This window comes from Spinacia oleracea, chromosome 4, assembly GCF_020520425.1.
Source record: "Spinacia oleracea cultivar Varoflay chromosome 4, BTI_SOV_V1, whole genome shotgun sequence".
NCBI classification, from domain to species: domain Eukaryota; kingdom Viridiplantae; phylum Streptophyta; class Magnoliopsida; order Caryophyllales; family Amaranthaceae; genus Spinacia; species Spinacia oleracea.
Genome location: NC_079490.1, coordinates 156,871,859 through 157,160,216, shown reverse-complemented (window position 1 = coordinate 157,160,216; position 288,358 = coordinate 156,871,859). Strand labels below are relative to the sequence as shown.

General features: G+C 37.4%; 8 protein-coding genes and 4 long non-coding RNA genes across 13 annotated transcripts; 6 read left to right on the top strand and 6 right to left on the bottom strand.

Annotated features, from left to right (window-relative positions):
- Window positions 1-1,242: 1,242 nt before the first annotated feature.
- On the bottom strand, window positions 1,243-2,872 carry LOC130459218 (uncharacterized). 2 transcript variants are annotated; one of them, XM_056826449.1, is made up of 3 exons: window positions 2,729-2,840; window positions 2,331-2,641; window positions 1,243-2,199 (listed from the first exon to the last, which is right to left on the bottom strand). In XM_056826449.1, the coding sequence occupies exons 2-3, from the start codon at window positions 2,512-2,514 to the stop codon at window positions 1,643-1,645; spliced, it is 741 nt and encodes a 246-aa protein (XP_056682427.1). In that variant the 5' UTR covers window positions 2,515-2,641; window positions 2,729-2,840; the 3' UTR covers window positions 1,243-1,642. The 2 variants fall into 2 exon arrangements, with proteins under 2 accessions (XP_056682427.1, XP_056682426.1); XM_056826448.1 differs by having other exon boundaries at window positions 2,331-2,872.
- A 55,826-nt stretch (window positions 2,873-58,698) lies between these two features.
- On the top strand, window positions 58,699-59,133 carry LOC110784811 (uncharacterized). The gene has a single exon (XM_021989255.2). It carries the CDS (start codon window positions 58,699-58,701, stop codon window positions 59,131-59,133), a length of 435 nt encoding a protein of 144 aa, XP_021844947.2.
- A 37,648-nt stretch (window positions 59,134-96,781) lies between these two features.
- On the bottom strand, window positions 96,782-97,177 carry LOC110784812 (uncharacterized). The gene has a single exon (XM_021989256.1). It carries the CDS (start codon window positions 97,175-97,177, stop codon window positions 96,782-96,784), a length of 396 nt encoding a protein of 131 aa, XP_021844948.1.
- A 1,383-nt stretch (window positions 97,178-98,560) lies between these two features.
- LOC110784835 (uncharacterized) lies at window positions 98,561-120,367 on the bottom strand. Its single transcript, XM_021989283.2, has 14 exons — window positions 120,278-120,367; window positions 118,366-118,563; window positions 118,213-118,281; window positions 118,012-118,080; window positions 117,787-117,862; window positions 115,022-115,090; window positions 113,017-113,114; window positions 105,083-105,156; window positions 103,105-103,192; window positions 102,877-103,034; window positions 100,442-100,484; window positions 100,066-100,131; window positions 99,488-99,565; window positions 98,561-98,895 (listed from the first exon to the last, which is right to left on the bottom strand). Exons 1-14 carry the CDS (start codon window positions 120,365-120,367, stop codon window positions 98,812-98,814), a joined length of 1,260 nt encoding a protein of 419 aa, XP_021844975.2. The 3' UTR covers window positions 98,561-98,811.
- Window positions 120,368-137,399: 17,032 nt separating this feature from the next.
- LOC130472067 (uncharacterized) lies at window positions 137,400-151,309 on the bottom strand. The gene is made up of 7 exons (XM_056842487.1): window positions 151,220-151,309; window positions 149,308-149,505; window positions 149,155-149,223; window positions 148,954-149,022; window positions 148,729-148,804; window positions 145,964-146,032; window positions 137,400-144,056 (listed from the first exon to the last, which is right to left on the bottom strand). The coding sequence occupies exons 1-7, from the start codon at window positions 151,307-151,309 to the stop codon at window positions 143,947-143,949; spliced, it is 681 nt and encodes a 226-aa protein (XP_056698465.1). The 3' UTR covers window positions 137,400-143,946.
- A 25,349-nt stretch (window positions 151,310-176,658) lies between these two features.
- On the top strand, window positions 176,659-177,591 carry LOC130472509 (uncharacterized). Its single transcript, XR_008932968.1, has 4 exons — window positions 176,659-176,711; window positions 176,807-176,882; window positions 176,975-177,139; window positions 177,486-177,591. It is a non-coding gene; the product is annotated as an uncharacterized lncRNA (long non-coding RNA).
- Window positions 177,592-185,643: 8,052 nt separating this feature from the next.
- LOC130472480 (uncharacterized) lies at window positions 185,644-187,404 on the top strand. The gene is made up of 4 exons (XR_008932864.1): window positions 185,644-185,693; window positions 185,779-185,827; window positions 186,107-186,186; window positions 187,258-187,404. It is a non-coding gene; the product is annotated as an uncharacterized lncRNA (long non-coding RNA).
- Window positions 187,405-203,536: 16,132 nt separating this feature from the next.
- On the bottom strand, window positions 203,537-227,074 carry LOC130459735 (uncharacterized). Its single transcript, XR_008919326.1, has 4 exons — window positions 226,968-227,074; window positions 226,648-226,867; window positions 226,245-226,357; window positions 203,537-203,847 (listed from the first exon to the last, which is right to left on the bottom strand). It is a non-coding gene; the product is annotated as an uncharacterized lncRNA (long non-coding RNA).
- Window positions 227,075-229,304: 2,230 nt separating this feature from the next.
- LOC110778342 (uncharacterized) lies at window positions 229,305-230,000 on the top strand. Its single transcript, XM_021982901.2, has one exon. The coding sequence runs from the start codon at window positions 229,305-229,307 to the stop codon at window positions 229,998-230,000; it is 696 nt and encodes a 231-aa protein (XP_021838593.1).
- A 12,540-nt stretch (window positions 230,001-242,540) lies between these two features.
- On the bottom strand, window positions 242,541-246,898 carry LOC110778340 (tubby-like F-box protein 8). The gene is made up of 6 exons (XM_021982900.2): window positions 246,717-246,898; window positions 246,371-246,434; window positions 245,343-245,768; window positions 245,050-245,137; window positions 244,459-244,591; window positions 242,541-243,671 (listed from the first exon to the last, which is right to left on the bottom strand). Exons 3-6 carry the CDS (start codon window positions 245,688-245,690, stop codon window positions 242,954-242,956), a joined length of 1,287 nt encoding a protein of 428 aa, XP_021838592.1. The 5' UTR covers window positions 245,691-245,768; window positions 246,371-246,434; window positions 246,717-246,898; the 3' UTR covers window positions 242,541-242,953.
- Window positions 246,899-264,714: 17,816 nt separating this feature from the next.
- LOC130459850 (uncharacterized) lies at window positions 264,715-266,399 on the top strand. The gene is made up of 3 exons (XR_008919537.1): window positions 264,715-264,753; window positions 265,341-265,448; window positions 266,320-266,399. It is a non-coding gene; the product is annotated as an uncharacterized lncRNA (long non-coding RNA).
- A 34-nt stretch (window positions 266,400-266,433) lies between these two features.
- LOC130459740 (protein DETOXIFICATION 45, chloroplastic-like) lies at window positions 266,434-269,386 on the top strand. The gene is made up of 3 exons (XM_056827263.1): window positions 266,434-266,637; window positions 266,843-267,006; window positions 269,135-269,386. Exons 1-3 carry the CDS (start codon window positions 266,556-266,558, stop codon window positions 269,243-269,245), a joined length of 357 nt encoding a protein of 118 aa, XP_056683241.1. The 5' UTR covers window positions 266,434-266,555; the 3' UTR covers window positions 269,246-269,386.
- The last annotated feature ends 18,972 nt before the right edge of the window (window positions 269,387-288,358 follow it).

Here is a 288,358-nt window from a genome sequence, read left to right as displayed (position 1 = left end):
CAGACTATGAACGGTAAGACTTATCGTTCGGTTCTTTGCTATCGGTTGGGTATTCCGTTGTTCTCTGATTCGACGCCGTGTTCTGCTTGCTCTCGGGTTTTCGACGGGGACATTTATGGGGATCATGCTGTATCTTGTGCTGGGATTGTGGGTATCAAACATCGTCATAATGTTGTTCGTGATACCCTTTTGGATATTTGCTATCGGTCGGGGATTTCTGCTCGCAAGGAGGTTGATGTTGGGCTGACTAGTGAGAGCGATGGAGCTCTTCGTCCTGCAGATATATTGCTTTACTCATGGGATGGCGGTCTAGATGTGTGTGTTGACTTGACTGGGTCTTCCCCTATGACGCAATCTGGGTTGTCAGGCTTCATTCCGGGTCGGGTTGTGGCGGTTGCAGCACAGCGGAAGCAGGATAAGTATGCGGCACGTTGTAGGGCTTTGGGTTACGGTTTCTTTCCTTTTTCCTTCTCTTCTTTTGGGGAATTAGAGAAAGGGGCTGTTTCTTTGCTGAAGCGGGTTCAGACGTACTCCAGGGCTCAGGACATTGGGGCACGGGCAGCTGCCCACATTTTCAGCAGGATCGGGTTTGCCATAGCTAGAGGAGTGGGGGCCCAGATTGTATCTCGGCTCCCCTCCAACTTCTTGTAGTTCACTTGATCTTTATAGCTTGTTAAGCTTGTAACGTTATAATAATAATAATTATAATAATAATAATAATAATAATAATAATAATAATAATAATAATAATAATAATAATAATTTAACAAACACATAAGTACAAATTGATGAACAATTCTTATAAAACTAGTACCTATAACCATAAGTAACAAGGGTTTATTGTTAATTTCTTATAAGTTCACCATTAGAGGAATGTGGATCGAGTCCACCACCCAATATTATATATTGAACTATTGGATGTAACCACCAGAGAGATGTGGATCGCGTCCACCACCCATTAGTATATATTAAACGGATATTTCATGAGATACCCCCGAGGTTTAAGTTTATTCACCAGGTACCCTCGTTGTTTCAGTAATCCACCAGGTACCCCTCAGGTTTCATTTTCTCGCATGACTTAACCTTGCCGTTAAGTGGCCGTTAAGTGGCCGTTAGAAACTTTTTTTCACCAGGTACCCTTGTAATTTATTTCACCAGGTACCCCTGAGGTTTCATAGATTTTCACCAGGTACCCTTATGTTTTTATGGTAATTGCACCAGATACCCCAGCTCACCAACGGCTAAAAAAACTAGCCGTTGGTGAGCCTTCTCTATTTAAAGGGGGAGCATCAGCAACTCTTCACTACAACTTTCTGTTCTTCCCATTAACCAACTCATATTTTCCCTATTTCCCAACTCACTTTCAAATGAGCTCATATTCTCAATCTCAATCTTCCTCTACAACGTATGAATCCTCATACGTTGTAGTTCCAAACAAAACATGCAACATATGTGGGAAAAAATTTGCAATAAGAAGTTCTGAAACAATGAAAAATCCTCAAAAACTATATTACAAGTGTGACTTATGTGACAACTTCAAGTGGTGCAAGGGAAGCATTGAGCAACCACTGCCAATGAGAAACAACAAAGGTAGCACAAAGGAAGGAGAAATTGAAGAAAATAGAAGCTTGAATGAAGAAATTCACCAAATGAAGAAGAAACTCGAGCAACAAAAGAAATTAATGCATGGAGCTATAAAAAATGGCATTCTAATGTTTTTTATTCTAGTATCATGTTTACCTCTTTTTCTCAGTTTAGGGGGTCTACCTGATGCTCTCTTCATGGGTGGTGGGAGGATAATAGAAAGGTCAAAAGAAGGCCATTGGGTTGGGTCAGGCATGGGGTGCATGTGCTCTGAGTAAGTTAACTTGTATGCTTGCCCTTTGAAGTAGTGAGACACAAAATCAGTAGCCTCAAGTCTTTGGTGGTAAATAACCCTAAGGCCATGTCTGCAAGGTATGCCAGATATTTGCCATACTCCACAACCACAAGTCCTTGCATCTAACTTAATAGGGTATTTGACAGCCCCCTCTTTCACTTCATATTCCCCTCCCACAGCAGCTGTTACAGAACAAAACCTAGACTGTTGACTCCTCTCTTCTAATACCCCAGCAGCATATTCAGTCAATTGGTTTGGTCCCATTTCTATAGCCTTGCCAAATCTAGACCCAATCTTCTTCATACACCAACTCCCAGCCTCTATTAGATCCAAGCATCCAAGCACAAACAAAATAAAGCAGCAAAACAGAAAATGTATTAATAAAAAGGACAGGGGTGGTGTAAAACATATGCAACCACAGTGTAAAAAGCAGTAAAGATAGAACATTTACCTTCCATCAGAGTGTACACTGGCATGTCTCTAAAAGGCTTGGTACAAGCGTTGAAAGATTCAACAAAATTGGTGGTGTTGTGATCATAAACCACTTGTGGTTCAAACTTGTGCCTTGACCACTGCTTTGGCACTTGGGACAGATAATCAACAACCTTTGGATCAATTTTGGCAATCTTCTCCATTGCCTTGTTGTACACATATGGGTTGTATGCATTTGCAGCAACCCAGAAAGACTTATGGACTTATGGAATGCAGTTCCATACCAGCCAGTTTTTTTTAAAAAAAGTAGCCGTTGGTGAGCAGGGGTATCTGGTGAAATTACCATAAAACATAAGGATACCTGGTGAAAAACTAAGAAACCTCAGGGGTACCTGGTGAAATAAATTACGAGGGTACCTGGTGAAAAAAAGTTTCTAACGGCCACTTAACGGCAGGGTTAAGTCATGCGAGAAAATGAAACCTGAGGGGTACCTGGTGGATTACTGAAACAACGAGGGTACCTGGTGAATAAACTTAAACCTCGGGGGTATCTCATGAAAAACCCGTATATTAAACTATTGGATGTAACCACCAGAAAAATGTGAATCTAGTCCACCACCCAATAGTATTGAGCTATTGGATGTAACCACCAAATAGGTCTTAGTCTTTAAGTGTGCACACCCCCATGTGAGTGTTTTTAACTCAAAGGAGTAGATTAAGCCTAGGGTCGTGCTCATGACTCCGACCAAATAATAAAGCACAATGTGCTATTTAAGCGGTTCATATAATATCTTAGGGGAAAAGGTATTAGAAGATGATCAATTATCATCCCAAAATAAACTACATCAATTCCCAATAGTACAATATGCATATGCTCCAAGCTTCCAAGCTTACAACAATAATATTGTTTACCTCAACCTTCTACCCAATGTCAATTTCTCGATCAACCCCACAAAGATAGTACATTAGTACGCTAATCCTTATTAGCCAAATCATATATTTCCCTTACAGTAGTAAAACCTCAAATAAATTAGGGTAAATACCAATTGAAGAGAAACGTAAGCAAGTAATCAATAATGTAGGATAAATTGCATCATATAAGAAAACCAATATTCTAAAGTAGATATAATCGTGCATATTAGCGAATTTAGAGCAATTTAGACACATTACAGCAAAGCAGAATACATAAACCAATAGCATACGCATTACACAAAATAATGAATAAATACGAATAACTCGTAGAATAACACGATAGACTAGGTGCGTGTGATTACAATTAACATATACAGATAATTCGAATAGACTAAGTACGTGTGATTATAACTAATAATATACAAAAGGGACTAAGCGTGATTAGTAACTACTAATTAATAAAGCCAAGAAACTCTATAACGATCTAAAACTCTAGAATATATAGATTGACCTAATCCAAATTTCCAATATCAATCCACAAATAAACTAGACCCTTAGATATCTAAACATATACAAAATAACAGTGACTAATATAATAAGAAATCTAAATCAACAATATTATTCATGAGTTGAGCATTTATCTAATACACGTTATCACATTATTCACTTATAATAAGACATAAAATTTATACTATATATAACAAACAACTCCAAAGACCTATACATAATTATATATAATAATCAATACTTAATTACGAATAATTTAAAGAAACTACGTGTGCGTGATTACCTTCCAATGATTATTTATACTCAAAATATACGATCAGGTCAAAGAACCGGGTAAAAGGCTAATTGCGGCTATTGTTTTTAGTTGATAAAACTCATGTTTTGGTTGATTATGTGAGGTCTAATCATGAGTTTGCAAATTTGAGATTAACACTAAATATCAAAATGGATTTCATGTGATAAAAAGGTGCGCATGAACAATGGCAGTAGGACTCTTGAGTTTAATGCTCATTGGTCAACTAACACAAGGCTCTGGAGGGAGAAATAGAAAGACGGCTGAGGCAACATACCCATCTTTGTTTTTTTTTTTTTTTACAAAACAATTAGGGTTTATGGGTATTTATAACTCCCCACAAGAGTCCTACTAATAATAAAATAGTGTTTTAAATTTTCTGAATAAAATATTAAAAGAGACTAACTAAAAAGGAAATATCGTTTAGTAATACTTATAACTTCATTTTCTCTATAAAATATATAGTATGAAATCATAAAATATTGGGGTATTACAATCTACCCCCTTAAAAGAAGTTTCATCCCGAAACTTAAAGTTGGGAATTTTTTTAGGGTATTACAATCTACCCACCTTAAAAGAAGTTTCGTCCCGAAACTTAAAATTAGAAAGATATAGAATATAAAATATACCCTCTTTAAAAGAAGTATTTCCCGGAACTTAAGTTAGAAAAAATTTGTGACTAAATTTCAAAAGCTTTTAAAAAAAACATTATACCAACTTTGCTACAAAAATATTTTGGATATTACATTCTATCCCCCTTAAAAAAAGGTAGTTCGTCCCCGAACCTAAAGCTAGTCAAATAATCACATCACAAGGAACACATAACTAACACATAGAAAGAGATACTTTATTAAATTAAACGGCTTGTCCTATAACTTTTAAGCTTAACTCTTAGTAAGTCATTTTAATCCTAAAACTCAAACCAGACACAGGGATATGAAGATCCCTGTGTTAATTCAAGACCGGATAGACTCTTGATACCATTTTGTAACACCCCCGATTTACTAATCTTTAAATAAATAAGAAATATAAAAGACTTTATAGAAATTGCGGAAGCTTACACCTAAATCGGAGGTATCACCGCCACACTTGACCACATTGTCAAGTGCTAAGGCTTACAAAACTTAAACTATTACAACTCGGTTACTAGGTGGTCTATTTACAACTGAAAAACACTAAACTGTCATACAAGAATAAACGATAATACTGGAACTCCTTTAACTTGTAACTGCATCCTTCACGATGAATCTGCTCCAGTCAATCTTGACTGCTCACCATAGAGGACAAATTCCAAAAGGATCGTCGCAGGGCCACCATAAGAAAAAGACATGGCCGCAAACACACATAACAAATAAACACACACGTCAGCAAAAGCTGAGTAATCATCGCTTATTGAATAACCAGACATATAATAATAATAATAATAATAATAATAATAATAATTTAACAAACACATAAGTACAAATTGATGAACAATTCTTATAAAACTAGTACCTATAACCAAAAGTAACAAGGGTTTATTGTTAATTTCTTATAAGTTCACCATTAGAGGAATGTGGATCGAGTCCACCACCCAATAGTATATATTGAACTATTGGATGTAACCACCAGAGAGATGTGGATCGCGTCCACCACCCATTAGTATAAATTAAACTATTGGATGTAACCACCAGAAAAATGTGAATCTAGTCCACCACCCAATAGTATTGAGCTATTGGATGTAACCACCAAATAGGTCTTAGTCTTTAAGTGTGCACACCCCCCGGTGAGTGTTTTTAACTCAAAGGAGTAGATTAAGCCTAGGGTCGTGCTCATGGCTCCGACCAAATAATAAAGCACAATGTGCTATTTAAGCGGTTCATATAATATCTTAGGGAAAAAGGTATTAGAAGATGATCAATTATCATCCCAAAATAAACTACATCAATTCCCAATAGTACAATATGCATATGCTCCAAGCTTCCAAGCTTACAACAATAATATTGTTTACCTCAACCTTCTACCCAATGTCAATTTCTCGATCAACCCCACAAAGATAGTACATTAGTACGCTAATCCTTATTAGCCAAATCATATATTTCCCTTACAGTAGTAAAACCTCAAATAAATTAGGGTAAATACCAATTGAAGAGAAACGTAAGCAAGTAATCAATAATGTAAGATAAATTGCATCATATAAGAAAACCAATATTCTAAAGTAGATATAATCGTGCATATTAGCGAATTTAGAGCAATTTAGACACATTACAGCAAAGCAGAATACATAAACCAATAGCATACGCATTACACAAAATAATGAATAAATACGAATAACTCGTAGAATAACACGATAGACTAGGTGCGTGTGATTACAATTAACATATACAGATAATTCGAATAGACTAAGTACGTGTGATTATAACTAATAATATACAAAAGGGACTAAGCGTGATTAGTAACTACTAATTAATAAAGCCAAGAAACTCTATAACGATCTAAAACTCTAGAATATATAGATTGACCTAATCCAAATTTCCAATATCAATCCACAAATAAACTAGACCCTTAGATATCTAAACATATACAAAATAACAGTGACTAATATAATAAGAAATCTAAATCAACAATATTATTAATGAGTTGAGCATTTATCTAATACACGTTATCACATTATTCACTTATAATAAGACATAACATTTATACTATATATAACAAACAACTCCAAAGACCTATACATAATTATATATAATAATAAATACTTAATTACGAATAATTTAAAGAAACTACGTGTGCGTGATTACCTTCCAATGATTATTTATACTCAAAATATCCGATCATGTCAAAGAACCGGGTAAAAGGCTAATTGCGGCTATTGTTTTTAGTTGATAAAACTCATGTTTTGGTTGATTATGTGAGGTCTAATCATGAGTTTGCAAATTTGGGATTAACACTAAATATCAAAATGGATTTCATGTGATAAAAAGGTGCGCATGAACAATGGCAGTAGGACTCTTGAGTTTAATGCTCATTGGTCAACTAACACAAGGCTCTGGAGGGAGAAATAGAAAGACGGCTGAGGCAACATACCCATCTTTGTTTTTTTTTTTTTACAAAACAATTAGGGTTTATGGGTATTTATAACTCCCCACAAGAGTCCTACTAATAATAAAATAGTGTTTTAAATTTTCTGAATAAAATATTAAAAGAGACTAACTAAAAAGGAAATATCGTTTAGTAATACTTATAACTTCATTTTCTCTATAAAATATATAGTATGAAATCATAAAATATTGGGGTATTACAATCTACCCCCTTAAAAGAAGTTTCGTCCCGAAACTTAAAGTTGACCTTAAAAGAAGTTTCGTCCCGAAACTTAAAGTTGAGAATTTTTTTAGGGTATTACAATCTACCCTCCTTAAAAGAAGTTTCGTCCCGAAACTTAAAATTAGAAAGATATAGAATATAAAATATACCCTCTTTAAAAGAAGTATTTCCCGGAACTTAAGTTAGAAAAAATTTGTGACTTAATTTCAAAAGCTTTTAAAAAAAACATTATACCAACTTTGCTACAAAAATATTTTGGATATTACATTCTATCCCCCTTAAAAAAAGGTAGTTCGTCCCCGAACCTAAAGCTAGTCAAATAGTCACATCACAAGGAACACATAACTAACACATAGAAAGAGATACTTTATTAAATTAAACGGCTTGTCCTATAACTTTTAAGCTTAACTCTTAGTTAGTCATTTTAATCCTAAAACTCAAACCAGACACTGGGATATGAAGATCCCTGTGTTAATTCAAGACCGGATAGGCTCTTGATACCATTTTGTAACACCCCCGATTTACTAATCTTTAAATAAATAAGAAATATAAAAGACTTTATAGAAATTGCGGAAGCTTACACCTAAATCGGAGGTATCACCGCCACACTTGACCACATTGTCATGTGCTAAGGCTTACAAAACTTAAACTATTACAACTCGGTTACTAGGTGGTCTATTTACAACTGAAAAACACTAAACTGTCATACAAGAATAAACGATAATACTGGAACTCCTTTAACTTGTAACTGCATCCTTCACGATCAATCTGCTCCAATCAATCTTGACTTCTCACCATAGAGGACAAATTCCAAAAGGATCGTCGCAGGGCCACCATAAGAAAAAGACATGGCCGCAAACACACATAACAAATAAACACACACGTCAGCAAAAGCTGAGTAATCATCGCTTATTGAATAACCAGACATATAATAATAATAATAATAATAATAATAGTAATAATAATAATAATAATAATAATAATAATAATAATAATAATAATAATAATAATAATAATAATAATAATAATAATAATTTAACAAACACATAAGTACAAATTGATGAACAATTCTTATAAAACTAGTACCTATAACCATAAGTAACAAGGGTTTATTGTTAATTTCTTATAAGTTCACCATTAGAGGAATGTGGATCGAGTCCACCACCCAATAGTATATATTGAACTATTGGATGTAACCACCAGAGAGATGTGGATCGCGTCCACCACCCATTAGTATATATTAAACTATTGGATGTAACCACCAGAAAAATGTGAATCTATGCCACCACCCAATAGTATTGAGCTATTGGATGTAACCACCAAATAGGTCTTAGTCTTTAAGTGTGCACACCCCCCGGTGAGTGTTTTTAACTCAAAGGAGTAGATTAAGCCTAGGGTCGTGCTCATGGCTCCGACCAAATAATAAAGCACAATGTGCTATTTAAGCGATTCATATAATATCTTAGGGAAAAAGGTATTAGAAGATGATAAATTATCATCCCAAAATAAACTACATCAATTCCCAATAGTACAATATGCATATGCTCCAAGCTTCCAAGCTTACAACAATAATATTGTTTACCTCAACCTTCTACCCAATGTCAATTTCTCGATCAACCCCACAAAGATAGTACATTAGTACGCTAATCCTTATTAGCCAAATCATATATTTCCCTTACAGTAGTAAAACCTCAAATAAATTAGGGTAAATACCAATTGAAGAGAAACGTAAGCAAGTAATCAATAATGTAAGATAAATTGCATCATATAAGAAAACCAATATTCTAAAGTAGATATAATCGTGCATATTAGCGAATTTAGAGCAATTTAGACACATTACAGCAAAGCAGAATACATAAACCAATAGCATACGCATTACACAAAATAATGAATAAATACGAATAACTCGTAGAATAACACGATAGACTAGGTGCGTGTGATTACAATTAACATATACAGATAATTCGAATAGACTAAGTACGTGTGATTATAACTAATAATATACAAAAGGGACTAAGCGTGATTAGTAACTACTAATTAATAAAGCCAAGAAACTCTATAACGATCTAAAACTCTAGAATATATAGATTGACCTAATCCAAATTTCCAATATCAATCCACAAATAAACTAGACCCTTAGATATCTAAACATATACAAAATAACAGTGACTAATATAATAAGAAATCTAAATCAACAATATTATTCATGAGTTGAGCATTTATCTAATACACGTTATCACATTATTCACTTATAATAAGACATAAAATTTATACTATATATAACAAACAACTCCAAAGACCTATACATAATTATATATAATAATCAATACTTAATTACGAATAATTTAAAGAAACTACGTGTGCGTGATTACCTTCCAATGATTATTTATACTCAAAATATCCGATCAGGTCAAAGAACCGGGTAAAAGGCTAATTGCGGCTATTGTTTTTAGTTGATAAAACTCATGTTTTGGTTGATTATGTGAGGTCTAATCATGAGTTTGCAAATTTGGGATTAACACTAAATATCAAAATGGATTTCATGTGATAAAAAGGTGCGCATGAACAATGGCAGTAGGACTCTTGAGTTTAATGCTCATTGGTCAACTAACACAAGGCTATGGAGGGAGAAATAGAAAGACGGCTGAGGCAACATACCCATCTTTGTTTTTTTTTTACAAAACAATTAGGGTTTATGGGTATTTATAACTCCCCCCAAGAGTCCTACTAATAATAAAATAGTGTTTTAAATTTTTTGAATAAAATATTAAAAGAGACTAACTAAAAAGGAAATATCGTTTAGTAATACTTATAACTTCATTTTCTCTATAAAATATATAGTATGAAATCATAAAATATTGGGGTATTACAGAGATGAAACAGCTGCAATGGAGTTTCGTGAAATCAAGAATCCAGGATGAAAACTCGATCACCGTTTGCGCGAATTAATCAACCCTGCACCAGAATCCTGCGCTTCTGAGTTCAAGCTTTTGGTGTCACCTAGGGAGGATGAGAGAAAACTGATAACCCTAAGTTGAGAAGATGGAAGGCAGTGGAGGGAGTGGAAGTTTTCAGCGGAAAAGATTTTCGCGAATTTTTTTTGAAGGAATTGGGAAGCGAATTTTTTTTGAAGGAATTGAAAAGTTGGGCGCAATTTCTGAAAGTTTAGGCGGTATGTATGGGAATAATATCTAATTCATTATTCGTATTGATTAGTTAAAGGCAAATATAACGATTAAAAAGTGCCATAATCGTCTACATCATTTAACACACATTATTGACTTATAGTAGTGATTATACATTCTGTACTAAATAATCGCCACAAAAAGGTAAATTTCTTGTAGTGCCACAAAAAGGTAAATTTCTTGTAGTGCCAATCCCATGGTTAGAGTTTTGTGGGCTAAGCTTCGTCCTCTAGCGTGATTTTCGCATTCACCATCATGGATGTTCCTCAATGTCGACACGATCTCATCATGATCTAAGCACCTCAAGTATGGTCCTGCAATTGACTTTCTGAACAGTACCCCATGGATTAGGATGAACCTGGAGGCTTTCATACGGAAGGATTTCTCGTGGGTGATTCCAGGTGGGATGGTATGGTGTTTGAGCCAATGTATGTAGGGGTCGCGCCATGATGTGGGTATTTGAGTTGGTGGAGTTTATTCAGTGATGGGTAAGTTATCTTTTGTGATGGCTGGATACATCAAGTGGACTACGGGGATGGAGGTGAGCTTTGGTTTGATATTCGAGCCAAGGTTAGCTAGGGCATCAGCCTGGGTATTTTGATCTCTTGGTATTTGTTGCAGGGTGCATGAATCGAACTTGTTGACGAGCCTTTTTGCTATTTCCAGGTAGGCCTGCATCTTAGAATCCTTTGCTGCATACGAACCGTTAATTTGACTGATAATCAATAATGAATCACAACGTACCTCGAGTCGACGGACGCTCATGTCGAGTGCTAGTGACAATCCTAAGATCAAGGCTTTGTACTCCGCCTCATTGTTGGTAGCTTTGAACTCAAAACAGACAGATTGCACTATGGTGTCCCCTTGTGGCGACTTTAGCACAATACCCAGACCTGTTCCCCGTATGTTGGAGGAGTCGTCAGTGTGTAGGGTCCATGTGGATGAGAGTCCATCATCGGTTAGCATGTTGACTTCCAAGTCGACTTCATGTTGGATACTTGGGCTGAAGTCAGCCACAAAATCTGCTAGAGCTTGCGACTTGGTGGCTGTGCGATGTTCATACCTAATGTCGTAGCAACCTAACTGTATTGCCCATTTGGACATCCTGCCAGATAACTCAGGCTTCCTCATGATTGACTTCATGGGATAGTTAGTTCTAACAGTTATAGGATGACACTCAAAATAAGGGCGTAATTTAGTAGAAGCAACAATTAGTGCAAGGACAAGTTTTTCAAGATGGGAGTACCTTGTTTCGGCACTAAGTAAGGACTTACTGACGTAGTAGACGGGTAATTGCTTGCCGTCTTCTTCTCGTACTAATACTGCACTAATGGTCGACTCTGTGACTGCAAGGTATACTTGTAATTCCTCATTGTCTTTTGGTTTTGACAGCAGCGGGGGTTCTGACAGGTACTGTTTGAGTTATTTCAGCGCAGCTTCATGTTGGTCGATCCAATTGAACTTGTAGTTCTTCTTGAGGATGTTGTAAAATAATTTGCACTTATCAGACGACATGGAGATGAAACGGTTGAGAGAGGCCACTCTTCCTGCTAGCTTTTGCACGTCCTTTTAATTTCGAGGTGACTGTAGGTTGATAATTGCACGGATTTGGTCGGGACTAGCTTCGATGCCTCTTTGAGTGACCATGTAACCTAATTTTTTTCCAGAGGAGACTCCAAACGAGCACTTGGTGGGGTTGAGTTTCATGTTGTATTCTCGTATGACGTCAAAGGCTTGCTGGAGGTGTGAAATGTGATCCACGGATTTTTTGGACTTTACCAACATGTCATCGATATAGACCTCCATAGTGTCTCCTAACTGTTTTCTGAACATCTTGTTGACGAGGCGTTGATAGGTAGCGCCAGCGTTCCTCAAGCCGAAAGGCATGACTTTGTAGCAGTAAGTTCCGCGTTCCATCATGAAGGCGGTCTTCTCTTGATCATCTAGATGCATTAGAATCTGATTATACCCACTGAATGCGTCCATAAAGGTGAGCATTTCATGCCCAGCAGTAGCGTCAACCATAGCATCGATGTGGGGTAAAGGAAAGGAGTCTTTAGGGCATGCTTTGTTGATGTCGGTGAAGTCTATGCAAACACGCTATTTCCCGTTCTTTTTTCTGACTACGACGACGTTGGACAGCCAATCTGGATATTTGACTTCCCTAATCTTCCCGGTGTCTAATAATTGCCGAACCTCATCGTTGATGATTTGGTTGCGTTCTGGAGCGAACTTCCATCGTTTCTGTTTGAGGGGATTATTATGTGGATCAACACTGAGCTTGTGAGTGATGACGTCTGGACTGATACCTGGCATATCTTCATGGGACCATGCAAAACAATCTGCGTTGGCTTTGAGAAATGTTATAAGTTCCGACCTGATGTTGTCAGGCACATCACATCCAATGAAGACGACTTGTTCTGGCTTTACAGGATCCAAGATGACTTTGTCGAGCTGTTCGGATTTGGGCTCTTTGTAACCTGTCGGGTCGGAACTGGACTATAGTTGCTATAAAGAGGATTTGTTGGTGGCTGAGGGCTTCAGGGTCGCTTTGTAACATTCTTTGGTTCTTTTTGATCTCCTTTGATTTCCTGAACCCCCCATCGAGTTGGAAACTTGATGGTTTGGTGGTACGTAGATGGGATGGCCTTCATGTCGTGGATCCAAGGCCTGCCCAAGATAATGTTGTAAGAGGAAGGGCAATCAATGACACAAAATTTTACCTGTTGATTGACCCCTTGGGCGTAGACGGGTAGAGTGACTTCTCCAAAGGTGGTCTTTGCTTCGCCGCTGAACCCTATCAAAACTGTGGACTTCTTGACGACATCTGTGTCTGGGTTGAGCCCCATCTCCTTAAGGGCATCGAGCATCATGACATTGGTGGAGCTGCCGTTGTCGACCAGGAGTCGTTTGATCATACAGTTTCCGACAGGGATGGATATTACCAAACCATCGTGATGTCTATCGGAGAGGTCCCCTGCATCAGATTCATCAAAAGATATAGGGGTTAGATACTTCGCGGCTACGGCTCGGGTTAGTCTGTCGATCTCGTTTTCTCGAGCGTGTCTCTTCGCTGCAGAATAAGTCAAACCACAAACGTCAGAACCTCCAGCAATAAAATTTACAGTTTTAGTATGAGGAGGGGGTGGAGGAGGTCGAGAAGGAGAGTTGGAATTGTCTTTGTTGATAACGCCGCGAGCTTTGTCTGACATGACGTCTTTGAGGTATCCGTTCTTGAGCAAGTAAGACACTTCTCTTCTTACCGCCACACACTCGTTGGTAGTGTGGCCGATGTCGGCATGGAAGTCACACCATTTTGAGGGGTCCTTCTTTGAGTCGGGTTTACTGGAAGTCCATTGCACTGTTTTCCCCATCTTTGAGAGGTGGTTCATCAAACCTACAGTGTCAACACAAAAAGAATATTCGTTAATTCTTGGGGGCAGGTCTGGACTGTTCTTCCAGTCGGTGTCGTCGTCTTCTTCCACCACTGCTACATGTTGAGGTCGGGAATAAGGGGCAGGACGATCATTGCTTCTCTTGGGATAAGGTAGTCGCCTGTCCGTCTTGGTGTAGTCGTTAGATCCCTTCCTAGAGTAAAGAGTTTCTTCCAACCTGACTTGAGCCATTGCTTTGGCCTAGGCATCTTCGAACGTCTTCCAGGGGTATTTGATTAGATCCCTCCAGAGGTCGGTCTCACCATACAATCCTTGTCTGAATGCTTCGATTGCAGTTGGGACGTCACACTCTGGTACAATCACCTTCTCCTAGATAAAGCGAGCTATATAATCCTTCAGAGGTTCGTCTGGGCGTTGGACCACACGGTACAGATCGCTTGTTAGCTTCTCCAAACCCCTGCTGTTGGCAAATTGCTGGTTGAACATGTTGTCGAGATGGGCAAAGGAGGTGATGCATCCGTTCGGCAGGCCGGTTAACCACTTCAAGGCGGGTCCGATCAGTGTCGAGCCGAACCCTTTGCAAAGACTAGCCTCCCTCATGTGCTTGGGAACCGGGATTGTCATCATCCGCTGCTTGTAGGTCAAGATATGCTCCCTTGGGTCGGTTGTTCCATCGTACATGGGCATATTGGGTGGGCTAAACTGCTTCGGGATGTCAATTGCGTCGATGGGGTCGGCATATGGTGAGTCGCATAACTGTCTAGGCTGGCTTCTTTGATTGGATTTATCATGGTCATAATTTGTTGGAGTTGGTGGTTAGTGTTTTCACAGATGCTGTTGGCACTGGAACGAGGAGGCTGAATGTTTCGGGAAGGATGGCTTGGAGATGTTGGTAATAGGTGTTTTGTGGATATATGTTGTGAGGTTGGTGAGGGGTGAACTGAGGTACGACTTGTTTCATGAAGGGTGGTGTCCCCAGGGTCGTGTTGGTACCTTCAACATAAGGAAAAGGAGTTACGAAACCATGACTAACTGGAACAACTGACATGTTAGGAGTGTTGTATAGGGAATAGTTTTGAGAAGAGTCCAGGCGCATCGGAGTATGGGGAACACTGCTTGTGGTGCTTGGCTGGCCAAAGGGACCGCCATTATCTGGAGAGGTGCTCCTGGTGCTGAAGTGACTAAGTTGACAACGGGTTGGACGACTTGCTGGGAGAAGAGTTGATCCCAGGGTACTTGGGTCGTCAGATCGGACTTGGGACTGCAGTGCTTTGTTCTCCTTTTGGAGGATGTTGATGCGCTGCTCCATGGCTTCAAAACGACGAGTGATATCGTTGGATGAGCTAGCATTGTTGGCCACGGTGATTGGAATGGTATTATCGAGCTGCTTTTGATTGTCAGCCCCACGGTGGGCGCCAAATTGTTTTGGGCAAATTCTACTTAGAGACGAACTTGCCTTGATGTTGGTGCTAACAATCGATTGAGCAAGATAATTTAGGGTAACGAGAGTAAGTCGTAAAAGCATAGAATGAGAGTATTATGTTTATTTGGTATTTCATATATGTAAAATAACCTAGCTAAGCCATTTTATAGGCATTACATGATAGAATGTAACGCTTAATCGTAAATGTACATAATTGACTATTAAGTAGGTAATAACGGCTTGCTTAGGAACGGCTTGTAACCGTCGCCCTTCCCTTAGCCGTTGAGAGCAAGGTGGAAGGGTGCTTTGTCACGCCCTGCTGGCAGCCACGTATGCTCCACTTGGCATGTCTAACCACGTCATCAAGAGGGTATTCTCCCCCCTAACAGGTTCCTTGTATAGACTGATGTTAATTTATTGTCTATCTGGTGTTACTTTTAGATTCCGTTAACCAAACTGCTGGGCTTTTAACGCACTGAGCTTATTTATAAGTGCGAACACGTCACACCATCAAGTTGATGGTGTGGCTGGTCACATATAAGACTTGAAATTTTATAAAAAGATAAGGAGAATAATATATTAGGACCCCTCTACTCGAAGTTTAATCCTACGAAATCACTACCGTGAAAGGAAAGTAAATGCACACTACTACAAGCATCTATATACATAATATTGTTAAGTAGTACTTTGTACCTTCGATTCAAAAGGATCTTTACACTTTTCGTTATCGTCTGTTTCATAATTTTCTTTACACTTTACTTTATTCTATATTTGGACATGAAAATCTACTAGCTTACCCTTCTTACCCCACAATATTTACAATTTTTCAATCACTTTCTCCTACTTTATTCATTTTTTTCTTACACTCACCCTCATTTTTACACCTTTCTTTTACTTTATCCATATTTTATTATATTCAACTAACTTTTCCATTTTTTGTCTTAATATTTGTGCAAATACTGACTACGGGGGTTCTTTTCCATGCCCCTATACCACGAGTGTCTAATCCTCATTTTACGTCATTTTGAGGTACGGATTTGACTAAGGGAATCTAGGGTTTGACTTGCTTGCGAAATGAGTCAACAAATAGGCCAAAGAAAATACTTGCCAATGGATCTTTAGGGGAGATTCATAAACCTTTTTGAGGATTTCGAATGGGACGTTTAGGAACAAATTATTTTATGGACATATCTACATAAATTTCCATCAAATTCCGGGAAAACTTGACCCCAAAATGATCATGAATCAAAGATGGATACAGAGACAAGATTACAGGTCGATTCTATCAACCCACCTACTTTTGGTCTCTACTGCGATTCACACAACAATTGAAAATGCAACATCTAAGCCTACAAACAAAGATTAGAGTCCTAGATTAAAGAACTATGTTTGTTCATTTAATAATACAAATTAATTAATGGCGATCACTTAATTTATAATTCATTAAAAACCCTAGAAACCAATTAAAAGTTATCATATTAATCGTGAATGCATTTAGGGGCCGTTTGGTTGGGGGTATTCATCAAAATGAAAGGCAATCATCTACCTCGATTACCTTTGTTGTTGTTTGTTAGACCAAATAAATCATTCACTTTACCTCCATGATTCCTCAATTTTCCTCTACCTTCATTCCCCACACCCCTCAAGGAATCATCCTTACCCCAAAGTCCTCGCACCCAACTAACCCAACTACCACTTTGACCACCATTGACTATCTCTATAACCACACCACCCCCGGCTAACACCACTACAACCTCCGACGATGTCGTTAAAGTGTCCAACCAACACCCTGCCACCTCCGACACCACCTAGCCACCGCTGGCACCACCCAACCACCATCGGAAACCTACAACTCCCTCAAAATTACCGAACCACCATCAAAAACTTACTCCAACTCCCTTAAAACCACCCAGCCACCTTCGGGACACCCAACCACCTCTGAAAAACTACTCTAACTCCCTCAAACCACCACAAAACACCCTTGCTATCACCAAAAATCTAACTTATCTACCACAAAACCACCAACCCCCACCGAAAACAACCCCACCCATCCCAAACATTACTTTAACCACTTGAAAATCATAACTACTACCATAAAAACAACACCAATTACAAAAAAAAGTCCACCAAACTACAAGATCTAAGAGTTAAAGATGAAGGGGAAGAGAGAGAAAAAGATGTGAAAAGAGAGAGAAGGAGGATCAGAGGCGGCAGCCATGGTAGGAAGCAACGTCGGCGGCGGGATAGTAGAAAATGGGTGGCAAATATGGATGGACGATGATGGAAAAGGAGGAAGGGATGGGATGTACCTGATTTTAGATTGAAGGGATAGTCTATGTGTTTCCTTTTAGAAAACAAACAACTTGGTATAAGAAAGGAAATTTCTTTCCATTCTCTCTCTTTCCCTTTCCTATTGTCATTCCCTTTACCCTTCACGAACCAAACGACCCCTTAGTAGATAGTGTTTAGCAATTAAAAGGTGAAATCACATAAAAAATTATTCAGAAATGATAAATATGACAATTAAAAGAATTAAAAGTGTAGAGGTTTACAGTTAAATACATAACATGATAGCGGAATAACCCCAAAGCCAGGAAGCATGTATAAAGTACAGATTTAGTAATACTTACGTTTGTAGCGTGTTTTCCCTAGTTCAACGAATAACGAACACGAACAAGAACTCCAAATGTCGTTCCTCTACTTGGTTCACCGACACGTTCAGATCCGTCTTGAGATCGATGGCTTAGAAGTCATTCAAGATATTTTTCCTTTTGGGAAGAACACACCCATGGAGGCAAAGAGAGAGTTAGGGTTTCTCTTTTCCCCTAGGGTTGTGTGTATAATCTGAATTGTGTGTTTGAAAAACATGTACATAGGTTATTAAAATAACCTAGTAGTAATAATAAGCAAGCCAACTAACTTGGTGGGCAAGCCAACCAAGTTGGCCGGCCAAGCCCACACGCGAAGCAAGCAGCAGGCGCATAGCTGGGCCGTGGGCCGCGTGCCACTGCTGCTCCCTTCTCCTTTGATCCCCATGCGCCACACAGCCAAGGCCTTTGGGCCAGCGTTGCATTGTCATGCGCGCTGCGCCCATGGGCCTTGCGCTTGTGCGCTCCGGCTCGTGGGTTGCTTTCGTGTTGCGATTAAATTATCCTTCGACAATTTATTTATTGTTTCGTACTTGAAGATCCAGTGTTGTACGATACGATTATTCGTTTCGCCTAGATTACGAATATACGCAATACGATATACGATTTCACGATCCAATGTTAAATCGTATAATTATGTTTTCCGAACTAATTTCCCGAAAATCTATTAAATGAATTTCCGATTTATTTAATCTGGAGATCTATTACATGCCAATGGTGTGAACTTATAGGTTCAGTCAAGAGTAAGCTGTGAGCCTAATTAGGATTAGTACTCACTGATCGAAAGCATTGCTCCAGCCAGCTATTCCGATCACTTGATCTTACTGAATTAATTGTTCATAATTAATCTGAACATTGGTATTGGACCAATGCACCTTGGGTTAAGGACATATTTCCTTCAGCCTCCCACTTGTCATTCAGACAAGTGTGCATTCCGATTCCTTTGTCTCTTAGTGTTACTTACTGAACGTAAGGTAAGATCCAAGCCATCCTTATTAGGTCCAGAAGTGTTTCTCGAATTACTGAGTTCAACTGTTAAACTTTTACAGAAGGTTAAGCCTTAACCATTCTGAGCACCACCATGCATTTTCACAGTATTTAACTTTTCGAGAGGCCTTGTACAACAACAACACCATATCCTATCAAAGATAGGAGGACAATCCCTTCTTGTAACTTATGAACAATTTACTTTGATTCATAGTACACCCAATCACTGCTTTTATGGTCTCCTTTTATGATGCGACGTTTAGCAAGCATCAAAGAGAACTAATTCTCAAACAATCATCCATAACTACTCAAGTTCCTAGGAATAGATTCCAATCACCATTAATGAGAACTACTTATGACATGACTTTAATCTCTTAAAGTGTTCTCATGGTCAATCCGATACAAGATCCAATAAGTATCTATGCAAATTATGTCTGACATCCAGTCCATATAGTTCAAGAAACTGAACTATAAATCAACTTGCAATCTAATCTTCATTAGTCATTGTTCGTCCAACCATTCAATGACCTGGATTAGGGATCCCTTTTGTGATTCAATATTCAAGTTCAGTTATGGGTGTTTCTTTGTCAAAGAATCCATCTTGACATCCCATTTGAATGTTTTGAATCACTTGGACTTCATTATTTAATACTAAACCAAGATTAAATGAAATATGAAATATAATTTCATTAATGATAAATGTTTAAACCAAATGCTTACCAATTTGTGGGCATCGAACCAAAAATTGAAAACATTTAATGTTTTATAGATGTGGTCCTTTCACCCAATACTTAAAACATTCATGGAACTCCCGTAAAAAAAAAAAACATTCATGGAACTCAAACTTGATTCCATTTCTGCATATGAGTGTTGTATCTCATTTGTTGCAGAGGTTTAGTTTATCATACTTTTCTATTCTTAGCATCCTTTCTATCGAAAGCCTTTCGATGTAAGATGAAAACATCTTTGAATATATTTATAGAATAATCTAGTCTTTCATTGCTGTTAGAATGATTCTCATATTCAAAATAGAAAATTATCCAGAGAGCAAACTTGTGATCAACATGAGTTCATTGAAGAACTCCCACTAGAAACAATTCCCTTTTATTGCTTCTTAGGCAATAATGCATGAATTCATTTCAATTATGTAGAATTCCAAAGTATGCCTTCCTTTTGGAATACTCCAACCAGTTCACAGAGATGTGGGAGTTACATCTTTCAACTAAGAACTTTGAAACTAATCATTGATTTAGTTTCCCATGCATCACATATGGTTTAGAACCTATGCTACCATCTTTTAATCACGACGCCTAATTGCCCGTGTATGTTTGTGGTTTGCCTAACAACAAGATCCAACTTTTGTTTAGGCTATGCATGTAGCATCTAGTTCATCTTCACTTCCTCTTATCACGTGCTCATCCTACATGTCCAAATGTATTGGATGTTCTTGATAATATTCTAGTGATCTTTGATCTAGATCAATAAAGATTGGTATAAACTCGTCATAATCCAACGTCTACGAGTTATCCTGGCGATCCATATATCACACTATACATGATTGATTGTAATGCAAAAACCATTCGCATTTTAAAATATATCCATGTAACTTTAGCTTATTCAGTTTCACGAGATTCCGAATTTTGCTAACATCTTGGCATTGCCATGTGATATAAAGTGAAGGTTCCTCTACAAGGTCCTTCATGTTTTAACTTTAGTAATAACATCCTAGCTTTATACTTAGTTAACATTCATCACTTAGATTTACTCATATGGGTTAGGAGTCTCTTTTGAGTCTCTCAATTGTGTTTGATTTAGTAATTACTTTTACATAATCCAAACAACGCTTTAGATCTTATCCAATAGATCTTTAACCCAATACGTTCTAAGTTTTGCCATGGTTCTAATATTGACAAATACTTTCAAATCTAACCATTTAGACTTTGAATGTCATTTTCAATAGATAGATATGTATCTCATATATATAGAACCAATAAACTTGACTTAGCTCCCACTAAACTCCTCATCTACAAGATGATCCATATTTTCATAAAGCTATGATTGCTCAATAGCCGTGTTGAAAAATATGGTCCAATTCCCACTTGCATGCTTTAATATACAAATAGATTTCTTAAGCTTGCTCTTTTGTTTAGCATCCAAAACTTTTACATTTTGTCATGTACACAATTCCATTCTATAAGTCCAATTGAGGAAGGTGTTTCGTTTTCCAATTGCCATATTACCACATGCAATGATTGTTAGATTTATCCAAAATAGTTCAAGCATTCCGACTTGGTGAAAAAGCTTTCAACATTATCAACGCCGTGAAGTTGTTTATAATCTTTAACCACCAATATAGAATTTCCTTTATATGTGTATACAATAAGATGTTTTGAAAACATGTTTGCAACCAATGGGAGTGAACCATTTATGCAAATCAACCAAATCAGAGACTTGATTCTTTAAGATGAAGATATTTTGGATAATTGGCCCCAAACCATATTATATGGCCTCGAACCATACTTATGTTTCTGATGGCCTCAAACCATACATGAGAATTTTTAATTTGTCGTAGCTAACCTGTAACTCGTATGTCCTTGAAGCACTTCCAAAGTCTTCATGGTTTTCATCCTCAAGATATCTATGTATCTATCTTGGTTGAATTCTATTCCTTAAACGATTTACCTAGGTATTGAACATCAAACTTTATTGTCCATAAAGAAATTACTCAAGTCCTTTGAGTATTAGGATTCTCTTGAAGCACTTCCAAAGTCTTCCTGAAGCTCTTCCAAAGACTTCTAAGTACGGAGCTTTTCGAAAGACTCCTAAGTATCCTATATTTGTTTGTTGCTTGACTCAAAGTTCTTTTGAGGTCACTTCGAGGTCATTTCTCCCACTTGCCTTTTTGGAAATATGATGGTTTCCTAAAAGACACTATCCATAGCAACAGCCATGTGTTCCCAGATTTGTGGTAGAATCAATACCTTTTGTTTCTATGAGTCTCTCATAAAAAAACATATATCTATTCTTGAGTTTGTTTGATGTAAACACTAACTCCCACTGGGTTTGACAACCCTAGATATATATACTGAAACGATGTACTGAACCGAAGTTCAATCCTGATGACATCTTGTCCTTAGCTTTGACAACTTTGTTTAGCGTGATAGTCACTTGAGAGTGTAATTAGAAACTATATAGGAAAATAGTCGTGATTATCATTAATCGAATTGATTTCAATTCCTCCATTTGGACATACCATATTCTTATGGAGCTTCAATTGTTATAATGCCATATAAACAATATAGATAATCTTTCTTGGCTCATGCAAACAACATCTTGTATATGTTCCAAAATTCCTGCCAAGTTGATTTTATACCCTTTTGTGAATCGCATTGAAGCATTTCACATATTTCACCTTGAGTAAATATAGCCATATTTTCTCAAATTCTTGTGAAATAGGTAAGTCATAAAATCCATCTTTGGACTATGAACGTAATTTTCTAGTACCTTCTAACAATAGTCCATTTCTATGTCATGCTCAACAAGTAAGACCCATGTGTCTTAAATTAGTCAACTTTCAAAAATCCATGCCATCGAATCTTAGAATGTTGTCTTGTTGATATGGTCGTATGACATTGCCAAAGATATGTGGAACACAAATCAAAATATTTGATTTGAACCTTCTGAAATTTGAGTGTCAAGAGATTTGTTTGTTTATTAATCAATCATATGACTCAATTCTTAAATGACCATTTCATTTAAATAAACACTCAACGAATGTTTTTGTTTACTTTGAATGTGAGCCTTTCTGTTGTCCAAACAGAAAATTGTTTATGATGATTAATGGAACATAGTGCCATTAAGTTCCAGCCTTTAGAAGGACTTTAAAACAAACATATGACCCTACAATTAATGTAGCACAATTTTGCTTCATTTCCCACTTGTAGGTCATTATCCAGACCTAGCTCCCGGAATTTGAGTTCCTAACGAAAGTTAGAACCTCAAGTGGTAATCTAATACCATAGGAGTTTATTTTCTAAGTCGTTTCTCTTTAACATAAACTTCAAGGTAGAAATAGATTTTCTGAATTCATTTCTTTTGTTCCCGTTTCCTATCCTTTCTAGCACGTTTTCTTATAGTCCAAAAGATTTTACTCTTTGCTTGATCTTCTTACTTTGTTACGTTTACAAAGTCCATTTCTTTTATTCACTTTGAATGACCACATCGAATGAGTCTTGTTCATTATTGAATCAAAAGAAAATTGGTTGTTAACCATTGGTTATACATGAGCCTTTAACTCAATACTTCATTATTCCAGAACTACTCAGTATTCTGAATATATGAGGTCCAATTGGTCTACCATTCAAATTTTAGTTTGAAAACAACCATGACGATCACTATAATAAAATAGCATCCAAGATACACTCTCATTCTCCTTTTCTTTGAGAATTGCTCTCAAAATTAGTTACCAATCGATCGAGGAAATATCGCAGTTCTATTATCCGAACGCAATAAAGTCGAAGATTTACAATTATATGCATTCATATTCTACAAAATGAAATAGCAAAGAAAACATTACCATACTTTAATAACTTGAAATAAAAGCATTCATGCAATCATTAAAGCTATTAAACATTTCATTCATTCAATAAAAACATGGTCCATAATGAATGAAACGAATCCAAGACCCCAAAAGTCTTAAATCCTTAAGCATGCTTTGGCTTGTCTTAAGTATTTTAATATTTTAGGTAAGCAAACCTATGCTAGTAATTCCACATTACTCTTGGTTAATAAACTAATGCCATAATTTATTCCATTGCCACAACATGTACCAATATTGCTTGAGTTGCAACCACAATCAACGTGCTCCTTTGTGATGCCTTACCATCTAAGTATACTAAAATAGCACCCCGCTTTGGCGGAAACCTACTATCTTAGGTCCTTAGAATTTTGTAAGTGCTTGATTTGGAAGGCAATTATAAACTCAATATTACTTTGGACCTAGTTGTTTCTGTGTTGGTTTGATTATTTAGTGAACTAAATCTAATCAAACATACAAACAACATTCATGCATAATATACATTCATTCAATATATAAGTGCATAAACAACTTTGGTGAACTAGTATGGCCCAAAAATTTGGTCTTGAAGCATCCAATCTTCCCTTCACCTTGTTAGCTTGGCATCGTCTTGAACTCCATTCAAAAGCTAACTTAAAATTTTAAATAATCTAGAAGAACCTTGAAATAATAATAACCTAATTATTACATCAAAATGTCAATGGTACGCATACCACATTTAAAACTTTACATTCAAAGATAAAACGATACGCATACCGTATTTAACTATCCTAGATTGGCCATACTAGTATTCTGAATATAGAGGTCCAATTGGTCTACCATTCAAATTTTAGTTTGAAAACAACCATGAAGATCACTATAAGAAAATAGCATTCAAGATACGCTCTCATTCTCCTTTTGTATGAGAATCGCTCTCAAAATTAGTTGCCAATCGATCGAGGAAATATCGCAGTTCTATTATCCGAACGCAATAAAGTTGAAGATTTACGATTCTACAAAATGAACTAGCAAAAAAAACATTTATCATACTTTAATAACTTGAATAAAGGCATTCACGCAATCATTAAAGCTATTAAACATTTCATTCATGCAAAAAATAAAACATGGTCCATAATGAATGAAACGATTCCAAGACCCTAAAAGTCCTAAATCCTTAAGCAGCTTTGGCATGTCTTAAGTCTTTTAAGATTCTAGGTAAGCAAAACCTATTGCTAGTAATCTCCAAATTACTCTTGGTTAATAAATTAATACCATAATTTATCCTTTTGCCACAACATATGTCATTGTTGTTTGAGTAAAAACCACAATCAACGTGCTCCTTTATGACGCCTTACCATCTAAGTCTACTAAAATAGCACCTCGCTTTGGCGGAAACCTACTATCTAGGTCCTTAGATTTTTGTAAGTGCTTGATTTGGAAGGCAATTATAAACTCAATATTACTTTGGACCTAGTTGTTTCTATGTCGGTTCGATTATTTAGTGAACTAAATCTAATCGAGCATACAAACAACATTCATGCATAATATACATTCATTCACAATATATATAGTGCATAAAATTATTTGGTGAACTAGTATGGCCCAAAACTTTGTCTTGAAGCATCCAATCTTCTTCACCACCTTGTTAGCTTGGCATCGTCTTGAACTTCATTCAATGCTAACTTAAAGTTCCAAACTAGAAATACTTGAAATAATTAAAAATTACATCAAAATTTCAATGTACGCAGACCATATTTAAAAATTTACATTCAAAGATAAAACGGTTCGCAGACCGTATTTAACTATCCTAGATTGGCCACACTAGTCACTTTGAGTAACTGCATTACATAAAATATACATTCTATGCATTCATCCATTCATATCCTAAAACGAATGGCCCAATTAAATATGAAAGTATTTACGTGATTTATTTAAAAATCACGTTCACATAAAACGCGTCCTAAAAGATTAATCAATTCCGAATTATTAATCCTTAGAATTTATTCTAATCAAAATTTAATTTAATTAAAATAAAGTGCCCTACGAAAATAATTAAAATAATTATTTCATTTTAATTTCATTAAGCGGCTCCCACTCAAACCAATATTTTATTTCGGATAATTTAACATTAAATATTTAATTAAACTCACGGCCCGGCCCAAGTTAAATAAAATAATTATTTAATTATCCCCGTTAGCCATTTTAATGTAAATATTAATTTTTAAAAGCCCAACGAACAAAAATGCCAAATTTTGTGCAATACGGGCTAGGCTTGCGCCCAGCCCAGCACTGCCATGTGCGTTGTGGCCGTACGAGGAGCAAATCCCCTCACTCACAAGGCCGCATCGCACATACCGCAGCCATCGCTGCTCGCTGGCCCTGTCGTTGTGCTCGTGTTGCTCGCAAGCCAAGGCAGCGATGCCCCTTTCTTGCTTGCAAGCCAAGGCATCGCTTGCTTTGCTCACTGCTGGCCAGCGCGCGCTGGCACTCCAGCTCCCTCGCTGGCTGCCCGCGTTGCTGCGCCAATGCTGCGGGGGGGGGGGGGGGGGGAGGCAGCGCGCATGGGGTACGCCGAGCCACACGTACGACACACCCCTTGTCTCGTGCCTTTGGCTCGTGTAATACGAGCCAACTCATTACAAAAAAAAAATCAATTTCTCGAAACCAGCATTAGTTATTTTTCATAAATTTAACAAAATTATTCGTTTTTATTTTAGAAAAGTAACAAGTTGGTGATTTAATTAATTTTTACAACAATCCAATTTTTGCAAAATTTATTAAATCTTGTCTAACAATATTCCAATTTAACGAACGAACAATGTCAACAAAAATTTGAACATTTTTTATAATCGTATCCAAAATTTTAAATCGTTCCAAACATTTAAATTTCAGATTTTTACCAATTTGGTTTAAGTGACGATTAAAATTAACGAATCTAATCAAAATTTTAATCCAATAATTTTTAAAAACTTCCACTTTATATGAAATTATATTCCCTTTCCCAATTAACCAAAATTCCAGATCTAAATTATTTAAAAAATCAATTTGCGATCTAAAAATTACAAATTTGGGGAAAGTAAAATAAGGGTTTATACTTAAAATTTATGGCCGAAAATTTTACCATGATTTTAAAATATACCCAAGAACAGTAGGACAAAATTTAATCAATTCCGATTAGTTTAGATCGTGCAATTAATTAAAATACTTTCCGAATTTGATAATTTTAATACGTTAATTAACAAAAACACCCAAAAACGCATACTTTGAGGCCTGTTTTTGCAATTCTATTCCCCATGATTTGATCTTAGAAAATCGTTTTTAATCAGATTAAGGTCAGAAAAATCGAAATTTCAACACTTTTTGAATTCAGAACATATTACGCGATTCATCCAATTATCCAAATATTTCGTAAATTCAATTAAAAATCCGAAAAAATTCGAAAGCATACAAAAACATATAATTCATGCTAAAAAGTACTTTAATACATAAGGATCTGATACCATTGTAGGGGAATACGGTTAAATACATATTAACATGTGCGGAACAATCCCCAAAGGCAGGAAACATGTATAAAGCACAGATTAAGCAAACTTACATTTGAAGCGTATTCTCCCAAGTTTATTGATTCACGAACACGAACAAAGAACTCCAATTGTCGTTCCTCTATTTGGTTCACCGACACGTTCAGATCCGTCTTGAGATTCGTAGCTTAAACAATGCTCAAGAGTGTTTAGCTTTTGGGAAGAACACATCTATGGAGGCTAAGAGAGAATTATGGTTTCTCTCTCCTCCTTAGGGTTTGATGTGTAAACTGATTTTTTTGCATTAGGTTAGGAAAAACATATTAGAATAGGTTATTAAAATAACCTTTCTAATGGACCAAGTTAACCGGCCAAGCACAAGGCTCAACCGGCCAGCAAGGCCCACGAGTGTGCGAGCAGACGCAACCAGCTTTCTGCTGGGCCGCGGGCCACAACGCAGCTGCTGCTGCCTCTTTTGTGCCTTGTCCGTGCGCGCCAAACAACAACGAGGCCTATAGGCCAGCGCTGCATTGCCATGCACGCGGCGCCCATGGGCCTTGCGCTTGTGCGCTCCGGCTCGTGGGTTGCTTTCGTATTGCGACTAAATTATCCTTCGACAATTTATTTATCTCTTAGTACTTGACGATCCAATGTCGTACGATACGATTATTCGTCTCGCCTAGCTTACGAATATACACAATACGATATACGATTTCACGATCCAATGTATAATCGTATAATTATGTTTTCCGAACTAATTCCCCGAAAAGCTATTAAATGAATTTCCAATTCATTTAATCCGGTGATCTGTTACATGCCAATGGTGTGACCTTACAGGTTCAGTCAAGAGTAAGATGTGAGCCTAATATGGATTAGAACTCACTGATCGGAAGCATTGCTCCAGCTAGCTGTTCCGATCACTTGATCTCACTGAATTAATTGTTCGTAATTAATCTGAACCTTGGTATTGGACTAATGCACCTTGGGTGAAGGACATATTTCCTTTATTCATCACCCTATAAATATGTTCACTTAATCTTCTTATTTAATCACGCCTAATAAGATAATCTCTGGACAAATCTGATTATTGCTAAGCACCTTAAATCAATCTAAATCACTATTTTGACGGTGTTTAGTTAATATTTGTGCATTAAAATTAATTCAGATTAGTAATGTAGCTTAACGCATGTCCCTTTCGTTTTCACATGAACTAGTAAGGACCGCCGTGTGGGCTAATGTTGGGCACTCCCCGTATTAGTAAACGTCCCTGAACTCTCAATCTCTATTCCGCTGGATGTACGTTGAGCGACCTCCATAATAGGGATCACAAGGGAACCTATGGACGTTGTGAGTCAAATATGTTTGCACTCCATGCATATCACGACAATCGGGTTTTGTCAGTTTTCCTCAATGTCATTGAAAACTGAATGGCGAGTCCTACAGACTAGTAAAAAGAGGTTAATACCCACAGTTAGTCCCTGTTTTACTTAATATTGCTTGCCACATCCAGAGGGAAAGTCGTTCGGGCCTCTTTTTTGGAAACGTGCGCCCGTCCTGTTTTTCGACCCCCCTCATAGGTATACCTTTGTTACAGGAGTGGGGATTCAAATAAAGAGTTCTCCCATCTTTCTCGGTATGAAATGATTAAAGTTCTTCTGCTTCTCCATAGGCAATGGATGAAAATCCAGGCCCTACACAAAACAGCCATCAATTCAAATCAAATCCCCCAAATCCCCAATATATAAACATCAACAACTAACTTGAAAAACCTCCGGTCTAAAAGTAAAATGCAACCTAAAACACAACTAATAAAATCAATGCTAATCATTTAAATTAAAACAAAAATAAATACATCAACAAATCAAAAATCCACCATTTTCAAATTGTATCAACAAGAACAAACAACAGTCAACTCAAGCCCTTGAAAAATCACATTTCAATAGTACAATGCAATTAACAACAATCACCTCCACCTCCCCTTCTCCACCCCACCACCACCGCCACCGCCACCATTCTCTAATTCCAACACCACCACATCTTTATCTATGAATAAACCCTAAAAAAAAATTGAAAAAACCCTAAAAATAAATTGAACAAACGAATTGAACAAACCCTAACAACAAATTGAACAAACCCTAAAAACGAATTGAACAAACGAATTGAACAAACCCTAAAAACGAATTGAACAAACGAATTGAACAAACCCTAAAAATAAATTGAACAAACTCACAGAACCCTAAAAACGAATTGAACAAACCCTAATTCTTAAAATGAAAATTAGATAAACGAATTGAACAAACCTAAAAGAGGGGACAGGGAAGATTACGGGCCGCGACGAGGAGGTTGACGGAGAACAGGACACGAGCAACTTTCTTTCTTGGAACCACCGGCGCAAGCAAGCTAAGTTTTTCAGCGAGCAAGCTAGGCAGGTTCAGCGAGGGAAATAGGATGCGACGGAGAACAGGTGGCGACAGGCGAGGAGGCGAGAAAAAAGAAGTTCTGACGAGGAAGATTGACAGTGACGCAGGGAAAGCTGACGGAAGAAGAAGGGATTCAGCGCGCGGAACTGAAATGGTCTAAGATTTTGGGATGATATTAATTTGGTCTGAATTAAGTATTCAACAAAAATGTTGCAGCGAACAATTTTTTTACCGCGAACTGTTGCAGCGAACAAAGGGATGTACGCTGCAACAGTAACAGGCTATTGTAGGGGGCATTTAAAATGTACGCTGTAAAAAACTTTTTCGTTGCAAACAACTAAATTGTACGCCGCAACAACCCTTTTAAGGGTTCGACCCACGTTGACCGACTGGTTGTTGAAGCGTATTAATACATGTACGATGTAACAAGGGGGCTGTAACAGGGGTTTTTTCTACTAGTGTTGGTGCAGCTCTCTGAGTTGCGTTAAACATTTGCCTCTGATTTTGTTAATTAAGTGATTTTATGTTAATAAAAACAATTAATATTCACGAGTAATACACAATTTTTGTATTAATTAAAAGCTACAAAATATGAACAAGTTAGTTACTCTAATGATAAATAATTAACACATAAAATCGTGCGTTAAAAACTACAAAAATATTAGTAACGATAATAAAATTAAATTGTACCTACCCATTAACACGCACGTTCAAAGATTTCTAGCACTTAACGTCGAATAAATACAAACTGGCAATAATAGCAGCGAAATTAGATGAATTTGATAAGGGTACTCAAAATTTTTACCAAGATTGTTTGGGTCTTAGGGAATTATGCGCCTTCAATAGGGTGCAAATTAAAGGACGAATTGTGATTAAATTAGAATAATATTTTGTGAAATGATGAATGCAATGTTCGGCAAAATGATATGAAGTATTTGAGAGATTTGAGTTGAAAAGGTGAGTTTAGGTAGTTGTTATGCCGTGAGAAATGAGGTTTAATTCTACTGTATTTAAAGGGAAAACAATAGAATTAAGTTTAACTGTTGAAGCCGTCAAGACCCAACGATTTTTGCTGGGAAAGCGCAGACCTCCGGGTACCAGCGGTTTGCATTGGAAGCCATCGCAAGTCGTTGTCTTTGGTTCAAGGCAAAATGAAGATTTTGCAGAATATTAATGAGAACGGATTAAAATTAGGTTAATTCGGTCATTAATGAGTGGCTTTATGGATTTTGGTACGGACCGAGCCAAAAAGCGTTTTGAAAATGTTTATGAAATGCATTTGATGTCTAATAAAGATGTGAAATGACGTTTTTGCCCTTAATTTCGCGACTGCGGACCCACATGATTAAAGTCGGGCCAAGTAAACAACCTTGATTTTAGTTCTATCATAGGACACTTTGACACTTTTTAGGTGTTTATAGTGATCGACATTAGCAGTCCATTTCGTATATCTATTTGCCTCTATGTATACGTGCTTTATTTTCCAAACTTCCAAAAAATTGGAGAAGGGTCTTGATATCTTCAATGATGCTACATAGTTTTCATAGATAGACCAAATTCCTTTGACTGAGTTCATGATGAGAAAGTTGTCACCTTCTATGAAAAGTTTTATGATATTGAGTTGTTTGACTTCTTGAAGCCCTTTGTGAAGAGCACAAGTGTAACACTTCAATAATTCTCTCTATTTTAAAAACCATTTTCCATTTAAATAAAACCTTAGATAATTACTAACGAATTATCACACGTGAGAACGTACGACTTATTCATAATTTCTCATCGGAATAAATAAACTAACCTTCAACATAACTAAGGAAGTCCTTACAACTTGGAACCATTAAAGGCCCAAAACCAAAGTCGACTTTAAATGAAATCCTTAATTGAAAACCCATATTTGAAATCCAAATAAGAAATCCAAATAAAAACCCAATAAATACTTCAACAAAGTAGAAAACTAAACCGAATAAGAATTGTAAAACAAGCCACTCAAAATCCCCAAATGCAATGATCTACAAATCTGCAAGACCAATTGCTAATGACTCAGTGACTTTTCTGGAGGAAATATCCTTGCTCCAACTATGCATTTAATGTGCTTACACGAAAACTAATAAATACGGTTCATATTAATTACGAGTTAATTATCAATGTGATCAAGTGATCTGAATGCCTAGATGGACACTGCTTCATATCAATTGGATTTAATGCATCATTTTTTTTATAAGCAAGTAGTATATTAATGCATCAAAATTACAGAATACACAAGTCATTAGGACAAGCCCTTAATGAACTGAACCAGAACAAACTGGTTAAACAGAACGGACTACCCTGCAATAAGGGTTGTAAACCAAGTGTGATCTCTATTGCTCACTGCCCTAGGCATCACTGTAATCACTCTATTATACACATGTTTCAGTATATTGTTGCACACCCTATCTATACATCTGATTTGAGAGTTCCACATGACATTGTTTCTTTCACTCCAAAATGTGATAAACTACACACATTACAAAGGTGAACATCACCCCTTTCTTGAACTTAGTGATCCTCCTACTGAGTATCCACTGGATTATATTAGGAAGGCATTTAGAAGCTCTATGCATTCCAATCTTGACAGAACACTGTTGGCAGTATCTTGCACTGTAATGACAGCCAAAGAAGAGGTGCTTATGATCTTCAACAGCATGCTCGCATAAGAAACACAAGCTATCTGCAGTGATCCCCATCTTCAGTAATCTATATTTGGTGTTAAGTCTTTCCAACATTGCCAACCATGTGATAAATCTATGTTTAGGTTGGCTCAATCTCTCCCATATTGCAGTAGTCCATGGCACCTTAAAATTGTCAGGCACCAGGAAACAATAAGCCTGTTTAATAGATTATTTAGGAATTGAGGTCAACTAGTCCTTAGTTAAGTAGTTTTTCATCAAATCCTTCACATAACACATAGCTTTCCTATACAAACTATCCCCTACTTTGGGGGAGTACTCCAACCAGCTCAGCTCTTTAAGGTAGACAGAATGCACCCATCTAACCCACATATTGTCTTTTTTAGTGTCTATCATCCACACATGCTTCCCCATTGCTTCAATATTCCACATTTTCAGGTAAACCCTCTTCTTTCTTTGGCTTACACACAGAAACCCATGCTATCTTCCCATGCCCCATAGAATCTACAGTGCCTTTCCATAGAAAATTCCTGCAAATGTTATTTATAGTTTTATAGACCCCTTTAGGCATCACCATGATCTGAGACCAATAAGTCTGCAGTGCCATAAGTACTGAGTTAACCAGGGTGAGTCTACCAGCAAAAGACATGTTTCTTGAGCTCCAAACCTTAATTTTGGCACACATATTCTCCACTATCTTCTCACACTCCCCCACTTTAATTTTCTTAGAACATATAGGAAGGCCAAGGTATCTAAAAGAGAAGCTCCCCTTAGCAAACCCTGTCATATCCAGAATTCTTTGCATATTAGCTTCAGACATACCAGTACAGTAAACTGAGGTCTTTGTATGGCTGGCCTACATTCCTGTTGTATTGGAGAAAAGCTGAAACCCTTGCATCATCAAATGAACAGATCTAAACTCTCCTTTACAGCACAAGATTAAATCATCAGCAAAGCAAAGATGATTCAGTTTTGATGCCCTACATCTTGGATGAAATTTGAAATCCTCTTTTTCACCCACTACCTTCAGGATCCTAGATAAATATTCAATGCATAACACAAACAGGAGAGGAGACAAGGGATCACCCTGTCTGAGTCCTCTCTTGCCCTAAAAAAAGCCATGAATGGAGCCATTTATAGAAAGAAAGAATCTAGGGGATCTAACACACTGCATGATGAGTTTGAATAAATGAGTAGGAAACTTAAGAGCCACCAGCATTTCCTCAACAAAATCCCATTCCACAATGTCATAAGCTTTTTGCAAGTCTAATTTTATGAGGAAACCAGCAGTATTATTCTTCCTTTCATATCCCTTAACAAGGTCTTGGCACACCATGATGTTATGAGAAATGAACCTACTGTGAACAAATGCACCCTGGTTCTGAGCAATAATATCTAGTAGGAATTTAATGCATCATTAATTGCACAACTTACTCTTGACTGAACTCGTGAGTCACACAAATAGTATGTGAACGAATCAAATATTAGGAGAATAAATATAATTCGGTAATATTCTGAAGGTTATATATATTCAGAAATGATGGCCATTGGGCTCAGTAGGAACGAACAATTGTCAAAAGGAAAAATTGGAAATAGTACCGAAATCGGAAATATTACCGGAATGAGAAATATTGTCGCAAATGAAAATATTACCGGTATCGAAAATATTATCAGAAACAAAAATATTATCGGAATTAAAAAAACGTATCGTATAGACGAGGCCAGCCCACAGTCGAGCCTCATAGCACAACAAATGGGATGGCCGCAAGGCAACAACTCGTGTGTCACTCCAAGCAAGCAACAACACAGCAAGGCACAACCTGCACACTAGCTTGTTGCGTTGAATGTGTGGCCTGGCAACGCAAACCAAGCAGTACTACCCCATGGGCGTGCAACAAGGTGTGCACAAGCGCCAACACCTATGGATTGGGTACCTTGTGCACACGCGGCCCAACAACCTTGTTGTGCAAGTTACTTGCGCCAAAAGCAAGGTCTAGGCGTGTGATATGTTTGTGTGTGCATAGATTCATGGTTTAGATAGAATTGTGATTATGGTAGGTTTCCTAAATCCTACTAGAATTTTAGTGCTACCAGAATTCTACTTCTAGTTGAATTCTAAGTCTCTGATCCCTCCTATAAATATAGCCCTAGGGTGGATATATTATATAGTTTGTATGAGTTACCATTCAACTGCCAACTCATAAAGTGAGAGCCTGAATCATAATACTTTACTGATGAGACCAAAGAGATCAAGCTTTTTCCACACTAGCTACCAGATAATCTATATATACTAAGGGATATGATTAGGGAAGAGAGATTGCTCCTAGTATAGCTAGGCAAGTGAAAGTGTCTCCTACTCTACTCATACATGAACCCAAGGCAAAACATTTATCAATAAATCGTTAATTTCAATTTATCGAGCTTCCTCTCTTTCTTAAATTTGGGAAAATGACCTACATTGTGACCTTAATTTTGAGTTGTCCCAACGTGATTGAAAAACAAAAAGGGAGTTAATATAGCAAACAAAACCAAACACTTATACTAGTTACCCGCTATTTTGACAGTTAACCGTCACCCGCTCCTGTTCATCGCTACCCGCTACTCCAGCTGCTACCCGCTACTAATTGTTTTGTTGAATAGTACCGAAATCGAATGTATCAAAGGGTTATATTTTGTTTTAAGGTATAGCAGTGAGCAATTTTTCACTTCTTTTATCGTTATCTCAATTTGTACAATTTAAATTTACAAACTTTTGTAAAAGACGGTCTTACAGGAAAGACCGCCTTGTTGTCATCTAAGGTGCCACATAAACTGCCTTGTACACTGTTGATGTCAGCGTCAAAAATCGAAAATATATATTACATTTTGCGATTTATTTTTCATTTTTATTTTCATTTCTCTCAGACATTTTCTCTCTCTTCCTCCTTTCATTAGATTAGGGTTTTGCAGCAGATTTTGATGAAGAAGCGAACAACTTCTCACCGCCGTCGTTGATCATTCGCCGCCAGCAACTTCTCACCGCCGTTGTTGATCTCCTCTAGTACTCTCTCTCCTCTGAAAATCTTCGTGTTCTCCATTTTTATTTCCGGAAACCTAAGTTGAAATTCATTTTGTAACAGAAAAAGTGGTGGATCGCGCTTGAATCGCGGCCGGAGATGACGGAGAAGACGACGGAAAATACATAGGTGGTGGCTTGTTGAGGTAAATTTTCCATCTCTCTCCTTCATCTAGCTATCTCTTTTCTCTCTCCTCTGAAATCTTCAATTTTCCCAATTTTGATTTTTAAAACCCTAATTTGCGATTATTTGTAACAGTAGAAGAGGTGATGGCGGTGGTGATGGAGAGGAAAGTCGATGTCAAGGCCGGAACATACAGAATCAGGGAGCGAAGCGGCGAAAGAAAGAGAGGAAGAAGTCGTCGACTCCTCGCCGCCGCCGTCGTTTCCATCAACTTCCGATCGATGTTGGCAGATCAAGTTGTTCCACGCCAGAAATTAAATGTGGTGATGATTCGTTAGGTTTTTGTTTCGTTTCCATTGAATTGATTAGGTTTTTGTTGTCAATCCTTTAGGTTTTTGGTGTCGATTAGATTGGATTGATTAGGTTTACTTTTTTCAGTTTATGTGGATGTAATTGATTTGTTCTTGTTTCCGACAGGAGGAGGCTTTGCAGTGGTGGCGGTCTGGATGATGGTTGTGCAGTGTTGGTGCTGCGGTGTGATGCCAATTATTGTGATAGAATCGCGGCACACTGTGGATTCGTAGCTGGAAGCACTGGTGTTTTAGTTTTAGTTAAGAATTTTAATGTTTTAGTTACACTTTTTTTATATTTAGTTTTAGTTATAATTCTGAAATAATGGTCTTCTCGGTGGAATTACTGGACTGATTTTCTATGTTTTAGTTATGAATTTTTAAGTTTTAGTTACGATTTTTTTGGTTTTAGTGAAGGTTTTTTGAGTTTTAGTTACGTATTTTTGAGTTTTCATTCAGGGCTTTAGTTATGATTTTTCGAGTTTTAGTTATGATTTTACCAGTTTAAGTTACGATTTTCTTGGTTTTAGTTAACATTTTTTGAGTTTTAGTTATGTATTTTTGAGTTTCAGATAACGAATTTCAGATTTTTAGTTAAGGTACAAAATTTTAAGCATTGAAAATAATTAGTTAAGCAATTGAATCAATTAGTTAAAAAATAAAACTAATAAGTTAAGATTCAGAACCAATTAGTTAAGCAATGTAATAAATTAGTTAAGTAATGTAACATATTAGTTACACCATGCAACCAATTAGTGAAGCACTGAAACCAACTAGTGAAGCACTAGAATCAATTAGTTATGCACTGGATTTAATTAAGTTATCACTGGAACTAATTAGTTAAGTTTAAAATTCAATTAGTTCAGCAACGAAATCAATTAGTTATGCAACGAAACCAATTAGTTATGCAACAAAATCAATTAGTTAAGTACTAAACCAATTAGTTAAGCACTGAAACCGATTAGTTAAGCAATGAAATTAATTAGTTAAGCATTGCAACTAATTAGTTAGGATTTTATGAGTTTTAGTTAATAATAAGTATGTTTAAAATTAATAACTATTTGGCTCATAAGTTTAACTATTTGTCTTTATACCTTAACTATTTTGTTATTCAATTAGTTATGATTTTTATTACTTTTAGTTATGTTTTACACTAGTTTAGTTAGTACCAAAAAAAGTTTGAAAATTTTAATTTCGAAAAAAATTCGAAAAAAAAAAAAATCGCATCGAAAAAAAAATATTTAAGCCTGAAATCCAATTAGTTAAGCCTGAAGTCCAATTAGTTAAGCCTGAAAAAAAAATCAAAAAAAAAATATTGCGAAATAAAAATTTCGAAAAAAAAAAAATTTTAAAAAATAATTTACATGCTGACGTCATGCAGCTGACGTCAGCATGACGTTAGCACACGCGCCAACATGGCTGCCAACAAGAGTGCCAACAAGGCGGTCTTTCTTGTGAGGCGGTCTCACACAAAAGTTTCGCATTTAAATTTGATGTTGGTTTTAAAATTAATTTCCCATTTCGTCTACCAAATGCAAAAATGTGTGACCTTCACCTATGTGTAAATCTGTTGAGCATTATGCACCAATTGTCAACGTGCGTGCATATTAAACCCACATTATTAGTCTAAAGAATCATCTCCCTAAATAAACATCACCATCAATTTAATTAAAACAAATGTTCAAGTACTTCTTACGTCAAGAAGGGATAGACTTTAATAATAATTTAAATTATCAAATATGGACGAATGAACTATCAAAATCATAACTTGAGTATGATAAATAATGTTTAATTAATTAATAAAAAACATTTTATTCTTACATAATTATGTAGGTATGTGTGTGTGACTTACAACGTGGAGACAATTCTTGAACGTGCAATTTTGGAGCTTTTTACACGTCTCCTTAATCATGAAAAGACTTTAATGAGACAATATTAAGCCATATTCACCTACTTTTTGTGATTTTGTCAAGGGAAGTTCAAATATCTCTTGCAATCCGTTTGCCTTTAGGTTTTGAGTTGGACTACTCCCCATATATAGAGCTGGCAAAAATTGACCCAACCCACCAACCTAACCCGAATCCAGCCCAATAATAAAGGATTGGGTCAAGATTTTCAACCCGTTTAATTAAATGGGTCAACCCAACCCAACCCGTTTAATTAAATGGGTTGGGTCAGGTTGAAATTTTCAACCCGAAAACAACCCGTCTAACCCGTTTAAGTGCAAGCAAGTATGTAATATATATATGTATAATGTGATTTGAAAGATTTTATTTCTCATTTTCCCTTCAACATTGAATAATTATTTGACGTTTTGATTCATGTCAAATACATATTGAAAAATTACTTTTTGCAATGAGATATGCCATAACAAAATCACCTCGCAATTCTATAGTCAAATCAATTTACAATTAAAAGTGGGAAAAAAAATTAAACGGGTCAACTTCAGGTCAACCCGTTTATAGTTGGGTTGGGTTGGGTTGAAAATCTCAACCCGTTTAATTAAACAGGTCGGGTTGGGTTGGGAAAATCTCAACCCGTTTATAAATGGGTCGACCTGATTTCGACCCAACCCAACCCATTGCCAGCTCTACCCATATATAACAAGAATTTACACGAGTTTAATAATAGTGTAATATGTGTTCATTTTGGCGGATAAAATCTGTATTTGTTTAAACTGAAATTAGGATTTATCAGCATTTTACTGAATTTATTAGACCTAGTTAAACCTGATTAATCAAATATGATCTTATTGAAAAAGTTAACTTACAAAATCCGATAAGAAGCTATTGCCCTAATATATCCTAATTGCTATTTATCTGAATTTATTGAACCTGATTTTTTTTAAGGTGAAAAAAAAAAACCTAAGTAGTTTCACGCTTACAATTTGTAAGGGGCGTCCTCTTCATTTACTCCCTCCGTATTTATTTAAGATATACATTTGGCCGGGCACGAGTATTAAGAAGAAAAATTGAATGAAATAAAATAATAAAGCAAGTGGGGTTGGGTAGTTATTTTAATAATTAAACAAATGCGGACCGTGTCATTTTGGGGGCTGGGAGGTGGGGTGGGTTTATGAAATTATTTGTTTAATAGGATGGTGGGTCATCGGATAAAGCAGAAACTTTTGTGTGAGACCGCCTCACAGGAAAGACCGCCTTGTTGGCAGTCTTGCTGGCAGTCATGTTGGCGCATGTGCTGACGTCATGCTGACGTCAGCATGTAATTTTTTTTAAATTTTTTTTTTCAAAAAATTTTTTTTAATTTTTTTTTTCGATTTTTTTTTTTATTCTTTTTCCAGGTTTAACTAATTGGACTTCAGGCTTAACTAATTGGACTTCAGGCTTAACTAATTGGATTTCAGGCTTAACTAATTTGATTTCAGGCTTAAATTATTATTTTTTTATTCGAATTTTTAAAAAAAAAATTGAAAAATAATTTTTTCGATTTTTTTTTTCCAGGCTTAACTAATTGGATTTCCAGGCTTAACTAATTGGACTTCAGGCTTAACTAATTGGATTTCAGGCTTAACTAATTGGATTTCAGGCTTAACTAATTGGACTTCAAGCTTAACTAGCTAATTTGATTTCAGGCTTAAATTTTATTTTATTTTTTCGAAATTAAAATTTTTAAATTTTTTGGGTACTAACTAAACTAGTGTAAAACATAACTAAAAGAAATAAAATCATAACAAATTGAATAACAAAATAGTTAAGGTATAAAAACAAATAGTTAAACTTATGAGTCGAATAGTTATTAATTTAAAACAAACTTATTATTAATTAAAACTCATAAAATATTAACTAATTAGTTGCAATGCTTAACTAATTGATTTCATTGCTTAACTAGTTGGTTTCAGTGCTTAACTAATCGGTTTCGTTGTATAACTAATTAGTTTCATTGCTTAACTAATTGAATCTCAAACTTAACTAATTAGTTCCAGTGGTTAACTTAATTAAATCCAGTGTATAACTAATTGCTTCCAGTGCTTCACTAATTGGTTTCAGTGCTTCACTAATTGGTTTCAATGCTTCACTAATTGCTTGCATGGTTTAACTAATATGTTACATTGCTTAACTAATTTATTACATTGTTTAACTAATTGATTCCGAAACTTAACTTAATAGTTTAATTTTTTAACTAATTGATTCAATTGCTTAACTAATTAGTTTCAATGCTTAAAATTTTATATCTTAACTAAAACTCTGAAATTCGTTATCTAAAACTCAAAAATACATAACTAAAACTCAAAAAATCTTAACTAAAACCAAGAAAATCGTAACTTAAACTCGTAAAACTCAAAAAACTTTCACTAAATCCAAGAAAATCGTAACTAAAACTGATAAATTCATAACTAAAACATAGAAAATCAGAAATTTTAAATTAAACTCGAAAATTCGTAACTAAAATTAGAAAATATTAACTAAATTTCAGAAAATCTTAACTAAAACTCAAAAATTTAATCTTAACTAAAAGATGATAATTCTTAACTAAAATGAAATAATTCTTAACTAAAACAACAATATTCGTAACTAAAACAAAATCAATTATAACTAAAAGAAGCATTCGAATCGAAATTAACTAAACCATCAACATTCTTAACTAAACCATCAACATTCTTAACTAAAAGAACCATATTCTTAACTGGAACAAAAGACCTAAAACTAATTAAATAACAGCAATCTATTGCTCATTCGCGACACCGCAAGTCTTAGCAGCCACCGCAAGGCTTCCATTCTGCATCAATTAGTCCGACTACCACACCAACAACATGAACAACACTGAGCACCAGCAAGTCCCGAGCACCGCAACTTCCAGCACCAGGGTGGCGGCTGTAGCCTCCACGGCAACCACCAGAAGCAACCACCAGCGGCAAATCCTCCTCCTGTCAGAAATTCAAAAATAGAAAAAACCTAAATCAAAAGAGGAAATTAGAAAAACCTAAACAATTCAATCGAAACGAAACATAAACCTAATCAAAACAAAAACAAAATCGCATACATAAAAATCAAAATCCAAAAAATCCGACAACATGATAATTTCAGATAAATAAAATTAAAATCTACAGATTGTAGAAAATCAAACCTGTTTCCTTCGCCATTTATCATCATAATTGACTTCTACCTTCTTCTCTTTCCTTCGTCGTTCTACTCCTTCTCGAATCTTGATGACGAGATCTAAAATCAGTATGGCCGCGGCGGATCTTGCGGTGGCCTAAAACCTAAAATCATTGAAGCCGCAGCTTTGCGAGGAGGTGACCCGCGCAATGCCTCTAACACCCGCGGCTCAACCCGTGAAACGCCACCAACGCCAACGCGGAAGGCGACGACGGCAAGGACGGACACTTCTCCTTCATCTCTTTCCTTCGCCGCGCAGCTCCTTGGTTCCCTATCTCGTCGGCCACCGACTTCTTACGGCAAGAGAGCGGCTCTCCTCCTTCTTTTGATTCCTTCATCGCTATTCTCCATCATTTCGCGCTACTCGCCGGCCACCGTAATATCTCCGCTGGAAAGTGGAGGAGCTCCGCCGCCTGCTTCGTCATTTCTGTCATCAATTTTGATGAGAGTATGGCGGCGCTTAAGGAGAGAGAGACGGAGAGATTTGGAGGAGAGAGAAAGAAATTAGGGTTTTGAAATGAAAATGGGAAGAAAATGGGTATTCATATTTTCATAAAAAAAAAAGTTTATAGTTCTGCCACGTCAGATTTTACGTGGCATGTTAGGCTGCCATCAAGGCGGTCATTTTCGTAAGACCGCCTTATACAAAAGTTTGTGAATTAGATGTATTATTTAATTAGATGGTGGAGTTGATAAGTTACTAAAAATGTCAAATGTATCTCTTAAATAAATACGGCCGAAAAATGCAAGTGTTTTCCTTAAATAAATACGGAGGGAGTACTTCGTAGAGAATGTATGTTTTTGGAATTGATAGTACCAATTTAGGAATGAGTAACAAAATCACTCATGAATCCTTATAATTAATTATTTAATATTGATAATAACTACGGAGTAAATATTTCCACATTTTTCTACTCAATAGAATGGCCTTCAGAGAGGCACATATCCTTTTCAAAGATCATGTTGTATTGTTGTATTGAGAGGTACGGGAGGGTGGCACGCTTCGCTCAAAATTCATCATCTATTTTATTTTATACGAAGTGTCATTTTGTGTTGAAGTGTTTGGACTTTAGTAGGATGGGAACATCAACAATTAACAAATACTCCGTATGCGGTATATTTTTAACACAAGCTCTTATTTAAAGTTGATGTATAATAAATATTGTAGTGTGCATGTAAATGAATTTTTAAAAGTTACTCTCTCTGTTTCTTTTTGTTCTTTACGTTTTCCTTTTTAAGTGTCTCAGAATGTTCTTTACATTTCCTTTTATATTATCATATAAATCTTTTAATATTCTATCAAAATTTATGTCAAATGATTATTTTAACCAAGTAATTTAATATCTCACTCTTTTATATTTGGACATTTTGTCAATATCAGAATTTTGATAAGAGTGAAAACATTATAAATAAACGTTATTTTCCTTGTTTAAATAAAAAAAATAGAGGATTTTTTTTTGGTGTTAGCACTCGGTTCACCCTTAGGGCTAATCCGGATTCGGGGCGAGTTATGGGTGGATAGGTTTCTGTGCCCTCCCAATTGTTGTTGCAGGGGATCGAACACGGGTTCTCCCTACCAAGTTCAACATCAATCACCACTGAACCAACAATGTCCCCAAAAAATAGAAGATTTTCAATGCACATTAATTAGTCGTTAATAAACGTGCAAAAAGTCAAACGTAAAGAGCAAAAAGAAACGGAGGGGGTACCTAATACGGAATACTAGAACTCTAAAAATAATAAAATTCATCAATCAACAATTACTTCATAATATAAAAAATTAACCAAAATATTTAAAAGTTACCATACCTAGATAGTTATTCCAATTTACAATAAATTTATTATATATTAGTGTGTACGACCTTTGTATTTTTTAACTGGAAAATCTTAATTGACCACATTAGAGAGACTTTACTTTTTACTCTCTAAGATAATTAGATGTAGGAATACCCGTTTGACATTTCGACATGAATACATGATGTATTGAGTGACGAGTGTTTGGGCCCATGAACATGGTCAGCCCAACTCGGTATAAAAAGACGAAAAATGCCCTTGAATCTTGGGAACCAAGGTTCACTACTGTTCATTAGAAGTAGACGTAATTACATAATTACCCCCGTGTGATCATATAAATACTCTGCTGTAATCATTAAAGATCTATCTAATCATTACCTAAGAAAGCAAATCAGTCACTCTCTCTCTCAAGTTCTTCTTACTTAACAACAACTTATCTAATTTTAATACGAAGGTTCCTCGGATACATTCAGGGACTATCTAAAAACGGTAACACAGGTTGTCGGATATAAGGAAATCACGGTCAGATACGTCATCGGTTAAGTTAATTCCCGAGTTATTACATTCACAGTTTCTCCGGCATTAACAGTTTGGCGCCGTCTGTGGGGAACGCTTAACAAAAAGCCATGGTGAACACCAGACGTGGTCGACGACCGTCACCCATTCGACATCCCTCACCTACCTAATCACCCTTTCAAGGAAGATCCTCGGCCTCTAGACATGTGGACGATCAGTCGCGTCATGGTCCAGTGCTGTCCTCTCGACACGATCACGTGCTCGAGTCGATCCATGCCAGCGACCCGCGACCTCATGGAGAAGTCGAAGGACCTTTGCCCGTCACACAGGAAGACTTAAGGAGACTGGCTGAACAGTTCAACGACACCTTAGAGCGCAGCCTCAGGGCCGCCGTGTTGAACCTCCGGGATGGTAATGAAGGCCCATCTCGACCTAGAGGGCAACCAAGGTCGTCGGAGGAGGTCCTAGTTCAGCGGGAGACAAGATCACGCCTCCGGCCCCCTAGAAGCACACTCTCTACGAGAGGCCCTCCTCGGTCCGAAAGAGACCATGAACTACTACTGAATCTTCCTCGACACACAGGGGAACATCGGACATCGAGAAGCCTCCCCCCGCCACCCCAGAGGCATGGCCGAGGCGATGCTCGAAATGTGATTGTCCAACGAAGACTCAGGAGAGGCGAGCTCGACGCCCGCGAAATCATCAACTCTCGAAGAACCGAGGGGAGACAGGGAGATGCCGAGGGGATTTCTGCTCGCTCTCAACATGAGAGTTCGAGAAGACCCCTTGATCATCCTCGACACTCCCTCACCCCAGTGGAAACTCCGAGATCTCGGCACGGATCCTCTCGAGAACGAGATCAAGAAGAAAATTCAATTACATCTGGAAGAGGGGCTGATAGACACACCCAAACGGAGAGAGAACCTCCTCGCACTGGGAGACGAGAACCAACCCCCCCTCGGGACGAGGTGCAGCTCGGCAACCTCAGCTTCCTAAGTCCTTTTAGCATACAGATCATTGAAGCACCGACCCCGAACAAAGTCAAGGTGCCTTCCATCGACCCATATGATGGTACCTCTGATCCGAACGACCACATGGATGCCTACAAGGCCCAAATGACTGTCCAAACAGGAGATGAAGCGGCATGGTGCAGGTTTTTCCCGGCCACTCTCAAAGGGATGGCCCTCTCATGGTTCTCTGGGCTATCGGCTGGTGTCATCACAAGATTCTCAGTGCTCGAAGCTCTATTTAAGTCACAGTTCATTGCCGGGCAAGTATACAAGAAGACCAGCATGCATCTCATGTCCGTCCGACAACAACCCAACGAAAGCCTCAAGGAATACATCAAGAGATTCAATGACGAGTCCTTGAACATACCGAACTTGCAAGATTTCGTGGCCTTCACCGCGCTCATGACCGGGCTAAAGGCAGGAAGCCGATTTCGTTGGGTCTTGGCCGACGAGCAATTATCTACCCTACCCCAAGCAATGGTCCGGGCACAAAGGTACATTCAATCCACGGAGATCTGCAATCCGTCGGCCGAAACTGACCTTAAGAGGAAAAAAGAGGTCGTTGGACGAGAAAAAGAAAAGAAACCCAAAGAGACTGATAACGGAAACGACCCTCGGTACAACAGTAACAGGAGGGAGATATACCTGTTAGGTTATGATACATATGACAATTCATAAATCATGCGGAAAAACCATAAAGCCAGGAAAACATATTATTTACACATAATCATTTAGCATAGTTTAGATGCATACTCTTTGTTGCGTGCCCTCCCTAGCTGCGCCAGAACCGAACAAGAACAAGTCTTTAGGACTCCAAGTGTCGTCCCTCCGTAGATAGTCCACAGCACGTCCGGATCCGCCTTAAGATTGACCAACTAGAATCGCCCTTAAGGTACTTAGAATTTTCGGCACTTTATAGGCAATTGTATGACTGAATTTTGCTCTCAAAAACTCACTTTGAATACTTGAATGCTCGATGTAAATATGTGACCCTAGGCACTTATTTATAGAGTTATGGAAAAGGATTTGGAATCCTATTAGGATACTAATTTATTAAATTATAATCCTACTAGGACTCTAATTAAATAAACTAAATCTTTTAGGATTAGATTTAATCATATGACAAATCCCGGTAGCTTTAGGATTCGAGTAGCACACAAACACACACGCACGCACAGCAGCCCAAGAGGGGCGCCATGCGCGCGCGCGCAGCCCGCGAGCTCGCAGCCCACTGCCGCAAGCCCACACGCTGCCGTAGCCTTGGCGCGCGCTGGGCCTGCCTTGCGGTGGGCCTGGCGCAGCCTTGGCTGGTGCGTTTGTGGCGCGCTGGCTTGCTGGGCGATGGCCCGGCTTCGTGTTGGGCCTTCGTCTGGCAGGCCTCGTCCGATGCTAATTCGTACGATACGCTTCCGATTAATTTCCCGATTCCGGAATTCATTTCCGATACGAACAATATTCAATATTTCCGATTCCGGAATCAATTTCCGTTTCGAACAAATATTTAATATTTTTGTTTCCGGAATTATTTTCCGATTCCGATAATATTTCCGATTCTGACAATATTTCCGTTTCCGGCAATATTTCCGATTCCGGCAATATTTCCATTTCCGATAATATTTTCCGATACGTACCATGTTTCCGTTTCCGGCAACATCTACGACTTGGATAATATTTATATTTCCGATACGATCCATATTTCCGTTTCCGGCAATATCATCGTTTCCGGAGTATTCATTTCTTGCCTGTGACGATCTCAGCTCCCACTGAAACCAAGATCCGTCGATTCCGAATATCCATAGATGGAGTATTTAATGCCATTAAATACTTGATCCGTTTACGTACTATTTGTGTGACCCTACGGGTTCAGTCAAGAGTAAGCTGTGGATTAATATCATTAATTCCACTTGAACTGAAGCGGCCTCTAGCTAGGCATTCAGCTCACTTGATCTCACTGAATTATTAACTTGTTAATTAATACTGAACCGCATTTATTAGACTTAACATTGAATGCATACTTGGACCAAGGGTATTATTTCCTTCAGTCTCCCACTTGTCCTTATGGACAAGTGTGCATTTCCTAATTCCTTTGTCGCTCGATGCTTGCTCTTGAACATAAGGTAAGAGTTGTCATCCTTATTATGTCCAGTGGTGTTTCTCGGTTTCAGAGTTCAACTGATCAAATAAACAGATAATCATAGCCTATGATTCATCCGAGCACGGCCATGCATTTCACAGTTTCTAGCTCTCCGAGTGGCCTTGTACAACTTTTAAGCATCTCATCCCGATTTATGGGAGGACAATCCCAATCTTGCGATCTTGAGATTAGACTTCGTTTGATAGGTGATTACCTGAGCGTTGCCTTTATAGCCTCCTTTTACGGTGCGACGGTTGGTCAACGTCAAAGTAACCAGTTCTCAAACAAGTAATCTCAAATCACTCAGGTATTGAGGATTTAGTGTCTAATAATTTTAATGAAATTTACTTATGACAGATTTTCATCTCTTACAGTAAAGTTTCATAGGTCTTGTCCGATACTAGTCTTCCCAAAGTAAGTATCTATGCAAATGATTATGACATTGCCATGTCCATATAGTTCAAGAAACAGAACTACTAGTCATCTTGCATTCTAGTAGTCTAACGTTTTCTATGCGTCCAATTTTATAGAAAACTCCGACTAGGGACCATTTTCAACCTTTGACATTCAAGTTCACTTGATAGACATTTCTTAGTCACAGGACTGGTCCTGACAGTCTATCTTGAATATATCGTCAAATTGAAGGGACTCATCATTTAATAAACCACAAATTAAATGGAAAAATGATTTCTTTTCATTTATTGTGAATGATTAACCAATAATGTTTTACAAAGATTTAAACTCTAAAACTTTAAAACATTAAACAGGGTCATCAAAGCCATTCTCCAATATGCTTGATTCCCATAGCTGCAGTGTGCGAGTTGTGCTTCGCCTGCGGCAGAGGTTTAGTCAATGGATCTGATATGTTGTCATCAGTTCCAATCTTGTTTATCTCGACTTCTTTTCTTTCAACGAACTCTCGTAGAAGGTGAAATCTACGAAGTACATGCTTGACTCTCTGGTGGTGTCTAGGCTCCTTTGCCTGTGCAATAGCTCCGTTATTTTGGAAATGTGATCTTTCTCCAAAAAGACACCATCTCGAGCAACAAACACCTTGTTCTCAGATTTATTGTAGAAGTAATACCCCTTTGTTTCCTTTGGATAGCCCACAAGGATACATTTGTCAGATTTTGGATGAAGTTTGTCTGAAATTAATCGTTTGACGTATACTTCACATCCCCAAATCTTTAGAAAAGACACATTTGGAGGCTTTCCAAACCATAATTCATATGGAGTCTTTTCGACAGCTTTAGACGGAGCTCTATTTATAGTGAGTGCAGCTGTATTTAGTGCATGTCCCCAAAATTCTAATGGAAGTTTGGCCTGACCCATCATTGACCTGACCATGTCTAGCAAGGTTCTGTTCCTCCGTTCCGACACACCGTTCCATTGTGGTGTTCCAGGAGGAGTCAATTCTGATAGAATTCCACATTCTTTCAGATGGTCATCAAATTCATAGCTCAGATATTCACCGCCTCTATCAGACCGCAGTGCCTTAATCTTCTTGCCTAATTGATTCTCTACTTCACTCTGAAATTCCTTGAATTTGTCAAAGGATTCAGACTTATGCTTCATTAGGTAGACATAACCATATCTACTGAAGTCATCAGTGAAAGTGATAAAGTAGCTGAAACCACCTCTAGCATTTGTACTCATTGGTCCACATACATCTGTATGGATTAAACCCAATAGTTCATTTGCTCTTTCTCCAACTTTAGAGAAAGGTTGCTTTGTCATTTTGCCAAGTAAACATGATTCGCATTTACCATAATCCTCTAAGTCAAATGGTTCTAGAATTCCTTCCTTTTGAAGTCTTTCTAAGCGTTTCAAGTTTATATGGCCTAATCGACAATGCCACAGATAGATGAGATCTGAATCATCCTTTTTGGCCCTTTTGGTATTTATGTTATATACTTGTTTGTCGTGATCTAATAAATAAAGTCCATTGACTAATCTAGCAGATCCATAAAACATCTCTTTAAAATAAAACAAACAACTATTGTCTTTTATTAAAAAGGAAAATCCCTTAGCATCTAAGCAAGAAACTGAAATGATGTTTTTAGTAAGACTTGGAACATGGAAACATTCTTCCAGTTCCAAAACTAGCCCGGAGGGCAACGACAAATAGTAAGTTCCTACAGCTAATCCAGCAATCCGTGCTCCATTTCCCACTCGTAGGTCGACTTCTCCCTTGCTTAACTTTCTACTTCTTCTTAGTCCCTGTGGATTGGAACATAAGTGTGAGCCACAACCTGTATCTAATACCCAAGAAGTTGAATTAGCAAGTATACAGTCTATAACGAAAATACCTGAAGATGGAACGACTGTTCCGTTCTTCTGATCTTCCTTTAGCTTCAAGCAATCTCTCTTCCAATGCCCCTTCTTCTTGCAGTAGAAGCATTCGGATTCAGAAGTGGGTTGACTGACCTTCCTCTTTACAGATTTGGCGCCAGTTTGCTTAGTTGGGCTGGCCTTGTTGCCACCTTTCTTAGCATTCCTCTTCTTTCCAGATTTCTTGAATTTGCCCCCACGCACCATAAGCACATCCTGCTTATCACTTTTGAGCGTCTTTTCAGCGGTCTTCAGCATACCGTGAAGCTCAGTGAGCGTTTTGTCCAGACTATTCATACTGTAGTTCAGTTTGAACTGATCATACCCGCTATGAAGAGAATGGAGGATGGTGTCTATAGCCATTTCCTGAGAAAATTGTTGATCCAGCCGACTCATATTCTCAATGAGTCTAATAATTTTGAGAACATGTGGACTTACGGGCTCGCCTTTCTTAAGCTTGGTCTCAAGAATTTGCCTATGAGTCTCGAATCTTTCGACTCGAGCCAGATCTTGGAACATGTTCTTCAACTCACTGATGATTGTGAAAGCATCTGAGTTGATGAACGTTTTCTGCAGATCCGCACTCATGGTGGCGAGCATTAGACATTTCACATCCTTGTTGGCATCAATCCAACGATTGAGGGCTGCCTGAGTGACCCCGTCGCCTGCGGCTTCGGGCATCGCCTCTTCTAGGACATACTCCTTTTCTTCCTGCATAAGAACTATTTGCAAGTTCCTTTGCCATTCAAGGAAGTTCTTCCCGTTCAACTTCTCCTTTTCGAGAATTGATCGAATGTTGAATGAATTGTTGTTTTCCATATTTAAAACTACAATTGAAAAGAATAAACAAATAAATAACCATTCACAGTTTCTCTTAATAAACTTAAATTCTAGCATACATGCATAATTCAATGTTTATTAAGCATTTTATTCAAGTTATGTGTTCCGGCAGGTGTGAATAAAATGATTCCAAGATCCTAAAATCATTGAAGAACTAAGCACAGTTTGTCGACTTAATCCTAAAACATCTTAGGTAAGCAAAAGCCTTTTGCTAATAGTCTAGAAACTATTCTTGGTTGATAGGTACGTCTAAGAACTTATTAGGTAAACCTATCGATTTTGCCACGACATAAAAGGACTCCTTACTTATATCGTTGAGTTTCACCAAAACTAACATGTACTCACAATTATTTGTGTACCTTGCCCCTTTAGGACCAATAAGTAACACCTCGCTGAGCGAAAACTATTACTAGATTGATGTAAAGGATATCCAAGCAAGTGTATATTTTGGCATGGCACCTTTTAACTCAATTTTTAAGTTTGGAACTTAAGGCTCTTACTATGTTGGTTAGATTTTAAGTGAACTAAAATCCTTAATCATGCAACATAATCAAGCTTTTGATCTCATGCATTTTAAGACATATTTAAAAGCAATAAATAACTTAAAACATGCATAAGATAAATGTGATCTAGTATGGCCCGACTTCATCTTGAAGCTTTAACTTCAAAGTCCGTCTTGAAAATCTCCGTGGGAGGCACCATTTTCTTCAAATAGGATAAGCTATAATTAAAACTAATTACAACTATTTGATGGTACGCAGACCATATTTGAATTGAAAAACAACTTTGGTACTTTAGACCAATTACATTCAAATTAATGGTACGCAGACCATATTTTCTATCCTATTTGGGCCATACTAGTCACTTCATAACCTGCAAAACAGTACATATACAATATATACCATTCACCCATTCATTATCATGAATGGCCCACATAGCTGGTTAGTAAAACACATTATGCATCACGTAAACATTTGCAGCAATTAATCAAGGGCACCAATAATCTACCAATTATTCAGTCCTTATTAATTCTAATCAATTTGTTTTAACCTTAAGGATTTGTAGACCTAATCAAGAGTTTATGACTAAAAGGGCTCCCACTTAAACCAATAAATTCATATGCTTTACTAATTTTAAACATAAAAATGTATTTCTAGTCTAACCGGAAACATACAAATTTAATTAAAATTTAAAGCTCATATAAATTTATAATTGAATCCAAAAAGTTTAATTTAATTTCAGTCGTATTTAAATTAATTCATGATTTTAATTTTAGTAAAATAATTATAATAAATAAAATTTATTATAATTACAATATTCAAAATTAAAATCCAAGAAAATAATTTAAATTATTAATTTTAAAATTAATTAAAATTACGTAAACTGAAAATTTCAAATTAAAATTTCAAAACGATCTAATCGCAACGCAACAACCCCACGCAACGTACGCCCATGGGCCACACGCACACAGCCATCGCTGGCCATGTGCGCGCAGCCCATGCGCTGCGTCGCATCGCTGCTGCTGCTCTCCTTCGCAAGGCATCACGCGAGCTGGTGCTCGCTGCGCGCGCCAGCACTCGATGCACGCGAGCCATCGCTCGCTGCGCTCGCTCGCCAGCGCTCGCTTCATGCGAGCCAGCACTCGCTGCGCGCGCTCGCCAGCGCTCGCTTTATGCGGGCCATTGCTCGCTGTGCGCGCTCGCCAGCGCTCGCTGCGCGCGCTTGCCAGCGCTCGATCCTGCGAGCCATCGCTCGCTGCGCGAGGCATCGACGCTGGGCGTAGCACTCGTGGCACGCGAGCTTGCGCTCGCTGCACGCGAGGCTCGGCACGCTTGCGCGAGGTAGTGCGCGCTGTGGCGCAGCTCGCTTGCTGCCCACACGCGACTGCTGTGCCTTGCTTTCGCCCTCGCCCATTCGTCCATTGCTCACAGCCCACGACACAAGGCAGGGCTGCTGCCTTGTGCTCGTGCACCATGGCCTTGCTCATTGCATTCGTGCCGCATGGGCGACGAGCTCCCTTGCTCGTCGTCACATGCCCGCACTATACAACACCCCTTAAGGGTAACACGTAGCGTCCATTGCTTTGTGCGTGCAAGTTATATGAGCGAATCGCATAAAATTTAAAAATTTATATTTAAAATTAATGACAAATTAATAAATAATATTAATTTCATAATTTTAGGGCGAAAAATCGAAAATTTATTATTCAATTGATTTCCGATTAACATGGATTCAAGTCTAGGTCATAAAAAATTTAAAAATTTAACATAAATTTACAATTTTTATGGTGGTTTTTAATCATAGGTATCTAATTAAATTATAATTAATTATGAAAATCAAATTAATTCTAAATTATTCTAATTTTCAACAAATTAATCATAATTACAAATTAGATTGCATAATTAACAAGGCTAGGCATTCAAACTTGTTAAACATATACAGTAGGTCAATAAAAAATTCAAGATTTATCAACAAGAATCGCAAATATTTAATTTAACATCTTAAATTTACGAAATTTTGTATTCGAAAAACTAAAACCTCCGAAAAGTCATAGTTAGGCTTCGAATTTGAGAATTCTGGGTTCGGCAGAAAAAATTTTAGAATGCCTTTTACATGCGGAATTGACACAAAAATCACTCGATTTGGATGAGTAACGAAGAAACTGCCGAAAAACTGCGTACGTATAATTAAATAAACGCAATTTGCAATTAATTAACAATTACGAAAATTAATCACCCCTTTTAATTCTTGCAAATTTGTAATATTTAACCATGTTCATGCAATTTAGATTATGAAAATAATAAGAGGCTCGTGATACCACTGTTAGGTTATGATACATATGACAATTCATAAATCATGCGGAAAAACCATAAAGCCAGGAAAACATATTATTTACACATAATCATTTAGCATAGTTTAGATGCATACTCTTTGTTGCGTGCCCTCCCTAGCTGCGCCCGAACCGAACAAGAACAAGTCTTTAGGACTCCAAGTGTCGTCCCTCCGTAGATAGTCCACAACACGTCCGGATCCGCCTTAAGATTGACCAACTAGAATCGCCCTTAAGGTACTTAGAATTTTCGGCACTTTATAGGCAATTGTATGACTGAATTTTGCTCTCAAAAACTCACTTTGAATACTTGAATGCTCGATGTAAATATGTGACCCTAGGCACTTATTTATAGAGTTATGGAAAAGGATTTGGAATCCTATTAGGATACTAATTTATTTAATTATAATCCTACTAGGACTCTAATTAAATAAACTAAATCTTTTAGGATTAGATTTAATCATATGACAAATCCCGGTAGCTTTAGGATTCGAGTAGCACACAAACACACACGCACGCACAGCAGCCCACGAGGGGCGCCATGCGCGCGCGCGCAGCCCGCGAGCTCGCAGCCCACTGCCGCAAGCCCACACGCTGTCGTAGCCTTGGCGCGCGCTGGGCCTGCCTTGCGGTGGGCCTGGCGCAACCTTGGCTGGTGCGTTTGTGGCGCGCTGGCTTGCTGGGCGATGGCCCGGCTTCGTGCTGGGCCTTCGTCTGGCAGGCCTCGTCCGATGCTAATTCGTACGATACGCTTCTGATTAATTCCCGGTTCCGGAATTCATTTCCGATACGAACAATATTTAATATTTCCGATTCCGGAATCAATTTCCGTTTCGAACAAATATTTAATATTTTCGTTTCCGGAATTATTTTCCGATTCCGATAATATTTCCGATTCTGATAATATTTCCATTTCCGGCAATATTTCCGATTCCGGCAATATTTCCATTTCCGATAATATTTTCCGATACGTACCATGTTTCCGTTTCCGGCAACATCTACGACTTGGATAATATTTATATTTCCAATACGATCCATATTTCCGTTTCCGGCAATATCATCGTTTCCGGAGTATTCATTTCTTGCCTGTGACGATCTCAGCTCCCACTGAAACCAAGATCCGTCGATTCCGAATATCCATAGATGGAGTATTTAATGCCATTAAATACTTGATCCGTTTACGTACTATTTGTGTGACCCTACGGGTTCAGTCAAGAGTAAGCTATGGATTAATATCATTAATTCCACTTGAACTGAAGCGGCCTCTAGCTAGGCATTCAGCTCACTTGATCTCACTGAATTATTAACTTGTTAATTAATACTGAACCGCATTTATTAGACTTAACATTGAATGCATACTTGGACCAAGGGCATTATTTCCTTCAATACCTTGACATCAAGGAAAAGTCATTGCTGCCAAGTCCAACCCCGATCAGGACCCCCGCGTCCAAAAGAGACAAGAGCCTCTGGTGTGAGTTCCACAAAGAGTGCGGACACACAACCAAGGACTGTCGAGAATTGAAAAGGGCCTTGGACAGACTGGCCGACGAAGGAAAGTTGAACAAATATTTGAAGGGCTCCTCCTCTGACAAGAAGGAAGATAACAAGGGATTAGATGTCCATAGTGATCACACCGAGGGATATGTTGGGGTGATAGCAGGGGGTCTCGCATCTGGTGGCCTAACCGGCAACGCCAGAAAAAGACACCTACACGCCCTAACCCATCAGATCCTCGAGGTCGAAGCACCTTCATCAAATCTCAAATGCCCCACAATAACATTCCAAGAGCACTCCTCTCGAATTATCCATGGTCCACATGATGATCCCCTGGTTGTTGAGATTAAGGTAGCCAACCGTACAGTTAAAAGAGTGTTGATTGATAGCGGAAGCTCGGCTGACATCCTAACTCTTGAATGCCTCAAGAGGCTACGTTACAAGAAAAGTGACCTCGTCGACATCAGCCAACCTCTCGTAGGATTCGGCGGTCAATCAGTATACCCCGTCGGCATGATCAAGCTCCCTGTCCGTATCGGAGAAAAAGGAAAAGGAAGAAGCCTTCCCATAGACTTCATGGTCGTCGACACACCCTTGCCTTACAACATAATAGTGGGGAGGCCTCTGCTAAACAAAATCAAGGCTGCCATCTCAACCTACCAACTCCTCCTCCAATATGAAACGGACAGTGGGGCAGTCGGAAAACTCTACGGAGATCAGCGGTCTGCTCGACAATTGAAGGAAATAATGCCCTTGGTCCAAGTATGCATTCTATGTTAAGTCTAATAAGTGCGGTTCAGTATTAATTAACAAGTTAATAATTCAGTGAGATCAAGTGAGCTGAATGCCTAGCTAGAGGCCGCTTCAATTCAAGTGGAATTAATTATATTAATCCACAGCTTACTCTTGACTGAACCCGTAGGGTCACACAAATAGTACGTAAACGGATCAAGCATTTAATGGCATTAAATACTCCATCTATGGATATTCGGAATCGAGGGATCTTGGTTTCAGTGGGAGCTGAGATCGTCACAGGCAAGAAATGAATACTCTGGAAACGATGATATTGCCGGAAACGGAAATATGGATCGTATCGGAAATATAAATATTATCCAAGTCGTAGATGTTGCCGGAAACGGAAACATGGTACGTATCGGAAAATATTATCGGAAATGGAAATATTGCCGGAATCGGAAATATTGCCGGAAACGGAAATATTGTCAGAATCGGAAATATTATCGGAATCGGAAAATAATTCCGGAAACGGAAATATTAAATATTTGTTCGAAACGGAAATTAATTCCGGAATCGGAAATATTAAATATTGTTCGTATCGGAAATGAATTCCGGAACCGGGAATTAATCAGAAGCGTATCGTACGAATTAGCATCGGACGAGGCCTGCCAGACGAAGGCCCAGCACGAAGCCGGGCCATCGCCCAGCAAGCCAGCGCGCCACAACGCACCAGCCAAGGCTGCTCCAGGCCCACCGCAAGGCAGGCCCAGCGCGCGCCAAGGCTGCTGCAGCGTGTGGGCCTCGTGGCAATGGGCTGCGAGCTCGCGGGCTGCGCGCGCGCATGGCGCCCCTCGTGGGCTGCTGTGCGTGCGTGTGTGTGTTTGTGTGCTATACGAATCCTAAAGCTATCAGGTTTCGACATATGATTAAATTCCTAAACCTAAAAGGATGAATTAATTAAATAAGAATTCTATTAGGATTCTAGTTTAATTAATTCGTATCCTAATAGGATTCCAGTTCCTTTTCCATACCTCTATAAATAGGTGCCTAGGGTCATAATTTATATATACAATTCAAGTATTCAAAGTGATTTTTGAGAGCAAAAATTCAGTCATACAATTGCCTACAATAGCCGAAAATTCTAAGTACCTTAAGGGCGATCCTAGTTGGTCAAGCTTAAGGCGGATCCGGACGTGCTGTGGACTATCTACGGAGGGACGACACTTGGAGTCCTAAAGACTTGTTCTTGTTCGGTTCGGGCGCAGCTAGGGAAGACACGCAACAAAGTGTATGCATCTAAACTATGCTAAATGATTATGTGTAAATAATATGCTTTCCTGGATTTATGGTTTTTCCGCATGATTTATGTTTTGTCATATGAATCATAACCTAACAACAATGTTACAAAAACAGCTTCAAGAATGAGAAAAATTCAATCCCGAACACGGAACCCCCTCTGAAGAAGAGATGTGTGGAGGAAAAAGAGTCTCCGGCTGACGATCTAGGTGTATTCCTTGGCGAAGATCCAAAATACTATGCCCGCCCTAGACCAGCCGAGGAAGATGAGGAGATAGTGCTTGACAAAGATCCACTCCATACAGTCCGGGTGGGAAAGAACCTAGGTGAAGAATTGCAAGGCAAAATCATTGCTATTTTGCGGGAATACAGGGATGTGTTTGCTTTCTCGGTCAAGGAAATGCCGGGCATCGACCGACGGATTATGGTACACGAACTGAACATCAAAGAAGGTCATCGACCAATCAAACAGAAGTTGTGGCATCAAGGACTAGAGCGCAACCAAGCTACTGCTGAGGAAATCCACAAATTGTTGGAGGCAGGGTTCATCCGGGAGTGTCAATACTCAGAGTGGCTCTCTAATGTGGTCTTCGTAAAGAAGCCAAACGGAACCTGGCGAATGTGCGTCGACTTCACAGATCTTAACAAAGCTTGCCCCAAGGATGACTATCCTCTGCCAAAAATTGACAGGCTCGTCGACTCGACGGCTGGACACGGCCTGTTCAGCTTCATGGATGCCAATGCAGGCTATCACCAGATTCCCATGTCCGAAAAAGACCAAGCCCACACTGCCTTCATCACCAGCCAAGGAGTATATTGCTACAAAGTGATGCCCTTCGGGCTAAAAAATGCAGGGGCAACTTACCAGAGGCTAGTTAACAAAATCTTTGGAGAACAGATTGGGAGGAACATCGAAGTGTATGTCGATGACATGATCGTCAAGAGCAAACTCCCTGAAGAGCACTCTTCCGACCTCGAAGAAACACTCAAGACCCTACGCCTACACAACATGAAGCTCAATCCAACGAAGTGCGTGTTTGGAGTCAAAGGTGGGAAGTGCCTCGGATTCCTTGTGGACGAAAGGGGAATCGAAGCAAATCCTGACAAAATACAGGCGCTCCTCGACATGAAATCCCCCCGGTCAGTCAAGGAAGTCCAAAGACTCACTGGATGCATAGCAGCCCTCGGCAGGTTCTTGTCCCGATCAGCTGATAAAAGTCTTGCTTTCTTCAAAGTACTGAAAGGAACAGGGTTTAATTGGAATGCCGAAGCCGAGGCCGCTTTCCAACAACTGAAGGCGCATCTCTCGACCATTCCCAAGTTGGTCTCGCCGTTGACAGGAGAAACTTTATACCTTTACTTGGGCATCACTGAGTATGCACTTAGCGCGGTCCTTGTCGCCGAAAGAGAGAAACAACAGCACCCAGTATACTTCATCAGCCACGCATTCCGAGGAGCAGAAGCCAAGTATCCATTCATTGAGAAAATGGTATATGCTCTAGTGATGGCCAGTCGAAAACTCAAACCATACTTCCAGGCACATCCAATCAAGGTCCTGACAAGCCAACCTCTGAGAAAGGTGATTGAGAGTCGAAACCATTCAAACCGCATGACTGAATGGGCAAACCAGCTCTCGGATTTCGGCCTGGAATACGAGCCGAGGAGGGCTATCAAGGCACAAGCCCTCGCCGACTTCATCGTCGAATGCACTAATCGGCCACCCGAAAAAGATACGGCAAGCCAAAAGTCGTGGGAACTTTATGTTGACGGGTCGGCCACGAGGACAGGGTGCAGAGCAGGCATATTGATCAAAACGCCCAATGGTGATCGGCTCGAATATGCGGTTAAGTTCTCGTTCCTAGCCTCCAATAATGAATCAGAATATGAGGCACTTATTCTCGGAATTTAAATGTCTCAAGCCGCGGGAGCCATCTCTGTGCATGCCAAGTCTGACTCACAGCTCATTGTCGGACAAATTCAAGGAGATTTCGAGGCTAAGGAAGACAGCATGAAAATGTACCTTACAAAGGCAAGGAAAGTCATCGACCAACTGCATGATTTCACCATCCGACATATCCCCCGATCAGAAAACCAACAAGCCGATGCCCTTTCAAGGCTAGCAAGTTCCGCAGAGGGGATGGAGCCTTGGACGATCATTTGGGAGGTGCTACAAGAGCCTAACATAAATGTCGAGGCACTCATGAGCCTAGACAGAGGTCCAGATTGGATGGAGAAAATCATAAAGTTCAAAAGAGACAATGTGCTCCCTGACAGTGAAAAAGAGGCGGCATTGATTAAGAAACAAGCAGGTTGGTTCCTTTGGCACAACGAGACTCTCTACAAGATTTCATACACCCACCCCTTGCTCAAATATGTTACCCCAAAGGAAGGAAATTACATACTCCGGGAAATACATCAAGGGGCATGCGGGAGCCACCAAGGGGCAAGAACCATTGCAGGAAAAGCACTCTGATCGGGTTTCTATTGGCCAACTTTAAGAAAGGATGCGACATACTTGGTAAAAAGATGTGGTCGATGTCAGGAGTTCGCTAATCTCACTCGGATGCCAGCCAATGACCTAACAACCGTTCAAGCTGTTTTACCCTTCGACAGGTGGGGGATGGACATCCTCGGCCCATTCCCAGTAGCCTCCGGTCAGAGAAAATTATTAATTGTGGCTGTCGACTACTTCACTAAATGGATCGAGGCAGAACCTCTGGCAAAAATAAGTGACAAGCAAGTGCAACAATTCATCTGGAGGAATATCATCACAAGATTTGGAGTCCCTCGGACACTCATATCAGACAATGGTTGACAGTTTGACAGCAAAGCCACCAAGGGATACTGTGATCGCTTCGGCATACAAACTCGATTCACGTCGGTTTCAAGGCCCCAAAGCAATGGCCAGGCAGAATCTGCTAACAAAATTATCTTGAATGGACTCAAGACAATGATCGAGGGATCTAGTGGTTCTTGGGTCGATGACCTGCCTGGTGTCTTATGGTCGGCTCGAACCACTGTCAAAGAATCTACTGGGCAAACTCCTTTCTCACTTGTCTATGGAAACGACGTCGTCCTTCCCGTCGAAGTGGGCGTCCCCTCACCCCGAGTCACTTACTATGATTACGAGAAAAATGAAGCCGAAAAAAGGGTTAATCTCGACTTGCTCCCCGAAACAAGAGGAAACACTCTGCTCAAGTCCATTGCCTATAAGCAGAAGATTGCTCGGTACTTCAACAAAAGAGTTCGTCCTCGACCATTGCACGAAGGAGATTGGGTACTGAGGAAAATTGAGGCAACTGGCCGAAGAAGCACCCTCGAAAAAATGGGACCTAACTGGGAGGGCCCTTACAAGATTGCAAAAGTTATCCGACCTGGCACCTAGAACCTCGTCGACACCAAGGGCAAGCAACTTCCTCGACCATGGAATGCCGACAACCTTAAGAAATTCTACATCTAAAATGTATGGTATGTATTTAAGTTTCAATGATGTTGTTATTCCAGTAGGAACACGCACAAGAGGGGGGGTGAATTGTAATTAGAACTTTGATAAAGTTTCTTGCGGAACTTTAAGAAACAATCAAGGAACTGAGAATAGAGAAGATAATAACAACAATTGTGAACACTTCTTGATACTAATCAAGAAGAGAATTCTTTTATTATGGTAATGCCTCGATTACAATAATCTCTCCAACACAAGTTCCTCTCAAACTCGTGTTTCCCACAGTAATCTACTTCGATTACAACTTCTTAACTTCTCTCTCTCAGACTTAAACTCTAAGTCTAAACAGGATAACTCTATCCTTACTAATACAAAATACAATTCGTGTTTGGATAACTCTAGATATTAATAATGCTTTTGTGTGGATATAAGGAACTTAGGAACTTTGAATTAGCTAGGACACAAACTGTTTTAGAAAATTTTAGACAAAACGTTTTTAGGAAAGCAAGAACTCTCAGAATGTTTGTGTACTTTAAACCAAAAACGATTTCCCTTTTATAGTGTTTATCCTTAGGGTTAGTTCCCTTCAAAACCTCAACTGCTAACTGCCAGCACTTTGGCCTCCACGTCCCTTGACTTGAGGAACAAGGGGTAGACCACTTCCCACGTTTAGCCATAAAGCAGTTAGTGGTTTGACTCAATCAAACCCTAAAATATTTCTTTAAAACAGATTTTATTTATCTACAAAAACTTAGGAGAATTTTTAGGAAAATAAGTTTTGTTTAAATAAAATAAAACGTAAATCTATTTTATATTAAATATGTAAAACTTGTTTTTATTTATGTAAATGTTTTCCATAAAAATTGCTTTCAATAAAATAAATGGCCTAATTAAATCATAAGTTCCTTGAGTACTCTATATACCATTAGCATAATTAATATTTACATAAAATTCTAAGTACAGTAGACTACCTAGACTTTATGTCTTCCCTTTGTCTGGAACTTGCAACTCAGAAGCTTCAGACGTTCCAGCTAAGGAACATTGATGAGTTCCTCTCTTGCTAACACAGGAACTCTTGGCTATGAGTCTGTAATAGTTCTTGTGGATATTTGGAACTCTTGATATGTAACTGTGTTGCTCCTCTTGTGACTTCAAACTGGAACAGATACAACTTCCAGCTCTGGAACTCCAGTGACTGTTCCAAGTGTACATCAGGAACTTCACCAGCTTATTCAAGTTCCTATCCGAATAGAAACTTGGTCATTTACCTGTTCAAAGTCATTTAGCAACCATAATCAGAAAGTTTGCAATATGTGTGTGTCATCAACCAAAACTTAGGAACAACAATATTCCCCCTTTTTAGTGATGACAACACTTGCAAACTTTTTACAAAGAGAGTAAGTACAAACAGGAACTTATACAGACTATTGTGAAACAGAACATAAAAATTGAAAAACAAAAGAGAAAGATTAAAGAGAAGAAAGAAAGAAAAATAACCTTACAGAGAGATTCAGAGAGATTGATGCAGGAACTGGGATTGAGTGTGCCTTGGAAGTTTGCACCCTTGACTTCCCCCTGTTGACATCAACAAAAAGCATAGCACGAAATATAGCCATTCCAAACACAGTGCCCCACGATCAACGTTTGGCAAGTTAAGCTAGCCTCAAAGTATTAAACCAACTCATACAATAAATTGAAAGCAAGCAGTAATGATCAAGACTAGAAAGCACAGATATGTGTAACCAAGCAAGTCAAAATAAGATGGAACAAATACCCAAGTTTGAAAATTATACAAACCGAAAGCAAATTAAAAAGATTGTTCCATGGCGAAAGATAAAAGAAACATGGGATAGGGTGATTTAGGCTTGGGATGGGGAACCAGAACCAGCAGTTTCTTCTATCACAGTCTCCTCAAAAGATTCCAGATTGTTGATCTTGGTGAGGATTGTGGCACGAGTTGCATTGGCTTGTTCTGAGTAGTGGTGAAGATCGTTTTGGAGAGTCTTGACACTTGTAACCAATGCACCTATGTGGGCCTGCATTGAGCTAATCCTGTGATTTGTTCCCTCCTGTAGTTCCACCAGACGAGCAACTGTTGCCTTTAGCTCCAATATCTGATCATCCTTTGTGTTCCAGGCACCCCCATGATCTTGAACATGTTCCTGTTCAGATGAAACACGACGAGCTTTGGACTTTTTGGAGGATCTGGGTGTCCTTTTTCTTGGCCCAACAGTTTCAGGCAGTTCCTCTTGATTCAGTGGAACAGCATCCTCCTCTATGGGCATCTCCTTGACATCCCCTTCCTCATTTATTTCCATGAAGACAGGCCCTCTTTTCTTGTTCTCCTTCATTGCCACCCTCATGCTCTTTCTTTTTCCTACACTCTTCCTGTTCCCTCGAGGTAAAGGGACCTCTATTTGTTCGAGTTCCTCCTCCTCCTCCACTTCTTCTTTAACTGCAGTTCCTTCCTGATCTTCCTCATCTTGTTTCTCTTCCTTTCCAGCCCTAATGACTTTACCCTGAACCACTTTAAGATTTAATAGATGGAGCATTTCAAGTTGAAGGATTTGGGTGGATTTTAAGGGAATCACAAAGTATGGGCTAAGGTCAACTGAGAAGCTTTTGAAGATTTCTGTAAGAAGGGAGGAGTATGGAATTTTGAATTTGGGGATACAGGTGGATAAGTGTTTGATCATGATTGCAGGAAAGTTTATGGGAATTTTCCTTTCAAGACAATACATGAGACATGCATCAAACAGACTTGCTATGTTCCTTTTCTGAGTTCGAGGAACTACACCTCTCCACACAATATTAAACAGTAATTTTTGAAGAGGTGAAAAGCAGTTGTGTGAGGTGGAGGTGGATACTTTAGAATCTCCTCCAATGGAACCAACTATATCTTTCTCATCTACATTATCTATGGTCACTGTGATTTGACCTTTGAGCCACATATCAAAACCCCTATTGGGTGTACCAAACAGCTGTTCCAGATAAGAGGCATCAAATTCGATGCGAGTTCCATTCACTTTACTTGAACATACATTATCAACACATGCAAAGTTCTTGCAGAATTCTTTCATAGCTTCAGGAATTAAGGGGGATTTGGCATAGCTACTCAACAGACTTACCCACTTTTGTTGTTCAAGGATTTCCATCAATTCTTTAAATTTCGTGGCTTCACACCATGTTGAGTTGATTGCGAACCCCTCGACCAGGTTGTTTTCCTTTGCAGTGAGTTTCTTGGACCCTTTTGCTTCCCCCTGAGTTTGAGCATTCTCCTCTGTTTCCTCGATGTTTTCACCAGAAGCTTCCACTCGTCGTTTTTTGGATTTTCTTGTGGAGGATCTAGGGTTTGAGATTGGGGATTTCATTTCGATGTCAGTGTTGGGTTGTTCCCCCTGAGTGATTGCGAGCATTGGATTGTGGGATCGAAGAGGAATTGGCGATTGAATGGGTGAGGTATCCATGGGAACTGGAGATGAAGGGTTTCTCTTCCGTTTGAGGGATGTGAGATCAGTGTTGTTGCTTGTGAGAACCATGGTGGAGGTTTTTATAGGTGGAAGGAGAGGTGATGTCAGTGGAGAAGGCGTGTGGGAGAGAGAGAAAGGGGGTTGCATGGATTGATTTTGGAAAGTGAAGAGTTTCTCTTATTTATTGCCAATGGAACCGTTCCAAACATTCTTTGAATATGGGTATTCGGTTTTTAATTTAAAAAATAAATAGATAAAAATAAAAGGAAAATGTAGAAAAAAATTGTGTTTGACTTTGACTTGCTTAATTTCGTATCTCTGACTCAACTAGTTTGAAAGGAACTGCTTACCTTGCTCATTTGAAGTGTGAGTGAATTTGCCACGATGGTAAGCTTCAACTATGTTTGCACACAAGATTTTGTGTTTGTAATAGTCTATATGTACCATGATTTTTGCTTTTGCCTTAGAGGAACTCCAATTTGGCAATTACCTTAGCTTGATCATTCCGAGTTCCATTCTCATTTTCTCATGTTTCTCTCTGTTCAAAGGCTTAGTTAAAATATCAGCAATTTGGTGATCAGTTTGGCAAAAATCTAATTTGATCAAACCTTTCTCAACATTATCTTTAAGGAAATGGTGTCTGATGTGGATGTGTTTGACTCGGGAATGATGAACCGGATCTTTTGAAATACAAATAGCACTAGTGTTATCACAATAGATAGGAACACAATCATAGATAATACCAAAATCTCTTAGCTGTTGTTTTATCCATAGAATTTGTGAGCAACAAGCTGCAGCAGCTACATACTCAGCTTCAGCTGTGGATAGAGCAACAGTATTCTGTTTCTTGGAACCCCAAGAAACCATGCATGGACCTAGGAACTGTACCATACCTGATGTGCTTTTTCTATTCACTAAGTCACCTGCATAATCAGCATCTGCATATCCTCTTAGCTCGAAGGATCCACTTCTTGGATAGTATAGGCATAGGTCATCAGTTCCTTTGAGATATCTTAGTATTCTTTTCACCGCAGTTAGATGGGACTCCTTTGGATTTGATTGAAATCTTGCACATAGTCCTACACTAAAAGAAATGTCAGGTCTACTGGCTGTTAAATATAATAGAGATCCAATCATACCTCTGTATTTTGTTTGATTCACACTTTTCCCATTTGGATCAGTGTCTAATCTGGTAGCAGTTCCCATGGGAGTGTGATTTACTTTGGCTGATTCTAGCTCATATTTCTTTAGGAGTTCCTTCACATACTTTTGTTGGTGTATCATGATTCCCTCCTCGGTTTGCTTGATTTGTAAACCAAGGAAGAAGTTGAGTTCCCCCATCATACTCATTTCAAATTCACTGCTCATCAAGCTTGCAAAATCCTTGCACAAATTTTCATTAGTTGCTCCAAATAATATATCATCAACATAAATTTGAACTACTAACAAGTCAGTTCCTCTAGATTTTAAGAATAAGGTTTTGTCTATTCTACCTCTTTTAAAATCATTTTGAAGGAGGAACTTTGATAATCTCTCGTACCAAGATCTAGGGGCTTGTTTTAGTCCATAGAGAGCCTTATCTAATTTGTAAATGTGATTTGGAAATTCGGGATTTTCAAATCCAGGGGGCTGTTCCACATAAACATCTTCCTCTAAGAAACCGTTTAAGAAAGCACATTTAACATCCATTTGATAAAGTTTAAAACCCATGAAAGCAGCAAAAGCAATTAAGATTCTAATGGCTTCTAATCTAGCAACAGGTGCAAATGTTTCTTCAAAGTCAATGCCTTCCTGTTGATTATAACCTTTGACCACTAACCTTGCTTTGTTCCTTATGATTGTTGCATGTTCATCTTTCTTGTTCCGGAACACCCATTTCAGCCCTATCACCTTCTGGTGCTTTGGTTTGGGTTCCAAGTGCCATACCTTGTTTCTTTTGAATTCATTTAATTCTTCTTGCATGGCAATGATCCAGTCAGCATCTTCCAGAGCCTCAGTGTGATTTCTTGGCTCAAATATGGAGAGGAACGCGTGGAATGCGCAAAAGTTCCTTAGTTGTGACCTTGTCTGAGTTCCTTTTCTGATGTCACTCACAATGAGTTCCATTGGGTGGGACTTTAGATGCTTCCAAGGTTTAGGTTGAAATTGAGCTACTGGTGTTGTGGCATTTTCGTCAGTTCCTTCTATGACCTGAGTTCCCTGTTGGTCATTGTGGGGTTCCTCTGGTGTTGTTTCTGGATCTTCTTGGTTTTCTGCTTGTTCCTCTAGTACGGGAACTTCTTGATTTTGTTGAGCAGTTCCTCTTGCTGTGTGTTTGCTTAGTTGGAACTCCTCATCATTTTCTGCAGCACGAGATAAACCAATCTCGAAAAATTCTTGTTCCTGTACTATGTCAGTTTTGTTAGATTCATCAAATATTATATGTACACTTTCCTCAACACACATAGATCTTTTGTTATAAACTCTATAAGCCTTGCTATTTAAGGCATATCCTAGGAACACTGCCTCGTCGCTTCTTTCATCAAACTTCCCCAAGTTCCTTTTTCCATTGTTGTGGACAAAACATTTGCTCCCAAAGGCTCTAAAGTAAGAGATGTTGGGTTTTATACCTTTTAGTAGCTCATAGGGGGTTTTGTTTAGGATTGCTCGAATCATAACTCTATTTATAATGTAACAAGCAGTATTGACTGCTTCAGCCCAGAAGTTCCTAGGCAGGGAACTGGCTATTAGCATGGTTCTTGCCATGTCCTCTAGGTTTCTATTTTTCCTCTCAACAACTCCATTTTGTTGTGGAGTTCTGGGAGCTGAGAAATTGTGGTCCATACCTTGTTCCTTGCAGTATTCATCGAATTTGTAGTTTTCAAATTCTGTTCCATGATCTGATCTTATATGGATCAGTTGGTGACCTGTGGTTTTCTGGATTTTCTTTGAAAATGTAACAAACTCATCAAACGTTTCATCCTTGCTTGTTAGAAATATGACCCAAGTAAAGCGAGAGTAATCATCAACAATAACTAATACATATTTTTTCCCACTTCTGCTTTGAATTCTCATTGGTCCACATAAGTCCATATGGATGAGTTCCAATGGTTTTGTGGTGCTTACCAATTTCTTAGATTTAAAGGAACTTCGGACATGCTTGCCTTTTGCACATGCATCACACACTTTATCAGTTAGGAACTTGATTGAGGGGAGTCCTCGAACCAGTTCCTTTGATCTTAGTTTGTCAAGCAGCGAGAAACTAGCATGTCCAAACCTCCTGTGCCATAGTAGGGAATTTTCTTCAAGGGCACTGAGGCAGGTTAGATTGTTCCTGGGAACTGTATTGAGATCCACAGAATATGTGTTCCCTTTACGAGTTCCTTCCAAAATAACCTTCCCAGTGTTATTGTTTATGATTTGACAGTTTTCAGAAGTAAAACTTACAGAGTTTCCTTTGTCACAGAATTGAGAGATGCTTAGTAGACTGTGCATCAAACCCTCGACTAAAAATACATTTTCAATGGCGTAGGAACTTGACCTTCCAACTTTTCCAATTCCAATAATTTCTCCTTTCATGTTGTCTCCAAAGGTCACAGTTCCTCCATTGTAGGCTTCTAGTGAGAGGAATTTAGATTTGTCTCCTGTCATGTGTTTGGAACACCCGCTGTCGAGATACCACGAGCTGTTCCCCTTCACTAGAATCTGTAAAGAGATCAAAGGTTAGTTACAGGAACTCGGGTTTCCTCGAGTTCCTTTTCAACTATAACTTCAGACTTCTTAACCCATTTTTGCTTTACATAATTTATGTTTCTTTGATCCTGTTCCTTCATCTTGGAACACTCAGTACTTATGTGACTTCCACTTCCACATGAGAAGCAGACTTTTACACTAGGAAGATCCACATACTTCTTCTTATGACTAGTTTTATGGTTAAAGCCCAATCCTTCTGTTCTCTTAGATTGAGCATTCTCAATCCATTTGGGAGGAACTTTAGGTGGTTGTCTCTGTGCCCTGGCCATGGATAGTTCCCTTTCCAGTTTCTCTTTTTGTTCCTTTGTGGTGATCAGATCTTTGTTTAAATTTTCTAAGTCGATGTTAAAAATTCCCATGTTGATTTCCAAGGATTTTGTAGGATCTAAACTTAAATTAAACATCTTATATTGACTGAGTTGAACTTGTAGAAGGATGTTTTCATTTCTAATTTTTTCGAATGACTCATTAATAGAGGTATTTCTATCTAGTAATTCAAAGAACCTGCCTTGGACATCAGATCTAATATTGTTCAGATAATTTATGTGGTCTTTACTGAGTTCCAAGGCTCTATCACTTTGTGCTTTTAATATACTTAGCTTTTTGTAATCATCTAGAGTTTCTAGCAACAGTTCAATTAGTTTTGACTTTGAGAGACACTGAAGAGTGGAGGAACTTACTTCTTCTGATGGAACTTGATCAGTTCCTTCTGTTCTAGCCATAAGGCAGAGATTTGCAGTTTCTTCATTTGGTTGTTCCTCATCGTCTTCTGAGTCTGTTGCTTCGCCCCATGCAGCTATCATGGCCTTCTTGAAGTTTGGTCTGTTGAAGGTAGACTTGTTAAAGCGATCTTTGACCTGTTCCTTCCCTTTTCCTCTGGTCTTGTCGTTCTCCCACAGAGGGCATTCACGAATTTGATGATCAGTTTCTCCACATTTGAAGCAACCTTGCTCAGTTTTGGAACTAGTGATTTTCTTGGCAAAGTTCCTTCCTTTCTGGTTTCCTGGTTTGAAGTTCCTATAGAGCTTTCTCATTCTTCTGACCAGCATGGCAGCCTCTTCTTCATCTGGTTCAGATTCATCGAGTTCCTCAGCCTTTAGAGCAAGTCCTCGACTTCTTGAGCTCTCGGGAACAGCAGCTCCAAGATGCAGTTCGTGTGTCATCAAGGAACCAGCAAGTTGTTCAATGTTGAACTTGGTGAAGTCCTTGGTCTCAAACAGTGCAGTGACCTTTGTTCTCCAACGATCATCTTGTGGCATGCTTCTTAGTATTTTTCTTACCTGTTCATCTGTGGGAATGATTCTACCAAGAGAAACTAATTCATTGGTTATGTTAGTAAATCTAGTGAACATTTCTTGAATAGTTTCTTTTGGAAGCATCTCAAATCTTTCATATTTAGACATCAAAAGGTCAATTTTGGAACGCTTAACTTCATTAGTTCCTTCGTGGGTTACTTGAAGTAGTTCCCAAATCTGTTTTGCGTTCTTGCACCCCATGACTCTGTTGTGTTCATGAGGTCCAAGCCCGCAATGCAAGATTTTAACAGCCATGGCATTCATCTCATATTTATCAAAGTCTTCTTTAGAAAATTCAGACATTGGTTTAGGAACTACCTCGTTTTCAGCATTGGTCTTTGTTACCTCGAAGTCTCCAACTTCAATTACACGCCAAACTTGGTAATTTTCAGCTTTGATGAATATCTCCATTCTATTCTTCCAGTATGAGTAGAACTTGCCATTGAACATAGGTGGCCTTTGTGTCGAGTAACCTTCTTCCAGTTTCTCTTGTGAGTTCATACTTTCAGGAACTTGACTCAAACAGGGTTTCCTGTGTTTTAGTGAGTACTTGCTCTGATACCAACTGTTATTCCAGTAGGAACACGCACAAGAGGGGGGGGTGAATTGTAATTAGAACTTTGATAAAGTTTCTTGCGGAACTTTAAGAAACAATCAAGGAACTGAGAATAGAGAAGATAATAACAACAATTGTGAACACTTCTTGATACTAATCAAGAAGAGAATTCTTTTATTATGGTAATGCCTCGATTACAATAATCTCTCCAACACAAGTTCCTCTCAAACTCGTGTTTCCCACAGTAATCTACTTCGATTACAACTTCTTAACTTCTCTCTCTCAGACTTAAACTCTAAGTCTAAACAGGATAACTCTATCCTTACTAATACAAAATACAATTCGTGTTTGGATAACTCTAGATATTAATAATGCTTTTGTGTGGATATAAGGAACTTAGGAACTTTGAATTAGCTAGGACACAAACTGTTTTAGAAAATTTTAGACAAAACGTTTTTAGGAAAGCAAGAACTCTCAGAATGTTTGTGTACTTTAAACCAAAAACGATTTCCCTTTTATAGTGTTTATCCTTAGGGTTAGTTCCCTTCAAAACCTCAACTGCTAACTGCCAGCACTTTGGCCTCCACGTCCCTTGACTTGAGGAACAAGGGGTAGACCACTTCCCACGTTTAGCCATAAAGCAGTTAGTGGTTTGACTCAATCAAACCCTAAAATATTTCTTTAAAACAGATTTTATTTATCTACAAAAACTTAGGAGAATTTTTAGGAAAATAAGTTTTGTTTAAATAAAATAAAACGTAAATCTATTTTATATTAAATATGTAAAACTTGTTTTTATTTATGTAAATGTTTTCCATAAAAATTGCTTTCAATAAAATAAATGGCCTAATTAAATCATAAGTTCCTTGAGTACTCTATATACCATTAGCATAATTAATATTTACATAAAATTCTAAGTACAGTAGACTACCTAGACTTTATGTCTTCCCTTTGTCTGGAACTTGCAACTCAGAAGCTTCAGACGTTCCAGCTAAGGAACATTGATGAGTTCCTCTCTTGCTAACACAGGAACTCTTGGCTATGAGTCTGTAATAGTTCTTGTGGATATTTGGAACTCTTGATATGTAACTGTGTTGCTCCTCTTGTGACTTCAAACTGGAACAGATACAACTTCCAGCTCTGGAACTCCAGTGACTGTTCCAAGTGTACATCAGGAACTTCACCAGCTTATTCAAGTTCCTATCCGAATAGAAACTTGGTGATTTACCTGTTCAAAGTCATTTAGCAACCATAATCAGGAAGTTTGCAATATGTGTGTGTCATCAACCAAAACTTAGGAACAACAGATGTAATAGGGGCATAATAGGGGCACTGTCGCCAAATGATAAGTAATTTCATCATTGTAATAAATAAAGTGTAAGGCTATGATTGAATGAAACAAAAGAAAGTTGTGAGCCAAAATCAATTATAAGTACTTATAATTAGTTTCTTAACAAAGTTCCTCTACGAAGGATCAAATTTAGTTCAATATTAATGTTCCTCTACGAAGTACCAAATCTTCAAAGATTACATCATGCTAGGTACGAAAAGAAAGCTACAAAAGCAACATAAGAGATAACAACTATCCGCCTAAGGGTCAACGACATCAACATGTCTACCAGCATCATCATCACCACTGCTGCTCGAATCAGAACCCGAAGTACTAGCAGAATCAGAGCCAGACGAATCACCCTCGCCTCCCTCAACCTTGTCCTGAGCAACCAGCTGAGCCCTGAGATCCTCCCGCTCCTTGGCCAAAATAGAATCATACCTGCCCTGTATCTCATCCCAACCGATGCTAGGCGCAAACTCGGCCAAGGCAAGCTGAACTCGACGCAATGTATCTGAAGTAACAACAGAAGTCGCCTCAAGGCCTATCTCAACATTATGAGCCTCGCCCTCCTCGGAATTCTTCCACTCTTCGACGATCTTCTCCTTCAGACGGTTCTGCGAACTCAAAAGATCACCAATCCTAGCATCAGAGTTCGCAAGCCGACCCTTGACAACCTCTAACTCAGCTTTCACATCCTTCAACGCCCGGTTAACAAAATCACGCTGGCTCGTGAGAATTGACGAATCTTCCTTAGCTTTGGCAAGATCAACCCTGGCCTGTTGGAGCTCCCCCTCGTCATTCTTAATACTTCTCTTAGCACGATCCAACTCAGACTCAGTCCAACGAAGCTCCTTCTTCAGTTCACTCACTTCCGAAAAGTGCATCTTCTCTTTCTCCTGGAGTTTCCCGATCTCATCCCTCAGCTTCTCCACCTCATCCGCAGCCCCATTGTAGCATCGGCGTGTGTAAGCCCTCATCCGGATAGAAAACTGAAACAGAAAGCCTAGTTAGAAGGGGAGAAGAAAATCATAAAACACAAAACAGAAAGAAAGAGGAAACTATATCAAGAGACTCACCTCGGCCCAACTCTCATGGAGGGCATCGATCTCATGCTTTCCAAGGGAGGACAAATGAGCATCATCGACAGGAGTAAACAACTCATCCATCGCCTTGCTCACGCGCCGAGTCTTCAGATTGGCAGGAAGCTCTGCAAAAGGCCTCAAACTCCCGTCGTCGGTCGAAAGACACATCAACGACCCCCGAGCCAAAGGAGCTTCCTCGGCGAGATACTCAGAAGACAGTTCGTGACCATCCTCGGACAATGGGGCATGGTGCCTCTCCCCCTCGTCAGGACAAACACTAAGAGGGGCAGGAACCACCCTCTTGGCGACTTTGGTTCCCTTGGAACCCGAAGCAGCAGTCGTCGACACGACGCGAGAAACCTTCCTCGGCGCAGGTCCAGTCACGGCAACCGTCGGAACCGGATCAGTAGGCACCCTCTTCCTCTTCAGTTTTTTGGGATCCTGTCCAAGGAAGAATTAGCATGAAAGCGAAGAATGATGCTTATTCATTAGAAAGTAAAACCCAACATACCTTCGGAGGTTCAGGAACCTTCATCGATCCAGCGGCCAGGTCCTTCCTTATCTGTGCAGCAAGGAGAGCACTAGCACTAATCCTCCCCGCCATTTCCTCGTCCAACTTCAACCGGGCAATATCTGCAAACCAACAAGCAATCAACAAAATTCACAAGGGGGGAATAAAAAGTTAGGAAAGCAAAGTAAAGATCCCTCGGCGCCTACCCTTAGGATAAGCCGAACTCAAACCAAATGATGACAAAAAGTGCTCGTCACTCTACTCCCGTGAGCTCGGCAACCAAAATGGGGCAACCATGAATCGTTGACCCTTTACCCACTTCTCCACTTTCTGGAGATATATAGCAACTATCGCCTCCTCTACTGTCATCTTCGGCACTTTTCGATTGAGAGAAAAGTTCGGACCCTCGGACCTGGGAACCAACGGGATGCCCCATTCTCCACCATAATACACAAAAACAAACTCATGACGGAACCCCCTATGATTTGAAGGGACAGTGTCGACCACCTTAAAACCCCCTCGGCATTGAAATGACCACCAACCGGGACCATACTCGAAAGCCGACACCTCCACCAACTTCATCACCGACCGCCACAATGTCAAAGTGCATCGTACCCTCAAAAGATCACAAATGGCCAACACTGAATTTATGGAAGCCCATGAGTTGGGCATCAACTGGCAGATAGACAAGTTATAAGCACTGAGCAAATCAACAATGAAGGGATGCAATGGAAATCGAAGGCCCAATTGAAAGCCCGACTTATACACGGCCGTACAACCCGGAGACGGAGTCAAGATAGTGTGCAACACCCCCGGCCTATACAAAATGTACTCACCCTTGAGCGAATACTTTTTTATTCAAGTGGTCGATGTGTTTTTTCAAGGTTTTCCTCCACTTAGGCAGGAGGTAAAAATTAACCGGACCTCCGGCTAGGTCGGGTGCAGGGTAATCATCGAAGCTAGAAGACGTCTGCTCCTCTCCCTCGGACATTATTGTGACGGACCCACTGTTCAAATAAATATCTAAGTAACTATTATGTGCGGGTGGAAAGACAATTGAAACCTCCCACGGATAAGGACAATGTTCCTCCTCCCCCGCAGAAACCGACTCATCTGATGAAGTAGGAAGGGGTATGGCATCGGGTATCGTCGAGGGATCTAAGCATGATGATACTACATTGACTACTATAACCCCCTCCACTCTTATCTCCCGAGATAAGTCAAATTTCTCGGGGGAGGTAGGTGGGGTGACCAACTCGGACCGAATACATCGATTATTCATGATACAACGGTACTCAGCCCGAGAGGCAACCCTTATTTACAAGAAGCTAAAATTATGGCAAATATATAAATGCAACGGCATACCTCTTGAAGCGTGCCTCGGATCGTTAAAAGGTAAGAAAACCAAGGCCTCAAGAGCTAACTCCCTCCCTCGGAGAGAATTGGAAGACGAAGAGAAGACTGTCGTTGGCCCTTCGCTCGATCTACAAAAAGTCGACAGGCAATCAAACCGACGAGCACACGCTTCCTCGGCCCAGGCCCCCCTAGGCCGAAAGACCCTCCTCGACCGAATGTTCAACAACGAGTGTGGGCGAATGCCGAGCGAGGCGTCGACTAGAGTCAGCGGATTCGAATGATTTTGGTCGAATATGGCACCGAAATGGGGTCGATCACGGCCAAGGGAAAACTAGTGGCCGGCCGACAACTACCACCCACCGAAAATTTCGAACCGTCGGCGGAAACTTACCCCGACTCCCCCAACGTTATCAAGGACTTAAGAAAAGTGAAGAGAGAGAAGGAAAAATATTTTCTTGTGAAGTGTTGAAGAGTTGGTAAAATGAAGGAACATCACCCCCTTTTTTATAGGGAAGCGACGGCTAGGTCAGAAAAGGAGGGGGGAAGCGGCGGTTGGCTCGGAGAAAAAGAGAAGAAGCCCTAACGGCCCAATATGAAGCCCAATACTCTCCCCATATGTCGTACGACAACGCCCGACCGTGATAAGTCTTGCTTTCGGGCCTACTTTCCGAAATACACGGGGCTCATTAGCCCTCTTCGGAGCCCTAAGATCAAAAGAAACACTTAAAGCTAAATTAAGTGCTTAAAGACCTTCTATCAAGGCGTACTTGAGCATACCGTTCACAGTATTTAAAAGACCTTCGTTCAAAGGCACCCTCCTCTTATTGAGGTTGGACTATACTACGCGCCTCGGATATAGCTCTTGGGGCTCATTAATCCCTTGATTAACTCAAGGCGTTTCGCCAAACCAACAAAAGAAAACGTGGGTCGACATGTGATCAATACTCGTCATCCCGAAAACGACTATCCCTCGACCGAATAATACCGCTTAACTAATATAGGGAGGTCAATTCAAACAAAAATGAACGCGACACATTTGGGCGATTGTCGAGCGAAGCAACTGTACGCTCCTCGACCAAAGCTGAAAATCCCCTCGACCAAAGGTGAATCCCCGCTCACGAAGGGAGAGGGGGCGTAGGGTCGATGCATTGTCAAACCCCTCGGTCAGTCCATAGAGTTCCTCGGCCAATCTCGCTAACACTAATATGATGAAACTCTTCGACTAAAGAGGGTCGTCATTGAAACACGAAGCATGGGGACGGAGATTAATCTCTCGACCAAGGATAGGAAACTCCTCAACAAAGGTAGCTCCTCGACCGAAGCCACGAAGTTCCTCGGCCGTGTGGAGAGATCGTCATTGAAATATAAAGCCTAGAAGCAGCGATTAGTTCCTCGACCGAGGATGGGAAGCTCCTCGACAATGCAGTGCGAGGCCCACCCGAAGGTAGCAAGGGAGGCATGTTCCTCGACCGAACGGCATCAGACAAGCATATGGAGGAGTTCCTCGACAAGCAGGAGAGTTCCTCGGTCGAACCACACCCTATATGAGTCGGAGATGCTCCTCGACAAGGCCATGCGGATTCCACCCGCCAAAGGACCGCTCCTCGACCGAATTGTTTCGGTTCCTCGACCAAGCGACCAACAAAGAGTGAGGGTCCTCGACCAAATCCGCCGCGCTGACCAGGAACCTTCCTCGACCACTCAGCTGCAATATCCATTCAAAGAAGAGCTGAGGAGCAACGCGAGTATAACGTTCCCTGACATCGTATAGCCTAGACATCAAGACAAAGGGAGAGGTCCCTCGGCCTATACATGGACAAGCTAAGACTAATACTGAACTCCGCTCAACATACAACATGCCGATGACACCATTTTTTACGTCAAGCGTGGGGCTAATTGTTTGGGCCCATGAACATGGTCAGCCCAACTTGGTATAAAAAGACGAAAATGCCCTTGAACCTTGGGAACCAAGGTTCACAACTGTTCATTAGAAGTAGACGTAATTACATAATTACCCCCGTGTGATCATATAAATACTCTGCTGTAATCATTAAAGATCTATCTAATCATTACCTAAGAAAGCAAATCAGTCACTCTCTCTCTCTAGTTCTTCTTACTTAACAACAACTTATCTAATTTTAATACGAAGGTTCCTCGGATACATTCAGGGACTATCTAAAAACGGTAACACATGTTGTCGGATATAAGGAAATCACGGTCAGATACGTCATCGGTTAAGTTAATTCCCGAGTTATTACATTCACAGTTTCTCCGGCAGAAACAACGAGCATAACGTCTCACCTCTATTATATATGTATCGTTATTCGGCGTCCGCATACGTTAAAATCACCCGTATTATTATTTGAAATGATAGTTTTACCCCCTATCATTTTCACCTCAAACTAATGTTCTATTATTCTTCAACCTCAATTACAACACCCGTGGAAAAAAAACATCAACTAAAACTAAATAGAAGTCTCCTTCAATGTCGCTAACTCTACTAATTGCATAATTTTACGCTCTCTAATAATCTTATAGCTAATCTCTCGCTAATTTACAAATCAAAGAGTTACAAAAAAAAGTCCCCAAAATGATACAACTCCAAAAAACAGGAATCCAATATAATGCAAAAATGTATAATTGAATATGTATGGCCTTGATTCTAAACAACTGTCACGCGCCGGCGACATGGCGACCACGCACGAGAATTGCACCGGCGACATGGCGCCCGCGCAGATCTTGTGCGCGGCCGCCGTGTCGCCGGCGCATTTCCCGTGCGTGGGTGCCGTGTCAACGGCACAATATCGGTGCGCGGCCAATATTAAAAAAAATGCAATCTGACGTCGTGGTGGCCGGTGGTGATTTGCTAAGAAGAGGCCGGTGGTGGTTTGCTAAGAAGAGTCCGGTGGTGGTTCGCTAAGAAGAGGAAGACCAAATTCTTTCATAATTTTTTTTTAATACAGAAACCAAATGAGAATTAGACCTCTAGAGTTTTGGGACATACAAAAGAGCCTACAATTAGGAGAAGTGCCATCACAAAAACCGATATTGGCACAACATCTCAGGTTAAAACTAGGCTTGCAAAAGTTAATATATGAACAAGCAAAAGAAAGGCAGTTAGATCCATTGACATTCTTCTTTATACACTGCTTCCTGAACCAATCCAAGGAGCTAAGTGGTAGCTTCTTCTTCAAGAACCATCTCCATCTCATAATCATGAACCAAATTTGGGGGAGGTTGGAAGTGATACACCTTCACTGACTTCATCTGTCTCCCTATCTCAGCAAGACCATGTGCAATCTTATTCGCATCTCTCTTAACATGGAAGATAGAAACCACCCAGTTTCTCTGTAGAAGTGAAGTAATATCAGTGATGAGCGAAGATAGTTGATGATCTTTGTAACTTTGTGGGTGTTCCAACATGAACTTCAGAGCTTCAGCATCAGTTTCTAATTCCAGGTGGGTGATCTTCCTTTCCCAGGCAATGAGGAGGCCTTCTTTGATTGCAGTGAGCTCAGCAGATGCAGCACCTATGCTGCTAAAATGCGAAGAGAAGCCAATCTGCCAGATACCTTTGCTGCATCTAATAACTCCCCCACCACCAGCATTGTTGATATCAAACCAAGATCCATCAGTGTTAAGCTTAAAAAACATGTTCTGATATTAGAGAAGGGTATTAGAAAGGTGAATATCGTTTATTTTAGGAACGTAAAATGTTGTCAATATGTAATTATGTACAGGTTTACACACAATTTATGGCTACAGCTAAGGCTTAAGATTGTGTTATAATTTAAGTTGCAAAGCAGAGATATATATTGAATATACACATTACTAAAATAAAAGATTATTAGTTTCAAAACATAATAGATTATTTACTTATTCTAATACATTAAAGGGGTTAAAGGGTTGAAGAGAGGGTGAGTAGAAGGAGGGCAAATATGTATTTTCACACATAAAATACGGGCATTTTTAGGAAAATGTGTGCGTCGTTTAAAAACCTCCATTATATAAGCCAAGAGGGGAGGGGCAATTAAGTAATACCACTTTTCGTGTCCACAAGCAAAATGACTAAAATACCCTCTTTTTCGTTGTTAATCAGTATTAACTCCTTGCTGAGCCTGTCTCCCCCCCCCCCCCCTCACTTTTCTCTCTCCTCTCACCTTCGTTAATTTCTAGGGTTCTCTCTCCTCTCACCCTAATTGGGCAGCCGTGCAACAGCCCCTCTCTTTCCTCCGTCCTCTTAACCGTTCTTCCTCCTCCTCCATGCTTTTTCTCCGGAATGATAATGCTTAATTTCTTAATTTGCATTTTCGATCTCTTGGTAAATAGAAGCTTAATTTCTTAATCTCATTTTCTCTCCTCTGTCATCAATGGCACGTTGGTTTATAAATCCCTAACCACCACCCCCTCCACCGCCGCATCAACCACCCTTCTAAAACTCCTCCCAAGTTCTCTATGCTCCGCATCAACCACCCTTTCATGTTGTGTAATTTGGTAACCATCAATTATTTCGCCTTAAGCTTCAATTCCCGAGAATCGGAGGTAATTTTCTTGAATTTTCGGTAATTATGTCACAATTTCCTGATTTTTTCTAGGTTCTTGATTACTTTTAATTTCCCCGAATATGTTTGATTAAAATTCCAACAAATTTGGGGTAATGTTTAATTGGGGTTTTGTTAATTAGGGTTCTTGCTTGTTGAAATTCATCGTTAATATGGTTGGATTTGAGATTTTCAATTGAAGCCCTGATTAATTAGAATTTAAATTTATTGGGGGAATTTTAAATTGGATTTATTCATGAAATTGAAATGCGCCACTATTTAGGCTTTATTTTTGTTAATATAAAGTAAATTGATGACTTTCTTCTTCGAATTGCATTACATGTTTTTTTTCTTTGTTTGTGTTTTACAGATTTATCAAGAACAGAGAATGATTGGTGGTTTTTCTTATACTCCGAGGTTTTTTTTTTTTCAAAATTTATTAAATTATGAAGTAATTATTAATTTTTATTTGACATTGTGATTTGTAAATTTAATGTCTGTTTTTGGGATGTATGAAGATTCATATTGTAACAAAGATATACCTGGGAGATGCAAGGGAGAAGGTGATGGAAGCAGGGGACTTACTGGGATGAAAATGTGATCAGTTTTTCAAACTGTTTATGCCCTATGATCACCATGGGAGAGATTGCTGAAATTATTGATGGAGGCACAACAGGTAAGCAATTCATGATTGACTTTTTAGTTGGTCACGATATAACGTAACAGCCTAACAGGAATTGGTTGTATGCTTAGTATTAGTTGTTTTGTTAGAGATTATCCAATATAATAAGTCTTCTGTTCATGATGACATTTAGGTTTTGTTTGACAACACTGATTGAAAGAGACTTGAGGTTGATAAGTTAGCTGAAATTTTGAAACTGACCAGATGCTAAAAGTTGATAAGGTTGATTATATGAGATGTTTGGTAAAATTAATTGTTTAAGGAATTACAACTTTTAAATTATTGTTTTTAATAATAAGTTCAAGATAAATTACACGAAAATTTAAGTCAATTTCAGGACTACAAATTATGATGTTTAAGGTGCATGTTATGGAATTTAAGGTGTTTGTCAAACAACTCTAATCCTCTAAGATAACTTAAACTTGCATCCCCTTACCGTTTAAGATGGTTGAAATGACTTAACAAACAGATCGAATTAGAGCCTTACTTGATTAGCTAGAAGAGTGAATAAGTAATTAATCATACAACCTGGGTTGGTCAACACTTCAAAACAGATTGAAATTGAATTTAATTAATCATAGATGACGAATAACGTACACCAATTGAAATTGCATACTCCGTATATGATGTGTATGTTACTCCTATGAAATCCTTGGATTCGACACTATGATCTAGATGAATATTAGCAAACGTGATTAAAGAAATGTGTCAACTAAATAGGAAGTATATGTTTTTTTTTCTTCTTAAAAAAGCGTTGTTTGTTGTTAGATTTGTGTTGTCAACGTGGTTTAATTCTTAAGTAAGTAAACAAGGTTGAAGATTTGCTGCTAATAGTAATAGTTGTGTGATTACAATAATTAACAACGAAGCAGAAGGCATGTTGCCTATATAGTTTTCTTCGGTTGGATGGAAAGCAATATATGAAGCTGGATATAGAAGTAAACTGAGGGAAATGTTTAAACTGCTTGATTTTAGAAATAAACTGAGGGAAATGTTTAAACTGCTTGATTTTACCAGTTAGTTAAGCCATGGTCATTGTCAATTCAACTTAGCAAGTCCCACTTTGTATTTTGTGCTCAAACTTGATGTAATATTAGGAGCTCCCTCTTAGGTTTCAGTTCATCACTTTGAATTTAAACTGCACTTGAAATGATGAATTAGTAGTAGTTATATATGACAATAACTATGATTCAGATTATAGTCACGGTGATCAATAAGGAGTAGCAAGTACCACTTTATCCGGTAGAGTTTGCTTCACATATTGTTTGTTAATAATAAGTTAAAGTTCCTTGCTAGAATCTAATATGTTTCATCACTCCTTGGATGCTCATGAGTTTTCTTTCTTTGTTTAGAGGGGGTACTTGATGCTAGCGGTAGGTCAAAACAAAACAGAAGTGAAAAGAATAGCCGAAAAGTTATGTTGAAGCTGGGGATGAAGCCTATCACTGGTGTCAGCAGTCACTGTGAAGAAGAGTCGTTGTGTATAGTTCCATTTCCGAATTCGATTTGTTGGAACAATTGCGAATATTTTCCATTGTAGTAATGAAATTTGATTTTTCGTTGTGATATATTAGTTGTAACAACATAATTTAAAAATTTTAAATAATTCCGCACGCATCGCGTGCATATAAGACTAGTTACTACAGAATTGACGAGCATAACGTCTCATAACTATATAACTTTAGTGTTTGTGCCCGTACGTATAAAAACAAAATGTCTTTTTTTATTATTATATATCGAGCTAATTTTTATCTAGTTTTGGTGACTTTTAACATGTTTTAGTTAACTTTTACATTATATTTTTTTTATGGTTAAACGTTTTAAAAGGTTACATAGTAATTAATTTATACATTATAAGTGATTTTGAAGGGAAAATTTTTATAAAAGCGAAAAAATGTGTCACTAAATAATAGATGACTTTTACATTATGCAGGTATAATTATTACATATTTTGACTTAACTTTTATTCCGATTTATAATATTTATTGTACACCACCTTTAAATAAGAATTTTTAATATAAAATTGATTTCAGCATATCGCTTCCCTAGTTCCCTCTATATTAGCTTTCTCACATTTCTAGTGAATATAGCATATAAACAAACTATGCACACACAATGTGAGTGGCAAAATCGTGTATCTATAAATATGACCAGTTATTATTGTGTGAAAAGATGTATGAAGTACGGAGTATATAACCTTGAATCCCAAAGACAATTAGTTGTTGACACCCATCTACTCTAGCCTATCTTCGGGAAATTACGAAATTGCTACAGTGCACTTATAAAAATCCAATGGTTATCGCTTGAAAAGATATCTACTTCTTAGTGACAACATCATCAATTATACGGAGTTCTTAGTCCTCTCTTGAGGAGAGAGAAAATATAAGAGGTACTCGTAACTTTTAATAAATAAGTAAGAGCTAACTCTTAGCTCCCTCTTATTTAGAGGTTGATTAAGACATCCTCTAAATAAGAGGTATTCTCTCCGTATTTATTTAAGAGATACACTTGGTCAGACACTGGTATTAAGAAAAAGAATTGAATGACTATTGAGTTCTTGGTTTTGATATTATGAAAATATACAATGAAATCTATCCACCTACTTTTTTTACTTATAACATTCACTTTTTGTAAATTAGTAAAAATACATGGTCAAAGTTAGTATATAAATAGTGACAAAACTAAAAGTGTTGCAATTTTTATAAAACGGAGAAGTATATATTTAGAAACAGATGCTTAATGAATATATAAGGTATGGCAAAAAATAATGTGGTTGACTTGGGAAATTTTTTAAATAGTGAACAATAACATCAATAGTCTTACAAGTTGATTGTGGAAGTAGGACAACCACATCAAAGATACCATATGTGATATGTCCATATCCACGAGCTCACATTTTGTTTAAGAACCAATTGAATCAGCCAAACAGTGGGTGATAACGTGACATACTTCTGCCAATTATTTGGTTTAGTGATCACATAATACCAAATACAGGTGCAAATCAAATAAGCTTGTGAACAAATAGTATTACCTCCATTTATTTTGTTTGTATTATTAAAAATATTCTACTCGATAAGAGAGAAATCTTAACCATCAATGTTTATCAGATATTACTCGCACTTCATATACAAGAATACATTTAAGATAACTTCTTCCAATTTTTAATATTCGCAACGTTTGTGTATTTTACACTACTCACATATTTTATTTTGACTATAGTTGGTGATTTATATGTAAGATAAAACATAATCATGTAGGATCTTGTTAGATTCGTCTCAATTTGTATTTTCAAAATATTAACTTTTTATAATTTTTTCTTAAAAAGAATTTAAGATATTAATGATCAAAATTGTGCATAGAAATGCGTGAAAGTGACCAACGTTGCAAGTTTTAAAAATTGGAGAAAGTATATGGTTGCACGTATGGGTCGTTTGGATCGGACTCGGATCGATTTCATTCGAATGGGGTTATTTTGGGTCACTTTCACTTCGGATCGAGTTCGGGTATGGGTAGGATCCATTCGTGTTTAATTCGGTTTTTTTATGGTCGGATCGGGTCGGATTTGGATCAAGACTTCGGGTCAATATCGAATCAGGTCATTATCGATTCGGTTCATTTCAGATCGGATTATATCAGATCGGGTTTTTTCAGTTTAGTTTGGATATTTTCGAGTTAGATCGGACTTTTCATGTTTCAAGTTTTAATTTGGAAACTTCGCTTTAGATTTGGTATCATTCATAAAATATTCAATTATTTTAAATATTATATATAACAATATTCATACAAAGTAATTAAGGGAAAAACGTATACAGTTCGAGATTACTGGTTTACTGTATGGGAATTTTACACTTTCACATTGTTACATGTGACAATTTATGCGACTCTAGTCTTACTTCTACTAATGTATGGTCGAGAAGATGAAACATGAAATATGGACAAATATAACAATATATATTGGTGATTAATAAAAGATTATCATGGTTTAGTAAAGTAACTAGTATTCGAGACCAAAATCTCGGAATATTTCATAGATAATACGTGGCTATTAATAATAATAATAATAATAATAATAATAATAATAATAATAATAGCTCTTCCACGTCGATTTACCGGCGTTGTTGTGGTGGTGTCCGGCGACGGTTGTCAAGTATTAGGCGGACAGGCGGTATTGTTTAGCCGGCGGTTACGGGTGGTGTTTTGCCGGCGGTTACAGGCGGTTTCAGTTTCAACGGGTGATAGCAGGCTGTTTAAGGTAACGACGGGAATTCGGCGTTGTTGTCGGTGGTGTCCCGCGACGGTTGTCAAGTATCAGACGGACAGGCGGTATTGTTTTGCCGGCGGTTACGGGTGGTGTTTTGCCGGCGGTTACAGGTGGTTTCAGTTTCAACGGGTGATAGCGGGCTGCTTAGGGTAACGACGGGAATTCGCAGGCTTTTTCCGGTTCATTTCAAGTTCAGGCGTTCAGTTTCCGGCAAAGGCAAAGGCCTCAATTTCAGTTTCCGGCAAACGGGGTTCGTTCTCCGGCAAGTGCGTTCAGTTTCCTGCAATTCGAGAGTGTTTGGGGTTCAGTTCCTGGCAATTCGGGAGTCCGTTTCAGGTTCTTGCATTTAGTTTGGTCAGATTATGCGTTGTTGTTGTGCGGTTGTTTTGGAGTTTGGTGTTTGATTGCTTTCGTGTGATGGGAAGCTTGAGTTGTTGCTCTTTGGTGTTGGAATTGTTTGTGTGTGTTGAGGTTATCAAGTGTGCGCTTGGTGTTGGTATTGTTGGTGTGTGTTGAGGTTATCAAGTGTGCTGTTGAAGTGCTTTGATATGACGGCTTCCGTGGAGAAGTTTCATTGCCCTTTTGTGGGTCTTAGCGGGTGCCAGGATGGAGGTGGGCGTGGTTTGGTGAGGAGTTCTCTGATCACTCACTTACGGGATCGTCATTGTTGCACTGGTGTGCGGGATGTAACCCGTCATTCCCTTACTACCAATTTGCAGGTTTTTACTACGGCTGAGGTGACCTTTCGTCGGATGGGAATTTGGCTATGTGGAGATTGTTTCAAGACGCATACTCATCGTATTAAGTGTCGGCATGGCAGTGGTTCTAGTACGGTTTTTGTGGACCCACCTGATTCTGGGGATGGTACTATTCGTTTTACTCTCCACGGTATTCAAAAACCACAAGCTCCTGCTTCCGAGCTGTCTTCTTCTGATGCGCTTCGAGAACATCATTTTTCTTTTGATGTTGCTCTTCTAAACACTTTATGGTCTAAGCGGTTGCGTTCTGTGAAAACCATCCCTCCCAAATGTCGTTTGGGTTTTTCGCGTGTTCTGACAGGGGCGCTTGATAAGGTGATTTGCAGACCAGATGACATCGCTTGTTGGGTTCAGTTGCTCGTGTTACCTTTGTGTGTCCTCAAGACTTTTTCTCCACGAAGTAATCGTGAGTGTTCCTCCGGTGTTAGGCGGCGACAACAGGAAGAGTGTATCACCTCTGCTATTCGTTCTTTGGGTGTGCCTGGTGGTTCTGAGCAACTTGTCATAGACACATTGGCTAGCGTGTCTCCCCCTCTATTGGATGTTGACGAAGACCATGATTTGGCGGAGCGTAATATTAAGCAATGCAAGAGAAAGATTTCTGACGGTCACTACACTGCTGCCGTTAGGGTTCTTTCTTCCTCAGGTCTTGCCCCTTACAATGATGCTACTCTTGCAGATTTGCAAGCAAAGCACCTTCCCGTTTCGGTTCCTACCTTACCGGATATCCCTGTTGATCATCACCTTACTGCTTCCTCCGCTATTGTTTTGGAGCAGATTAAGGGCTTTCCGCGTGGTACTTTGTGCGGTAGAGATGGCTTGCGTGCTCAACACCTTTTGGATTGCTTGGGTGGTGCTGCTGTAGCTGTTTCTGATGAGTTGGTGGATGCTATCACTCAGGTAGTTAATCTCTTTCTTGCTGGAAAGTGTCCTGCTGAGCTTGGAGGATACATTGCTAGTGCTCCTCTTACGCCTCTTGTTAAGCCTGGTGGGGGTATTCGGCCTATTGTTGTGGGCACTATTTGGAGGCGACTTGTTTCTAAGGTCGGGGCTGCTTTGATTGGTCCGCGTTTAGGAAACTACTTTGGAGGTCTTCAGTTTGGAGTTGGGGTTCCAGCAGGTGGTGAGGCCATTCTCCATGCTGTCAATCGGTTGGTTGAGGCTCGTGGGGCCGATGTTGGCCTATCTATGTTATTGGTGGATTTTCATAATGCGTTCAATTTAGTTGATCGATCGGCTTTGTTGCGTGAGGTTCGGCTCCATTGTCCTGCTCTTTCGCGTTGGGTTGAATTCTGTTACTCTTCTCCAGCGCGGTTGTATTATGGGGAGCATACCTTGTGGTCTTGTCAGGGTGTGCAGCAAGGGGATCCTCTCGGCCCTTTGCTTTTTTCTCTGGTTCTACATCCATTGGTGTGTCGAATCAGAGACTCATTTGATCTATCTCTTCAGGCTTGGTACTTGGACGATGGCACTATCGTTGGTGACACTTTGGTGGTTGGACAGGTCTTGGAGTTGATTTTGGTGGAGGGTCCTCGTTTAGGTCTCCATGTTAATGTTGAGAAGACGGAGGTTTTCTGGCCTTCGGAGGACCCACGCAGTCGTCTAGAGGGTGTCTTTCCTACGGATATTGCTCGTCCTGCGCTTGGTGTTAAGTTGCTTGGTGGCCCAGTCAGTACGGATTCCTCTTTTTGTTAGGGGTTGGTTTCGCAGCGTGTGTCGAAGACGGTTGTGTTGATGGATGTTGTAGCCAAGCTTAATGATCCCCAGTGTGAGTTGTTGCTTCTTCGTGCGTGTACTGGAGTTTCTAAACTCTACTTTGCTATGCGCACTTGTCCGCCTCATCTTTTCGAAGCGGCCCAATTATCTTTTGATGTGGCTCTGCGGGCTTCTTTAGAGCGCATCGTGACTGCTTCGGGACCTGGGTTCGGTGACTGGCAATGGCGCCTTGCCACCTTGCCTTATTCTTATGGAGGATTGGGTGTTTATTCTGCTAGTGATGTTCGGCATTATGCTTTTCTTGCATCCCGTTTGCAGTCTTCTGGTTTGCAGGATTCGCTTCTTCGGCTTTCAGGTGTTGATGGTCCGGGACCGGCCTTTGATGATGCTCTTGGTCTTTTCAATAGGACCGTGGAGACCGACCTTATGCGTAGCCCTAGTGAGATCGCTGCCCCCACTCTCATGAAGAAATTGGCAGACATATATTTCACGAAGGTTACTGCTGATAAGGAATCCGCCTACTCCTTATCTTCGCGTCTTGTTGCCCTATGGAAATCACAGCAGGGGGATCACTCCTCAGCTTGGTTGCGGGCAGTCCCCATCTCGGGGCTTGGCCAGACTATGAACGGTAAGACTTATCGTTCGGTTCTTTGCTATCGGTTGGGTATTCCGTTGTTCTCTGATTCGACGCCGTGTTCTGATTGCTCTCGGGTTTTCGCCGGGGACATTTATGGGGATCATGCCGTGTCTTGTGCTGGGATTGTGGGTATCAAACATCGACATAATGTTGTTCGTGATACCCTTTTGGATATTTGCTATCGGTCAGGGATTTCTGCTCGCAAGGAGGTTGATGTTGGGCTGACTAGTGAGAGTGATGGAGCTCTTCGTCCTGCAGATATATTGCTTTACTCATGGGATGGCGGTCTGGATGTGTGTGTTGACTTGACTGGGTCTTCCCCTATGACGCAATCTGGGTTGTCAGGCTTCGTTCCGGGTCGGGTTGTGGCGGTTGCAGCGCAGCGGAAGCAGGATAAGTATGCGGCACGTTGTAGGGCTTTGGGTTATGATTTCTTTCCTTTTTCCTTCTCTTCTTTTGGGGAATTAGAGAAAGGGGCTGTTTCTTTGCTGAAGCGGGTCCAGACGTACTCCAGGGCTCAGGACATTGGGGCACGGGCAGCTGCCCATATTTTCAGCAGGATCGGGTTCGCCATAGCTAGAGGAGTGGGGGCCCAGATTGTATCTCGGCTCCCCTCCAACTTCTTGTAGCTCATTTGATTTTTGTAGCTTGTTAAGTTTGTAACGTTTTTGTGTTTTCCGATAATAATAATAATAATAATAATAATAATAATAATAATAATAATAATAATAATAATAATATAATAATAATAATAATAATAATAATAATAATAATAATAATAATAATAATAATAATAATAATAATAATAATAATAATAATAATAATAATAATAATAATAATAATAATAATAATAATAATAATAATAATAATAATAATAATAATAATAATAATAATAATAATAATAATAATAATAATAATAATAATAATAATAATAATAATAATAATAATAATAATAATAATAATAATAATAATAATAATAATAATAATAATAATAATAATAATAATAATAACAACAACAACAACAACACCGGCACGATGGTGTTCTTCGCCATCTTCACCGGCGACGTGTAGGGGTACCCGGCGTATCCAATGGTGGTTCCACGGCGGTTCAGTGCTACCACGAAGGTAATCGGCGGTTATAGGTGCAGTTCCTAGGAGACCTATCAGCGGTTTTTGGGTGCAGTTTCACGGTGCAATTCTCAGTGGTTATAGGTGCAGTTTCAGCGTTTAGGCTGTCCATTTCCGGCGACATCGATACCAGATAACGGCGAGTTCGAAGGCAGTTCAGGAGTTTGTTGTGCAGTTTATTGTTGAGTGTGAAATTGCGACTTGGTTGCGGTTTGAAATAAGCGACGGTGTTGTGGCTATAGGTGCAGTTTATTGTTGTGGTTCGACGACAGTTTCCGGCAGCAGTGAACCTTGTTCCGGTGTAGTTGGGATTTTCAGTTTGAATTAATACGGTGGTGTTGTTCGTTCGGTTGCGGTGGTTTATTCGTTCTCTGTGTGGTATTGTTCTGTTTCGATCGACGGGTGTTTCAGTGTTTGTTGTGTTGGTGTGCGGTTGTCTTGCGGTTACAGTTGCTGTGTTGGTGCAGAGTGGTTGTTGTGTTGGTGGCGGTTGCATTTTTGGGTAGCCCGCTTGTTGTGGCGCAGCCAACCTCAGGGTCTCATTGGTTGTGCATTGTCGTTGTGTGGTCCTTGCTAGTTTGGGCATACCGAATTGCCAAAGTTTGGTGTGTTCTTCAGCCATCACCACGGCATACCCGTGGTAAAATTAAAGAAACAAAGTGGTTTGTGTTGCGAAGTGACGGTGGTTTTGTGGCTAAATCAGTTTCAGTTTTGGGCGTTGAGTTTCTTGCAGTTTGGTGCTGTCGATTTCAGTTTCGGTGTTCAGATTTTGGTAATTCGGTGTGTTCAGTTTCAGTTTCCGGTGCAGTGACGTTGGAGTTACTTTTTGGTTGAAGGGCTTTGTTATGGCGGCTTCCGTGGAGAAGTTTCATTGCCCTTTTGTGGGTCTTAGCGGGTGCCAGGATGGTGGTGGGCGTGGTTTGGTGAGGAGTTCTCTGCTCACTCACTTACGGGATCGTCATTGTTGCTTTGGTGTGCGGGATGCTTCGGGGCCTGGATTTGGCGATTGGCAGTGGCGACTTGCCACCTTACCTTTTGCGTTTGGAGGACTTGGTGTTTATTCCGCAGGTGATATTCGTTATTATGCTTTTCTTGCTTCCCGATTACAGTCTGCTAGTTTGCAGACAAAGCTTCTATGGAATGTTGGCATTGTTAGTCTTGGTTGAGTATTTGAGGATGTGTTGAGTCTGTTTAATAGAACTGCAGAGTCTGGCATTTTGAGTAACCCTAGTGAGGTCGCTGCCCCTAAACTCATGAAGAAATTGGCAGATATATATTTCACAACGGTTACTACATCTGCAGAGTCCACCTTTTCTTTATCTCCTCGACAATCGGCATTGTGGAAATCGCAGCAAGTAGATCACACCTTTGCTTGTCTTCGGGCGGTCCCCATATCGGGTTTGGGACAGACGATGAATGCTAGGACTTACCGTTGTGTGTTGTGTTACTGGTTGGGTGTTCCTTTGTTCTCTATTTTGACGCCATGTTCTTCTTTCTCCAGGGTTTTGCGTGGGATATCTTCGGTGATCATGCGGTGTCGTGTGCTGGTATTGTGGGTATTAAACATCGGCATAATGTTGTTCGAGATACCCTTGCTGATGTTTGTATCGGTCTGGAATTTCGGCAAGAAAAGAGGTTGATATTGGACTGTCTAAAGGGAATGATGGAGCTCTGCGAACTGCAGACATGTTACTCTATTCTTGGGACCAGGGTCGTGATGTGTGTGTTGACTTGACAGGATCTTCTCCTATGACACAATCTGGATTGTCTGGCTTTATTCCGAGACGGGGTGTGACTGTTGCGGCTACTCAAAAGCGAGCTAAGTATGAAGCAGGTTGTCGGGCACTTGGTTATTGTAGGGGAATACAGTTAAATATATATTAACGCTGCGGAATAATCCCCAAAGCCAGGAACCTTGTATAAAGTACAGATCAAGCAAACTTATGTTTGTAGCTTGTTTTCCCTATATTCAACGTATCACGAACACGAACAACAACTCCAGATGTCGTTCCTCTACTTGGTTCACCGACACGTTCAGATCCGTCTTGAGATCGATGGCTGAGAAGTCACTCAAGATATTTTCTTTTTGGGAAGAACAGTTTGACGAAGGCTCAAAAGAGTCTAGGGTTTCTCTTTTGATTTAGGTTAAACTGATTACGTAAAAGTGTGTTGGAAAAACATAAGGGGTGGGGTGGTGTTATAACCCTAAGGTTATAACACCAACCGGCCAAAGCACAAAGGCTAAGGCCGGCCAGCTTGCCCACACAAGCCCACGAGCACGCACATCCACACAGCTGTGGGCCTTGGGCTGCGATGTTGTGCGCTGCTGCTACTATCCCGCACGTGCCCAACCACAAGCCTGGGGCCTTGCTCCTCGTGCTGGCGCACTGTTGTGCCTGATGGGCCTTGCGCGCTTGGCTCGTCGGGCCGACAGCTTTGCCTTCTCGTATTTGCGGCCAATGCCTTACGACAATTGTTTATCGTATAGTACTTGACGATTCACCGTCGTACAATACGATTATTCGTTTTGCCTAGCTTACGAATATACGCAATACGATATACGATTCCTATTCAACGTCATATCGCATATTTATGTTTTTCCAAACTAATTCCCGAAAAGCTATTAAATGAATTTCTTATTCATTTAATCCGGTGATCTGTTACATTCCAATGGCGTGACCTTATAGGTTCAGTCAAGAGTAAGCTGTGAGCCTAATATAGATTAGAACTCACTGATCGGAAGCATTGCTCCAGCCAGCTGTTCCGATCACTTGATCTTACTGAATTAATTGTTCGTAATTAATCTGAACCTTGGTATTAGACTAATGCACATTGGGTGAAGGGCATATTTCCTTCAGTTATGGTTTTCATCCTTTCTCTTTTTCTTCTTTGGGAGAACTGGATAAGGATACTGTTGCATTATTGAAGCGGGTTCAGAATTTTTCTAAGACTCAAGACATTGGGGCACATGTTGCTGCTCATATCTTCACCAGGATAGACTTTTCTATTGCTAGAGGAGTAGGGGGCCAGATTGTTACTAGGCTTCCCACTAATTTTTTGTACGTTGATTCACCTTGTTAGCATTTGATTTATATAATAATAATAATAATAATAATAATAATAATAATAATAATAATAATAATAATAACAACATAATAAACAACAACAAAAACAACAACAACAACAACAACAACAACAACATAATAATAATAATAATAATAATAATAATAATAATAATAATAATAATAATAATAATAAAGTTATATGTTTCTCTCAAATAGGGGCGATTAGGGTTCGATCGGCGTTTCATTAGGGTTCGTTTTCCGGCAGCTTTCCCAGCGGCAGTAAGTCCGACGAAGGCTTCACGTCGTAGGCGTGTTTTCAGGAGATCTCAGGCGTGGTTTCCGACGTGGTTTCAGGCGTTTTACAGGTTCATTTATTAGGTGCATAGGTGTAGTTTTGGTACATTGGTGGATCAGTTTTGGTACGTTGGTGCATAGGTGTAGTTTTGGGGGTGTTATCGAGCGGTTTTCAGGCGAGTTTCAGGCGGCTTTTAGGGTGGTTTTCGGTGTCCAGTTTGGGTCTGTTTGTGGTGTGCGAATTCGGGCGTGGTCCAGGTGTTAGGGTCTGTTTTGGTGCAGCTTCCTCGTGTTTTGGCGACATGGGTGTTTGTTGTGCTTGTTGCCGGCAGTGTTTGTTGCAGGCCGCGTGCATTGTGCATTACTAGTTGCGGTGTCGGGGTTTGCTAATAATTACGGGCGTGGTGTTGGTGGGTGCTGGTTCGTGTGTGGTGATGGGCGTGGTGTGTTGGTGTTGCTGGTTCGTGTGTGTTGCTGGGTTCGTTGAAATTATTTTGTCTTGTTTCCTGTTTTGTCCTATTGTGTTTGATGTGTTGACTTGTTCTTGCTGCTGTGTTTGTGGGGTTTCATGAATCAATGAATTAAAGGAATTATATTCATTGAGTTGCAAGATTTTTCACTTCTACAGCATGCAACAGTAGCATATTTTTTATAGAGTTTGTTGTTGGTGCATAGTTGTTGCTTTGTGACTGTTTATTCTGGTTGTGCTACCACGGGCTACTCTAATGCCTACTGGTGTGGTGCGTTTTCGTTATCCATTTGTGGGTCTTAGTGGGTGTCAAGACGGCGGTGGAAATGGGCTTACTAAGAGCTCTTTTATCACTCATCTTCGTGATCGTCATTGTAGGGATGATGCTCAAGTGGTCACTCGACATTCTCTAACCACTGACTTGGCTATTTTTTCTGAGGCTGAGTTGACCTTTCCCCGTATGGGGATTTGGCTTTGTGGGGATTATTTTAAGATGCATTCTCTTCGTTTTAAATGTGGCCATTGAAGTTCTGATTTTATGGCCCCACCTGTTATGGGGGATGGTGTTGTTCGATTTATGCTCTATGGTATTTCTAAACCGCAACTCAATTCTGATGTACCTGGTCTTGTGGGTCCTGCGGTGCAAGAACAGGATTATGGTTTTACCGTCACACTCCTTGACAGATTGCTTTCTAAGCGGCTTTGCACTATGAAATACATTCCTCCTAAGTGTCGATTGGGTTTTTCCCGGGTTTGAAAGGCGCGCTTGATAAGGTGATATGCAAGCCTTAAGAAATCTCTATTTGGGTTACTCTTCTCGTGTTGCCTCTATGTATCATTAGAACTTTTAGTCCGAGGAGTAACCGCGAGTGTTCATCTTCCGTTAGGCGGCAATGCCAGGAAGAGAGCATTGCTAATGCTATTCGTACTTGGAGTGAGCCAGGTGGTAGTATGCTTCTTTTGGGGGAAGCTTTGGCAGCTGGATCCCCTACTTTGATGGATGATGACGAGGATCTTGAGTTGGCAGAGCCGAATATCAAGCAGTGTCGTAGGAAGATTTGTGATGGCCATTACACCGCCACAGTCCGCGTTCTTTCTTCTTCTGGTGTTGCTCCTTATAATGAGGCCTTTCTTGCGGATTTACAGTCGAAACACCCTTCTTCTCCAGCTCCAGCCTTGCCTGATATTTCTGTTGATCACCATCATCTCATCGCTACTTCTGCTGTTGTTTTGGACCGAGTTAGGAGTTTTCCACGTGGCACATCTTGTGGGAGGGACGGTATGCGTGCTCAACACCTTATGGATTGCTTGAGTGGTGTTGTTGTGGCTATTTCAGATGATTTAGTTAACTCCATTGCTGGGGTGGTTAATCTCTTTTTTTGTTGGAAAATGTCCTATGGAATTGGGAGAGTATATTGCTAGTGCTCTTCTCACACCTCTTGTCAAGCCCGGTGGTGGTATTCGTCCTATTGTTGAGGGTACTGTTTGGCGATGTCTGGTTTCGAAGATTGGTGCTGTTATGGTTGTTCCGTCTTTGGGAAGTTATTTTGATGGTCTTCAATTCGATGTCGGGGTATCTGCGGGTGGTGAGGCAATTCTTCATGTTGTGAATCGGTTGATTGAAGATCGGGGTTCTGATGTGGGTCTTTCAGTGTTGTTGGTGGATTTTCCAAATGCCATCAATTTAGTTGATCGAGCGGCCATGTTACGTGAAATTCGTCTTCGTTATCCGGGCATTTCGCGATGGGTTGAATTTTTCTACTCTACTCCAGCCAGCTTGGATTATGGGGAGCACACCTTATGGTCGTCTCAGGGGGTGCAGCAGGGTGATCCCCTCGGTCCTCTGTTTTTTGCTTTGGTTTTTCAACCCCTGATTTGTAAAATCATAGACGCTTTTGATGTATGTCTTCAGGCATGGTATTTGGATGACGGCACTATTATTGGTAACACTTTGGTGGTGGGGAAGGTTCTGCAGTTGATTATGGAGGAAGGGCCTTGTCTCGGGTTACATCTTAACTTTGAGAAGACTAAGGTTTTCGGGCCTATAGAGGACCCTCGAAGCAGGCTTGTGGGAGTCTTTCCCGCAGATATTGCTCGTCCTTTGCATGGTGTTTAGTTGCTTGGGGGTCCCGCTAGTTCCAATCCAATCTTTAGTGGTGAGCTTGTGATGCAAAGGGTGACCAAGACCATTGGGCTTATGGATAAGGTTGATCAGCTTTATGATCCTCAGTGTGAGTTGCTGTTACTTAGGGCATGTACCGGAGTTTCTAAAATCTACTTTGCTTTGCGTATTTGTCCTCCTGGTATCTTTGAGGCGGCTCAGCGCACATTCGATGAGGCTCTTCGTTCTTCCTTGGAGCGTATTGTTACTGCTTCGGGGCCTAACTTTGGCGATCGGCAGTGGCTACTTGCCACCTTACCTTTTTCTTTTGGCGGGCTTCGTGTTTATTCCGCAGGTGATGTTCGTCATTACGCTTTTCTTGCTTCTCGATTGCAGTCTTTTGGTTTGCAGTCAAAGCTTCTAGAACATGTTGGCATTGTTGGTTCTGGTCGAGCATTTGAAGATGCGCTGAGTCTATTTAATAGAACGATGGAGTATGACATTCTGAGTAACCCTAGTGAGGTCGCTGCCCCTAAACTCGTGAAGAAATTGGCAGATATATATTTCACAAAGGTTACTGCATCTGCAGAATCCACCTTCTCTTTATCTTCTCGACAATCGGCATTGTGAAAATCGCAGCAGGGAGATCACATCTCAGCTTGGCTTCATGCGGTCCCCATATCAGGTTTGGGACAGACGATGAATGCTAAGGCTTACCTATGTGTGTTGTGTTACCGGTTGGGGGTTCCTTTGTACTTTGTTACGGCGCCATGTTCTGCTTGCTCGGGGTCTTTGCGGGAGATATTTTCGGTGATCATGCGGTGTTATGTGCTGACATTGTGGGTGTTAAAAATCGGCATAATGTGGTTTGGAATACCCTTGTTGATATTTGTTATCGGTCTGGGATTTCGGCGCGAAAAGAGGTTGATGTTGGTATATCTGGAGGGAACGATGGAGCTTTCCGACCTGCAGTTGTGTTGCTCTACTATTGGGACCGGGGCTCTGATGTGTGTGTTGAATTGACGGGATCTTCTCCTTTGACACAATCTGGGTTGTCTCGCTTTGTCCCGGGGCGGGTTGTGATTGATGCGGTTATTCGGAAGCGGGTCAAGTACGAAGCACGTTGCTGAGAAATTGGTTATGGCTTTCTTTCGATCTCTTTCTCCTCTTTGGGGGAGCTGGATAAGAATGTTGTTGTGTTCCTGAAGCGGGTTCAGAAGTTCTCTAGCACTCAGGACATTGGGGCTCGTGCTGCTGCTCATATTTTTACCAGGATAGGCTTTGCTATGGCCAGAGGAGTGGGGGCCCAGATTGTATCTCGTCTTCCCGCTAATTATTTGTAAAATGATTGACTTTGTTAGAATTTGATTCATAATAATAATAATAATAATAATAATAATAATAATAATAAAAGTTAAAAAACTTGTGTTATTTATTAGTTTCAGCTAATGATAAATTTGAGTTGTTCTTCGGTTCGGATCGGTTTTGGATTGATTCAAATTTTACAGTTATTTTCAGTTTGGGTTACTTTGATTTCGGATGAAGATCGGTTCGGGTTAATTAGGTTAGGACCGATTCGGATATCAGCTCATTTCTGGTTAAAATCAATTTCGAATCGATGTCGGTTTCGGTTCGGGTAAATCTGGGTTTTAGGTTGATTTTTGGTAGTCATTTTGGTTCAAAATCGGGTAATAGATCGGGTTATTCGGATTGGGTCAGTTTTACCAGGACTAGTTACACGACATACCCTCTTACATTTTTCTCTAATACATCGGGTGAAAATATGAGAGGGGACACTAATAGGCATTAAAACGCCATTGGGTGCCCGATGTACATAAAAAATTTCATTTTCTGGTAAAAGGAATATAATAAAAATATATTAATATGAAGTTTTGTTAGTTTCTTTTGTAAGATGTACGTATAGAAGATATTAATATCAAATGTGTGCATTGAAAACAAAAATAAAGGAGTAAATCCGAAAACATTATCATAATCTTTGCTGTTGCCTGGTGGGCAGCAAATGATTTGATTGGATTAATGAGTTTTCAGCAGTCAGCATAAGTCCCTACGGACGATGGGCTTGTAACACCCACTATTCACTATTCACTATTGGTCCACTCAATAATTTGGGATTCATAGAAGCCACAAAAATGCATGGAACTAGAACAAGAAAATAGGGCACTTATATGTCCGTAAATTTTAAATTAGTGATTGGACATTATTAATTAACTAGCGAAAGCAACTTCCCATTTCACAATCATCTTCCCATTTTTTTGGAATTATAATAAACGGCAGGTGCTATCTTGCAGATCAAATTAGTTTATTTTTAAAAAAGAAAATATTGGAAATGAGTCACTATTTTATACGATGGCCTAAAACGTGAGATAATAAAACAAAAGGGGTCCAAGTTATTATCATTTTCACCGTTTAGGGTTTAAGTATTATTTTTTTACCGATTGGGGTCTAACTTGAATGTCCAGGCAAACTAACTCATACTTAACTCACCATTAAGCATATATGAATTTTCTTTTTTTAAGAAAAACAAATTATAAGAATTAATTGTTAAAAAGGTTAAATTTCTTGCATTAGCCTTGAAAATGTAAATTGCTAGAGTGGTAGACAATGTTTAACTATACAATTAAGGATGATCAGATACTGCTAATAGGATATTGATGGGTCTTATTTAATGTTTTCTATATTGGGGGTTAGAGGATGTAAAACAACTTAAACAAGTGCCCTTCTAGAGAACTGAGAACGAATGGTCCAATTCATACTTTCTTGGTTCATATTAATTGGTCATGTGAAGTTTCTATATTCCTGATTCCATGCTCTTGATCTCCACCATCACTTTCTCTACTCTCATCACCATTCTTCCATTGGGTTTGGGACCGACCCCATTACTTGTAACTTGTAAGTCTCAAGTATAGAAAGTAAGCTGCATCAAAATAAATAATTTCCAGGAAATCAAAACAATGTAGGGGAATTAACAACCATCAAAATTGGAAATCAATAGCTGAATACACAACAAATCGTTAATTGAAAGGTCAAAATTTGATGAAATGATCTCATAAACTGATAACTGGATGCTTATTCAGATAAATTTCAACAAGATAGAGAGGAGTTGAGTCTCTTTGAGAGGAAACAACGGAGAGGAGAGAGAGGTTGATGTTGTTGGTGTTGTTGTAGTGTTGTTATCACCATAAGGTTGAGACTTGAGACTTGACACTTGAGACTTGAGAGTGATGAAGATGTGAGAGAAATACAGTAAACGCATGTGAATGTTGTTGTTAAGGACATGGACATTTAGTGCTCTTTGTTTTATTCCCCAACTTACATACTTCCTCCATTTTTTAATAATTGCACCATCTTGGTTTTAGCACTATTCCCATATTCTTATATAGTTATTTTTTGTGATTTATATGTAAGGAAATATATATTCATGTGGGATCTTGTTAGATTCGTCTCGAAATATACTTTCAAATTATCAATTTTTTATAATTTTTTAAAATGTATAATGAGAGATATTAGTGGTTAAAATAGTGCATTGGCAAGTGTGAAATACCAGATGGTGCAATTAAAAAAAAATGGAGGAAGTATGTCTTTCGAGTTATTACACGGGCTTACCGCTTACGGTCCTTACTCCTTAGGCCTTCCCTCGGCTTGGGTGTACGGGTATGACCTTATTGTTTATAGAATATATTATTTTATTAAGTAAATTTGGTTTTGGTGAAAGAATATTTAATTAAAAAATTTAATGATATTTATAAATAATATGTCAAGTTCTGGAGTTTTATAACGGACGAAAATACGATTAGATTAAGTTATGTAACATTGAAGTCGAAATGAAGAGATAAACAAGACCATAAAGATAATCACATGATAATATAAAATATCTAAATATATAGTATTCTACAATGAGCAAAAACGACAATTAATGTTGTAACTATTCAAAGATATGAATCTAAAACCTTTTTATTATTGAACTCACAAGATAATATAAAATATCTGAATTATTTAAGAGAAATTAATTCCTGATTTGGTTTTTAATTTGTAGCTTATTGTTTCGTCTTACTGTATTTGACAAAAATGGTAATTGAGAGTAACAATACTACATGAACTTGCACAACATGCTTTAGACTGCTTGACTATTGAAATAAAATAATTACTACAAAAGGTTTCAATCTACTATAACTATATAAGATTCAAATTTTGATTAGCTTATATTGTATTTAAAATTATAAAGAAAAGTGTATATGTTGCAGCCTAATGGACGTAATCGTGTCATGAAAAAAATGTTTTCAATATTCGTAAACAAAGCTTTTTCGTTGGTGCTACCTCCACAAATTGATGATTTTAATCTAGAATATTTTTTTTATAATAAAATTTTAATCTAGAACATTATTATAATGTTAGTTATGTGATGCACACCAATTGGGCGGAGAAGTGCATCAAGTTAGGCAAGTACATTGCGAGCAACATAAAAATCGAAACACGTAAAATAATAATTATTTTTTTTGGCAAATAAAGGATTTTATTACCAAAAGGAGAGAATAGGCAAAAGCCTTTACAACCAAGCGCCCCAACAGGCACAAAAACCAGTCAATCTATCTACTTAAGTCAAGCATAATAGAACTAAGCTCATTGGATGCTCTGCTTGCTACTCTGAACTGAATTTCTCTGAACAGTTCAGTAGCAGTTTTACAATGTTGATTAAAGACCTTACTATTTCTGTTCAGCCATAGAGAGTAAACACTTTCTGCAAAGAACATCAACAACAACTTATGTATACTTTTACCTCTCTTGCTACTCTTGATCATCCACTGGACTTCTGCAGTGAACCCAGCAGCAGATCTAGGGAAGTGCAAGAAGTTCAACACTTTCTGCCAGACTTCAGAAGATAACCCACGTTCAAATAACAGATGCTCCACAGACTCAAAACCAGAATCACACATCATACAGCCATCATAAGTGACAATTCTCCAGTTTAGCAGCGTATCCATGGTAGTGAGCCTTCTCCATAATGCCAACCATAGGATAAACACACTCTTAGGGGTAGCTAAGTTGTTACAAACAATTCTCCTTCAAGGAACCTTTATGTGATTACCACACAGGTGCTAGTACATGAGCTTAATAGAAAACCTACCTTGGTTATTACGTAGTATATATTTAATTTAGTTATTTGGTATTACAATTTAGATTTTTCAATGTGTATAAGAATGAGTATTACATTATTTAAGTATTTAAATGTTTTCAAATAGAGATGTTGTCTAATTTTTATTTAGACGAACTTTGCAAACAAGTTTTCTTCTACTATTTGTGGTGATTAGTTGTTATTACATTTTTTTACTCCAGTTTATAAATAATCGCGCACGCATCACGTGCATATAAGAATAGTACAATAGCATGTCAGCTCAATTAGCTTTAACAAAATTTGTAATTGGCAAAATGTGTTTGGCAATTGTAACTTTTAAAGAAATCAACAGTGTTTACTAAAAGTCTCAGCCCTAATGCAATACCTCTTCATTATAAACCGGAATGAGTGGTATGAAATATAGCGTTACCAAAACATCCCCCTATTCTAGTACTCTTGTTCCAAACAATAAAGAGGTTCCTTTAGAATTCACCATTCCCTTATTTTAATATTTTCTTATAGGGGTTTGCTGTGAATAGCAACAAATTCGCTAAAAATAAATACAAATATATACCTATAATTTAAACAAAAAACGATTAGATGACACATGTCATCCCATATTTCATCAATTTTTTTTTTTCTTTTCAGTTTTTCTTTTGTTATTTGTTATACAGAGCATTTTACAGTTTTTATACGGAGTACCTCTTTCACTTCATTTTCCTCATTCAACATCAATCCACCATTTAGTTTATGTATTTATTCAACCTCTTTCATTCCATCTCCCTCTTTAACACTAGATATTAAATTAACCATTTATGTTATATATTTTTTCAACTTTTAAATTTCAACCACATATAAATTATATATTCCCGCTAAATCACAAGCCCTCAGTATAAAAGATGACTTAACAACCACTATATAATTGTCCGTTCATTGAACAGACTTAAAAGCTAGTTTAGCTTAACAAAAGTCAGTACAGGTATGAAAGTCGTCAAAGCTTCAAAATCAATTTTTTTTCCAAAAAATCAGCCCCTAGAAGGAAGCGCCCCGATTGACGACTTTCAAAAATTTCAAAAATTTCAAAAATTAAGTTTATCCCCTAACCATGTTGGAAAAAACAATGTAGTACGGGGCAATTGGACAACATAGAAGACCCTTGATATGTTCCATAATTAAATTTGTATTTTGTATGTTTGCCGACGGTACACCTCATAATTCATAAATGTATAGTCTGAAACGAGTAGGCAAATCATGGGGCTCAACATAATCTAAACCATAATAATAATAAAAATATGCATAATACATGTGGCTTGCAGAGCCATACTTCTGTGTTGAGTCGACTGACCTAATTAATGAGCAAATACAATGATATAAATCAAGTAGCTCAACTTTTAATGGTCAATTTGGAAAGTCGTCCAACAAATTACTTATATCCTAAACTACAATATTAATATCGGCCACAAAACCTACCTAAAGAGGCGAGTAGCCGTTTCAATTTCCAATTCATGATGAATTAACAATATTGGTCACAAAAATGCTGCCTGAATCACACCATCCAGCAAGAATGTCTCTGTCTTTGTTAGGGCACTGCCAAAATCAATGAAGATTAAGGTTTATTTGGATCATTGATAATTATGGCATAAGATGCTGAAAACATACAGTATTTTTAAGTATAAACATGTTTTCTTGTGTAGCTCATGCAGTATATCTAATCAATCTTTGCAAGTCAGTTAATCAACTTCTATGGACTGAGAAAATCTGTCTAAACTATCACGATTTATGCAACACGCAGCAAAATCCAATGACCAAAGACATTTGTATGGCTTCAGTACCAAAAACAATCCACAAGCTAATAGGGCAAAGGAATGATTTGAAAATAACTAAAAGATCAAACAGAATAATAATTCTGTCATCATTGTACTTGAAACAGATTAAGCAAATTATTTCCAAATTCCAAGGAAATCCCAAAGTAGTTTCTGCTCAAAGGGTTTCATCATCCGTGAGTTAGTTGAAAGTTACTCATGCAGAAAAAAGCAATTCAGAAGTGATACTGTTTCTAAAAGAGATTTATCATGTAAATCTGAAGTAATTCAACATATAAGCAATGACCCATACAGAAATTGTTTGAAATAGTTCTTAGCATGTTCAAACACGATACATGCAGCAAATGGGTAAATACCTTGGTGAATCCAAGCCAATTTGAGTCCCCTCTAAATGAAAAGATCTTTGTGCGTTTGCTCCATTGTCCACAAAAGACCTGCATGGTGGTGGCTATCAGTTCAAGTGCATTAACTAGCAAGCACACGGTCTACTCATTTGAATGACGAAAGCTTGAAATTGGCAAATGAAACCCCTCTAAATTAGGTTGTTTTTCCCCTAATCATCTTTCTCTAATCCCATTATTATGAAAGGTAAATGATGTAGATAAGATACGATCCTAGGGCATGGTACCGCCAAGTTACTTGGCATCCACTCCCTGATCCCATGATGATGATATACTATATTTTGAATCTCATTCACTCTTTAAACTTCCTTATCACATTATTCTTAAATTGGCGGCTCTTGGCCAAAAAGGTACGAGGGGCCAAGGTTTGAAGCTTAAACCTCTTGTTCAATACAATTGCACTCAGTTACCATGTCACAATATTTATACGTACATTTTAACTTGTATAAACTAACAATTCAGAAAAATAAAATAAAATGGGGCCTCGCTCCCTACTCGGAACGAAGGTACACAATTCAAAATTCTAAAATCACCTCGTGGTCAACTCCTTGAACGTAGATATAATTAGGATCAATTGACGAGAATTCAAGACCTGTAATCTGCACCATTAACTCAAGCAATCAATTATTAATGACTCTCCCTACTTTAAAACTAAAAAGAAAAATATCAGGAGATGCTCAATCTAAAAGAAAAAGAGCACATTTATCACTGTTTTCTGGTACAAATGTCCTAAAACAGTTTAGGCATACATCTCCATGAAAAAAGTTTAGACATAAATCTTTTGTATTCACTAACCAAGTAACAAAAGTTCTTGCGGCAAAATACCAAGATGTTCAAACAAGATTTAATATATTTATCTTCATGATTAAGGTAAGTGTTCAAAGCGAAGCCTGCAGTTGGAAGACTAACCTCGTACTTTGCGCAATGGTTCCATCTAGATAATACAGACCATCTGTATAGTGATAAAAAAAACTATCAGTGCTTCCTAACATTAACTTTTTGCAAGAAAATAAAAGATCTCAAAATGATGACTGAAGATCGGTTCAGTTTCTACAATTCTTATTATCCATTCTCCTTAATAATTACTCCCTCCGTATTTATTTAAGGGATACACTTGCCTTTTCCGGCCGTATTTATTTAAGAGATACACTTGCCATTTTTAGTAACTTATCAACCCCACCATCTAATTAAATAATACATCTAATATACCCTATCACCCACCATCCTATTAAACAAATAATTTCATAAACCCACCCCACCCTCCACCTACCAAAATGACATGGTCCCCACATGGTTAATTATTAAAATATCTATCCAACCCCACTTGCTTTATTATTTTATTTCATTCAATTATTCTTCTTAATACCCGTGCCCGGCCAAGTGTATCTCTTAAAAAATTACGGAGGGAGTATAGGCTATCTTCAATTTATGAAAACAAGCTTCTTCAAATTTGACCGTTGTTTTTATCATTTTACCATTGTAAAAACCAGATACCACAAAGTCCTCAATCATATATTCATATCTATTTGGGAAAGATGAATTCACATTATTATTCAATATATATGATGACAAATTAATAATCAAAGTTATCGAGATCTGACCACCAAAGACAAATATGGATAACATTTTACCATAGAGATAACATTTTGACAGAAGTGTTATTGTTTCATCAAAGAGTATTATTGGGAAACTAACAGTGTGTTTGGATAGCAAAATAGAAGGGAAATACAGGGAAGGGAAAGGGGAGGAAGGGTAGGGGAAAGAAAAAGAGGGAAGGTAAGCTCCATTTTCCCTCCAAATCTCTCCAATTTTGGAGGGGTGGTGTTCATTAAATAGGGAAAGAAATTGACCCCTCCCCTTCCTTCTCCCAACCTTTTATCCAAACAAGGGAACTTGTTCTCCTCCCTCCCTTTCTCTCCATTTCCTCTAATCCAAATAAAGTGGCATGCTGATTTTAGCTAGTGAATTTATAAATTGGATTTCAATTTCTAAAGATCAGTCTCGTGACTCTTGTCCTTACAAGTTCCATTACCGACTGGGATAAGAAAGAACTGCAGCATTAGTTGTTCAAACTACACATCAGAGTAATATTATACATATAACTAAATTACACATTAGAGTAATATTATACATATAAATTATATCAGAGAACTCATTGTCCATTAAGGGGTTGTCTTCTCAACAATCTTTATCTTTAAACACAATATGTCCATCGACGCTCCTCTTGACCACATTGAGAGGGGCTTCTTAAAGTAGTTTTATATACATGAACAAAAATTGTAATTTTGTGTGTACTTTACGTAATTATGTGGCTCTTAGAACATGTACATTGGGAGTCTTGGAGTGGCTCTCCAAGTAGCTCTCCAACAAGAACTATCCCTTGGCCAACATTGGGGCTTTGAGGGGTTCTTGAGGGGTTCTTGAGGGGCTCTTGAGCAGATCTTCATGGAGAGCTACTTTAAGGTAGCTCTTGCTCTAAGACACCTCCAAGAGTTGGTTCTTGTTGAAAAGTGGGGAGTAACTTTAAAAAGTAAATAGTAACTTTGGTTAAAAAGACAATTAATTATGGACATGTAGAAACTTTTTTACATTTAATATTTACAATTCAAGAAAATGAAAAACTAATATATTTAAGATTTTTTTATAAAAAAAATCAACAATAATGGTTACTTGATTAACGTTTGATTGGGCTCTTGGAGTGGCTCTCCAACAAGAACTATCTCTTGGCCAACATTGAGAATCTTGAGTAGCTCTTCATGGAGTGCTACTTCAAGGTAGCTCTTGGTCAAGACAACTCCAAAAAATTGATTCTCGTTGCAAAGTGGAGAGTAACTTCGGGCGTGAAAGACAATAAATTATGGGCATGTGGACCTACAAATAGTAAAAAAGAGATTGGAGAGCTCTTTTGAAGAACCAACTAATGTTGGGTGTTTTTTGGAAGGAGTTCTTGAGAGTGTCTTGTAGAGAGATGGTGGTAGACAGGAGTGGCGAGCCACTCCAAGAGCCATTTTGAAGAACCAACCAATGTACATGCTCTAATCCTCTTAAGAGTCTCCACCCTACCTTTTAGTGGATCCCCCTCCCACTTAAAATCTACACTGAACCTAGTGGTTTAGACAAAGGGAGGGATACTCCAGATGCTAATAGTAACGCCGGTGTAGGTGACAAGTATACATAAACAATCAGATCCTTGAAACTGTATCAAGAGTCCATTAGAACAACACCAATTCAGTAAGAAATCAAAACCTTGTTTATCAGCATAACTTGGTCTTATCAGTTCAGACCGCATGCATCAAAATGAACTTTCAATAGTGAATTAAAAAAGAAAATAGCTGCCAACTAACTTTCGAGGATCATAGATGGTCACACTGCGGTCAGCTCCACCAACTGCAATATTACCCATTGAAGAGATAGAGGCAGCATAAAGAATGTTTCCAGGTGAACCACATATTCGTTGCAAGCACCCACCATTTTCTTTCATCCTCAGATCCCACATAGTTAGCTACAGTGGTTTTAGAATATGAAGAAGACAATATATTGAACTAAGAATAAACATAAAAGCATGCAAGTACCTGGCAGCCTTCAGTAACGGCCAATATAGAACTTTCAGTCCCAAAAAACTGGTTCTCCACGAATGTTAATGATGATGGATACAACAATCTGAAAACAACCATTTCAAAAGGATTCTACAGATTATTAACATCAACAAGACTATTCAATCATCATGATTGCAAAGAACAAATCATCAAATTTCCAAGAAGAAGCTATCATTTACATTCCATAACGAATGCAAACTTGCATACATATTTAAGCAGGGAAAAATCGTCTACCCCATGTCTTTCTGCAAGCAACTCAATACTTCTTGACAAGGTACAGTAACAAAATAATGGAAAGATGACACCCTAGATGGAAGGATGGTTTGTAATATTGAAGATGGAGCTTAAAGCTTTACAAGACAAGGTAACCAAGAGAAATTTGAGAGGCTCCACTATCTAACCAAAATTCTCTCAAGATGCCTTTCTCTCTCTCCCTCCCTTCCCTTATAATTATAAAGCATAACATAAGACAAAAGTAATTAAAGAAAAGTAGTCCAAACAAAATAGTAGCTTGCAAGAGACAAGGGGCTTAATTAATAATGGCGTTGCCTCCACTAAGGGTGTTGTCTCCTCTCTCTGACTCTGCAAAAGGTGTTGCTGCCTCTACTTCCCTCGTACTTGGCTGTCCTTTTATCCATATGTAGGGATGGCAGGTGGACCAAGTGAGTGTTTGCTATACTCCCCCAAAAGACTCACCTTGCCCTCAAGGTGGGAGTCTGGAAAGCGAAAGTGAGCTGTGATCATCTTAGACTCTTCCCTTAGCTCCAAACTCAGATAGAACCCTCCACTGCAGCAACGCTTCTACGACCTCCTCTCCATTCTTAAGGATTGTTCTCACCTCTTTCAATACTTCCGGTTCCACGAACACTTCTAAAACAGGTGCAAGTTGTTTGGGTATGTTTAGTGGGCTGAGATTCGTGCCGATTGCTTGTTTAAGTTGAGAGACACAGAACATCGGGTGAAGCTTGCAATCGGTGGGTAGCTGAAGTTTGTAAGCAACTTTGCTCACCTTCTTGAGTACTTAGAGAGGTCCATAATATCTTGGGTGCTAAATTCCCTAATGGTCTCCTTGCCAACGATCTTTGCCTATATGGTTGGAGCTTCAAATAAACCATCTCCCCTTCTTCAAAATTCACCTCTCTCCTTTTGCGATCAACTCCCTCATACGTTGTTGAGATTTGACAAAGGTTCGCCCTCAATGCTTCTTCAAGGATGTCCACTATCGTGTCTCCCGAATTGTATTTGATTATCGAAGGAGGCTCCCTATACACATCTTTGAACGGTTCACTTTGGTGGAGTTGTAAGATGTTGTGTTGTAGGAGAACTCGGCCCAAGCCAAGCACTTGGCCCATCCCTTTGGCTGATGCAACCACCCTTTGGCTAATCAGATGCGCAAAACACTACCACTACAATTACTACTACTACTACTTACTACTGCTGCTATTAGTCATTTATGACATGCATTGCACCCCTTGCAAAAGTTGGTGTTGTTTTTGGCTATCAAAGGTTGTGTTGCTGGTTGCACCCATTTGTTTTTGGTTATTAATCAAAGGCTGTGTTGCTGGCTGCACCCAGGTTGTCACAGTGCGAGTCGGTCCGAGTGTTTTGACACTGGATCGTGCGGCGCGCTCTTGCCTATGGGGCTGCAAGGGCACAAGCCTTGTGCGGAAAGTGAATCTCAGGGCTTGAGCACGAGTGGGTGCTTGGGTGCTTGATTCAGAGTGAGCACTCTTGCCTATTGGCGACAAAAGCGAGGGTCGAGGGTCGATCGGGGAGCGACGCTTGTATACGCACAACACGCATAAATGGGACCGACGACGAGAATGTACCCGTTTTAGGGAGACTTCATTGAGTCTTGAAAAGCATAAAAACATGTGACAACACAATATCTATAGAGGGAAATAAGATGTGGTACCACTAGATGGATGCAGCTTAAAAAGTTAAAAGTACTCACGTGCAAATATTTCTAAGACAAATTTCTTGATCATAAATGTCAATGCATTTGGGAAAACTGCGTGCCACGGCTACCTGAAGTAAGAGATAACAAAATCAAAAGCATGCAAAAAAACTCAGGGAAAGAAACTGCAAAGTAAGACCATGCAGCTAGGCAACTACATCACAAACTCAGATCCAGGTTTTAACAATTCCAGTTTTAGTCAATTTCCTGGTAAAGAACACTAGTTCACAGATGCAATTCACAAGCTCAGAAAAGAAAACTTGAAATCAAACTTGTTCTTCAAATTCAACAGATATTTGACAAATACTTTCCAATGTTAGTCGTGTCTCCAGTCTGCAGCTGATGTTTCAAGATTGATGGGACAGATTGTTAGGACATCGTATGCACCCAACTGCTTCCTAAACACCACCCTGCCATAATATTGAATTTGTAGCTAGAAAAGAAGGGATGGCTGTGGATTCTGGCTAGGGTGTACCTCTTTGAGACTGACCTCCAAAAGCCATGTAAAATTGAGTACTTCTTCAAACACTCCAGGGTGGACATGAAGAAGAATAATTTTCCACAGGTCAACTCATCTATCTCATTTTCCAGACCGAAATGATATTCACATCCCCGCCTTCTAAGTCACATATGGAGACTCTTTCTCACTACTGTCACAGACCTTAAGGAACACTTATGTTCTTAATCTATAGAATTCTATAAGTTGAACTCATAAGAATATAAGGAAGTTATGGATAAAGCACTTTACTGTTCAGTAAATCTGGTGAAGTCACATTCACTCTATCATTGGCAAGACCATATGCATTTAACTCTATTCTTAATTTCATGTCTTCTACAGGAAGAAAATATTACGAGAGGCACCGGACGTATTATGTGGCCATAGGTCTACCACTTCAAATTTCTGATATTAGAACATGACTCGTAGTATCTAATGCAGGCCAGAACAGGTAAAGGAAACAGCAAAACATCCTGAAGACACAAAATTTTAACTCTAAATTTTTCTCGAAGCCGGTTATAACCAGAGGATGAATAAAGAGAATGGAAATAAAAATATTCTCAACCTGAGAACCATTATCCAAATGATTCTATCAGCATATGTAGACAACGGTAAAGAGATGGATGCAATTCCCATTTTTCAAACTAACTAGAGATGTGGGTATGACCACTTGCGTAGTAATAAGAATGAACTAAAAACCAATGTTAGGCAATAATTCTAAAAAAGGGCACCCTAAATAATTTTGTATACATCATATTGGGATAAGGACTAGGTAATATGGATATTTTATGGTAAAACTTCACAAAGCTTCATTACTGATTTCTTTAAAGTATTACCTTGTACCAAATGAGCATGTACAATCATGCTATTTCTCATGCTTTAAGCAGATTCCAAATTTTCTGGATCTTTAATTAGGTCTAAGATTAGTGTGGCACTGGACTAGGGGTAATTCATATCTTCTTTCTTTGCAAACAACAATGGCACTTGGAGGGTGATTTTTTTCTTCTTTTCTTTTTTTCTAAGTAAAAACAAGTCCTGTTGCAGCTAGGAGATGATTCTAAGGCTTACATACAGCATCACACAGTGAATGAGGCTCGAGGAATGATTAGACAACTGGTGGGGAGGAACTAAGACGTAAGGCCATAAGCGATAATCAGTCTTGGCAAAGCATGATGCTTTATTTAGCAGATCTGACTACCCCAGTTTAAGAAATGCTACTAGTTTTTTTTCCAGTGTTCAGAATGAGCATAAAGCAGGTATTTTTCGAAACTCACTGAAATAATTTTCAAAACAGGGATTCTAGCACTGGAGAGATGATATAGTTCTTTTTGCAAAGAAGATGGTGGCTCTGGCAATGACGAAATGCAGCTGGAGAAGCTTATGCAGGTTTGTTGTCATCTTATAGATACACCACAGATGGACCTTAAGATGCCAAATTCAGTGATGCTTGGAATGGGTCTATGCATTCCACAAGTGGCAAAAAGAAACAAAAATGAAAACGAGTATTGAGAGGTTTGTTTTTCCTTCTAATGGGAAACGGGGGTGACCTTAAGAAAATGTCGATCACACTGTAAAATTCAAACCCAATATGCTTGATACAGAGTAATTTACATTGGGGAGATAGGGCTAATCACCAACTCTTCAATGTCTACAAGCTTGGTAACAGAAAATACATGAGTTGTTGGAACTTTCAAACCTTAAACCCAGTCCCTATGTTCTATCAAGCAAGTTATCTTTAGATAAGAAAAGAAATCAAGTAAAAAGGGATTGAAGAGTTCAAACGAAAATGGAGCACAAGCCCACAAAATAACAAGGAAAATAGAAAAAAGAACTTCAATTTTGCATCACGTTAGACAGGGACATGCCAGCAGGGAATGCACCATGAGCGTGAGCCCAAAGAGTAATCAAATGCACCACTTGATCCCATAAAGAAACTAAAGAGATATACCAACCACAGCCATTCTTCTTCAATGAAACCACAATGTCCCATACGTTTTCCAAATTTCTTATGCTGTACTTAATGACCCAGACCAGTATATGTGGAAGCCCAGTGAATCCCTACCAGTCTTCCTCACAAACATAGCCGACGACAATGTGAAAACTATTGATTCCAGTGTCCTAACTAGACACGAGAGGATATAGCTTGTTGTTTGGTCTCCCAACCATTTATCACAATTATTTTAGTTTTCCCGAAATAACAATGCTTTCATTGGCTTCATAACCTTAGCATTCCAAATAAAAGAAGAAAGAGGAAAAGATGGTGTTTAGCATTCCAAATAAAAGAAGAAAGAGGAAAAGATGGTGAATTTAGATTTTTTTTTTTTTTGTACATGACTGTAAAAGCTATGACAACTTCAGAAGTATAGGAGCCCAAGGAATCAGCCAATCACACTTTTCTACAATGAGAAGTTGACAAAGAAACAGACTCAAGGATGCTCAACAAGTTAGTAAGCTCCCCTAATTACCATTTACCAGTCATCACCGTCCTAAAATGCAAATTCCAAGAATAAGTCATCACCGTCTCTCATGCAACTAAACTATATTTGATCTACTAGACTCATGCAACAAGAATAAGATGTAACTAGACTATAATCAGTACTTACAATCAGTAAAGGCTGATCCCCTGCCCAAGAATCCTCCTAAACTACCTTAAATATTTGATCAAGAGAAAGAAAAGTGATGTAACCTACAAAATAAACTTCCAAGGGTTAAGTATATGGAACATAAGGACCTTTTGGCACATCCCACCCATTACGATGAAAATCATACCTTCTTTGAATCACTCTATACCAAAGAGAACGGGAAACGCCACAATACTTACCCTCTAAGGTGAGGATTTTAGACAACAAATTACAAAAACCCATACATATATTATAGAGTGGAAATATCAGTTTTGTAGATGTTGGAAGAAGAGAATTTGGTTTCTGATAATTGGCTCAGTTGTGTATTGGCAATGCAATTAAATCACCGCTAAGGAGATTACAAACCCTGACCGTCGAGTGGCTGGACAGTCCTAATTAAAAGCTAAACAAAACAAAATAAAATAAATTTTCTCTCTATTTATATATTTTCAGCATTTTTCCACTTCCTTTCCCTCTCCTACTTCTAACCAACTAGTTGCCTTCCTCTCCAAGCTAAGAATAACAGGGTAACTTGAATTGAGAGTGCTCCTCCCCCCGAGCTAGTCTACTACACATTTCCCCACTAACAAAATGGTCTCTTTTCTCTTCACATACTGATATATGCATATTCTATAGTGGTTTTACCCCCGTCCTTTAGTACTTTTCCATCTTAAATGAGCTCTTAGGAGCCGTCTTTTGTACTAATATGCGTTGTGTAGTGTGCCTTGAGTTTTCAGGTTATTTGAAGAGAAATTGGCCTTTTAAGGCTCGTTTCATGATATTACGGGCAACTACACGATCCCGCATGTTCGGGATTGTCATTTGTCAACTCTAAGGAGCCTACGATGCCTATTTTTGAGCCCTTAGAGTTAGACTCGGTGCAAGGCCTATATTGAAGGTCGCCCGGCGATCTACGGGCGAAGGGAGACCAATCGGGCGAGCAGAAGAAGAAAAGCTCACATCTACATGCACCCGATCGGGCGCCATTCGCCTGATCGGGCGCTGGGCTCGTCAAGTTTTTCAAGGCAGCTGGATGCCAGACGGGCGAGAATTATGCTTTGCGCACGCGCCCGATCGGGCGCCCATCGCCCGATCACCATCGCGCGCCTGCGTGCTACACCTGCTACTACTGGAATTTGCGAGTTGGCAAACCCTTTGCCCGATCGGGCGACGACAACCTGGACGCGCTTTTCGTGTTTAATGATCCGTTTTTATTTAGTTTTTTGGCTAGACTATAAATACTAGGCCCTTAATTATTTGTAATCATCTTATATTTTTCAGCACTTTGAGTTTAGTACTTAGTTTTTATTCTCTCCAAACTTTTTGTCAACACTCTTTAATCATTCAATCCAAGTTTCAAGTTTTCATTCAATTCTTCGTTCATCACTCCGGTATTAGTTCATTCCTTATTTTGTTGTTTTATTTGAATTATGTTTTCATTAAATATATGTGCTTTGTTTATTTCAAGTATGTTTGAGTAGTTTAAATCTAGAGTTTTGGGAATCCATGAATTAATATAAGGGTTGAATTATAATTGTTGATTGTTGGTGGTGTTGGTGTTGGAGTTGGTTAATTTCCTATTGATTGTTTTCATTGCTATGCAATTAGATTTGCGCAAGTTTAATTGTTATAGTCGAGTAACATTGAGTTTAATAATCGAGAGATGCAACTTGATGTTTAGGCTAGTTTCGATAGGTAGAGCCTGGTAATTCTGATTCTATGATTAGTATCGATTCGAGAGAGCATGCCAATCTGAATAATTGCTTCATTGATTATTGTTCCTCATCCCGGATAATTGTTCTATGGTGAACCTATACCCTAGGCCTTTTATTATTTGATTTCTCTTTGTTTAATTAGTGTCATAGTTTAATTACTCAAACCAACCATTATTCCCGTTACCAATAATCTAGATCTTTATTTTAGTAGTGGAAAGAACATTGTTTCCTGTGGATTCGATCCTGACTTCCCTTGCTATTTAGCTAGTGATTTTAGGTTTATCTTTGAATAGGTGATACGACTTTAGCCTATCACATACGTAGAAGCATAAGAATCTTACAAGCCTCTTCAATCTCCTATACATCCATCCAAATTGAAAATCTTATGAAAGGAGAGAAACTATGAAGACAAATCAGAAATCTAAATGAGCCTTGTTCCCTCCATCTAGCTCCCTAGATGCATTCTCTACAATCGAGTCACAAAAACCACTCTTTTGGGGACTCCAAACTCCAAAGTGACACCAAGGGTCCAAGGTAAGTAACAACTAAATCATGGACGACAAACCCAGACAAGGAAGAAAATCAATTCAAGATGTCGGGTTGGGCATTAATTACTGTAAGACTAGACTGGACAATCCTAAGGCCTAAGACCAACTAGAAAACCAGAAGCCTGGAAATATTTAAGCCTGGTTGACACTCTTGACAAGTAAAGAAATGTATCAGCAGCTTCATCCAAACACCATCACCCCCTCCCTTCCTTCATGAAAATCACAACTCTCTTCCTTAGAAAACATCCTTCCAAGATGACGACCACCTAAGTGAACAAAATAGCACAAAGAGGATAACCCTGTCTCATACCATGTGTAGCCCCAAACCACATCCTAGCGGCCTATTAACTAATACTGTAAAGCCAATCTGTGGAAGGACAGCCACCATCCACTTTCTCAACCTAGGTCCAAAGTCGTTATTTTCCATCACCTATTCACCTTATCCAATAAATTCGAAAAAAAAAATCATAAGTTTACCCAAAATTATTTATAAAATAACCCAGGACCTCACCTCTCAAAGAATTATCCACCACCTCATTAGCTACCGCAGCACCATCTACAATTTTCTAACAATGCAATTTGGTTAACAAAAGTTGTACTAGATAAGAGTAGTAAGACCCATTCAACAGGTTTGAAAGAACCATAGCCAAATGTTATGAATACTATAACCAGACTAACAGACATCAAGTCTTTGACCTTGACAGACTTGCCCTTATAAACTAAGGTAATGAAGGTAATAGTAACAAATAGTAGCTCCAAAATCACCATCACCATGAGAATAAGAGACTTTTTTGTTTGAATAACGTAATCTCTCTACTTCATGTTTGTCCAAGATAACTTTCTTCTGATGAGGATTTACATTTTGGCTAATATGGGGGTTTGTCGATATTATGAAGAGACCATATGCCAAGACCCTTGACATCTTTCATAAGCCTAGAACAGCAATCCACCCAATTAAACCTCTTATCACTCTCCTTGTTAGCCCTTAAAATTTTCTGTCAATTGTCTTCAACTTTAAGCAAAATCAACAGAATTAAGGAATAAATGACAAGACAGTGTAAGCCAACAAGGTACTCTTCAACAAAGTCAGCCAACGATTAGAATGAATTTAGGGCGTGTTTGGTACGACCACAGGAAAGAAAACGGAATGGAGTCAGTTATGAGAGAGGAAAGGTAACAATAAGCGTTACCGTTAAAAGTTGTTTGGTTTTATAAAGGAATGGAATCACAGTACTCTGTATTTCGTAACACAGTATATTTGGAAAAAACAAAATAAACATAAAATCTCCTCCCCAACATCACCTACCTGTTCCCTTCTTCACCAAAACTAGAAGAACCTACTCCCTGTCTTATCAGCAAGATAATCACAAGCATTCAAAGCCAAATCTTAACACAAAATAATGGAAGACAAAAAATTGGAAATCATAAATAATTAAAGAATTTGAAAGCATGGGGTTATCAGATTGGAAAACTCTACCAGTTTTGCAAATTCCAATTTCTTTTGCCCAGATTCAGATTCAAGAATCTTAAAACCAAAATTTCAGAAGATGTTATTGGAATTCTCGAATAACTTAAATCAGATAATGAGAACAAATATACTGAAGAAATTATGTCCAATTTGACTGAGAGACTGGGAAAGATTGAAGAGGAGAGAGACATAGAGGGAGAGAGAGATGAAAGTTCTAGTACGATTTTTAGAAAATTGGAGAGGTATTTGTTACTGCTGGGTTATGAGTGGTAACAGATGGGTGGAGTAGATTACACCTAAGAAACGGTAAGGGATATCCAAGCCCATAAACCAAACAATGCCAAACGGTATGGCTTAACTGAATCCGTTTCTGGGCCTTTAGAAAAGCATACCAAACATGCTCTTAAATTCAACTCGGGTAGCCTCTTAGAGTTCCAAGCAGCTTTCATTTTATAAGGAGCAGAAAGCGGAATCCCCAAATACAAAATCAGTTTAATATTGTAAATGTAAGATGTTGACTACAAAAGATACAGTTCTCATATTTCATCAAATCCTTCTATGATGTGAGCCAAACTGCTAAGAAAAAATCCATCTACCAAGCCTACTGCCATTTTCCACCATATTGCAGAAGGATTGCATAATTAAACTAATTACAATGATTTAAATGGATTTTCTTGACATTAATCTATAGAACAACGAAAGGCACCGATTAACCAAATTGAAAGTCCAGCTCATTTGCATCGTAGATCGTAGAGTACTGATTGCTAGAATGCATGAATACAATTCGTAGAAAATATTTTGAAAATAAGAAAGTTTATGAAAGAGGGAGAATTGAGAAAGCTAATATATGAGACCCAAGGAGTATTTCTAAAAATCAAAGAGTATATCTATTTCATTTATCTACATCCTGGAGGTTATTTCCCTCTATCCCTCCCTGGTGAAAGACAATATATTCAACTACCAAATCCCGCATCGGTAATTCCAGTCCATGTTTACCACCTACGCAGCACATAATATCAAAAGCTGAAGAGAAAAGGAAAAACAACCCTAACTTGGGCGGCTTACTCAAGCTTATAAATGTACCATGCACCACTGACTAGGGCTGAAGCTAAGACCTGCCCAGCTGCCTTCTCCAACCCCACAATCTTGAGGTGAAACCGCAAACAGCAGCTTCTGAACATCTGTCAAGAAATCAAGCACAGTTAACAGGTCAAGCAAAACAGCTGATCAGCAAAGGGCCAATGACTATAAACAAACAATACATAGCTAGTTAGCTACCAAGTTATCTAGGAAATTTTTCAGATATCCAATTATTTAGCTTGGTTCAAAGACAAAACAGCATATTTAAAGTTCTACAATCATTATTACACATAAACTTGCAAGCAACTTATTTTGGATATATCTTCCAAACCGGGTGAAAATCACCTCAACATTGAGGAAGAATATAAAACCAGGTACGGTCTTCATTTAAATTTTTGGGACACCCTTGTTATAGGGTTTGTACTCCAATTGGTGGAAATAAATATCTCATCTTGTAATGCTCTACTTCTTTGTTCTTTACCTTGGCTAGCTACAAATTTGGTACTTGATACGAGGACAAGGGAGCAGTATTTCTAATATTATTTCATATTTATGCTCTATTCGACTTGTTTTGACTTATTTCAGACAAAATAAGTTCAGATAAGTTCAGATAATATATCAGACAAAATAAGTTCAGATAATATAAGTTCAGTTAAGTTCAGATAAGTTCAGTTAAGTTCAGATAATATAAGTTCAGAAAAATAAGTTTTTTTTTCCAGAGATTTTCACACACAAATAAGTTTATTTCAGACAAAATAATTTTTTTTCAAATAAAATAAGTTCAGCTAAGTTCAGATAATATAAGTTCAGACAAAATAAGTCTAATAGAACGAAGCCTTAGCCTCTTTATGTTACATAAAGCCCCAGTTTTAGATTACTTGGTTGAATAAGGGTGATATTCATTTTCAGAACATCATTTTTACAACTAAATTTTAAGATTGTTATTCAAGTTGGGTAATTTTTACTCTTTGGACCTTTGATTTCTTTCATATGCATGTCCAAGATAAACTCATTCTTTTAAGAGTATAACTCTGAATATGAAAGTGAAAGATCCAATCTTACAAAAGGAGAGAATCCACGAGAATAAAGACACCTTTAACAGCTAATCAATACCCATATTCAACATGATTTGACAAACATCAACGACTCTATATGTGTGACATCGAGGGGAAGATTAAGCGGTCCATTCCCGTTGTGTTGCCCTCGTAGAATTCTCAAAGCCAATTAACCACTCCTCGGGGGGTTGGAGGATTTTGTCAACTAATAATCCAACTTCCAATCATCCTACCCTTCCCATTTATAACCAAAAAAGCATTAAATAGATTGTTCAACTAACCTCATTTACAAGGTGGCCAAAATGAACAGAAAAGAGTAGCTAACAGCTAACATAACACCATTGACTAAGTAAAAACTTGGTGTAACTGATGCTTATGAAACATCACAACTATAATCACATAATGTTTCATATTCAATACTTCTAAACTGATTCTGAAAGCCCTGTATCAAATTGATAAAACATCCATATGAGAAGAAGTGCCATTTCCAAAGTAACAAACTTAAAAAGAAAAGTAGTAATATTTGATTTCCTCTAACTGGTAGATGAATAACAATCATAAATAATTCCATAAAATGGATAATTTGGTTGTTCTCAACGGTTATGTTGCTAGTGTCATAATTTAATACTATGTATGAGAATTGCATAAAAAAAATGTTGATTTTTCTTTTAATTGTTATTAAAATGGACATTTTATCAATCAACCATATTTCTATAAAGAATTTACCAAACACTTGAGAGTTCTTTCTCACGGTTATAGAGAAGTTGAGCCACAATACAACCAATTTTTCAGTACTTGTACACTCAACAACAACTCCAAATGAAGCACATTTGTCACCTAACTCTTGACAGGATATTCTGTTTTGGCATTCAAGGCACACAAAAGAACATTACAGATTTTTTTTTTTTTTGAATTCTTGAAGTTTAAAAACATAACAGGAAGTTCACCTATACCATCAGCGTCAAGCTCCGACACAATAAGATGACCATAAGAATCAACACTTCCTAGAATAAACCCTTTGCCTGCACACAAAAAGATGACAAGGCCATTCAGGGCACAAAAAAGGAACATGTAATATACAAAGACAATTTTCATTTTATAGCAAAATGTGTCACCTATTGACACAACACAACCATTCCTTATAAGAAAGGACATGAATAAACTAAAAAAATAAACAATAATATACATGCCTATATGGATAGATACACTATATAGAAATATCCATCACAAAATTATAATTCCTTAAGCCACATTAAATACTTAAGAAGATGAACCTATCACGATAAATTCTTTACGTGCTCAAATGCATCAAGTGTACATATAGAGAGACTATGTTTCCTTTCAATAATGGAATAAGTGAATAATGGCTTTTAATTTTATAGAGAAACTAGAAGAATCACATAATTCGCATGGTGAAGACATGGTTCTGTTTTTCTTTAATGATCTAGAATAGATTCAGAATGTTTTAGATTTTTATTAAGACTATATAAGTTGATCTAAAGACTTAGGTTCAATTTGTCTACTCATGTTTGTGAATAAGGAGTAATCTATATTGGACGAATTCTCTTCTTCTGCACAGCGTGACATTCAAAGTGTATCCTCTTATTGGGCCTTCATTTAGATAATCAGAAATCTCAAGAGTTCATTGAAGAATTATTTCCATCTTCGGAACCTGCTCATCCTCGACATGAACTCCTGAATCTCCATCCTTGAATTCCTACACAAATATCTCAAATATTTATTTCCCTTCGTGTTGTGCTCTCCATTAAAATTCTTTCTATCCCATCTTCAAGTCCAACTACACATATAGTAACTTCATATTGTTGGAAATAATAATGTATTCGGAGGGTTTTGAGTTGGGTCTGGACCAGTAGGACTTGAAGCCACTTTGTTTTATTTTCTTTTCTCTATATAAATATTCCAAATATTCTTTTGCTTTAGAACTCTACCATTAAGATTTATGGAGAGGGATTAAACCCCATAAACACAAACCCTAAAATATACATAGCACATCTGAGCAACTCCAACTTTTGAGTTCAGGGTTTAGAATTTGAAAGTGATGTGTTAACCTTGGGGGTGTTCTTCACTATAAGCCTACACTGATAGGGTGAAAAGATTATCTTCTAAGGAAATGGCCATCATACTAACGTTATTCTAGTGAGTGGCCATCATACTAACGTTATTCTTGTGATCTACAATCAAGTAATATCCTCACTATGTCTATCATTATTTTTTGGAATTTTTGGTATTTACTACCTTGAAAATACACCACTTTGTATTTACTACCTTATGAAAATTTTATTTTAAATTACTACCTTAAAGTTCCAATTTATTTTTATTTACTACCACTTTACAATTTTCTCATTTTAAAATTGAGATATCTCTTTCGTTTCTTAATCATTTTAAGTGATTCAAAGCCCATTCTTCTCATTTATGTGTAAGGATTGCATAGAGATCTTGCTTTTAAACTTTTGCAAAAGGTTAAACGATTTAAATATTATATGTAAAACTTTAAAATATATATGAATTATCAAACGAATTATTTTGAAATGTCGTTCTCAATGAAATCCCTATAGAGCAAGGAGAATAATGAACTTTGAATCACATTAAACGATTAAGAAACGAAAAATATATCTTAATTTTAAAATGAGAAATCTGTAAAGTGGTAGTAAATTAAAAAAAAATGGAAGTTTAAGGTAGTAATTTAAAATAAAAATTACATAAGGTAGTAAATACAAAAGTGGTGTATTTTTAAGGTAGTAAATACCAAAATTTCCTTATTTTTTGGTATCAACAGTTTCTTTACAACACATATACATTTGCTATTGCATGCCACTCAACTTATTTTTTGTTCTTTCTCCATCCCAATATGTTTGTCATTCCTACATTTTCCATCACCAAGTGACACTCTTATTTCTCCCCGATCGGCTACTCCACCTCTTCATTCCACGATGATTTATTCCTAAATGCTGTACATTTTTCTTGGATTCTCCCAAACCACCTTTACTACTAGTCTACTACACAAATTCAGTTCTTCATTTTGCTCCAAGTGGCATATGGGTCTACCTTTCGGACCAGGCAGTCTCGTAAATCCACCCATACAATGGCCCAAAGATCTTATATTATTACCATAACTTAGTGGTGTTGTCATGTTGTGGTGGTAACTACTGCATTGAAGGAGTTCAGAACCCACACAGTTCAATCCACGTTAAGGTTTGCATATATATAGGAAATCATACTCCTCAATTAATGGAGTGAACATACTACTGATTTCACCACCTTTCATAAGCACAACACACATATCTGTATAAATTGAAAGCAACTCTCTTGAGAATGTGCTCTCAACTAACAAAATCTTCAGCCACACCTTTCACAAATATAATACCAAAGCTTAAATCACATAACCTTAAAGCATGAATTATGCCCATAGAATCATTATTTCATTCACACACGTACTTGTCCTAATTTCTTGATTGCAACATTTACCTTTTTAGGAAAAATTCAATATAATTGAATAATTGCAACACTACTTTATTTCCATATGATTTGTCTGTTATCTCTCAACTCGTTACAGGAACCCTCATTTTTTCTCTACCTATTTTCTCACCTCATCACATGGCTTGGTGTCATCTATCTGTTATCACACACGAAGCATCAGAAACAACACAAGCAATGAAGTAAAGCACGAGATAATGTGTAATATCGAGTATCAACGTACTCGGCATCTCTGTCAGCGCTACACTTTGAATTTCAGACCTATGAGGACACCGTTCCAGCACAGACGATCTGATAACCTTCACAAAGGCCAAATGGAGAACCCGACAACCAAAAGCAGCATATCATTAGTGATAATCAACACCTTTTCTCAAACATACACATATTCACAATCGGTTCCCCACGCATTGATCAACTGAGAAATAATTATAAGAAAACAATCACATACCTCAGAATGAGCAGGAATTAAAAGGTTATCCTTTCCTCTATTAACCAATGATTCTCCTTCCATTGACATCTAACAATCACAACCAAATCAAAATCCACCAAAAAAAAAATCAAAAAAGCCCCAATTCAACATGAATTACACAAAATCAATGAGAATTACACAAAATGATTGAAACTTTGGAGAAATTCAAAATAAAAAGACCTGGGTTTTGTATACGCGGCAGCCAGTAGCAAAGTAAGCGGAGCAAGAAGAATCATTAGCATGATTAACCTGTAGAAGATAATATTTAAAATTAACAGGAAGTTTTTCAGAGAAATTGACGGCAATTAGGGTTTTTGAGGGAAGGAAGATTACATGAAGCGCAAGACGAGTGGGTTGAATGCTGGCAGGAGAAGGCTGGGGAAGGAGAGACGATGGTACTGTAGCTTTGACAACACGCTTGGCCTCCAACATTCTCTCTCTGTTCTGTTCTGTACTGTACTGTACTGTACTGTACTTGAGTGTAGTGTAGTCGTTGTTTGAGAATTGATACTTGACGTCTAAGGCCCTGTTCTGTTCGATTTATTTTAACTTCCTTCAAACAAAAAAAGTTCAGATAAGATAAGTTCAGCAAAAATAAGATTTTTTAGACATTTTCACATATAAATAAATTTATTTCAGACAAAATAAGTTTTTTCAGATAAAATAAGTTCAGATAAGATAAGTTAAGTTAAGTTCAGATAAGTTCAGTTAAATTCAGATAATATAAATTCAGTCAAAATAAGTCCAATAGAACGGAGCCTAAACCTCCCTCGGGCGGGAAATACTCTAACCGTCACACAACTAGAGATGGGAAGGATGATACTCCGTAAATCGTTGGTGACCAGCAGCATTTTGGGTCCATATCCACGAGAAATTCCAAAATTAGACAAAATCAAAAGGTGGGCCGAGCCGAGTTCGGGCCTTGTTGCGGCTTAAAATCTACTATTAAATCGATTTCGACCGAGCTTCCTGACGATTTTGTGTGCCCATAAACATGGTTGTTAAACTCCCGATTCGTATCTTACGATCCTACGATTCTACGATCCAAAAACACGCCACCGATCTGGATCTTAGGTAGGATCTTAATGTGTGTAGGATCTTACGATCCTACCTCGATAAGAAATTTGAGTGGTGGGATCTTAATACGATCCTATGATTCTACGATCCGATCCAACGATCCGATCCAACATACAATATTTCAAGATACTCCGTAACAAATTTTTTATTACTAAATAGTTCATAATCACATATCATTAGAAATATCATACTTTTCTATCAATAAATTGGTTATAAAAAAGTATCTTATTCACTTAAAAGTACAGAAATTCATATAATTTCAACAACCTTGCGCATATCTTATTAATTGCTCTATTCTACACAAGTATTAGTCTTATGTGAGCAAAAATTGATATTTAAGTATTAAGATTACATGAATACATGATTGTACATTTCATTTTAATAATATAACCATTATTTTACTATTTAGTAGGATCTTACGATCCTACGATCCGATTCTACCGATCTGATCCTACCCCCTTTCATCGATCCAAAGTAGGATCCCGATCCTGACAACTTTGCCCATAACCCGTTATTTTAGACCGTCTCATTTGAAATTCAAATGAATTGAGTTTAATTTCAATTGTTCAAGCGCAATTTTCACAGAATTTTCCCCTTTTCATGTACTCCAAAACTACCGTAGCAAAACCTTGTTGCGGTTTAATATGATAAGAGAATAATGTTGCAACAAGTCGTAAAAGCATGAAATGAGAGTATTATTGCTAGTGAGTATTTCGTATACGTAAACTGATCTAGCTAATCCATTTTATAGGCTTTACATGATGAAATGAAACGTATGGATATTAAATGTACATAATTGGGCATTTAAGTAGGTAATTAGGGCTTTCTAGGAACGGCTTGTAACCGCTACCCTTTCTTTAGCCGTTGAGAGCAAGATGGAAGGGTGCTTTGTCACACTTTGCTAGCAGCCACATGTGTTCCACTTGGCATATCTGACCACGTCACCAAGAGGGTATTTTCCCCCCTAACAATTGTCCCCAAAACCCATTTTGAATTTATTCCGGGAAGTTCAAAAGGAGAAATGTGTTTTCCTTGATTACGAGAAAAGGGAGGAATTTGCCTCTTGCTCCCCCCAATGCTGACGACGTTAATGCAATGATGATTTTGAAGAGTTCAACCGCCCAACTGCGTCCATAAATACACCCGTCCATCAACCAATTTCGCACACTTCCTCATTCTCTCTCTTCTCAATTCTGAAAAAGCAACCGACGCTTTTCTCTCTCTCTCTCTCTTTTTCAGGTAACTGCTCCTCTTCCATCTTCTTCCTTTTTCCTTCAAATTTCTTTATGTCTCAGAGGATGCGAACAAAATGCACCCGCGCAAAGAACAGAAAAGTCGTGGTAGAGTGCGACTTGGATGAGGAGCCGATTTTCAGCCCTACAAATATTCTGGATAAGAAAAATGCTCGGCCGACCACTTGGGGGAAGCGAGATGTGGCGGCGCTCAGGGATGAGTGTGGCTTCCCTTCGTTGGCGGTGATTCGTTTGCCGCAGCCCGATGAACGGGCCGATTGGGTATCGGACGGTTGGGTGTGCTTCTACGAGTATCCCTTCAAGATAGGGTACACCTACCCCTTCACGCCACTAGTACGGGGGGTTCTGAAAACCCTGGCGGTGCCGCCGGCGCAACTGATGCCGCAGGTCTGGCGAGTGATGCATCTGGTTGACCATCTGGCCGGTCAATTGGACATGGAATTCCGGGTTGAGGACTTGGTTTATACCTACAAAGTCCAAAACTACGGGGCTGGTAGGTATCTGTTGCATGTCAAGGATGACAGGGAGGCTCTCCTGGGTTCGGACAAGTCGAACGACAGCGGGTGGATGGGTCGGTTCTTCTTTGTGGAGTTGGCTAGTCTAGGGCCCGACTCCGACTTCTTGACCGGGGAATGGATGGCTAGATGTATATTTTGTTGTTTTTTTTGTTTTTTGGGCTTGTTGATTTGACTTTTTCTCACTTGTTTGTTTTTGCAGGGGCATCATTTGACACTGTTGGAGTCGGCGATGAGGCGGTGGAAAAGACCGTTTTACTTTTGGAGGTTCCTTTAAAGGACAGAGCTTTTTGCGGCATCAAGTTCGAACGCGAGGAACTCTCTCAAGAAGAGGAAAACTCCGAGCCTGCAAACATGTCGACATCAATAGGTAAAAATGGGTTAGGGTTAGTTTACAACTTGGGTTCGTTGTCCTTTACAAAAAATAGATTTACAATTGTTGTGACGAGACTGTGTCGTCCCTGATGTTGTGTAGGAACTGGCCCGTCGACACGCTCTGGCAAGGCCCCTTCTGCGGATGCATTGCTGAGGAAGAGGTTGGAGACACTGGGGAGTGTGTCTGGTGTTAGGTTATGATTCATATGACAAAACATAAATCATGCGGAATAACCATAAAGCCAGGAAAACATATTATTTACACATAATCATTTAGCATAGTTTAGATGCATACACTTTGTTGCGTGCCCTCCCTAGCTGCGCCCGAACCGAACAAGAACAAGTCTTTAGGACTCCAAGTGTCGTCCCTCCGTAGATAGTCCACAGCACGTCCGGATCCGCCTTAAGCTTGACCAACTAGAATCGCCCTTAAGGTTGCTTAGGAATTTCGGCTATTTTAGGTGCAAGTGTATGGCTGATTTTTCTTCAAAATCTTACCTTTAGAATACTACAATTGTGTCTATAAATTATGACCCTAGGCACCTATTTATAGAGGTATAGAAAAGGAACTGGAATCCTACTAGGATACGAATTAATTAAACTAGAATCCTAGTAGAACTCTTATTTAATTAATTTATCCTTTTAGGATTAGGAATTTAATCATATATCGAATCCTGATAGCTTTAGGATTCGTATATGAACACAAACACACACACGCACGCACAGCAGCCCACGAGGGGCGCCATGCGTGTGCGCGCAGCCCGCGAGTACTCGCAGCCCATTGCCACGAGGCCCACACGCTGCCGCAGCCTTGGCGCGCGCTGGGCCTGCCTTGCGGTGGGCTTGGCGCAACCTTGGCTGGTGCGTTGTGGCGCACTGGCTTGCTGGGCGATGGCCCGACTTCGTGCTGGGCCTTCGTCTGGCAGGCCTTGTCCGATGCTAATTTGTACGATACGCTTCCGATTAAATTCCCGATTTCGGAATTTATTTCCGATACGAACAATATTTAATATTTCCGATTCCGGAATTAATTTCCGTTTCGAACAAATATTTAATATTTCCGTTTCCGGAATTATTTTCCGATTCCGATAAATTTCCGATTCTGACAATATTTCCGTTTCCGCCAATATTTCCGATTCCGACAATATTTCCATTTCCATTAATATTTTCCGATACGTACCATGTTTTCGTTTCCGGCAACATTTACGACTTGGATAATATTTATATTTCCGATACGATCCATATTTCCGTTTCCGGTAATATCATCGTTTCCGGAGTATTCATTTCTTGCTTGTGACGATCTCAGCTCCCACTGAAACCAAGATCCGTCGATTCCGAATATCCATAGATGGAGTATTTAATGCCATTAAATACTTGATCCGTTTACGTACTATTTGTGTGACCCTACGGGTTCAGTCAAGAGTAAGCTGTGGATCAATATCATTAATTCCACTTGAACTGAAGCGGCCTCTAGCTAGGCATTCAGCTCACTTGATCTCACTGAATTTATTAACTTGTTAATTAATACTGAACCGCATTTATTAGACTTAACATTAAATGCATACTTGGACCAATGGCATTATTTCCTTCAGTCTCCCACTTGTCCTTAGGGACAAGTGTGCATTTCCTAATTCCTTTGTCGCTCGATGCTTGCTCTAGAACATAAGATAAGAGCTGTCATCCTTATTATGTCCAGAGGTGTTTCTCGGTTTCAGAGTTCAACTGATCAAATAAACAGATAATCATATCCTATGATTGATCCGAGCACGGCCATGCATTTTACAGTTTCTAGCTCTCCGAGTGGCCTTGTACAACTTTTAGCATCTCATCTCGATTTATGGGAGGACAATCCCAATCTTGCGATCTTGAGATTAGACTTCGTTTGATAGGTGATTACCCGAGCGTTGCCTTTATAGCCTCCTTTTTACGGTGCGACGGTTGGTCAACGTCAAAGTAACCAGTTCTCAAACAAGTAATCTCAAATCACTCAGGTATTGAGGATTTAGTGTCTAATAATTTTAATGAAATTTACTTATGACAGATTTTCATCTCTTACAGTAAAGTTTCATAGGTCTGTCCGATACTAGTCTTCCCAAAGTAAGTATCTATGCAAATGATTATGACATTGCCATGCCCACATAGTTCAAGAAACAGAACTACTAGTCATCTTGCATTCTAGTCGTCTAACGTTTTTTATGCTTCCAATTTTATAGAAAACTCCGACCAGGGACCATTTTCAACTTTTGACATTCAAGTTCACTTGATAGACATTTCTTAGTCACAGGACTGGTCCTGACAGTCTATCTTGAATATATTGTCAAATTGAAGGGACTCATCATTTAATACTAAACCAAGATTAAATGGAATATGAAAATACATTTCATATATGATAAATGTTCAACCCCATTGTTTTACAACCATGGGCCTCAAGCCCATCTTTAAAACAGTTCATGGAATTCAAAGCTATGCTTGATTTCCAGTGCTACAACGTGAGTATTGCTTCTCACTTGTTGCATAGGTTTAGTTATCATGCTTTTCCAATCTTAATATCCTTTTCATCGAATGTTCTTTGAGATATGATGATAAGATCTTTTGAGTATGTTTATTTTGTGATCTAGTCTTTCTTGCTACATTAGTGGTTCTACGCATTTTGCAATGAAGAACCATTAAGTCAACAGACATGTGATCTTCCCAAGTTCAATGAAGAACTCATTAATATAAACAACTCTGTTTTATTGCTTCTTAGGCAATAAGTAATTTTACTTCAACTGTTTAGGTTGCTAGTGATGCTTTGTTTGGATTTACTTATCCAAGCAGTTCACAGATATGTGGAAGACTTTCCAGCTGTATCTTAAAACACAGAAATTAATATTTAATTTCCCACGCAACAACTCATGGTCTCTAATCCATGTTGCCATTTCAAAACACGATGCTTTTTAGCTCGTCCTTGTCAATGGTTAACTCCAAAGGAATCTTGCTTGATCCTCTGCCAGTGTTTATGCGTGCAACATCAATATTTAGCATATCTTTATTTCCTTGAATCAAGAACTATTCCTATGTACTTTTTCAAGTACCATAAGTATTCTTGATCTCAATCTAGTTGATCTTCACTTAGATCAATAGAGATGGGTATATGTTCGTTATGCCTAAAGCCATACGATACATTTTTGGCGATCCTCATATTATATCATACATGATAAATTCTTTTGCAGAATTATTCTCAATTGAATTTTATTCATGTAACTTTAGCTCATTCAATTACAGTAGATACTGAATCCAGCTAAATTCTTTGACATATAATATAGGTTTAAGAATCTCATTTAGACTCTTTGATGTTTAACTTAGTAAATGCTTATACATAGTTCAAACATCCTTTACTTAGATTTATTCATATGGGTCGAATATCTCCAATGGAGTCTTTTGTGTTTGATTTAGTAAATTCCATTACTTAATCTAAAATAATATTATAAGATCTTTGTAACCAGATCTTAATACCCAGTATGTACTAAGTTTCGCCATGGTCCATCATTGATGAATAATTTCAAATCTAAGTAATTAGCATTTGAATGTTATTTCATAATAGAGAGATATGTGTGTGATACACATAGGACCAATTAAGTTTTATGTACTCCCACTAAACTTCTTATATATCTATAAGAATCATGTACATTTTATGAAACTAAAATACTTATTAGCTTCACTAAAAAGCAATTCCAATTCCCAATTGCTTGCTTAAATCTATACTTAGATTTCATAAGCTAGCATTCATTTCAAGCATTATTTGGATCCACAAATCCTATGATATGCCATGTACATAGTTTTCTTCCAACATTTGATTGAGGAATACGTTTTGTCATCCAATTGCCATATGTACCAATATGCAATCATTGCTTGAATTATAGACTTAAGCATTACGATTTTGCATGAGGTTTCAACACAATCCACACCGTGAATTTGCTTGTAACCTTTAGCAACTAATCTAGCTTTGTGTGTGAACACAATTTCATGTTTGATGGTTTTTATCCTTAAAACAAACTTGCAACCAATAGGTGTGAAACTATTCTTGCAAATCAACAAAATTTCAATTTTTTCATCAAAACATTGAGTATGTTTTATGGCCTCTAACCATTTAAAACATTTGAGTCTATATATGGCCTCTAACCATTTTAGGGAATCTGGGTTTCGTCATAGCTTTCTTACAGGTCACAAACTCATTAATCTACATGATAATAATTTGACTGCAAGTTGTAGGTTTCTTCACTATCTAATAGAAGAATTGCATAGCTTCCGTGACCTGAACTCCATGTTTCTTCACTATCTAATAGAAGAATCTCATAGTTTTAGTGACTTGAACTCTATGCCTACTAGGGTATAGAACATCAAACAATATAATATCAATAGCCACTTGAAAGTCTTTTGAATATTCTGTTCTCCTTGAAGCACTTGTAAAGTCTTCTAAGAGATGTCTATTCTTTAAAAGCCACTTCTAAAGTCTTTAAAGAATACGTGTTCGGATTTTCAAAGAACTTCGAAAAGCCTCCGGAATGTCCGTTTATGTTTGTTGTTCGCCTCGAAGACTTTCGAGGTCTATTTTCTCCCACTTGTCATTTTGGAAACGAATCTCCAAAAGGACATTTTTTCGAGCAAACAAACATTATGTTCTCAAAATTCGTGGTAGAAACAATACCCTTGTGTCTCATTTGAATAAATCACATATATCTAGACATGGGCCTTAGTTTGTTGAATAACAAACACTAAGCTCCCACTGAGTTTAGCAACTCTTTAGATATATATTTATGAAAAGATATTCTTAAATTACTTTTCAATAGCTTAGACGAATTTGGTTTAGTTTGGTGGTAGTTGAGCATTTTGTTTTTAGAAATTATAGGAAAGTTCCTTATGATCCATCATTGATCGTATCAAGTACTAATTGACTTCGATCATTCCAACTTAGATATGCCATATCTTATGGAGCTAGATTGTGAATTTTACTACACACAATCATTGATGATCATTCTTGGTATAAGTAATCAACAACATGATCTAACCTAGATCTTTATGATTTCTTGCCAAGTGGATTTTATACTTCTGAATCTTTGAACTAGCCAAACAGATTCAAATTTATATCACTTTGAGTAAATAAACCAATATTCACTCAAAACCATGTGAAATAATAAAGTCATGAAATCTTTCTTTAGCTTTGAACTCTATTGTCTAGGCGTTCTAACAATAGTTTATATCGTTTGTTACTTTCAACAAGTAAGACTAGCTTGCCTTAAATTGATCTAGAAATCAATCAACTTTCAAAAGTCCATCGAAATAGAGCTTATGAATGTTAACTTGTTGATATGATCTAAGCAACAATGCCAAAGATTAGTGGAACTCTAATCAAGGGGTTGATTTGAACCTAGTAAAGTTCTTATTGTTAAAGAGTTGTTTGTTTTAATCAAGTATATTGACTCAAACCGTAAATGACCATTTCATTCAAATAAACAAACAAACAAGCATTGTTTTCGTTCTTCTGAATGTGAGTCTTTCTGTGTTTGAAGCAGAAATTTTAGGTATGCTGATCATGGAACAAAATAGCCATTAAGTTCCAGCCTTGAAAGGACTTAAAACAAACCAGATGACCCTACAACTAATGTAGCATTGCCATGCTTCATTTCCCACTTGTAGGCCATTAGTGTATCCTAGCTTCCATTGCTTGAGTCATTACCGAAGTAAGAACCTCAAGCGGTATATGATACCAAGGAAGTTTGATTGCTAGGTCACTTTTCTTTAAACATAAACTTACAGGTAGAAACGGAATTGTAAATTCCTTTCATTTGTTCCTTTGTTTTCCTATTTCTTGTACCCTTTCTTATAGCCTTAAGAATTGAATTCTTTAGTGTTGACTTTTATACTTTGTTTAGACATGTCCAATGTCACTCCAACAAAGTTCTTATCATTTATGTTGAATATTAAGTTTCAACTAGATGATCTTACCAGAAGCTTCTAAAGTTCTCTAAGCATCGATCTATTCGAATGTCTAGGGACTAGACTCATTCGAGAATTAAATGGACAAAGATATTAGGTTGTTAACCATTGGTAAAGCTGAGCGTTTTAAACTCAATGCTTTATGATCTCAAAACTACAGTGTATTTTGAATTCACAAACGCCAATTGGTTTGCCATTCGATTTTGATATTCGAAAACAACCATAAAAGTCGATATAAGAAACGTACATTTTAAATTGCTCACTTTCTCTCATTTCCGTGAATCGTTCTTGGATTCACTACCAATCGAGGAAATTTACTGTTACCTTTCTAAAAGGATTTACTGCAGTGCAAGATATTTAATTATAAACAATAATTAAAACATACATTGAAGCATGCAAAGTCTAAACATTTATCATGAATAATAACTTGAAAATTAAAGCAATCATGCAATTCAAACAAGTTATTAGCATTTTATTCGATTTTATTGTTCCGGCAGGTGTGAATAAAATGATTCCAAGACCCTAAAACCATTGAAGAATTAAGCACATTATGTATTTTGACTCAATTCTAAAACATTTTAGGTAAGCAAAAATCTTTTGCTAATAGTCTAGAAACTACTCTTGGTTGATAGGTACGTCTAAGAACTTATTAGGTAAACCTATCGATTTTGCCACGACATAAAAGGACTCCTTACTTATATCGTTGAGTTTCACCAAAACTAACATGTACTCACAATTATTTGTGTACCTTACTCCTTTAGGACCAATAAGTGTTTATTTTGGCATGGCACCTTTTAACTCAATTTTTAAGTTTGGAACTTAAGGCTCTTACTATGTTGGTTAGATTTTAAGTGAACTAAAATCCTTAATCATGCAACATAATCAAGCCACAATCTCATTCATAATTAAGACATATTTAAAGCAATAAATAACTTAAAGCATGCATAAGATAAATGTGATCTAGTATGGCCCGACTTCATCTTGAAGCTTCAACTTCAAAGTCCGTCTCGAAAATGGAAACTTCGTCTTGAATTTCACCGTGGGAGGCGCCATATTCTTCAAATAGGATAAGCTATAATTAAACTAATTACAACTATTTGATGGTACACATACCATATTTAATTTGAAAAACAAATTTGGTGCATTAGACCAATTACATTCAAATTAATGGTACGCAGACCATATTTACTATCCTATTTGGGCCATACTAGTCACTTCATAACCTGCAAAACAGTACATATACAATATATACCATTCACCCATTCATTATCATGAATGGCCCATATATCTGGTTAGTAAAAACACGTTGTATGCATCACATAAATATTTGCAGCAATTAATCAAGGGCTCCAATAATCTACCAATTATTCAGTCCTTATTAATTCTAATCAAGTTGTTTAACCTTAAAGGATTTGTAGACCTAATCAAGAGTTTATGACTAAAATTGCTCCCACTTAAACCAATAAATTCATATGCTTACTAATTTTAAACATAAAAATGTATTTCTAGTCTAACCGGAAACATACAAATTTAATTAAAATTTAAAGCTCATATAAAATTTATAATCAAATCCATTAATTTAATTTATTTCAGTTGAATTAAACGAATTTAAATTAATTCAAGGTTTAATTTTAGTAAAATAATTAGTATAAATAAAATTTATAATTATTATAATATTCTAAATTAAAATCCGAGAAAACAATTTAAATTATTAATTTTAAAATTAATTAAAATTATTTCCGAACTAAAAATTCAAAATTAAATTTGAAACGACTCAATCGAGACATGACGAGGTACTTGGGCTTGCGCCCAAGCCCCATCGAGTGCACGAGGCTTAGCGCCCTTTGATTATTCGTACAGCAACACACAAGCAACCACACGCAACGCAACACTGCAGTCCACGCTGTGCGCGCGCTTGCTGCTCGTCGCGCTTGCAGGCCACACGCAACGCAGCACTGCAGGCCACGCTGCGCGCGCCCGCTTGCTCGTCGCCTTGCGTCTGCTTGCTTGCTGGGCGTGACAGAGCGCGTTGTGGCGCAACACGCTTGCTGCCCACACGCGTCTGCCACTGGCTTGCGCCTTGCCCTTCGCCCTTGCCCACTCGCCCACATGCGCACAACATCGACACAGGGCAGCGTGCTGCCTTGTGCTCGTGTGCCATGGCCCTTGCTCGTTGCATCGTACCGCATGGGCGACGAGCTCCCTTGCTCGTTGTCGCATGTCCGCACTATACAACACCCCTTAAGGGTAACACGTAGCGTCCATTGCTTTGTGCGTGCAAGTTTTATGAGCGAATTGCATAAAAATTAAAAATTTTATTTCCAAAATTAATGACAAATTAATAAATCATATTAATTTCATAATTTTAGGGCGAAAAAATCGAAAATTTATTAATCAATTAATTTCCGATTAACATGGATTCAAATCTAGGTCATAAAAATTAAAAATTTAACATAAATTAACAATTTTTATGGTGGATTTTAATCATGGATACCTAATTAAATTATTAATCAATTATGAAAATCAAATTAATTCTAAATTATTCGAATTTCAACAAATTAATCATAATTACAAATTAGGTTGTATAATTAACAAGGCTAGGCATTAAAAATTGTTAAATATATATTGTAGGTCAATCAAAAATTCAAGATTTATCAACAAGAATCGCAAATATTTAATTTAACATCTTAAATTTACAAACTTTTGCGTTCGAAAAACTAAAACCTCCGAAAAGTCATAGTTAGGCTTCGAATTTGGGAATTCTGGGTTTGGCCGAAATAATTTAAACTCTTTTTGTCAAAATTTTAGAATGCCTTTTACATGCGGAATTGACACAAAAATCACTCGATTTGGATGAGTAACGAAGAAACTGCCGAAAAACTGCGTACATATAATTAAATAAACGCAATTTGCAATTAATTAACAATTACGAAAATTAATCACCCCTTTTAATTCTTTGCAAATTTGTAAAATTTAACCATGTTTATGCAATTTAGATTATGAAAATAATAAGAGGCTCGTGATACCACTGTTAGGTTATGATTCATATGACAAAACATAAATCATGCGGAATAACCATAAAGCCAGGAAAACATATTATTTACACATAATCATTTAGCATAGTTTAGATGCATACACTTTGTTGCGTGCCCTCCCTAGCTGCGCCCGAACCGAACAAGAACAAGTCTTTAGGACTCCAAGTGTCGTCCCTCCGTAGATAGTCCACAGCACGTCCGGATCCGCCTTAAGCTTGACCAACTAGAATCGCCCTTAAGGTTGCTTAGGAATTTCGGCTATTTTAGGTGCAAGTGTATGGCTGCTTTTTCTTCAAAATCTTACCTTTAGAATACTTCAATTGTGTCTATAAATTATGATCCTAGGCACCTATTTATAGAGGTATGGAAAAGGTACTGGAATCCTACTAGGATACGAATTAATTAAACTAGAATCCTAGTAGAACTCTTTTTAATTAATTTATCCTTTTAGGATTAGGAATTTAATCATATATCGAATCCTTATAGCTTTAGGATTCGTATATGAACACAAACACACACACGCACGCACAGCAGCCCACGAGGGGCGCCATGCGCGCGCGCGCAGCCCGCGAGTACTCGCAGCCCATTGCCACGAGGCCCACACGCTGCCGCAGCCTTGGTGCGCGCTGGGCCTGCCTTGCGGTGGGCTTGGCGCAGCCTTGGCTGGTGCGTTGTGGCGCGCTGGCTTGCTGGGCGATGGCCCGACTTCGTGCTGGGCCTTCGTCTGGCAGGCCTCGTCCGATGCTAATTCGTACGATACGCTTCCGATTATATTCCCGATTCCGGAATTTATTTCCGATACGAACAATATTTAATATTTTCGATTCCGGAATTAATTTCCGTTTCGAACAAATATTTAATATTTCCATTTCCGGAATTATTTTCCGATTCCGATAATATTTCCGATTCTGACAATATTTCCGTTTCCGGCAATATTTCCGATTCCGGCAATATTTCCATTTCCATTAATATTTTCCGATACGTACCATGTTTCCGTTTCCGGCAACATTTACGACTTGGATAATATTTATATTTCCGATACGATCCATATTCCCGTTTCCGGTAATATCATCGTTTCCGGAGTATTCATTTCTTGCTTGTGACGATCTCAGCTCCCACTGAAACCAAGATCTGTCGATTCCGAATATCCATAGATGGAGTATTTAATGCCATTAAATACTTGATCCATTTACGTACTATTTGTGTGACCCTACGGGTTCAGTCAAGAGTAAGCTGTGGATTAATATCATTAATTCCACTTGAACTGAAGCGACCTCTAGCTAGGCATTCAGCTCACTTGATCTCACTGAATTTATTAACTTGTTAATTAATACTGAACCACATTTATTAGACTTAACATTAAATGCATACTTGGACCAAGGGAATTATTTCCTTCATCTCGGCCTAAGCCCGTCACTGTGGTGTCACCTCGGAGGCCGCCAAAGGCTTCCACCGATGCTACGGTGACTGGGGAGACGGGAGCGTCTCTGCCTGCCGAATTCAAGCTGCCGCCTCCAACTCAGAAGAGGAAGCTCACTGTTGAGTTCCCTAACGACCTCGGGTCGGCAGATGCTCCTCAGCACCAGCTTTGGCCAAAAGTCGACCGCCTGTGGATGCCATCCATCCGAGAGCGTCAAGAGACCATGTCCTCAGTTGCTGCAACTGTTGAGAGCGTCTCGGATGCTTGGAAGGTATGTCTCGCTTCAGTGCCTTAGTTTTTATTAACATATATCGTCTTCATGTCGTCGTATGGTGACTAAAATGTCTTCTCTTTTTTCTTCCTTTTCCTGTCAACATAGGCCCTGCAATCTGCTTTGGCTACTCGCCATCATGTCATAATGTTAGAAGACCAGTTAGTAAAAATGAAGAATGACATGAAAAAAGCTAAGCAGTATCCCACTAGTGCACATATCACTAATCTTGATACCTTCTCTTTTTTCTTCCTTTTCCTTTTCTTGATACCTTATTAATCTTGATCATCTTCTCGTTGGTATCCATGTTACCAACTATCCCACTAATGCACATGTCACCAGTCATCTCCTGAAATTTTTCTTCAAATTTTATTTTGTTATTGGTGCTCATGTCACCAACCATCCCGCTAATGCTCAAAATTCAAAATTTTCTTCAAAATATTTTCTTCTACATTTTCTCCATTGCCATTGGTTTCTCCAAATACTTTCTTTTGTTGTGGTGCTCATGTCACCACCCATCACTGCTAATACCCGTGTCATTAGCATCCTTCAAATACTTTCTTCTTCAAAACATATTTTCTTCTTCAATTATTTCATCCTTCCTTATTTTTATCACCCACTTTTATTTTCTCCATTTTCCTCCATAAATTTATTTCTTCTAGTTTAATATCTCCATCTTTGTTATCTTCTTTAAGAAATTTTAGATTTAAAACTTACCTCTTTTCTCTTCCATATTTTCTTCAAATCTTGTAACCTTTCATGTCTTGAGTTTTCGGTCTTCAATGTAATCACTTTTCCAGCTCTGGTACCATGATATAAATTTGAGGATGCACGCGAAAGTTTTGATGGATCCGAATAATATAACAAAATTGTATTTTATCATTGATTACATTAATAAGAATTGTACAACAATATTTGCGAGAGCTCATGTCTCTCACTTATCTCTTTGGTAGAACCCTTGTTTCTACCCCTCATATTTGTGGGAGCTCTCTTGATTGGCTCATACTAAACTTATGCAAATACACACTACTACAAATATGGCTTTTAATAGCGTTTTTTTAATAGCGTTTTTGCCTCTATCGCTATCAAACGTATTAAAAATAACATATCATAGCGCTTATAAGAAAAACGCTGTCACATGTGCACATATTATAGCGATTTAACCGAGCGCGCTATTATATAACTATTGTTATTATAGGGCTTTTTCAAAAACCGGTATTACAACGTATAAGAAAAAAAAGGAAAACAATTATAACAAAAACCAATAAAAAAGAACCGCTTAATTCCCTCGCTTCTTCACACTGCCAAACCAGAAACCTCAAATCTCAAGACTCTCAATATACGCCGAAACCAGTACCACAATCCTTCACGCGGCGGCGATTAAGGGTGGTGGAGATTTAGATGGCGGCGATTAAGGTTGGTGGAGATTTAGGTGGCGGCGTTTCCTTTGTCCGGTGGTTCTTATTCTGACAGAGAAATCGATTTTCAAGGTAATCTCCATAGAATTTGCGAAATTCTGTTAATTTAGGTTGTTCTTAATTTTCGTATGAGATTTGGGATTATTGTTAATTAATTTTCTTGAATTGGTTTTGTGGGGAAGGAGATTTGGATTCAATTATGGTTGGTTTAATTATGGGTTATGGGGTTTAATGATAGGTTTTGGGGTTTTGCGGTTGCTAAACAACCCTTCCTCGCCCAGAATTGAAGTTCATCCTCCAGCAAAATAGCAAGAACTATTCACTGCTTTCCTGATCAATGAAATCTCTCTTTCCACATACCAAAATAATCTATAGTCAGACAAAAGGTTTGCTTTCATTCGATTTTACTCAATCAAGGTAGAAGAGTGTTACAATCTTCAAAGGTTCTTTGCTTCTTGACATGTTTCCATGAGTATTTTGATGTCATGCAATGCAAAACAAATGACTTGCTGAAAGCCTGAAACTGTGAAATAATCCATGTTGCATAATCTGCAAATTAAACAGTGATACCAGGTGCTTTTCTTATTGTTACACAATCCATAATCAAGAAATTGGAAATACAGTTAGCCCTTGGTGATTGAAACTACAAGTTGTCAAGAGAGGAGAGGTGGTGAGCTATGCCTAGTAAATTAAAAGGGGAAGGAACATTTTAAATAAATTAAAAGGGCAAGGTGGTGAGCTATGCCTAGTAAAGTTTACATATCTCGGTTAATTTCCCCCTAGTTCTTATTTCTAAGTACTATGCAGAACTCTTGTAAGCTAAGCTGCAGGAGTTATCCATTCTGGCTTTGAGAAAGGTTTTATCCGTGCTGAGACGGTAAGGATTATAACATATTTTTTTTATCTTAAGGAAATTTTGCTTTGCATATTTTCAGAAATATTAAAGGTTATATCCCTCTCTAAATAAACTAATTTGGGGAGGATGGTAGTACAACGCAGTGAACCTAGATTTGTATTCAGCTAAGCACGAAATCCTGTGGTAATAGCCATTGACTGTAGTTTTTTATTGCAGGGGTGATTCTTCTGTTCTTGTTAATATTCTACTGTATATGACTTAGTCATGGTTAAATTTCTCTATTAGTTTCTGAAATCATGAAGTTAAGCAAGTGTCAGTCCAGCTGAATTTTCTTCCTGGTGAATGTATTGATTAAAAGATCATTTTTGGGAAATAGAAGTGGTTTCTCAGTGAGTTCGTATTTGTCTCTTTCATTACTAAATATGAAGGTGAAGGAAATAATGCCCTTGGTCCAAGTATGCATTCTATGTTAAGTCTAATAAAAGCGGTTCAGTATTAATTAACAAGTTAATAATTCAGTGAGATCAATTGAGCTGAATGCCTAGCTAGAGGCCGCTTCAGTTCAAGTGGAATTAATGATATTAATCCACAGCTTACTCTTGACTGAACCCGTAGGGTCACACAAATAGTACGTAAACGGATCAAGTATTTAATGGCATTAAATACTCTATCTATGGATATTCGGAACCGACGGATCTTGGTTTCAGTGGGAGCTGAGATCGTCACAGGCAAGAAATGAATACTCCGGAAACGATGATATTACCGGAAACGGAAATATGGATCGTATCGGAAATATAAATATTATCCAAGTCGTAGATGTTGCCGGAAACGGAAACATGGTACGTATCGGAAAATATTATCGAAAATGGAAATATTACCAGAATCGGAAATATTGCCGGAAACGGAAATATTGTCAGAATCGGAAATATTACCGGAATCGGAAAATAATTTCGGAAACGGAAATATTAAATATTTGTTCGAAACGGAAATTAATTCCGGAATCGGAAATGTTAAATATTGTTCGTATCGGAAATGAATTCCGGAATCGGAAATTTAATCGGAAGCGTATCGTACGAATAAAGCATCGGACGAGGCCTGCCGGACGAGGCCCAACACGAAGCCAGGCCATCGCCCAGCAAGCCAAGCGCGCCGCACAAACAGCCACGCCAGGCCCAGCGCAAGGCCAGGCCCAGCAGGCCGTGGCAGCGCGCACAGCGCGTGCAGCGCGCGCGGGAGCTGCGTGGGCTTGCAGCTCGCGCAGGCCTCGCTGCGTGGGCTGCTGCTCGTGCGCACGCATGGGCGGCCCATCGTGGCTGCCGTGTGTGCGTGCGTAAGTGTTTGTGTTCGTGCACGTTTCCTAAAACGTGCAGAGTTCGGTTAATGATTAAATTCCTAATTCTATTTGATAAATTAATTAAATTAGAGTTCTTGTAGGATTCTAGGTTTAATCAATTTGTATCTGAATAGGATTCCAATTCCCTTTCCATACCCCTATAAATATGTGGCCAGGGTTCACAATTTATAACGAGTTTAAAAAGTATTCAAAGTGAGTTTTTGAGAGAAAAATTCAGCCACACATCTTGCTCAAAAGTGCCGAAAATTCTAGTACCTTAAGGGCGATTCTAGTTGGTCAATCTTAAGGCGGATCCGGACATGCTGTGGACTATCTACGGAGGGACGACACTTGGAGTCCTAAAGACTTGTTCTGGTTCGGTTCGGGCGCAGCTAGGGAGGGCACGCAACAAAGAGTATGCATCTAAATTATGCTATATGATTATGTGTAAATAATATGTAATCCTGGGTTAATGGTTGTTTCCGCATGATTTATGTAATATCATATGTATCATAACCTAACAGTGGTATCACGAGCCCCTTATTATTTTCATAATCTAAATTGCATGAACATGGTTAAATATTACAAATTTGCAAGAATTAAAAGGGGTGATTAATTTTCGTAATTGTTAATTAATTGCAAATTGCATTTATTTAATCATACGTACGCAGTTTTTCGGCAGTTTCTTCGTTACTCATCCAAATCGAGTGATTTTTGTGTCAATTTCGCATGTAAAAGGCATTCTAAAATTTTGACAAAAATAATAATTTCTGCCGAACCCAGAATTATCAAATTCGAAGCCTAACTATGACTTTTCGAAGGTTTTAGTTTTTCGAATGCAAAATTTCGTAAATTTAAGATGTTAAATTAAATATTTGCGATTCTTGTTGATAAATCTTGAATTTTTATGACCTAGACTTGAATCCATGTAAATCGGAAATCAATTGAATAATAAATTTTCGATTTTTCGCCCTAAAATTATGAAATTAATAATATTTATTAATTTGTCATTAATTTTATAAATTTTAAATTTTTTATGCGATTCGTTCATATAACTTGCACGCACAAAGCAATGGACGCTTCGTGTTACCCTTAAGGGGTGTTGTATAGTGCGGGCATGCGACGACGAGCAAGGGAGCTCGTCGCCCGTGCGGCACGAATGCAATGAGCAAGGCATGGTGCACGTGCACAAGGCAGCAGCCCTGCCTTGTGTCGTGGGCCACGAGCAATGGACGAATGGGCATGGGCGAAGGGCGAGCCAAGGCAGTCGCGTGTGGGCAGCAAGCGAGCTGCGCCACAACGCGCACTGCCTCGCGCAAGAGCGCGCAGCGAGCGCAAGCTCGCGTGCCACGAGCGCTGCGCCCAGCGTTGCTCGCGCGCACAGCGAGCGATGTCGCGCGCCCAGCGAGCGATGGCTCGCACGCACAGCGAGCGATGTCGCGCGCCCAGCGAGCGATGTCGCGCGCCCAGCGAGCGATGTCGCGCGCCCAGCGAGCGATGTCGCGCGCCCAGCGAGCGATGTCGCGCGCCCAGCGAGCGATGTCGCGCGCCCAGCGAGCGATGTCGCGCGCCCAGCGAGCGATGGCTCGCACGCACAGCGAGCGATGTCGCGCGCCCAGCGAGCGATGGCTCGCACGCACAGCGAGCGATGTCGCGCGCCCAGCGAGCGATGTCGCGCGCCCAGCGAGCGATGGCTCGCACGCACAGCGAGCGATGTCGCGCGCCCAGCGAGCGATGTCGCGCGCACAGCGAGCGATGGCTCGCGTGCGACGAGCACTGGCGCGCGCGCAGCGTGCGATGGCTTGCGATGGAAATGCAGCAGCTATGCTATTTCTCATGCTTTAAGCAGATTCCAAATTTTCTGGATCTTTAATTAGGTCTAAGATTAGTGTGGCACTGGACTAGGGGTAATTCATATCTTCTTTCTTTGCAAACAACAATGGCACTTGGAGGGTGATTTTTTTCTTCTTTTCTTTTTTTCTAAGTAAAAACAAGTCCTGTTGCAGCTAGGAGATGATTCTAAGGCTTACATACAGCATCACACAGTGAATGAGGCTCGAGGAATGATTAGACAACTGGTGGGGAGGAACTAAGACGTAAGGCCATAAGCGATAATCAGTCTTGGCAAAGCATGATGCTTTATTTAGCAGATCTGACTACCCCAGTTTAAGAAATGCTACTAGTTTTTTTTCCAGTGTTCAGAATGAGCATAAAGCAGGTATTTTTCGAAACTCACTGAAATAATTTTCAAAACAGGGATTCTAGCACTGGAGAGATGATATAGTTCTTTTTGCAAAGAAGATGGTGGCTCTGGCAATGACGAAATGCAGCTGGAGAAGCTTATGCAGGTTTGTTGTCATCTTATAGATACACCACAGATGGACCTTAAGATGCCAAATTCAGTGATGCTTGGAATGGGTCTATGCATTCCACAAGTGGCAAAAAGAAACAAAAATGAAAACGAGTATTGAGAGGTTTGTTTTTCCTTCTAATGGGAAACGGGGGTGACCTTAAGAAAATGTCGATCACACTGTAAAATTCAAACCCAATATGCTTGATACAGAGTAATTTACATTGGGGAGATAGGGCTAATCACCAACTCTTCAATGTCTACAAGCTTGGTAACAGAAAATACATGAGTTGTTGGAACTTTCAAACCTTAAACCCAGTCCCTATGTTCTATCAAGCAAGTTATCTTTAGATAAGAAAAGAAATCAAGTAAAAAGGGATTGAAGAGTTCAAACGAAAATGGAGCACAAGCCCACAAAATAACAAGGAAAATAGAAAAAAGAACTTCAATTTTGCATCACGTTAGACAGGGACATGCCAGCAGGGAATGCACCATGAGCGTGAGCCCAAAGAGTAATCAAATGCACCACTTGATCCCATAAAGAAACTAAAGAGATATACCAACCACAGCCATTCTTCTTCAATGAAACCACAATGTCCCATACGTTTTCCAAATTTCTTATGCTGTACTTAATGACCCAGACCAGTATATGTGGAAGCCCAGTGAATCCCTACCAGTCTTCCTCACAAACATAGCCGACGACAATGTGAAAACTATTGATTCCAGTGTCCTAACTAGACACGAGAGGATATAGCTTGTTGTTTGGTCTCCCAACCATTTATCACAATTATTTTAGTTTTCCCGAAATAACAATGCTTTCATTGGCTTCATAACCTTAGCATTCCAAATAAAAGAAGAAAGAGGAAAAGATGGTGTTTAGCATTCCAAATAAAAGAAGAAAGAGGAAAAGATGGTGAATTTAGATTTTTTTTTTTTTTGTACATGACTGTAAAAGCTATGACAACTTCAGAAGTATAGGAGCCCAAGGAATCAGCCAATCACACTTTTCTACAATGAGAAGTTGACAAAGAAACAGACTCAAGGATGCTCAACAAGTTAGTAAGCTCCCCTAATTACCATTTACCAGTCATCACCGTCCTAAAATGCAAATTCCAAGAATAAGTCATCACCGTCTCTCATGCAACTAAACTATATTTGATCTACTAGACTCATGCAACAAGAATAAGATGTAACTAGACTATAATCAGTACTTACAATCAGTAAAGGCTGATCCCCTGCCCAAGAATCCTCCTAAACTACCTTAAATATTTGATCAAGAGAAAGAAAAGTGATGTAACCTACAAAATAAACTTCCAAGGGTTAAGTATATGGAACATAAGGACCTTTTGGCACATCCCACCCATTACGATGAAAATCATACCTTCTTTGAATCACTCTATACCAAAGAGAACGGGAAACGCCACAATACTTACCCTCTAAGGTGAGGATTTTAGACAACAAATTACAAAAACCCATACATATATTATAGAGTGGAAATATCAGTTTTGTAGATGTTGGAAGAAGAGAATTTGGTTTCTGATAATTGGCTCAGTTGTGTATTGGCAATGCAATTAAATCACCGCTAAGGAGATTACAAACCCTGACCGTCGAGTGGCTGGACAGTCCTAATTAAAAGCTAAACAAAACAAAATAAAATAAATTTTCTCTCTATTTATATATTTTCAGCATTTTTCCACTTCCTTTCCCTCTCCTACTTCTAACCAACTAGTTGCCTTCCTCTCCAAGCTAAGAATAACAGGGTAACTTGAATTGAGAGTGCTCCTCCCCCCGAGCTAGTCTACTACACATTTCCCCACTAACAAAATGGTCTCTTTTCTCTTCACATACTGATATATGCATATTCTATAGTGGTTTTACCCCCGTCCTTTAGTACTTTTCCATCTTAAATGAGCTCTTAGGAGCCGTCTTTTGTACTAATATGCGTTGTGTAGTGTGCCTTGAGTTTTCAGGTTATTTGAAGAGAAATTGGCCTTTTAAGGCTCGTTTCATGATATTACGGGCAACTACACGATCCCGCATGTTCGGGATTGTCATTTGTCAACTCTAAGGAGCCTACGATGCCTATTTTTGAGCCCTTAGAGTTAGACTCGGTGCAAGGCCTATATTGAAGGTCGCCCGGCGATCTACGGGCGAAGGGAGACCAATCGGGCGAGCAGAAGAAGAAAAGCTCACATCTACATGCACCCGATCGGGCGCCATTCGCCTGATCGGGCGCTGGGCTCGTCAAGTTTTTCAAGGCAGCTGGATGCCAGACGGGCGAGAATTATGCTTTGCGCACGCGCCCGATCGGGCGCCCATCGCCCGATCACCATCGCGCGCCTGCGTGCTACACCTGCTACTACTGGAATTTGCGAGTTGGCAAACCCTTTGCCCGATCGGGCGACGACAACCTGGACGCGCTTTTCGTGTTTAATGATCCGTTTTTATTTAGTTTTTTGGCTAGACTATAAATACTAGGCCCTTAATTATTTGTAATCATCTTATATTTTTCAGCACTTTGAGTTTAGTACTTAGTTTTTATTCTCTCCAAACTTTTTGTCAACACTCTTTAATCATTCAATCCAAGTTTCAAGTTTTCATTCAATTCTTCGTTCATCACTCCGGTATTAGTTCATTCCTTATTTTGTTGTTTTATTTGAATTATGTTTTCATTAAATATATGTGCTTTGTTTATTTCAAGTATGTTTGAGTAGTTTAAATCTAGAGTTTTGGGAATCCATGAATTAATATAAGGGTTGAATTATAATTGTTGATTGTTGGTGGTGTTGGTGTTGGAGTTGGTTAATTTCCTATTGATTGTTTTCATTGCTATGCAATTAGATTTGCGCAAGTTTAATTGTTATAGTCGAGTAACATTGAGTTTAATAATCGAGAGATGCAACTTGATGTTTAGGCTAGTTTCGATAGGTAGAGCCTGGTAATTCTGATTCTATGATTAGTATCGATTCGAGAGAGCATGCCAATCTGAATAATTGCTTCATTGATTATTGTTCCTCATCCCGGATAATTGTTCTATGGTGAACCTATACCCTAGGCCTTTTATTATTTGATTTCTCTTTGTTTAATTAGTGTCATAGTTTAATTACTCAAACCAACCATTATTCCCGTTACCAATAATCTAGATCTTTATTTTAGTAGTGGAAAGAACATTGTTTCCTGTGGATTCGATCCTGACTTCCCTTGCTATTTAGCTAGTGATTTTAGGTTTATCTTTGAATAGGTGATACGACTTTAGCCTATCACATACGTAGAAGCATAAGAATCTTACAAGCCTCTTCAATCTCCTATACATCCATCCAAATTGAAAATCTTATGAAAGGAGAGAAACTATGAAGACAAATCAGAAATCTAAATGAGCCTTGTTCCCTCCATCTAGCTCCCTAGATGCATTCTCTACAATCGAGTCACAAAAACCACTCTTTTGGGGACTCCAAACTCCAAAGTGACACCAAGGGTCCAAGGTAAGTAACAACTAAATCATGGACGACAAACCCAGACAAGGAAGAAAATCAATTCAAGATGTCGGGTTGGGCATTAATTACTGTAAGACTAGACTGGACAATCCTAAGGCCTAAGACCAACTAGAAAACCAGAAGCCTGGAAATATTTAAGCCTGGTTGACACTCTTGACAAGTAAAGAAATGTATCAGCAGCTTCATCCAAACACCATCACCCCCTCCCTTCCTTCATGAAAATCACAACTCTCTTCCTTAGAAAACATCCTTCCAAGATGACGACCACCTAAGTGAACAAAATAGCACAAAGAGGATAACCCTGTCTCATACCATGTGTAGCCCCAAACCACATCCTAGCGGCCTATTAACTAATACTGTAAAGCCAATCTGTGGAAGGACAGCCACCATCCACTTTCTCAACCTAGGTCCAAAGTCGTTATTTTCCATCACCTATTCACCTTATCCAATAAATTCGAAAAAAAAAATCATAAGTTTACCCAAAATTATTTATAAAATAACCCAGGACCTCACCTCTCAAAGAATTATCCACCACCTCATTAGCTACCGCAGCACCATCTACAATTTTCTAACAATGCAATTTGGTTAACAAAAGTTGTACTAGATAAGAGTAGTAAGACCCATTCAACAGGTTTGAAAGAACCATAGCCAAATGTTATGAATACTATAACCAGACTAACAGACATCAAGTCTTTGACCTTGACAGACTTGCCCTTATAAACTAAGGTAATGAAGGTAATAGTAACAAATAGTAGCTCCAAAATCACCATCACCATGAGAATAAGAGACTTTTTTGTTTGAATAACGTAATCTCTCTACTTCATGTTTGTCCAAGATAACTTTCTTCTGATGAGGATTTACATTTTGGCTAATATGGGGGTTTGTCGATATTATGAAGAGACCATATGCCAAGACCCTTGACATCTTTCATAAGCCTAGAACAGCAATCCACCCAATTAAACCTCTTATCACTCTCCTTGTTAGCCCTTAAAATTTTCTGTCAATTGTCTTCAACTTTAAGCAAAATCAACAGAATTAAGGAATAAATGACAAGACAGTGTAAGCCAACAAGGTACTCTTCAACAAAGTCAGCCAACGATTAGAATGAATTTAGGGCGTGTTTGGTACGACCACAGGAAAGAAAACGGAATGGAGTCAGTTATGAGAGAGGAAAGGTAACAATAAGCGTTACCGTTAAAAGTTGTTTGGTTTTATAAAGGAATGGAATCACAGTACTCTGTATTTCGTAACACAGTATATTTGGAAAAAACAAAATAAACATAAAATCTCCTCCCCAACATCACCTACCTGTTCCCTTCTTCACCAAAACTAGAAGAACCTACTCCCTGTCTTATCAGCAAGATAATCACAAGCATTCAAAGCCAAATCTTAACACAAAATAATGGAAGACAAAAAATTGGAAATCATAAATAATTAAAGAATTTGAAAGCATGGGGTTATCAGATTGGAAAACTCTACCAGTTTTGCAAATTCCAATTTCTTTTGCCCAGATTCAGATTCAAGAATCTTAAAACCAAAATTTCAGAAGATGTTATTGGAATTCTCGAATAACTTAAATCAGATAATGAGAACAAATATACTGAAGAAATTATGTCCAATTTGACTGAGAGACTGGGAAAGATTGAAGAGGAGAGAGACATAGAGGGAGAGAGAGATGAAAGTTCTAGTACGATTTTTAGAAAATTGGAGAGGTATTTGTTACTGCTGGGTTATGAGTGGTAACAGATGGGTGGAGTAGATTACACCTAAGAAACGGTAAGGGATATCCAAGCCCATAAACCAAACAATGCCAAACGGTATGGCTTAACTGAATCCGTTTCTGGGCCTTTAGAAAAGCATACCAAACATGCTCTTAAATTCAACTCGGGTAGCCTCTTAGAGTTCCAAGCAGCTTTCATTTTATAAGGAGCAGAAAGCGGAATCCCCAAATACAAAATCAGTTTAATATTGTAAATGTAAGATGTTGACTACAAAAGATACAGTTCTCATATTTCATCAAATCCTTCTATGATGTGAGCCAAACTGCTAAGAAAAAATCCATCTACCAAGCCTACTGCCATTTTCCACCATATTGCAGAAGGATTGCATAATTAAACTAATTACAATGATTTAAATGGATTTTCTTGACATTAATCTATAGAACAACGAAAGGCACCGATTAACCAAATTGAAAGTCCAGCTCATTTGCATCGTAGATCGTAGAGTACTGATTGCTAGAATGCATGAATACAATTCGTAGAAAATATTTTGAAAATAAGAAAGTTTATGAAAGAGGGAGAATTGAGAAAGCTAATATATGAGACCCAAGGAGTATTTCTAAAAATCAAAGAGTATATCTATTTCATTTATCTACATCCTGGAGGTTATTTCCCTCTATCCCTCCCTGGTGAAAGACAATATATTCAACTACCAAATCCCGCATCGGTAATTCCAGTCCATGTTTACCACCTACGCAGCACATAATATCAAAAGCTGAAGAGAAAAGGAAAAACAACCCTAACTTGGGCGGCTTACTCAAGCTTATAAATGTACCATGCACCACTGACTAGGGCTGAAGCTAAGACCTGCCCAGCTGCCTTCTCCAACCCCACAATCTTGAGGTGAAACCGCAAACAGCAGCTTCTGAACATCTGTCAAGAAATCAAGCACAGTTAACAGGTCAAGCAAAACAGCTGATCAGCAAAGGGCCAATGACTATAAACAAACAATACATAGCTAGTTAGCTACCAAGTTATCTAGGAAATTTTTCAGATATCCAATTATTTAGCTTGGTTCAAAGACAAAACAGCATATTTAAAGTTCTACAATCATTATTACACATAAACTTGCAAGCAACTTATTTTGGATATATCTTCCAAACCGGGTGAAAATCACCTCAACATTGAGGAAGAATATAAAACCAGGTACGGTCTTCATTTAAATTTTTGGGACACCCTTGTTATAGGGTTTGTACTCCAATTGGTGGAAATAAATATCTCATCTTGTAATGCTCTACTTCTTTGTTCTTTACCTTGGCTAGCTACAAATTTGGTACTTGATACGAGGACAAGGGAGCAGTATTTCTAATATTATTTCATATTTATGCTCTATTCGACTTGTTTTGACTTATTTCAGACAAAATAAGTTCAGATAAGTTCAGATAATATATCAGACAAAATAAGTTCAGATAATATAAGTTCAGTTAAGTTCAGATAAGTTCAGTTAAGTTCAGATAATATAAGTTCAGAAAAATAAGTTTTTTTTTCCAGAGATTTTCACACACAAATAAGTTTATTTCAGACAAAATAATTTTTTTTCAAATAAAATAAGTTCAGCTAAGTTCAGATAATATAAGTTCAGACAAAATAAGTCTAATAGAACGAAGCCTTAGCCTCTTTATGTTACATAAAGCCCCAGTTTTAGATTACTTGGTTGAATAAGGGTGATATTCATTTTCAGAACATCATTTTTACAACTAAATTTTAAGATTGTTATTCAAGTTGGGTAATTTTTACTCTTTGGACCTTTGATTTCTTTCATATGCATGTCCAAGATAAACTCATTCTTTTAAGAGTATAACTCTGAATATGAAAGTGAAAGATCCAATCTTACAAAAGGAGAGAATCCACGAGAATAAAGACACCTTTAACAGCTAATCAATACCCATATTCAACATGATTTGACAAACATCAACGACTCTATATGTGTGACATCGAGGGGAAGATTAAGCGGTCCATTCCCGTTGTGTTGCCCTCGTAGAATTCTCAAAGCCAATTAACCACTCCTCGGGGGGTTGGAGGATTTTGTCAACTAATAATCCAACTTCCAATCATCCTACCCTTCCCATTTATAACCAAAAAAGCATTAAATAGATTGTTCAACTAACCTCATTTACAAGGTGGCCAAAATGAACAGAAAAGAGTAGCTAACAGCTAACATAACACCATTGACTAAGTAAAAACTTGGTGTAACTGATGCTTATGAAACATCACAACTATAATCACATAATGTTTCATATTCAATACTTCTAAACTGATTCTGAAAGCCCTGTATCAAATTGATAAAACATCCATATGAGAAGAAGTGCCATTTCCAAAGTAACAAACTTAAAAAGAAAAGTAGTAATATTTGATTTCCTCTAACTGGTAGATGAATAACAATCATAAATAATTCCATAAAATGGATAATTTGGTTGTTCTCAACGGTTATGTTGCTAGTGTCATAATTTAATACTATGTATGAGAATTGCATAAAAAAAATGTTGATTTTTCTTTTAATTGTTATTAAAATGGACATTTTATCAATCAACCATATTTCTATAAAGAATTTACCAAACACCTGAGAGTTCTTTCTCACGGTTATAGAGAAGTTGAGCCACAATACAACCAATTTTTCAGTACTTGTACACTCAACAACAACTCCAAATGAAGCACATTTGTCACCTAACTCTTGACAGGATATTCTGTTTTGGCATTCAAGGCACACAAAAGAACATTACAGATTTTTTTTTTTTTTGAATTCTTGAAGTTTAAAAACATAACAGGAAGTTCACCTATACCATCAGCGTCAAGCTCCGACACAATAAGATGACCATAAGAATCAACACTTCCTAGAATAAACCCTTTGCCTGCACACAAAAAGATGACAAGGCCATTCAGGGCACAAAAAAGGAACATGTAATATACAAAGACAATTTTCATTTTATAGCAAAATGTGTCACCTATTGACACAACACAACCATTCCTTATAAGAAAGGACATGAATAAACTAAAAAAATAAACAATAATATACATGCCTATATGGATAGATACACTATATAGAAATATCCATCACAAAATTATAATTCCTTAAGCCACATTAAATACTTAAGAAGATGAACCTATCACGATAAATTCTTTACGTGCTCAAATGCATCAAGTGTACATATAGAGAGACTATGTTTCCTTTCAATAATGGAATAAGTGAATAATGGCTTTTAATTTTATAGAGAAACTAGAAGAATCACATAATTCGCATGGTGAAGACATGGTTCTGTTTTTCTTTAATGATCTAGAATAGATTCAGAATGTTTTAGATTTTTATTAAGACTATATAAGTTGATCTAAAGACTTAGGTTCAATTTGTCTACTCATGTTTGTGAATAAGGAGTAATCTATATTGGACGAATTCTCTTCTTCTGCACAGCGTGACATTCAAAGTGTATCCTCTTATTGGGCCTTCATTTAGATAATCAGAAATCTCAAGAGTTCATTGAAGAATTATTTCCATCTTCGGAACCTGCTCATCCTCGACATGAACTCCTGAATCTCCATCCTTGAATTCCTACACAAATATCTCAAATATTTATTTCCCTTCGTGTTGTGCTCTCCATTAAAATTCTTTCTATCCCATCTTCAAGTCCAACTACACATATAGTAACTTCATATTGTTGGAAATAATAATGTATTCGGAGGGTTTTGAGTTGGGTCTGGACCAGTAGGACTTGAAGCCACTTTGTTTTATTTTCTTTTCTCTATATAAATATTCCAAATATTCTTTTGCTTTAGAACTCTACCATTAAGATTTATGGAGAGGGATTAAACCCCATAAACACAAACCCTAAAATATACATAGCACATCTGAGCAACTCCAACTTTTGAGTTCAGGGTTTAGAATTTGAAAGTGATGTGTTAACCTTGGGGGTGTTCTTCACTATAAGCCTACACTGATAGGGTGAAAAGATTATCTTCTAAGGAAATGGCCATCATACTAACGTTATTCTAGTGAGTGGCCATCATACTAACGTTATTCTTGTGATCTACAATCAAGTAATATCCTCACTATGTCTATCATTATTTTTTGGAATTTTTGGTATTTACTACCTTGAAAATACACCACTTTGTATTTACTACCTTATGAAAATTTTATTTTAAATTACTACCTTAAAGTTCCAATTTATTTTTATTTACTACCACTTTACAATTTTCTCATTTTAAAATTGAGATATCTCTTTCGTTTCTTAATCATTTTAAGTGATTCAAAGCCCATTCTTCTCATTTATGTGTAAGGATTGCATAGAGATCTTGCTTTTAAACTTTTGCAAAAGGTTAAACGATTTAAATATTATATGTAAAACTTTAAAATATATATGAATTATCAAACGAATTATTTTGAAATGTCGTTCTCAATGAAATCCCTATAGAGCAAGGAGAATAATGAACTTTGAATCACATTAAACGATTAAGAAACGAAAAATATATCTTAATTTTAAAATGAGAAATCTGTAAAGTGGTAGTAAATTAAAAAAAAATGGAAGTTTAAGGTAGTAATTTAAAATAAAAATTACATAAGGTAGTAAATACAAAAGTGGTGTATTTTTAAGGTAGTAAATACCAAAATTTCCTTATTTTTTGGTATCAACAGTTTCTTTACAACACATATACATTTGCTATTGCATGCCACTCAACTTATTTTTTGTTCTTTCTCCATCCCAATATGTTTGTCATTCCTACATTTTCCATCACCAAGTGACACTCTTATTTCTCCCCGATCGGCTACTCCACCTCTTCATTCCACGATGATTTATTCCTAAATGCTGTACATTTTTCTTGGATTCTCCCAAACCACCTTTACTACTAGTCTACTACACAAATTCAGTTCTTCATTTTGCTCCAAGTGGCATATGGGTCTACCTTTCGGACCAGGCAGTCTCGTAAATCCACCCATACAATGGCCCAAAGATCTTATATTATTACCATAACTTAGTGGTGTTGTCATGTTGTGGTGGTAACTACTGCATTGAAGGAGTTCAGAACCCACACAGTTCAATCCACGTTAAGGTTTGCATATATATAGGAAATCATACTCCTCAATTAATGGAGTGAACATACTACTGATTTCACCACCTTTCATAAGCACAACACACATATCTGTATAAATTGAAAGCAACTCTCTTGAGAATGTGCTCTCAACTAACAAAATCTTCAGCCACACCTTTCACAAATATAATACCAAAGCTTAAATCACATAACCTTAAAGCATGAATTATGCCCATAGAATCATTATTTCATTCACACACGTACTTGTCCTAATTTCTTGATTGCAACATTTACCTTTTTAGGAAAAATTCAATATAATTGAATAATTGCAACACTACTTTATTTCCATATGATTTGTCTGTTATCTCTCAACTCGTTACAGGAACCCTCATTTTTTCTCTACCTATTTTCTCACCTCATCACATGGCTTGGTGTCATCTATCTGTTATCACACACGAAGCATCAGAAACAACACAAGCAATGAAGTAAAGCACGAGATAATGTGTAATATCGAGTATCAACGTACTCGGCATCTCTGTCAGCGCTACACTTTGAATTTCAGACCTATGAGGACACCGTTCCAGCACAGACGATCTGATAACCTTCACAAAGGCCAAATGGAGAACCCGACAACCAAAAGCAGCATATCATTAGTGATAATCAACACCTTTTCTCAAACATACACATATTCACAATCGGTTCCCCACGCATTGATCAACTGAGAAATAATTATAAGAAAACAATCACATACCTCAGAATGAGCAGGAATTAAAAGGTTATCCTTTCCTCTATTAACCAATGATTCTCCTTCCATTGACATCTAACAATCACAACCAAATCAAAATCCACCAAAAAAAAAATCAAAAAAGCCCCAATTCAACATGAATTACACAAAATCAATGAGAATTACACAAAATGATTGAAACTTTGGAGAAATTCAAAATAAAAAGACCTGGGTTTTGTATACGCGGCAGCCAGTAGCAAAGTAAGCGGAGCAAGAAGAATCATTAGCATGATTAACCTGTAGAAGATAATATTTAAAATTAACAGGAAGTTTTTCAGAGAAATTGACGGCAATTAGGGTTTTTGAGGGAAGGAAGATTACATGAAGCGCAAGACGAGTGGGTTGAATGCTGGCAGGAGAAGGCTGGGGAAGGAGAGACGATGGTACTGTAGCTTTGACAACACGCTTGGCCTCCAACATTCTCTCTCTGTTCTGTTCTGTACTGTACTGTACTGTACTGTACTTGAGTGTAGTGTAGTCGTTGTTTGAGAATTGATACTTGACGTCTAAGGCCCTGTTCTGTTCGATTTATTTTAACTTCCTTCAAACAAAAAAAGTTCAGATAAGATAAGTTCAGCAAAAATAAGATTTTTTAGACATTTTCACATATAAATAAATTTATTTCAGACAAAATAAGTTTTTTCAGATAAAATAAGTTCAGATAAGATAAGTTAAGTTAAGTTCAGATAAGTTCAGTTAAATTCAGATAATATAAATTCAGTCAAAATAAGTCCAATAGAACGGAGCCTAAACCTCCCTCGGGCGGGAAATACTCTAACCGTCACACAACTAGAGATGGGAAGGATGATACTCCGTAAATCGTTGGTGACCAGCAGCATTTTGGGTCCATATCCACGAGAAATTCCAAAATTAGACAAAATCAAAAGGTGGGCCGAGCCGAGTTCGGGCCTTGTTGCGGCTTAAAATCTACTATTAAATCGATTTCGACCGAGCTTCCTGACGATTTTGTGTGCCCATAAACATGGTTGTTAAACTCCCGATTCGTATCTTACGATCCTACGATTCTACGATCCAAAAACACGCCACCGATCTGGATCTTAGGTAGGATCTTAATGTGTGTAGGATCTTACGATCCTACCTCGATAAGAAATTTGAGTGGTGGGATCTTAATACGATCCTATGATTCTACGATCCGATCCAACGATCCGATCCAACATACAATATTTCAAGATACTCCGTAACAAATTTTTTATTACTAAATAGTTCATAATCACATATCATTAGAAATATCATACTTTTCTATCAATAAATTGGTTATAAAAAAGTATCTTATTCACTTAAAAGTACAGAAATTCATATAATTTCAACAACCTTGCGCATATCTTATTAATTGCTCTATTCTACACAAGTATTAGTCTTATGTGAGCAAAAATTGATATTTAAGTATTAAGATTACATGAATACATGATTGTACATTTCATTTTAATAATATAACCATTATTTTACTATTTAGTAGGATCTTACGATCCTACGATCCGATTCTACCGATCTGATCCTACCCCCTTTCATCGATCCAAAGTAGGATCCCGATCCTGACAACTTTGCCCATAACCCGTTATTTTAGACCGTCTCATTTGAAATTCAAATGAATTGAGTTTAATTTCAATTGTTCAAGCGCAATTTTCACAGAATTTTCCCCTTTTCATGTACTCCAAAACTACCGTAGCAAAACCTTGTTGCGGTTTAATATGATAAGAGAATAATGTTGCAACAAGTCGTAAAAGCATGAAATGAGAGTATTATTGCTAGTGAGTATTTCGTATACGTAAACTGATCTAGCTAATCCATTTTATAGGCTTTACATGATGAAATGAAACGTATGGATATTAAATGTACATAATTGGGCATTTAAGTAGGTAATTAGGGCTTTCTAGGAACGGCTTGTAACCGCTACCCTTTCTTTAGCCGTTGAGAGCAAGATGGAAGGGTGCTTTGTCACACTTTGCTAGCAGCCACATGTGTTCCACTTGGCATATCTGACCACGTCACCAAGAGGGTATTTTCCCCCCTAACAATTGTCCCCAAAACCCATTTTGAATTTATTCCGGGAAGTTCAAAAGGAGAAATGTGTTTTCCTTGATTACGAGAAAAGGGAGGAATTTGCCTCTTGCTCCCCCCAATGCTGACGACGTTAATGCAATGATGATTTTGAAGAGTTCAACCGCCCAACTGCGTCCATAAATACACCCGTCCATCAACCAATTTCGCACACTTCCTCATTCTCTCTCTTCTCAATTCTGAAAAAGCAACCGACGCTTTTCTCTCTCTCTCTCTCTTTTTCAGGTAACTGCTCCTCTTCCATCTTCTTCCTTTTTCCTTCAAATTTCTTTATGTCTCAGAGGATGCGAACAAAATGCACCCGCGCAAAGAACAGAAAAGTCGTGGTAGAGTGCGACTTGGATGAGGAGCCGATTTTCAGCCCTACAAATATTCTGGATAAGAAAAATGCTCGGCCGACCACTTGGGGGAAGCGAGATGTGGCGGCGCTCAGGGATGAGTGTGGCTTCCCTTCGTTGGCGGTGATTCGTTTGCCGCAGCCCGATGAACGGGCCGATTGGGTATCGGACGGTTGGGTGTGCTTCTACGAGTATCCCTTCAAGATAGGGTACACCTACCCCTTCACGCCACTAGTACGGGGGGTTCTGAAAACCCTGGCGGTGCCGCCGGCGCAACTGATGCCGCAGGTCTGGCGAGTGATGCATCTGGTTGACCATCTGGCCGGTCAATTGGACATGGAATTCCGGGTTGAGGACTTGGTTTATACCTACAAAGTCCAAAACTACGGGGCTGGTAGGTATCTGTTGCATGTCAAGGATGACAGGGAGGCTCTCCTGGGTTCGGACAAGTCGAACGACAGCGGGTGGATGGGTCGGTTCTTCTTTGTGGAGTTGGCTAGTCTAGGGCCCGACTCCGACTTCTTGACCGGGGAATGGATGGCTAGATGTATATTTTGTTGTTTTTTTTGTTTTTTGGGCTTGTTGATTTGACTTTTTCTCACTTGTTTGTTTTTGCAGGGGCATCATTTGACACTGTTGGAGTCGGCGATGAGGCGGTGGAAAAGACCGTTTTACTTTTGGAGGTTCCTTTAAAGGACAGAGCTTTTTGCGGCATCAAGTTCGAACGCGAGGAACTCTCTCAAGAAGAGGAAAACTCCGAGCCTGCAAACATGTCGACATCAATAGGTAAAAATGGGTTAGGGTTAGTTTACAACTTGGGTTCGTTGTCCTTTACAAAAAATAGATTTACAATTGTTGTGACGAGACTGTGTCGTCCCTGATGTTGTGTAGGAACTGGCCCGTCGACACGCTCTGGCAAGGCCCCTTCTGCGGATGCATTGCTGAGGAAGAGGTTGGAGACACTGGGGAGTGTGTCTGGTGTTAGGTTATGATTCATATGACAAAACATAAATCATGCGGAATAACCATAAAGCCAGGAAAACATATTATTTACACATAATCATTTAGCATAGTTTAGATGCATACACTTTGTTGCGTGCCCTCCCTAGCTGCGCCCGAACCGAACAAGAACAAGTCTTTAGGACTCCAAGTGTCGTCCCTCCGTAGATAGTCCACAGCACGTCCGGATCCGCCTTAAGCTTGACCAACTAGAATCGCCCTTAAGGTTGCTTAGGAATTTCGGCTATTTTAGGTGCAAGTGTATGGCTGATTTTTCTTCAAAATCTTACCTTTAGAATACTACAATTGTGTCTATAAATTATGACCCTAGGCACCTATTTATAGAGGTATAGAAAAGGAACTGGAATCCTACTAGGATACGAATTAATTAAACTAGAATCCTAGTAGAACTCTTATTTAATTAATTTATCCTTTTAGGATTAGGAATTTAATCATATATCGAATCCTGATAGCTTTAGGATTCGTATATGAACACAAACACACACACGCACGCACAGCAGCCCACGAGGGGCGCCATGCGTGTGCGCGCAGCCCGCGAGTACTCGCAGCCCATTGCCACGAGGCCCACACGCTGCCGCAGCCTTGGCGCGCGCTGGGCCTGCCTTGCGGTGGGCTTGGCGCAACCTTGGCTGGTGCGTTGTGGCGCACTGGCTTGCTGGGCGATGGCCCGACTTCGTGCTGGGCCTTCGTCTGGCAGGCCTTGTCCGATGCTAATTTGTACGATACGCTTCCGATTAAATTCCCGATTTCGGAATTTATTTCCGATACGAACAATATTTAATATTTCCGATTCCGGAATTAATTTCCGTTTCGAACAAATATTTAATATTTCCGTTTCCGGAATTATTTTCCGATTCCGATAAATTTCCGATTCTGACAATATTTCCGTTTCCGCCAATATTTCCGATTCCGACAATATTTCCATTTCCATTAATATTTTCCGATACGTACCATGTTTTCGTTTCCGGCAACATTTACGACTTGGATAATATTTATATTTCCGATACGATCCATATTTCCGTTTCCGGTAATATCATCGTTTCCGGAGTATTCATTTCTTGCTTGTGACGATCTCAGCTCCCACTGAAACCAAGATCCGTCGATTCCGAATATCCATAGATGGAGTATTTAATGCCATTAAATACTTGATCCGTTTACGTACTATTTGTGTGACCCTACGGGTTCAGTCAAGAGTAAGCTGTGGATCAATATCATTAATTCCACTTGAACTGAAGCGGCCTCTAGCTAGGCATTCAGCTCACTTGATCTCACTGAATTTATTAACTTGTTAATTAATACTGAACCGCATTTATTAGACTTAACATTAAATGCATACTTGGACCAATGGCATTATTTCCTTCAGTCTCCCACTTGTCCTTAGGGACAAGTGTGCATTTCCTAATTCCTTTGTCGCTCGATGCTTGCTCTAGAACATAAGATAAGAGCTGTCATCCTTATTATGTCCAGAGGTGTTTCTCGGTTTCAGAGTTCAACTGATCAAATAAACAGATAATCATATCCTATGATTGATCCGAGCACGGCCATGCATTTTACAGTTTCTAGCTCTCCGAGTGGCCTTGTACAACTTTTAGCATCTCATCTCGATTTATGGGAGGACAATCCCAATCTTGCGATCTTGAGATTAGACTTCGTTTGATAGGTGATTACCCGAGCGTTGCCTTTATAGCCTCCTTTTTACGGTGCGACGGTTGGTCAACGTCAAAGTAACCAGTTCTCAAACAAGTAATCTCAAATCACTCAGGTATTGAGGATTTAGTGTCTAATAATTTTAATGAAATTTACTTATGACAGATTTTCATCTCTTACAGTAAAGTTTCATAGGTCTGTCCGATACTAGTCTTCCCAAAGTAAGTATCTATGCAAATGATTATGACATTGCCATGCCCACATAGTTCAAGAAACAGAACTACTAGTCATCTTGCATTCTAGTCGTCTAACGTTTTTTATGCTTCCAATTTTATAGAAAACTCCGACCAGGGACCATTTTCAACTTTTGACATTCAAGTTCACTTGATAGACATTTCTTAGTCACAGGACTGGTCCTGACAGTCTATCTTGAATATATTGTCAAATTGAAGGGACTCATCATTTAATACTAAACCAAGATTAAATGGAATATGAAAATACATTTCATATATGATAAATGTTCAACCCCATTGTTTTACAACCATGGGCCTCAAGCCCATCTTTAAAACAGTTCATGGAATTCAAAGCTATGCTTGATTTCCAGTGCTACAACGTGAGTATTGCTTCTCACTTGTTGCATAGGTTTAGTTATCATGCTTTTCCAATCTTAATATCCTTTTCATCGAATGTTCTTTGAGATATGATGATAAGATCTTTTGAGTATGTTTATTTTGTGATCTAGTCTTTCTTGCTACATTAGTGGTTCTACGCATTTTGCAATGAAGAACCATTAAGTCAACAGACATGTGATCTTCCCAAGTTCAATGAAGAACTCATTAATATAAACAACTCTGTTTTATTGCTTCTTAGGCAATAAGTAATTTTACTTCAACTGTTTAGGTTGCTAGTGATGCTTTGTTTGGATTTACTTATCCAAGCAGTTCACAGATATGTGGAAGACTTTCCAGCTGTATCTTAAAACATAGAAATTAATATTTAATTTCCCACGCAACAACTCATGGTCTCTAATCCATGTTGCCATTTCAAAACACGATGCTTTTTAGCTCGTCCTTGTCAATGGTTAACTCCAAAGGAATCTTGCTTGATCCTCTGCCAGTGTTTATGCGTGCAACATCAATATTTAGCATATCTTTATTTCCTTGAATCAAGAACTATTCCTATGTACTTTTTCAAGTACCATAAGTATTCTTGATCTCAATCTAGTTGATCTTCACTTAGATCAATAGAGATGGGTATATGTTCGTTATGCCTAAAGCCATACGATACATTTTTGGCGATCCTCATATTATATCATACATGATAAATTCTTTTGCAGAATTATTCTCAATTGAATTTTATTCATGTAACTTTAGCTCATTCAATTACAGTAGATACTGAATCCAGCTAAATTCTTTGACATATAATATAGGTTTAAGAATCTCATTTAGACTCTTTGATGTTTAACTTAGTAAATGCTTATACATAGTTCAAACATCCTTTACTTAGATTTATTCATATGGGTCGAATATCTCCAATGGAGTCTTTTGTGTTTGATTTAGTAAATTCCATTACTTAATCTAAAATAATATTATAAGATCTTTGTAACCAGATCTTAATACCCAGTATGTACTAAGTTTCGCCATGGTCCATCATTGATGAATAATTTCAAATCTAAGTAATTAGCATTTGAATGTTATTTCATAATAGAGAGATATGTGTGTGATACACATAGGACCAATTAAGTTTTATGTACTCCCACTAAACTTCTTATATATCTATAAGAATCATGTACATTTTATGAAACTAAAATACTTATTAGCTTCACTAAAAAGCAATTCCAATTCCCAATTGCTTGCTTAAATCTATACTTAGATTTCATAAGCTAGCATTCATTTCAAGCATTATTTGGATCCACAAATCCTATGATATGCCATGTACATAGTTTTCTTCCAACATTTGATTGAGGAATACGTTTTGTCATCCAATTGCCATATGTACCAATATGCAATCATTGCTTGAATTATAGACTTAAGCATTACGATTTTGCATGAGGTTTCAACACAATCCACACCGTGAATTTGCTTGTAACCTTTAGCAACTAATCTAGCTTTGTGTGTGAACACAATTTCATGTTTGATGGTTTTTATCCTTAAAACAAACTTGCAACCAATAGGTGTGAAACTATTCTTGCAAATCAACAAAATTTCAATTTTTTCATCAAAACATTGAGTATGTTTTATGGCCTCTAACCATTTAAAACATTTGAGTCTATATATGGCCTCTAACCATTTTAGGGAATCTGGGTTTCGTCATAGCTTTCTTACAGGTCACAAACTCATTAATCTACATGATAATAATTTGACTGCAAGTTGTAGGTTTCTTCACTATCTAATAGAAGAATTGCATAGCTTCCGTGACCTGAACTCCATGTTTCTTCACTATCTAATAGAAGAATCTCATAGTTTTAGTGACTTGAACTCTATGCCTACTAGGGTATAGAACATCAAACAATATAATATCAATAGCCACTTGAAAGTCTTTTGAATATTCTGTTCTCCTTGAAGCACTTGTAAAGTCTTCTAAGAGATGTCTATTCTTTAAAAGCCACTTCTAAAGTCTTTAAAGAATACGTGTTCGGATTTTCAAAGAACTTCGAAAAGCCTCCGGAATGTCCGTTTATGTTTGTTGTTCGCCTCGAAGACTTTCGAGGTCTATTTTCTCCCACTTGTCATTTTGGAAACGAATCTCCAAAAGGACATTTTTTCGAGCAAACAAACATTATGTTCTCAAAATTCGTGGTAGAAACAATACCCTTGTGTCTCATTTGAATAAATCACATATATCTAGACATGGGCCTTAGTTTGTTGAATAACAAACACTAAGCTCCCACTGAGTTTAGCAACTCTTTAGATATATATTTATGAAAAGATATTCTTAAATTACTTTTCAATAGCTTAGACGAATTTGGTTTAGTTTGGTGGTAGTTGAGCATTTTGTTTTTAGAAATTATAGGAAAGTTCCTTATGATCCATCATTGATCGTATCAAGTACTAATTGACTTCGATCATTCCAACTTAGATATGCCATATCTTATGGAGCTAGATTGTGAATTTTACTACACACAATCATTGATGATCATTCTTGGTATAAGTAATCAACAACATGATCTAACCTAGATCTTTATGATTTCTTGCCAAGTGGATTTTATACTTCTGAATCTTTGAACTAGCCAAACAGATTCAAATTTATATCACTTTGAGTAAATAAACCAATATTCACTCAAAACCATGTGAAATAATAAAGTCATGAAATCTTTCTTTAGCTTTGAACTCTATTGTCTAGGCGTTCTAACAATAGTTTATATCGTTTGTTACTTTCAACAAGTAAGACTAGCTTGCCTTAAATTGATCTAGAAATCAATCAACTTTCAAAAGTCCATCGAAATAGAGCTTATGAATGTTAACTTGTTGATATGATCTAAGCAACAATGCCAAAGATTAGTGGAACTCTAATCAAGGGGTTGATTTGAACCTAGTAAAGTTCTTATTGTTAAAGAGTTGTTTGTTTTAATCAAGTATATTGACTCAAACCGTAAATGACCATTTCATTCAAATAAACAAACAAACAAGCATTGTTTTCGTTCTTCTGAATGTGAGTCTTTCTGTGTTTGAAGCAGAAATTTTAGGTATGCTGATCATGGAACAAAATAGCCATTAAGTTCCAGCCTTGAAAGGACTTAAAACAAACCAGATGACCCTACAACTAATGTAGCATTGCCATGCTTCATTTCCCACTTGTAGGCCATTAGTGTATCCTAGCTTCCATTGCTTGAGTCATTACCGAAGTAAGAACCTCAAGCGGTATATGATACCAAGGAAGTTTGATTGCTAGGTCACTTTTCTTTAAACATAAACTTACAGGTAGAAACGGAATTGTAAATTCCTTTCATTTGTTCCTTTGTTTTCCTATTTCTTGTACCCTTTCTTATAGCCTTAAGAATTGAATTCTTTAGTGTTGACTTTTATACTTTGTTTAGACATGTCCAATGTCACTCCAACAAAGTTCTTATCATTTATGTTGAATATTAAGTTTCAACTAGATGATCTTACCAGAAGCTTCTAAAGTTCTCTAAGCATCGATCTATTCGAATGTCTAGGGACTAGACTCATTCGAGAATTAAATGGACAAAGATATTAGGTTGTTAACCATTGGTAAAGCTGAGCGTTTTAAACTCAATGCTTTATGATCTCAAAACTACAGTGTATTTTGAATTCACAAACGCCAATTGGTTTGCCATTCGATTTTGATATTCGAAAACAACCATAAAAGTCGATATAAGAAACGTACATTTTAAATTGCTCACTTTCTCTCATTTCCGTGAATCGTTCTTGGATTCACTACCAATCGAGGAAATTTACTGTTACCTTTCTAAAAGGATTTACTGCAGTGCAAGATATTTAATTATAAACAATAATTAAAACATACATTGAAGCATGCAAAGTCTAAACATTTATCATGAATAATAACTTGAAAATTAAAGCAATCATGCAATTCAAACAAGTTATTAGCATTTTATTCGATTTTATTGTTCCGGCAGGTGTGAATAAAATGATTCCAAGACCCTAAAACCATTGAAGAATTAAGCACATTATGTATTTTGACTCAATTCTAAAACATTTTAGGTAAGCAAAAATCTTTTGCTAATAGTCTAGAAACTACTCTTGGTTGATAGGTACGTCTAAGAACTTATTAGGTAAACCTATCGATTTTGCCACGACATAAAAGGACTCCTTACTTATATCGTTGAGTTTCACCAAAACTAACATGTACTCACAATTATTTGTGTACCTTACTCCTTTAGGACCAATAAGTGTTTATTTTGGCATGGCACCTTTTAACTCAATTTTTAAGTTTGGAACTTAAGGCTCTTACTATGTTGGTTAGATTTTAAGTGAACTAAAATCCTTAATCATGCAACATAATCAAGCCACAATCTCATTCATAATTAAGACATATTTAAAGCAATAAATAACTTAAAGCATGCATAAGATAAATGTGATCTAGTATGGCCCGACTTCATCTTGAAGCTTCAACTTCAAAGTCCGTCTCGAAAATGGAAACTTCGTCTTGAATTTCACCGTGGGAGGCGCCATATTCTTCAAATAGGATAAGCTATAATTAAACTAATTACAACTATTTGATGGTACACATACCATATTTAATTTGAAAAACAAATTTGGTGCATTAGACCAATTACATTCAAATTAATGGTACGCAGACCATATTTACTATCCTATTTGGGCCATACTAGTCACTTCATAACCTGCAAAACAGTACATATACAATATATACCATTCACCCATTCATTATCATGAATGGCCCATATATCTGGTTAGTAAAAACACGTTGTATGCATCACATAAATATTTGCAGCAATTAATCAAGGGCTCCAATAATCTACCAATTATTCAGTCCTTATTAATTCTAATCAAGTTGTTTAACCTTAAAGGATTTGTAGACCTAATCAAGAGTTTATGACTAAAATTGCTCCCACTTAAACCAATAAATTCATATGCTTACTAATTTTAAACATAAAAATGTATTTCTAGTCTAACCGGAAACATACAAATTTAATTAAAATTTAAAGCTCATATAAAATTTATAATCAAATCCATTAATTTAATTTATTTCAGTTGAATTAAACGAATTTAAATTAATTCAAGGTTTAATTTTAGTAAAATAATTAGTATAAATAAAATTTATAATTATTATAATATTCTAAATTAAAATCCGAGAAAACAATTTAAATTATTAATTTTAAAATTAATTAAAATTATTTCCGAACTAAAAATTCAAAATTAAATTTGAAACGACTCAATCGAGACATGACGAGGTACTTGGGCTTGCGCCCAAGCCCCATCGAGTGCACGAGGCTTAGCGCCCTTTGATTATTCGTACAGCAACACACAAGCAACCACACGCAACGCAACACTGCAGTCCACGCTGTGCGCGCGCTTGCTGCTCGTCGCGCTTGCAGGCCACACGCAACGCAGCACTGCAGGCCACGCTGCGCGCGCCCGCTTGCTCGTCGCCTTGCGTCTGCTTGCTTGCTGGGCGTGACAGAGCGCGTTGTGGCGCAACACGCTTGCTGCCCACACGCGTCTGCCACTGGCTTGCGCCTTGCCCTTCGCCCTTGCCCACTCGCCCACATGCGCACAACATCGACACAGGGCAGCGTGCTGCCTTGTGCTCGTGTGCCATGGCCCTTGCTCGTTGCATCGTACCGCATGGGCGACGAGCTCCCTTGCTCGTTGTCGCATGTCCGCACTATACAACACCCCTTAAGGGTAACACGTAGCGTCCATTGCTTTGTGCGTGCAAGTTTTATGAGCGAATTGCATAAAAATTAAAAATTTTATTTCCAAAATTAATGACAAATTAATAAATCATATTAATTTCATAATTTTAGGGCGAAAAAATCGAAAATTTATTAATCAATTAATTTCCGATTAACATGGATTCAAATCTAGGTCATAAAAATTAAAAATTTAACATAAATTAACAATTTTTATGGTGGATTTTAATCATGGATACCTAATTAAATTATTAATCAATTATGAAAATCAAATTAATTCTAAATTATTCGAATTTCAACAAATTAATCATAATTACAAATTAGGTTGTATAATTAACAAGGCTAGGCATTAAAAATTGTTAAATATATATTGTAGGTCAATCAAAAATTCAAGATTTATCAACAAGAATCGCAAATATTTAATTTAACATCTTAAATTTACAAACTTTTGCGTTCGAAAAACTAAAACCTCCGAAAAGTCATAGTTAGGCTTCGAATTTGGGAATTCTGGGTTTGGCCGAAATAATTTAAACTCTTTTTGTCAAAATTTTAGAATGCCTTTTACATGCGGAATTGACACAAAAATCACTCGATTTGGATGAGTAACGAAGAAACTGCCGAAAAACTGCGTACATATAATTAAATAAACGCAATTTGCAATTAATTAACAATTACGAAAATTAATCACCCCTTTTAATTCTTTGCAAATTTGTAAAATTTAACCATGTTTATGCAATTTAGATTATGAAAATAATAAGAGGCTCGTGATACCACTGTTAGGTTATGATTCATATGACAAAACATAAATCATGCGGAATAACCATAAAGCCAGGAAAACATATTATTTACACATAATCATTTAGCATAGTTTAGATGCATACACTTTGTTGCGTGCCCTCCCTAGCTGCGCCCGAACCGAACAAGAACAAGTCTTTAGGACTCCAAGTGTCGTCCCTCCGTAGATAGTCCACAGCACGTCCGGATCCGCCTTAAGCTTGACCAACTAGAATCGCCCTTAAGGTTGCTTAGGAATTTCGGCTATTTTAGGTGCAAGTGTATGGCTGCTTTTTCTTCAAAATCTTACCTTTAGAATACTTCAATTGTGTCTATAAATTATGATCCTAGGCACCTATTTATAGAGGTATGGAAAAGGTACTGGAATCCTACTAGGATACGAATTAATTAAACTAGAATCCTAGTAGAACTCTTTTTAATTAATTTATCCTTTTAGGATTAGGAATTTAATCATATATCGAATCCTTATAGCTTTAGGATTCGTATATGAACACAAACACACACACGCACGCACAGCAGCCCACGAGGGGCGCCATGCGCGCGCGCGCAGCCCGCGAGTACTCGCAGCCCATTGCCACGAGGCCCACACGCTGCCGCAGCCTTGGTGCGCGCTGGGCCTGCCTTGCGGTGGGCTTGGCGCAGCCTTGGCTGGTGCGTTGTGGCGCGCTGGCTTGCTGGGCGATGGCCCGACTTCGTGCTGGGCCTTCGTCTGGCAGGCCTCGTCCGATGCTAATTCGTACGATACGCTTCCGATTATATTCCCGATTCCGGAATTTATTTCCGATACGAACAATATTTAATATTTTCGATTCCGGAATTAATTTCCGTTTCGAACAAATATTTAATATTTCCATTTCCGGAATTATTTTCCGATTCCGATAATATTTCCGATTCTGACAATATTTCCGTTTCCGGCAATATTTCCGATTCCGGCAATATTTCCATTTCCATTAATATTTTCCGATACGTACCATGTTTCCGTTTCCGGCAACATTTACGACTTGGATAATATTTATATTTCCGATACGATCCATATTCCCGTTTCCGGTAATATCATCGTTTCCGGAGTATTCATTTCTTGCTTGTGACGATCTCAGCTCCCACTGAAACCAAGATCTGTCGATTCCGAATATCCATAGATGGAGTATTTAATGCCATTAAATACTTGATCCATTTACGTACTATTTGTGTGACCCTACGGGTTCAGTCAAGAGTAAGCTGTGGATTAATATCATTAATTCCACTTGAACTGAAGCGACCTCTAGCTAGGCATTCAGCTCACTTGATCTCACTGAATTTATTAACTTGTTAATTAATACTGAACCACATTTATTAGACTTAACATTAAATGCATACTTGGACCAAGGGAATTATTTCCTTCATCTCGGCCTAAGCCCGTCACTGTGGTGTCACCTCGGAGGCCGCCAAAGGCTTCCACCGATGCTACGGTGACTGGGGAGACGGGAGCGTCTCTGCCTGCCGAATTCAAGCTGCCGCCTCCAACTCAGAAGAGGAAGCTCACTGTTGAGTTCCCTAACGACCTCGGGTCGGCAGATGCTCCTCAGCACCAGCTTTGGCCAAAAGTCGACCGCCTGTGGATGCCATCCATCCGAGAGCGTCAAGAGACCATGTCCTCAGTTGCTGCAACTGTTGAGAGCGTCTCGGATGCTTGGAAGGTATGTCTCGCTTCAGTGCCTTAGTTTTTATTAACATATATCGTCTTCATGTCGTCGTATGGTGACTAAAATGTCTTCTCTTTTTTCTTCCTTTTCCTGTCAACATAGGCCCTGCAATCTGCTTTGGCTACTCGCCATCATGTCATAATGTTAGAAGACCAGTTAGTAAAAATGAAGAATGACATGAAAAAAGCTAAGCAGTATCCCACTAGTGCACATATCACTAATCTTGATACCTTCTCTTTTTTCTTCCTTTTCCTTTTCTTGATACCTTATTAATCTTGATCATCTTCTCGTTGGTATCCATGTTACCAACTATCCCACTAATGCACATGTCACCAGTCATCTCCTGAAATTTTTCTTCAAATTTTATTTTGTTATTGGTGCTCATGTCACCAACCATCCCGCTAATGCTCAAAATTCAAAATTTTCTTCAAAATATTTTCTTCTACATTTTCTCCATTGCCATTGGTTTCTCCAAATACTTTCTTTTGTTGTGGTGCTCATGTCACCACCCATCACTGCTAATACCCGTGTCATTAGCATCCTTCAAATACTTTCTTCTTCAAAACATATTTTCTTCTTCAATTATTTCATCCTTCCTTATTTTTATCACCCACTTTTATTTTCTCCATTTTCCTCCATAAATTTATTTCTTCTAGTTTAATATCTCCATCTTTGTTATCTTCTTTAAGAAATTTTAGATTTAAAACTTACCTCTTTTCTCTTCCATATTTTCTTCAAATCTTGTAACCTTTCATGTCTTGAGTTTTCGGTCTTCAATGTAATCACTTTTCCAGCTCTGGTACCATGATATAAATTTGAGGATGCACGCGAAAGTTTTGATGGATCCGAATAATATAACAAAATTGTATTTTATCATTGATTACATTAATAAGAATTGTACAACAATATTTGCGAGAGCTCATGTCTCTCACTTATCTCTTTGGTAGAACCCTTGTTTCTACCCCTCATATTTGTGGGAGCTCTCTTGATTGGCTCATACTAAACTTATGCAAATACACACTACTACAAATATGGCTTTTAATAGCGTTTTTTTAATAGCGTTTTTGCCTCTATCGCTATCAAACGTATTAAAAATAACATATCATAGCGCTTATAAGAAAAACGCTGTCACATGTGCACATATTATAGCGATTTAACCGAGCGCGCTATTATATAACTATTGTTATTATAGGGCTTTTTCAAAAACCGGTATTACAACGTATAAGAAAAAAAAGGAAAACAATTATAACAAAAACCAATAAAAAAGAACCGCTTAATTCCCTCGCTTCTTCACACTGCCAAACCAGAAACCTCAAATCTCAAGACTCTCAATATACGCCGAAACCAGTACCACAATCCTTCACGCGGCGGCGATTAAGGGTGGTGGAGATTTAGATGGCGGCGATTAAGGTTGGTGGAGATTTAGGTGGCGGCGTTTCCTTTGTCCGGTGGTTCTTATTCTGACAGAGAAATCGATTTTCAAGGTAATCTCCATAGAATTTGCGAAATTCTGTTAATTTAGGTTGTTCTTAATTTTCGTATGAGATTTGGGATTATTGTTAATTAATTTTCTTGAATTGGTTTTGTGGGGAAGGAGATTTGGATTCAATTATGGTTGGTTTAATTATGGGTTATGGGGTTTAATGATAGGTTTTGGGGTTTTGCGGTTGCTAAACAACCCTTCCTCGCCCAGAATTGAAGTTCATCCTCCAGCAAAATAGCAAGAACTATTCACTGCTTTCCTGATCAATGAAATCTCTCTTTCCACATACCAAAATAATCTATAGTCAGACAAAAGGTTTGCTTTCATTCGATTTTACTCAATCAAGGTAGAAGAGTGTTACAATCTTCAAAGGTTCTTTGCTTCTTGACATGTTTCCATGAGTATTTTGATGTCATGCAATGCAAAACAAATGACTTGCTGAAAGCCTGAAACTGTGAAATAATCCATGTTGCATAATCTGCAAATTAAACAGTGATACCAGGTGCTTTTCTTATTGTTACACAATCCATAATCAAGAAATTGGAAATACAGTTAGCCCTTGGTGATTGAAACTACAAGTTGTCAAGAGAGGAGAGGTGGTGAGCTATGCCTAGTAAATTAAAAGGGGAAGGAACATTTTAAATAAATTAAAAGGGCAAGGTGGTGAGCTATGCCTAGTAAAGTTTACATATCTCGGTTAATTTCCCCCTAGTTCTTATTTCTAAGTACTATGCAGAACTCTTGTAAGCTAAGCTGCAGGAGTTATCCATTCTGGCTTTGAGAAAGGTTTTATCCGTGCTGAGACGGTAAGGATTATAACATATTTTTTTTATCTTAAGGAAATTTTGCTTTGCATATTTTCAGAAATATTAAAGGTTATATCCCTCTCTAAATAAACTAATTTGGGGAGGATGGTAGTACAACGCAGTGAACCTAGATTTGTATTCAGCTAAGCACGAAATCCTGTGGTAATAGCCATTGACTGTAGTTTTTTATTGCAGGGGTGATTCTTCTGTTCTTGTTAATATTCTACTGTATATGACTTAGTCATGGTTAAATTTCTCTATTAGTTTCTGAAATCATGAAGTTAAGCAAGTGTCAGTCCAGCTGAATTTTCTTCCTGGTGAATGTATTGATTAAAAGATCATTTTTGGGAAATAGAAGTGGTTTCTCAGTGAGTTCGTATTTGTCTCTTTCATTACTAAATATGAAGGTGAAGGAAATAATGCCCTTGGTCCAAGTATGCATTCTATGTTAAGTCTAATAAAAGCGGTTCAGTATTAATTAACAAGTTAATAATTCAGTGAGATCAATTGAGCTGAATGCCTAGCTAGAGGCCGCTTCAGTTCAAGTGGAATTAATGATATTAATCCACAGCTTACTCTTGACTGAACCCGTAGGGTCACACAAATAGTACGTAAACGGATCAAGTATTTAATGGCATTAAATACTCTATCTATGGATATTCGGAACCGACGGATCTTGGTTTCAGTGGGAGCTGAGATCGTCACAGGCAAGAAATGAATACTCCGGAAACGATGATATTACCGGAAACGGAAATATGGATCGTATCGGAAATATAAATATTATCCAAGTCGTAGATGTTGCCGGAAACGGAAACATGGTACGTATCGGAAAATATTATCGAAAATGGAAATATTACCAGAATCGGAAATATTGCCGGAAACGGAAATATTGTCAGAATCGGAAATATTACCGGAATCGGAAAATAATTTCGGAAACGGAAATATTAAATATTTGTTCGAAACGGAAATTAATTCCGGAATCGGAAATGTTAAATATTGTTCGTATCGGAAATGAATTCCGGAATCGGAAATTTAATCGGAAGCGTATCGTACGAATAAAGCATCGGACGAGGCCTGCCGGACGAGGCCCAACACGAAGCCAGGCCATCGCCCAGCAAGCCAAGCGCGCCGCACAAACAGCCACGCCAGGCCCAGCGCAAGGCCAGGCCCAGCAGGCCGTGGCAGCGCGCACAGCGCGTGCAGCGCGCGCGGGAGCTGCGTGGGCTTGCAGCTCGCGCAGGCCTCGCTGCGTGGGCTGCTGCTCGTGCGCACGCATGGGCGGCCCATCGTGGCTGCCGTGTGTGCGTGCGTAAGTGTTTGTGTTCGTGCACGTTTCCTAAAACGTGCAGAGTTCGGTTAATGATTAAATTCCTAATTCTATTTGATAAATTAATTAAATTAGAGTTCTTGTAGGATTCTAGGTTTAATCAATTTGTATCTGAATAGGATTCCAATTCCCTTTCCATACCCCTATAAATATGTGGCCAGGGTTCACAATTTATAACGAGTTTAAAAAGTATTCAAAGTGAGTTTTTGAGAGAAAAATTCAGCCACACATCTTGCTCAAAAGTGCCGAAAATTCTAGTACCTTAAGGGCGATTCTAGTTGGTCAATCTTAAGGCGGATCCGGACATGCTGTGGACTATCTACGGAGGGACGACACTTGGAGTCCTAAAGACTTGTTCTGGTTCGGTTCGGGCGCAGCTAGGGAGGGCACGCAACAAAGAGTATGCATCTAAATTATGCTATATGATTATGTGTAAATAATATGTAATCCTGGGTTAATGGTTGTTTCCGCATGATTTATGTAATATCATATGTATCATAACCTAACAGTGGTATCACGAGCCCCTTATTATTTTCATAATCTAAATTGCATGAACATGGTTAAATATTACAAATTTGCAAGAATTAAAAGGGGTGATTAATTTTCGTAATTGTTAATTAATTGCAAATTGCATTTATTTAATCATACGTACGCAGTTTTTCGGCAGTTTCTTCGTTACTCATCCAAATCGAGTGATTTTTGTGTCAATTTCGCATGTAAAAGGCATTCTAAAATTTTGACAAAAATAATAATTTCTGCCGAACCCAGAATTATCAAATTCGAAGCCTAACTATGACTTTTCGAAGGTTTTAGTTTTTCGAATGCAAAATTTCGTAAATTTAAGATGTTAAATTAAATATTTGCGATTCTTGTTGATAAATCTTGAATTTTTATGACCTAGACTTGAATCCATGTAAATCGGAAATCAATTGAATAATAAATTTTCGATTTTTCGCCCTAAAATTATGAAATTAATAATATTTATTAATTTGTCATTAATTTTATAAATTTTAAATTTTTTATGCGATTCGTTCATATAACTTGCACGCACAAAGCAATGGACGCTTCGTGTTACCCTTAAGGGGTGTTGTATAGTGCGGGCATGCGACGACGAGCAAGGGAGCTCGTCGCCCGTGCGGCACGAATGCAATGAGCAAGGCATGGTGCACGTGCACAAGGCAGCAGCCCTGCCTTGTGTCGTGGGCCACGAGCAATGGACGAATGGGCATGGGCGAAGGGCGAGCCAAGGCAGTCGCGTGTGGGCAGCAAGCGAGCTGCGCCACAACGCGCACTGCCTCGCGCAAGAGCGCGCAGCGAGCGCAAGCTCGCGTGCCACGAGCGCTGCGCCCAGCGTTGCTCGCGCGCACAGCGAGCGATGTCGCGCGCCCAGCGAGCGATGGCTCGCACGCACAGCGAGCGATGTCGCGCGCCCAGCGAGCGATGTCGCGCGCCCAGCGAGCGATGTCGCGCGCCCAGCGAGCGATGTCGCGCGCCCAGCGAGCGATGTCGCGCGCCCAGCGAGCGATGTCGCGCGCCCAGCGAGCGATGGCTCGCACGCACAGCGAGCGATGTCGCGCGCCCAGCGAGCGATGGCTCGCACGCACAGCGAGCGATGTCGCGCGCCCAGCGAGCGATGTCGCGCGCCCAGCGAGCGATGGCTCGCACGCACAGCGAGCGATGTCGCGCGCCCAGCGAGCGATGTCGCGCGCACAGCGAGCGATGGCTCGCGCGCACTGCGAGCGATGGCTCGCGTGCGACGAGCACTGGCGCGCGCGCAGCGTGCGATGGCTTGCGATGGAAATGCAGCAGCTATGCGACAAGCGCATGGGCTGCGCGCACATGGCCAGCGATGGCTGTGTGCGGGCGGCCCATGGGCGTGCAATGCGTAGGGTGTTTGCGTTACGATTAGATCGTTTTGAATGTTTAATTTGAAAAATTTCAGTTCACGTAATTTTAATTAATTTTAAAATTAATAATTTAAATTATTTTCTTGGATTTTAATTTTGAATATTGTAATTATAATAAATGTTATTTATTCTAATTATTTTACTAAAATTAAAATCATGAATTAATTTAAATACGACTTAAAGTAAATTAAACTTTTTGGATTCAATTATAAATTTATATGAGCTTTAAATTTTAATTAAATTTGTATGTTTCCGGTTAGACTAGAAATACATTTTTATGTTTAAAATTGGTAAAGCATATGAATTTATTGGTTTAAGTGGGAGCGCCTTTTAGTCATAAACTCTTGATTAGGTCTACAAATCCTTAAGGTTAAAACAACTTGATTAGAATTAATAAGGACTGAATAATTGGTAGATTATTGGTGCCCTTGATTAATTGCTGCAAATGTTTACGTGATGCATAATGTGTTTTACTAACCAGCTATGTGGGCCATTCATGATAATGAATGGGTGAATGGTATATATTGTATATGTACTGTTTTGCAGGTTATGAAGTGACTAGTATGGCCCAAATAGGATAGAAAATATGGTCTGCGTACCATTAATTTGAATGTAATTGGTCTAAAGTACCAAAGTTATTTTTCAATTCAAATATGGTCTGCGAACCATCAAATAGTTGTAATTAGTTATAGCTTATCCTATTTGAAGAAAATGGTGCCTCCCACGGAGATTTTCAAGACGGACTTTGAAGTCAAAGCTTCAAGATGAAGTCGGGCCATACTAGATCACAAATATCTTATGCATGTTTTAAGTTATTTATTGCTTTTAAATATGTCTTAAAATGCATGAGATCAAAAGCTTGATTATGTTGCATGATTAAGGATTTTAGTTCACTTAAAATCTAACCAACATAGTAAGAGCTTTAAGTTCCAAACTTAAAAATTGAGTTAAAAGGTGCCATGCCAAAATATACACTTGCTTGGATATCCTTTACATCAATCTAGTAATAGTTTTCGCTCAGCGAGGTGTTACTTATTGGTCCTAAAGGGGCAAGGTACACAAATAATTGTGAGTACATGTTAGTTTTGGTGAAACTCAACGATATAAGTAAGGAGTCCTTTTATGTCGTGGCAAATTCGATAGGTTTACCTAATAAGTTCTTAGACGTACCTATCAACCAAGAATAGTTTCTAGACTATTAGCAAAAGGCTTTTGCTTACCTAAGATGTTCTAGGATTAAGTCGACAAACTGTGCTTAGTTCTTCAATGATTTTAGGATCTTGGAATCATTTTATTCACACCTGCCGGAACACATAATTTGAATAAAATGCTTAATAAACATTGAATTATGCATGTATGCTAGAATTTAAGTTTATTAAGAGAAACTGTGAATGGTTATTTATTTGTTTATTCTTTTCAATTGTAGTTTTTAATATGGCAAACAACAATTCATTCAACATTCGATCAATTCTCGAAAAAGGAGAAGTTGAACGGGAAAAACTTCCTTGACTGGCAAAGGAACTTGCAAATAGTTCTTATGCAGGAAGAAAAGGAGTATGTCCTAGATGAGGCGATGCCCGAAGCTGCAGGCGACGGGGTCACTCAGGCAGCCCTCAATCGTTGGATTGATGCCAACAAGGATGTGAAATGTCTAATGCTCGCCACCATGAGTGCGGATCTGCAGAAAACGTTCATCAACTCAGATGCTTTCACAATCATCAGTGAGTTGAAGAACATGTTCCAAGATCTGGCTCGAGTCGAAAGATTCGAGACTCATAGGCAAATTCTTGAGACCAAACTTAAGAAAGGCGAGCCCGTAAGTCCACATGTTCTCAAAATGATTGGACTCATTGAGAATATGAGTCGGCTGGATCAGCAATTTTCTCAGGAAATGGCTATAGACACCATCCTCCATTCTCTTCATAGCGGGTATGATCAGTTCAAACTGAACTACAGTATGAATAGTCTGGACAAAACGCTCACTGAGCTTCACGGTATGCTGAAGACCGCTGAAAAGACGCTCAAAAGTGATAAGCAGGATGTGCTTATGGTGCGTGGGGGCAAGTTCAAGAAATCTGGAAAGAAGAGGAATGCTAAGAAAGGTGGCAACAAGGCCAGCCCAACTAAGCAAACTGGCGCCAAATCTGCAAAGAGGAAGGTCAGTCAACCCACTTCTGAATCCGAATGCTTCTACTGCAAGAAGAAGGGGCATTGGAAAAGAGATTGCTTGAAGCTAAAGGAAGATCAGAAGAACGGAACAGTCGTTCCATCTTCAGGTATTTTCGTTATAGACTGTATACTTGCTAATTCAACTTCTTGGGTATTAGATACTGGTTGTGGCTCACACTTATGTTCCAATCCACAGGGACTAAGAAGAAGTAGAAAGTTAAGCAAGGGTGAAGTCGACCTACGAGTGGGAAATGGAGCACGGATTGCTGCATTAGCTGTAGGAACTTACTATTTGTCGTTGCCCTCCGGGCTAGTTTTGGAACTGGAAGAATGTTTCCATGTTCCAAGTCTTACTAAAAACATCATTTCAGTTTCTTGCTTAGATGCTAAGGGATTTTCCTTTTTAATAAAAGACAATAGTTGTTCGTTTTATTTTAAAGAGATGTTTTATGGATCTGCTAGATTAGTCAATGGACTTTATTTATTAGATCACGACAAACAAGTATATAACATAAATACCAAAAAGGCCAAAAAGAATGATTCAGATCTCACCTATCTGTGGCATTGTCGATTAGGCCATATAAACTTGAAACGCTTAGAAAGACTTCAAAAGGAAGGAATTCTAGAACCATTTGACTTAGAGGATTATGGTAAATGCGAATCATGTTTACTTGGCAAAATGACAAAGCAACCTTTCTCTAAAGTTGGAGAAAGAGCAAATGAACTATTGGGTTTAATCCATACAGATGTATGTGGACCAATGAGTACAAATGCTAGAGGTGGTTTCAGCTACTTTATCACTTTCACTGATGACTTCAGTAGGTATGGTTATGTCTACCTAATGAAGCATAAGTCTGAATCCTTTGACAAATTCAAGGAATTTCAGAGTGAAGTAGAGAATCAATTAGGCAAGAAGATTAAGGCACTGCGGTCTGATAGAGGCGGTGAATATCTGAGCTATGAATTTGATGACCATCTGAAAGAATGTGGAATTCTATCAGAATTGACTCCTCCTGGAACACCACAATGGAACGGTGTGTCGGAACGGAGGAACAGAACCTTGCTAGACATGGTCAGGTCAATGATGGGTCAGGCCGAACTTCCATTAGAATTTTGGGGACATGCACTAAATACAGCTGCACTCACTATAAATAGAGCTCCGTCTAAAGCTGTCGAAAAGACTCCATACGAATTATGGTTTGGAAAGCCTCCAAATGTGTCTTTTCTTAAGATTTGGGGATGTGAAGTATACGTCAAACGATTAATTTCAGACAAACTTCATCCAAAATCTGACAAATGTATCCTTGTGGGCTATCCAAAGGAAACAAAGGGGTATTACTTCTACAATACATCTGAGAACAAAGTGTTTGTTGCTCGAGATGGTGTCTTTTTGGAGAAGGATCACATTTCCAAAATGACAAGTGGGAGAAAAGTAGACCTCGAAGAAATTCGAGTCGAACAACAAACTCTAGAGAATGCTCAAGATGACATTCAGGATGAAACTCAGAGATCTTTAGAAGAATCTGGTGAGAATCATGGTCAATCTAGAAATGTTACCCCGCGTAGATCGCAAAGATATAGATCTCAACCGGAAAGGTACTTAGGTATTTTGACGAACGAGAGCTATGACGTTCTATTACTTGAAAGTGATGAACCTGCGACTTACAAACAAGCTATGACGAGCCCTAGCTCCAAGCAGTGGCAAGAAGCCATGCAATCTGAATTAGACTCCATGTCTGAAAACCAAGTATGGGATTTGGTCGATTTGCCAGATGGCTACCAAGCCATTGGAAGCAAATGGGTTTTCAAACTGAAAAAGGACAAGGATGGGAAACTTGAAGTTTTCAAAGCTAGATTGGTTGCAAAAGGTTACAGGCAAGTCCACGGTGTGGATTACGATGAAACCTTTTCACCAGTTGCAATGCTAAAGTCTATTCGAATAATGTTAGCAATCGCTGCATATTACGATTACGAAATATGGCAGATGGATGTCAAAACTGCTTTCTTAAACGGCATTTTAACAGAAACTGTGTTTATGACACAACCTGAAGGTTTTGAGGATCCAAAGAATGCTAAAAAGGTATGCAAGCTAAAGAAGTCAATCTACGGATTGAAGCAGGCATCCAGGAGCTGGAATATACGTTTTGATGAAGCAGTCAGTGACTTTGGTTTCATCAAGAACGCAGACGAATCTTGTGTATACAAGAAGGTCAGTGGGAGCAAAATTGCTTTCCTAGTATTATATGTCGACGACATATTACTTATCGGAAATGACATTCCTATGTTGAACTCTGTCAAGATTTGGCTTGGGAAATGTTTTTCGATGAAGGATCTAGGAGAAGCACAGTACATATTGGGCATCAAGATTTACAGAGATAGATCTAAAAAGATGATTGGACTTAGTCAAAGCACTTATATCAATAAGGTGCTTGATAGGTTCAAGATGGCGGACTCCAAGCGAGGCTACCTACCCATGTCTCATGGAATGACTCTAAGCAAGACTCAGTGCCCAAAAACACTTGATGAGCGTAGACGAATGAATGGGATTCCATATGCATCATTGATTGGTTCAATAATGTATGCTATGATATGTACACGCCCGGATGTTGCGTACGCACTCAGTGCTACGAGCAGATACCAGTCAGACCCAGGAGAGGCGCATTGGACTGCTGCCAAGAACATTCTGAAGTACCTGAAAAGGCACAAAGATGACTTCTTGGTCTATGGTGGAGATGATGAATTAATTGTTAAAGGCTATACGGACGCAAGTTTCCAAACCGACAAAGATGATTTTAGATCACAGTCTGGGTTTGTCTTCTGCCTCATCTAAGGAGCAGTAAGCTGGAAAAGTGCTAAGCAAAGCACCATTGCGGATTCTACAACTGAAGCGGAGTACATTGCTGCACATGAAGCAGCAAAGGAAGCTATATGGCTAAGGAAGTTCATAGGTGAACTTGGTGTAGTCCCCTCCATTAAAGGACCAATAGCCCTGTATTGTGATAATAACGGAGCTATTGCACAGGCAAAAGAGCCTAGACACCACCAGAGAGTCAAGCATGTACTTCGTAGATTTCACCTTCTACGAGAGTTCGTTGAAAGAAAAGAAGTCGAGATAAGCAAAATTGGAACTGATGACAACATATCAGATCCATTAACTAAACCTCTGCCGCAGGCGAAGCACAACTCGCACACTGCAGCTATGGGAATCAAGCATATTGGAGAATGGCTTTGATGTCTCTGTTTAATGTTTTAAAGTTTTAGAGTTTAAATCTTTGTAAAACATTATTGGTTAATCATTCACAATAAATGAAAAGAATTCATTTTTCCATTTAATTTGTGGTTTATTAAATGATGAGTCCCTTCAATTTGACGATATATTCAAGATAGACTGTCAGGACCAGTCCTGTGACTAAGAAATGTCTATCAAGTGAACTTGAATGTCAAAGGTTGAAAATGGTCCCTAATCGGAGTTTTCTATAAAATTGGACGCATAGAAAACGTTAGACGATTAGAATGCAAGATGACTAGTAGTTCTGTTTCTTGAACTATGTGGACATGGCAATGTCATAATCATTTGCATAGATACTTACTTTGGGAAGACTAGTATCGGACAAGACCTATGAAACTTTACTGTAAGAGATGAAAGTCTGTCATAAGTAAATTTCATTAAATTATTAGACACTAAATCCTCAATACCTGAGTGATTTGAGATTACTTGTTTGAGAACTGGTTGCTTTGACGTTGACCAACCGTCGCACCGTAAAAGGAGGCTATAAAGGCAACGCTCAGGTAATCACCTATCAAACGAAGTCTAATCTCAAGATCGCAAGATTGGGATTGTCCTCCCATAAATCGGGATGAGATGCTTAAAAGTTGTACAAGGCCACTCGGAGAGCTAGAAACTGTGAAATGCATGGCCGTGCTCGGATGAATCATAGGCTATGATTATCTGTTTATTTGATCAGTTGAACTCTGAAACCGAGGAACACCTCTGGACATAATAAGGATGACAACTCTTACCTTATGTTCAAGAGCAAGCATCGAGCGACAAAGGAATTAGGAAATGCACACTTGTCCCTAAGGACAAGTGGGAGACTGAAGGAAATAATGCCCTTGGTCCAAGTATGCATTCTATGTTAAGTCTAATAAAAGCGGTTCAGTATTAATTAACAAGTTAATAATTCAGTGAGATCAAGTGAGCTGAATGCCTAGCTAGAGGCCGCTTCAGTTCAAGTGGAATTAATGATATTAATCCACAGCTTACTCTTGACTGAACCCGTAGGGTCACACAAATAGTACGTAAACGGATCAAGTATTTAATGGCATTAAATACTCTATCTATGGATATTCGGAACTGACGGATCTTGGTTTCAGTGGGAGCTGAGATCGTCACAGGCAAGAAATGAATACTCCGGAAACGATGATATTACCGGAAACGGAAATATGGATCGTATCGGAAATATAAATATTATCCAAGTCGTAGATGTTGCCGGAAACGGAAACATGGTACGTATCGGAAAATATTATCGGAAATGGAAATATTACCAGAATCGGAAATATTGCCGGAAACGGAAATATTGTCAGAATCGGAAATATTACCGGAATCGGAAAATAATTCCGGAAACGGAAATATTAAATATTTGTTCGAAACGGAAATTAATTCCGGAATCGGAAATGTTAAATATTGTTCGTATCGGAAATGAATTCCGGAATCGGAAATTTAATCGGAAGCGTATCGTACGAATAAAGCATTGGACGAGGCCTGCCGGACGAGGCCCAACACGAAGCCAGGCCATCGCCCAGCAAGCCAAGCGCGCCGCACAAACAGCCACGCCAGGCCCAGCGCAAGGCCAGGCCCAGCAGGCCGTGGCAGCGCGCACAGCGCGCGCAGCTCGCGCAGGCCTCGCTGCGTGGGCTGCTGCTCGTGCGCACGCATGGGCGGCCCATCGTGGCTGCCGTGTGTGCGTGCGTAAGTGTTTGTGTTCGTGCACGTTTCCTAAAACGTGCAGAGTTCGGTTAATGATTAAATTCCTAATTCTATTTGATAAATTAATTAAATTAGAGTTCTTGTAGGATTCTAGGTTTAATCAATTTGTATCTGAATAGGATTCCAATTCCCTTTCCATACCCCTATAAATATGTGGCCAGGGTTCACAATTTATAACGAGTTTAAAAAGTATTCAAAGTGAGTTTTTGAGAGAAAAATTCAGCCACACATCTTGCTCAAAAGTGCCGAAAATTCTAGTACCTTAAGGGCGATTCTAGTTGGTCAATCTTAAGGCGGATCCGGACATGCTGTGGACTATCTACGGAGGGACGACACTTGGAGTCCTAAAGACTTGTTCTGGTTCGGTTCGGGCGCAGCTAGGGAGGGCACGCAACAAAGAGTATGCATCTAAATTATGCTATATGATTATATGTAAATAATATGTAATCCTGGGTTAATGGTTGTTTCCGCATGATTTATGTAATATCATATGTATCATAACCTAACAGAAGGGACTTAAACCACTCCAGTGGCTATGATTGTGTTGTTATACTTGTTTATGCTAATATGTCTGCTTGTTTATGCTAATTTTTTCTTCTGTGATTGTGGTGTTCTTCTTTTTTATGCTAATTTATTCTACTGATATGCTGCTGAGAATACTGACTACCGATTTACTAATATGCTGTTGTGAATATTAATCTGCTGATCTACTTATATGCTGCTGTGAATACTGATCTGCTGCCTTTGCATACTAATCTACTGATCTGCTGATGTGAATACTGATCTTCTCTAAATGCGATTAAATACTGATCTGCTGATGTGAATAATTGTTCTGCTCTAAATGCTTATTAAATACTGATCTACTGATCTAGCTACTAATCAATCTGATGTACTGATTTTCCACCGTTATTTGTTCCTTGAGTGAACTACTGTCAGATTCTGTCAAAATATTACATGTGTTACTCTGATACGGGTGCTTACATACTTAAAAACCTTCTTAATTGAACACATCCATGCACTCGTTGATGCTAGTCAGTCAGTCTATTCTTGTTATTATAATATTACTCTTGAATTTATAGGAACCGAAAAATGCATCCTTGGGGATTTACTTGAAATCATATCGTTAACACGTAAGTGAGCTTAATTAACAACCATTGCTTGACTTTAATTAAATTTTATATGATAATCAATTAATGGTCTTGTCTTAATTTTTGTTTATCTTTAGAGCACTTTTCCAATTTCAAAGTGAAAGGGAGCTTGCCACAAAGTTGATGATGAACACAAAATGGTTAAAAATACAAGTATGCATTTCATATACTTCGTATTATTTTATTGGTTTGATCTGAAAATGTATGGAATATATTACTGATGTTTTTTTTTTTTTGTAGTAAAGGTTTAGAGCTGCAGCAGCTTCTCCTAGCTCTGCATCCCAGTTATGTAAAGGTTTAGAGCTGCAACAGCTTCTCCTACCTAATATTTGTGAATGGAAACTTCATATGGAGTATCTGTTAACTCGAAAGTCAAAAGTCAGAACTTTTGCAGTTTCTCTTGCCTCCTGGTATGGTTTTTCTTAACAAAAAAATATAAAGTACTACTTTTTTTTTTTTACACTGTACTGCATATTTAACATAGTTAAAATGAAAAAAATGGACATATTTTAAATTTAGGGGCCCAATTTTTGTGAATAGCATAGGACCTCTGAAATGTTTAAGACTACCCTGTAAATCAGCAAGGCATTATCCGCAATTCTTTTCCAACGGCATCATAATCTATTCCTATAATGTGAAGTTCAAATTTTTTTCTTCAAGTATGGCACTTATTGTTTATGATAATAGTAATTCTTTTGGGTTTTTTCCCTTTCTATATATGTATGGATACTTATACCCCATTGTTTTACTTTTCAGATTGTCAGTTTCCAAGTTATGACAGAGCAGAATGACGAAGTAAGAACCGAATGAGTGCACCATGTTGTTCAGCGACTGTATAATAGATAGGTTATGTTGAAGGAACCAAAAAACATAAGTCTATTAAATTAATGTATTTACGTAGTTTAATATTTAGAATTTTATTTTATATCTATGTAATCAGTTTTACTAGGGTGACAATTGCAAAAATACTTTTAATGGAGTTTTGGAAATTAATTTTCAACTATTTACTTTTCTTCAATATATGGTGCTATTGTGTGGCAATAAATGAAATATTTTTCAGGTATATTTAAAATATATATATATATATATATATATATATATATATATACACACAACCGCTACTATATATATATAAAATATAAATAACTTTGATAGCGCTTCATATACACCCGCTACTATAAAATAATTTTAAACCTTTAACAGCGTTTCTTTAATAGCGCTTATAAAGTGCTATGAAATAAACATTTGAATTATCCTAACATAACATATGACAGCGCTTTTGAAAAGCACTATTAAAGGTACCTTTTACTTTTAATAGCGGAGCTATCAACAACGCTTCAAGAAGCGCTGTTAAAAGCATTATTAAGCGCTATTAAAAGCATTTTCTGTCGTAGTGACAACCTATTTATAGTTGTTGTATTATGGTTTCTAGATTCTTCTACTCCCCCTCATCATCTAGATTTTTCTTAGGATAATTCTATCCATTTCCTAAGTTTATTCTAGATTATAATTTAGGCCCTGTTCTTTAGAGCTGAACTGAACTGAACTATAATAAATAATAAATAATAAATAATAAATAATAAATAATAAATAATAAATAATAAATAATAAATAATATATAATAAATATAAATAATAAATAATAAATAATAAATAATAATAATAAATAATAATAATAAATAATAAATAATAAATAATAAATAATAAATAATAAATAATAAATAATAAATAATAAATAATAAATAATAAATAATAAATAATAAATAATAAATAATAAATAATAATAATAAATAATAAATAATAAATAATAAATAATAAATAATAAAATAAATAATAAATAATAAATAATAAATAATAAATAATAAATAATAAATAATAATAATAAATAATAAATAATAAATAATAAATAATAAATAATAAATAATAAATAATAAATAATAAATAATAAATAATAAATAATAAATAATAAATAATAAATAATAAATAATAAATAATAAATAATAAATAATAAATAATAAATAATAAATAATAAATAATAAATAATAAATAATAAATAATAAATAATAAATAATAAATAATAAATAATAAATAATAAATAATAAATAATAAATAATAAATAATAATAATAAATAATAAATAATAAATAATAAATAATAAATAATAAATAATAAATAATAAATAATAAATAATAAATAATAAATAATAAATAATAAATAATAAATAATAAATAATAAATAATAAATAATAAATAATAAATAATAAATAATAAATGTTAACTAATAACTAAATAATAAATATTAATTAATAACTAAATAACTATATAGTAAATAATAATAATAATCTGTAATTGATTACTAAATAGTTACAATAAATGATAAATATTAATAATAATAATTCATAGTTAATAACTACTCCCTCCATTCCTTTTTGATCTTCCTGTTTCTATAAATGTCGTTCCTATTTGATCTTCCTGTTTCTATTTTTGGACATTACTTTTTACCATAAATTTCCCCACCATCCCTTATTTAATTCATTCACATTTCCCCATCCATCCACCCAACCCCACTTTTATGATTTTTTATTACCATATCTTCTCTCTCCTTCATTTCTTTATTACTTTTCTTCATTTATTTATTATTTTCTCTTATACCCAATCATTACTCTTACACGCAATCAATACAAGATTCCATTTTCTTATTTTCCACCCCAAACACCAAACAGGAAAATCATTTAGGAATGGAGGGAGTAATAACTAAATAATTAATAACTAATAATCCGTAACTAATTAATAAAAATAATAATAAATTATATTAATTATTAATAAATACTCCAAATTAGTTATAAAATAATAATAATAAGTAATATAATAACATAAATATAAATATAAATAATAATTAATATAATAATATAGTAATATACATATAAATAATAAGTCATACAATAATATAAATAATAATTTAAGTAATATTAATAATAATAATAATAATAATATTTTTATTATTATTATTAAATTGAATTGAATTAAATTAAACTAAATTGAACTGAACTGAACTGAACTAAACTGAACTGAACTAAACTGCCAAATAAGTCATGAAACTGAAATTAAGCCAAAAAGAACAGGGCCTACAATCATAGTTCTAGATTTTTCTACACAATACATTTCACTACTAAATTTTTACAAACATATTATCTAGATTTTCCTAGATTAATATTTTAACATGCTAGCGCACAGTCTAACAACTAGTAACTACAAAACCTATATTCAAAGGTTTTGTAAAGTTAAAAAAAAATAGTGTCGTATTACAAACGAATATGCAATTTTCGGGTAAATAACTAGTTCAAATCTAAAAATGGGAAATTAGAGTAAGTTCTACGGAGTACTCCGTAGTAATTTAAATCGAGACTCGTTAGTTAGGTTGTGCAAGAAAACCATCACCATAATTAGATCTTGAAAATCCTAAGAGTTAAAGTCCATGTTTTATAGGAGTTCTTTCCCATTCTGGAGTGAAAGTCAAGCTATTGGTATGTTTGTACGTGTTACTAACACCGAAGTAGGCTAGTAGTCATGTCTATCAGCATTGCTTGTAAATTAAGAAAGTTATTATACGACGCATATCAAAGGGATTAATGTAAATTGCTAGGTAATCTTAATTATCACTTAATAATTAACTAACTAGTGGAGGTCCATCATATATCTCAAAATTAATCTTATAAGCATAGGGGGGCCACAGAGAGAGAAATGAGTGTGACATATATAAACATGACTTTATGTCATACTCCGTATTATGCATGGTATATAAGTAGCTGAATTAGAGGGTGATTATATTAGTGAAAGATTAGTGGCTTTTCTAATCTCCTAATGGCCGGATTAACACCGCTAATAAGCAAATAAAGCAAACACTATGCACCCTATCACCTTCACCATGATCCTTTAAATAATCAAATATTTTATTCCCATGTTCTACCTATTTAACAAGAGAAATGCCAACTAACTTAAAATCTCTTCCTTAATTAACTAGCTAGTTCTTAGAAGAACATACTTTTGCCTCCAAAAAATAGGCGGTGCTCACTTCTCTATCTCTGTCAACACAATGTCAAGGCGGTCAACACAATGAGAAGGCGGTCCACAAGACGCTCATCGTGTTTCATTATTGATTACTCGAGCCGGCCGGCTATGTCGATCAATCGATGATCATCTTCATGTTAGATCATTATCTATGTGTTTTTGTTATGAATTTATTTTATTTCTTCCTATACCATGGAATGTTTCAAGCTAGTTTTTTGTTTTTTTTTTCCCATGTTTGTATGGATTCTTTTGGCTACTACGTAGTAGTATTTAATTTAATTTTTTGATGGCTTTTGTCATTTATACTTGTTTCTTTTTTCTATTCAATTGAGATGGCATGAATTGAAGCAAATGTAAGTTATGCTCTTTCGATTCGACTTTCATAAATGTACATTATGCTCTTTTATTTTTTTATTTTGATCATATTAGTTTTTCTATTTCGAGGCAAATGATAAATACTTTTATGTAAGAACTAAGAAAATTACTTTTGAGAAATTTAGAGTACGAATTCCTCTTTCCCTCAAAAGAAGAGTACATATTCATCTTTATGGAACTTTATCGTTGTTGTACTAGTTATTTCTTCAAGTTCAAAGGTTAACTAGCGAATGGATATGTTTCTCCCTTAGGGCTAATCTGGATTCCAGGCGAGTTCTGGGTGGTTAGGTTTCAGTCCCTTCCCAATTATTATTGCGGGAGATCGAACACGGATTATCTCTACTAAATTCAACCTCAATCACCACTGAACCAACAAGTAATTGGTTACTAAACATATTTGTTAATGCTTAAAGTTAAAATATACTCCGTATCAAGTAAGTAGGGACATGTCCAAGGTTTTTTGTTCTCAATATTTGATATGGTGACAACTAAACACCCCCCCACCCCCCCACCCCCACCCCACGTGGTTTGCACACATTTTTCTTAACTTATCAAACATCAAAGGTAATGTATGTATAAAGTATATTAAAAGCTTTAAGGAATAGTGAGTACAAATTGAGAGGTTTCAATTGAGCCAAAAGAAAGAGAAATAGGGCAAAGCTACCCTGAATGGCAGGGGCAGATTTAGGAATTTATAAATGGGGCATTATGTTATTATATACGAAAGAATTAATTAAGTCTTTAAGTGTAAGAAACATGCAACTATAAGTCTCTAAAAGTGTAGTATAAAAATACATTACTATAAGTATATCTTATGAATATTCCTAAATGTTTTTGAAGAAAAAATAACATTACTGCGTATTTTTTTGTGTTTTCGTAAAAGCAAAATCATGAATCATCATAGGAGGGAAAAGAAGCGATGAAGGAAAAAACGACTTGCAAAGGGAAAAGGGGAAAAAACACGCATGCAGAAAAAGAAGGGGAAAAATCATATTTAACAATCTTTTAAGGAGGATTCGAACCCAGGCCATTTATGTAGCATAGTATTCAAGTAATCATAATGCACAAGTATATTTCATTGTTATTAATATAAGTTAATTACACATAAGTTGATTATTCAAGTGGAATTAATTACCCAAATATCAATTTTACAATTTTTTTCCAAAAATAATGGGACCCCTTCCGACCTATGTAGGTCCGCCCCTGCTCAATGGAGAACAAACTTGAATGAAGAACGACCATCATGTGACCTAATCGCTAAATGGTTCTACCTACATACCTTTCACCTCATGGTTGAGTGTTCTTAAAGTGGATTTTGTTCTAATTGAGTTTAGTGAGTTTAGTGTGGTATAATAAAGTTATTTATTTGGTAAAAAATTATTCGGGGTCGAAAAAAATGTCAATCTTTCTGATACAATTAGATGAATCAGAAGAAAATCATCTTAATGAAGGCTACAATATCTTCATAGACCTAATTGAAAAATGTCGTAAAATAAAGGTATATGAAAGAGAGTATGCAAAATACTATGTATTCTATATGCAAAAATACTCTAACTTCCATTTTCATGTGCATATATCTTTATAAAATCACCTGTATTTTGGCAAAGTTACAATGATCCATAAGCGACCAAAAAGAAATGGAAGGGGTACCACATCATCTATGAAACCACATCACTAAACTAAAAAAGTTACGATTCTTCAATAAGAATTACGTTACAAAGCCACTTTACTACGAAGCCCAAAATTCCATACAAATGGTGTTGTATTCCAATATACAAATGGCTCAATTGAAGCATTAAAATATTAAATTTTGTAATCATGATATGCTGAAATACTGAAATATCTTTTGAAAGCAATTGATTTGGTAGTGTACTTTCTCCCATGAATCTTAAGACTCTACTTTGGACAAATTGAATCAAATCCCAGTCAAAAGATCTATCTTTAACAGATGTTTATATCCTTAATTTGTTTCCCCCAAAAGTGTTTTAGAAGTTATGCCTTGCTAGTTTTGCCATTAATTAACCTCTTTTGTGCTAATTATTCACAGTGTTTTACAAGTTTCTTTTTAAAAGATCTAGATTTTCTTCCTTTTTTAAAGAAAAAAGGAATCACCAGGTAACAGAATAAAGAGCTTTCATTTTGATATATAATATACATGAGAATCCACTTTGTATGGTCAAAATTGAACTTATAATACCCGTGTGTGATGCACGGTTTGTAATCTAAATATAAATTTATATATATGGAATATAGTAGATAATATATTATCATCAAAATAGAGCTTATAGATATTCCATTTTAAAATTTATGGTGGATAATTTTGTTATTTCTCATTCAATGTCTTACTTATTAAAAATTATTAAAAAAAAAAAAGGTACATAGATAAAATTATTTTCACTCTCATTCAGCACTTGTGCCAAATATAAAATTATCTCGTGCACCTTTCATTTCGATAGTAATATGATATTACGATCCGATTTTGACAGGCCATTCCGATTTAAAGTAGAATCGCGATTTTGATAACCTTGGTAATATCCACTTAATACTCGCACAAACGCCTTATCAACCTCATTACCCTATCACTTAACACCTACCTACACCAATTACTTTATTCAGTTTGAGATGACTTTGAGGCGGAGTGGGGTTGCACACCCGTACCCGCCTAAAATTCTTATCCTCATTCCCTACATCTAAGACATTGCATGAACGATACCAACCCCTCCCAATCCCCGTCTCTAGAGGTACAAAATAGAATTCAAAACTCAACATTTTTTTTTGATAAGAGAGTTTTGAATTTCAAACTCTATTCTAGAGTCTATGACAATTCATTTGTTTGAATAGAGTAATTGAGTGAATAAACAAAACATTATAATATGTAAGTTAGTAGTAATTTTTTATATATACTCCCTCCGTCCCGGAATACTTGAAACCGTTTGACCGGCACGGAGTTTAATTCATTATAATTGACTTCTTATTTAATTGAAAGGTAGTTAGTAGTGGGGTATTTTTTTAATATAGATAGTGGGATGTGGTGGGGGGTCATGAATTTTCTAATGTTTATTTGGGGTAGTAGGGTGGTTGGTGGGCCCTTAGGTAAGGTGAGAAAATAATAAAATATTATGTAAAGTTTTCATTTTTAGAAGCGTTTCAAGTAATCCGGGACGACCAGATAAGAAAAGCGTTTCAAGTATTCCGGGACGGAGGGAGTATAATTTCATACTCAAACATTATAATAGATAAGTTAGTAATATTATGAGTGACATTTCTAAACATCACATTGATTTCCTGTCTTTTACCACCTACCCGTACCACTTACTTTATTAAGTTAAAAATGACTTTGAGGCGGGGAGGGTATGCACACCCATACCCTCCTAAAATTTTCATCCCCATCCCCTCCATCCACAATAGGAACGATACCCACCCATCTCGAGAGGTACAAACTAAAATTCATCTCCCCCCCCCCCTCTCCCACCCGCCTCAAACCCACCCCCTAGATTCTACTTTTTTTTTTGGTAAGAGACTTTTGAATTTTAAAACTATATTCTAGAGTGTTTGACAATTCATTTGTCTGATTATAGTAATTGGGTAAATAAACAAAACATTATAATATGTAAGTTAGTAGTAAGTAATTTGTTATATTTTAATAATAAATTAGATGAAAGATTAGGAACGCGGAAGGGACCAATCTAGCTAAAATACATCATCGCCTTGTCATCCACGACAAACACTTTTTTTAAAACCCATCACTGACAAAACTTTCCACCATCCCTGCCCACTTGGGGCGGATGCACGGGAATCTCCCAAAATAGCATACCCACTGACAATCTGACATCCCTATATTCAATAAATAATTCACTTTTCCTTCCAACTAACTTTTTAATGTATTGACAAATGTTTATAACGAAGTACGTAATATTAACATATATTTTTATGTGGTTGAAGTTAACAAAATAATTATAGAATCAATTTTATATATATATATATATATATATATATATATATATATATATATATATATATATATATATATATATATATATATATATATATATATATATATATATATATATATATATATATATAGGGGAGGGATCCTGTGAAAATAGGTCCCTATGTGAGTATACTACTATATATGAGAACGAATCTAATCCGTAGGATTAGATTCAATCTAATGGCTAGGATTAAATGATGAGCAAACCCATCCACCTTCCTAATTAAAGCCCACGTTTCTTTCATTAAACCCCACCCACTTTCTCTCTCTAAAACCTCCCTCTTCACTCTCTCGTACGTGACTCTCTTCTCTCACACAATTTTCTCTCTTTTCTCTCTCCTCTCGACAAAACCACCATTGCAGCTCCAAAAACGACCGATCAACCTATTTCATCACCGGTGTATTGTTAATTTAAGGTAAATTCAAACTCAATTGTTGTATATTTCTTCTCTCCTTCTACCATTTTCCCTAATTTTAACCTAATATTTTCAATTGAAGATGACTGGAGCAGAAAAACAATACGAACGACGGAGGTAACTAAAATACACAAATTTCGAACTACTTTCTTTGTCTTTATACATTAATTGTAGTTAATTTTTGTTAAATTTTAATTTTAAGCTAAACAAAAATACAACAAAGCAGCAACAATTCCAGAAGATACAACTGAGTAAGTATCTGATGCTTTGATTTTTGCTAAATATATTTATTAATTTCTGAAATTTTGTATTTATTTTCGGAATTTTTAGCATGTGAATTTGTGGATGTTTCTAGAGACTTCGCGAATTTTATGTTCCAAATTTTCTGAATTTTAAGTACTTTTGATAAGAATATATTTTCTGAATTTTTAAATTAATTTGAGAATTGAGAATTTTAAAATATTTTACTAATTTTTGATATTTTATGATGTTCTAAAAGTAAGAGTTATATGTTCTGAATTTTTAAACAGATAAAATGAGAATATTCGCACCAAAACAACGGAGCAAATTGTCCCGCGTCACTTCTGAACGACATCATGAGCAATACTAGGTAATATTTTATGCTTTCAATACTTTAGAACATGAAGGTTAAGAATGTAGAACATGAAAGGTCACTATTCAGAACAAATACATTGGCGACTAAATTCCACCCCCCCCCCTCCCCCGCCCGCCTCTTGTAGTGCATTGGTGATGGAAGATCTAGATAACATAGAATATGTCTGCTTTTTGATCGATGCATAATTGAACATTAGGGGTGTTTTATGGTTCTGGTAGTTTGATATTCTTCCATGAACTTGTAGGCATGGTAAAGGGGCTTTTATAATTTAGATGATGAGTGGATGATAGTTTATGTTGTGATTTTAATGTATAAGGTTGTTTAATATTTTTCAGTTTTGAATGAAAAATGATCTTAGGTATAGAACCCATTACATTATTTGAGTGATATACTGATACTCAGAAGCACAGTTGACAGGGATTATCATGATGAATTGAATCATCGATCAACTCTTCTTGAGCCGTTAAAAAAAATTCCCCGTTAGTTGTACAACTAAACTTCCCACTATCATTATTTCTTGCTTGTCTTTTCTGTTATCCATGATACACTTCAGGTCGAACACTTCTCTGTTTTTACATTCTTAATAGCTGATTTTGAGCCCAAGTATGGAGATACCCTTACAATTAGATTGTTGGCTCTCTTGTGAACATGTTTATGCCTCTCCTTGTAATATGTTGTGAATGTAATCCTTTTAAGTGAAGATACTAAAGGCTAGATTCAAGTTGCTCAACTCAGAATATCCGATTTTCTATTAACTGAAAGTTTAGAAAGTACAAATTCAATTGTTAGAACATATAGCTTAACTACTTAGAACATGTAGCTTAACTGATTAGAACATATAGGAATAATGTACAGAACATAGAACTTCACTTGTTAGAACATATAAATTCAATTGTCAGAACATATAGCTTCTCTTGTTAGAACATGTTGCTTCTCTTGTTAGAACAAGTTGCTTCACTAGTTAGAACATATAGCTTCATTGGTTAGAACAATATAACTTATATTGTTTTTAATATAATATATACATTATTTAAAAGATTACCAAATTTGTTTCATATGTTGCAGGGAAGAAACTAAAGCTCACTTTGATGGAAAAACCGAAGCTACTGTCAATTATGATGTCTTCAATTATGTGTTGGGTGTAGTTATGTGTATTGCGTTTGTTACTTGCATGTGTGTTTGCTCTTTTATGTGCATCTGTCAATTCAGAACATTTAGTTAGGGAATTCAGAACATTTATCTTAGGAATGCAGAACATTTAGTTTGGGAACTCATAAAATTTAGTTTAGGAATTCAGAACGTTTAGTTTGTGAATTCAGAACATCTACTTTGTTAATTCAGAACATTTACTTTGTAAATTCAAAACATATGCTATTTTATTATTTCTAATATTCAAAATTTAATTCATTGTAGTTTGAGCAAACGAAGAGATTGAGGGTTAAGTATTGTGGAAAGATTGAGGGTTCCAAATACTTTTCCTCATGTTCCAAGTACTTGTTGCTCGATCATGTTCTAAACAATAACTGCCTATGTTCTATATTATTATATGATTCTTAGAAATTACAAATTTTAATTCTATATGATATCACCTTCTGTTCTAGATTATTGTTGCATATGTTCTAAATTATTGTTGCATATGTTCTAATTATCGTGGAATATGTTCTAAAGGTTTATGTATCTGCTTTGAGTGTCTTTGTAAATGTAACTTCCTAAAACATAAATTCTTTTTTATTCTTAAATGATTTTTAAAGCCTATTAGCTCAAAATGGTAGAGCAGTATGTCATTGCACATGGGTGTAGGTTCGAGTCCTACATAGGCTGGAATAATTACGAGTTAAACTTTCTGTCAACTAAAGCATGGTTAATCAAGAAGGTATAATATGTACAATAGACATCGTTTCTCCCATATTGTTGCTAAACAATAGCCCTCATATTAAAGCTCTTACATTGATGTTTTAAAAAAATTGAATTGTTGTTCTAAATAGTGTAACATATGTTCTAAATATTAAAACATATTTTTAGACACAAACATTGAACATTGGTAGGTCCATATGTCCTCAGTTTTTTTAAGCTCTGCCTTTATTTTATGTAATATTGTTGCCTTACTGCTGAATGCGCCATCTCTTTGCTTCATCTGATGATTTATGGGTAGAGTTAACTCGGGATAACAAGGTATGTTTCTTTGTCTACTTGTGGTCTCAACTCCTCTTCTAGATACAACACAAGAAATATCAAACAAAAATCCGTCTAATGTTCCTTTTTTCATGATATATAAGGGTAATTTTGTTCCAAAAAGAACGATGTTTCCTTCTGGAATAAAAGCTCTTGCAAATTATGTACACAACAAGGTTCTAAAGATAGGAATTTATTCAGATGCAGGGTATATTCTGACAGCAACTGAACACTATTTGGTTTCCCTGAATGTAGTTTGACTAAATACTTTCTGATGCACCAACATTGTCATTTCGAGTAAGTACTACATTTGCAGGAAAAAATGTCTGGATCACTTGGGCATGAGGAGCGAGATGCAAAGACATTTGCCTCTTCGGTATCACACTTTCAACTCTTGTTTGAGTCGAGACCCTTCTAACTTTTGAGTCTGAATCATATGTCATTGCTTTATGTGCCAATAACTTGTTGCTTTAAAGTCTTTTTAGTCAATGTTCTAAAAAAATGAAGTCTTGTTCTAAATAATGTGGTTTATGTTCTAAACTTACATGATTAACCTACGTGGGATTCGAACCCACATCTTTTGTGCATTTGCACAAAGCTCTACCTATTGAGCTAGTAGGCTAGTTGTTTTTCAATATAGAATATTTAAACATAAACAAAAAACCAAAACAATGCTTTAGGAGTACGAAGCAAACCTCTTACAAGATGTTGCCCCTTCCAACTTGCTCTTGATGCCGCTCCTGCCATCAGATTCTTGCTTTATATATTAACATAATAAAGTAAACTATATGTTCTAAATATTTCCACTTATGTTCTAAAAGATATATTGATGTTCTAAATATGAAATCTACATAGAAACTAAACATGAAAAAGGTGAAAGCAACTTATTCCGAATAGAACCACTTCTAAGAAACTACACAAGTTAATTCCCTTTGTATAAAACCCAATTTCCAGTTATCTACTTCACCCTATTTCAAGTAAACAAGCAAAAAGAAACTAAGGTAGCGCAACGAGACATTTTATTTTATTGGAAACCAAACCAAAATAAAAGGTAGGTTGAAACATGCTTCTAGAAACAGATCCGCAAACAAGAAATCAAAACTTCTCGACCTGCAGTAGCAAATAGGCCAATACCTTGAGCATTTTTTGCAAAAAAAAAATCTCCAAATCTTATGCACATGAACTTAGACATGAGTTTATTAGCCTGCTTGTCTTCAAATTTCAAAAGGATGGCATGCTAGTTTTCTTGAATGAAAAACACCAATATGGTGATCACAATACTCACAAGTTAGGTCCATCCTCATGACAGTGCTATCAAATAACTCTAAAGTGTACAAGAAAAAACTATAATGTTATAATCTTTTTTCAGTTGTGTTCTAAATATCAAACAAAGGTCAACCATACGAGACTGCTATATGTTTTTTCTAGCAAAATCAGACCTTCGGGTTGCTGCCTGTCTACCAGATACGACTTGATGGCTGACACAGGACTTTTCTTCTTCCTGTTTTTCTGCATTCGGGTCAAAGTTGCTGATTAGTATCAAGTGAAGCATTCAGAAAATTGATAGCCATTGTTAATCTTGATCAATATCAATCATGTTCCCACTGCAATTCACCAAAAATTCCAGCAAATTGTACATAAACCATATCAACAGTAACAAAAAGTCATATGTTCTAAAAAGCCATAGCAAATGCTCTAAAAACCCATAACAAATGTTCTAAAAAGCCATAGAAAATGTTTTAAACCTTAACCCCTATGTTCTGAAAACCATAGCAAATGTTCTAAAACTCAAATCATACGTTTTTAAAACTTTAACCATATGTTCGAAAAATATGCCAAATGCTCTATAAACCAAAAATATACATCAAAAGATTTTTTTACAAACTATTACAGACATATAAGATATTTATGCAACTAGTATGGGTGCATGAGGATTCATATTCTAATCCCGTTGTAACAACTAGTATGGGTGCATGAGGATTCGTAATCTAATCATGTTATAACATGTATAATACATAGACCATTAGGTTAAACTTTCAGAACATGTAAAGCAATAATTCAGAACATCAAACACAATGTCACAGGAAAATAGAAACAAATATACAAAAAACTAGAATCGAGTATTCAAAACAAAAATACTATTACTCAGAACATTGGAACGATTATTCAGAACATGTAATGCAATAATTCAGAACATGAAGAACAATTTCTTAGAAAATGGGAACAACTATACAGAACATTAGAAACAACTGTACAGAACAAAAATCACTATTATTCAGAACATTAAACATAAGACACATTAATAAGAAAACTCACTGGATTTCGTCAATGATGAGGTCCGACTAGGATGAAGTTCCGATTACATTGCTAAATCTGTAAATAAGAATTTGAAAACAGGAATTAAAATACGAATCGAGCAGAACAATTCGATAATAAAAAAAACATAAACAACAACAAATCCAAAAATCAAATAATAAATCAAAAACAAATCAGGAAATCAAAAAAAGTAAATGAAAAACAAATCAGGAAATCAAAAAAAACTTAATCTAAAAAAATCAATAAATCAAAAGCAAAATAGATCAATAACGAAATCAGAATTCAGTAATCAAAACCAAATTAAAAACATAGCTCAATAATCACGTAATCAACGAAATTTAAAAACGCAAATCGGCAATTCAATAATTACGTAATCAGCAAAATTTTAAAAGGCAGCTAAATAATCATGTAATAAGCAATTAGATATTCAACAATTCAATAAGTTTTGAAAATAATAATAATCATGGAATCAGATGTAAAATTAGGTCAAAAATCAGAAAATAATAACATAAATATGAAAAAAAAATTGCGAAATTGATAAAATACCTTTAAATAAGAAATTAGATGAGTGTATTCGAGAATATGATTGAATTCTGAAGCAAATTTGAAGATCAAATCGACCTTGATTGAGGTCCTGTAATGGCGGCATGGTGAAGAGAGAGAAGAGAGGAGAGAAGGAGAAAACAAAGTTTAGAGCGAGAAAGAAATCAACGTGAGAATGAAAGAAAAATCAGCGAGAGATGTTGGGTATATATTCAAAGAATTTACAAAAATGCCATTAGTAATCCCTTGATTTTCAACTGTTAGATTAGAAATGATCCAAAGACCAAAATTTATTCTCACATAAGATTGTGTTCTCACATAAAAGGGGTGTTCTCACATGAGGCTCATGTGAGAACACCCCTTTTATGTGAGAACACAATCTTATGTGAGAATAAATCTTAGCCTTTAGATCTTTTCTAATCTAACAGCTCAAAATCAAGGGATTAGTAATGACATTTATGTAAATTCGTTGAACAATGAACCAGCCATCTTCTTCCATTTTCACGCATAATTCTTTCTCTCTCTAACCTCTATTTTCTCTCTCTCCTCTCTCTTCACTTTGCTGCCATTAGAGACCTCAATCAAGATCGAATTTCTTCGCTTAAATTTCAGTTTAATTCTCTGCGATTTCAATCACATTCTTGAATATATTCATCGAATTTCCAGATTTTTCTTGTTTAAAGGTATGCTACCAATTTTTATTTTCATGATTATGTGATTTTTGGACATATTTTGTTGAATTTAATTGTATTTTGTGGCGACTATTTGTATTTTGATTCAATTTCTTTCTGAATTTGTGTTTATATTCAGATTTTATCACGTTTTGTGAAATTCTATTGTTTGGAATTTATATTTGGGTGAATTCAATCGTCCGACGATCGATTAAGTTGTTCTTTGAATCAACTCCTTATATTGAAATTTTTTGTGTTTTTCTTGTTTCATATTGATCATTATTGTATCTGGTTGAGTTATGGAATTTAGAAGTTCATCATACTCAGGTATCATCATTCACGGAATCCGATCAGTTTTGCTATTAATATGTCAGATTATGTTCTGAATAGTTGTTTCTAATGTTCTGAATATACATGTTATGAACTGTTTTCTCATTCTTTCGTAGATTTTGTGGTAAATAATGAACAACTAGAGAGTTGTTCTAATTCAAATGTGTCTAGTTGTTAAGTTTCATTACCATGATATCCGAAATTGCCCAAAAAAAGTGAAGTGAATTTGTAAGTTATAACTTTTTGTAACATAATCTGAATATTTATATTTTTGTTTTATTCCTTTCATGTTCTGAATAAATGTTCACCGTGTTCTAAACTTCACACAACATGTGCTAGGAAACTATGCATTGTGTTCTACACAATATGCATAATGTTCTAACCACTATACATCATTGTTCTAAAAAATATACAAAATGTTCTAATTTGTATAATACTTTTATTATTTGTGCTCAGTTGTCTTGACACTAAATCCCTTTTGATATTTTCAGGACTTTGTCATCGAATCACTTTGTTCAGACAATACTCGATTTTAGTATTTGTGGTGCAGATTTGAAGAATTATCTAATGTTGCACTCTTTGTTACATTATTTTTTTTATATCTTGTTTTAATTTAGTGTTACATTTTAATTATCATTCTAGATGGACATAGTGTTATGCTTCTAATTGTTATACAAATTTTATATGTTTTATTTTAAGCGTATTTTGGTTATTGACCATGTTCTAAAATTAATTAAACACCTATTCTATATATTGTACGTGTTAGGTTATGATACATATGACAATTCATAAATCATGCGGAAACAACCATTTAGCCAGGAATACATATTATTTACACATAATCATATAGCATAATTTAGATGCATACTCTTTGTTGCGTGCCTTCCCTAGCTGCGCCCGAACCGAACAAGAACAAGTCTTTAGGACTCCAAGTGTCGTCCCTCCGTAGATAGTCCACAGCACGTCCGGATCCGCCTTAAGATTGACCAACTAGAATCGCCCTTAAGGTACTAGAATTTTCGGCACTCTTAGGTAAGAAATATGACTGAATTTTTCTCTCAAAACTCACTTTGAATACTTGAATTAATTTCTGAAAATATGTGACCCTAGGCACGTATTTATAGAGTTATGGAAAGGGAATTGGAATCCTAGTAGGATACGAATTAATTAAACTTAGAATCCTACAAGAACTCTAATTAATTAATTTATCTTTTTAGGAATAGGAATTTAATCATATACTAATTCTAATAGTTTTAGGAATCGTGCATGAACACAAACTCACACACACACACGGCAGCCACGAGGGCCGCCCATGCGTGCGTGCGAGCAGCAGCCCACGCAGCGAGGCCCATGGCCTTAGGCGCGCGCTGGGCCTGCCTTGCGGTGGGCCTGGGCGCTGCCTTGGCTGGGCGCGCGTTTGGCTTGCTGGGCGATGGCCCGACTTCGTGCTGGGCCTTTGTCCGGCAGGCCTCGTCCGATGCTAATTCGTACGATACGCTTCCGATTAAATTCCCGGTTCCGGAATTCATTTCCGATACGAACAATATTTAATATTTCCGATTCCGGAATCAATTTCCGTTTCGAACAAATATTTAATATTTCCGTTTCCGGAATTATTTTCCGATTCCGATAATATTTCCGATTCTGACAATATTTCCGTTTCCGGCAATATTTCCGATTCTGGTAATATTTCCATTTCCGATAATATTTTCCAATACGTACCATGTTTCCGTTTCCGGCAACATCTACGACTTGGATAATATTTATATTTCCGATACGATCCATATTTCCGTTTCCGGCAATATCATCGTTTCCGGAGTATTCATTTCTTGCCTGTGACCATCTCAGCTCCCACTGAAACCAAGATCCGTCGATTCCGAATATCCATAGATGGAGTATCTAATGCCATTAAATACTTGATCCGTTTACGTACTATTTGTGTGACCCTACGGGTTCAGTCAAGAGTAAGCTGTGGATTAATATCATTAATTCCACTTGAACTGAAGCGGCCTCTAGCTAGGCATTCAACTCACTTGATCTCACTGAATTATTAACTTGTTAATTAATACTGAACCGCATTTATTAGACTTAACATAGAATGCATACTTGGACCAAGGGCATTATTTCCTTCAGTCTCCCACTTGTCCTTAGGGACAAGTGTGCATTTCCTAATTCCTTTGTCGCTCGATGCTTGCTCTTGAACATAAGGTAAGAGTTGTCATCCTTATTATGTCCAGAGGTGTTCCTCGGTTTCAGAGTTCAACTGATCAAATAAACAGATAATCATAGCCTATGATTCATCCGAGCACGGCCATGCATTTCACAGTTTCTAGCTCTCCGAGTGGCCTTGTACAACTTTTAAGCATCTCATCCCGATTTATGGGAGGACAATCCCAATCTTGCGATCTTGAGATTAGACTTCGTTTGATAGGTGATTACCTGAGCGTTGCCTTTATAGCCTCCTTTTACGGTGCGACGGTTGGTCAACGTCAAAGCAACCAGTTCTCAAACAAGTAATCTCAAATCACTCAGGTATTGAGGATTTAGTGTCTAATAATTTTAATGAAATTTACTTATGACAGATTTTCATCTCTTACAGTAAAGTTTCATAGGTCTTGTCCGATACTAGTCTTCCCAAAGTAAGTATCTATGCAAATGATTATGACATTGCCATGTCCACATAGTTCAAGAAACAGAACTACTAGTCATCTTGCATTCTAATCGTCTAACGTTTTCTATGCGTCCAATTTTATAGAAAACTCCGACTAGGGACCATTTTCAACCTTTGACATTCAAGTTCACTTGATAGACATTTCTTAGTCACAGGACTGGTCCTGACAGTCTATCTTGAATATTTCGTCAAATTTGAAGGGACTCATCATTTAATACTAAACCAAGATTAAATGGAATATGAAAATACATTTCATATATGATAAATGTTCAACCCCAATGTTTTATAACCATGGGCCCCAAACCCATCTTCTAAAACAATTCATGGAATTCAAAGCTATGCTTGATTTCCAGTGCTACAACGTGAGTGTTGCTTCTCACTTGTTGCATAGGTTTAGTTATCATGCTTTGCCAATCTTAATATCCTTTTCATCGAATGTTCTTCGAGATATGATGATAAGATCTTTTCGAGTTTGTTTATTATGTGATCTAGTCTTTCTTACTTCGATGGTGGTTTTACTCATTTTGCAATGAAGAACCATCAAGTTAGCAGACGTTTTTCTTGCTTCAAGAGTGGTTCTACGCATTTTTCAATGAAGAACCATCAAGCCAGCAGATAGGTGATCTACCCAAGTTCAGTGAAGAACTTTAAACAACCCTGTTTTATTGCTTCTTAGGCAATAATCACTTTTACTTCAACTGTTTAGGTTGCTAGTGATGCTTTGTTTGGATTTGCTTATCCAAGAAGTTAACAGATATGTGGAAGACTTTCCAGCTGTATTTTAGAACATAGAAATTAATATTTTAATTTCCCACGCAACAACTCATGGTCTCCAATCCATGTTGCCATTTCAAAACACGATGCTCTATAGCTCGTCCTTATCAATGGTTAACTCCAAAGGGTCTTGCTTGATCCTTTGCCAGTGTTTATGCGTGTAGCATCAATATTTAGCATATCTTTATTTCCTTGAATCAAGAACTATTCCTATGTACCTTTTCAAGTACCATAAGTATTCTTGATCTCAATCTAGTTGATCTTCACTTAGATCAATAGAGATTGGTATATGTTCGTCATGCCTAAAGTCATACGATACATTTTTGGCGATCCTCATATTATATCATACATGATAAATTCTTTTGCAGAATAATTCCCAATTGAATTCTATTCATGTAACTTTAGCTCATTCAATTTTAGTAGATACTGAATCCAGCTAAATTCTTTGACACATAATATAGGTTAAGAATCTCATTTAGACTCTTTGATGTTTAACTTAGTAAATGCTTATACATAGTTCAAACATTCTTTACTTAGATTTATTCATATGGGTCGAATATCTCCAATGGAGTCTTTCGTGTTTGATTTAGTAAATGCCATTACTTAACCCAAAACAATATCATAAGATCTTTGTAAATAGATCTTAATACCCAGTATGTACTAAGTTTCGCCATGGTCCATCATTGATGAATAATCTCAAATCTAAGTCATTAGCATTTGAATGTTATTTTACAATAGAGAGATATGTGTGTGATACACATAGGACCAATTAAGTTTTAAGTACTCCCACTAAACTTCTTATATATCTATAAGAATCATGTACATTTTATGAAACTAAAATACTTATTAGCTTCATTAAAATATAATTCCAATTCCCAATTGCTTGCTTAAATCTGTACTTAGATTTTATAAGCTAGCTTTTTCTTTCAAGCATTTATTTGGATCCACAATTCTTATGACATACCATGTACATAGTTTATTCCAACATTTGATTGAGGAATACGTTTTGTCATCCAATTGCTATATGTACCAATATGCAATCATTGCTTGAATTATAGACTTGAGCATTACGATTATGCATGAGGTTTCAACACAATTCACACCATGAATTTGCTTGTAACCTTTAGCAACTAATCTCGCTTTGTGTGTGAACACAATTTCATGTTTGATGGTTTTTATCCTTAAAACAAACTTGCAACCAATAGGTGTGAAACTATTCTTGCAAATCAACAAAATTTCAATTTTGTCATCAAAACATTGAGTATGTTTTATGGCCTCTAACCATTTAAAACATTTGAGTCTATATATGGCCTCTAACCATTTTAGGGAATCTGTGTTTCGTCATAGCTTTCTTACAGGTCACAAACTCATTAATCTACATGATAATAGTTTGACTGTAAGTTGTAGGTTTCTTCACTATCTAATAGAAGAATTGCATAGTTTCAGTGACCTGAACTCCATGTTTCTTTACTATCTAATAGAAGAATCTCATAGTTCCAGTGACTTGAACTCTATGCCTACTAGGGTATAGAACATCAAACAATAGAACATCAATAGCCACTTAAAAGTCCTTTGAATATTCTGTTCTCCTTGAAGAACTTGTAAAGTCTTCTAAGAGATGTCTATTCTTTAAAGCCACTTCTAAAGTCCTTAAAGAATATGTGTTCGGATTTTCTAAAGAACTTCGAAAAGCCTCCGGAATGTCCGTTTATGTTTGTTGTTCGCCTCGAAGACTTTCGAGGTCTATTTTCTCCCACTTGTCATTTTGGAAACGAATCTCCAAAAGGACATCATTTCGAGCAAACAAACATTATGTTCTCAAAAATTCGTGGTAGAAACAATACCCTTGTGTCTCATTTGAATAAATCACAATGAAACATATATCTATACTTGGGGCCTTAGTTTGTTGAATAACAAACACTAAGCTCCCACTGAGTTTAGGAACTCTTTAGATATATTATGAAAAGATATTTTGAAATTACTTTTCAATAGCTTTGACGAATTTGGTTTAGTTTGGTGGTAGTTGAGCATTTTGTTTTAGAAATTATAGGAAAAGTCTTTATGATTCATCATTGATCGAATCAAGTACTAATTGACTTCGATTATTCCAACTAAGATATGCCATATCTTATGGACCTAGATTGTGAAATTACAACACACAATCATTGATGATCATATTTGGTCTCAAGTAATCATCAACATGATCTAACCTAGATCTTTATGATTTCTTGCCAAGTGGATTTTATACTTCTGAATCTTTGAACTAGCCAAACAGATTCAACTTATATCACATTTGAGTAAATAAACCTACATTCACTTAAATCTATGTGAAACAAAGTCATAAAATCTTTCTTTAGCTTTGAACTCTATTGTCTAGGCGTTCTAACAATAGTTCATATCTTTTGTTACTTTCAACAAGTAAGACTAGTCGTCTTAAATTGATCTAGAAATCAATGAACTTTCAAAAGTCCATAAAAATAGAGCTTTTGAATGTTAACTTGTTGATATGGTCTAAGCAACAATGCCAAAGATTAGTGGAACTCAAATCAAGGGGTTGATTTGAACCTAGTAAAGTTCTTTAAAGAGTTGTTTGTTTTAATCAAGCATATTGACTCAACCTGTAATTGACCATTTCATTCAAATAAACAAACAAACATTGTTTTTGTTTTTCTTGAATGTGAGTCTTTCTGTGTTTGAAAACAGAAATTTAGGTATGTTGATTATGGAACAAAATAGCCATTAAGTTCCAGCCTTTGAAAGGACTTAAAACAAACTAGATGACCCTACAACTAATGTAGCATTGCCATGCTTCATTTCCCACTTGTAGGTCATTAGTGTATCCTAGCTTCCATTGTTTGAGTTATTACCGAAGTAAGAACCTCAATCGGTATATGATACCAAGGAAGTTTGATTGCTAGGTCACTTCTCTTTAAACATAAACTTATAGGTAGAAACGGAATCGTAAATTCCTTTCATTTGTTCCTCGTTTTCCTATTTCTTGTACCCTTTCTTATAGTCTTAAGAATTGAATTCTTTAGTGTTGACTTTTATACTTTGTTAGACATGTCTAATGTCACCCCAACAAGGTTCTTATTTAATTTATGTTGAATATTAAGTTTCAACTAGATGATCTTACCAGAAGCTTCTAAAGTTCTCTAAGCATCGATCTATTCGAATGTCTAGGGACTAGACTCATTCGAGAATTAAATGGACAAAGATATTAGGTTGTTAACCATTGGTAAAGCTGAGCGTATTAAACTCAATGCTTTATGATCTCAAAACTACAGTGTATTTTGAATTCACAAGCACCAATTGGTTTGCCATTCGATTTTGATGTTCGAAAACAACCATAAAAGTCGCTATAAGAAACGTACATTTTAAATTGCTCACTTTCTCTCATTTCCGTGAATCGTTCTTGGATTCACTACCAATCGAGGAAATTTACTGTTACCTTTCTAAAAGGATTTATTGCAGTGCAAGATATTTAATTATAAACAATAATTAAAACATACATTGAAGCATGCAAAGTCTAAACATTTATCATGAATAATAACTTGAAATTAAAGCAACCATGCAATTCAAACAAGTTATTAGCATTTTATTCGATTTTATTGTTCCGGCAGGTGTGAATAAAATGATTCCAAGACCCTAAAACCATTGAAGAATTAAGCACAGTTTGTCGACTCAATTCTAAAACATTTTAGGTAAGCAAAAGCCTTTTGCTAATAGTCTAGAAACTATTCTTGGTTGATAGGTACGTCTAAGAACTTATTAGGTAAACCTATCGATTTTGCCACGACATAAAAGGACTCCTTACTTATATCGTTGAGTTTCACCAAAACTAACATGTACTCACAATTATTTGTGTACCTTGCCCCTTTAGGACCAATAAGTAACACCTCGCTGAGCGAAAACTATTACTAGATTGATGTAAAGGATATCCAAGCAAGTGTATATTTTGGCATGGCACCTTATAACTCAATTTTTAAGTTTGGAACTTAAGGCTCTTACTATGTTGGTTAGATTTTAAGTGAACTAAAATCCTTAATCATGCAACATAATCAAGCTTTTGATCTCATGCATTTTAAGACATATTTAAAAGCAATAAATAACTTAAAACATGCATAAGATAAATGTGATCTAGTATGGCCCGACTTCATCTTGAAGCTTTGACTTCAAAGTCCGTCTTGAAAATCTCCGTGGGAGGCACCATTTTCTTCAAATAGGATAAGCTATAACTAATTACAACTATTTGATGGTACGCAGACCATATTTGAATTGAAAAACAACTTTGGTACTTTAGACCAATTACATTCAAATTAATGGTACGCAGACCATATTTTCTATCCTATTTGGGCCATACTAGTCACTTCATAACCTGCAAAACAGTACATATATAATATATACCATTCACCCATTCATTATCATGAATGGCCCACATAGCTGGTTAGTAAAACACATTATGCATCACGTAAACATTTGCAGCAATTAATCAAGGGTACCAATAATCTACCAATTATTCAGTCCTTATTAATTCTAATCAAGTTGTTTTAACCTTAAGGATTTGTAGACCTAATCAAGAGTTTATGACTAAAAGGGCTCCCACTTAAACCAATAAATTCATATGCTTTACTAATTTTAAACATAAAAATGTATTTCTAGTCTAACCGGAAACATACAAATTTAATTAAAATTTAAAGCTCATATAAATTTATAATTCAATCCAAAAGTTTAATTTAATTTCAGTCGTATTTAAATTAATTCATGATTTTAATTTTAGTAAAATAATTAGAAATAAATAAAATTTATTATAATTACAATATTCAAAATCAAAATCCAAGAAAATAATTTAAATTATTAATTTTAAAATTAATTAAAATTACGTAAACTGAAAAATTTCAAATTAAACATTCAAAACGATCTAATCGCAACGCAAACACCCTACGCATCGCACGCCCATGGGCCGCACGCACACAGCCATCGCTGGCCATGTGCGCGCAGCCCATGCGCTCGTCGCATAGCTGCTGCATCTTCCATCGCAAGCCATCGCACGCTGTGGTGCTTGCTGCGCGCGCGCCAGCGCTCGACGCACGCGAGCCAGCGCTCGCTGTGCGCGATCGCCAGCGCTCGCTGCGCGCGAGCCATCGCTCGCTGTGCGCGCGAGCCATCGCTCGCTGTGCGCGCGAGCCATCGCTCGCTGTGCGCGCGAGCCATCGCTTGCTGTGCGCGCGAGCAATTGCGCGCGATCAATCGCTGGGCGCAGCGCTCGTGGCACGCGAGCTTGCGCTCGCTGCGCGCGAGGCTGCGCGCGCTTGCGCGAGGCAGTGCGCGTCGTGGCGCAGCTCGCTTGCTGCCCATACGCGACTGCCTTGGCTTGCCTTTCGCCCATGCCCATACGTCCATAGCTCGTGGCCCACGACACAAGGCAGGGCTGCTGCCTTGTGCTCGTGCACCATGCCTTGCTCATTGCATTCGTGCCGCACGGGCGACGAGCTCCCTTGCTCGTCGTCGCATGCCCGCACTATACAACACCCCTTAAGGGTAACACGAAGCGTCCATTGCTTTGTGCGTGCAAGTTATATGAACGAATCGCATAAAAAATTTAAAATTTATATTTAAAATTAATGACAAATTAATAAATAATATTAATTTCATAATTTTAGGGCGAAAAATCGAAAATTTATTATTCAATTGATTTCCGATTATTATGGATTCAAGTCTAGGTCATAAAAATTTAAAATTTATCATAAATTTACAATTTTTATGGTGGTTTTTAATCATAGGTTTCTAATTAAATTATAATTAATTATGAAAATCAAATTAATTCTAAATTATTCTAATTTTCAACAAATTAATCATAATTACAAATTAGATTGCATAATTAACAAGGCTAGGCATTCAAACTTGTTAAACATATACTGTAGGTCAATCAAAAATTCAAGATTTATCAACAAGAATCGCAAATATTTAATTTAACATCTTAAATTTACGAAATTTTGCATTCGAAAAACTAAAACCTTCGAAAAGTCATAGTTAGGCTTCGAATTTGAGAATTCTGGGTTCGGCAGAAAAATATTGTTTTTGTCAAAATTTTAGAATGCCTTTTACATGCGGAATTGACACAAAAATCACTCGATTTGGATGAGTAACGAAGAAACTGCCGAAAAACTGCGTACGTATAATTAAATAAACGCAATTTGCAATTAATTAACAATTACGAAAATTAATCACCCCTTTTAATTCTTGCAAATTTGTAATATTTAACCATGTTCATGCAATTTAGATTATGAAAATAATAAGGGGCTCGTGATACCACTGTTAGGTTATGATACATATGACAATTCATAAATCATGCGGAAACAACCATTTAGCCAGGAATACATATTATTTACACATAATCATATAGCATAATTTAGATGCATACTCTTTGTTGCGTGCCTTCCCTAGCTGCGCCCGAACCGAACAAGAACAAGTCTTTAGGACTCCAAGTGTCGTCCCTCCGTAGATAGTCCACAGCACGTCCGGATCCGCCTTAAGATTGACCAACTAGAATCGCCCTTAAGGTACTAGAATTTTCGGCACTCTTAGGTAAGAAATATGACTGAATTTTTCTCTCAAAACTCACTTTGAATACTTGAATTAATTTCTGAAAATATGTGACCCTAGGCACGTATTTATAGAGTTATGGAAAGGGAATTGGAATCCTAGTAGGATACGAATTAATTAAACTTAGAATCCTACAAGAACTCTAATTAATTAATTTATCCTTTTAGGAATAGGAATTTAATCATATACTAATTCTAATAGTTTTAGGAATCGTGCATGAACACAAACTCACACACACACACGGCAGCCACGAGGGCCGCCCATGCGTGCGTGCGAGCAGCAGCCCACGCAGCGAGGCCCATGGCCTTAGGCGCGCGCTGGGCCTGCCTTGCGGTGGGCCTGGGCGCTGCCTTGGCTGGGCGCGCGTTTGGCTTGCTGGGCGATGGCCCGACTTCGTGCTGGGCCTTCGTCCGGCAGGCCTCGTCCGATGCTAATTCGTACGATACGCTTCCGATTAAATTCCCGGTTCCGGAATTCATTTCCGATACGAACAATATTTAATATTTCCGATTCCGGAATCAATTTCCGTTTCGAACAAATATTTAATATTTCCGTTTCCGGAATTATTTTCCGATTCCGATAATATTTCCGATTCTGACAATATTTCCGATTCCGATAATATTTCCGATTCTGACAATATTTCCGTTTCCGGCAATATTTTCGATTCTGGTAATATTTCCATTTCCGATAATATTTTCCGATACGTACCATGTTTCCGTTTCCGGCAACATCTACGACTTGGATAATATTTATATTTCCGATACGATCCATATTTCCGTTTCCAGCAATATCATCGTTTCCGGAGTATTCATTTCTTGCCTGTGACCATCTCAGCTCCCACTGAAACCAAGATCCGTCGATTCCGAATATCCATAGATGGAGTATCTAATGCCATTAAATACTTGATCCGTTTACGTACTATTTGTGTGACCCTACGGGTTCAGTCAAGAGTAAGCTGTGGATTAATATCATTAATTCCACTTGAACTGAAGCGGCCTCTAGCTAGGCATTCAGCTCACTTGATCTCACTGAATTATTAACTTGTTAATTAATACTGAACCGCATTTATTAGACTTAACATAGAATGCATACTTGGACCAAGGGCATTATTTCATTCAGTACGTTTATCATGTTCTAAAATTTTATATCTTTTGTTCTACATAGAAAAATAGAATACATATTTTTTTACCGATATTTTGAACATGGTTTAGCTAGTAGATTTGTGAAGTATTTGACTTCTTTTTTAATAGATTCTTTAAAATATCACATCACGAGTCTATTCGTCAAAATAAACTTCAAACAAGGTTAAAACTTCAAGCAAATGAATCATTACAAGTTGATAAAAACCAACTAATATCGAAATTGTCGGTTTACCAATTTTACGAATTCAACATAAAGTATTTACAAGAAATTCAACATTTGATGTTACAAAGACACTATGATCCCGTTAAAAATTTGATTCTTTGTTGCCCATTTCCTTGACTTTGGAATCATAACATGATGTCCATCATTTTCCCTACGCGCCAATATCTTGCCACAATACTCAACCTTCAATATCTTCATTTTCTCAAACTGCAATGAATTAAAATTTGAATATTAGAAACAATAAAATAACATATGTTCTGAATTTACAAAGAAGATGTTCTTAATTCACAAACTAAAGGTTCTGAATTCCCAAACTAAAGGTTCTGAATTCCTAAACTAGATGTTATGAGTCCCCAAACTACATGTTCTGCATTCTTAAGCTAAATGTTCTAAATTCCCAAACTAAATTTCTGAATTGACACAGATACACATAAAAGAGCACACACACATGCAAGTAACAGACGCAATACACATAAGTACACCCAGCACATAATTGAAGACATCATAATTGACAGTAACTTCAGTTTTTCCATCAAGGTTAGCTTCGGTTTCTTCCCTACAACATATGAAACGAATTTAGTTATGTCTTAAATATGTGTATATTATATTAAGAACAACATATGTTATATGTTATAACCAATGATATGTTCTAACCAGTGAAGAACATGTTCTAACAAGAGAAGCTATATGTTCTAACAATTGAATTTATATGTTCTAGCAAGTGAAGATATATGTTCTGTACTTTATTCCTATATGTTCTAATCAGTTAACTCACATGTTCTAAGCAGTTAAGCTATGTGTTCTAATAATTGAATTTATATGTTCTAAACCTCAGTTAATAGAAAATCAGATATGCTCAGCTGAACAACTTGAATTTAGACTTTATTATCATCAATAAAAGGTCATTACATTCACAACATATTACTAGGAAAGGCAGAAACATGTTCACAAGAGAGCCTACAAGCAGTCTGACATTATTCCAAGGCAGTATGTCAATATGTCATGCTTAAAATAAGGGAAAAATAATAAAAGGTAGTGAAGAATCTAGGGAGCTGAGATATGATGGCATGTTGAATGCTTGGAGGTGATGCTGATAGTTGTTAGTTAAGACTTAATGAAACTTTAAAAAGAAGACGAGTGGAGAACGAAGGGATTACTTTTCTAGGGAGAAATGGGAGAATCATTATCCTTATTAGTTCCTACCAATATCAGATGGTACTTTAAACTCCCATCAAAGCTTCTTCATAGATATCACCTACGAAATCTGATTGTAAGGGTCAACCTGGGCTAAATATCAGAAATTAAGAATGTGAAAACAGAGAAGTGTTCGGTTTAGCTCCCAATAATATATCTTTTATGCAAAGCCCCCCCTCGCTTTCCCCTTAGCAAGCTCAAAATTTTCCTTTTGCTTCAATTAAACATAAGTTCATTACAGAACATGCAGACACTTAAACAAGGAAAATTTAGGAGCAGCTAAGCACAAGAATACCTACACTATTTATATTATCAAGGAAAGTACGAGTTTTATTCAATAAGAAAGAGAAAATAGCAAATCAAACTTGGAGAACAACTTGTGGAAGTGGATAACCAGAGCAACTTTTATAGGATAAAACATCTCAAAGCTAAGCTCCTTTATATGTAGCTATCTTTATTCAGAAGTTTTGCATAGTTGAAAACTGAAGGAAATAATGCCCTTGGTCCAAGTATGCATTCAATGATAAGTCTAATATATGCGGTTCAGTATTAATTAACAAGTTAATAATTCAGTGAGATCAAGTGAGCTGAATGCCTAGCTAGAGGCCGCTTCAGTTCAAGTGGAATTAATGATATTAATCCACAGCTTACTCTTGACTGAACCCGTAGGGTCACACAAATAGTACGTAAACGGATCAAGTATTTAATGGCATTAAATACTCCATCTATGGATATTCGGAATCGACGGATCTTGGTTTCAGTGGGAGCTGAGATCGTCACAGGCAAGAAATGAATACTCCGGAAACGATGATATTGCCGGAAACGGAAATATGGATCGTATCGGAAATATAAATATTATCCAAGTCGTAGATGTTGCCGGAAACGGAAACATGGTACGTATCGGGAAATATTATTGGAAATAGAAATATTGCCGGACTCGGAAATATTGCCGGAAACGGAAATATTGTCTCAATCGGAAATATTATCGGAATCGGAAAATAATTCCGGAAACGGAAATATTAAATATTTGTTCGAAACGGAAATTAATTCCGGAATCGGAAATGTTAAATATTGTCCGTATCGGAAATGAATTCCGGAATCGGAAAATTAATCGGAAGCGCGTCGTACGAATTAGCATCGGACGAGCTTGCTAGACGAAGGCCCAGCACGAAGCCAGGCCCACGTCCAGCAAGGGAAACGCGCGCCACAACACGCCAGTCCAAGGCTGCGCCAGGCCCACCGCAAGGCAGGCCCAGCGCGCGCCCAAGGCTGCGGCAGTCGTGGGCTGCGATGCTCGGGCTGTGCGCGCGCGCGCATGGCGCCCCTCGTGGGCTGCTGTGCGTGCGTGGGTGTTTGTGTTCACATACGAAACCTAAAACGTACAGGATTCGTTTAATGATTAAATTCCTAATTCTATTTGATAAATTAATTAAATAAGAGTTTTATTATGATTCTAATTTAATTAATTCGTATCCTAATAGGATTCCAATTCTCTTTCCATACCCCTATAAATATGTGGCCTGGGTTCACAATTTATAACGAGATTATTCAAGTATTCAAAGTGAGTTTTTGAGAGAAAATCCAGACACATTCCTTGACTAAAAGTGCCGAAAATCTTTAGTACCTTAAGGGCGATTCTAGTTGGTCAATATTAAGGCGGATCCGGACGTGCTGTGGACTATCTACGGAGGGACGACACTTGGAGTCCTAAAGACTTGTTCTTGTTCGGTTCGGGCGCAGCTAGGGAAGGCACGCAACAAAGAGTATGCATCTAAATTATGCTATATGATTATGTGTAAATAATATGTATTCCTGGCTAAATGGTTTTTCCGCATGATTTATGAATTGTCATATGTATCATAACCTAACAGTGGTATCACGAGCCTCTTATTATTTTCATAATCTAAATTGCATGAACATGGTTAAATATTACAAATTTGCAAGAGTTAAAAGGGGTGATTAATTTTCGTAATTGTTAATTAATTGCAAATTGCGTTTATTTAATTATACGTACGCAGTTTTTCGGCAGTTTCTTCGTTACTCATCCAAATCGAGTGATTTTTGTGTCAATTCCCCATGTAAAAGGTATTCTAAAATTTTGACAAAAATAAAATTTTTCTGCCGAACCCAGAATTCTCAAATTCGAAGCCTAACTATGACTTTTCGAAGGTTTTAGTTTTTCGAATGCAAAATTTCGTAAATTTAAGATGTTAAATTAAATATTTGCGATTCTTGTTGATAAATCTTGAATTTTTGATTGACCTACTGTATATGTTTAACAAGTTTGAATGCCTAGCCTTGTTAATTATGCAATCTAATTTGTAATTATGATTAATTTGTTGAAAATTAGAATAATTTAGAATTAATTTGATTTTCATAATTAATTATAATTTAATTAGAAACCTATGATTAAAAACCACCATAAAAATTGTAAATTTATGATAAATTTTAAATTTTTATGACCTAGGCTTGAATCCATGATAATGGAAATCAATTGAATAATAAATTTTCGATTTTTCGCCCTAAAATTATGAAATTAATATTATTTATTAATTTGTCATATAAATTTTTAAATTTTATGCGATTCGTTCATAAAACTTGCACGCACAAAGCAATGGACGCTTCGTGTTACCCTTAAGGGGTGTTGTATAGTGCGGGCATGCGACGACGAGCAAGGGAGCTCGTCGCCCATGCGGCACGTATGCAATGAGCAAGGGCATGGTGCACGAGCACAAGGCAGCAGCCCTGCCTTGTGTCGTGGGCTATGAGCTATGGACGAATGGGCATGGGCGAAGGCAAGGCACGGCAGTCGCGTGTGGGCAGCAAGCGAGCTGCGCCACAACGCGCACTGCCTCGCGCAAGCGCGCGCAGCCTCGCGCGCAGCGAGCGCAAGCTCGCGTGCCACGAGTGCTGCGTCCAGCGTCGATGCCTCGCGCAGCGAGCGATGGCTCGCGCACAGCGAGCAATTGCTCGCGTACATCGAGCGCTGGAGCGCGCGCAGCGAGCGCTGGCGAGCGCGCACAGCGAGCGATGGCTCGCGTGCATCGAGCGCTGGCGCGCGCGCAGCGAGCACCATCTTGTGCGATGGCTTGCGAAGGGTAGAAGCAGCAGCTCTGCGACGAGCGCATGGGCTGCGCGCACATGGCCAGCGATGGCTGTGTGCGTGTGGCCCATGGGTGTGCGATGCGTAGGGTGTTTGCGATGCGATTAGATCGTTTTGAATGTTTAATTTGAAATTTTCAGTTCACGTAATTTTAATTAATTTTAAAATTAATAATTTAAATTATTTTCTTGGATTTTAATTTTGAATAATGTAATTATAATAAATTTTATTTATTCTAATTATTTTACTAAAATTAAAATCATGAATTAATTTAAATACAACTGAAATTAAATTAAACTTTTTGGATTCAATTATAAATTTATATGAGCTTTAAATTTTAATTAAATTTGTATGTTTCCGGTTAGACTAGAAATACATTTTTATGTTTAAAATTAGTAAAGCATATGAATTTATTGGTTTGAGTGGGAGCCCTTTTTAGTCATAAACTCTTGATTAGGTCTACAAATCCTTAAGGTTAAAACAACTTGATTAGAATTAATAAGGACTGAATAATTGGTAGATTATTGGTGCCCTTGATTAATTGCAACAAATGTTTACGTGATGCATAATGTGTTTTACTAACCAGCTATGTGGGCCATTCATGATAATGAATGGGTGAATGGTATATATTGTATATGTACTGTTTTGCAGGTTATGAAGTGACTAGTATGGCCCAAATAGGATAGAAAATATGGTCTGCGTACCATTAATTTGAATGTAATTGGTCTAAAGTACCAAAGTTGTTTTTCAATTCAAATATGGTCTGCGTACCATCAAATAGTTGTAATTAGTTTTAATTATAGCTTATCCTATTTGAAGAAAATGGTGCCTCCCACGGAGATTTTCGAGACGGACTTTGAAGTTAAAGCTTCAAGATGAAGTCGGGCCATACTAGATCACATTTATCTTATGCATGCTTTAAGTTATTTATTGCTTTAAATATGTCTTAATTATGCATGAGATTGTGGCTTGATTATGTTGCATGATTAAGGATTTTAGTTCACTTAAAATCTAACCAACATAGTAAGAGCCTTAAGTTCCAAACTTAAAAATTGAGTTAAAAGGTGCCATGCCAAAATATACACTTGCTTGGATATCCTTTACATCAATCTAGTAATAGTTTTCGCTCAGCGAGGTGTTACTTATTGATCCTAAAGGGGCAAGGTACACAAATAATTGTGAGTACATGTTAGTTTTGGTGAAACTCAACGATATAAGTAAGGAGTCCTTTTATGTCGTGGCAAAATCGATAGGTTTACCTAATAAGTTCTTAGACGTACCTATCAACCAAGAATAGTTTCTAGACTATTAGCAAAAGGCTTTTGCTTACCAAAGATGTTTTAGGATTAAGTCGACAAACTGTGCTTAGTTCTTCAATGATTTTAGGATCTTGGAATCATTTTATTCACACCTGCCGGAACAATAAATTCGAATAAAATGCTAATAACTTGTTAAAATTGCATGATTGCTTTAATTTTCAAGTTATTACTCATGATAAATGTTTAGACTTTGCATGCTTCAATGTATGTCTTAATTATTGTTTATAATTAAATATCTTGCACTGCAGTAAATCCTTTTAGAAAGGTAACAGTAAATTTCCTCGATTGGTAGTGAATCCAAGAACGATTCACGGAAATGAGAGAAAGTGAGCAATTTAAAATGTACGTTTCTTATAGCGACTTTTATGGTTGTTTTCGAACATCAAAATCGAATGGCAAACCAATTGGTGCTTGTGAATTCAAAATACACTGTAGTTTTGAGATCATAAAGCATTGAGTCTAATACGCTCAGCTTTACCAATGGTTAACAACCTAATATCTTTGTCCATTTAATTCTCGAATGAGTCTAGTCCCTAGACATTCGAATAGATCGATGCTTAGAGAACTTTAGAAGCTTCTTGTAAGATCATCTAGTTGAAACAGAATATTCAACATAAATTAAAATGGTAAAAACCTTGTTGGTGACATTGGACATGTCTAACAAAGTATAAAAGTCAACACTAAAGAAATCAATTCTTAAGACTATAAGAAAGGGTACAAGAAATAGGAAAACGAGGAATAAATGAAAGGAATTTACGATTCCGTTTCTACCTATAAGTTTATGTTTAAAGAGAAGTGACCTAGCAATCAAACTTCCTTGGTATCATATACCGCTTGAGGTTCTTACTTCGGTAATAACTCAAACAATGGAAGCTAGGATACACTAATAACCTACAAGTGGGAAATGAAGCATGGCAATGCTACATTAGTTGTAGGGTCATCTAGTTTGTTTTAAGTCCTTTCAAAGGCTGGAACTTAATGGCTATTTTGTTCCATAATCAGCATACCTAAATTTCTGCTTCAAACACAGAAAGACTCACATTCAAGAAAAACAAAAACAATGTTTGTTTGTTTATTTGAATGAAATGGTCAATTACAGGTTGAGTCAATATGCTTGATTAAAACAAACAACTCTTTAAAGAACATTACTAGGTTCAAATCAACCCCTTGATTTGAGTTCCACTAATCTTTGGCATTGTTGCTTAGACCATATCAACAAGTTAACATTCAAAAGCTCTATTTTAATGGACTTTTGAAAGTTGGTTGATTTCTAGATCAACTTAAGACAAGCTAGTCTTACTTGTTGAAAGTAACAAAAGATATGAACTATTGTTAGAACGCCTAGACGATAGAGTTCAAAGCTAAAGAAAGATTTTATGACTTTATTATTTCACATGGATTTGAGTGAATATAGGTTTATTGACTCAAATGTGATATAAGTTGAATCTGTTTGGGTAGTTCCAAGATTCAGAAGTATAAAATCCACTTGGCAAGAAATCATAAAGATCTAGGTTAGATCATGTTGATGATTACTTGAGACCAAATATGATCATCAATGATTGTGTGTTGTAATTTCACAATCTAGGTCCATAAGATATGGCATATCGTAGTTGGAATAATCGAAGTCAATTAGTACTTGATTCGATCAATGATGAATCATAAAGACTTTTCCTATAATTTCTAAAACAAAATGCTCAACTACCACCAAACTAAACCAAATTCGTCAAAGCTATTGAAAAGTAATTTCAGGATATCTTTTCAATTATATATATCTAAAGAGTTGCTAAACTCAGTGGGAGCTTAGTGTTTGTTATTCAACAAACTAAGGCCCAAGTCTAGATATATGTTTCATTGTGATTTATTCAAATGAGACACAAGGGTATTGTTTCTACCACGAATTTTTGAGAACATAATGTTTGTTTGCTCGAAATAATGTCCTTTTGGAGATTCGTTTCCAAAATGACAAGTGGGAGAAAATAGACCTTGAAAGTCTTCGAGGCGAACAACAAACATAAACGGACATTCCGGAGGCTTTTCGAAGTGCTTCAGAAAAACCAAACTTATTCTTTAAGGACTTTAGAAGTGGCTTTAAAGAATAGACATCTCTTAGAAGACTTTACAAGTGCTTCAAGGAGAACAGAATATTCAAAGGACTTTCAAGTGGCTATTGATATTCTATTGTTTGATGTTCTATACCCAAGTAGGCATAGAATTCAAGTCACTGAAACTATGAGATTCTTCTATTAGATAGTGAAGAAACATAGAGATCAGGTCAATGAAACTAGGAGATTCTTCTATTAAATAGTGAAGAAACCTACAACTTGCAGTCAAACTATTATCATATAGATTAATGAGTTTGTGACTTGTAAGAAAGCTATGACGAAATATTGATTCCCTAAAATGGTTAGAAGCCATATATAGACTATATGTTTAATTGGTTAAAGGCCATAAAACATACTCAATGTTTTGATGACAAAATTGAAATTTTGTTGATTTGCAAGAATAGTTTCACACCTATTGGTTGGAAGTTTGTTTTAAGGATAAAAACCATCAAACATGGAATTGTGTTCACACACAAAGCTAGATTAGTTGCTAAAGGTTACAAGCAAATTCATGGTGTGAATTGTGTTGAAACCTCATGCATAATCGTAATGCTCAAGTCTATAATTCAAGCAATGATTGCATATTGGTACATATAGCAATTGGATGACAAAACGTATTCCTCAATCAAATGTTGGAATAAACTATGTACATGGTATGTCATAGGATTTGTGGATCCAAATAAATGCTTGAAAGAGAAAGCTAGCTTATAAAATCTAAGTACAGATTTAAGCAAGCAATTGGGAATTGGAACTGTATTTTAGTGAAGCTAATAAGCATTTAGTTTCATAAAATATACAGAATTCTTATAGATATATAAGAAGTTTAGTGGGAGTACGTAAAACTTAATTGGTCCTATGTGTATCACACACATATCTCTCTATTGAGAAATAACATTCAAATGCTAATGACTTAGATTTGAGATTATTCATCAATGATGGACCATGGCGGAACTTAGTACATACTGGGTATTAAGATCTATTTACAAAGATCTTATATTATTGTTTTGGATTAAGTAATGGCATTTACTAAATCAAACACGAAATACTCCATTGGAGATATTCGACCCATGTGAATAAATCTAAGTAATGAATGTTTGAACTATGTATAAGCATTTACTAAGTTAAACATCAAAGAATCTAATGAGATTCTTCACCTATATTATATGTCAAAGAATTTAGTTGGATTCAGTATCTACTGTAACTGAATGAGCTAAAGTTACATGAATAGAATTCAATTGGGAATTATTCTGCAAAAGAATTTATCATGTATGATATAATATGAGGATCGCCAAAAACGTATCGTATGACTTTAGCCATGACGAACATATACCAATCTCTATTGATCTAAGTAAAGATCAACTAGATTGAGATCAAGAATACTTATGGTACTTGAAAAGGTACATAGGAATAGTTCTTGATTCAAGGAAATAAAGATATGCTAAATATTGATGCTACACGCATAAACACTGGCAAAGGATCAAGCAAGACCCTTTGGAGTTAACCATTGATAAGGACGAGCTATAGAGCATCGTGTTTTGAAAATGGCAACATGGGTTGGAGACCATGAGTTGTTGCGTGGGAAATTAAAATATTAATTTCTATGTTCTAAGATACAGCTGGAAAGTATTCCACATATCTGTGAACTGCTTGGATAGGTAAATCCAAACAAAGCATCACTAGCAACCTATACAGTTGAAGTAAAAGTAATTATTGCCTAAGAAGCAATAAAACAGGGTTGTTTAAAGTTCTTCACTGAGCTTGGGTAGATCACCTATCTGCTGGCTTGATGGTTCTTCATTGAAAAATGCGTAGAACCACTCTTGAAGCAAGAAAAACGTCTGCTAACTTGATGGTTCTTCATTGCAAAATGAGTAAAACCACCATCGAAGTAAGAAAGACTAGATCACATAATAAACAAACTCGAAAAGATCTTATCATCATATCTCGAAGAACATTCGATGAAAAGGATATTAAGATTGGCAAAGCATGATAACTAAACCTATGCAACAAGTGAGAAGCAACACTCACGTTGTAGCACTGGAAATCAAGCATAGCTTTGAATTCCATGAATTGTTTTAGAAGATGGGTTTGAGGCCCATGGTTATAAAACAATGGGGTTGAACATTTATCATATATGAAATGTATTTTCATATTCCATTTAATCTTGGTTTAGTATTAAATGATGAGTCCCTTCAATTTGACGATATATTCAAGATAGACTGTCAGGACCAGTCCTGTGACTAAGAAATGTCTATCAAGTGAACTTGAATGTTAAAGGTTGAAAATGGTCCCTAGTCGGAGTTTTCTATAAAATTGGACGCATAGAAAACGTTAGACGACTAGAATGCAAGATGACTAGTAGTTCTGTTTCTTGAACTATGTGGACATGGCAATGTCATAATCATTTGCATAGATACTTACTTTGGGAAGACTAGTATCGGACAAGACCTATGAAACTTTACTGTAAGAGATGAAAATCTGTCATAAGTAAATTTCATTAAAATTATTAGACACTAAATCCTCAATACCTGAGTGATTTGAGATTACTTGTTTGAGAACTAGTTACTTTTACGTTGACCAACCGTCGCACCGTAAAAGGAGGCTATAAAGGCAACGCTCAGGTAATCACCTATCAAACGAAGTCTAATCTCAAGATCGCAAGATTGGGATTGTCCTCCCATAAATCGGGATGAGATGCTTAAAAGTTGTACAAGGCCACTCGGAGAGCTAGAAACTGTGAAATGCATGGCCGTGCTCGGATGAATCATAGGCTATGATTATCTGTTTATTTGATCAGTTAAACTCTGAAACCGAGGAACACCTCTGGACATAATAAGGATGACAACTCTTACCTTATGTTCAAGAGCAAGCATCGAGCGACAAAGGAATTAGGAAATGCACACTTGTCCCTAAGGACAAGTGGGAGACTGAAGGAAATAATGCCCTTGGTCCAAGTATGCATTCAATGATAAGTGTAATATATGCGGTTCAGTATTAATTAACAAGTTAATAATTCAGTGAGATCAAGTGAGTTGAATGCCTAGCTAGAGGCCGCTTCAGTTCAAGTGGAATTAATGATATTAATCCACAGCTTACTCTTGACTGAACCCGTAGGGTCACACAAATAGTACGTAAACGGATCAAGTATTTAATGGCATTAAATACTCCATCTATGGATATTCGGAATCGACGGATCTTGGTTTCAGTGGGAGCTGAGATCGTCACAGGCAAGAAATGAATACTCCGGAAACGATGATATTGCCGGAAACGGAAATATGGATCGTATCGGAAATATAAATATTATCCAAGTCGTAGATGTTGCCGGAAACGGAAACATGGTACGTATCGGGAAATATTATCGGAAATAGAAATATTGCCGGAATCGGAAATATTGCCGGAAACGGAAATATTGTCTGAATCGGAAATATTATCGGAATCGGAAAATAATTCCGGAAACGGAAATATTAAATATTTGTTCAAAACGGAAATTAATTCCGGAATCGGAAATGTTAAATATTGTCCGTATCGGAAATGAATTCCGGAATCGGAAAATTAATCGGAAGCGCGTCGTACGAATTAGCATCGGACGAGCTTGCTAGACGAAGGCCCAGCACGAAGCCAGGCCCACGTCCAGCAAGGGAAACGCGCGCCACAACACGCCACCCCAAGGCTGCGCCAGGCCCACCGCAAGGCAGGCCCAGCGCGCGCCCAAGGCTGCGGCAGTCGTGGGCTGCGATGCTCGGGCTGTGCGCGCGCGCGCATGGCACCCCTCGTGGGCTGCTGTGCGTGCGTGGGTGTTTGTGTTCACATACGAAACCTAAAACGTACAGGATTCGTTTAATGATTAAATTCCTAATTCTATTTGATAAATTAATTAAATAAGAGTTTTATTATGATTCTAATTTAATTAATTCGTATCCTAATAGGATTCCAATTCTCTTTCCATACCCCTATAAATATGTGGCCTGGGTTCAAAATTTATAACGAGATTATTCAAGTATTCAAAGTAAGTTTTTGAGAGAAAATTCAGACACATTCCTTGACTAAAAGTGCCGAAAATCTTTAGTACCTTAAGGGCGATTCTAGTTGGTCAATCTTAAGGCGGATCCGGACGTGCTGTGGACTATCTACGGAGGGACGACACTTGGAGTCCTAAAGACTTGTTCTTGTTTGGTTCGGGCGCAGCTAGGGAAGGCACGCAACAAAGAGTATGCATCTAAATTATGCTATATGATTATGTGTAAATAATATGTATTCCTGGCTAAATGGTTTTTCCGCATGATTTATGAATTGTCATATGTATCATAACCTAACAAAAACATCACCATCCTTGAAGGAAATAATGCCCTTGGTCCAAGTATGCATTCTATGTTAAGTCTAATAAATGCGGTTCAGTATTAATTAAAAAGTTAATAATTCAGTGAGATCAAGTGAGCTGAATGCCTAGCTAGAGGCCGCTTCAGTTCAAGTGGAATTAATGATATTAATCCACAGCTTACTCTTGACTGAACCCGTAGGGTCACACAAATAGTACGTAAACGGATCAAGTATTTAATGGCATTAGATACTCCATCTATGGATATTCGGAATCGACGGATCTTGGTTTCAGTGGGAGCTGAGATCGTCACAGGCAAGAAATGAATACTCCGGAAACGATGATATTGCCGGAAACGGAAATATGGATCGTATCGGAAATATAAATATTATCCAAGTCGTAGATGTTGCCGGAAACGGAAACATGGTACGTATCGGAAAATATTATCGGAAATGGAAATATTGCCAGAATCGGAAATATTGCCGGAAACGGAAATATTGTCAGAATCGGAAATATTATCGGAATCGGAAAATAATTCCGGAAACGGAAATATTAAATATTTGTTCGAAACGGAAATTGATTCCGGAATCGGAAATATTAAATATTGTTCGTATCGGAAATAAATTCCGGAATCGGGAATTTAATCGGAAGCGTATCGTACGAATTAGCATCGGACGAGGCCCGCTAGACGAAGGCCCAGCACGAAGCCAGGCCGTCGCCCAGCGAGCCAACGCACACCAGCGCACGCCAAGCCTCGACCAGGCCCAGCGCAAGGCCAGGCCCAGCGCAAGGCCAGGCCCAGCCAAGGCCTTGGGCGCGCGCGCGCGGAGCGCAGCAATGGGCCGAGCGCTGTGCGCCTAGCGTGGGCCGCAAGGCTTGCGCGGGTGTACGGTGCTCGTGCATTGCTTGTGCGGGAATCCTGAAGCAATCTGGATTCGAAGTGTGATTAAATCCTAAAACTATTAGATAATGATTATTTAATTAGATTCCTAGTAGGGTTATAATTAAATAAATTAGTATCCTAATAGGATTCCAAAACCCTTTCCATAACTCTATAAATACGTGCCTAGGGTCACATATTTTAACAGATTATTCAAGTATTCAAAGTGAGTTTTTGAGAGAAAATTCAGACACATTTCTTATCTAAGAGTGCCGAAAATCTTTAGTACCTTAAGGGCGATTCTAGTTGGTCAATCTTAAGGCGGATCCGGACGTGCTGTGGACTATCTACGGAGGGACGACACTTGGAGTCCTAAAGACTTGTTCTTGTTCGGTTCGGGCGCAGCTAGGGAAGGCACGCAACAAAGAGTATGCATCTAAACTATGCTATATGATTATGTGTAAATAATATGTATTCCTGACTAAATGGTTTTTCCGCATGATTTATGAATTGTCATATGTATCATAACCTAACAGTGGTATCACGAGCCTCTTATTATTTTCATAATCTAAATTGCATGAACATGGTTAAATATTACAAATTTGCAAGAATTTAAAGGGGTGATTAATTTTCGTAATTGTTAATTAATTGCAAATTGCGTTTATTTAATTATACGTACGCAGTTTTTCGGCAGTTTCTTCGTTACTCATCCAAATCGAGTGATTTTTGTGTCAATTCTGCATGTAAAAGGCATTCTAAAATTTTGACAAAAATAATAGTTTTCTGCCGAACCCAGAATTCTCAAATTCGAAGCCTAACTATGACTTTTCGAAGGTTTTAGTTTTTTCGAATGCAAAATTTCGTAAATTTAAGATGTTAAATTAAATATTTGCGATTCTTGTTGATAAATCTTGAATTTTTGATTGACCTACTGTATATGTTTAACAAGTTTGAATGCCTAGCCTTGTTAATTATGCAATCTAATTTGTAATTATGATTAATTTGTTGAAAATTAGAATAATTTAGAATTAATTTGATTTTCATAATTAATTATAATTTAATTAGAAACCTATGATTAAAAACCACCATAAAAATTGTAAATTTATGATAAATTTTAAATTTTTATGACCTAGGCTTGAATCCATGATAATCGGAAATCAATTGAATAATAAATTTTCGATTTTTCGCCCTAAAATTATGAAATTAATATTAATTTATTAATTTGTCATTAATTTTAAATATAAATTTTAAATTTTTATGCGATTCGTTCATATAACTTGCACCCACAAAGCAATGGACGCTTCGTGTTACCCTTAAGGGGTGTTGTATAGTGCGGGCATGCGACGACGAGCAAGGGAGCTCGTCGCCCATGCGGCACGAATGCAATGAGCAAGGGCATGGTGCACGAGCACAAGGCAGCAGCCCTGCCTTGTGTCGTGGGCCACGAGCTATGGATGAATGGGCATGGGCGAAGGCAAGGCACGGCAGTCGCGTGTGGGCAGCAAGCGAGCTGCGCCACAACGCGCACTGCCTCGCGCAAGCGCGCGCAGCCTCGCGCGCAGCGAGCGCAAGCTCGCGTGCCACGAGCGCTGCGCCCAGCGTCGATCGCGCGCAGCAAGCGATGGCTCGCGCACAGCGAGCGATGGCTCGCGCACAGCGAGCGATGGCTCGCGTGCATCGAGCGCTGGAGCGCGCGCAGCAAGCGCTGGCGAGCGCGCACAGCGAGTGATGGCTAGCGTTCATCGAGCGCTGGCGCGCGCGCAGCGAGCACCAACTTGTGCGATGGCTTGCGATGGGTAGATGCAGCAGCTATGCGACGAGCGCATGGGCTGCGCGCACATGGCCAGCGATGGCTGTGTGCGTGTGGCCCATGGGCGTGCGATGCGTAGGGTGTTTGCGTTGTGATTAGATCGTTTTGAATGTTTAATTTGAAATTTTCAGTTTACGTAATTTTCATTAATTTTAAAATTAATAATTTAAATTATTTTCTTGGATTTTAATTTTGAATATTGTAATTATAATAAATTTTATTTATTCTAATTATTTTACTAAAATTAAAATCATGAATTAATTTAAATACGACTGAAATCAAATTAAAATTTGTGGATTCAATTATAAATTTATATGGGCTTTAAATTTTAATTAAATTTGTATGTTTCCGGTTAGACTTGAAATACATTTTTATGTTTAAAATTAGTAAAGCATATGAATTTATTGGTTTAAGTGGGAGCGCTTTTTAGTCATAAACTCTTGATTAGGTCTACAAATCCTTAAGGTTAAAACAACTTGATTAGAATTAATAAGGACTGAATAATTGGTAGATTATTGGTGCCCTTGATTAATTACTGCAAATGTTTACGTGATGCATAATGTGTTTAACTAACCAGCTATGTGGGCCATTCATGATAATGAATGGGTGAATGGTATATATTGTATATGTACTGTTTTGCAGGTTATGAAGTGACTAGTATGGCCCAAATAGGATAGAAAATATGGTATGCGTACCATTAATTTGAATGTAATTGGTCTAAAGTACCAAAGTTGTTTTTCAATTCAAATATGGTCTGCGTACCATCAAATAGTTGTAATTAGTTTTAATTATAGCTTATCCTATTTGAAGAAAATGGTGCCTCCCACGGAGATTTTCAAGACGGACTTTGAAGTTAAAGCTTCAAGATGAAGTCGGGCCATACTAGATCACATTTATCTTATGCATGTTTTAAGTTATTTATTGCTTTTAAATATGTCTTAAAATGCATGAGATCAAAAGCTTGATTATGTTGCATGATTAAAGATTTTAGTTCACTTAAAATCTAACCAACATAGTAAGAGCCTTAAGTTCCAAACTTAAAAAAAAAAAAAAAAAAAAAAAATTGAGTTAAAAGGTGCCATGCCAAAATATACACTTGCTTGGATATCCTTTACATCAATCTAGTAATAGTTTTCGCTCAGCGAGGTGTTACTTATTGGTCCTAAAGGGGCAAGGTACACAAATAATTGTGAGTACATGTTAGTTTTGGTGAAACTCAACGATATAAGTAAGGAGTCCTTTTATGTCGTGGCAAAATCGATAGGTTTACCTAATAAGTTCTTAGACGTACCTATCAACCAAGAATAGTTTCTAGACTATTAGCAAAAGGCTTTTGCTTACCTAAGATGTTTTAGGATTAAGTCGACAAACTATGCTTAGTTCTTCAATGATTTTAGGATCTTGGAATCATTTTATTCACACCTGCCGGAACACATAATTCGAATAAAATGCTAATGACTTGTTTGAAATTGCATGATTGCTTTAATTTTCAAGTTATTATTCATGATAAATGTTTAGACTTTGCATGCTTCAATGTATGTTTTAATTATTGTTTATAATTAAATATTTTGCACTGCAATAAATCCTTTTAGAAAGGTAACAGTAAATTTCCTCGATTGGTAGTGAATCCAAGAACGATTCACGGAAATGAGAGATGTGAGCAATTTTAAAATGTACGTTTCTTTTAGCGACTTTTATGGTTGTTTTCGAACATCAAAGTCGAATGGCAAACCAATTGGTGCTTGTGAATTCAAAATACACTGTAGTTTTGAGATCATAAAGCATTGAGTCTAATACGCTCAGCTTTACCAATGGTTAACAACCTAATATCTTTGTCCATTTAATTCTCGAATGAGTTTAGTCCCTAGACATTCGAATAGATCGATGCTTAGAGAACTTTAGAAGCTTCTGGTAAGATCATCTAGTTGAAACTTAATATTCAACATAAATTAAATGTTAAGAACCTTGTTGGGGTGACATTGGACATGTCTAACAAAGTATAAAAGTCAACACTAAAGAATTCAATTCTTAAGACTATAAGAAAGGGTACAAGAAATAGGAAAACAAGGAACAAATGAAAGGAATTTACGATTCCGTTTCTACCTATAAGTTTATGTTTAAAGAGAAGTGACCTAGCAATCAAACTTCCTTGGTATCATATACCGCTTGAGGTTCTTACTTCGGTAATAACTCAAACAATGGAAGCTAGGATACACTAATGACCTACAAGTGGGAAATGAAGCATGGCAATGCTACATTAATTGTAGGGTCATCTAATTTTGTTTTAAGTCCTTTCAAAGGCTGGAACTTAATGGCTATTTTGTTCCATAATCAGCATACCTAAATTTCTGCTTCAAACACAGAAAGACTCACATTCAAGAAAAACAAAAACAATGTTTGTTTGTTTATTTGAATGAAATGGTCAATTACAGGTTGAGTCAATATGCTTGATTAAAACAAACAACTCTTTAAAGAACTTTACTAGGTTCAAATCAACCCCTTGATTTGAGTTCCACTAATCTTTGGCATTGTTGCTTAGACCATATCAACAAGTTAACATTCATAAGCTCTATTTTGATGGACTTTTGAAAATTGATTGATTTCTAGATCATTTTAAGACAACTAGTCTTACTTGTTGAAAGTAACAAAAGATATGAAGTATTGCTAGAACGCCTAGACAATAGAGTTCAAAGCTAAAGAAAGGTTTTATGACTTTATTATTTCACACAGATTTGAGTGAATATAGGTTTATTTACTCAAATGTGATATAAGTTGAATCTGTTTGGCTAGTTCAAAGATTCAGAAGTATAAAATCCACTTGGCAAGAAATCATAAAGATCTAGGTTAGATCATGTTGATGATTACTTGAGACCAAATATGATCATCAATGGTTGTGTGTTGTAATTTCACAATCTAGGTCCATAAGATATGGCATATCTTAGTTGGAATAATCGATGTCAATTGGTACTTGATTCGATTAATGATGAATCATAAAAACTTTTCCTATAATTTCTAAAACAAAATGCTCAACTACCACCAAACTAAACCAAATTCGTCAAAGCTATTGAAAAGTAATTTCAGGATATCTTTTCAATTAAATATATCTAAAGAGTTGCTAAACTCAGTGGGAGCTTAGTGTTTGTTATTCAACAAACTAAGGCCCAAGTCTAGATATATGTTTCATTATGATTTATTCAAATGAGACACAAGGGTATTGTTTCTACCACGAATTTTTGAGAACATAATGTTTGTTTGCTCGAAATGATGTCCTTTTGGAGATTCGTTTCCAAAATGACAAGTGGGAGAAAATAGACCTTGAAAGTCTTCGAGGCGAACAACAAACATAAACGGACATTCCGGAGGCTTTTCGAAGTGCTTCAGAAAAACCGAACTTATTCTTTAAGGACTTTAGAAGTGGCTTTAAAGAATAGACATCTCTTAGAAGACTTTACAAGTGCTTCAAGGAGAACAGAATATTCAAAGGACTTTCAAGTGGCTATTGATATTCTATTGTTTGATGTTCTATACCCAAGTAGGCATAGAATTCAAGTCACTGAAACTATGAGATTCTTCTATTAGATAGTGAAGAAACATAGAGATCAGGTCAATGAAACTATGAGATTCTTCTATTAAATAGTGAAGAAACCTACAACTTGCAGTCAAACTATTATCATATAGATTAATGAGTTTGTGACTTGTAAGAAAGCTATGACGAAATATAGATTCCCTAAAATGGTTAGAGGCCATATATAGACTATATGTTTAAATGGTTAGAGGCCATAAAACATACTCAATGTTTTGATGACAAAATTGAAATTTTGTTGATTTGCAAGAATAGTTTCACACCTATTGGTTGCAAGTTTGTTTTAAGGATAAAAACCATCAAACATGGAATTGTGTTCACGCACAAAGCTAGATTAGTTGCTAAAAGGTTACAAGCAAATTCATGGCATGGATTGTGTTGAAACCTCATGCATAATCGTAATGCTCAAGTCTATAATTCAAGCAATGATTGCATATCGGTACATATAGCAATTGGATGACAAAACAATTCCTCAATAAAATGTTGGAATAAACTATGTACATGGTATGTCATAGGATTTGTGGATCCAAATAAATGCTTGAAAAAGAAAGCTAGCTTATGAAATCTAAGTACAGATTTAAGCAAGCAATTGGGAATTAGAAATGTATTTTAGTGAAGCTAATAAGTATTTTAGTTTCATAAAATGTACATGATTCTTATAGATATATAAGAAGTTTAGTGGGAGTACATAAAACTTAATTGGTCCTATGTGTATCACACACATATCTCTCTATTGTGAAATAACATTCAAATGCTAATAACTTAGGTTTGAAATTATTCATCAATGTTGGACCAAGGCGAAACTTAGTGCATACTGGGTATTAAGATCTATTTACAAAGATCTTATATTAATGTTTTAGATTAAGTAATGGCATTTACTAAATCAAACACGAATGACTCCATTGGAGATATTCGACCCATGTGAATAAATCTAAGTAAAGAATGTTTGAACTATGTATAAGCATTTACTAAGTTAAACATCCAAGGATCTAAGTAAGATTCTTAACCTATATTATATGTCAAAGAATTTAGCTGGATTTAGTATCTACTGAAACTAGATAAGCTAAAGTTACATGAATAGAATTCAATTGGGAATTATTCTGCAAAAGAATTTATCATGTATGATATAATATGAGGATCGCCAAAAACGTATCGTATGACTTTAGGCATGACGAACATATACCAATCTCTATTGATCTAAGTGAAGATCAACTAGATTGAGATCAAGAATACTTATGATACTTGAAAAGGTACATAGGAATAGTTCTTGATTCAAGGAAACAAAGATATGCTAAATATTGATGCTACACGCATAAACACTGGCAAAGGATCAAGCAAGACCCTTTGGAGTTAACCATTGATAAGGACGAGCTATAGAGCATCGTGTTTTGAAAATGGCAACATGGGTTGGAGACCATGAGTTGTTGCGTGGGAAATTAAAATAATAATTTCTATGTTCCAAGATATAGTTGGAGAATCTTCCACATATCTATGAACTGCCTGGATAGGTAAATCCAAACAAAGCATCACTAGCAACCTATACAGTTGAAGTAAAAGTAATTATTGCCTAAGAAGCAATAAAACAGGGTTGTTTAAAGTTCTTCACTGAACTTGGGTAGATCACCTATCTGCTGGCTTGATGGTTCTTCATTGAAAAATGCGTAGAACCACTCTTGAAGCAAGAAAAACGTCTGCTAACTTGATGGTTCTTCATTGAAAAATGAGTAAAACCACCATCGAAGTAAGAAAGACTAGATCACATAATAAACAAACTCGAAAAGATCTTATCATCATATCTCGAAGAACATTCGATGAAAAGGATATTAAGATTGGCAAAGCATGATAACTAAACCTATGCAACAAGTGAGAAGCAACACTCACGTTGTAGCACTGGAAATCAAGCATAGCTTTGAATTCCATGAATTGTTTTAGAAGATGGGTTTGAGGCCCATGGTTATAAAACATTGGGGTTGAACATTTATCATATATGAAATGTATTTTCATATTCCATTTAATCTTGGTTTAGTATTAAATGATGAGTCCCTTCAAATTTGACGATATATTCAAGATAGACTGTCAGGACCAGTCCTGTGACTAAGAAATGTCTATCAAGTGAACTTGAATGTCAAAGGTTGAAAATGGTCCCTAGTCGGAGTTTTCTATAAAATTGGACGCATAGAAAACGTTAGACGACTAGAATGCAAGATGACTAGTAGTTCTGTTTCTTGAACTATGTGGACATGGCAATGTCATAATCATTTGCATAGATACTTACTTTGGGAAGACTAGTATCGGACAAGACCTATGAAACTTTACTGTAAGAGATGAAAATCTGTCATAAGTAAATTTCATTAAAATTATTAGACACTAAATCCTCAATACCTGAGTGATTTGAGATTACTTGTTTGAGAACTGGTTGCTTTGACGTTGACCAACCGTCGCACCGTAAAAGGAGGCTATAAAGGCAACGCTCAGGTAATCACCTATCAAACGAAGTCTAATCTCAAGATCGCAAGATTGGGATTGTTCTCCCATAAATCGGGATGAGATGCTTAAAAGTTGTACAAGGCCACTCGGAGAGCTAGAAACTGTGAAATGCATGGCCGTGCTCGGATGAATCATAGGCTATGATTATCTGTTTATTTGATCAGTTGAACTCTGAAACCGAGAAACACCTCTGGACATAATAAGGATGACAACTCTTACCTTATGTTCAAGAGCAAGCATCGAGCGACAAAGGAATTAGGAAATGCACACTTGTCCCTAAGGACAAGTGGGAGACTGAAGGAAATAATGCCCTTGGTCCAAGTATGCATTCTATGTTAAGTCTAATAAATGCGGTTCAGTATTAATTAACAAGTTAATAATTCAGTGAGATCAAGTGAGCTGAATGCCTAGCTAGAGGCCGCTTCAGTTCAAGTGGAATTAATGATATTAATCCACAGCTTACTCTTGACTGAACCCGTAGGGTCACACAAATAGTACGTAAACGGATCAAGTATTTAATGGCATTAGATACTCCATCTATGGATATTCGGAATCGACGGATCTTGGTTTCAGTGGGAGCTGAGATCGTCACAGGCAAGAAATGAATACTCCGGAAACGATGATATTGCCGGAAACGGAAATATGGATCGTATCGGAAATATAAATATTATCCAAGTCGTAGATGTTGCCGGAAACGGAAACATGGTACGTATCGGAAAATATTATCGGAAATGGAAATATTGCCAGAATCGGAAATATTGCCGGAAACGGAAATATTGTCAGAATCGGAAATATTATCGGAATCGGAAAATAATTCCGGAAACGGAAATATTAAATATTTGTTCGAAACGGAAATTGATTCCGGAATCGGAAATATTAAATATTGTTCGTATCGGAAATAAATTCCGGAATCGGGAATTTAATCGGAAGCGTATCGTACGAATTAGCATCGGACGAGGCCCGCTAGACGAAGGCCCAGCACGAAGCCAGGCCGTCGCCCAGCGAGCTAACGCACACCAGCGCACGCCAAGCCTCGACCAGGCCCAGCGCAAGGCCAGGCCCAGCCAAGGCCTTGGGCGCGCGCGCGCGGAGCGCAGCAATGGGCCGAGCGCTGTGCGCCTAGCGTGGGCCGCAAGGCTTGCGCGGGTGTACGGTGCTCGTGCATTGCTTGTGCGGGAATCCTGAAGCAATCAGGATTCGAAGTGTGATTAAATCCTAAAATTATTAGATAATGATTATTTAATTAGAGTCCTAGTAGGGTTATAATTAAATAAATTAGTATCCTAATAGGATTCCAAAACCCTTTCCATAACTCTATAAATACGTGCCTAGGGTCACATATTTTAACAGATTATTCAAGTATTCAAAGTGAGTTTTTGAGAGAAAATTCAGACACATTTCTTATCTAAGAGTGCCGAAAATCTTTAGTACCTTAAGGGCGATTCTAGTTGGTCAATCTTAAGGCGGATCCGGACGTGCTGTGGACTATCTACGGAGGGACGACACTTGGAGTCCTAAAGACTTGTTCTTGTTCGGTTCGGGCGCAGCTAGGGAAGGCACGCAACAAAGAGTATGCATCTAAACTATGCTATATGATTATGTGTAAATAATATGTATTCCTGACTAAATGGTTTTTCCGCATGATTTATGAATTGTCATATGTATCATAACCTAACAATCCTTACATTTTGATGTTCTAAAAAGTAACTTCCTTGTTCTAAACATTAAATTTTTTTGTTCTAAACAGTGAACCATCATGTTCTAAATGTAAAACCTTCGTGTTCTAAAGAATTGAGATTATAAAATATTACCCAGCATTTTCAAGGATGTCCTTCAGAAATGCTTGTTCGACAGTAGGGATACCAGTGCGTCGTGGCTCTGATGTTTTGAAGCGTTTAATCTCATTTTCGTGATTGAATTATCTCTGCTTAAACATTCAGAACATATAACCATAGTTTAAAGAACATCGCGAATTAATTCAGAAAAAAAATAGAAAAAAAAAATCATAAATTAATTCAAAAATCAGAAATTGAAAACCTAAAATTCAAAAATTCAAAAAATAATCACAAAATATCAAAATATGAATAATTACTCACAAAAATGCAGAACAAATTGGTTATGAATTCAGAAAATAATAACAAAAAATCTAGAAAATAATCACAAAAAATTCAGAAAAATTAGATTAAGACATAGAACATTCAATCGATTGATTACCTACGATTCTTCTCTATCTTCTGAATCTGAATTGTGTTTTTCGTCAATCTTTTTTCGCAATTTCATCTTCACTTTTCATATTTTTCTTTAAAATCAAAAGTAACCACAAATTAACTTAAATTAAATTCTAAAAAACAAGCGAATAGTTAGAAATTTGCATATTGTTGTTTACCTTCTCCGTTCGTAGGTTTTTCACCCCGATTTTAGGATTGTTCTCCTTCTTCATTTTCAATTGTATACGAATTCAAAAAAATTAGGTTAAAAATGACATAAATTGCAGAAAAAAGGAAGAAATATACAAGAATTCGACGACAAAGTACCTGAAATCAGCGAATTGAAGCTTCATCGACCTTTTCTAAGCTTTAATGGTAGTTTTTTGAGGAGAGAGAAAATGGTGAGAGAGAGAATTTTAGAGAGAGGGAGAGAGAGAACATCTGATATTAGTTTTAGGAGAAACGACTGCCTTTTATTATTTGGTACGTGGGATGTTAATCTTAGCCCTTGAATTTCATCTAATCCTACGGATTAGATTCATTCTCATATATACTAGTATACTCACATAGGGACCTATTTTATATATATTATGTTTGAATATAGTAGCTAGTGTAAAAACAAAGACTTGTTTCTAAAAAATTGAAGAATTACATAATTGAGGAATTCTACAAGAGTATATAGATTAGATTATGCAGGTTTTGCTCATGTTTAAGGAAGTTACATAATTTTATTTAACGTTAGTAAAATGTTATTATATATCAATAACTTATCGATTTTAGTTGCTAATATACTACATATAAAATAGTTCCATTTTCAATGGCGGTTATATTTATTGAATTTAGTTGTTAAAATATTCTACATTTCTATTGTAATTTTTTTATACACTCTTATTCATATTTGATTAGTTTTTAAATTTATTTATAATTTAATTATGTAAGTACAAATCCATAGACTACTCTTAAACTTTTTATAAAAATCCTACTACATACTTCATATAATGGATTAAATTTAAAAAAAAAAAAATCGTATATTGGTTATATTTGTCACCAAAATATAGAAAGATAGTTTACAAAATATTCCCAATGTGTAGAATAAAATCTTTTTTTTTAGGAAAATAGAATCAAATATTTTTATGAGATGAAAGTTAACAAAATAATTATAGAATCAAATATTTTTATGAGGTGAAAGTTAACAAAATAATTATAGAATCAAATATTTTATTTTTTATAATTTTTTGTCAATAAGTCAGCCAAATCAGAGAGTGACATTTGTCAGCTCCACATTGATTTCATGTCTTTTAGTATAATATATACAGATATGGATATAGATAGAAGATCCAATAATGTATATATAGAATCAAAATACAATAAAAAAAATAGTCATGTACTTTGTCAAATGAAAAGATATCCATGTTATATATAAATAAAATCAATAGTATATTTAGTTAATCTGTACATGCATAGTTTCCTTTCATTTAGAAAATCTAATATTATATGGTCCATAATATATTTTTATTTAATAGAGATAGTTAGAAAAAAATATTTTAATTATTTATATTAAAAGAGAGGCGAATTAATAAGTGACATTTGTCATCACCACATTGATTTCCTCTCTTTTAGTATAATACTAGTATTGTACCCGTGCGATGCACGATTTATGATATAAATACTCATATCTAAACTTTTACTAAACTATAGCCATAGACAATTATCATCAAAATAGAGCTTATATATAATCTTATTATTGAAACTAATGATGGATAGATCTGTTACTGGCTCATTTCTTGTATTATTTATTTAACAAATTCAAAAACAAAATAAAAAAATAAGGATACATAGATAAATTTACGTTCTTCCCCTTTCACAACCCATGTCAAACATAAATTTATTCTCATCCGCTCTTTACTTCGATATATACCCACTTAATACTCCCCTACCATCAACATCATTACCCGATCATTTAACACCCACCCCACCATATACCTTATTCATCTAGAGATAACTTAGAAACGGGATGGGTTGGTCTCTCAACACCTGTACCTGCCTAAAATTCTCATCCATGTGCTCGTCACCACGATAGACTTATCCCCGTCATAATCCCTGCCTCGCGGGCGAAAAATAAAATTAACCCCGATTCATCACCCGTCCGTGTATCCACACCCGCCTCAAGCCAAGCCCTAGACAACTGAACTCGACATTATATTTTGATAAGAGAGTTTTGACTTTTAAAACTTTAAGAGTATTTGAAAATTTGTTTGTTTGATTACATGTTAGACACAATAATATGTAAATATTATTGTTCCATATATAGCATTGTAAATATAGTAGTTGTAAACCCTAGTTGACTTTGTAAACTATATATATGTTAATAATCAATGCTAAGCCTCCTAAGGGAGAATTCAATAATTCTACATGGTATCAGGCTAACCCTAGGCCTAATATTTTTCCGCTGCTTTTCTCTTTTCCTCTTCTTCTTCTTTCTCGTCTTCTTCCATGGCCGGTGACGATGACATGGTGCCTCCTCCATCCACCACTGTCGTTCATGCTTATCATCCGGCCCTAAATGCCACAAATGTCAAAGCCCTAATTTCTCTTATCCTTGATGTTGACAACGTCCAGTATACCTCTTAGGCTACGTTATTTCGTAATACGGCGAAGGTTTACATGGTGTTGGATCACATCGATCCAAAGATCAAGAAACCAAAGGATGTTGATGATGACTTATGGGAACGTCTTGACGCCATTGTTTTGCAGTGGTTGTATGGCACAATATCCAAAGATCTTCTACTCAAAGTGTTAGATGAGAATGCTACGGCTCAGGACATTTGGAATCGGCTACGCAAAATTTTCCAGGACACTCGAGGTACGTGGGTGGTTATACTGGAAAACCAGTTTGGACATATTCGTATGAACAACTATTCTTCCCTTGATGAATATTGCGATGCGCTGAAAACTGTAGCTGATCAACTAGCGGCTCTCGAACATCCTGTTTCGGAGGAGCGGCTCGTTCTGCAACTGGTGGGTAAAGTGGACCCGGAGTACCGTACTATCGCCACAATTATCCGCCAAACTAATCCTCTGCCTTCTTTCGAGGAAGCTTGCTCAACCCTTGACCTAGACAGGCTCGATCGTCTCAACGACAAAGATGAGGACGACTCCTCAACCGCGATGTTGGTCGCGGGTTCTCACAACAATACTGCAACGACGTCCCACCAACCGACAAACAATACCGGTGGTGGTGGGGGTCGTGGTGGTGGTGGTAAGACAGGAGGTGGTGGGAAGAATAAAGGCAAGAAGTATGGCTCACGTGGAGGCTCGGGTTCGAACTCGGGTGACAAGGGGCGTGGCTCACAACAATAACATGGACAACAGCCAATGATGTTTAATCCTTGGGCCAACCTTTGGGCCAACAATGGTTGTGCCCACCTTGTCCTTTCCCTACCCAACCTTTGAGAGGTACTGCTAATTCTCAACAAGGGATGTTGGGCCCAGGCCCACGACCACAACAGGGATTGCAACATCAACAGTTTGGACAGCCCAGTGGGGCATTTTTGGTGCCTGGTTCTCCGTACCAACCAACTGACCTCCCGACATTTTTTAATGCCATGTCGATGCAACCCCCGGACTCAAATTGGTATATGGATACCGGTGCTACATCTCATCTCATGAATGGTTCAGGTATTACTCCATCTATTGTCAATTGGCGTAATTTAAATTCTCATATTATGGTTGGTGATGGCACAAAAATACCAGTTAGAGGTTCCGGCACCACAATCTTACCCAAACCTTTTCCCTCCTTAGCTCTTAATAATATTCTTTATGCCCCCAATATCATTAAGAATCTTGTTTCAGTCCGTCAATTCACTACTGATAATTCTATTTCTGTTGAGTTTGACCCTTTTGGTTTTTCTGTGAAGGACCTTCGGGCGGAAAAAAATAGTGACGAGGTGCAATAGTGTGGGGCATCTTTATCCACTCTCATCTACCTACACATCATCCTCTCCATCAGCTCTTGCTGCTCTCTCTTCCGATGTTTGGCATAATCGTTTAGGTCACCCGGGCGATCAAGTTCTTAGTTTTCTTAGAAACCACAAACCTATTGAATGTAATAAGAGGAATAACCTCACTGTTTGTCATGGCTGCCAATTAGACAAGCATTGTCGGCTTCCTTTTTCTATTTCAAATACTAAGACTTTTGCTCCTTTCGATATTGTTCACACTGATCTATTCACATATCCTCTTAATAGTCACACTGGATATCGGTATTATTTGCTTTTTCTAGATGATTATTCTCATTATGTGTGGATTTTCCCTTTAAAATCTAAATCGGTTGTGTTTTCCAATTTTGTGCGGTTTCACACCTATGTTAAGACTCAATTTGGGGTTCCTATTAAGGCTTTACAGTGTGATAATGGGCGTGAATTTGACAATGCTAATTTCACTCAATTTTCCCGTACGCATGGCATGATTTGGAGACATTCTTGTCCTCATACTTCCCCTCAAAATGGTAAGGCCGAGCGTATGATTAGGACAATCAATGATATATGCCTCTCTCTTCTGTTTCATGCCTCTCTTCCTCCGTCCTATTGGGTGGAATCTCTTCATATGGCCACATATTTACTAAATATCTGGCCTACTCGCCTTCTTAATAACCTCACTCCCGTACATTTTCTATATCACAGAGCTCCGTCCTATGCTCATCTTCGTACGTTTGGGTGTCTTTGCTACCCAAATCTCTCGGCCACTGCCCCACATAAAATGAGTCTGAGGTCGACTCCGTGTATTTTTCTTGGTTATCCCCCTTCTCACCGTGGTTATAGGTGTCTTGATATTGCCATTCGAAAAATAATTATATCACGACATGTGATATTTGATGAATCTCAATTCCCAAATTCATCACAATATCGCCCAAACTCCACTGACTTTGAGTTTCTTGGACCCGCAAATGAGCCCACTCCCCCACCTCTCATTCGGGTCTCAGTCCAACCTTCCTCCACGGCCCAGCCCACGTTGACTCCTCCTCTTAATTATGTCCGTGGACCCCACTTCCAGACTCCTTTCCCTCATTCCCCTTCTCCTAGAACCAACCCACGTGTGTCTCCCTTAGGTTCGGTCCAGTCTCCTAGTGGGCCGCATCCTGTATCTTTCGGCCCACCAGTGTCACACTCCTCTCTCTTTCCCAGTGGGTCACCAAGGACTGTTGGGCATAATGGGTTGTCAGTGGAACGTGGGTCTGTTCAATCAGCCACGGCCCACGGACGGCCTACCCACTCACCTGAAGTGCCCTCTTCTAGTCCGGCCCAATCCGCTCCTCTACATGACCAGCCCGTGCCTAACTCCTCCCTCCATTCTATGCGGACTCGAGCTAAGGCTGGAATCTTTAAGCCGAATTCGAGGTACGCCAACTTGGCCTTGGTCACTTCGTCCACACCCACAATCTCTCCCATCCCCTAGTCTACATTGCTCGCTCTTAAGGACCCTAACTGGTATAATGCTATGACAGATGAGTATAATGCCATGATTGATACACATACGTGGGACTTGGTGTCGCGTCCTTCGGATGCTAATGTCATTCGTTGTTTGTGGGTTTTTACTCACAAGGAGAAATCAAATTGGGATTTTGAGCGTTATAAAGCACGATTGGTGGCTAATGGTAAGGGCCAGGAGGTCGGGATCGATTGTGGTGAGACTTTTAGCCCAGTTGTGAAACCCACTACTATCCGAACGGTTCTTAGTTTGGCTTTCTCCAGAAAGTGGGGGCTAACTGTAGACACCTACTTTTGTCCCCATTCCCGAAAGGGAAGGTTCGATGATGAAAGCATAAATCTCCACTTGACAACGCATCTCCTATAAAATAACGAATCTCGATCACCCCTTTTCATTTCACCCGAAACCTGCTATTTATAGAAACCTGCTATTTATGGAAACCTGCTAAAAATAGTAACTGCCGTAATGGGTAGTTGTTAAAAGTGGCAAGTCATCAAAGATAGAAACCTGTCAGAATTAGGTGTTGCACTCCAACATAAATCCTAAATGAGATAGAGATTATGAGAGAATCCTATTCCTAATATGATTCGAAAATAAGAGTCACGTATTAATTAAAATCCTAACGAGCCTAGAGTTCGTAACGGGCCCAGACGCATTCCGTCACAAGGTTAATACGCACTAAAAGACTCGATTAAGTCTCAAACACTCCGGATTCTAGGAATCAGAATCTGACTAAGAAAACAGCCCAGATCCTATTTTCAACGCCTGGCTCTGGGCGCCGAAATCTTCGGCGCCCAGGCCTGGGCGCTGAAATTACCTGGGACGTATTCTTTCCTAATTCCTCGTGGATTAGAGCTCTACAATTCTATCTTTCCACGAACTCTTTTCTATAAATATAGCCCAAGTTCGACGTGGAAAAGGGGACACACAACACACAATTATTATTCTGAGTATTGACTCTTAACCCCTAAGCCTAAGCCTCACGCTGCAAAACTGATCACGCGTTCTGTCGCAATCGATCCATAAATCGAACAGAACGTATCCTGTCCCATAATTTGAGATTCGTTAAATAAAAGGAGAAATAGCAAAGTCAAAGTGGTTAGTTTTCTGAGAACCGTGACGCACCTCTCAAGGGTGCGTCGTAATGTGTCCCTTTTCTATGATTTAATTGCTTTCCTCGCCCTTCTTATGAACTGTTAAACTAACTAAATCTGATTGTTCTATCACACCTAATAAATATGATATTTTCGGGAAATTGGATCATCATGCTAGGTCCCTTAATACAATCTAAATCAGATAATCGTGCTCGATCTAGTACTATATGTTGCATATTGTTAAAATCAACTCAGATTAGTTTAATAGTTAACACATGTCCCTTCAATTATTTATGCTGAGCTAGTAAGGATATCCTCCCTCTGGAGTTATCGAAGAGCGAGTACTCCTCTCGGTAGTTACAGTCCCCCGAACCCTCAATCTCTACATTGCAGGTGTATGTTGAGAGATCCCCACACCAGGGATCACAAGGGAACCTACGGTCGTCGTGGTCAAACATAATTGCACTCCCTTTATGTCACGATAACCGGGTTTTGTCAGTTTTTCTCATTGTCGTTAAAAACTGAATGGCGACTCCTATATTACTAGTCAATTGGGTGTAAACTCACAGGAAATCCAATTACACTTGATTTGACAAAAAGAAACGTCACACCCACGAGGGACAAGGTCACGCATTAGCCTCGTGCTTTTTCGACCCCCTCACAGTGCCACGTGTGGCAAACAGTTTGATAACCCATCCTTCTACCGCCAACTTTCGGGAGCTCTCCAGTACCTTACCTTCACTAGACCGGATATTTCTTATGCAGTCCAACAGATATGTTTATTCATGCACGACCCTCATGAACCGCACTTTCATGCTTTGAAACGTGTGTTGCGGTATATCAAGGGAACGTTGGATTATGGCATGCATCTTTCTTCGACTCCTGTGATGGGTCTTGTGTCCTACACCGATGCCGATTGGGGGGGGGGGTTGCCCCGATACTCGACGGTCTACTTCTGGGTATTGTGTTTTTCTTGGTGATAATCTCATTTCTTGGTCCTCTAAACGCCAAGCTACTTTGTCTCGTTCTAGTGCTGAGGCTGAGTATCGGGGCGTGGCTAATGTCGTCGCAGAAATGACTTGGATTAGAAATTTACTTTTGGAACTTCATTGCCCTCTCAAACGGGCAACAGTGGTATATTGTGATAATATTGGTGCGGTGTATATGTCTCATAATCCGGTACATCATCAACGCACTAAGCATGTGGAAATGGACATTCATTTTGTACGAGAGAAGGTGGCTCTTGGCCACATTCGAGTTCTCCACGTTCCATCTGCATTCCAGTATGCGGATATCTTCACCAAGGGTCTTCCCTCACCCTTGTTCGTTGATTTTCGCTCCAGTCTAAGCATTCGTCCTCCTCCTGCTCCGACTGAGGGGGTGTGTTAGACACAATAATATGTAAATATTATTGTTCCATATATAGAATGTAAATATAGTAGTTGTAAACCCTAGTTGACTTTGTAAACTATATATATGTTAATAATCAATGCTAAGCCTCGTAAAGGGAGAAGTCAATAATTCTACATTACATTATACTTTTGACGCATGTAACTTATAAATATTTTCCTAATTAAAACTAATGATGGATAAAGTTGTTATTGCCAAATTAGCTGTCTTATTTATTAAATACAGAAAACAAATAAAGGTACATAAACAAAATTATTTTCATTCTCACTCATCACATGTGTCAAACCTAGCCTTAGAAGGTTGGACCCGACATTATTTTCTGGTAAGAGATTTTTTAATTTCCAAACTCTATTCTAGAGTATTTGAAAATTTGGTTGTCTTATTAGATTATACTTTGGACACATATAGGTTAAAGATATTCTCCTAATTAAAACTAATGATGGATAAATTTGTTATTGCCCCATTTGGTATCTTGTTTATTAAAAATAGAAAACAACTAAGGGTACATAGATAAAATTATTTTCATCCTCGTTCATCACATGTGTCAAACCTTGCCCTAGACGGCTGGACCCGACATTATTTTTTGGTAAGAGAGTTTTTAATTTTAAATTTTTTTTCACAAGTTGATTTTCTGATTACAATCTACTTTGAATACATGTACCTTATAGATATTCCCCCAATTAAAATTAATAATGGATAAATTTTTTATTACCCCATTTAGTTGTCTTATTTATCAAAAAAGAAAAAAAAAATAAGGGAACATAAACAAAGTTATTTTAATCTATTCAACACATGTTTCAATCATAGTGTTATTCTCATTCACCTTTTCACTTCGATAGTCACACCTATATAATCATTTTATATTTACATTATTACCCGATCATTTTACACCTAGTCCACTATTTTCTTTATTCATCTAGTCATGACTTTGAGGTTGGTCGGTGTCTCCGCACTAGTACTTGTCTAAAATTCTCATCCATATCCCCGTCACTCACAATAGGAAAGATACTCACCCCTACCCTTATTAAAGGGTAAAAAAGGAAGGTCTTCCATGACCGGGGTGGATCCCGTGTCTAATAGTTCAGACTCAGCCTCATAGTTCTCCTGCCGTCTTTCCGGAGGACGTTGTAGGGTTAGGAATAATACAAAGAATATAATTCATGCGAAAAAACCATAAAGCCAGGAATCCAAATTAATTGCCACATAGTCAATTAGCATAATTTAGGTTACATACAATGTGATGCGTGCCTTCCCTAGCTGCTCCCAACAAGAACAAGTCTTTAGAGCTCGAAGTGTCGCCCCTCCGTAGAAAGTCCACAGCACATCCGGATCCGCCTTAGGTTCAACCAACTAGGATATTACTTAAGGTTTTATGCATTCGGGTTAGGCTATAAACTATGCTCTCCCTTGAACATAATATATGTAAAGAATATGTTTTGATGTATCTAAATTATGAGGGCTATCCTCATATTTATAGGGTAGGAAATAAGGAATTTGAGTCTTACTAGGAAAATAATTACCAATCCCATTAGGATTGAAATTCTTAACCAATTAGAATTGTAGCAATAATTAAAGACTTAATTAATTCAATTCTAGTAGGACTAGGAAAACTAATACTTAAGGCCAAAGTTACTTGACGACTAAGTAAATGGACTTTGTGCGAAGCCCAAGAAGAAGCAACCAACGCAGCCACAATGGGCCACGATGGCGCGCGTGCCTACCTAGGCCCAAACGCAGCCGCAGCTGGTCCAAGGCCCAGCGCGCTGCAGTTTGGCCTTGGCGGGCTGCTGCTGCCTTGGCTTGCTGCTCGTGCCTTGGTGTGCTCGCGTCCCACAGCACTCCAGTCCCATCGCCTATGGTTGGGCTCTGGCGCTGGGCTTCATGCTCAGTGATGTGCGCTCAGCCTCGTGCTTGTCGAGCGATGGGCCGGCTCGCTTGTCGGCTTGTCGCTCGTTGAGCTTCCGATTTGTTTTCCGATTCCAGAATCTATTTCTGTTTCGAACAAATATTTACGTTTCCGGTAATATTTCCGATTCCGGAAATAATTTCCTATTCCGACAATATTTCTGATTCCGGTAATATTTCTGTTTCCGGCAATATTTCCGATTCCGGCAATATTTATATTTCCGATACGAGCCATGTCTCCGTTTCCGGCAACATCTACGACTTGGATGATATTTATATTTCCGTCATGAATCATATTTTCGTTTCCTGAATATTCTTTACTTTGCCTTTTGACGATTTCAGCTCCTACTGGAACCGAGATCCGTCATTTCCGAATGATCATAAATAGAGTACTTAATGAATAATATATTCACTTAAATACTTGATACATTCACGTACTATTTGTGTGACCCTACGGGTTCAGTCAAGAGTAAGTTGTGGATTAATATTATTAATTCCACTTGAACTGAAGCGGCCTCTAGCTAGGCATTCAGTTCACTTGTAACTTGCTAATTAATACTGAGCCCATTTATTAGGGTTAGATTAAATTCATTAAATGCAACTTGGACCAAGGGCATTATTTCCTTCAGTCTCCCACTTATCCTTAGGGACAAGTGTGCATTTCCTAATTCCTTTGTCTCTTGATGCTTGCTCGTGAACATAAGGTAAGAGTAGTCATCCTTATTTTGTCTAGAGGTATTTCTCGGTTTCAGAGTTCAACTGAACAAATAAACAGATAATCATAGCCTATGATTCATCTGAGCACGGCCATGAATTTTTCAGTTTCTAGCTCTCCGAGTGGCCTTGTACAACTTTCGGCATCTCATCCCGATTTGTGGGAGGACAATCCCAATCTTGTGATCTAGAGGTTAGACTTCGTTTGATAGGTGATTACCCGAGCGTTGTCGTTATAGTCTCTTTTTACGGTGCGGCGCTTGAGAACGTCAAAGTAACCAGTTCTCAAACAAGTAATCTCAAATCACTCAGGTATTGAGGATTACTTTCTAATAATGTAATGAAATTACTCATGACATATTTTCATCTCTTACAGTAAAGTTTAATAGGTCTGTCCGATACTAATATTATAAAGTAAGTATCTATTCAAATGATTGCGACATTGCCATGTCCACATAGTTCAAGAAACAGAACTATTAGTCATCTTGCATTATAGTCGTACGTCTAGCGTTTTCTATGCGTCCACCTTTATAGAAAACTTCCGACCAGGGACCATTTTCAACTTTTGACATTCAAGTTCACTTGATAGACATTTCTTAGTCACAAGACTAGTCCTGACAGTCTATCTTGAATATATTGTCAAATTGAAAAGACTCATCATTTAATACTAAACCAAGATTAAATGGAATATGAAAATACATTTCATATATGATAAATGTTCAACCCCAATGTTTTACAACCATGGGCCCCTAACCCATGTTTAAAACAACTATTGGAATTCAAAACTATGCTTGATTTCCAGTGCCAAAATGTTAGTGTTGTTTCTCACTCGTTTCATAGGTTTAGTTATCATGCTTTGCCAATCTTAATATCCCTTTATTCGAATGCCTTTCGAGATAGGATAATAAGATCTTTTGAGTATGTTTATTTTGTGATCTAGTCTTTCTTGCTTCAAGAGTGGTTCTACACATTTTGCAATGAAGAACCATCAAGTCAGCAGACATGTGATCTACCCAAGTTCAGTGAAGAACTCTTTAATGTAAACAACTCTGTTTTAAATTGCTTCTTAGGTAATAAGTACTTTTACTTCAACTATGTAGGTTGTTATAGTGATGCTTTGTTTGGATTTTCTTATCCAAACAGTTCACGTATATGTGGAAGAATTTCTAGTTGTATCTTAGAACATAGAAATTAATATTTAATTTCCCACGCAACAACTCATGGTTTCCAATCCATGTTGACATTTCAAACCACGATGCATATAGCTCGTTCTTGCCAATGGTTAAATCCAAAGGGATCTTTCTTGATCCTTTGCAAGTGTTTATGCGTGTAGCATCAATATTTAGCATATCTTCATTTCCTGGAATCAAGAACTAATCCTATGTACCTTTTCAAGAACCATAAGTTTTCTTGACCTCATTCTACTTGATCTTTACTTAGACCAATATAGATTGGTATATGTTCGTTATGCCTAAAGCCATACGATACATTTTTGGCGATCCTCATATTATATCATACATGATAAATTCTTTTGCATAATTATTCTCAATTGAATTCTATTCATGTAACTTTAGCTATCCAATTTCATTAGACACTGAATCCAGCTAAATTCTTTGACATATAATATAGGTGAAGAATCTCATTAGATTTTTTTTATGTTTAACTTAGTAAATGCGTATACATAGTTCAAACATTCATTACTTAGATTTATTCACATGGGTCGAATATCTCCAATTGAGTCTTTCATGTGGAAGATCAATTTCATTTGTTTTATCCAGATTCCCTTTAGAACTCATGAATTAGCTAGTTATGAATACTAAGCTATTAGATAGAGAGTAATTAGAAGTATAAGAAAGGGCTGGGAGAGTGGTAGATTGTGTAGTATTGAACAAAAATTGCCTAAACATTATTGGTCATAAAACTATTAATTTGGCACCATTTAAAAGTTGTAAACTTTCTCTAGGTCAAATTTCACAATGATAAAGTATCCAACATGTCTAGAAAGATTTATAATGCAACTGTAAATATTAGAAAGAAAACCAACATGTTTCTTTTATTTTGTGTACGCCCAATGGCCGAAGAGAAGAGCCAATCTCATAATAATAAAATTATTAAGTGCGTTAGTAGTTCTTTTTTGTTATTTCTAGTGCTTATGCGTGCGTAAAATTTTATATATTAGTTCATATTTACATAAAGCTAATTTGTTTTATCCAGATCCAATTTCATTTTCCAAACACTTAGAAACAATATGATGTATCTATAATGCTTTCTTTGCAAATCAAGTAACTCATAAACTCAGAAAAATTCAGAAAAAAATAAATTATTTCAAAATTCAGAAGAAAAAAAAAACCAAAAAACAAATTAATTCAAAAATTCAGAAATAATCAATTAACTCATAAATTCAAGAAATCAGAAAATAATCCCAAAAAATTCAGAAAAATTAAATCAATAACTAAATAAACATCATAATACAGAACACCAAATCTGCTTGATCAAATTAAACCCCAAAAATGTATTCACCCCCAATTTCAATCAACAAACTCAAGTATAAATTCAAATTCAAAAAAAAATCAACACATCTAAATAACAAAAAACGACATTGTTTCGTTTCTTGAATGGATCGATAGGAAATTTGGTATAATTCACTTGCAACAAATTCAAATCACAAAATCTGCGAAATGAAAAATAAAAATCGAATTGACAATCAGTCACCTCGCCTACCTCACGCAGCAACAACTTCCGCGCATTCATTAGGAGAGAGAAAATCAAATTCTTGAAGAATTTCTAGTTCAAATTTGGGGAAAACAAATCAGGTGATTTTGAAGAGAGATATTCGAAGGTTTCTGAGATATTTTTCTCTCTTTGTAATTGTGTTTTCTGAGTGTGTTTTGATTTGTGGAGATTGTAAGGTTTTGGGTAATTGTATCATGCATGGGCCCGACTCAATTCATTAGGATAGAGAGAAGTAGAAGAGATAAACCATCAAAGAGAGCAGTTGAAAGAGACGGTGAAGCTCCACCAGCATGCATCGAGGCAGGGGCAGGAGTGAAAAAGTTCTCAGAGATTGCCGGAGCCGGCGCTGGGGCATAATGAGAGTGATGATGACCTTTGGTGGCGGAAACGACCACGATTATGGCAAGAAGAGAGAAGGTGGCGCCGGCAGTTTCCTTTCTCACTCCTATTACACGTTTTCATTTTCTTTGATTTAGGGTTTTCGATTGGTGGTCAATTAGGCAATGGCTGCAAAGGGGACACAATTAGGGAAAGGGGACACGAAATGTGAAGACGTGGGGGTATTGTTGTCAATTTCAAAGGGGACACCAAAAGAGTGGTTACGAAAATAACCCTCCCTTCTTCCTTTATATAATAGAGATTATCTATTTTTTAGTGATAAATTTTTTCATTTTAATAAAATTATTTTTCAAAATCACTAATAATGTATAAAATTAATTATTAAGCCCTTTAAAATGTTTATCTATCAACACTCTTCTTTTTATAATAATAAAAAAAAGTTAATCCAAAACATATTAAAGTTACAAAAAAAACTAGGTAAAAGTTGCAAAAACTGGATAAACTCATAAAAGTTATTTTGGTGCACAATAAATTTATTGTACACCTTGTACACGCAAGAACTTTACATAGATTGGTGGCTTTTAAATTTGGCACATGTGAAATGAGTTAATTACTTTTATCATTTTATGGTTAAATCCAAATGTTAGGGCGATGCTTATTCCGATCATTCGGGTACGTAAAAATTTGTTAGGTGCCCGCATAAATTTGTGTTTCTATGTTAGTTGGATAATGAATCACTTATACAAATAGTTTGGGCCTTTTGGCATACAAGTACAAAAAGGCTACATGTACCCTCAAGGTATTATATCATCAACCTGAATGACGGCTCGTGTGATAGGACATGCTTCTTTCTATGCTAGTTGGATAATGGATCACTTATACAAATAGTTTGGGCCTTTTAGCACACAAAGTAGGGAGAGGCATAAAAGTCTACTAATTTTCTTCATTTAAGGTTCTGTTATGTTCACATTATTTTCATTTATGAGTTTTTGTAAAGATTTGTAGTTAGTAGTGACTGCATCACTTTGACCGACACGCAATTTTGAATTAACTTTATATTTATTGGGGGTAGTTGAAAGTAGTTTTTTTTTTTATTGTAGTTAGTAAAAAGTAAGTCATTGTTTTTTGAAGGTGTGAGTGGGTTTTTTTTCCAAAATTACCAAAATTGCCTAGATTATCCATCCATGCATATTGTAAAGAATTAAGATATATTGTATGAATCGCCACCATGACTTGAATCCTTTAGGCATATCCAAAAGTCAAGGTGGCAATTTTGGAATGTATTACTTCGTATATGATTAACGTGAATAATACAATCTGAAAAAAAGAAGTTGCAACGACCTTTATTTGGACTATTGTTTTGTTTGTAAAAGCAAGTAGTTCTCCTTTTGTTAGTATGATTTTTATAAGGGTTTGTAATGTAATGACCCAGTAGTAGTTGTATATTAGCTTAAACTTTTTTAATTAACGTATGCTTAAGCCTAAAAAACTACAATTTAAAAACATTTATTCAAAAGTCATGTAATATTCAAGACACATAACATAGACAAATTACGTATATGACATCCCAATATCCTGCTTAAACAAATGCATCACATAAGTTGTACACTATGTCGACAAAACATTCTACACACTCGAACGGTAAGATGCACGAGGTCAAAGCCTACTCAAAGGTGCACTCCGCCATCAATGTCAGTTGTTAAATGCATGCTTAGCTTTTCTCTAATCAAGTCATCAACACAAAACCACTTGCAATTAAGAAAACTAAACATGTATTAAAATTGCTATTTTAATAAATTATTTAATTCGTCAAGTATACCAAACTTATTTAAAACAACCCAAATTGCATAAAGATGTCACTCCATACACGGGATGAAAGAGGACCAAATCAACATCTCCCACCTAATATTTACCTATAATAATAAACAACAAACTACTTGGATTTTTCAAATTGTGACCACAAAAACATATCAAGTGGTTCAAATATAAACAAATGGTAAATACATTAGACATGCACATTGTGATTTGTGATTTGTCTTACTCATAAATCATAATCCACAAAGTCTTTAAATCAGGTCAAAATCTAAGTCAATACCGCTTTTTCAAGACTTTTCTTCACTTCTAAAGGTTAAACTAACTATGCAATGCATCACCTTCTGAAGACTTAACACTAATAATCTTAAGTCTGAAATTCTGAAAATTAGATGAAACCAAGAAATGACGGAGAGAAATCAACTGAGAAACTTTATCTTTTATGAGCCAGAAACAACAATTATCTGGCTAGGGAATAAATAGAAACTAAAATGAACTAAAAATGACTAGAGTTCCTCTTCTGGCACTATTTGTTACAAACAGATGATAAAACAACATTCAACAACAGAGACAAACAATCTACAAGTGAGAAGGCACATAGAATTACAATACAAGAGACTTGAAACAGATGCATTATCAACGATTCTGTTACCCTTCAATGCACTTTTCCATTGATCCAAGGTTATACAAAGGAAACACACAAATGCTAATCAACCCTAGGAGTTAAAATCCATGTGATAATGACCTGCTAAATGTTCTCTGGACTTTTAGGGGGGTTTTGTTTTTGAGCTGTAAATGCCACCGATTGATTTCTTAGTATTATTCACATGCCAATTTAGTGTCAAAGCTGCTCAAACAGATTGCAAAAGCCTGAAACGCAGAGAGAGGGTACCGGTAATCCATGGTAAACATGTCCTTGCCAACTTTTCCAAATTGTAGAATGATCTTATCATGATCTGATGATGGTGCCGGCTGAGAAGGTGTTGGTGCACCTGCTGGGGGAGGCTGTGTTGCAGCTATTAGTTGGAAGTTCTTCACTGAAGCAACGGTAACCCTACCCCGGAAATTTAGACACCAACACTGCAATTGTTCATGCCATCTCGGGGCCTTATTCCTAAGAACTAAGGGCTTCTCTTTGCCTTCTTCTTCTTCTCCATCACGTGGGCCCATGATATCAGAAAACCGGGAGCTACTGAACTCAGTGGAGGTATCGATTGATTTTGAGAAAGATATGCTGCGGAAAGAGTCTTCGAGGGACCGCGGGAGGAGCTCAGGCTGCCCTGGTACACTGCCACCTGGCTCTAAGGAGGCATTCGGGATCGACTGCATCACACAGTGCATCCTGCGTGGTCCCCGTGTGCCAAGAACATTCAGCTCATATGTCACTTGGGCTATATTATAGCTCCCCGTCGGAACTTTTGGGGACACTTTCTTGGAGTAGAACCTTCTACTTGAACGGCCTGGAGGTGATGACTGAGACCCATTGTAAGGTGGCTGTGTATCATAGATAATGAATTTTGTTCCCAAGAAGTTTGACCTGAAACAAGGATACACTATCAAGTTAGATCAAATTATTCCATCAAAATTATTTGTATACATGGAGTCGTATAGTAGCAAAGAATAAGAAAATGGAGTATAGTAGTTCTCAGAATATTTGCTCAAATTCTTTATACCTGACGCACAAAAGTGGCAAGACACTCAAATGCAATATAGTGACATATACTTTTATACCTTTCCACCTCGTCTGATTCTCCAAACACAACCAAAAACCATGTACAAGGAGACCAAGATTAAGTGCGAATACATAGTAGAATCAGGTATGTGGTCACTATGGTAACCACTAACCAAGAAATGGCCAATAGCTTGAGGAGAAAGTACCTACTAATTGGCACAAGGGACAAAACTCTTAAAAATATAACCATACACTAAACCAATAGAAAGGCAGATGCTAAGTCAGAAATGGTTACAAAGAACTGAGTGATGTTTACATCATTAAGTTGAACTTTAAGCTTTAGAGAGTATTTAGCATAGCATATTTACTAAGAAAATCTAGCACCAAAGAAACTTAGCTTTTAAACGTTCTCAAGTGAACGGTCTACAAATGGCAGAAACGAGACCAATCACCTAAGTACACATACTGATTGAATACCAATCTATTTGTGTAAGCAAGCCTACACATTTTCACACACTACTAATCTACAAAGCCAAAGAAGCCTCCACCGTATTAATTTTTCACAGGGGAATATATTTTTCAATTCATCAAATTAAAAGTTTTTAGAAAACCACAGCTATAGAAGAGACCATATAATCTTGTGGACCATTACCTTAATTTTCCTATGTAAGTGCTACTGGACCTCGATATGTTATCTGCATCCATACTGATGACGTACTCTGTACATGTGGTTCTCCTGGTCCGCTTTGCAGAAAGAAGAAATTTCCCATTCTCAACCAGCAAAGCTGGAAAAAGAAGACAGAAGGAAAGAACAAAATGAGGATAACAATGAATTGAAGTTATTACAAACATAATGCAACACATCATCATCGTCAACTAAAATGAAAATTAGAATAGCTACACACACACAAGTACAACACAAGGAGCTAAAGAGCATATCAAACCATCAAAAATACACCTGAGATTTGCAAATTTGTAAAAAATGAGCAAAGGCAAGCACACGGTAATTTCATGAACGCCACAATGAAGAACATGTCACTGAATGCAGCACTAGAGATAGATGACTTAAGTACTCAAAAAGTCTGCCACATACCCACCCCCCCACCACCAATACTATTCCAAAGGAGGACAATAACCAATCATAGAAATTGGAAGTATTGCAAAACCCAGTAGGATGATTAAACAAGATTTATGCGACAAAGAAGATATAATAGAGAAACTGCAATTGGTGCAATCAGCTTACCAGGGCTTAGACAAAGGAAAAGGTGGTAAGTTAAGTTGGATTTATCTCGCTTAATGAAGCACTGAATTGTTCCATCGCGTGGCCCAGGCTGCAAAAGACAAAACAAGGTGTTACAGACCAAACTCAATGGTACTACTCTGCTAGAAGAAAAGGGGAAACTAGCAATGAACTGCATCCAATGGAAACCTAGTACTCTCACTAGCTTCTAAGTGGTTAAAAACCTAGTACTCTCACTAGCCTCTAAGTGGTTAAACCTCTAATCTAGACTCAACAACCATGGAAACTGAGCTTACCTGCTTTAATGAAACTGGGAAGGTAAGTTTTCCAGATAACTCAGGGCACCTAACAATTTCTTTGCACATATCCCTCCAGGATCTGCAAACAGCAGCACAGGCAACAACATGCTTCCGAGCTGGCCATGTACTCTCACTAGCCTCTAATCTCTTTATAACATCACGAAGCAACTCGGGAGGGAGGCTAGCCCACTTGCTGTTCTGAATAACAATAGGTGGCTCATGTAACTCGTGCACTGAACCATGCGATTTCCCCCTGATATGACCGGAAAGCCTCACTTCAAAGCTCCGCCTAGACAAGCTCCCGAAACCGTCCCTTACATCACGAACTATGCTTCGGAATGACATGTCCTTTAACAGATACCCCTCTTAACTATTTCTCCTTTGATGAAGTTGCATAAATTAATCCTTCATTCACACATACAGCTGAAAATAAACATATATAACATTAAGAATTTTGAACCTGAAAGCTTAGCAAGAGGGTAAAACATAAAGGGAGAAAACAAGGATAAGGTAAAACAGGAAAGCTAATAAAGCAGATTCTGTAGTAAAGAAAAGCTTCCCGCATGGACTTGAAGGAAGAGCAAGCACGACATACCGCACTTTTAATGGAAACAACTTTTCATGCCCTTAAACAATGGAAGGAGACAACTTTTGAGAGCTTTCTAAAATTAGAACTCACAACTTACATCAATCAAACTAGAAAAATCCAACCTTTTTTACTCTAGCAAAACCCCAATCAAACAAATGAGTTTATGCAAAAAAAACCCAGAACAATAAAAGGGTGTTTTTTTAGAAAATGAGATAAAACTAGAGCACAAAATCAAGCTAAACCATTCAAATAAACCCTCAAATCTTATTGACTCAACAGTCAACCAATCTTTTGTTCATAAATTCATAACCATATTCAAAATTAAAACCTTAAAAACAATCTAAAATACCAATTCTTAAAGAAAATTAAAATCCCAAACAAAAAGCAACTTAAAATCCCAAAATATATATATATAAAATAAAAAAAAGTTACTCACCAGTAGCTGAACTGCCAACCACTTCTTAGAGATACGCCAAACTATTCAAGCTTTAGCGGAATACCTACAACAAAAATAAATTAAAAGTTAACAAAAAAATGCAGATGTTTATAGAAAGTCAACAAAATCAAGTGAGAAAATTCTAAGAAAATTCGAGATCAAATGAGCTACATATCTCAAAAAAAAATCAGCTAAAAATGGGAAATTCTGAACAAAAGAATCAGACCCAGAAAATGACCGTTGAAAATGAAGCAGATCCAATGAAAAAATGTTGCAAAAAATAGAAATCTGGATATGGGTATTAAGTAAAATTAAAAATAATTAAGATTTGAAATAAAAATAATACCTTTGAGAAATTGTAGTTGGTATGTTGTTGATGGGTTTGAGATTTGAGATCCTTGGCTTTGCAACACGGTTTCTCTCTCTAAAAGACACACATAGAGACAGAAGAAGACACACACTCTCTCTCTAGAAAAAGTGTATCTGAAAACCGGAATCCAAAACTTATTAAATCCAACTCACGGGTTAATCTTAAAATAAGGCTGAATTTGTTGTGTATTTTACCTACTCCTTTTTATTTTTATTTAAGGGACTACTTTTTTGAGGCTACTAATGTAATAAAGACATCCGAAAATTAGATTATGAGTGTTTTTTTCACCTTAAAACCATTCTATTTTTTAAGATTCAATTTAAGGCAAATTTGTCAGAAACAATCACTTTTTTAAAAAATAAATTGCAATAAGAATTCGATTTATAAATATTTTGCGAGAGACCACCTTTGTCGGATTCCGATAGTTGACTTTTTTTCCGGTGTTGACTTTACATGTGACTTGCACGTGACTTCTTTTAACAAAAAATTAAATCATTTTTTCATATTCTTCCCTTTACTTTTCCCTTAAACACCGCTCATCTGAATTTTTGGATTTCTTCCTAAAATTTGGTGAATTTCTGGATAAGTCTTCCATAAACCCTCTTACTCATGTTGCAGATCACCTAGAAAAACTAAAAAAAGTTCAATGTCAAAATTTGAAATTAAGGACATTCAACAACTCCTTCTAATTTGATTGATTATATTTTGGTTGAATTCTGGTGTTGAGATTTTGAGCATTTATATGCATTTTTGAATGAATTATTGTAAGTAGTTGTTGACTTGTGTTCTTGTTATTGTTTTTTGGCGTGAATTTTACTGGGGTTATCTATGTCGGAGATTCGATAATTTGTTGTTTTCATAACTTGCTTTTTTTTTTCTTTCTCTATCTCTTTCTCATTTTGATAATTTTCTCTCCAACATCTCGACTTTCACTGTCAGTTCACCACTATAGTTGAAGGTGATAGAAATAAAATGGAGTGAAATTGAATGGGAAGAATATAAAAATGATTGAATTTTTTGTTTTAAAAAAGTCACGTGCAAGTCAACGTTGAGAAAAAGAGCCAATCACCGGAATCCAGCTAAAGGTGGTCTCTCGCAAAAATATTTATAAATTGGGTTTCTTCTCGCAATTTATTTTTTAAAAGGTGGTTTCTCGCAAAATATCTATTTTTAAAGCTGGTTTCTGACAAATTTGTCTTAATTTAGTTTAGTTCAATATAGTTTAGTTCAATTCAGTTTATCTCCATTCGGTTCAATACAATTTATCTCCATTCAGTTCAGTGCAGTTCAGTTCAGTTCAGTTCAAAAAAACATGGTCTAAGTTTATTCAATCAAGTTTAATTATGTTGTTAAGGTTTAATAAGTTTCAATCAAGTCCAGTTAGGTCGATGAGGTTTAATAAGTTTCAACCATGTCCAATTAGGTCGATAAGGTTTAATAACTAGGGATGTCAGTAGGGCGGGTTTCGTAGGAGACCCGCCCCGCATCCGCCCCAAGTAGGCGGGAATAGGGTATGTTTGGTGGGTGATGGGGGCATGGGTATAAAAGTCTTACCCGCCATGGGTGATGGGGTGGGTGTGGATTTTATGTTGAGCCCGCCCCATCCTCACTCGCCCCGCCACAACCCCACTCGTCCGCATCATACCTGTCATGGGTGATGAACTGATGGGGCGGGTTGGATTTATTTGTTTGTAATCCCTCCATTCCTTTAAATTGTTCGCCTAAAAAATATGGGTGGGAATTAAGAAAAATGAAATTTTGGTTTGTATGGGGATACGAATGATGATTAGGTGTAAGAATAATGATTGGAAAGAGGAGAGAAAATATTAAAGAAATAAAAAAAATGGGAGCGCGCTATTTTATTAAAGTGGTGTATGGGGAATAGACTTGTTCAACGGCCGGATTAGGGCCGGGCCGGACTAAAAATAAACGAGTCGGGGCGGGCCCAGTCTATTTTTTCCCGGGCTGGGCTTAAACGGGCCCGGGCCAGGCTGTATTTTATTTGGTCTAAATTTTCTTCAAATATCTTTACATATGAATGGCTGAAACTAGGCCTGATCTAAAGTCAAAGCAACCAACATGATCCCAAAAAAAACAATTTGATTTATCTAAGAGTCTAATACCAAAAACCCTAAACCCATTTTGAAGTTAAATACTTTTACAACACCATGCCCAATTAACCCGCAACCACAAACCATATATATAAACAACTCCCAAATTCACACATCCATTCCAACACCATGCGCATTTTGAACTAGCACCTCATGATCCGCCGTCGTCGTCGCCGCCGCATCCTAATTCGATGTCGCCGTCGCTGCTGCATCAACTACCAAGATTTTCTTATCTTCTCTCTCCTCTATATTCGACGATTGCAAGCCTTTTCAATGTATTTGATCCATTTTGCATTTTGTTGTGTGAATTTGTGCGAATCAAACTCGATGAGTTGAGGTAGAAGCCCAAGGCAGACAGGAGGTGAGAGAGAGAGAGAGTTGAGAGAAACCTAACGCTTATAAACATAAGTGACATAACCCTGTAAGATCTAATCTCATCCCTTTAAAAGCCCCTTAAAAACAAACCCTTTAAGAGCCCGGTCCATTTATAACATTTAAGGGCTGAGCCCGTTTACAAACGGGCTGGATACAGGCTTTTACTGAAGCCCCGAACAGGTCTAATGGGGAATGGTAAATAAATGGCAAATTTGTCAAAAATGACCTTTTATAACACAAATTTTGCGAGAAAGGACCTTATATAATTTTTTTTGTGAAAACACACCTTAAAGTAATTTTTTTTGCGAGAAAGGACCTAAGGAAATTTTCCGGCATTGACTGAGCTTTTCCGGCCATTGGCTTGCACGTGAGCAGCACGCGTGGCTTACGTTGGCTAAAGACATTGATTTTCCCGAGTCTTGAATTTTCAAACTTGATTTTATTTCGACTTTTTTTTCAACTTTAGGTTTTAAATCTTAGAATTTTGGAGGAAAATTGGGTGTAATTAGCAAAATAAAGCCACACGTGCTTCTCACGTGCAAGTCAATGGCCGGAAAAGCTCAGTCAATGCCGGAAATTTACTTTTGGTTGTCTTTCGCAAAAAAAAAGTACATTAAGGTGTGATTTCACCAAAAAAAAATTATATAAGGTCCTTTCTCGCAAAAAAATTTACATTAAGGTGTGATTTCACAAAAAAAATTATATAAGGTCCTTTCTCGCAAAATTTGGATTATAAAAGGTCCTTTTTAACAAATTTGCCATGAATTGAATAAGGGAGGGTGGGTGTGTGGGGGAAGGGTGAATGAATAAAATAAGGAAGGTGGTGAAATTTAGGGTAGAATATGGGTAGAATCTTAAGGTTTTTTTGGTAATTAGAAAGGGATATTAGAGTATTTTGGTAAAAAAAAAATATGGCCAAATAGAGTAAAGATTCACAATGGGAACAACATTTAGGAACGCCAAAAATGAAAACGGGAATAACATTTAGGAACAGCGGGAGTAGGTGATAGTATGAATTTATGTGAGACTTAATTTTAAGTTTTTTTGTTTGGATTTTTTTGTTAGGTACCTTTTTCCGATTATATATGTTACTTTAGGTCATAAGGTTTTTTTTTATGTAAAGTTAATTTTTCACTACTCCGTATATATGATAAATGTTTGCTAAATAAGAAAAAATTAGGCGAGTATTGGGGCGGCTTCGTAAATATATTACATAAGAAGGGTATTAAAGGCAACTCCGTATATATATCTAGAACAATTAGTATTAACATAATATACTTCGTATGTCTTATCTTAAATCCCCCCTCAAGGTGGAGCATGAAGGTCTTGGATGCCCATCTTGTTTGGAAAAAACTCAAATTGTGTCTTCCCCAACGCTTTGGTGAAAGTATCTGCTAACTGAACCTTCGTTGATACATACGAAGGACAAATGATCCGCTCCTTGGTTGCATCACGAATAAAATGACAATCTGACTCAATATGTTTTGTTTGCTCATGGAAAACAGGATTTTGTGCAATGTGCAACGCATACTGACTATCACAGAACATGTTCATACCTTGCTTGTGCGATACTCCCAAATCACGTAGTAGTTGTTTCAACCACTTTAATTCACACGTCAATGCGGCCATCGAACGGTATTCTGCCTTTGCAGACGAATGAGAAACCGTATGTTGTTTCTTAGTCTTCCAAGACACATGTGATAGACCAAGTAGCACAAACCATCAAGTCAGTGACCTACGAGTCAACGGGCAACTTACCCAATCTGAATAACACCAACCTTCTAACTGTAGAATACTATCCGAACGAAGGAGTATCCCTTGGCCCGGACATTTCTTCAAATACTGTACCACTCTCAATGCTGCTTTCCCAGTGCTCCTCTTTCGGTGCTTGCATAAATTGTGACAGAATATGCACCGAGTATGCTAAATCTAGCCTGGTAACTGCCAAGTAAATCAAGTGCCCAATCAGACGCCTATACTTTTCTTCATTTGCTAATTCCTCCCCTTCTGCCAAGGTCAATTTATGGTTTTGCTCCATCGAAAAGACTGCAGGTTTTGCTCCCAACAATCCAGTCTCCAAAATAATATTTAGGGCGTATTTTCTCTGGCAAACATAAAATTCATGGCTACTACGAGCCACCTCTAGCCCTAGAAAATATTTCAGAGCGCCTAAACCCTTCATTTTAAAGCATTCGCTCAAGTAGGCTTTAAAACTCTCCAATGCAAATTTATTATTTCCTGCAATAATCATATCATCCACATCAATAAGCACACTCATCTGCAACTCACCTTTAGACAAGGTAAACAAAGAATAATCCGAACATGACTACTTGAATCCGTATTGCATCAGGGCCATTAGGGTTGTGCAAAAAATCCGGAAAACCGAAACCGAATCCGAAAACCGAAAAAACCGAACCGAAAAAGCGGATAACCGAACCGAAATAATAGGGTTAGGGTCAGTCTTTTTGAATTTTAAAAAAAACCGAACCGAACACGCGGGTAACCGACCCGAAAAGCGGGTAACCGAACCGTCCGAAATTACAATTTTGTTTTAAAATAATAGGTAATTTTACCCATTTTTCCAATAATATTTTTTTACAACATTTATTTTATTGTTTTCCCCTATATATTTTTGTTCTTGCTGTTTTACTCGATTTATTATATTTATTGTTGTCTGCTAATTACAAGACTATGAATCAAAGGTTTTGTTCTTCCATTATTACAGTACTTTAACCTAGGTTTTGCATGTTCTTCTATTATTACGATAAGGTTGTGTTCTTCTATAATAATTTGAACTATTACCTGACCGAACCGACCGAAAAAAACCCGATACCCGAAAAAGCGGGTACCGGTAGTTATGGATACGGTTTAGGGTCGGCATTCTTGTAACCCGAAATTAACGGTTATCCGAAATAAATTCATAACGGGTAACCGAACCCGGTTTTGCACACCCCTAAGGGCCATAGACAGTTTCTCAAACCAACATCGGGGTGCCTGTTTCAAGCCATATAGAGATTTTCACATTCTGCATACTTTGTCTGAGGTATTTGTTTGAAATTCGGGGGAAGCTTTCATATAAATTTCCTCCTCCAAATCTCCATGTAAAAAAGCATTGTGAACATCCATCTGATGCACCTCCTAGTTTTTGACAGCTGCAACTGCTACGAAAGTACGAATGGTTTCCAGTTTTGCAACCGGAGCGAATATTTCATTATAATATAGCCCTTCTTCTTAATGATTTCCCAAATAAACCAACATGGCCTTTAATCTAAGCAAGTTTCCATCCTCGTCACGCTTTTCAGTATACACCCACTTGCTTCCGAGTGCTTTCTTTCCCATGGGCAAACTTTCCAATGTCCACGTTCCTTGTTCCTCTAGAGCATTAATCTCTGCTGCCATTTCTTTTCTCCAACCCTCATGTTGCATAGCCTGTTTAAATGTTTTAGGTGCCTTTTCGTCATGCAGTGCTGCAATAAAATTTCTGTGTTTTGACGAAAAACGTTCATAATTAACAAAATATGTGATAGGATAGGGAGTACCTGAGGATGATGATTTGACAGATAAACTTTTAGAAGTACTATATTTTTTCCGTATTGTATGCAACACGCAATCTCGTAGTTTGGTCGACGGAAATTTCTCACGTTTCCCTATTCCCAACTCGCTTTCATCCTCCCTCGACACCCTTATATCACTTCCCACAACTCGTTGCACTTCACTACTGGGCATAACTGGTTGCTACCCTCACTGTAGACTCTACAACAGTCGCAGCTAGCACAGACTCACTCACAGTCGCTGCAGACTCACGCTCAGTAGCAGCAGACGCGGTATTCAATGGGCGCGCCTCGTGCAGCGCCCCACTCGCCTCGTGCAGCGCCTCGCCTTGCGCCCTACATGCCTCGCTCTGCGCCTCGCTTAGCACTCTACGCCTCTCTCCCAACTCTCCTTCCTGCACATTCCTTCGCCCTCCCTCGGTAAATAGTTGTTGTGTCTACACATCTACAGCAGCAGACACACCCATTTGCACACTCCCATTACTCCCCTCCAATGTAGCTTGATGAATGCCTCCTACACCCTCATCAGATGCTATCGGAAGCTCACCCTTTGAACTCGAATGGTGGTACACATCATCCACCCCATGCGCAATGGTGGACACCCCACTAGCCGACAAACTCAATAACTCACTAGATGCATCCATGTACGGAAACACCTTCTCATGAAAAGTCACATCACGAGACACGAAGAACTCACGAGTCTCTTGGTCATATAATTGCCACCCTTTTTGTCCAAACGGGTAACCAAGAAAAACACACTTCCAACTTCGCGACTCAAATTTATCACCCATACTCCGTAGATTATACGCATAACATAAACAACTGAACACACGAATTGGAACATAAGATGGAGGTTTACCAAAAAATATCTCATATGGCGTCTTATTATTAAGGAGCGGTGTAGGAGTACGATTAATCAAATAACACGATGCCAAAATACATTTCCCCCATAACTTTTTAGGTAAATTTCCTTGAAATCTTAACGCCCTGCCCATATTCAAAATATATTGATGTATACGTTTGACTCTCCCATTCCGTTGAGGAGTCCCAACACACGATGATTCAAACAACATTCCATGCTTAAAAAGATAACCTTGTAAATAGTTGAACTCCGTACCATTATCACTCCGAACAACCTTGATGACTTGATCAAACTGACGCTAGACCATAGCAATAAAATTAAGAAACATAGACTCCACTTCAGTTTTATTGCGTAATAAATAAATTCATAAACCTCTTGAAAAATCATCAACAATTGTCAAAAAATATTTTGCTCCACAAGACGAAAGTGTCTTGTAGGGACCCCACAAATCAATATGAACTAGTTCAAACAACCGACTAGCCTTAGAATCACTAATTGAAAAACTCTCTTTATATTGCTTTGCACGCGGACATACATCGCAAATGTCATTATTTTTCCTAAGAATATTACTCACAACATGAATTAACTTTAAGATTTTTTCCGACGGATGCCCCATTCGTTGATGCCACAAATCAACCACACAATCCACAGCTAACACCCTCACATGCGGGATGTCACGGAAAAAATATAGTCCTTCCTGCCGCTCACCTACGACAATCACCGTCCTCGTCAACTGGTCCTGAATCACACGAATTTTGTTTGTTAGTTGAACGGAACAATTTAATTCGCCAAATAATTGGGTTACAGAAATTAAATTGCAATTCAATCTAGGCACAAACATAACATTTTCAATAATTAAGCCACCAATCAACATTACAGAACCAATTTGATTGCAGTTTGCCGTTTGACCATCCGACAACACCACCTGATTATTTTCTGTTGTCTTGATATTTCTCAGGAGCGACAAATTTGCTGTCACATGATTACTCGCCCCTGTATCAATAATCCAACGTAGGTCTGCATTACCTTGTAGCTTTACTTGAGGCTTAGTTTTCAAAAGATCAATTATTTGTTGCACTTGGTCATTGGAGACCCTTGCAAGACCTTGGACAACTGCTGTTTGAGAGTTGTTTTAGACAAAAGTACTGCTTCGCTGCACTGCATTTGCTTGTATGGTTACGGTACTACTTCTAGACCCACGTCCTCCCCTGCCTGTTTTGTCACCCGCGGTTCTACCTCCCCGACCAGGACCTCTACCACCCCTCTTCTTCTCATTCCACCACTCTGGGAAACTAATAAGCTGATAACAGCTCTCCTCGTCGTGCCCCATTCGATTATAGTAAGCAAAAAAATTCTCATTCGTATCCCTAGAACTCACCTTATGCTTTGCCTCAACCTTGAATGCCATGACGCTTTCCTTCTCCTTTCCTCCTTTAAGACGCAGACGCTCCGTATTTACAACCTGCTGGTGTGCCTCATCAACAGATGATAATGGGTTTTGCGCCAACAACTGACTCCGTATAGCTTCTTAAGGATCATCAAGACTAATCAAGAAATAATGGAGATGATCCTCTACACGAATCTCCCCTACCTGCTGTGTTATATTGCACTTACAACCTCCGCAAGAGCACTTTGGAACACGAGTATACTGCACACATTCTTTCCAGACCTTCGACATCCTACCATAATACTCTGTGATGGTTTCCGTGGCTTCATGTTCGCACTCACTCAGATATATCTTCAGTTGACAGATCCGTGTACCGCTGACAACATAGAACCGTGTCTTCAAGTGTGTCCACAACTCGATTGCAATATCAAAATCCTCCAGTGTAGATCGCAAGCCCTCGTCAACGGTATTAGTAATCTAAGACACCACGGTGGAATTCACAGCAATCCGGTGCTTCATTTTCGTAGCATCTGATGTAGGTTATGCAACTAAACCATCAATGAACTTGTATTTCCATTTGGAGATCAACGAACGACGCATCGCCTTAGCCCGTTCATCGTAGTTCGAAGCCCCTCGTAGTTTGACAGGTGTAATTACAACCCCTGGACAATCACTTGATTCAAGATAATAGTCTAATTTTACGGTGGTATCAACCGTAGGTACCTCATCTTCCTTGCCCATGATTGACACAACAACCAAACAATTTCTAGCAATCAACGGTGACTGACGTGCTCAAAAAACTCAGAACTCTCGTTTGCGGAAAAAAAATTGTAATTAGAGTTTTTAACCCAGGCTCATAATACCATGATAAATTATGGCTCAAAACTCATCTATTCTCATTCATTAACTTCGTGTATATATTAAAAAGGAAGGGTATTAAAGGCAACTACGTATACATATCTAGAACAATTAATATTAACATAATATACTCTGTATACTCCGTATGTCTTATCTTAACAGGATGAATACCCAGACGGGTGGTGGGGCGGGGGTGGGGATGAATTTGATACCCGCCAGGGTGATGGGGTGGGGATTAGGATGAAGATATAAGGTGGGGATGGGGATGGGGATGGAGGGACCTACATCTGCATCTGCCCCCCCATTGACATCCCTATTAATAAGTTTAGTCTGTTAAGGTTTAGTCTCTTGCAATCAGGTATGAACATGTATAAAAAATCAAGTTTAATAAGTTTCAATTAGGCCAACCATGTTTAATCGGGTATAATAAATTCAAATAATTAATTAAGTTTTATGATTGATGGTAAGGGTTCTTCCTTAGCTTAGGTCATAGGTCATATGGTGAATAGAAGTACCCTAATTGTTCTTACTTTGTTTTAGAAAATTATAATACCATATTACTCCATGCAATCACTCGCAGCATTTTTTGAAACCAAAACTAATTTTATTATTTATTTATTATTTGAATATATGATGTATGCAATTTTAATGACTTTATCATCGTGTTATTCCGATCCATCCAAAAGTTCCCAAAAAATTAACTATAATAATATCAAAAGTTGAAACGCGTAAATATTATTACGATATTTTCACCAAATGCCCATGAAGTTTTAACAAAAGCACCAAATATCCTCGTAATTTCAAAAAATCACCAGGTACCCCTGAGATTTTAAGATATATACAACTTGACCCCGTCATTAATTTTCCATTACATATATTACATTTTTTTCACCAGATACCCCTGGGGTACTGTTTTGGACAAATTCTACCTGGTGTCGAATTTGTCAGAGGGAGGGGGTAATAACAATATATCCAAATAAGCAAGATAATATAAAGATGATGAGAACAAAGATGGAAAACTCTTACGGAAACACTACTAGAAAAATTGGATAAGAAACCGTACCAAATAGGCCTAAGAGACCAAAAAAGGTACGATTTATATCTCAATGGTCTCTTTGCATAAGAAACCATGATTTTGTTTTGGTTACTTATCTTTGATAAAGAAACCATAATTGTAATATATGTGGTTTCTTTGATACAATTTTTATTCACAATTTAAGAAGGCAAAGTGACCATATTTTTCACAAAAAGGGTTTCTTTGATGAAAGAAAAGTCACCATTATTGTATGAAATATGGTTTCTTTGAACCATATATTTTTCAAAAAAAATTTAATTTTTTGGGAAGTCCACCTTACCCGTAAGTAATTTGAAACCCACGCACCACCACCACCATCGAAAAAAACACACATCTCAAACCCATTTCCATCATAACTCTTAAATAATGCATTTAATTCATAATCCCTTCAAATAATAACAAATAAAAAATAAATATACAAAATCATTTCTAGACAAACAACTTAATAATCAACACAAAAAATATATCTATAATCAAACATAAGAGACTCATATACAACTAATCTGATTCCCTTCGCCGGCCACCATCTACGTCTTCCGTAATGCAACAATAGTGCCCAGAAACACCAATTTAACATCACCATATCAAAGATATGCAATGATTGAAATCACTAGTATCCATCCTCCGTGGCCACCTAAAACCTCACCAAATTGCAGAATCACTGCATCAAAGAGACTCAAAATAATGAGCCTAAATACCGGTGACGGGTATACTTCAAAATCCATATCGATGCTCCGCGCCCCCTCTAGCTTATGTTGTCTAACTTTTCTAGGTAACTCCTTTTTCCGCCCATAGGTGGTCTGTAAATTAAGACCAATTAGATTATTAGATTGTACACAATATTACCCATAATTTTGTGACCCAACTTAATCAATATTTAGTTGGGAAACGTAAATCTGTTCTCTTTCAATTCGAAACCCAGAAATCGAATATTTTACGATGGCGATCATCATTTACACGGCTACAATAGATTTCGCAGATTGTCTTTCAAACTCCGAGGAAGAATTCTTTGATTTAAGGAATGAAACTCGTGCTTCAAATCTGGGCACGCCGGCACGGATGAATCCGATCGGAACAAAAAATATTGTGGGTTTGATGTTCTTTAATTTTGTGGGTAAAGAAGAAGGAAACCAGAATAAGAAAATGATTCATAATCAGATTCATAAATGCCATGTTATTGTTCATTAATTTTATAGATCGAAAACAAGATTAGATTCAAAACTGCCAAGTTATTGTTGTTCTTTAATTTTGTAGGTAAAAGAAGAAGAAAAGGAGGAGTTTAGGGTTTTAAAATAATGAAAATCATAACTTACAAAGTCAGAGGTTAGGAAGTTTATTACGAAAACCAATGAGCCCATTAACTTCCAGTTACTATAAGAAAAAATATAATAACTCTTATTTTACTTCAAAAATAGATTAGTTTTAAGAAGATTCATCATTTTGAATAAATCCTATAAAAAATAAAAATGTTCCCTAAAAATAATTTAAGTACGAAAAAGTGGAGACCAAGTTTGTCTGGGATGTGATTTCTTTGATAACCTCACTTATTAAATTAACTTCATTTTTATATAAGGTACCATATTTCTTGAATTTGTGGTTTCTTATTAATATTCCAAGAAACCATATTTCATAATTGTATGGTTTCTTTATTTAAGAGACCTATTAAGTAACTTATTTGGTTTCTTATTTGTGGTTCCTTAGCCCTTTTTTGTAGTAGTGAAAGGGGAGATGGGTAGTATATTATTAAGCAATAAGGTAACGTATGATCCTGTTTAGATTACAATAACACATTTGAGAGAGCAAGAGGAGAATATTATTATGAAGTGTGAATAGAATACATAAAATGAGCCTACAATTCCTATTTGTACGTGAATCCTTGAGTGTAACATAAAACAAGCATTTAATCATAGATTTATTGGGTGTAACTCCCCTATCATTTAATACTTGTAACCGTCCCTTGATTTCAGCCTATCATCCCTTGATTTCAGCTTTGCCTTTATTACTGCTCATATGGCTGTCATATGATCATTTGAATGGGTCCACCTTGCCACGTTACGAGGACGGTATTTTTCCGCCCCAACAATTATCCCCAAACCCATTTTCGAATGGAAATTTTGTAATTATTAATCCAACCTTTGCCTGATTTTCTTTAATTAAGCCTACCTATGCGATATTTCTAAATAATCCAACCTTTATGACCCAACTACTATTATTAAGCCTAACAAGTTACTAACCTTCTATAGGCGGTATTCACCCTTACGTGGCATATAACAATTATAATTTTTTTTATTTATTTTTTTCCCCTTATTTTCTTTAATTGCTGTTTTAATTTTTGTTCCTCTTTCCTCTGCGATTTTCTGCTTCATCTCTGCACTCCTCTCCATTATTTCTCTTCTATCTCTTCTCCACCATTGTCGATCCCTCATACGGTCATACCTTTCCATTCGAAGTTCATCAAAAATAATCAGCAATTGCTATGGCTGGGGTAAAGCAATTGCCTGTTGGATTTGGTCTTCTTCAAATTCAAGGTTTTTTTTCTTTCTAAATTTTAAACAAGACCACAATAACCAACATCGCACAACATAAAAAAACTATATTATTGCAACAACTCGGGTTTTTACAAACTGACCATCAAGGAAGCCCAAAATTCAAAATTTACCAAAAAAGGAACAAAAACACTAAGGTTCATAAGTTCACCTTCAATTGTACGATTTTGGAGACGAAATTTGAATGCGCGTGGATGAAGTCACCTATTTCCACAAGAAAATCGATGATGATGTCATGAACCAGTACAATTGTGGTTGAAGCAGCAGTAATGGAGGAGAGAGGAATTGAAACACGGTACAGAGAAGAGAAGGGTTAAGGGTTTTTTGAAAAAAAAATGAAATCCTTGTTTAGGTGGCAAGTGATGATGACGTGTCCAATATTTTAGGAGGGAAACCAACTTTAGGTTGTCAACGTTTTTAACGTTGACTTTGTAGCAGGTAACCGGTCATCTAGGCTTAATAATAGTAGTTGGGTTATAAAGGTTGGATTATTTAGAAATATCGCATAGGTAGGCTTAATTAAAGAAAATCGGGCAAAGGTTGGATTAATAATTACAAATTTTCCTTGACTTTGTAGCAGGTAACCGGTCATCCAGGCTTAATAATAGTAGTTGGGTCATAAAGGTTGGATTATTTAGAAATATCACATAGGTAGGATTAATTAAAGAAAACCGGGCAAAGGTTGGATTAATAATTACAAATTTTCCTTTTCGAATTCTTCCAAGAAGCTCAAAGGAGAGAATGGTTTTAATCTTCAAAAAGGAAGGAAAATAACTTCCCGACTTCTTACCAACCAGTAAGATGAAATGATGACAATCAGAATGCCAATCGATCCTGAGAAAATGACAACATTAACAGGTACACGATTAGCGTTAATAATTTAAAATAACTAAGTAAAAGATATGAGGTGACGAGACAGAGTCGTCCATGGTTGGAGTTTTTATATGGGCTGGTAGGTCGTCCTGCTAGAGGTTGACGAGCTGAAGTCGTCGGTTGATGTTGTAACTCTGAATTTTGACATGGAGGTGTTGTTTGCTGAAAATGCCGAGTTGAAGGCGTCAGTGGACAAAGTCAAGAATAAAAATTGGGAGTGTGCCGGTTATTATATGTGGAAGACCAAGTTCGACTTGATGAGGAATTCTTGGATGGGAAGTATAATGGTTGGACCCCTCAAACTGATATCAACAACTTTCGTCGAGCATTCCCTCATGAGTATGTCCCCCCTGGTGCCGAGGATGACAATGATGATTTGGAGGTAGGCGCAACTGTCACAAGTCCCAACACCTACGTCGAGACGGTACCAGGTGATGGTGAGCAAACAGAGAATGTCGACTTCGATGTTCAGCCTGAGTTTGATGACGAATTTATTTGGATGGCAAGCAGGATGGTTTGAAATCCAAAGGAAGACATTGCCCAGTTCAACACTGTATTCCCCGAGGAGTATGTCCCCCTGGTGCCGAGAGTGACGAGGAAGACGTTAAGGAGGGCGCAACTGCAACCAGTCCTAACGCCAAAGTCAAGTTGGCACCAGGCAATGTCGAGCAAAGGGAGAATGCAGGCCCGGAAGATCCTCTGGAGTAGTCCCCCTTGATAAAATTTTAAATATAAGTGTTTGTAGGTACTGTTAAGAATACTTTGGTTTGGTTTTGGACGACTCCTAGGTGGTCAGAAAACATTATGGTTGTGTTTTGCCTTGAGGGCGGCAGTCTGGTTTTGGCTTGTTTTTAGGGAACATGTCTGTTGAAATATTTTGTGGATTTCAGGTATTGATTGTGTCTGGCATATGTGGGTTTTGGTGTGTTTTCTTGCTTCTTTTGTTGCTGGTTTGCTGTCTTTTTTGCAGGTTTCTCGACACTTAACCTTGTTCTGACGACTTCAGCTCGACGGATGTTGTGATGTAAGGTGTAGGAAATATGATCCTGTATTTCTGTAGAGATGTAAACTGTAAGATGTACAATGTAACTTATAGTTTTTAATATGTATTGGGTAAGTCGTTTCCCGGGCATTTTGTATTGGCCAATGTTTCCCAGGAATTTTGTATTGGCCAACGTTTCCCAAGCATTTTGTATGGCCCAACTTGTAAGATGTAAATTGTAATATGTAATATGTAACGTTGTAAATGTAAATGTAAGTGTAACTTTGTAATTTGTAAGACGTCGAAACAAAGTGGTAAGAAAATATTCCAGGCACTATGTGTTTGCCAATACGTGTTCTTTTTGTCATCCCCGCTTTGAGTACTGCACTCGTCTTGTTACCTTGCACCAAATTTCTTATCTAGCTACCAAGAAAATGTCCTACTATCAGCCGGATAAAGCGTGAGGATTGGTCATTGGGTTAGAAAAAGACACTCCGATGCTTAAGTCAGTACGAGATTACTTGGGATAAATCAAAATTTGACAAGAGATAAGTTTAGAGGGTACTTGACAGAGTCGTGATTTGTTGACGAGATCACGTTGTCGGGATTTGCGTGATGTATGTACACATCTTGAAGTTGTCCCAGCTTGGTGATAAGCGTAATTTCCGTGTCGTTGAATCGAAAACCGCCAAATCAAACAAAATTTATATGATCCTAAACCAACACACTATATGCACAATAGTGGCAAGCAAAGGTATCTCCCCAAGAGAACAAATTGGTTTGAGTTTAAACACCAAGCTAGCTTAGAAAGAGAATTAAAATGATTGTGTCATAACTAGGGAATCTAGACTAATTAGGCAAACAGTTATGGAAAGCGTTAGGGGAATCGGGGATCAACTTGGATTCATTGGGGAAAACGAATTGCAATGCAAGCATGATAATGTAAAGATATGCAATTAAGGAAGAAACCAACTATAATGGCTTAGCACCCCTCTCGGTTAGCAAGCCTTGGCAAAACTAACTCCAATGGTACGCTCTCGTATCACCTTAGAACTAGGATGGGAAATTAAATCAACTAGCCACTCAAATTCATTCATAGACTCTCAATTTCTTGACAAATCCACAAAGAACACTCCAATTATAATGATAGTCATAGTATTTACAACTACTAATCAAATCATACATGGAAATCCTAGATTGCAAGTCACTATTTAATCACATCACCAATCAACAAATCAACTCTACATCCCCAATTACTCCCAAAGAATCACCCCTAATCCCTAACAATTGGACTACTCACTACACATTGAGCTAAGGAATGAAACTAAGAAATTGAACATAGTGATGGAATTGAAAATGAAATTGAAGATTAAACTAGCAATTGAATTTGAAATGATGAGAATCAAAGGAAATAACAATCAAAAAGGAAATCACAAAATTCAGAAATCAAAGCAATTAAGAATGAAAAAGAAGAAGTAGAAGAGAATGAGAGGAAGAGAAATTACTATTAAGCTTCAAGAATTCTACATTAATTTTTCAAATTGAAATCTACAAATCAAGAGTTCTTAACTTTCTCTCTCTAAGAATTGAAACTGAAATTGAAAGCTTCTCAAAACTAACTCTCTCTAAAACTAACTTCTAAAATAATACAACGAAAAACTATTTATATGCTTCCAAAAATAGAAGTTTAAATTCGTAAAAAGAGTCATCCCGCGTCTTCGTGCGGGCGCACAGGGGTCTATGCGGGCGCACAGAGAAGTGTGTGCGTCCACATAGAACGACGATTCAGAGGCTTCACACTGTGCGGGCGCACAAAATTCTTGTGCGAGCGCATAAAACAATTTCAGCAATTCCCTTGCAAAACACTTGTGTGGTCGCACAAAACCTTTGTGTGGGCGCATGAAGGTGTTAGGTTATGATACATATGATATTACATAAATCATGCGGAAACAACCATTAACCCAGGATTACATATTATTTACACATAATCATATAGCATAATTTAGATGCATACTCTTTGTTGCGTGCCCTCCCTAGCTGCGCCCGAACCGAGCAAGAACAAGTCTTTAGGACTCCAAGTGTCGTCCCTCCGTAGATAGTCCACAGCACGTCCGGATCCGCCTTAAGATTGACCAACTAGAATCGCCCTTAAGGTACTAGAATTTTCGGCACTTTTGAGCAAGATGTGTGGCTGAATTTTTCTCTCAAAAACTCACTTTGAATACTTTTTAAACTCGTTATAAATTGTGAACCCAGGCCACATATTTATAGGGTTATGGAAAGGGAATTGGAATCCTATTCAGATACAAATTAATTAAACCTAGAATCCTACAAGAACTCTAATTTAATTAATTTATCAAATAGAATTAGGAATTTAATCATTAACCGAACTCTGCACGTTTTAGGAAACGTGCACGAACACAAACACTTACGCACACACACACGGAAGCCTCGATGGGCCGCCCATGCGTGCGTGCGAGCAGCAGCCCACGCAGCGAGGCCTGCGCGAGCCACAAGCCCACGCAAGCACCCGCGCGCGCTGCGCGCGCTGTGCGCGCTGCCACGGCCTGCTGGGCCTGTCCTTGCGCTAGGCCTGGCGTGGCTGTTTGTGTGGCGCGCTTGGCTTGCTGGGCGATGGCCTGGCTTCGTGCTGGGCCCTCGTCCGGCAGGCCTCGTCCGATGCTTATTCGTACGATACGCTTCCGATTAAATTTCCGATTCCGGAATTCATTTCCGATACGAACAATCACTAGTAGAAAAAACCCCTGTTGCAACCCCCTTGTTGCAGCGTACATGTGTTAATACGCTTCAACAACCAGTCGGTCAACGCGGGTCAAACCCTTTAAAGGGTTATTGCAGCGTACAATTTAATTGTTCCCTGCAAAAAAGTTTGTTGCAGCGTACATTTTAAAAGCCCGCTGCAATAGCTCGTTTTTGTTGCAGCGTACTTGTTAAAGCCCCCTGCAATAACCCGGGTAAAAAAAATTTCGCTGCAATATTCGTTGAAACTAATTCAAAACAAATTAAGCATCTCTCACTCTCAATTCCCTTCTTCTCCCTTAACTTTCCCTGCGTCATCCCCTCAAAAAAAACCCTTTCTCTTCGTCGGTGGTTCTAGCCTCCTCGCCAGAGGCCACCTATTAGCTTGCTCGGCCGTTTTGATTCTGCCTATCATTCTGCCTTTTGATTTCGATTCCAATTTCACAACTAGGTTTTGGTATTGTAGATGTCGAGTTGCAATTTCTAATCAATTGGAATTGCGGAACTTGATTTTGGTGGATTCATACATTTAATTTTTTTTGTTTGTTTGAGTCCTATTCTTGATGTGCGGAAAAGGAAGGCGGTTCAATTGAGCAAAGATGTCGACTCCAAACGTCGCCAAATTAACAATGGGTAAAATTTTCTCTTAAGCACCTTAATTTATGCACAATTTCAGTTTTCTTTGTTGTTGTTGTTGTTGCTGCGAATTTGAACATCATTAACTGGGTTTTTCCATTAAGTAATGATAAAGTGTGAGCTACTGTATAATTGAGTTGGTTATGCTTGTGAATTTGTTTGTTTTGATTGAATTTAAAGCCTTTTATGTGGGGGGGATTGGCAAAGGAACCATGGGTCAGCTTTTAATTGGGGATTCAGTTCATAGATTCGATTGTATGGTTTGGTTAATAGAGGATCTCATTTTCATGTGTTATTTTTCCTATGCTAAGAAACTCCTGAGCAAAGATAATTACATGTTGCAACCAGTTACTGTGTAGAAAAGCAAGGAATTCTGGAAATCAAATATATACAAAAATTTTGTAATTGGTTCCATTAGATAGTTGGATTTCATTGTTCTGCATTCTAATGCCAATCTTTTCCTCCATTTATGTGATATTTTTGTTTATTTGGTAGTCTGTGTATCATGAATGTAATCATTGTTTATTATAAGACGACTAGTAATTTGATTTCTTCCACAAGTATATTTGGTGTGGTCTTATTAGATGTGGGATTGGATAATGAAACATGAGCCGGTGGTTTCAAGAAAGAAAGTTGCTCGCGTCCTATTTTCCGTCAACCTCTTCGCCGCGGCTACCTGTCCCCTCTTTTAGGTTTGCTCGATTCGTTTACCTGATTTTTGTTTTAAGAATTAGGGTTTTTCAATTCGTTTTTAGGGTTCTTTGCGTTTGTTCAATTCTTTTTTAGGGTTTGTTCAATTCGTTTCTTCAATTCATTTTTTCAATTCGTTTTTAGGGTTCAATTCGTTTGTTCAATTCGTTTTTAGGGTTTGTTCAATTTGTTTTTACGGTTTGTTTAATTTGTTTGTTCAATTCGTTTGTCCAGTCACTATAGCTAGGCCTAACATGGTAGGAGTATGTGAGAGACACTGACAAAATAAATCAATGTAACAATGCAACTATTTTCTATGCGCATCCTCTGCTAGATTTTCCTGTATATAGACTTAGTGAGGTAGTGTACAGTTGTTGTCACTGACTCATTGGTTTGGCTTAACTTCCCTTGCTTTATTCCAAATCATGTTTTGATGACGAGTTCTGGTCTTCCCGTTATGATTATATTTTGGCCTTCATCTCTGTTCCACATTACAAGCTTTTTGCTTAAAAGACATCCTAATTTTAAAGTGTAACAATTTTTTTCATGAAAGTACTATTCTTAGAGGTCGTACCCAGTTATTCTCATAAAGTTGTGAGATCTCGGTAGAGTCCAAGAAGTCAATGATCTCTTTGCAGCTACCATTTTTCCATATGATATGTAAGGTCGGTTATTAGTTTGTTGTAGTGTAGATTCCGGGTGATAATCATTATGGCTTGTGAGTATAATTTTTAGGTCAGCATAGCTTCTTCATCCCTGAAAATAAATCATTCGTGATAGCCTCAATCTCAAAATAGTATAATCCCCCCCCCCATTTGTATATATGTTTTAAGTTTTTAACAGAAGATTGATTAGTTAATTCGGCTTTGGTAGGCTGTCGTTCATAGAGCTAAGAACTCAAAATATTCAGCTGATGAGGATATGGAGGAGACAGATGTTAAAGATCCAAATTTTTAAAGCAATCTCTGGAGTCTGCTACTTCTCAGATTAGCCAGCTAGCTCTTTCTAATAGTCCTACTGGTAAATCTTCACTGAATTCTATTGTGGGATCAGATACGGCCAATGCAGGTGTAGATATTGACTTTTTGACTTTTTATGTCTGTACATTGATGATTTGGTTTCTTAGCAAGAGAGTAATATTATTACCTCCAAAATTTGGAGATCTGAAGTTTGGGGTCTATTTAAAATCTGGTGAGTGTCAGAGAAATGTTTATGGTTATTTTCTGTTTTTGATTCTTTATCCAACACATTGATTTTAATAACCTTCTACTTAATAATCACCATTACAAACTTCTTAAATTAGTCTGCTTAAGTGGCCATTGTTTGTACCTACTTAAAGTGTTACTCGTACATGTTTGGATTGCCGTCTGTTTCCTTATGTTTACCTTTTTTCCAGGTGGATTTCTGATTGGAAGAACTGTGGCTGTTTTGATAACTATGACGATTGGGACCTCGATGGCTGCTCGTCAAGGTCCTCTAGCTATGGCTGCTCATCAAATCTGTATGCAAGTGTGGTTGGCTGTCTCTCTTTTAACTGATGGATTGGCCGCATCTGGTCAGGTATGAGCTTTCATCTAACTAGGAGGTTCGATATCCAGGCTATAGGTTTTTCAGGCATCTAGACTACCTCTATTCTACAGTGCTTGTCCATTATGATTTATGATTATCACAAAAGTTGAAGATTGTGAATAATGTGTGGGTTTTAACCAAATAGGAAAAGCTTCTTGGATTAATAAGCATTTGTTGTTGTCCAAAGATCCTGATTTGTGAACAATAAACCAAATAGGAAAAGCTACATATTTTCTCAGAGTATTACACTTATTACATGTTTAATATGAATAGTTTTAACTTTCTAACACTCATTCCAATCTACTTATGCAAATTTAAGGCTTGTTTGGTCGTTATAGGTCATATTAGGCTAAAATGAGGCTTTTTTGCTCCCAAATATGAAATAAAGAACCTTAGGACTCATTTTAAACATATTAAATGTTTTATATGATTAGTTTTAACTTTACAAGACTTAATCCAATCTATTTATGCACATTCATGACTTCTTTGGCCGTTATAGGTCATATTTAGGCTAAAATGACATTTTCGCTCCCAACTTTGATCTAACGAACTTAAAAACTAATTTCAAACTTATTACATGATTCATATGATTATTTTTAACTTTTCAAGACTCAATCCTATCTATTATGCACATTTGAGACTTGTTTGGTCGTTATAGGTCCCAACTATGAACCAAAGAACCTAAGGACTCATTTTAAACTTACTAAATGTTTTATATGCTTATTTTTAACTTTCTAGGACTCATTCCAATCCATTTATGCACATTTAAGGCTCATTGTGTCGTTATGGGTCATATTTAGGCTAAAATGACATTTTCGCTCCCAACTTTGAACTTAAGAACCTAATGACTCATTTTAAACTTATTATATGATAGATATGCTTAGTTTTAAGTTTCTAAGACTTATTCTAATCTACTTATACCCATTTAATGCTTGTTTGATCGTTATAGGTCATATTTAGGATAAAATAAGGCATTTTCGATCCCAACTTTAAAATAAAGAACCTAAGGACTTATTTTAAAATTATTACATGTTTAATATGCTTAGTTTTAAGTTTCTAAGACTTATTCTAACTACTTATACACATTTAAGGCTTGTTTGGTCGTTATAGGACATATTTAGGCTAAAATGACATTTTCGCTCCCAACTATGAACCAAAGAACCTAAGGACTCATTTTAAACTTACTAAATGTTTTATATGCTTATTTTTAACTTTCTAGGACTCATTCCAATCCATTTATGCACATTTAAGGCTCATTGTGTCGTTTTAGGTCATATTTAGGCTAAAATGACATTTTCGCTCCCAACTTTGAACTTAAGAACCTAAGGACTCATTTTTAAATTATTATATGATTAATAAGCTTAGTTTTGAGTTTCTAGGACTTATTCTAATCTACTTATACCCATTTAATGCTTGTTTGATCGTTCTAGGTCATATCTAGGCTAAAATAAGGCATTTTCGCTCCCAACTTTAAAATAAAGAACCTAAGGACTCATTTAAAACTTATTACATGTTTAATATGCATAATTTTAACGATCTAAGACTCGTTCCAATCTATTTATGCACCTATAGGCTCATTGGGTCGTTATAGGTCATATTTAGGCTAAAATGAGCATTTTCTCTCCCAAATTTGAAATAAAGAACCTAAGGACTCATTTTAAACCTTTTAAATGATTAATATACTTAGCTTTAAGTTTCCAAGACTCGTTCCAATCTATTTATGCACATTTAAGGTTCATTGGGTCGTTATAGGTCTTATTTAGGCTGGATTGACATTTTCGCTCCCAACTTTGAACTAAAGAATCTAATGACTCATTTTAAACTTTTTACATGTTTAATATGCATAGTTTTAACTTTCTAAGACTCATTCCAATCTATTTACGCACATTTAAGGCTCATTCGGTCGTTATAGGTTTTATTTAGGCTAAAATGACATTTTCGCTCCCAAATTTGAGCTACATAACCTAAGAATTCATTTTATACCTTTTACATGATTAATATGCTTAGCTTTAAGTTTCCAAGACTATTAGGACATTGTTATTAGTTGCTTGAATGTTAAAGTGTGATATTTAATTTGAATTTAATCTAATGCTTAGTTGAAATTTCTGTTTTTGTAAAGGTCTACACTCCGAGGAATGCGCCTATACTAGTGAGGAAATTGATGTGGTTCGTGAGCAACGGGCTAAGTGTTTTACCCGCAAGTATTTACTATTGGCTTGAGCGCGCTTGATCGAGGTGGTTTAGTTGTTATAGAACAATCGTTTCCATTAAAATGTATGCGTACATTGAAATTGGAACGTATATTTGAATGTAGTACGTGCACTTTGGTTTTGGGATATATATATATATGTATACAAAACACCAGTTATTATTTTTTATATTTGTTCTACAGGTTGCGATATTTTATTTATTGTTGTTGACAGGTTCCTATATTTGGTGCAAGACACCCTAGCTATAGATAAATAAAACTAAAATTTTCCCGCCAAAAGCACAGCTTTGTTGCAGGGGGCATATACTTGTACGCTGCAACAAGTGTGTAAAATTAGGCAAAATTCAAGATTTGTTGCAGCGTACAAAATGATGTACGCTGCAACAGACTGGTTTGTTGCAGCGGGCTTTTATTTGTACGCTGCAACAAACTAGTTTGTTGCAGCGTACAAATAAAAGCCCGCTGCAACAAACCAGTCTGTTGCAGCGTACATCATTTTGTACGCTGCAACAAGTCTTGAATTTTGCCTAATTTTACACACTTGTTGCAGCGTACATGCAAATGTACGCTGCAAAAAAGTACTTTTCGCAGCGTACATTGTACGCTGCAACAAGTCAATACTTGTTGCAGGCCCCCCAGTTGCAGCATACGATGTACGCTGCAACAGGGGTCTAAAAGCCCGCTGCAACAAGGGTTTTTTCTACTAGTGAATATTTAACATTTCCGATTCCGGAATTAATTTCCGTTTCGAACAAATATTTAATATTTCCGTTTCCGGAATTATTTTCCGATTCTGGTAATATTTCCGATTCTGACAATATTTCCGTTTCCGGCAATATTTCCGATTCTGGTAATATTTCCATTTCCGATAATATTTTCCGATACGTACCATGTTTCCGTTTCCGGCAACATCTACGACTTGGATAATATTTATATTTTCGATACGATCCATATTTCCGTTTCCGGCAATATCATCGTTTCCGGAGTATTCATTTCTTGCCTGTGACGATCTCAGCTCCCACTGAAACCAAGATCCGTCGATTCCGAATATCCATAGATAGAGTATTTAATGCCATTAAATACTTGATCCGTTTACGTACTATTTGTGTGACCCTACGGGTTCAGTCAAGAGTAAGTTGTGGATTAATATCATTAATTCCACTTGAACTGAAGCGGCCTCTAGCTAGGCATTCAGCTCACTTGATCTCACTGAATTATTAACTTGTTAATTAATACTGAACCGCATTTATTAGACTTATCATAGAATGCATACTTGGACCAAGGGCATTATTTCCTTCAGTCTCCCACTTGTCCTTAGGGACAAGTGTGCATTTCCTAATTCCTTTGTCGCTCGATGCTTGCTCTTGAACATAAGGTAAGAGTTGTCATCCTTATTATGTCCAGAGGTGTTCCTCGGTTTCAGAGTTCAACTGATCAAATAAACAGATAATCATAGCCTATGATTCACCCGAGCACGGCCATGCATTTCACAGTTTCTAGCTCTCCGAGTGGCCTTGTACAACTTTTAAGCATCTCATCCCGATTTATGGGAGGACAATCCCAATCTTGCGATCTTGAGATTAGACTTCGTTTGATAGGTGATTACCTGAGAGTTGCCTTTATAGCCTCCTTTTACGGTGCGACGGTTGGTCAACGTCAAAGCAACCAGTTCTCAAACAAGTAATCTCAAATCACTCAGGTATTGAGGATTTAGTGTCTAATAATTTAATGAAATTTACTTATGACAGATTTTCATCTCTTACAGTAAAGTTTCATAGGTCTTGTCCGATACTAGTCTTCCCAAAGTAAGTATCTATGCAAATGATTATGACATTGCCATGTCCACATAGTTCAAGAAACAGAACTACTAGTCATCTTGCATTCTAATCGTCTAACGTTTTCTATGCGTCCAATTTTATAGAAAACTCCGACTAGGGACCATTTTCAACCTTTGACATTCAAGTTCACTTGATAGACATTTCTTAGTCACAGGACTGGTCTTGACAGTCTATCTTGAATATATCGTCAAATTGAAGGGACTCATCATTTAATAAACCACAAATTAAATGGAAAAATGAATTCTTTTCATTAATTGTGAATGATTAACCAATAATGTTTTACAAAGATTTAAACTCTAAAACTTTAAAACATTAAACAGAGACATCAAAGCCATTCTCCAATATGCTTGATTCCCATAGCTGCAGTGTGCGAGTTGTGCTTCGCCTGCGGCAGAGGTTTAGTTAATGGATCTGATATGTTGTCATCAGTTCCAATTTTGCTGATCTCGACTTCTTTTCTTTCAACGAACTCTCGTAGAAGGTGAAATCTACGAAGTACATGCTTGACTCTCTGGTGGTGTCTAGGCTCTTTTGCCTGTGCAATAGCTCCGTTATTGTCACAATACAGGGCTATTGGTCCTTTAATGGAGGGGACTACACCAAGTTCACCTATGAACTTCCTTAGCCATATAGCTTCCTTTGCTGCTTCATGTGCAGCAATGTACTCCGCTTCAGTTGTAGAATCCGCAATGGTGCTTTGCTTAGCACTTTTCCAGCTTACTGCTCCTCCGTTGAGGCAGAAGACAAACCCAGACTGTGATCTGAAATCATCTTTGTCGGTTTGGAAACTTGCGTCCGTATAGCCTTTAACAATTAATTCATCATCTCCACCATAGACCAGGAAGTCATCTTTGTGCCTTTTCAGGTACTTCAGAATATTCTTGGCAGCAGTCCAATGCGCCTCTCCTGGGTCTGACTGGTATCTGCTCGTAGCACTGAGTGCGTACGCAACATCCGGGCGTGTACATATCATAGCATACATTATTGAACCAATCAATGATGCATATGGAATCCCATTCATTCGTCTACGCTCATCAAGTGTTTTTGGGCACTGAGTCTTGCTTAGAGTCATTCCATGAGACATGGGTAGGTAGCCTCGCTTGGAGTCCGCCATCTTGAACCTATCAAGCACCTTATTGATATAAGTGCTTTGACTAAGTCCAATCATCCTTTTAGATCTATCTCTGTAAATCTTGATGCCCAATATGTACTGTGCTTCTCCTAGATCCTTCATCGAAAAACATTTCCCAAGCCAAATCTTGACAGAGTTCAACATAGGAATGTCATTTCCGATAAGTAATATGTCGTCGACATATAATACTAGGAAAGCAATTTTGCTCCCACTGACCTTCTTGTATACACAAGATTCGTCTGCGTTCTTGATGAAACCAAAGTCACTGACTGCTTCATCAAAACGTATATTCCAGCTCCTGGATGCCTGCTTCAATCCGTAGATTGACTTCTTTAGCTTGCATACCTTTTTAGCATTCTTTGGATCCTCAAAACCTTCAGGCTGTGTCATAAACACAGTTTCTGTTAAAACGCCGTTTAAGAAAGCAGTTTTGACATCCATCTGCCATATTTCGTAATCGTAATATGCAGCGATTGCTAACATTATCCGAATAGACTTTAGCATTGCAACTGGTGAAAAGGTTTCATCGTAATCCACACCGTGGACTTGCCTGTAACCTTTTGCAACCAATCTAGCTTTGAAAACTTCAAGTTTCCCATCCTTGTCCTTTTTCAGTTTGAAAACCCATTTGCTTCCAATGGCTTGATAGCCATCTGGCAAATCGACCAAATCCCATACTTGGTTTTCAGACATGGAGTCTAATTCAGATTGCATGGCTTCTTGCCATTGCTTGGAGCTAGGGCTCGTCATAGCTTGTTTGTAAGTCGTAGGTTCATCACTTTCAAGTAATAGAACGTCATAGCTCTCGTTCGTCAAAATACCTAAGTACCTTTCCGGTTGAGATCTATATCTTTGCGATCTACGCGGGGTAACATTTCTAGATTGACCATGATTCTCACCAGATTCTTCTAAAGATCTCTGAGTTTCATCCTGAATGTCATCTTGAGCATTCTCTAGAGTTTGTTGTTCGACTCGAATTTCTTCGAGGTCTACTTTTCTCCCACTTGTCATTTTGGAAATGTGATCCTTCTCCAAAAAGACACCATCTCGAGCAACAAACACTTTGTTCTCAGATGTATTGTAGAAGTAATACCCCTTTGTTTCCTTTGGATAGCCCACAAGGATACATTTGTCAGATTTTGGATGAAGTTTGTCTGAAATTAATCGTTTGACGTATACTTCACATCCCCAAATCTTAAGAAAAGACACATTTGGAGGCTTTCCAAACCATAATTCGTATGGAGTCTTTTCGACAGCTTTAGACGGAGCTCTATTTATAGTGAGTGCAGCTGTATTTAGTGCATGTCCCCAAAATTCTAATGGAAGTTCGGCCTGACCCATCATTGACCTGACCATGTCTAGCAAGGTTCTGTTCCTCCGTTCCGACACACCGTTCCATTGTGGTGTTCCAGGAGGAGTCAACTCTGATAGAATTCCACATTCTTTCAGATGGTCATCAAATTCATAGCTCAGATATTCACCGCCTCTATCAGACCGCAGTGCCTTAATCTTCTTGCCTAATTGATTCTCTACTTCACTCTGAAATTCCTTGAATTTGTCAAAGGATTCAGACTTATGCTTCATTAGGTAGACATAACCATACCTACTGAAGTCATCAGTGAAAGTGATAAAGTAGCTGAAACCACCTCTAGCATTTGTACTCATTGGTCCACATACATCTGTATGGATTAAACCCAATAGTTCATTTGCTCTTTCTCCAACTTTAGAGAAAGGTTTCTTTGTCATTTTGCCAAGTAAACATGATTCGCATTTACCATAATCCTCTAAGTCAAATGGTTCTAGAATTCCTTCCTTTTGAAGACTTTCTAAGCGTTTCAAGTTTATATGGCCTAATCGACAATGCCACAGATAGGTGAGATCTGAATCATTCTTTTTGGCCTTTTTGGTATTTATGTTATATACTTGTTTGTCGTGATCTAATAAATAAAGTCCATTGACTAATCTAGCAGATCCATAAAACATCTCTTTAAAATAAAACGAACAACTATTGTCTTTTATTAAAAAGGAAAATCCCTTAGCATCTAAGCAAGAAACTGAAATGATGTTTTTAGTAAGACTTGGAACATGGAAACATTCTTCCAGTTCCAAAACTAGCCCGGAGGGCAACGACAAATAGTAAGTTCCTACAGCTAATGCAGCAATCCGTGCTCCATTTCCCACTCGTAGGTCGACTTCACCCTTGCTTAACTTTCTACTTCTTCTTAGTCCCTGTGGATTGGAACATAAGTGTGAGCCACAACCTGTATCTAATACCCAAGAAGTTGAATTAGCAAGTATACAGTCTATAACGAAAATACCTGAAGATGGAACGACTGTTCCGTTCTTCTGATCTTCCTTTAGCTTTGGACATTCTCTTTTGTAATGGCCTATTCCATCACAATAAAGACAGCTTGATGTGGACTTGTCCTGCTTTGATTTAGCATTGCCCTTGGACTTTCCACCTTTCTTGAATGGTCTCTTTCTAGCCTTGAGTAAATCTTTGGCTTCACAGTCCAGTACTATTTCAGCCTTTCTGACAAGGTGAATAAATTCTGCAACTGTTTCTTCTCTTGGTTCACTTAGGTATAGTTGCTTGAAGCGACCAAACCCACTGTGTAGTGAATTGAGCAAGACAGAGACTGCCATCCTTTCGCTTATTGGTGTTCCTAGTAGACTTAGGCGATCAAAATATGAACACATAAGATCCACATGGAACCTCAGTGGGACGCCTACCCTCTGTTTAGTGCGAAGGAGCTGAACATGTGTTTCTTGGACCTCCATCCTATAACACCTGTTGGGAGAACTAACCTTTAGACCAGACATTGATTCAATCAACTCATGGACGTTCAGGTCCCTGTCCTCCGTACTTCCACGACAGATATCCCTCAGATTCTTGATGAGCGTAAAAGGTTCATAGGCTACAAACCTTTTAGCCCAATCATCAGGGATATTGTTCAGCATGAGACTCATAACCTTTTTGAGATCCGCATCCCAGGCGTAAAATCTCTCAGGGGTCATGTCTCTGGCATAGTAGCTTGGCATGGGATGTGACAGTACATACTCAAGTCCATTGAGTTTGACTATTTCAACTAGCTTAGCTTCCCATTCAAGAAAATTTGTCAGGTTCAGCTTGACCATAAGCTCAGAACCCATGATGATGTTTTGATTGTTGTTTGCCATATTAAAACTACAATTGAAAAGAATAAACAAATAAATAACCATTCACAGTTTCTCTTAATAAACTTAAATTCTAGCATACATGCATAATTCAATGTTTATTAAGCATTTTATTCAAATTATGTGTTCCGGCAGGTGTGAATAAAATGATTCCAAGATCCTAAAATCATTGAAGAACTAAGCACAGTTTGTCGACTTAATCCTAGAACATCTTAGGTAAGCAAAAGCCTTTTGCTAATAGTCTAGAAACTATTCTTGGTTGATAGGTACGTCTAAGAACTTATTAGGTAAACCTATCGAATTTTCCATGACATAAAAGGACTCCTTGAAGGAAATATTGCCCTTGGTCCAAGTATGCATTCTATGTTAAGTCTAATAAATGCGGTTCAGTATTAATTAACAAGTTAATAATTCAGTGAGATCAAGTGAGCTGAATGCCTAGCTAGAGGCCGCTTCAGTTCAAGTGGAATTAATGATATTAATCCACAGCTTACTCTTGACTGAACCCGTAGGGTCACACAAATAGTACGTAAACGGATCAAATATTTAATAGCATTAAATACTCCATCTATGAATATTCGGAACCGACGGATCTTGGTTTCAGTGGGAGCTAAGATCGTCACAGGCAAGGAATGAATACTCCGGAAACGATGATATTGCCGGAAACGGAAATATGGATCGTATCGGAAATATAAATATTATCCAAGTCGTAGATGTTGCCGGAAACGGAAACATGGTACGTGTCGGAAAATATTATCGGAAATGGAAATATTGCCAGAATCGGAAATATTGCCGGAAACGGAAATATTGTCAGAATCGGAAATATTACCGGAATCGGAAAATAATTCCGGAAACGGAAATATTAAATATTTGTTCGAAACGGAAATTAATTCCGGAATCGGAAATATTAAATATTGTTCGTATCGGAAATAAATTCCGGAATCGGAAAATTTAATCGGAAGCGCATCGTACGAATAAGCATCGGACGAGGCCTGCCGGACGAGGCCCAGCACGAAGCCAGGCCATCGCCCAGCAAGCCAAGCGCGCCGCACAAACAGCAACGCCAGGCCCAGCGCAAGGCCAGGCCCAGCAGGCTGCGCGCAGCGCGCAGCGCGCACAGCGCGCACAGCACGCGCAGCGCGCAGCGCGCGCAGCGCGCACAGCGCGCACAGCACGCGCAGCGCGCAGCGCGCGCGGGCGCTGAGTGGGCTGCTGCTCGCGCGCACGCATGGGGCCCATCGTGGCTGCCGTGCGTGTGTGTGCAAGTGTTTGTGTTCGTGCACGTTTCCTAAAACATGCAGAGTTCGGTTAATGATTAAATTCCTAATTCTATTTGATAAATTAATTAAATTAGAGTTCTTGTAGGATTCTAGGTTTAATTAATTTGTATCTGAATAGGATTTCGATTCCCTTTCCATACCGCTATAAATATGAGGCTAGGGCTCACAATTTATAACACAAGTTTAAAAGTATTCAAAGTGAGTTTTTGAAGAAAAATTCAGTCACACATTTGCCTATAAAGTGCCGAAAATAATAGTACCTTAAGGGCGATTCTAGTTGGTCAATCTTAAGGCGGATCCGGACGTGCTGTGGACTATCTACGGAGGGACGACACTTGGAGTCCTAAAGACTTGTTCTTGTTCGGTTCGGGCGCAGCTAGGGAAGGCACGCAACAAAGAGTATGCATCTAATCTATGCTAAATGATTATGTGTAAATAATATGTTTTCCTGGGTTTATGGTTTTTTCCGCATGATTTATGAATTGTCATATGTATCATAACCTAACAGTGGTATCACGAGCCCCTTATTATTTTCATAATCTAAATTGCATGAACATGGTTAAATATTACAAATTTGCAAGAATTAAAAGGGGTGATTAATTTTCGTAATTGTTAATTAATTGCAAATTGCGTTTATTTAATTATACGTACGCAGTTTTTCGGCAGTTTCTTCGTTACTCATCCGAATTGAGTGATTTTTGTGTCAATTCCGCATGTAAAAGGAATTCTAAAATTTTGACAAACCCAGAATTCTCAAATTCGAAGCCTAACTATGACTTTTCGAAGGTTTTAGTTTTTCGAATGCAAAATTTCGTAAATTTAAGATGTTAAATTAAATATTTGCGATTCTTGTTGATAAATCTTGAATTTTTGATTGACCTACTGCATATGTTTAACAAGTTTGAATGCCTAGTCTTGTTAATTATGCAATCTAATTATTAATTATGATTAATTTGTTGAAAATTAGAATAATTTAGAATTAATTTGATTTTCATAATTAATTGTAATTTAATTAGAAACCTATGATTAAAAACCACCATAAAAATTGTAAATTTACGATAAAATTTTAAATTTTTATGACCTAGACTTGAATCCATAACAATCGGAAATCAATTGGATAATAAATTTTCGATTTTTCGCCCTAAAATTATGAAATTAATATTATTTATTAATTTGTCATTAATTTTAAATATAAATTTTAAATTTTTTATGCGATTCGTTCATATAACTTGCATGCACGAAGCAATGGACGCTTCGTGTTACCCTTAAGGGGTGTTGTATAATGCGGGCATGCGACGACGAGCAAGGGAGCTCGTCGCCCGTGCGGCACGAATGCAATGAGCAAGGGCGTAGTGCACGAGCACAAGGCAGCAGCCCTGCCTTGTGTCGTGTGCCACGAGCAATGGACGAATGGGCATGGGCGAAGGGCGAGCCAAGGCAGTCGCGTGTGGGCAGCAAGCGAGCTGCGCCACAACGCGCGCTGCCTCGCACAAGAGCGCGCAGCCTCGCGCGCAGCGAGCGCAAGCTCGCGTGCCACGAGCGCTGCGCCTAGCATTGCTCGCGCGCACATCGAGCGATGTCGCCCGCACAGCGAGCGATGTCGCCCGCCCAGCGAGCGATGTCGCGCGCCCAGCGAGCGAAGGCTCGCGCGCCCAGCGAGCGATGTCGCGCGCCCAGCGAGCGATGTCGCGCGCGCACTGCGAGCGATAGCCCGCGTGCGATGAGCGCTGGCGCGCGCAGCGAGCACCAATGCGTGCGGAGGCTTGCGATAGGGATGCAGCAGCTATGCGACGAGCGCATGGGCTGCGCGCACATGGCGAGCAATGGCTGTGTGCGTGCGGCCCATGGGCGTGCAACGCGTAGGGTGTTTGCGTTACGATTAGATCGTTTTGAATGTTTAATTTGAAAATTTCAGTTCACGTAATTTTAATTAATTTTAAAATTAATAATTTAAATTATTTTCTTGGATTTTAATTTTGAATATTGTAATTATAATAAATGTTATTTATTCTAATTATTTTACTAAAATTAAAATCATGAATTAATTTAAATACGACTGAAATTAAATTAAACTTTTGGATTCAATTATAAATTGATATGAGCTTTAAATTTTAATTAAATTTGTATGTTTCCGGTTGGACTAGAAATACATTTTTATGTTTAAAATTAGTAAAGCATATAAATTTATTGGTTTAAGTGGGAGCGCTTTTTAGTCATAAACTCTTGATTAGGTCTACAAATCCTTAAGGTTAAAACAACTTGATTAGAATTAATAAGGACTGAATAATTGGTAGATTATTGGTGCCCTTGATTAATTGCTGCAAATGTTTACGTGATGCATAATGTGTTTTACTAACCAGCTATGTGGGCCATTCATGATAATGAATGGGTGAATGGTATATATTGTATATGTACTGTTTTGCAGGTTATGAAGTGACTAGCATGGCCCAAATAGGATAGAAAATATGGTCTGCGTACCATTAATTTGAATGTAATTGGTCTAAAGTACCAAAGTTATTTTTCAATTCAAATATGGTCTGCGTACCATCAAATAGTTGTAATTAGTTATAGCTTATCCTATTTGAAGAAAATGGTGCCTCCCACGGAGATTTTCAAGACGGACTTTGAAGTTAAAGCTTCAAGATGAAGTCGGGCCATACTAGATCACATTTATCTTATGCATGCTTTAAGTTATTTATTGCTTTAAATATGTCTTAATTATGCATAAGATTGTGGCTTGATTATGTTGCATGATTAAGGATTTTAGTTCACTTAAAATCTAACCAACATAGTAAGAGCCTTAAGTTCCAAACTTAAAAATTGAGTTAAAAGGTGCCATGCCAAAATATACACTTGCTTGGATATCCTTTACATCAATCTAGTAATAGTTTTCGCTCAGCGAGGTGTTACTTATTGGTCCTAAAGGGGCAAGGTACACAAATAATTGTGAGTACATGTTAGTTTTGGTGAAACTCAACGATATAAGTAAGGAGTCCTTTTATGTCGTGGCAAAATCGATAGGTTTTCCTAATAAGTTCTTAGACGTACCTATCAACCAAGAGTAGTTTCTAGACTATTAGCAAAAGGCTTTTGCTTACCTAAAATGTTTTAGAATTGAGTCGACAAACTTTGCTTAATTCTTCAATGGTTTTAGGGTCTTGGAATCATTTTATTCACACCTGCCGGAACAATAAAATCGAATAAAATGCTAATAACTTGTTTGAATTGCATGGTTGCTTTAATTTCAAGTTATTATTCATGATAAATGTTTAGACTTTGCATGCTTCAATGTATGTTTTAATTATTGTTTATAATTAAATATCTTGCACTGCAATAAATCCTTTTAGAAAGGTAACAGTAAATTTCCTCGATTGGTAGTGAATCCAAGAACGATTCACGAAAATGAGAGAAAGTGAGCAATTTAAAGTGTACGTTTCTTATAGCGACTTTTATGGTTGTTTTCGAATATCAAAATCGAATGGCAAACCAATTGGTGCTTGTGAATTCAAAATACAATGTAGTTTTGAGATCGTAAAGCATTGAGTTTAAACGCTCAGCCTTACCAATGGTTAACAACCTAATATCTTTGTCCATTTAATTCTCGAATGAGTCTAGTCCCTAGACATTCGAATAGATCGATGCTTAGAGAACTTTAGAAGCTTCTGGTAAGATCATCTAGTTGAAAAAAATATTCAACATAAATTAAAATGGTAAAGAACCTTGTTGGTGACATTGGACATGTCTAACAAAGTATAAAAGTCAACACTAAAGAATTCAATTCTTAAGACTATAAGAAAGGGTACAAGAAATAGGAAAACGAGGAACAAATGAAAGGAATTTACGATTCCGTTTCTACCTATAAGTTTATGTTTAAAGAGAAGTGACCTAGCAATCAAACTTCCTTGGTATCATATACCGCTTGAGGTTCTTACTTCGGTAATAACTCAAACAATGGAAGCTAGGATACACTAATGACCTACAAGTGGGAAATGAAGCATGGCAATGCTACATTAGTTGTAGGGTCATCTAGTTTGTTTTAAGTCCTTTCAAAGGCTGGAACTTAATGGCTATTTTGTTCCATAATCAACATACCTAAATTTCTGTTTTCAAACACAGAAAGACTCACATTCAAAAACAAAGACAATGTTTGTTTGTTTATTTGAATGAAATGGTCAATTACAGGTTGAGTCAATATGCTTGATTAAAACAAACAACTCTTTAAAGAACTTTACTAGGTTCAAATCAACCCCTTGATTTGAGTTCCACTAATCTTTGGCATTGTTGCTTAGACCATATCAACAAATTAACATTCAAAAGCTCTATTTTGATGGACTTTTGAAAGTTCATTGATTTCTAGATCAATTTAAGACGACTAGTCTTACTTGTTGAAAGTAACAAAAGATATGAACTATTGTTAGAACGCCTAGACAATAGAGTTCAAAGCTAAAGAAAGGTTTTATGACTTTATTATTTCACACAGATTTGAGTGAATATAGGTTTATTTACTCAATGTGATATAAGTTTGAATCTGTTTGGCTAGTTCAAAGATTCAGAAGTATAAATCCCACTTGGTAAGAAATCATAAAGATCTAGGTTAGATCATGTTGATGATTACTTGAGACCAAATATGATCATCAATGATTGTGTGTTCACAATCTAGGTCCATAAGATATGGCATATCTACGTTGGAATGATCGAAGTCAATTAGTACTTGATTCGATCAATGATGAATCATAAAGACTTTTCCTATAATTTCTAAAACAAAATGCTCAACTACCACCAAACTAAACCAAATTCGTCAAAGCTATTGAAAAGTAATTTCAGAATATCTTTTCATAATATATCTAAAGAGTTCCTAAACTCAGTGGGAGCTTAGTGTTTGTTATTCAACAAACTAAGGCCCAAGTATAGATATATGTTTCATTGTGATTTATTCAAATGAGACACAAGGGTATTGTTTCTACCACGAATTTTTGAGAACATAATGTTTGTTTGCTCGAAATAATGTCCTTTTGGAGATTCGTTTCCAAAATGACAAGTGGGAGAAAATAGACCTCGAAAGTTTTCGAGGCGAACAACAAACATAAACGGACATTCCGGAGGCTTTTCGAAGTGCTTCAGAAAATCCGAACTTATTATTTAAGACTTTAGAAGTGGCTTTAAAGAATAAGACATCTCTTAGAAGACTTTACAAGTGCTTCAAGGAGAACAGAATATTCAAAGGACTTTAAGTGGCTATTGATATTCTAATGTTTGATGTTCTATACCCAAGTAGGCATAGAATTCAAGTCACTGAAACTATGAGATTCTTCTATTAGATAGTAAAGAAACATAGAGATCAGGTCAATGAAACTATGAGATTCTTCTATTAAATAGTGAAGAAACCTACAACTTGCAGTCAAACTATTATCATGTAGATTAATGAGTTTGTGACTTGTAAGAAAGCTATGACGAAACCTAGATTCCCTAAAATGGTTAGAGGCCATATATAGACTCAAATGTTTTAAATGGTTAGAGGCCATAAAACATACTCAATGTTTTGATGACAAAATTGAAATTTTGTTGATTTGCAAGAATGGGTTCACACCTATTGGTTGCAAGTTTGTTTTAAGGATAAAAACCATCAAACATGGAATTGTGTTCACACACAAAGCTAGATTAGTTGCTAAAGGTTACAAGCAAATTCATGGTGTAAATTGTGTTGAAACCTCATGCATAATCGTAATGCTCAAGTCTATAATTCAAGCAATGATTGCATATTGGTACATATAGCAATTGGATGACAAAACGTATTCCTCAATCAAATGTTGGAATAAACTATGTACATGGTATGTCATAGGATTTGTGGATCCAAATAAATGCTTGAAAGAGAAAGCTAGCTTATAAAATCTAAGTACAGATTTAAGCAAGCAATTGGGAGTTGGAACTGTATTTTAGTGAAGCTAATAAGTATTTTAGTTTCATAAAATGTACATGATTCTTATAGATGTATAAGAAGTTTAGTGGGAGTACATAAAAACTTATTTGGTCCTATGTGTATCACACACATATCTCTCTATTGTGAAATAACATTCAAATGCTAATGACTTAGATTTGAAATTATTCATCAATGATGGACCATGGCGAAACTTAGTACATATTGGGTATTAAGATCTATTTACAAAGATCTTATAATATTGTTTTAGATTAAGTAATGGCATTTACTAAATCAAACACGAAAGTCTCCATTGGAGATATTCGACCCATGTGAATAAATCTAAGTAAAGAATGTTTGAACTATGTATAAGCATTTACTAAGTTAAACATCAATGAGTCTAAATGAGATTCTTAACCTATATTATATGTCAAAGAATTTAGCTGGATTCAGTATCTACTAAAATTGAATGAGCTAAAGTTACATGAATAGAATTCAATTGGGAATTATTCTGCAAAAGAATTTATCATGTATGATATAATATGAGGATCGCCAAAAACGTATCGTATGACTTTAGGCATGACGAACATATACCAATCTCTATTGATCTAAGTGAAGATCAACTAGATTGAGACCAAGAATACTTATGGTACTTAAAAAGGTACATAGGAATAGTTCTTGATTCAAGGAAATAAAGATACGCTAAATATTGATGCTACACGCATAAACACTGGCAAAGGATCAAGCAAGACCCTTTGGAGTTAACCATTGATAAGGACGAGCTATAGAGCATCGTGTTTTGAAATGGCAACATGGATTGGAGACCATGAGTTGTTGCGTGGGAAATTAAAATATTAATTTCTATGTTCTAAGATATAGTTGGAGAGTCTTCCACATATCTATGAACTGCTTGGATAGGTAAATCCAAACAAAGCATCACTAGCAACCTATGCAGTTGAAGTAAAAGTAATTATTGCCTAAGAAGCAATAAAACAGGGTTGTTTAAAGTTCTTCACTGAACTTGGGTAGATCACCTATCTGCTGGCTTGATGGTTCTTCATTGAAAAATGCGTGGAACCACTCTTGAAGCAAGAAAAACGTCTGCTAACTTAATGGTTCTTCATTGCAAAATGCGTAGAACCACTAATGTAGTAAGAAAGACTAGATCACATAATAAACAAACTCGAAAAGATCTTATCATCATATCTCGAAGAACATTCGATGAAAAGGATATTAAGATTGGCAAAGCATGATAACTAAACCTATGCAACAAGTGAGAAGCAACACTTACATTGTAGCACTGGAAATCAAGCATAGCTTTGAAATTCCATGAACTGTTTTAGAAGATGGGTTTGAGGCCCATGGTTGTAAAACATTGGGGTTGAACATTTATCATATATGAAATGTATTTTCATATTCCATTTAATCTTGGTTTAGTATTAAATGATGAGTCCCTTCAAATTTGACGATATATTCAAGATAGACTGTCAGGACCAGTCCTGTGACTAAGAAATGTCTATCAAGTGAACTTGAATGTCAAAGGTTGAAAATGGTCCCTAATCGGAGTTTTCTATAAAATTGGACGCATAGAAAACGTTAGACGATTAGAATGCAAGATGACTAGTAGTTCTGTTTCTTGAACTATGTGGACATGGCAATGTCATAATCATTTGCATAGATACTTACTTTGGGAAGACTAGTATCGGACAAGACCTATGAAACTTTACTGTAAGAGATGAAAATCTGTCATGAGTAAATTTAATTAAATTATTAGACACTAAATCCACAATACCTGAGTGATTTGAGATTACTTGTTTGAGAACTGGTTGCTTTGACGTTGACCAACCGTCGCACCGTAAAAGGAGGCTATAAAGGCAACGCTCAGGTAATCACCTATCAAACGAAGTCTAATCTCAAGATCGCAAGATTGGGATTGTCCTCCCATAAATCGGGATGAGATGCTTAAAAGTTGTACAAGGCCACTCGGAGAGCTAGAAACTGTGAAATGCATGGCCGTGCTCGGATGAATCTGAAGGAAATAATGCCCTTGGTCCAAGTATGCATTCTATGTTAAGTCTAATAAATGCGGTTCAGTATTAATTAACAAGTTAATAATTCAGTGAGATCAAGTGAGCTGAATGCCTAGCTAGAGGCCGCTTCAGTTCAAGTGGAATTAATGATATTAATCCACAGCTTACTCTTGACTGAACCCGTAGGGTCACACAAATAGTACGTAAACGGATCAAGTATTTAATGGCATTAAATACTCCATCTATGAATATTCGGAACCGACGGATCTTGGTTTCAGTGGGAGCTAAGATCGTCACAGGCAAGAAATGAATACTCCGGAAAGGATGATATTGCCGGAAACGGAAATATGGATCGTATCGGAAATATAAATATTATCCAAGTCGTAGATGTTGCCTGAAACGGAAACATGGTACGTATCGGAAAATATTATCGGAAATGGAAATATTGCCAGAATCGGAAATATTGCCGGAAACGGAAATATTGTCAGAATCGGAAATATTACCGGAATCGGAAAATAATTCCGGAAACGGAAATATTAAATATTTGTTCGAAACGGAAATTAATTCCGGAATAGGAAATATTAAATATTGTTCGTATCGGAAATGAATTCCGGAATCGGAAAATTTAATCGGAAGCGCATCGTACGAATAAGCATCGGACGAGGCCTGCCGGACGAGGCCCAGCACGAAGCCAGGCCATCGCCCAGCAAGCCAAGCGCGCCGCACAAACAGCCACGCCAGGCCCAGCGCAAGGCCAGGCCCAGCGGGCTGCGCAGCGCGCACAGCGCGCACAGCACGCGCAGCACGCGCAGCGCGCAGCGCGCGCGGGCGCTGCGTGGGCTGCTGCTCGCGCGCACGCATGGGGCCTATCGTGGCAGCCGTGCGTGTGTCTGCAAGTGTTTGTGTTCGTGCACGTTTCCTAAAACATGCAGAGTTCGGTTAATGATTAAATTCCTAATTCTATTTGATAAATTAATTAAAATTAGAGTTCTTGTAGGATTCTAGGTTTAATTAATTTGTATCTGAATAGGATTTCGATTCCCTTTCCATACCCCTATAAATATGAGGCTAGGGCTCACAATTTATAACAAGTTTCAAAGTATTCAAAAAGTGAGTTTTTGAGAGAAAATTAAAACACACATCTTGCTCATAAAAGTGCCGAAATTTTCTAGTACCATAAGGGCGATTCTAGTTGGTCAATCTTAAGGCGGATCCGGACGTGCTGTGGACTATCTACGGAGGGACGACACTTGGAGTCCTAAAGACTTGTTCTTGTTCGGTTCGGGCGCAGCTAGGGAGGGCACGCAACAAAGAGTATGCATCTAAATTATGCTATATGATTATGTGTAAATAATATGTTGTCCTGGGTTAATGGTTGTTTCCGCATGATCTATGTAATGTCATATGTATCATAACCTGAGAAGTTGAACGGGAAAAACTTCCTTGACTGGCAAAGGAACTTGCAAATAGTTCTTATGCAGGAAGAAAAGGAGTATGTCCTAGATGAGGCGATGCCCGAAGCTGCAGGCGACGGGGTCACTCAGGCAGCCCTCAATCGTTGGATTGATGCCAACAAGGATGTGAAATGTCTAATGCTCGCCACCATGAGTGCGGATCTGCAGAAAACGTTCATCAACTCAGATGCTTTCACAATCATCAGTGAGTTGAAGAACATGTTCCAAGATCTGGCTCGAGTCGAAAGATTCGAGACTCATAGGCAAATTCTTGAGACCAAACTTAAGAAAGGCGAGCCCGTAAGTCCACATGTTCTCAAAATGATTGGACTCATTGAGAATATGAGTCGGCTGGATCAGCAATTTTCTCAGGAAATGGCTATAGACACCATCCTCCATTCTCTTCATAGCGGGTATGATCAGTTCAAACTGAACTACAGTATGAATAGTCTGGACAAAACGCTCACTGAGCTTCACGGTATGCTGAAGACCGCTGAAAAGACGCTCAAAAGTGATAAGCAGGATGTGCTTATGGTGCGTGGGGGCAAGTTCAAGAAATCTGGAAAGAAGAGGAATGCTAAGAAAGGTGGCAACAAGGCCAGCCCAACTAAGCAAACTGGCGCCAAATCTGCAAAGAGGAAGGTCAGTCAACCCACTTCTGAATCCGAATGCTTCTACTGCAAGAAGAAGGGGCATTGGAAGAGAGATTGCTTGAAGCTAAAGGAAGATCAGAAGAACGGAACAGTCGTTCCATCTTCAGGTATTTTCGTTATAGACTGTATACTTGCTAATTCAACTTCTTGGGTATTAGATACAGGTTGTGGCTCACACTTATGTTCCAATCCACAGGGACTAAGAAGAAGTAGAAAGTTAAGCAAGGGTGAAGTCGACCTACGAGTGGGAAATGGAGCACGGATTGCTGCATTAGCTGTAGGAACTTACTATTTGTCGTTGCCCTCCGGGCTAGTTTTGGAACTGGAAGAATGTTTCCATGTTCCAAGTCTTACTAAAAACATCATTTCAGTTTCTTGCTTAGATGCTAAGGGATTCTCCTTTTTAATAAAAGACAATAGTTGTTCGTTTTATTTTAAAGAGATGTTTTATGGATCTGCTAGATTAGTCAATGGACTTTATTTATTAGATCACGACAAACAAGTATATAACATAAATACCAAAAAGGCCAAAAAGGATGATTCAGATCTCACCTATCTGTGGCATTGTCGATTAGGCCATATAAACTTGAAACGCTTAGAAAGACTTCAAAGGGAAGGAATTCTAGAACCATTTGACTTAGAGGATTATGGTAAATGCGAATCATGTTTACTTGGCAAAATGACAAAGCAACCTTTCTCTAAAATTGGAGAAAGAGCAAATGAACTATTGGGTTTAATCCATACAGATGTATGTGGACCAATGAGTACAAATGCTAGAGGTGGTTTCAGCTACTTTATCACTTTCACTGATGACTTCAGTAGGTATGGTTATGTCTACCTAATGAAGCATAAGTCTGAATCCTTTGACAAATTCAAGGAATTTCAGAGTGAAGTAGAGAATCAATTAGGCAAGAAGATTAAGGCACTGCGGTCTGATAGAGGCGGTGAATATCTGAGCTATGAATTTGATGACCATCTGAAAGAATGTGGAATTCTATCAGAATTGACTCCTCCTGGAACACCACAATGGAACGGTGTGTCAGAACGGAGGAACAGAACCTTGCTAGACATGGTCAGGTCAATGATGGGTCAGGCCGAACTTCCATTAGAATTTTGGGGACATGCACTAAATACAGCTGCACTCACTATAAATAGAGCTCCGTCTAAAGCTGTCGAAAAGACTCCATACGAATTATGGTTTGGAAAGCCTCCAAATGTGTCTTTTCTTAAGATTTGGGGATTTGAAGTATACGTCAAACGATTAATTTCAGACAAACTTCATCCAAAATCTGACAAATGTATCCTTGTGGGCTATCCAAAGGAAACAAATGGGTATTACTTCTACAATACATCTGAGAACAAAGTGTTTGTTGCTCGAGATGGTGTCTTTTTGGAGAAGGATCACATTTCCAAAATGACAAGTGGGAGAAAAGTAGACCTCGAAGAAATTCGAGTCGAACAACAAACTCTAGAGAATGCTCAAGATGACATTCAGGATGAAACTCAGAGATCTTTAGAAAAATCTGGTGAGAATCATGGTCAATCTAGAAATGTTACCCCGCGTAGATCGCAAAGATATAGATCTCAACCGGAAAGGTACTTAGGTATTTTGACGAACGAGAGCTATGACGTTCTATTACTTGAAAGTGATGAACC

What these genes read in the sequence shown, in the direction of transcription:
- LOC130459218 (XM_056826448.1), bottom strand. Translation starts at nt 2,514, where the DNA reads ATGGAGAAGATTGCCAAAATTGATCCAAAGGTTGTTGATTATCTGTCC. An exon ending in AGTGTACACTCTGATGGAAG is followed by an intron (nt 2,200 to 2,330) that starts GTAAATGTTCTA and finishes TGGATCTAATAG; the next exon opens with AGGCTGGGAGTTGGTGTATG.
- LOC110784811 (XM_021989255.2), top strand. Translation starts at nt 58,699, where the DNA reads ATGATCGAGGGATCTAGTGGTTCTTGGGTCGATGACCTGCCTGGTGTC.
- LOC110784812 (XM_021989256.1), bottom strand. Translation starts at nt 97,177, where the DNA reads ATGGATACGCTGCTAAACTGGAGAATTGTCACTTATGATGGCTGTATG.
- LOC110784835 (XM_021989283.2), bottom strand. Translation starts at nt 120,367, where the DNA reads ATGGAAGAGGAGCAGTTACCTGAAAAAGAGAGAGAGAGAGAGAAAAGC. An exon ending in ACCATCTATGATCCTCGAAA is followed by an intron (nt 100,485 to 102,876) that starts GTTAGTTGGCAG and finishes ATCACTATACAG; the next exon opens with ATGGTCTGTATTATCTAGAT. An exon ending in ACCATTGCGCAAAGTACGAG is followed by an intron (nt 100,132 to 100,441) that starts GTTAGTCTTCCA and finishes TTAATGGTGCAG; the next exon opens with ATTACAGGTCTTGAATTCTC.
- LOC130472067 (XM_056842487.1), bottom strand. Translation starts at nt 151,309, where the DNA reads ATGGAAGAGGAGCAGTTACCTGAAAAAGAGAGAGAGAGAGAGAAAAGC. An exon ending in AGAAGAGAGAGAATGAGGAA is followed by an intron (nt 149,506 to 151,219) that starts GTGTGCGAAATT and finishes TAAATCGAACAG; the next exon opens with AACAGGGCCTTAGACGTCAA. An exon ending in TAATTCCTGCTCATTCTGAG is followed by an intron (nt 148,805 to 148,953) that starts GTATGTGATTGT and finishes GCCTTTGTGAAG; the next exon opens with GTTATCAGATCGTCTGTGCT.
- LOC110778342 (XM_021982901.2), top strand. Translation starts at nt 229,305, where the DNA reads ATGGTGTTGGATCACATCGATCCAAAGATCAAGAAACCAAAGGATGTT.
- LOC110778340 (XM_021982900.2), bottom strand. Translation starts at nt 245,690, where the DNA reads ATGTCATTCCGAAGCATAGTTCGTGATGTAAGGGACGGTTTCGGGAGC. An exon ending in TCCCAGTTTCATTAAAGCAG is followed by an intron (nt 245,138 to 245,342) that starts GTAAGCTCAGTT and finishes TGTCTTTTGCAG; the next exon opens with CCTGGGCCACGCGATGGAAC. An exon ending in ACTTACATAGGAAAATTAAG is followed by an intron (nt 243,672 to 244,458) that starts GTAATGGTCCAC and finishes TCCTTGTTTCAG; the next exon opens with GTCAAACTTCTTGGGAACAA.
- LOC130459740 (XM_056827263.1), top strand. Translation starts at nt 266,556, where the DNA reads ATGATTTGGTTTCTTAGCAAGAGAGTAATATTATTACCTCCAAAATTT. An exon ending in TGGGGTCTATTTAAAATCTG is followed by an intron (nt 266,638 to 266,842) that starts GTGAGTGTCAGA and finishes CCTTTTTTCCAG; the next exon opens with GTGGATTTCTGATTGGAAGA. An exon ending in GATTGGCCGCATCTGGTCAG is followed by an intron (nt 267,007 to 269,134) that starts GTATGAGCTTTC and finishes GTTTTTGTAAAG; the next exon opens with GTCTACACTCCGAGGAATGC.